General features: G+C 36.3%; 1 protein-coding gene across 2 annotated transcripts; it reads left to right on the forward strand.

Moving 5' to 3' along the window:
- The first annotated feature begins 14,454 nt into the window (after window positions 1-14,454).
- On the forward strand, window positions 14,455-211,050 carry SEMA3C (semaphorin 3C). 2 transcript variants are annotated; one of them, XM_067042727.1, is made up of 19 exons: window positions 14,455-14,978; window positions 17,003-17,143; window positions 110,981-111,141; window positions 112,389-112,451; window positions 120,020-120,139; window positions 126,852-126,942; window positions 131,148-131,267; window positions 132,890-133,032; window positions 134,957-135,071; window positions 137,060-137,129; window positions 139,317-139,461; window positions 151,199-151,421; window positions 181,218-181,306; window positions 184,303-184,344; window positions 188,047-188,204; window positions 188,735-188,812; window positions 201,769-201,836; window positions 203,938-204,068; window positions 207,979-211,044. In XM_067042727.1, exons 2-19 carry the CDS (start codon window positions 17,041-17,043, stop codon window positions 208,390-208,392), a joined length of 2,334 nt encoding a protein of 777 aa, XP_066898828.1. In that variant the 5' UTR covers window positions 14,455-14,978; window positions 17,003-17,040; the 3' UTR covers window positions 208,393-211,044. The 2 variants fall into 2 exon arrangements, with proteins under 2 accessions (XP_066898828.1, XP_066898829.1); XM_067042728.1 differs by lacking the exon at window positions 188,735-188,812 and having other exon boundaries at window positions 207,979-211,050.
- The last annotated feature ends 77,308 nt before the right edge of the window (window positions 211,051-288,358 follow it).

The raw sequence follows: 288,358 nt of genomic DNA on the forward strand, positions 1-288,358 counted from the left end.
AATAAGTCCATCTATATTCTGATTGAAGGATCCAAATATGTAGCAATTCAACATTCTGACCTTATTCAAAGCAGTCTGGCAATCAGCAAATACCTCACACATCAGAAAAACTCATAGTCATGAATCTACATAAATGGATAACTAGAGTTGACAGGAAAGTTTAGAAAAGTATGAAATGTAAAAAAGCCAAAGTGAACAGATGAATAAATGACCCTAAGGAAATGGAAAATTTACAAAAGAGAATAAAACATTCAAAAATTGAATAGGGGCCTTAGATTTTTGTAAAGAATATATTGCTTTGGGGCTTCCCTGGTGGCTCTGTGGTTGAGAATCCGCCTGCCGATGCAGGGGACAGGGTTCGTGCCCCGGGAGGATCCCATGTGCCGCGGAGTGGCTGGGCCCGTGAGCCGTGGCCGCTGAGCCTGCGCGTCCGGAGCCTGTGCTCCACAACGGGAGAGGCCACAACACTGAGAGGCCCGTGTACCGCAAAAAAAAAAAAAAAAAAAAAAAAAAAAAAAAGAGAATATATTGCTTCCATAATATAAGAATAAGATTCTATGACAAAGAAGTAATCAGAGAACAAAAAGATCTCTTAGCAATTAATAATTTACTGCCCCTAAAATAATTAATTAAGAAGTTTAAAAGATAAAGTCAAAGAAATTTCTCAAGAAGATAAAAAAGGTAAAAGACATAGAAGATCAATCCTGGGGACTGAACATCAAACTAGTAAAAATCTCTAGAAAGCATGAAGAGAGAAAATACAAGGAAAGGGATTAAAAATAAATTAATAGACACTTCTGAAAGATGTCAGTATAAATCTACAGATTAAAAGGGCTAATTGAGTGCTTAGCAGAATATATGAAAAAGATATACATTTAGAAGAGTACTGTAAAAGCTCAGTATGGCAAGGACAAAAAGGAGTTCCTATAAGGCCAAACTGCTTAAACTATAGAGAAATAATACTCAGACTAGCATCAGACTTCTTAACAACAAAATTGAATCCTGGAAGAAAGTGGTACATGCCTTCAAAGTCGATCAATCTTCATCCTGGACAATATGGAGAGAATAGTGGACAGAATAAACTCACTGCAACACAATTAAGCTATCAAAAGATTACTTTCCACATACCCTTTTTTAGGCAGTTCCTTAAGTATGAGTTCAAGTAAAAAGGAGTAAATGAGCAAACTAACACTAAAACATGGAAATGGACATATGGAATTTAGAAAATAAAGAATTCAATCCTCAAGAGTCATATAGATATGGAACAGAATGTTTTATACAGTAATTAGCCCACATTGGAGAAGGAGAATAGAAGATTAGAGAAGGGAATTATTTCATGAGGAAAAAAAAAATATTTCATAGGTTTGTTATTTTGAGAATTTTAAAGAACAAAAAATGTGATAAAAGCTACAAAAAAAGAAAGTCACCTTAAACTACAGGAAAGATATAAATGATGGAATGAAAGGATGAATAAAACTATATAGAAAAGAAAATGTTATCACAGTATGACACAGTTCCATGGTAAACAGTATTTAGATGAACATGAATAAAAAATACCTCATATTGCCTTTCAATTTTAAAACTAAGCTGTAGATAGAACAGAAGGGTTACTTATTGTTATGGAACAGAATATGGTATAAACAACCTTGACAATATATAAGAAAATGCTCAAGTGACCAGAGAGAGGAAGTTAGAGAAGAGCTGGAGGAGAGGCTGTGGGTGATAATAATATGCAAATCTTACAAAATGAGGATTCAGGAGATATTGGCTATTGTTCATGGAAAAAGGAATAAAAGTGTAAGAATATAATTTATAACAGAAATAAAATTTTAAAAGTAACAAAAAGTGATAGCAATCTCACTTTTACAGGGATAGAAGATTGAAAGTAAATTAGATATTGTACAAGTTTCTGCTTCCACCTATCATTCCATGAACACAAAAGATCGTCTCTAAAATTATGTAAGAAGGGTTCCCTGGTGGCGCAGTGGTTGAGAATCCGCCTGCCGATGCAGGAGACACGGGTTCGTGCCCTGGTCCGGGAAGATCCCACATGCCGCGGAGCAACTAAGCCCGTGAGCCATGGCCGCTAGGCCTGTGCGTCCGGAGCCTGTGCTCTGCAACGGGAGAGGCCACAACAGTGAGAGGCCCGCATACCGCAAAAAAATAAAAATAAAAAATAAAATTATGTAAGAAATATTAGCATAGACCTTTATATATGTTTAAAAGTGGAGAACAGGAATAGAGGAAGAAATGAATTGGCCAGAGAATTGTAAGTCTATCTCTACTATTTACTTTTAAAATTGGTGCTACTTTTAAAAAAATACACTTTCTATTCTGTAATAATTTTAGATTTACAGAAAAGTGGCAAAGAGAGTACAGAGTTCACATACCCTTGCTCAGTTTCCCCCATTAACATTTTACATTACCATGGTACATTTATCAGAACTAAGAAACTGATATTGATATATTACTGTTAACTGAACTGTAGACTTATCTGGATTCCACCAAGTTTTTCATTGTCCTCTTTATATTCCAGATCCAGTCCAAGGTAGCACATTGCATTTAGTAGACAGGCCTCCCCAGGCTTCTCTGGTTTGTGGCAGTTTCTCTGTCTCTCTTTTTGTTAGTTAGTTTGTTTTTGTTTTGTTTTTTAAATAAATGAACTTATTCATTTATTTTTGGCTGCATTGGGTCTTTGTTGCTGTGTGCTGGCTTTCTCTAGTTGTGGCGAGCGGGGGCTAGTCTTTGTTGTGGTGCATGGGCTTCTCATTGAGGTGGCTTCTCTTGTTCCAGAGCACAGGCTCTAGGCACACAGGCTTCAGTAGTTGTGGTACACAGGCTCAGTAGTTGTGGCACACGGTCTGCAGAGCGCATGCTCAGTAGTTGTGGCACACGGGCTTAGTTGCTCTGCAGCATGTGGGATCTTACAGGGCTCGAACATGTGTCCCCTGAATTGGCAGGCAGATTTTTAACCACTGAGCCACCAGGGAAGTCCTCTCTTTGTTTTTATGACCTTGACAATCTTGAGGCCAGGTATTCTGCATAATGTCTTCTAATCTTCGTTTGTCTGTTGTTTAATGACGATTAGACTGTGGTTATAGGTTTTGGAAAGAATACAAAGGAAGTGAAGTGCCCTTCTCTTCATATCATATCAGAAGTACATGCTATCTAGATTACATCATTCATGGTGTTAATCTTAATTACTTGGTTAAAGTAGTGTTTTCCATGATTCTCCACTCTACAGTCACTATTTCCCCTTTTGATGCTCTATTCTTTGGAAATAAATCTTTAAGTGTAGTCCATCCTTAACTGAGGATAGAGACAAGAATTACTGTTTACCTCTTGTAGCGTGGAGTATCTACACATATTATTTGGAATTCCTCTGGGAAGAAACACTTGTTTCCTCTTCCTCATTTATTTATTCAGTCATTTATTTATATCAGTACAAACTCATGTATACTTACTTTATACTTTAGGTTATAACCCTGTACAATGTTTTTTATTTTGTTGCTCAAATTGTTCCAGCTTTGGCCATTGGGAACCCTTTTAAGTTAGTCGTGTCTTTGAAGTATTGCCATCCTTTCATTTTTTAACATTTCCTTACTTTTTGGAGTTACAAGATGATTGGGCTTTGTCTTTTATTTTTTTCTGCCCTGGTTCTACAATCAGCTATTTCTCCATGGAGCCCTGGTACCTTTTTATTGGAGAATAGTGTTTGAAACCAAAATCAAGGTATTAGATATGCTTGTTGTTACTGTATGTCATTGCTTCTCAATATATATAGCTAGATAGTATACATATACATACTAACCCCTGTGTACATACTGTATCATGGTTCTCCAGAAAAATAAAACCAATAGGATGTGTGCACCATAGAAGGAGATTTCTTTTAAAGAACTGATTCATGTGGTTATGTGAGCTGACAAATACAAAATCTACAGGATGGCCCAGCAAGTAGGAGACTCAGAGAAGAGCCAATGTTGCAGTTCACATCCAATAGTCATATGCTGCAGAATTCCTTCTTGCTTGAGGGATGACAGCCTTTTAATTCTATTTAGGCTTTCAGCTGATTGGATGAGACTCACCCACATCATGGAGAGCAATCCCCTTGACTCAGAGTCCACTGATTTAAACATTAATCTCATCCAAAATCAATCTCACAGAAACATCCAGAATAATATTTGATGAAATATCTGAGCACAGTGGCCCAGCCAAATCGACCCATAAAATTAGCCATCATGCATACATATCTGTAGCTGTTTCTGTACATATTTATCTATTAAACTCAACATGAGTTCATCATAACATCTCTGACTCTAATGCAATCTCAATGCTATTTTTGTAAATATTTCTTCATTTTTTGTTAAATATTTTAAGACATGAAACATCTTGACTTTCATTAATAAATATGAAATTGAGGATTTTACATTACATATAATTAGAAAATGTTCGAAATTAGTGAAGCAGGGAGATAGTGACTCTTATACATGTTAGATATTTCATGGTTTCTTTGGTTTTTGTTTGTTTTTTGCGGTACATGGGCCTCTCACTGTCGTGGCCTCTCCCATTGAGGAGCACAGGCTCAGCAGCCATGGCTCACGGGCCCAGCCGCTCCACGGCATGTGGGATCTTCCCGGACCGGGGCACGAACCGGTGTCCCCTGCATTGGCAGGCTGACTCTCAACCACTGCGCCACCAGGGAAGCCCTCATGCTTTTTTATTTTGCTTAAGCTATACAGTTATGGGAGGGAAATGTCATTGATAATATTGTACAAGCCAGGAATCTGAAGTTCAGGGAGAAGAGAACTTGTCCAAGTCCTTGCTGAATGTTAATTTATAACGAGTAGTAGGGTTCAGGGGAAGGAAGCACAGTGCAGGGAGCAGGAGCAGAAAACGAATTAACATTAGGTTCCCGGGGCTGCTGTGCACAGCACCGCAAACTGGGTGCCTTCAAACGACAGACATTTCTTCTCTCACAGTTCTGAGGCTAGGGGTTCAACATCAAGGTGTCGATAGTGACCTGCTTCCTCTGAATCCTCTATAGGAGAATCCTTCCTTGTCCCTTCCAGCTTCTGGTAGCCCCAGGTGTTCCTTGGTTTGTGGTAGCACAACTGCAATCTCTGTCACCATATACATATGACCTTCTTTTAAAGACACCAGTCATATTGGATTAAGGGCCCACTCGTATAATCCCCTTCTAGCTTGATTCTCTCTGCAAGGACCCTATTTCCAAATAAGGTCTCATTCACAAGTACAGGGGTTAAGATTTCAACACACCTTCTCGAGGGACACAGTTCAAACCACGATTCCTCCCACGTGATTCTGGCATAATTCAGAAAACCATTGAAACTGTAGTCAAGACAATGTGGCCATCACCTGCATAGAAAAAGGACATCCCGTAGGTTGTAGCAGGGCTAGATAGTGATGACTTAAAAGAGCTGGAGGGGGATGTAGATTCTGAGTACTACCTTCTGTCTTTCCTGTGTTTCATTCAGATTTATTTCCTTGCTTAGCTTTCCTTGTTTTTAAATCTTAGGTGAGAGGTGGAAGGTAAGATATGCTGAACATACAAGCTAGAAATGCTAACAGAGCTATTCCTTGCAAAATTCCTTAGGACAATAGGATGCAAACTGAACTAATATAGCTCTCTGTTAGAAAGTATCAAAAATGGGAAATAAAGCATTTCCCTCCACCTCCGACCCTCTTTGGTATTGAACACAGCAAAACTTTATTTCCTTAAAGATAATCCATATTTCAACAGCAGGCATGGGGGTTTTGACTCAAAAATGAGGGTGAGGAGGAACCGTTAGAAGAGAAAAGAGACAGTAAGTAGCAGGGTAGCTGTCTATTTGTAAGAGTGTTTAAGAAACATTTTGAGAAAAGCTATTATTCTAGTAAAGGACCTTATTTGGGTTAAACTATTGTATTACTTGACAAGTTCATTAAAATATGGATCATCTTTGTGACTTGATTAGTTACCAGGTGGCGATGTCTGAGAAAAGTAGATTTATACTTAAATTTATGCCAATCTGTGATTTTGGATCTTAACCTAAAAATGGTGAAACTGAGCAGTGAACAGATTATTTTTTTCAAGTCTAAATATGAGGAAAATGTTAAACTTTAAAAGCAAAGGACATTTGTTTGCCCTTCAAAATCTGAGAAGATTAAATCATAGCACATGCAAAACATCACTATTAGCCCATGCATTGTTTAAGCAGTCAGTGTTTAATATATTGCCAAAGGCTACATTCTCCACTAAAAGTAAATTCTTGTGTTTCAATTTGCAGATACTCTCATCATATTTTGGCTTCATTCAAATAATAATCCTAAAGTAAAAAAAGAAAAAGTCTGATAAGGGAGGAAATATAAAAAAGAATAAAAACAACAGAAGATTTGGGGGTTAAAGTGCCTTAAATCAAAGTGAAAGCCTAAAAGAATCAAACATGCACACTTTGTATTAATGTGTCATATAACCAAATCATACCCCAGGGTATGTATGTATATATAAAGGTAAAGTATATAAAGAACATAAATCCCATAGAGAAATAATATATATTGACCAAGGAGCTTATGTGCACTCAAGAGACTTTTAAATTCAATGTAATTCAAATAATGAAATATTTTCTATCAAAAATTTCCAATCAAAAATTGTTGCCTTTTAGAAACCTTTCCAATGGGGCTATACATACATACCTAGACAAATGACAACGTCAATAACTGGATGCTTAATTCTAATTCGTACTTTCAAAATTGAGGTCATTCCTTCAGTATATCTATGTTGTAATAGAATTATAGTATCTTTTAGTGTTTGTTCTTAAACTTTGTAGACCCAGAGTCAGAATATTCCTAGAAACTTTTAATATGACATTTCTTCAAAATATATGGATATGTATGGGGATAGGGGAGGTGGGCTTTTTAAATCCAAGAAGAGAAATGGTTCATTTTGAAAAGTTCTCTAGATAAAATCTTACCCATGTAATGAATTTTCTGGGGTTACAGGTGCACATTTATATTTTCTAAGGGATCAGTAGAAAAATACCCAACCCTAGAACTTAATTCTATGGCTGGAGCTCAATGTCTCTCAATAAGGTTTACTTTTGTAAAATTTTCATATTTTCTATTATAATGAAGGATAAATGCTTTTCTTTCCTAGTTGATATGGATTTGCTGTAGATAAATACACATAATATACCATATGTTCCTGAAATAATATGCTTATCATTTTTAAAGTTTTGCATTATTCTACCCAGCATAGCATTTTAAAACTGAATTGGTATTATTGGTGATATTTTTTGTAACTCTTCATTTAAACCATACATATTTTCTGAAAATTGATATATACATTTTTTTAACATGAATGCATTCACAGAATGCGTTAACTAAAGAAATCTTTTGGATAAATTGAAGAACCCTTTCGTAAAGCAAGGTTTTAAAAATCATGCTATTATTAATGCATTAGATAACCCCAGATTTTTAATATATGATATTATGTTAAATGATATATATCTTAAAAGTAAAAAAAAAAAATTGGGGTGGAAATCTATAGAATATTTTAAATTTAATTCTTAAAAGATTATGTTCTTGTAGCTTCAAATTAAGACCTTGGTAGAAGAAAGCTAGAAAGAACCTCTAGAGTGAAACATGAGAAGAAACAAAATTATATTCAATTAGTGGAAATAGATAATTTTTCCCTTTCTATGCCAAGAATTGCTGCTACTGGTTTCTTTTTAATCATGCTCTTATTTTTTTGTTTAATGTGATAAGAGTTTCACAGAACCTTGTTTTAAATTTTTAAAGAGAGCTCAGAACATGTTTTCTGAATTTTAATTTTAAAGCTCAAATTAAAAAATTTGAATTAATTCACACCACCTGTTCCTGTAACAGTTGATTATCAAGAATCAAGCCAGTTCAAATGTTTTTACAGTTCACAGCTTTTACAAATTCAAATTAAAATTCAAATGTGGCCTGAAGGGGAAAATACAAACATAATTACTTTGGGAGTAAAGTTATGAACCTTGGAAAGTGGTTACTTAAGGAGCTGGTAAGAAACTGCATGTATTGAAATGCAACACTATCATTTCAAAAGTTCGGTTTAGTTAATTGAGTAACCATTTATCCAGCAGTTACTGTGTGCCAAGACTTGGCTTCGGTTCTGGCTACAAAATGTCTAGAGTTCTACCTCCTTTCCTGTGGCATGGGAGTTAATGGAGAACATTTTCACATGATTGTAACACTAAGTATACAGTAGAGGGATAAACAAATTTATGGGAATACAATAGAGAGAGGTATCATCATGCATTATAGTATCTAATTAACCATCAGCCTGACAGTAGTTGGTATAATTCTCATTTTACAAATAACAAAAATAAAACTGGAAATCAAACAATACTCAAAATAGTAAGTTAGGTATCAAAAATTTAAATCAAAATCTATTTGACATCAAAATTAATATTGTTACCACTTTATATATAACATCCAGGACTTGACTAATTTTGCCTAGGATTGTAGAAGAGGAACATTCAACAGAGAGGATTTATTTGAGGTGAGTCTCAATGAATGAGAGAATTTAAAAGATGGGTGAGATGGGGGAAAACAGAGGAAATGGTGTGCAAAACCACAGAAGTGTGAGGAGGTATGGTGTGGTCAAAGAACTGTAAGGTGAGGCATTAGATACATAGAAGTTTAAGGTGCCAGGGGAAGGAATGGATGAGAGGGGATAAGGGTTTAACCTGGACCCTGGACCTTTTAGTCAGTGAAAGGGAATGTCTAAGCCATGAAAATAAGCTGGAACATTATCCTCAGTGAATGAAGAAAAGACTGCTCAGTAACCCTGGTGACATTTGGCATAACAGGTAACCTGTGACTTGTAATAATCAGATCTGACCTTCCCTGATATCAATGAAACTCATGTTACTTAGGCTGAATCCAGTGTACAAATTTGTTTCTGGACTGGCATTTACTGATTTGCATAAGTAACAAAATAGACATAAGGGAAGAGAACCAATTTATATAATTACAAATGTGCTTGGATGGATGATAAAAAGAATATGCATGAATTTTTTTATTTTTTTTTATTTTTATTTTTTTTCCGTACGCGGGCCTCTCACTGTTGTGGCCTCTCCCATTGCGGAGCACAGGCTCAGCGGCCACGGCTCACGGGCCCAGCCTCTCCACGGCATGTGGGATCTTCCCGAACCGGGGCACGAACCCGTGTCCCCTGCATCGGCAGGCAGACTCTCAACCACTGTGCCATCAGGGAAGCCCCATAAATTTTTTTTTATGCATGAATTTTTGTTTTATAATTGTGTGGTCTTTTACCTAGCCAATTTATTATTGATTCACTCTTCTCTTCCACCCATATTCCCTGAAATCCTTCTCCATCTATATTTCAAGGCTGTTCATTAATCACCTCAGTTCTAGCTCTTCTAAAGCTATGAAGGAGAAATAGACAGTGATTTTGCTCTGAAACTGTCTATAATTTCATGGTGATAATTAGACATCTGCATTTACAACTCAGATCTGTGAGATAAAGTGTTTAGTATCCAACAAAAACAGAAAACCTTCTTCGGGACCTAAATAGCCTAGGAGGAAAGGTAAAGGTCTCCACTCCCTTTTCCTACTTACTGGACTGGACTAATGTACCAATGGTAGTAGAAAGTGGGAAGTGTGTGGACTCGGGCACAGGCAAATCTGAATTCATTGCCTAGGGATAGGGCCCAGGTAGGGGAAGGTGACTCAAATTTTTGCACTGGCTTTCCTGTTTGCATAATGTCAATACTTATACCTTCCTTTTAGGACTGTTGTGGATATTAAAAGAAATACTCTTTGTAAAATATCTATTAAATAACATATTCTCTTTTAAACCATACTCTCCTCTGGTACACTTCTCGTCTAAAACTCAGTGAGCCCATTGCAAAAGACACAATCCATCAAAGGAAAAATATTTCACTGAAATGTATCCCAAGAGCTGCATATCTTGTGTTGCATTTGTTAAAAAATGAAAATTGTATATCCTTCTTTAAAGTTATTAGATGTCACTTGAAATTTCAAAGTATTAAGTATCGTGACTAAAATTAAATAAGTATAATAAGTAGTTGATGCTTTTTAAATTTACTTCACAGTCTTCTCTATCTCCTAGAAATCACTGGTATAGATGAGTTGGTCATATGATTTTCATTTCGAGAATGCCTCTGCTAGGATGTGAAAGTTGTTTATACAATTTAATATTCTACTTTCTAATCAACCACTTAAAGTCCATGAATAATAGAAAAATAGTAAAATCTGAAGATGACGTGGAAAAGGCCTTTGACCAGGCTGGACAGTAGATGGGAGTCAATTAGCCGTAACTAACAGTCCCGAATTCATTGCTCCAGCTGGTTATCATTTTGAGCCTCCTTACACACATATGACAATCAGAGGCACTTCCATGGGCCTCTCTTAGGTCTACTGTGAGAATAGATATGGGAAAGGGTTTTATACCGTCAGGTGAAGAGAAAGAGAGATTTAGATACAATAGATCCATCAAAGCGGTTTGCCTTTTTTTTTTTTTTTTTTTTTGCAGTACACGGGCCTCTCACTGTTGTGGCCTCTCCCGTTGAGGAGCACAGGCTCCGGACGCGCAGGCTCAGCGGCCATGGCTCACGGACCCAGCCGCTCCGCAGCATGTGGGATCTTCCCGGACCGGGGCACGAACCAGTGTGCCCTGCATCGGCAGGCGGATTCTCAACCACTGCGCCACCAGGGAAGTCTGACTGTGTGTGTGTGTGTGTGTGTGCATATATTCAATTAACAAACATTATTAAGTAACTATCACGTACTTTGCAACTGCTAATTGTTTATATTGAGAGTTAATCTCAAAGACAGATACTACTCCCCTCATGAGGTTTCCCATGAAATATTCCAATAAGGACAAAACAGAGTTCACATTTTACCCCTGTGGTGAAAGTGTGAGTGATCACAACACTACTTACAACTTTGTCATGTGCACATAAAAAATAAAATAAAATCACTAACAGGCTCCTAATACTGAAATTCCTTACTATTCTAATTTTACATTTGAAATACGATAATACATAGACATTAGAGGCCACATGCTCTTATTTTGGTTGAGTTGGGAAATACAGCACTTTATTGTGTTTGAGAAGTTTAAAGGTATTTAAAGTAATGTTGAGAATTAAATTTCAAATTTTATAAAAGCTTTTACATGCATCTGGTTTAAAATTACAAAGGCAAAAAGGGGAAAACAACGAAAATTCTCTTTCTGGCCAGTTTCCCTCTCCAGTGCAAACCACTGTCACCAGTTTATTTTGTTCAGTGCCAGGGACTGTACAATTTGAGAAGCCTAGGGTCTAGTATATATCAAAAGAGAAAGAGATCAAGGGTCAGGGATATAGATTAGCAATGGGTTAAGAATGAAAGTAGAGATACACTCATCTTATTGAAAAATAAGGAATGATTTTAATAGAGGAAATACTAAAGCCTATCATCCATGCAGATAGCAATTCCACAACAGATTTCTAGACCAGACCTGTTTGACTGGCTTGCTCTCAGACCAACTAAGGTAAACCAAGGAGAAGTAAGGCTGATGTGAACAATGTAAATAACCATTTGAAGTACAAACTTTCTAAAGATATAGTTCAGGAGGTTTAAAAGGCTGCCATTTGGAATTTGAGAAAAGGAGGAAGATAGGAGAGAGGAGAGGTAAAGAGGAGAGGAGGATTAAAGAGAAGAAGCAAGTGTAACCATTGCTCAGGTTTATATTGAAAGAAATGAAATGATGAGTCAGTCATGCCCCGTTTCTCTTTCTAGTCCAATATTTACTAGCCATGTGACTTTGGGCAAAATCTTCAATGTTCTCATATGTAAAATAGTAACTTCATTTAAGAATGCTGTTCATATAATATGCAAAATGACTAGAATATACATGAACTATCTTCTCCTGTGACAAATACTAGTTATAACTAATAAGAGGACAACTTTCAATCTCTGAAGGACTGAGATTCTCGAGGTAAAGTTTATTTATATAATTCATCTGTATGATGGAGAAAATCTGAAACTAATCTATTTTCTTTAAATTTGAAATAAGAGAATTCATAGCTGTACAACTCATTAAAAAAAAAGATGAGTACATTACTCAAAATCAGTCCTAGAGTTTAAGTTAAATAGTATTTTTTAGGACCACCAAAAATATAAAATATTAAAAAATAAGGTCACTATACTTCAATAGAGAAACTTCAGTGTACAAGGTTCTATAACATTTCTATAACATCTCAATGAGAGTGATTCTAGTATTTTAACTTGGATTTTTTTCCCAAGACATTTTGATGAGGGCAAAATTTGTAACTAGTAGCCTCAAAACTTGTGTCATTACTCTTGTACATCTATGTAGTGTCCACCTTTCCCAAATTAGCTTACACAATTAGCTCATGTTGTTTCCCACCTGTAAGGACAGAGTCAAAGACTGCATGGGAGCAAAGTAGCACCGGCCAGCTATGTTTCTTATATAAGTCCTGTCAAGGTGTTTTAGGCTCCTAAGCAGTTTGGAGAAAGGGGAGCAGAGATAAATCTTGCTATGGGCACTTAGTGCCACTCTTAAAATTTCACTATATGGCCCAAGTTTCAATCAAACATGAGAAGGAATTGCATCCTTGTGCTTGAATCTGCCTTGGCTAATGCCTATCAATATTTTCATGACTCATTTTGAGGCGTGGCCAATGGTAAATGTCTGAGTACTAAGCAAATAGCATTCAGTGTCTCAGTGCTAGGCAAATACAATTCAATTAAATGCATAGAAAAGAAGTTTATTCAAGAAAGATAGAGGGAATCACAGCACAAGTTTCATAGACTGTGGTTAAATCTAAGCTATTTGTCACACTTTCTTAAAGCCTTTTGAATATATATGAGAGATTGAGATAATGCTTTGGGTTTTTGTAAATTGAGTTTGGTAGTAAACTCCCCTGTAAAAACACCATTTGACATGCATTTTACCTTGCATTTCTTCATCTCAGTTCCCTGAAACTGAAAAATAAATGTGTAAATATATTCTACTTTACATGGATTTACAGATTAATCAGTGTCTAATGACCCCACATTTTGAAATTAAGAATTATATAATTTGTTAAAGCTCACAGCATTCTTCTTTCTTAATGACTTATTCCCTGTCTTCCTAATTTACAAATGCTGACTCAGGCATCAGTAGGAAGATAATAGTGGTCAGTATAACTTGGGTCTTAATCAGTTTCAGAAGTATTTCAGAGAAAACCATGCATAGTGCTTACTCATGTTTGCATCTGGTTTTTTGATAATGTCAGATGTTTTGTGGGTTAAATTCATTATTACAAACTTATGTCAAGGAGCTACTCACATTTTTCTTGCACTAATTATCACAAAAAATAATTTAACTGTATTCGATTTTTTTAAAAGAGCACATCCACTGAATTGGAAATTTCTTTCATAAACATAGTTGTGTTTGAAGATAATATTGGCCCTGGAATATAATTTTTGAACACTTAAATTTGCATTCTTATTTGACATGATCCCTTCATATCTCAGCTATATAGAGAGAGTTAGGGACATGACTTATGTCAACATAACAAGTGGTGCTTAGGTACATGAAAGATATATCTTAATCACTTCTTCACTTCCTCCTACCTGAGATTTAGTTCAGTTGTCCCACTCCGTCAAAGATTTTGCACTCTCAGAAGTGTTTTATATGATAGTTTATAAGAATTTAGTGATTTGCTTTACTTCATAAAGAAAATTATGAGGAACAAGGTGGAGACATTACACTCCATGTTCCCTCTGTATAGTGACATCTGCTGGGCTGTAGCCCACAGTGCTTTTTAAGCAAGTACGTGCTCATTTTATGGAGGTGGAAGCTCATTTCTCCTGAAGTTCAAATATGTAGCTCATTGTGATCCGGAGGAATAATTTTCACTTAAACATCAAAGTCATTCCAGAGTTTAACAAGTTTACCTGAAAGTTGTGCTGGAAATATATCCCCTGAGGTCTAGATTTGTAAACCTCTCTCTGTTGGCATAGTTCAGAACAGCCTTCCTCTACAAAACTGTGAAATAATTTCTTGTAATTATGTTTTGGTAATATCTGGGAGGGTAGAGGTAGAGTATTGTATTATGAGTCAACGTGGTGAGGTCAACAGAGTTACCGCCTATCGGACATTAAGGAAACACAATAGGAAACAATACCCATTAAAAGGATAAACTTCTGCGATGAGGCTGTTGGTATATCTCGACCGGTTTTAGAAAATTTTCTACAAGAAAAGGACGAGAGACTCATGTCCTTTTAAAAACGCATCTCTTTGCCTTAAAAGGATTTAGTGATCCTTCTCTTGCAAAAGCTGCTTTGCACTTTGATATTTAAGGCAAGCTTAATCTTGAATGCCTTCCAAGAGCGGCCGGTAACAAACAAAAACCTTGAAGCACACCCTGTTAAGTTGTTCACTCCACTGCAGAGCGCGAAAACAGCAGAGGTGTTCAGTTCGTCCCCCAGACTGCTGCGGCGCATTCCTGTATCTCTAGGGCGGCTTGTCCTGGGGTCGGCCCCGCCCTGGCGGCTCCCTGCCACCCTCTCGCGGGCGCGCTCTGGGTGGGGCCTCGCGGCGGGTGGAGATGCGGCCGAGTGTGCTGGGCGGGTGAAGCGAGCCGGCTGGGCGGCGCGCCGGGGCAGCCAGAGCCGCGCGCCGCGTCGCTGTAATCGGACACCCGAGCGCTCGCCCCATGCGCCGGCCACTTTCCATTCACTCCGTAGTGCTTGATTGAGCGACGCAGAGCAGGGCTCCCGGTGCCGCGCCACTGCAACGTTGAGGATTCCTTTACAAAGAAACTCAGAGGACCGGGAAGAAAGAATTTCACTGCTGGGACGCCCTAGAAATTACGGTCTTGGGGAAAAGGACTACAAACACGCGGATCCAAACCTGTAGCAAATTGACGACTTTTCCGTGCTGATCTCGTCCCACATCGGTAAGCTGGATTCGTTGTTTTCAGCATTACAAATTTAGAAAAATATAACTTTTGGGTCTGTGTATAGACTTTTCGCATATCGGTGTGCTCAGGTCTGGATATTTTCTTAAGAGCGCATGCAGTTTGTCATGGAAGTGTTTCCCTTGCTGAGAGCCCGGCTGGAATTGTTTCTTTAGGTTGTGACACCTGCGGAGAGTTTAAAGCTGAGTATTTCCCTGCCTTCTAAGGCAAAATTACTCGAGAGGATTTTATAAAAGAGTCCTTTTCTTACGTGTTATTAGTGTTCAATCAGTACAAGTGAAAACAACAAGCAGCATGTCTTAAGTGTTTGAGTTAAAGGGAAGAAGTCATAAAATATGAGGGGCGGGGGCGTGCATGAGACACTTGGCTTTCACTCCCTTAACTCTAGGTTGGCTTGAATTCACATTGGTCTGTATACTCACTCCACTTGACCTGTCATTTCATCTCCAATATTATTCTTTGCAGTTTGTGGCATATGTAGCTCTCATGGAGGCATATCAGATAAGATATTGTTAATAGCAATATGTACAAATGCGTGATTATTATCAGCCTGCTTAATAAAGAGACAAAGTTTAGGAATATTTATAGCTTTGTGGGCGGGGTGGGGGGGGACTTTAAAGTCAACAAAACCAGGGAGCAAATTACTAAGGGAAAGTCACCCTATAAAATCAATTTTCTTCTAAGTTAATTTAGGGATGACAAGGTGAAGAGGTTGTGGAAGCAGGAAGAAAGTGTTTCTTTTGAAAATTACCAACACAAACATCTCTAGGGTTTCCTCCATCTGTGTGGTAAAAGAAGCATACAATTTTGTTTCCGCCTCTTATAACATATGTACCACCTAGGAAATCAACTTATAATTTTTGTTTACAATGGCATGTTTGGTTTAATTGTTCCTTTGCTTCTGTATTACTAAAGCTTTTCTATTGCTTCTGTTACTTTTCAAATTTTAGTGGCATTTCTTTATTGAATAAAATTACTGGTAAAATTTTAATTTTAAAAGCCACATAATATTGAAGATCAGAATTGTTATAACCTGTAAAAATAAATTTCTAGATTAAACTCTGTCATGTCATCTTATTGTATAATTGTGGTAGATTCAAAATGATGAGGTTTCTTTTATGGTCCTGAGTTTATTTTGCATATTGTAGCCACTAGAGCTCCTATAGATATGAAGTTACACATTACCTGATCTTTGTTATTCAGACATTAGTTAATAGCATGTATCAATTTTATAGCTATAGTTTCAAACAGTAATACCTGTCTCTCTGATTTATCTTTTGACATTTTGACAGCCCACTTTCTAGTCGATTTATTTTAAATATGCATTGAGGGATATATGGTTCACTGGATTGCTCACCACTAAGTCATTGGTTTGAATTTGGCACAAATCCATGATTACCTCATCTACATCATTTAACAGCTGTATGGTCATCTGTATAAACTGGCAGATAACTAATTCCAGTGATCAAGGATTGAGCACTAGTAGATCTCTGTGTAGACATATCATTTCAGAGATGGTTACTCCAGAAGAGCTAATGAGTGTGTGGAAGTGAATGTTCATGTGGGATTTTCCTACTGCTACTCTATTTATGGTAGAAAGAGAAGTTTTCATCCACTAATACCTATCTGCACCATTCTCAAGTCTTTTCAGTGTAATGTGTCTTTTAAAGAGAAGAACAAGTTTAAATATCGGCTTTTCCTTTGGGAATCAGTAACTTTTTCCTGGCTGCCTTGTTTAATATTAGCATTATTTTGCTGGAAGATGAAATAATTTCACTTTTAACAAAGACTTCCAGACACAAATGAAATCAAATCCAAATTTTCACATCTAAGAAACAGTCACAGCACCTCCTACTGTTTGCATGACTGTAAAAGTTCAGCTGTGTCTTTTGTGAATAGAGTGCTCTGTCTAGATTGCTGGTTTTGTGTGTGGGGGGGGCAGTGGGGGTGTGCTCCTAAAATGTGAAGTGAAATATAACAAACTTGTTATCTTTATTTTAAAGGTATTTTCCCTTGGATATTAACTTGCAAATCTGCAGAAATGGCATTCCAGGCAATTTGGGTCTTGGTTGGAGTATTTGTTTGTTCTACCTGTGTAAAAGGATCATCTCAGCCCCAAGCAAGAGTTTACTTAACATTTGATGGTAAGAAAGTTGATAAACACTCTGAGGACAATGTTATTTGAAGTCTTTTTTTCTTATCCAGATTCAAAAATTACTAAAGACAGTAAAATATTATTGAGTATTGATTAGCTTTACAAATATCTAGTGGACAGCTTTTTGGATGACAGCTATTTTAAATTATTGTTTAATAGACAAAAGCCTCTATTGCATTTGTTTATGAAAATGCTTGAAGTATATTCTGCCCTTTCTGAAGTTTCTTCTGTGTTTGCATGCACATGTGTGAGGAGATGGTGAAGAGCTCAAAGCCTAAGATCTTTGATCTTAGTAGTCCTTTGGCTTTGTTGAGGAACACCCCTTAAGTGCTAATCCTCATCAGCAGAAACAGCTATGCAGGTTTAATTATTGAAATGTTTTCTAATACATTTTGGGCCTTAGCCTCAAAACTGGTCTCTCCGTACATTGTTCGACTGGTGTTTCTTCTATTTCCATGAGGAGTTCCTGAGGTGGGCAAAGTCTCCTAATTAATTGAAAAGGACTTAAAAGAATAGTTGGAAATAGGCTTTTGATTGCTGTTGTATGCAAATGTTCTCTTCAGAAGCTTAGGGAAATGAGTGTGATTTCAAATTTTCACAAACATGAAAGGCTTAAGGTCCTCTGAGGGTATGGTTTGCCAAATGTGTGCATGAGCTTTAACGTATATAGTTCAAATGACTTGTAGATGGATGATTTTGGTCAGTCACGTAACCCATACTAATTGGACAGATGGAATAAGAAATGGATCAGGAAGATCAGCCTGCCCGTCTGGGTCACTTATATTTTTATTACTTCTTTCAGCTCTGTCTCTGTGTAAACCTCAGTGTCACTGGGCATATTTTCATTTATTTGAGAAATAGTATACTCTGAAGCCTTATATAGCAGGGTGTCTTTGAAACTCTATCTTGAATGTCAAACAGCAGTATGACTGACACTTATCACTCAAATGGCTATCTTTTTTTCTTTCTTTCTTAAATCACCAAGTGCTTTCCCCAAGGTCATCATAAGCACTGAAGGGGCCTTATTTAGAACTTAGAGTGTGTGAGCTTCTAATTGTTTCCTTAGCTTCTGAGTTAGGCATTCCCCTCAAAAACCCATGGCTATCCAGTTAAGTTGGGAAGAAAGGAAAAACAGACCTTTGAAGTATCTTTTTTTTTTTAAATTACTAACAAATCTTGCAGTCTGCTAACACCTCTTCTCCAAAGATGAGAACTATGAATTACCTAATCAGATAAAAAAGAAAGGCATTAAGGAACAGTACAATTTCTCCCCAGTTTTCTGTATTTCTCTCAGCATATAGGAAGATGGAGTGGTCTCATAGATGAGGTATCTAAACCTGCTCTCTCTATTAACATCGAAACTAATCGAACTTCTTTTAACTGAAACTTAAGCCAAAATATGTAAATATTAAAAACAAGTGTGTCACTAGACATAATTCATCAAGTCTGTGTTTGACAAGACAATTACAATTTACCTTTTACAGAGGAAATTAAGTAATACAATCTTTTAAAACCAAACTTCAATACCATGTAAGACAATGACTGCTATTTACAAAGTGACTAGAAATTATGAAGCGCTTTTTAAAATTCTGAATATCTAAAATTGTAAATGCTCTTAAACTTAAAACAGATTCTTACAGAATAGTACTTTAATTTATAACATATGCAGAATACAGCATGATTAGATAAGCTAATGAACTGAAAGTCTTATAATTCCTATTTTATTCTTCCCAAGAGTCTTACTAGGAAATAATTAGAGAGATAGAATTCACTTAATTTGAATACTGTTTTAAAGAGATATATCAACAAGCATAACGAAATGCCACGATTTCTAAATTAATACCAAAAAAACTCCAAAAATGAACTGTTTGGTAGACAAAGTATCATTGGAAAAGTACCTTGAGCAAAACCAATTGTTAACATGTATATATTTTAATCATTAATTCATAGTAATTTTCTTAAGAGATTTGACAGTGTACCTGCTTGAGATCCTGTTCCAAATTTCTTATCACTTAAAGTGTCTCTTTGATCTTATTATGACTTCTCTGAGTATCACACTGAATAGGTTACTAAATTTCTTCCAAAATGGTTTAGTCTTAACATCAAAATATAGAACTTTGTACAGGGTTGATATATATATGAATATGTTAATTTAAATATATACAGATATATACTTTCATTTATTTCATATTTAAAAATTTCTGGGCCTCCCTGGTGGCGCAGGGGCTGAGAGTCCACCTGCCGATGCAGGGGACACGGGTTCGTGCCCCGGTCCAGGAAGATCCCACATGCCATGGAGCGTCTGGGCCCATGAGCCATGGCCACTGAGCTTGCGCGTCCGGAGCCTGTGCTCCGCAGCGGGAGAGGCCACAACAGTGAGAGGCCCGCGTACCGCAAAAAAAAATTAAAAAAAAAAAATTTCTGAGTGACACATTAGAAGAATCCTCTCAGTCTTGTCTTACTGTCCAATTAAGAATCACAGTCAATTTAAAGGTGTGTGAAGTAAGAGATCTCTTCTCCCATCCAAATTCCATCCCTGCTTGTGGTGGTGATAACATTTGGGAAACAATGATTTACAGATTTGCCTTCCCTATTCATCTAGTGCAAGGTCAACCAGATGGTCATCACTACTATGGGAGAATGTACTTCAGGTGTTATTAATTAGTTACATTTGTGCTAGATAAATCTTGCATGTTAAAAGAACTGTGACTCCTATTAGATATTGCATTTCATAATTTTTATAATTCTTATTTTATGCCATATACCTTTTCAAATGAATAAAAAGTTCATGCAAATTATTTTTGAGTTGAATTTTTCTTGAAAAAAATTCCAATTGTTTGACAAATTCACATTTCATAACATTATTGTCATATTTTTTTTCCAGAAAATCTTTAAGATCAATAAGGGTCATAAGGAAAGGCGAGGCTATGTATATAAATAGACAAAACTTGTTTTGCTTGCTAATATACAAGGGAAATCATTGTTGAAAAGATTCTGCTTTATCAAGAAGAAATTTTAGCATGTAGTCTTTTACAAAATCAGGAATAAATAGTCCATAATTTGACAGAAGATATCAGTTGCATGTAATTTTAAGAAAAGGTGCTGAGCTTCAGAAAAATGGAAATATTGTCTATATTTGAACAGATATGAAATCTGATGACTGCTTTAAATGTGTTAAATATTGTTTCTATTAAAAAATGAGATAGATTCTTTTCTCTTTTGTTTACATTTTTACTGTGATATAATTGACATATAACATTGTATTAGTTTTAGGTGTACAACATAATGATGCGATATTTGTATACACTGCAAAACGGTTACTGCAACAGGTTGTTACCGTATGTCATTGTAGAAAGTTCCAAAAATTATTTTTCTTGTGATAAGAACTTTAAGATTTGCTTTCTTAGCAACTTTCAAATACAGTATTATTAATTGTAGTCACCATGCTATATAGTATATCCCCATAATGTATTTATTTTATACCCAGAAGTTTATATCTTTTGACCCCTTCACCAGTTTTGCCCACCCCCCACCCCCTGCCTCTGGAACCACCAATCTGTGCTCTGTATCTAAGGCTTGGATTTTTTTTTTTAAGATGCCATATATAAATTAGATCATACAGTTTTTGCCTTTGTCTGACTTATTTCACTTAGCATAATGCCCTCAAGGACCATCCATGTTGTTGCAAATAGCAAGATTTCATTCTTTTTTGTGGATGAATAATATTCCATTGTATATGCATACTGTATCTTCTTTGTCCATTCATCCATTGATGGCAGCTTAGGTTGTTTCCATATCTTGGCTACTTTAAATAATGCTGCAGTGAACTTGGGTGTTCACATATCTTTTGAGTTAGGGTTTTCATTTTCTTTGGATAAATACCTAGAAGTGGAATTACTGAATCATATGGTAATTCTATTTTCAGTTTTTTGAGGAACCTCCCCACTGTTTTCTATAGTTGCTGCAGCAATTTACATTCCAACCAACAGTGCACAAGGGTTCCCTTTTCTTCACATTCTCACCAACACTTATTTCTTGTCTTTTTGTTGGTAGCTGTTCTGACAGATGTGGTCTAAGGTGAGCTACCTCATTGTGATTTTGATTTGCATTTCCCTGAAGATGAGTTATGTGGAGTATCTTTTCATGTGCCCCTTGGCCATTTGTATGACTCTTTGGAAAATGTTTATTCATATCTTCTGCCCATTTTTTAGTCGAATTATTTGTAATTTTGCTATTGAGTTGTATGAGGCCTTTATATATTGTGGGTAATACCCCTTATTGGATATATAATGTGTTTTGCAAATATATTCTCCCATTCAGAAGGTTGCCTTTTTATTTTGTTGATGGGTTCCTTTGCTGTGCAGCAGCTTTTTACTTTGATGTAGTTCCATTTGTTGATTTTTGCTTTTGTTGCCTTTGCTTTTGGAGTCAGACCAAAAAAATCATCGCCAAGACTGATGTCAAGGAAGTTATTTCCTGTGTTGTCTTCTAAGAATTTTTTGTTTCTGCTCTTACTTTTAAATCTTTAATCCATTTGGAGTAAATTTTTGTGTATGCTATAAAATAATAGTCTGGATTCTTTTTTTTTTTTTTTTTTTGCATTGGGCTGTCCAGTTTTTCCAACACCATTTATTGAGGAGGCTGTCCTTTCCCCATTGTATATTCTTAGCTTCTTTGTTGCAAATGATTGACCGTGTATGCTTGAGTTTATTTCTGGGCTCTGTGTTCTGTTACATTTACCTATGTGTCTGTTTTTATGCCAATACTGTACACTTTTGATTACTACAGCTTTGTAATATAGTTTGAAATCAGGGTGCATTATATCCCAGCCTTATTCATCTTTCTCAAAATTGCTTGGCTATTCAGGGTCTTTTGTGGTTCCATACAAATCTTGGAATTGTTAGTTCAATTTCCGTGAAAGACGTCATTGGAATTTTGATAGGGACTGCACTGAATCTGTATATTGCTTTGGGTAATATGGACATTTTAACTGTATTAATTCTTCCAATGCATAAGCACGGAATGTCTTTTCATTTCCATGTTTCTTCTTCAGTTTCTTTCAGTATATAGTTTTCAGTGTATATAGGTCTTTCACCTCTTTGGTTAAATTTATTCCTAGGTATTTACTCTTTCTTTCCTTTTAAATAAACTTTACTGTTAGAAGAGTTTTAGATGTACAGAAAAATTAAGAAGGTAGTACAGGGAGCTTCCATATACCCTACACCCAGTTTCCGCTCTTGCTGACATCTTATATTAATATGGTACATTGGTTACAATTAATAGACCAATATTTATATATTAGTATTAAATAAAGTCCATTTTTTTAGATTTCCTTAGTTTTCACCTAATGTCCTTTTTCTGTTCTAGGATCCCATCCAGGATAGCACATTACATTTAGTCATCATGTCTTACTCAGCTCCTCTCATATCTGCTTTTCAAAGCAAAACAAAGAGAAGCTCCTCCATGGTTCCTGTGGTAAATTAGTCTCTCCTGCTTCTGTCTTTGGTCTTGGGCCATGCACAACTAAAAGTTTAATATTTAAGGCATTCTTCCTGATGCTGCTTTTTGTAAGAACAGAAAATAATGGGAAATAGTAATATTCTAACACTCAGAAATTCATAGCACCAATGTAGGTGCTAAATACATACTTCACTGAGTTTATGTAGTGATCCAGTGAGGTAGTTTGTATAGAGTCTTCCAAAGCCACAGTCTGTGTTTTCATTGTTGATAGAAGCTCCCTTGCTGTCTTGGTCCTCCGGATTCCTTTACAAGTATGAGTGGCTATGCGACTCAAGTTTAGTCAATGTGATGTAAGAGAAAGATGCTAGGTAAGGTTTATATAATGCACAAACTCACCGGCATTCATTTGGCCCTTTATCCTTTGCCCTAATCCATGGTTCCTATCTGGAATATCAGAAATGGTTTTGATTAATAGAAATAAAGTATTTTATTCTTTCTGATGCAATTATAATGGGAGGATTGTTTTCTTAATTTCTCTTTCTAATAGTTCATTGTTAGTGTATAGAAATGCATCAAAATTTTGAATATTGATTTTGTACCCTGAAACTTTACTGAATTTATTAGTTTAACAGTTTTTTTGTGAAGTCTTATGAATTTCTATATATATAATCATGTTGTCCACAAATAGTGACAATATTACTTCTTCCTTTCCAATTTGGATGTCTTGTATTTCTTTTTCTTTCCTAATTGCACCGGCTAGGACTTCCAATATTATGTTGAATAGAAGTGGCAAGAGTGGGCATCCTTGTCTTGTTCCTAATCTTAGAGGAAAAGCTTTCAGCTTTTCACCATTGAATATGAGGTTACCTGTGGGTTTGTCATATAGGGTCCTTATTATGTTGAAGCATGTTCCCTCTATACCCCCTTTGTTGAGTTTTTATTGCAAATGAAAGTTGAATTTTGTCAAATGCTTTTTCTGCATTTATTTGAGACAATCATGTGATTTTTCTCCTTCATTTTGTTAATGTGGTATATTATGTTGGTTGATTTGCAGATGTTGAACCATCCCTATATCCCTAGAATAAATCCCACTTGATCATGGTGTATGCTCTTTTTAATGTATTGTTGAATTCTGTTTGCTAATATTTTGTTGAGGATCTTTGCACCTGTGCTCATCTGGGATATTGGCCTGTAATTTGTGTGTCTGTGTTTGGTGTCCTTTACTGGCTTTGGTATCAGGGTAATTAATGCTGGCCTCATAAAATGAGTTTGGAAGCATTCCCTCCTCTTCAATTTTTTGGAAGAGTTTTAAGAAGGATAGATATTACATCTTCTTTGAATGTTTGGTAGAATTCACCAGAGAAGCCATCTGGTCCTAGACTTTTGTTTGTTGGGACATTTTTGATTACTGATTCAATCTCTTTATTAGTAATTGGTCCATTCAGATTAGCTATTTCCTCATCGTTGAACCTTGGCAGATTGTATGCTTCTAGAAACTTATCCACTTCTTCTGGGTTGTCAAATTTGTTAGTGTTTAATTGTTCATAGTCTTTTATGATTCCTTTTATTTCTGTGATTTCTTGTATTTCTGTAAAGTCTCCTTTTTCGTTTCTGATTTTATTTATTTGAACCCTCTCTCTTTTTCTCTTTTTTTTTTTTTTTTTTTTTTTTTTTTTTTGCGGTATGCGGGCCTCTCACTGTTGTGGCCTCTCCCGTTGCGGAGCACAGGCTCCGGACGTGCAGGCCTAGCGGCCATGGCTCACGGGCTTAGTTGCTCCGCGGCATGTGGGATCTTCCCGGACCAGGGCACGAACCCGTGTCCCCTGCATCGGCAGGCGGATTCTCAACCACTGCGCCACCAGGGAAGCCCTCTTTTTCTCTTTGGTGCATCAAAAAAATTTTGTTTATCTTTTCAAAGAACCAGATCTTAGTTTCATTAATCTTTTCTGTTGTCTTTTAGTCTCTGTTTAATTTATTTCCACACTGATCTTTATTATTTCCTCCCTTCTACTAATTTGGGTTTCATTTATTCTTCTTTTTCTAGTCCATTTAAATGTAAAGTTAGGTGGTTTATTTGATCTTTTCTTGTTTCTTGAGGTAGGCCTGTATCACTAAGATTCCCTCTTACAACTGTTTTTGCTCTATCCCATAGATTTTGGTGTGTTGTAGTTCTTGTATTTCCATTTTCATGTGTCCCAAGGTATTTTTTGATTTCTCTTTTGATTTCTTCATTGACCCATTGGTTGTTCAGTAGCATGTTGGTTAATCTCCACATATTTGTGGGGGTTTTTTCTTGTAATTGATTTCTAGTTTTATACTATTATAATCAGAAAAGATGCTTGAATTGATTTCAATCTTCTTAAATTCATTGAGACTTGTTTTATGACCTAACGTATGATCTATCCTGGAAAATATTCCATGTGCACTTGAGAAGAATGTGTATTCTGCTGCTTTTGGATGGAATGTTCTGTATACATCTGTTAAATTTTTCTGGTCTAATGTGTTGTTTAAGACTGATGTTCTGTTAATTTTCTGTCTGGATGATCTATCCATTGATCTTAGTGGGGTACTAAAGTCCCCTGCTATTATTATACTGCTGTCATTTTCTCCCTTTCGGTCTGTTAATATTTGCTTTATATATTGAGGTACTCTTACTTTAGGTGCACAAATATTTACAAATGTTGTATCTACTTGTTGGTTTAACCCCTTTATCATTATGTAATGACCATCTTTGGTTTTTTTTTTTTTTACATTATTTGTTTTAAAGTCTATTTTGTCTGATATAAGTATAGCTACCCTATCTTTCTTTTGGTTTTGTTTGCATAAAACATATGTTTTCATCCCTAACATTTAGTCTATGTATGTCCTTACGTCTGAAGTGAGTCTCTTGTAAGAAGCATGTAGATGGGCCTTGTTTTTTAATCCATTCAGCCACTCTGTCTTTTGATTGTAGAATTTATTCCCTTTACATTTAAAGTAATGTTTAATAGATATGTACAAATTTGCTAATTGTTTTTTTTGCCTGTTTTGTAGTTCTTCTCTGCTCTTTTCATCTTCTCTTACTCTCTTCCCTTTTGTTTTTATGACTTTCTTTAGTGTTATGCTTAGATTTTTTTCTCATCTTTTGTGTATCTACTATAGGTTTTTGCTTTGTGGTTACCATGAGGTTTACATATAACAGCTTATATACATAACAGTCTACTCTAAGTTGAAAACAAGTTAAATTTGAATGCATTCTAGAACTGTATACTTTTACTCCCCCCACCACCTTTTATGTTTTTGATTTCACATTTTACATCTTTTTAGTTTATGTATCCCTTAACTAATTATAGTTATAGTTATTTTTACTACTTTTGTCTTTTAACCTTCACACTAGCTTCATAAGTGATTAATCCACTACCTTTACTATATAATCCAGTGAGATTTTTATTTTCATATGTTTTCTTGTTACTAATTGGTACCATTTCTTTTCAGCTTAAAAAAGTCCCTTTAACTTTTCATGTAAGGTCATTTCGCTGGTTATGAACTCCTTTAGCTTTTTCTTGCTTGGAAAACTTTATCTCTCCTTCAATTCAGGATGATAACCTTGTGGGGTAGAGTCTTTTTGGTTGGAAGTTTTTCCTTTCAGCACCTTGGATATATCATGCTATTCCCTCTGTCCTGCCAAGTTTCTGCTGAAAATTCTGCTGATAGTCTAATGGGGGTTCCCTTATATGTAACAAGTTGTTTTTTTCCTCTTGCTGTTTTTAGTATTCTTTCTCAATCTTTGAATTGTGACGGTGTAATTATGATGTGTCTTGGTGTGGATCTCTTTGGGTTCTTCTTATTTGGAACTTTCTGGGATTCCTGGATCTGGATTCTGTTTCCTTTCCCAGGTTAGGGAAGTTTTCAGCCATTATTTCTTCAAATAGACCTTCTGTCTTTTTTCTCTCTCTTCTCCTTCTGGGACCCCTATAAGGCAAATGCTGTTTCTCTTTATGTTGTCCTATAGGTCCTATAAACTATCTTAACTTTTTAAAATTCTTTTTTTCTTTTGCTGCCCTGTTTGTGTGAATTACCACTGCCCTGTCTTCCAGATTACCGATTCCTTCTTCTGTTTCATCTAGTCTGCTGTTGAACCCCTCTAGTGTATTTTTCAGTTCCATTTTTGTATTCTTCAATTCTGAGACTTCTGTTTGGTACTTTCTTATCTTTTCTGTATTTGTTGAAGTTCTCACTGTGTTCATCCAGTCTTCTCCCAAATTCAATGAAAATCTTTATGACTAGTACTTTGAACTGTTTATCAGATAAATTACTTGTCTTCATTTAATTCAGATTTTTTCTGAGGTTTTATTTTGTTCTTTGTTTGGAACATATTCTTGTTTCCTCATTTTGCTTGACTCTCTATATTTGTTTCTATGTATTAGATGAAACAGCTACCTCTCTCCGTCTCAAAGGAGTGGTCTTATGTAGGAGATGAACTTTGTTGTTCAACCTTGCAATAACTCTTGCTTGTCTCTCAAACCTTTGTAATTGTCTAAGCAACCTGATTTATTTTGGGGATGTCACAGATGTTGAGGGTGTACCAAGCCCCGTCAGTGTTCCATAGAGAGGGCTCTCAGAGAGCACCTAGTTTCAGGCTGATTGGAAAGAATACCCTAAGGTAGCAGCTTTTAAAGTATGCAAATATATACAGCTCTGTGGGACCACAAATGTAAGTCCTGCTGTCTTCCATATCAGGTGATGTGGAGGTGTCCCCTGGATGACAGTTGCAAAACTCAGGGCTCCAAACGAGTGTATAAACTCCTTTCTGGGAGGCACCAGTGAGCTGTAGTGAGGCTGAGGGAGGAGAATACAATGATGGCATTCCCTGTCCTACATTCCCTGAGAGCACTTCCATAGCTTCTAGATGTGTGGCAAACCTTAAGTCTCCCGCTCAGGTTGAAGCTCAAGAAAATAGGCCTTTTTTCACAGAAAGACTGGGGTTGTGTTTCATTCTGCTGACTGTTCAATGCCCTGGGTGTGGTAGCCCTCCAAGAACTGACTCTCTGATCGTTTCAGTCCTGTAGGGCCCAGAAACGGAAGCTCCCCTGGCCACCAGAGGCAGGTGATCAGGGTGCATCTCCTGTGTGGACTGTGCACACCTGCTGGCTTTAGCGAGGCAACAGGAGAACTCAGGGTCATGATGCATCTGCAGATGTTAACTTTAGAGATGGAGCAGGAGAGTACAGTAATGCAACTTCCAGCTTTAGAAGGCAGCAGGAGAACACACGGCAGGTCATGAATGCCAGAGATTTAGCGGAGCAGCAGGAAAGTGCTGTGACTGTATGTGCCTGATGGTACTAGCCAGGTAGAGGGGAGAACACAAAAAATGTCACCCACCAACACCTCCATCCCCAGAGAGAGTCCTAAAAGGCTACTACACCTCCAGCAGATGCTTTAAGATTAGCAAATGAATTTCCTTCACATATAGACCAGGAGGTTTTCAAACTGCTACTTTTGTGCTATGTCCCAAGGCGAGTTGTCTGTATGTAAAAGCCCTTTAATAGCAGAATCTCACTTCCCAGCAGCCTTCTGGGTCTCCTGGACATAAGCCCCTTTGTTTTCAAAACCAGACATTATGGGGCCTCATGTCTCCTGTGCAAGTCCCAAGGGTTGGGGTGCTTGATATGGGGCACAAACCATTTACTCCTCAAGGAGAAGCTCTATATTTGTGAGATCCCTCCTAATTGTGGGTTGCTGTGCCAGAGGTGGATTTTTTGGCAAAGAAGCACTAATTCAGTCATGTGGATGTTTTGGTTTTGTTATTATAAACCTCTAAGTTATCAGACCTTATTTTTTTAAGTAATCCTGATAAATACTGGATTATCATTTTTGTTTGTGCTTTTAGATCTAGAAAGATAATATTCTGAAATAAAGAAGTAGGATAAGACTAAGGAGCACTCAATAAAACACAAGCTTCAAAAAGCCTGAATATCATTGTACTGAATAGGCAGCTGTCTGGCTCCACTTCAAGTTTTCTTTTTAGAGTTTCTAAAAAACTCTTATGAGTTATCAAGATAACCATGGATATATTTTAAATTGCTTTATAAAGCTATGAATGCTCAAAAATAAATTCATTGATAGTTAAATGCATGGCAGAAAAGTCAATTGTTTGTGACTGCTAGTAATTCCTTGCTATGTTCAGTAAAGACTTTCTACTACTAAACTGTTCCTCACCCCATTTAAGCCTGTGACTAATTACCTAAAACTCAAAAGAAAAAACAATTAAAAGATTAAAACTCCATAAAGACTTTTACTATTTGGATACATAGCTAATATTGGCCAATTTTCCAGCCTAAAGTTGAGTTTTACATTTACATTTACATATGCATGACAGTGGTTTAAAAACATAAAAATGTCAGTGTGAGTTGTATCGGGAAACAAGTGTATTCAGTGTAGAGACTAGGGTTGCATAAGATTATAAGCTTTTTCAGTTATTTACTTTGTGATTCTTTTTGCCTTCTTTCAGTGCTGAATTTTAATTAATAAAGTTGTCAAAGTCTCCAGGTCATTGATAGTATACAAATGAAAGATGATGGAATTTTACAAAACTTCTTTTATCTTTTAATATCTGCCTCATTTGACAAGAGGCTTAGTTAATTAAACAATAAATGAAAGGACCCCTGTGAACTAGTAGGCTGAATCCAAAAGCTGATAAATTGTTATTGGACAATAAACTCAAAACAATAAATTGCCTCTTTATGAACTCTGGTAGCATTAACATCGCAAGGCACATTTGTTGAAAAGAGTTTGTCTACTGGTTGCCCAAGAGATAAAAATAAAGCCTTGATTACTCCATTAATCTTGGAGAATGCTCTCGGTTGTATTGAATCTTCTGAAATACTTAGTTCTAGGGAAAACTTATGTTACTACAATTTCCTTTAATTTCCCTTCCAGTGATCTCAGTTAAATGTCAGTTAAACATCTTAAATAACACCTGCATGTTTTAATAAACCTAACTCAACAAGGGGTGCTGTGTGAATAAGAAGCTCTTTGCATTCTTCCCCTGTGAGAGAGTCACTGAACTCAGGAAGGGATTGATGAATGCAAGTGTGAGTTGGATGTTACCTAAAGCATAAAGAATCTTTAGAGTAGCACTAAATTTGTGATGTAAAGAGCAAGTTAAAACAGTTGTAAAATACTGTGGGAATAGAAAATGAGAAGAAATTGCCAAAAAATTCATATGTCTATTTTGCCTTAAGGTATATATTGACATGGGACTCTAGTAGTCAAAAATAAGACAAAAATCTGTTTCAAAGCCTTGAATTGGAGGAGAGAAGTTTTAAGTACAGCAAAGAATGTCTCTTGGGAAATATTAGGACAGAAATGTATTACAATGATATGCTGTGGATCTCTTTTAAAATGATTTTTAGAAAAAATGTTGGAAACATTTCCTGTCATAAAAAAGTAATTCTTGTTCTAGGTGAGTTTTCTCAGAATCTAATAAGCTTAATTCTGTTGCCAAAAGATGATGTTCTGATGTTAAGCCATTCCTGGAGGTACAAGGTTCCTGCAGTTGGGAACAAAGAGGGATGCTTCAGTAATCTGAAATCAGAAGAGTGAGTTTATATGCTCTGTTAATTTAGTCAACCAACTATTGCAATTCCATGAAAAAAATGTGTCATATTCCGTGATTATCCATAGATACATGTGAATATTTATGATTGAACTGTCAAATGAAGGTGGCTCAAGTGATGCTTGATAGATTATTTTAAATCCATTTTACATGTTGATCAAATTTGTGGATATGTTTTTCACAAGTGTGGATAATAGGATGCGTTACATAGACTTTCTTTGCAGTTTTGATTTAGAAAAATATACCTAGAACTAAATATATGCATTTTTCCATCCTTCATAGATGTGTGCTACCATTTTGTCTTCTGTGTTTCTAAAATATTTTGATAATTTATTTGTATTCATTATAATAATAATCACTAACATTAATGTTGCCTTTGTGCCAGGCTCTATTCTAAATACTTCACATTACCGCATTTTATTCTCTAACAACACTGTGAATTAGGTACTATTTTCATCCTCATAAAATGGAGGTACAGAGAAAGTAACTTGCCCGAGGTCACAGGAATGGAAAGAGAGACGATAAAACACAAGCAGTCAGAGTCCAGAGCCAGAGCCATTTCTGTAGATGCTGCTAGAATTAGTTTTAAGGTCCACAAAAATCACAATTAAAATAAAAAAACATTTTCTGAGCAAGTCACACTATAACTCACTTTATCATGTTAAGGGTGTCACAGTATATTTTTGCTCTTCTCTTGGAACAACAAGCCTTCCTGAAAATAAAGGAAATAAAACTCATTCTGTATACCATTCCTAATTCCCTCTTCAATTTCAGTTTCATCAAGGTAAGGATGAGGGAATCACCCTCTGGAACAAGTTTATTTTGTTGCTGTAGGTGAGGTTTCCTTTTGTGGCTGTGAGAGCAAATCTGAACTCAGACAAAGGATAACTATAGAAAAACTTATTATTCACTCTCCTTACCTCACTATACAGATTTATCAGGGTGTGTCTCCATAAGTTCAATATAGCCTGTACTTTCTTTTAAAGAAAAAAAAAAATTTAGGTGTTTTTTTTTTATGGATACCATTGCAGCATCAACTAACTGTAGCACTGAGACACACTCAGTTTTTTCAGTTTCCTAATATCTCATATATAATGAGGTTAAAAAAAATCCAGTCATTTTTATTTTAGTTCCATCACTGTCAAAAAATAAAAGTATTCATAAAGAGAGCTGCAGGCTTTGGGCAAACTCCAGGACTCTTTTGCCTTCTGCATTTCCATTTATGTGTTACTGAGAACCTCTGCTGTTAATGAAAACAGTTAAAAGCAAGGAACAGAAAGGTTAGACGTATTCTAAGGCAGAGTATGAGTTGGCAAGAAGGGCATATAAAAGGCAGAGCTGAGTGCTGAGCCATGTGCTATTTTAGGGCAGCACTAGCCATGAAACAATGTGCTGAGCTGTAAAAGATGGCAAGTACATTCTACATTTCCAAGATGCATGCTCAGAAACAATCACTTCTATACTCCCTCCTTATTCAGTAAGAATTAAGTGCCTTTGAGCCCTCAGTAGTAATATTTTACTTCTGCAGGGTGCTTTTTACTTTTCGGAGAATTTCCACACGTTATCTCATTTATTACAGAGTGCTTAGGCAATAGGCGGGCATGGAGGCCCCAAGGAGCTAAATGTCTTGGCTAAGGATCTACAGCTTGATGGTAACAGAGACAAGACTGGAAGAGGGAAATGGTATAGGAAAAAGAAAACTAATTATGTAGAGAATAAGAGACATTCTGCAAAAATGTATATTACAAAATCTGCAGAAATGCCAGGCCATTAATTTCAATATTAGCAAATTTGTCACATGCTATTTGCTTCCCCAAAGTATGCACAACACTGTAGCTTTAACATACCTTACATTTTTAATTAACTACTGATTTTAGCATAATTTATGGATTATTATATGTCAGGCTTCAAATATATTGAACAACATATTAGAAATGCCTGTAAATTTTCTTTGAAAAGATTGAGGCAATACGTAAATACCAGAAGTTCATATTTTTGTTTCTAATTCATGTAAGTTAGTGAACATACTTTCCTTGCCTTGCCTTCCCCAAGTTACTGCTTTTGTAGTCAAGAGTTTCACTTGCTGTGCTGTGTACATTAGGATTCCATTTTCCCCTTTGTCAATCTTTAGAACAGAGTATTCTATGTATTATCTTAGAAGGAAACAATCATTAAAATAACCTTAAGATCTGGTTTGAAGTAATGTCAGTGAAAGTGCCTAATATTCTTGCCTTTATCAACTTTAACATTTTCTAGCATTTAAGATTCTTGATAATAAAAGGGTAAAATATTCTACCTAATTAATTCCTAAATTACTACTTTACTGAAACTATTTTCTTATAAAAAATTAGCAGATATCACACCTTGGATATAAGATTGCTTATATTTAAGCTTATATATAATGTAATAGATAATGTCAATTCTCTAGCCTATATGGAATTGATAGGCCAATGGAGTCAAAGCAATATAATTTTACAGAAGATAATTGCTATTTATCTAAGAAGAGGGTCAGACTGCTGATCCTGTGAAAAGAAAACCTTGAGGCTCTTCAGGAGTAATAGCACTAAAGAAACAGTTGTTAAATTCTTTCATGAAAAACTTCCTCTTTCCTTGGTATAGATTTTCACTTTCTAAAGATAAATGAATTATGGAGAGGGGATATATATCTGAGTAAAGATAAATGCACGATCTTTACAGCACACATACATGTATACACATACTCTGTGGGTAAAGATCAATTATATTTCATTACTGTTTTGGTGTTTTCTAAGTATATGTTCTCTTGTAAGTGCATATAACAAAAACTGAGAAGTCACGAAGAAAAGAGTTGAATTCCTGGTATCATTTTCAATGTGTTACTCGTATGTTTTCTTACTTTAAAGTTATAATTAGCACAAATTTATCATTTAATAATTGGATAATTAGCTTGGCAAACACTTTAGTACTCTAAATGTTACTGTAACACTTAGTTATACAGTAATAGCTAGTGCAAGTGAGCTGAGGACCAGGACAAGAAACTCTGGTGGCTTGTGTATTTTAGCTTTGCCTCCCTCCCATTATTTATGGCTAGTAATAGTGAGAACAAAATAACTTGCTGCCAGAAGGAGGTAATCCATCATTAGCACAGAAAACAGGAACTTAAAGGGAGCGAATGGAAAAAAATAATATGTAAAGGCACTGTAAAATAAATACCTAAATTTGTTTACAACATTTGCTTCTTTTACAGCCGTAAAGTCTTCCAGCCCAAGTGGCTAGTGTGACTATAGTTAGCATCAATTACCAAAGACTTAGCAGAGTCCCAACTATAGCATATGAAACATAATCTTTCATTATGAGCTTCTCCTTTCTAAAAATCCTTGCAAAATTTAGATTAGAAAATCCGTTTTTTCTTTTGTAAATAGATATAACTTTATACAAACTGTGTGAAGTGCACCAAGCTGGGACTTCATTCATTGCTGAAATTTTATGATGAATACAAGGGTCTGAAGCTTTTAAGACAGCACTAACAGGGCTTCCCTGGTGGCACAGTGGTTGAGAGTCCGCCTGCCGACGCAGGGGACACGGGTTCGTGCCCAGGTCCGGGAGGATCCCACGTGCTGCAGAGCGGCTGGGCCCATGAGCCATGGCCGCTGAGCCTGCACGTCCGGAGCCTGTGCTCTGCAACGGGAGAGGCCACAACAGTGAGAGGCCCGCGTACCGCAAAAAAAAAAAAAAAAAAAAAAAAAAGACAGCACTAACAAAATGAGAAACTGAGAGTAAGGGGAGTAGAACATCCTAGTATTCCTTTCCTTGCTTATTTGGGTCAGGTAGAAGTGGTGTATGTGGCCACAGTTTCTTTTAAATGGTAGAGACTATTACAGTTCCACAAAACTGTAATTCTTAACACAGGGACTTCTTTTTTAATGAAGAAGTGAGTAGTAGTAAAGTGATTATAAAATTAGCTTGTATAAAAAAGCATTTTCATTGAATTTCATTATGGAATTAGAGTTACGTCTATATGTATGCAAATCATTCAATAGACTGGATTGAAAATATTTTAATAAAGAAACTTAAAATGATGACCAGGCATGCCGAAGTTTTGATAATATGATGTGGTGAATATTTTGAAACTCTTTTTTTTTTTTTTTTTTTTTTTGCGGTACGCGGGCCTCTCACTGTTGTGGCCTCTCCCATTGCGGGGCACAGGCTCCGGACGCGCAGGCTCAGCGGCCATGGCTCACGGGCCCAGCCGCTCCGCGGCACGCGGGATCTTCCCGGACCGGGGCACGAACCCGTGTGCCCTGCATCGGCAGGCGGACTCTCAACCACTGCGCCACCAGGGAAGCCCTGAAACTGTTTTTATAACTTTTCCATCCTCTTAAATATACGCTATTTGTCATAATTCAAGCAAAAACAAAACCTCATGACTTAAATTATCTCTTGATTTGAAAGATTCTTTGGATAATTGATTGTGTCAGTTGCCAGTAAGAACCTTAAGCGTTCTCTAAACATCATCAACCTAGTTCTGTATTCACACCTAAATGTTATTATGTAATAATGATGCAGACAATGGGAAGAGATTGGAATCTCATTGCTATTATCTACAAATCTAGGTTTAAATAGAACCATTCCTTTCAGAAGCAATCTTTCTGGCATCAAAAGTTTCCAACTTTTATTGGTCTATCCAGTCAGATTGTCGCTCCATAAATTAAAACTCATGGATTTTTTTTCTTTTCCCTGAACAGTAATACTCAGAACATTTCAGGAGACCAGAACATTAAGCTGGAATAAAACAATGAGTGTATTATCATCACCAAAAGAGCATTTTGAATTTTATTAGTAGAAACCAATTAAGATGTTATTTTCAAGCAAAGGGCTTGGCAAGACTTCAGAAAGTTACAGTGATTTCCGGAGTCGGGTAGGGGTTTAGCTGGCACAGAGGGCAGATCTTTAGGTTAGAGTCTTGACAGCTTTAATGCACATGCAACTGGGATTTTTTTGTTTAAGCTGATTCTCTTAAAAGCCATGCTTCCTGCCACTGCTCAACATAATTGCATCAATTCCACTTTCCATTAGTATTCAAAACCTGCTGATATGACTGGAGTTTTAAAACCTTTGTGTGAAAATCTAATTATGCATATTTTTTCCAGGGAGATCTGATAATGCATATGTTCTACAAAGTTATGTTTTTTATTCTGATATCTAGCATAGATTTTTATGCTAGTCATATACTTTGGTTATTCATTTAATTGTACTGACTACAGTGTAAGCAATTTTCTATTACAGGAGGAAAAGAACATTCAATAGGCTCTATTTTGTTGAAGGACAAAGGAGCACATACCTATTTGCTATAGAATAATAAAATATTCTGATTTCAGGTGAAAGGAAATGATTATCTTTTTATTATGTGTATAATATCTATGTCCCTTTTATAATGTGCTTATTTTCTACAGTTTATCTTTATAGATATTTTATAAAGATCTGCATTGACTTACTTCATCTCATATATTTCTACTTTTTTGATATGTATTTGACACTTTTCTATACTTATAGTTATGTATAGACATTTCAGATATTACATTAGGAATTTAAAGTGTAAAATATATTTATCTAGCAGTTTATCACCTTGCATTTGTTTTCCTCACATTCTTTCTTTGGTTTTTCTTCTTTTTTAATTGAATTAAGAAAAAGATTATTAAGCTTAGCCTGGACTCATTCACAAAATGGTGAAAGCCTCAGAGCCTAGGTGCTGATGGAACATATAGCAGGAATTGAGTTAAAGATGGCCTAGAGTCAAGATGAATCATTTTTATATGCTTTGGAAATGAAATTTAGTTCCATAAGCACTTAGATGAAATTACCTTTAAAGCAATAACCATCTTTGGTTTCCAAATTTTACAATAAATATTTGATACTAAGGCAAAATTTTAAAACCTTTTCTAAAATTGCTTCTGGGTTGAAAAAATAGAATTTTAATAACCAAAGATAAATTTGCTGAGCCCCGTAATAACAAAGCATATATATTTTTCAAGGTATGTAAGTATCTGTATTAAGTTCCAACAGCACACATTACATTCACCTTAAAGTGGAAGCTGGAAAATCTGGTTAGAATTGATTGTTGGCAAATTATGGGTCAATATAAGAAAAAGCTTTCAGGCTTTTATAAAAAATGTTGTATCCATCTGTCTCTTATCCCTTTACTCCCCACTCATCCACCCTACTTTGGAGAGATTCCATTAAATACATTGTTCCATTTTTTAAAAAGACCCAAAGAACTGCACTGAATTCCACGAATATTTTAGAGAACCTACCTTGTACAATGTGGTTGATACATCTATAGGTACAAAGAGAAGTATGGCATGAATCCTGTCCTCAGTAACCACCCATTCTAATCAGCAGGGTAAGCCAACTACATAAATACTACACCAGGCACAGCCTAATGTGTGCCATAAGAGGGACACAAATAACTTATAGAAGAAGCCAGTTTTGAAATAAAAACATTATCTTAAGTTGGTTTTGAAAATTAGCTTTAAACCCATTGTGGGCATTAATCATTCTGCAAGCAGGGATTACAGTTTTATCATGGTTATAAACCGGACTGAGTGGGGAGTTCAACTGGAATGCCAAGGAAGAGGTTATTGCACTTAACCAAGGTTCTCCAAGCCTCTGGGGCAAAGCTCTTTTGCTAGGGTTTATTTTGTCTTGTTATTCACCTCTAAATCTCCAGCAGTCCTGTACAATGTAGAATCATTATGAGTGATATACTGACAAACAGTTTGGCACCAGTTTGCCAAACTGTCTCCGAATGCCCAGAGCATTTAAAATCCGAAACTGTCTATAGTGGTGGTAGGAGCAGGGGACTGTTTTTAGAGTCCTCTCCATTTCTCAGTTTCCAAATCTCTCTTGTTCTCTTATTTGATTTCTCTCTCTCTCTCATACACACACACACACACACACACACACACACACACACACACACAAATACACAATGTTGGCCATATATGAGGGATAGAACAAAGACATGAAGCAGCCTGTCTTAAACATCAGAAGTTCAAAATAACTAGGTCTTCAGAAATATCTTCTTTTATACATGAAAATGAATTCCATACCAGAGGTCAGAAGCTCCTTTCTCTGGGCTTTCATTCCCATCAGCAGTTTGCCATCTCATCATATGACTACAAGACAGTAGAAATTAGACCAGGGAAAAATCTATAACTCTAAATGTTTGGAATGACTGATCATGTTAAACCCAATACCTTATAACACTGATTCTCCATGTTGGCTACACATTAGAGTCACATGGGAGCTTTAAAATTCTGCTGCCAAGGCCACACCCAGACCAATTAAGTCAGTATCTCTGGGGATGATGTGTAGCCACTATTGTTTGTTAAACTTCTCCAGGTGATTTCAATCTGCAGTCATGTTTAGAGACCACTGCCACCAAATCCCTAAAGTTCAGTTTCTGTTAGAGAACATGAAATCTCCAAGGTTCTTTTAACAATGAAATATAATTCTATTCAGTCTATTGCTCTAATGGTTTCCAAGATAGAGTCTTTGCTAAACATTGAAATATAGCCACTTTATCCAACAGTGGAGATTTTCAATGCCAGAAAAATCATTAGTGTAGCCATAATGCAGCTTGAGTGTTCACTACCCATTGAGTGAACAAATACCCTTCACTTATTTCTTTGTGAAATATGAAAGTCATGTCAAAGTTATGACCTAGAAAATTATGTTCTATTTCCTTTATATTTTGAAATTTAGTGACATCTCAGTGAGATTCTTGACAACCTAAGCTAGTCTTGATTTAGGTTATGTCATCAGGTCTAACATAGAGCCTGGTGCTAAGAAAATTCGGTAAAGATCTGTGGCGTATGTACTCGCTCACAGACAATTTCATTGTGTATGTGTTTGTGTCTAAATGTGGGATAGCAGACTCTCTAAGACAAAGAGGCAGTCTATAGTGGTAGTGGTAGGGAGAGTGGGAGTGGGAGATAGGGAAGGTTTCTTCTCACTCAGAAAAAAAATATTTCGCCTATGGCAATGGGAACAGATTCTGATCCTTTTTTGTATACCATTCTTTTTCCAGTCTCTTTAATGATGTATGATATATAGTAGATGCTTAATAAATTCTTGAAAGTAAAAGAATGAATGAATTATGTCTGCATTAGCAGTTTTAGAGAACTGGAAGAGAGCAGAAGTAGGTCCGAAAACACAAAAATAGAGAATCAAACCCTGTCCAGCTCTGTGTTCCAGGATCATAAGTTGTCAATAATTCAGAGAGGCCTCTCTTGATATGCTTTTAACCTTTGTCTTGGCAGATTATCTTGGTTTAGATCTCTATCCTTTGTACTGTGATCCTACTATTGCCATGAAGGCAGGAAAGCCATGGAAAGCTTTCATTAGTTTATGATAAATATCTGCATACTCACAGTTGAAGACTTTCTGAAGAAGAAAAACTATGTGTAGTTGTACTAGGTAGAAATAAACCAAGCAATATTATGGGCAGGTCAATAGTAAACAGAACACAAATTGAGAATTTTGGGCCTTTGAAAATATCAGTATTCGCTGTGAAGGACCTGTCATGTTTACCTGTTGTTATTAATATGTCATGAATTAAAAAGTTTTCTTGGCCATTGTCAGGAGCTTTATAGTATATGTTTGTTTACCAAAGTGGTGTCTTTCATTAAAGGAGAAATAGGGAAAAAACTCTCTTTTTGTGGAAGATATAAGTTTAACACCTTGAAATGCACAATATACCTCAAATGGGCAAGTTCCGAAAAATGTTTTGTTTATTGGATGCAGTTTAGGAAAGAAAACAAATAGGCAGCTATCTTATTAAATGATACAGCAAATGATATTCTAGGACAGTGTGAGTTTTTAGGATTCTAGTCACATCAAGCTATCATTCTTTCCACGCTTCCACCTATAACTTTATAGATTGATCTTTAATGGAAAAATATGTATCTTGCCTTTGAAAGAATTAGATTAAGTGTGCTCCTATTATTTAGGACTTGGTCTGGCAAAGTAAATGAGGAACTCACAAGTAAGAGGTAAATGCTTAAAATATTTCCAGGAGTAAAATAACAATATCTGGTTTAGTAGACTGTAAGAATACAACTCCATGTGTGTCAAAATGCAAGTTACACAACTGTACTTCTCTGAAGGGTATAAAAAAAAATCGCTTTGCTGAGTGGAAATTACTTCTGTAAAATACTAAAATAGCCACATTAGTAAATTGTGGAGTCATGTAGTCAAAGGTAGTTTTTATTTTTCCTGGAGTATTTCACTTACCATTTATTTGTTTTGGAATATTATTGTTAAAACCCAAATTGTCATTTAATTCTAACTTGACAATCGGAAAATTTGCTTGACTATCTTGTGACATTGAGGTTCTTCATTTCTGGAGTTCATCCACCAAAATGAAGTGTGGTAATTCTTTCTACCACCTTCTTCAGCAGGCAAAACTATGACTCATTTCCCCCACCCAGTTACTCCAGAACTGTTCAGTGCAATGTTACAAAATGAGGTGTGATAGTACAATATTTCCCAATTTATTTTTGAGCCACTCAAGCAGTGTATCCAACATCTTCTGTTCTAGGGAACACACACTAAAACACATATTACACATTTTCCATACTTCATTCTGATCTCTGTGTCATCTCAGTAGTAAAGAGGGGAAAGGTGATGGAGTACTTATAGTGTAATGCAATAAACTAGTCATGAAAGAACTATATTTTATAAATTCATTTGTTATATAGAGGGACTTTACTTATATTTAATGAGAAATTTATAGGACAGTAGTGAATGGGCCCTCCTGTTATCTTTGCCTTGTTTAAACCAAAATGGAAATTATTTTGTTTTGCACCACCTCTAGTAGCTAGGCAAATACTCAAGCCTAGGTCAGGCCCAGGAGCAAACTGCCTGGGTTTGAAACATTGCTCTACCTCTTATGAGACATGCAACTCATGGCAGTTCCATCAACTTCTTTAAACTTTGTTTACTAGGCTATAAAATAAGGATAAATTAGTTCCCACCTGATAATGTCATTGTGAATATTAAACACGGTAACATATATAAAATACTTAGCAAGACATGACAACAGTAAAAGTATACTAAATGCTAGATATTATTATAATTATTTTATATAAAGTGAGAGAATTAAAAGATGACTAGGATATATTCCATCACCTTAAGAAATGTATTGTCTAGTTATATTAAGGAAACATTATTCTAGATGTGGAAAACCTGTGGGACACTGGCCTAGAAAAGGATGTTCTTGGCTCACATAATATTTAACAATGAGTAAGATGCTAACATTTAAGAATCAGGAGATTTTAGTTTATAATGTATATTTCTCTTTTTTCTTGAAAAGTCAGAGGATCTAGGAAACACTGATAGGGGCTGAGTAGGACTGTCCCTTCTAGTCTGATTTCCTTTATTCACTCATGTTGCCTGTCTGAACCTCACCAACATGGACTTTCTACTCTTGGGTCTAGAATGGGACACGATGATGGATAAAAAATAATTTCTAGATAAAGCAATAGATCTTGTAAGGATCCTGTCTGCTTGGTGGTATTGGGGCATAAAAGAAAAAAAATAGAATTCTTTCTTTCAAGGAACATATAGTTAGAGAAAAAAGGAAATAAAATCATAAAACAAGGCATATCATATCTTCCTTAATACATCTATCATTTTCATGATACCCACACTGAAAATAATACAATACATTAACTTTTGTCTCTGCTTATGAAAGTATTAGTTTGTTATGAAAAAAACAAGTTGAGAATATAGGGCATGTAAGAATGCTTAAATAATAGAAGCCCACTAATCTAATGGTTTCTTTCAAAGGGAATCAACAACAGCATTTCTTTTTCATAAATATATATGTATATGTCCATGTGTTGAGGTTTGCATGAAGGCATAAATCACCTATAAAATAGTCTAGGCCATGTTGACAGACTGGGAAAGAGTTTATCAAGCCACTCTCTGATCAGCAGTTCTAGCTTTTTGATCTCAGAGAAGTTATGGGTAGGCTGTGGTTAATGATGTGAAAATATGGGCTATTATTCTCTTATTTGTCAAGTTATTGACAAAACTTTTTACTTAGTCATTTCAATGAAAATCTAGTGTCAGCTATCCTAGCTTCATGCAGATTTATTAAAGGAAAGAAATATCCTACATAAGTTTCCTGATACTCAATACCAAGTTATTATGGAAGTCTGATTCCCAAGTCCTGTGAGCTGCAAGATGGGTGTGATTTGGTTCTACCCATATTTTGCTAAATATTGACAGACAAAAAACACTGCCTGGAACATATGTATCCTAATGAGTACAATAATTCTTGTTTTATTATTAATATGACACATCTTTATTTTATTTTTTTATTTTTTTAACATCTTTATTGGAGTATAATTGCTTTACAATGGTGTGTTAGTTTCTGCTTTACAACAAAGTGAATCAGTTATACATATACATATGTTCCCATATCTCTTCCCTCTTGCATCTCCCTCCCTTCCACCCTCCCTATCCCACCCCTCTAGGTGGTCACAAACCACCTAGCTGATCTCCCTGTGCTATGTGGCCACTTCCCACTAGCTATCTAATTTACATTTGATAGTGTATATATGTCTGTGCCACTCTCTCACTTCGTACAACACATCTTTATCTTTGCTTCTATTCTTATACATGGAGCTCAATGTTACTCATCTTTAATAAGAATTATTTCACATTTAGTATTTGGGTTTATATATTTTTCATTTTTTAATCTGGGAAATTATATAGAAAAAGTAAATCTTCTGGAAATGGTCAACATAAACTGCATCTAAATACTCTCTTGTTATTCTTTATGACAGTTGGCAGGAGTTTTAGCAAGTCATGTTAAGCTGTAACTACAAACAACAAAAAAGTACCATTTCCAAGTTCACGAAGAGTTTAGAAAGTTTCATTACGTATTCATACCAACATAATTTCTGCACTATCTGACTATACTGTCAATGAATAAAAGTACTGCATAACAAACTAAAAAAAGTCTTAATTTTAAAGTTTATAGTTAAAGTAGCACAGTAGCTTTAATCTTTAAACTGTAAATGCAACAACCTTCTTAGCTTGAATTTTCATTCCACTCTTTGTTTTCCTCAGTAGCAAATCTTGCAATAAATTAATAGCTTCACACTGTTTTTCAGTATTTTTCTCCAGCTAGTTATCTTTCTGCTCTTTGATTTTCCTGATTTTCATTTCTCCCTCTTCTTCACTGCTGAGCACTCTTTTCTATCTGTGTGTTGTGCCATCCCCACCTCCTTGAATGTTTCCTTCAGTTTTCTTCTGTGGTGTTCATGAAGGGAACCCAGAATTGACCTAGGCATGTAAGCAAGTCTGAAGGCTGTGGTTTAAAGCTTACCTAAGCAATCATTTTACCACTAAACATCTTCTATAGTCTCCAATCTCGAAAAGGAGACATTACTTCCCTTTGGATATCTGCTTATTCCTCAAGGAACTGAAAAAAAGAATGTTGATTTTTAATGGATTGTTTGTTGTTTTATGTTTTATGTTTTGGTGGAAATTCCTAAATTTAATATCTCCATTCAATGTCCTACAACCCCATACACTGCTGCACAACCCAGGAAACAAAAATGAATAATTTGATCTAGCCCTAGTTTATTTTAGATCTTTATTTTTCTAATAACTACTGAAAGGGAAGTTAGAGGGAGAAGAAGAGAATAGAATTACTAACTTTCAGAGAATATAGGCTGGTGGATTAGTTGGGCCATGCAAGCTGCTGGATGGTTGCATAGCCCCATGCTGCCCTAAGGGGTCTGTGTGACTCTGTGCCTCTCTCAGCCCCATCTCCCTCCAAAGGTGGTACTCACCAAGCCTTGCCACCCTGCCACACACAGTCTTATCAGATCTCCTTTTTTTTTTTTTTTTTTTTTTTTTTTGCGGTATGTGAGCCTCTCCCGCTGTTGTGGCCTCTCCCGCTGCGGAGCACAGGCTCCGGACGCGCAGGCTCAGCCGCCATGGCTCACGGGCCCAGCCGCTCTGCGGCATGTGGGATCTTCCCAGACCGGGACACGAACCCGTGTCGCCTGCATCGGCAGGCGGACTCTCAACCACTGCACCACCAGGGAAGCCCAGATCTCCTTTATTGAGAGGTTAATTCAGGAAGAAGATGAATACAAAATAAAAATTGGCACAAAAGGAAAAGAAGCCAAGATGTAAGCTAGCTGTGTTGCAGGATGGCAAAACTAGAGTAGACAACACAGAAGTGATGGCCACTTCTGAAGGAACAACCACGAGGGTTGATTGAGGGTCATAAGAGATCCATTCAACTATTAGAGCTACTAGTGTACTCCAGTTGAGGTCCAGCTCACTGTTGGGCTGGTCCAGGTGGCTGCTAAGATAACTTTGTTGCTTTCCCTTTCTATTTTTTTTTCTACATAGATCCTTTTACAAAAGGTAAATTCAGATATACCTGTTCTTGATAGTAGGTATATGATTGAAGCCTAGTTAAATGACAGCTTCTGAAGATAGTGAAATGAAGAACTCCCATAGTTGGAGTAACTAAAGGGCAACGACAAGAATTTTTATTATTACCTTGATTTAATGAAAATGATGATACCTATAGGTACCCAGAATAATCACGTTAAGATCCTGATTTTATTGAAGTAGGGAGCATTTTCAAGTTCTCTGCAAATGCATTCTTATTATAAATTAATAAATGAATCCAATGTTTGTAGTTGTAGGGCTATTTTAAAGACAAAAATCTACTATTTAAGCAAATTAAAAATTAAAGCAATTTAAATATCATATTTTGGGAATTCCCTGGCGGTCTAGTGGTTAGGACTCCACGCTCTCACTGCCGAGGGCCCGGGTTCAATCCCTGGTTGGGGAACTAAAATCCCATAAGCCATGTGGCATGGCCCCAAAAAAAAAGCTGTAATAAAAATCATATTGTAAAGTGAATTATAGTATTGTGATTATGCTAAAAATAGTGTGGGAATATTGAGTAGAATCAACATGGAAAAACTAAACACAAATCTTACATTCATATTACTGTATTCTCTGTGTTTTCTCTTTTCATTTCATAACATTTTAGAAAATATTATGAAAAGCATTAATTAAGAAGTGCCTACAAACTTTATTTATATACCAACATCATAGGCCTAAAGATCAGTCAATGTAAGGGTGAATTGTGTAAGAAAATTTTTTAAATGAGAGCAGTTGAAATACTTGATTTTTGTAGGATAAACTTTGCCTTAGATAGCCTAAATTAAATCATCCCTTCATTTTTCCAGATCACAGAGATATTTTAGAAAATGAGGTAACTGTTTGGATGTTTAACAGGAGATTTTCTTAGGCATTCTCCTCTGTGTTTTTTAGTGTCCCTCATTTTTCTAGACTTAGATAATTAATAGATTGCATGTATTACTGAGCCCCTTTCATGTTTAAACTTAATATCTGCAATTTTCTAATCATTCTGTGCTAATGTGTTGTTTGATGTGCATATTGGGAATTTGGATTTATTTATCAGTGATTAGAATGTCTGCAGATTTGTATTTAACACCTTTATGAAAGTTTGCCACTTTGTTGAGCATGGTCACGAAATACATTTTTAAAATTAAAAGATTGCTGTATCTGAACGTTGGATGCAGGGAACACTGCCCTGCGTTGTCAGTTTACATAGGGAAAACTAATGAGGCTATAAGAAATACTATCTGTTTTATTAGAATTTTTTTACTAGTGAAACAGCTGGAAAAACAGAGTTAGTCTGCTGGCTTCCATTTTCCATTGCTTTCTGCCCTTTAAATTCAGATTTCCTCTTGTTCGTGACCACATGCTCACTATACACAGACTCCTTGGTTTGTTACTTTAAACCACATGGATATTAAGCACCATTAGTAAAGACTAGTTTAAGAAAGGTTTTAACTAAAATAAATGGACTTTCAAAGAGAATGAGGATTTATGGAGTGTGTGTGTGTGTGTGTGTGTGTGTGTGTGTGTGTGTGTGTGTGTGTTCGGATAAATCAGTAAGGAAGAAATCAGATCATAGTGCTTGGGTTGGGTGCCATTAGTCATTGAGACATATCTTATGTTACAGACTTATTTCTAACAGTTTAATCGTAGTAAAAATGCTAAGTGACATTGTAGTGGCCAGAAATAATATGCATCACTTTACTGTATTTAGAATCAGAATTCTATTGCTGAAAGAAAAATTAGATATCACTTAATCTGGCCCTTTTATATTACAGCTGAGGCCCAAAGAAATTAAATGTCTTGGCCACTAGGCAGAATAACTAGAACTTGGGGATACTTGTTACTTGTACATAGCATTCCCACATCATCATCACTCTCTTCTCTACTTATCTGCTAACGGGGTATATGGAGAAATTGGAAATGCAGTGTGAAGGATGATAAGGGAGAGGATAGAGTGGAGCCAATCAGGCTTTAATACATAACTGTGAAAGGTAAACTGACACCAATAAATTGGGAGAGTTTTTGGACTACAAACAAATGAAAATTATTTGATTTTTTGAAAAACACCTATTGTTTGCAGTTAGATCTGAAAAAAGAAGAAATGAAAGCATTTATAGTTATCTACCTCCAAAAACCCATTAAGTGCTAATTAGCCAGTATCAGAGAAGGTCCAAATCTGTCTACTTTGGAAACATACTCTTTAGGGAAATATATGAATTTTGTTGAAAAAAATAGCATCTGTTGGTAGAAACATGCATCCATGACCTCTACATTTCTGAAAAATTCCCATAATCATTGTGGGAAAAAGAATCTGAAAAAACAAATCATGTAAGTTTAATTCTAACAAACGTCCTACTGCAATGATAAAGTGAAATAACTGAGTAACACATGAAATACAGCTTATATTCCACTTTATCAGGGAGGCACAAGGAGTTTAGCTTACGTGTATCCAAATCAAATTCACTGCCTTTTAAAAATATTCTTTACCAATAGAGGCCACCACATTAAATAAGAAAAAAATAGTATATTCTAATACACTCTCTTATTCAACTGCCAGAATTAAAATTGTAATTCACAATATTCAGAAACTAGTCTGAAGTATTTGTACTGTCTACCAAGGGAAGAATTATCTCATTGTTGTACTGTAAATTGAGTATTTATTTCATAACAATGGCAAAAGTGGGTTATCTTTGGGAGGTAGGATTAGTTTTCTCAGCATTCATGTGTGACAAAGGTTAAAACTCAAGTGAATCATAGCAATAGTATTCAAAGTAGAGAAATGTGTTCAGTTACCCTTCAGTCATGGTACAGCATTAAAATTCTTATAACTTTTAAGGGTTTGTTTACATTTTAAAAGTGCTTGGCTGTTTCATAATGTCTGAGGGGCAACTTAAGTTAATTTTTTGATAGGGTGGTCTTTGTTTAGTCTTCAGGAATTATTTGATATACTTTGGAAATATCCTTAATACAACTCCCTGAATTATTCATTTAATCTCAGAGCTAGCGTCTACATCAATACAGGATGACAGCTAACACAGTTCACAATGGTACACATAAATCTGACACCTCCCTCATCCTTTCAAGATATTTTCTAATTTAAAATATTCTGATTGAGAATCTACCACATTTAAGGCATTATCTCCTCTATTGAGTGGAATATCAGTAAATGATAGATTTCTTGCTTTCCAGGAATTTACAATCCCATTAAGGAGATGAAGAGAACACTAGCTATACAATAGATGACACTGTTAATGATTAGTGTTGAAGGCTAAAGAGATAAGGAAAAAATGAAAGAGGAGTGGTACAATCTGAGCTTTACCTGAAGAAAGAATACAGTTTAAAAATATACAAGCAAGAAAGATGGTAGAAAGTGCATCTGATAGAGCAATGGTGTAGAAATCGATTTCTCAACTTGATCTGTTTGAGTCTAAGATCAAGTCTTTACCATGTGATGGATTTGAACAATGTTGACTATAGGGATTAGGATGAAATGGAATTGGAGAAACTAACCTAACATGTGGTCCAAATAGTGAGGCAAGTTGCCATGACAACGCAGTTGGGTGGCATTCAAGGAACAACAGTAGGAGAAACAGAGGGCTAGAAAAGGAAACCAATAATAATAAACTAGTGAAAGGGGATTATTATGATTTAAAAATAAGTAAAAACTCTGGGTATCATATTTTTTGCCTCTTCCTCATTAATTATCTGACGAAAGAGCTTAGGGACAAAAGGTTTCATGAGGTTGAAGTACAAATTCAGGCTATCCAATGCAGCACCATTCCTAGCTTCCATCCTTTTCTGAAGAATGGGAAAATAATCAATAGTCAATGTTGAAATATTCCTTCAGAATAAAATCACAAGAAATTTAATCGTTTCTTGTTACAGCAATAATAAATGGAGATAAAAGATCATAATATAGCCACATATTCCAAACTTTAACAGTGGAGTTAGTTATTCAGAGTGGGAGTTTTGTTAGGAACCTGAGCAGACAGAGAGCAAAGTACTTACACCAGAATCATTAGAAACGTCTTTTTTAAAAAAATGCATGTTAGATAACATAATTTTCAATAGCCTATATTTGTGAAAATGATTTAGTGGCTTATACTTCTCAACTCAAAAAATACTGGTGTCTCTATAGTGTCTTATTAGGTGTAGGACACTATCTTGCTCTTTTTTTCCCTTCGGTTTCAAAGTTTTTTAGTGTATCATTTTCCTACAATGTCTAAGACCTACTTCTGTCTTGTTTTTAGACAGTGTACACACTGAACTTAATCACAGTTAGGTCTATAATAAGAAGTAGAGAATCATCTGAAAAGAAGAAAATATCATGACTATCTTTGAAATATTGTGCATATACCCCCAAGGAAAGAATCTATATAACTGCAGAATATAAATTACCTTGGTATTATAATAATAAGAAGAAAAGACATTAACTGTTAAAGTGAAGAATGATCTCTATAAATACACTTCAATAATCTCTACTGTCTCCTATAAAAACATTGCTATGTATTCAGCTTTAAACTATGGAAGATTACAGAGAACTACAAGATAATTAAATGTCAAAGTGACCTTAGTCAATTTGTACAGCAATAGTTTATTGTCTCCTGTAAAGATATTACCTACACAAGCCAATGATTTTATATGTGATCCTAAGGTAGTACCATTATGCTAAGAGTGATTGCAAAGCTGTATTTCTAAATGAAACAGCCTATAACCAATAGAAAAATAAGTGAGAGGAATATATGGTTTTTAAAAACATTGACTACTTCAGACTTTTGGTTAGGTTATTATCCTAAGCATATAGTAGTTACTTTTAGAAGGACGGGAGGAAAAAATAAATAAATTTTCCTAGTTGATCATTCTTGCCTAATTCCACAACTTCTAACGCTTTTTACGTTCAAGAATAAATGTTATAGTAATACCATTTTCTAGTTAGCATGGGAAAAATAATCTTCATTTAGGGAAAGTATAATGGTTCAATTATCTGGAGAACGTTTTTTAGATAAGAGGGTGAAATTACTAGTCCTTGTAGATTTGTAATTTCTAGTTTGATTTTGACCATTATATTCAGCAGAAAAGATAGGACATTTTTTCCCAGGACTCAAGAAAATAGTTTGCATATTTTTGTTTGTTCTTTAAGGAAATTTGATATTTTCTTCTTTGAACATAAATAGTTTTATCAATTCATATCACTTATGTATTTTATTTAAAACAAGGGAAAAAGCGTGAAAAGGGAACATATTTATGCCTTCTTGTTTTTCTTTGCTTTTTTGTTCTCTTTGCCTAATTCCCATTCCTCTCTATGTATCCCAAATTATTTGAAGATTTTGTAAGTGTGTAATGCAATGGATGATGTCCATTTATAAGCAAGGCTGGAGAAGATAAGCTGGTCTTATAGGCTACAGAAACAGTAGAGGTATCAAGGGGAGGCGCAAAAGGGGGGAAGACTCACTCTGCAACAGCTTGTGCATGGTGAAGAGGGACACCCATCAGGAGTTTGGACTCAAGAAGGGGTGCACAGGAAATATGGCAGAGGGGTTTCAATGACTGATGAGACCCCTCCTATCTCACTCATAGACTATTTGTAAATTTGCTAAGCATCACAAAATGCTGAATGTGTCCAAAATTTCAGTGGAAACCAGCAAAAAGTGGAAATTTCCAAGCCCTATCTCACATGGTGCAGAAGTGTGCTGACTTTTCTGAACCAACAGGAAAAGCAGAGAAAAAGCACAAGAGAGACTTGGAATTCCTAGGAGACTTTTTTTTTTTGGGGGGGGGAGTATAATTGCTTTACAATGTTGTGTTAGTTTCTGCTGTACAGTGAAGTGAATCAACTGTATGTATACATATATCCCCTCCCTCTTGGACCTCCCTTCCCCCCCCCATCCCACCCCTCTAGGTCACCACTGAGCACCGAGCTGAGCTCCCTGGGAGACTCTTAATTGTATCAAGCCCAGAAATATGGGGTCTGAAGCAAGATTCATTAAGTCTTGTAAGTCTTGCAAGGCGCCTTGGTAATATACAGAATGCCTGTGCATATGCCTCCCAAAGAAACCCACCGAAATCCAATACTACAATGATCATAAAATAATAGCATTATACCTATATAATGCATACATTTGATGCACAGGACATTTGACTGTTGTTTTGGATTTTGGAGAAAGTGAATATGCAAGTAATATCATATGGCCTATGATAGTATTTGTCTAAAATCTTGTCAGAATCTAAACTTTCTCTATAGAGATATTTCTCTGACACTGAGCTCTTGGTTCTTCTTTGGTATTTTTGGAGCTCCATGAACTGTGTAGTTCATTATGTGCCAGACTATTTGGGGAAAGTTCAGTCACTACTGAACATGTATATTTCAGCCTTGAAAGCAACAGATTTTAAAAAGTAGAAAGTATATATAATAAAATAACTCAGCCAAACCTCAAGTGAAAAACAACTTTGGTCATATTTGAGCCTTTAGATTTGGTTGTTTAGAAGTGGTTTCCAAAGTTTATTTTACCAAGTGCCCTTTCAAGATTTTAAGCTTTCTGAACTTACTTTCACTTTTCTTTATACACTCTTAAACTTGTCATTAATTTTTGTTGAGCTTTATGGTCTATGTTGAAAGGGTGCTGCAAGTAAAAGGAGGGATACTTTTGGAACCTTGGAAGGTCCTCAGCTTCCTTCAGGAAGCATTTGCCCATATCAACAACTGAGGAGATCAGAAATAAGAATAAGCTTTTGTTTTTGCTTGCCCTTGCTTGAGCCATGGTAAAATTTTATCTGAAAGTAACAGCAACAAGCGTTAAAAATTTATGTATTGAAAATGTGATAGATTAAATTGGACAAGTGCCCAGATTGTCAAAGACAACAGACTTTTAGTCACAATGTAAGTGCCTTCAATATGTCAAACTTCTAAAAGCAAATGGTTTCCTCTAACACACATCTAATCTGATTCTCTTCTGCATATTTTAATTACTTTTTCCAATTATAAGGACAATAGACTACATATAAGGAAACATTTAAAAAATGAATAATATGTCTTCTAATTTTGCTTAAAGTTGCCAGAGGTATAATTTGAATGATTGTTCACCCACAGTCAACTCCGTACAGCTGACTTCACTGAATTAGTTATTTGCGATTGTGTTATGAAAAATTGTCATAAATGGAAAAAATATTTATATTGTTGGGTATTATTTAGGAGGGTGCTAAAAATAAATCCTTTTTTTTTTTTTTTTTACAATATATGATGTGTCCTCATTTCTATCGTCATATTTATGCTTAAGATAACTATAGCTCAGCCTTTAAAACACTGTGCTCTATTTGGAAATGTATATAATTACTTTGCTTTGCATTCATGTTATCTAAAATAATATATATTTTAACTAATAATGCATAATGAATTTGTAACCATACTTCTTTAAGAAGAATATATTTTGCAGGTTAAACTAAATTATAATTTTGAACCAATATAACAGGTGTCTTAAGTCTATTACAGGGATGTGTGGTAATACATGAAAGAGGAAAATGACACTTTCCATACTAAAAGGAAATCATGAATAATAATTATTTGCAGATTTATTTATAACATAAAAATATGATTATGTATAACACAAAGTATACAGGATTAGGATGAGACCTAGATTCTAGTTTTAATTTTACTATGTCTTATTCCTTTCAACTTCACAACCTTTCCTTTTCTCATATCAAAATTAAAATAGTAATAGCTACCCTTTCTCAAACAGGGCTATTGAGAGATTAAATGGAAAAAAACTATTTATTTTTGTAATATAAAATTCAAAACATATTTCAAGTTTAAGATCAAATCAAAATATGCTTTTGCACTAAACTATGAGACAAAATACTGCATACTTATCTCCTTAATTAGATTTAATAACTTTCTTTAATAATTGTGGTTATAAATATTTAAAATGTTTATTATGTCTAAGTGTAATCAAAATCAGTTCAAGGATCCTTATACTTTTGAGACATGGAACAGAAGTAGTGGCGTAGTCGAAAATTCAGACACCTGAGAATGGTACCAGACCTTCTTCATTCTTTGTTAATAACAATGTAAATAGATATTCACTGTATACCTCCTTCCTTTCAGATGTCTCTTCACTACATTAGTGTTGTAAACTTAGTGTTCATGTCAGTATCTCGTATAGTTACAAAGTTTTCACTTTAAGTTTCCTAGAGGCCATCTCAGGAATCATCTCTGACTTTAAGTGGTTTAAGGGGAAAAAATGCCAGTATACATCTTTCTAAAATGTTTTGTTTATTTTATAATTATAAATTCATTAATCTTTAAAACTTCTTTAGAGAAATACTATTAGTCTATATTTCTGTCTTCCAAACTACATTCTTTATATAGATGGTTTACAACTGATAAACTAAGATTAAAATTATAGTCTTTGGATATCTAAGGTAACATAAAATATCAATATTTATAAAGCTTCTATAGTAGACTATGTTATATATTTGAATATTTCTTTAGAGAGATGAATATATTTGGAGTCTTGAGATTATTTTCCATGGTATGCAATTGCAAGTAGTTATCCAATCTCAGTAACTCTTTATTCTCAGGATAGGCAGTGCTTTCAAATCTGTAACTCTAAGAAATGTGAAACCTGTAACCAGCATCTCAATAACTGGTTTGACAGACTGAAGGTAATTGTCTTTAACCTTTGCTTCGAGGCTACTGTATTTTTCAATACTGTAATTTGTTAGACATACTACCAATGCTTTGATTTGGTGATTCTATTCATCCATTTAATCTTGGTTTATGGAGTTTAATCTTTCTACTTTTTCTAAATTCAGTATATTTCCTGGAGATAGAACCTTAGTGAGAGGCATTCAAAAACTCAGTTATAAAATTTCAATGGGTCACTCTTTTCTATTTATTAACATTTATTCTTCAACCTGTCTATTTCTGTTATACCAGATTGAAATAAATGTTTTGGATACTAACTAAAAAGTGGTAAGCTCAACTGTATAGATATTTAATATCTCTGTCCGTTTAAAACTTTGTTTTAAATAAATTACATATTTAAATACATTTAAATAACTATTTAAATAAGTGTTTCAGGTGAGAAAATATAAATGTACTTGATGTACCATGCTTTAAATTGGATCTGCTCTATAAAATTACATAGCTACATTAAAATAGAAATCTTTTCATGCGATATTTTAATTTATTTAACTAGTAACTCTCAGTATAAACTAAGCACTGAGAGAATGACAATGCATGCCATAGTTTAATTAACATAACCTGTTATTGAGTTTACACATACATGTACACATTTAAAGATCTTAGTGGTCACTGTTGGAAAGAGAGAAAAATCCATCAGTATTTGTTACTTAGAAATATTCTAATTCCTTTCTTATTGGTCTTGTTATAAGGAACTATTGACTTATTGAGATTTTTAAATACTTATATAAATTCAACTATATTTTCAGCATTAAGGACTAGACTGATTTCTGGTGATTTTTTAGCACAAGGCTGGTTTAATAAATTTTAAGATATTACATTTAACTAACTCCTAGAATTCTGCCCACCAAGCAATATTTGCTAAGGGAAATACTGAGAATGAAAGTAATCCTTAAGAAATTTAATTTCTAACTGTAAGTACACACTCAGCTGAGCCTTTTTTTTAAATACATGGACATATCAATACATGCTGCATATACAGTATAAGTTTATTACACAAATGCCAACTTAGAAACACTTTACCAGATGTTAGAAATAAAATAAACTCACAAAAGTAAAAAAAAAAAAAAAAAGAAAGAAAGAAAATAGATATGTGCAAAGCTATAATTAATTAATTTGCTCATTGGTATTTACTGTTAGATAGCATCTTCAACAGGATATTCATTAACTGTCCCTCAATTTGAATTAGTTTGAATGGATAATGTGAGTATGCTCTGGACTCAGTGGAATCTTACAAAAAACACAGCTGCTCTAAAGTCTCAAAGGGGAACAAACTGAAACTAAAAAATCAATATGTCACCAGCAGGTTTGTTGTAATAGATGCTTAGCACAGCAGGTTTGTATAAACTAATGGCTCACTAGGCAATGACAAGACAGTTAAATTAAAGGACTGCATAGGCAGAATCACTGGGGCAGCAAGGCATGCAAATATATAAATGAAGTATTTTTTTGGTGGGGAGAGGGGCAGGCAGGAGTGTGGACCAGAGTTCATAGGTACCTGTGTTGGGATATAGTATTGAAAACAGATTTTAAACATAACAAATTTACATGGATGTAACAATCGCTTTGAATTGACCCATGTATTTAAAACTCATTTTCAAAGAGCTGTTAATTTTTTACTTTAAACTATTGTAATTTTATATGAATTCATCAATGTACAGGCTTTTTAAGAAGGCAAAAATTATTCTTTACACAATTGATCTAGCGATCAAATAGGGAAAAAAGCTATGTTCCAAATATCTGTAAACATAAAAAGAAATTCTATTTATACTTAAGAGATCAGGTAATAGTCTGCTTCAGAAGCAATACATAGGGGAAAATCCAGAGCTGCAAAACGTTAAACAGGTTAATTATAAGAATCATCTTCTCTGTCTCATTCTAAAGAAAAATGTTATCACAATACTGTAATCTTATGAAAGCTTGCAACTGAAATGATTTCATTAAAAAAATGACTTCAACTCAACAGTAAAATATTTTACTTATACTACCTCATGGGAACCAAAGATTTCCTTAGAAGGCTTTTTTTAAAGGCACTAAAGCTGTGTTTTTTAATTCATACACTGGCCTTAATGTTTATTATTCTCTAGCTCGTTACACAGTTTTTCTTTACAGTCAATGTATTATTACAACCTGGATTGTGATATTTCAACACAATCTTGTGACCTTTAAGCAGAAATGTATAGTGTACATCAAAGCAGTAATAAACACATAAAGAAATTCATCTACAAAGAAACACAGTTATTTCAATATTTCTGCTGAACATGTGGCTAGAGTTTACATCTTGGTTACCTTGCACCAGCTTCCATGAAAAACAATGCCACTATGTGTATGAGAATGTACTGCTTATGTTCTCCCATCAACACTTTCCCTCCAAGGCTAGAGTTTTTCTCTGCCTGGCCTTTCTGTTTAGACTGCTGGAAAATATTTGCTGCTCATCTTCACTATAGAATTGCCCATAAAAGTCTGTAAAAACACAGGTTTTATTCATTTCTTTACCATATTGTAGCATAGTTGTATTTTTTTTAAATCAGAGTCTTCAGTGTCTCTCATGTTTGAAAAGTTAGTTTATGGGGCCTCAAATTTTTGTAGCAATTAAATAGAGGCTAGTTATGTAGTTTAAAGTCATCTATAGTGAAATCAAAAGAACTTTACCTTGATTCTTTCACTAACAGCCTTATGATCTTGGACTACTCTCAATTTTCTTACCTATAAATTGTGGAAATTCAAATGGATCCTTATATCTAAAATATTTCACACCTTTTAAAAGGAACAAGTTTATGGAATATATGAAATTTTACTTATATGTGCCAATATATAAAATTAGGGATAATTTCTTTTGCTTACAGCTGTTTTGACTATAAAAGGAAACTAAGCTTACCCATGAATTAAAATTAAAATTTAAAACTAATAAAATTCAAATGAAGACTGCTAAGTTAACATAGCAAATGTTTTATGCTGAAATGACATTTTTATTCACAAAGTAGCCGTGACACTGACTTTCACCCTAGAGATTAGGGTATATAGTACCTCACACTTAGTGTGGACTCTAGAAGCATTTCTTTTATAGGAAATAATGACTACCAAGTGAAAATGAAAGATGAGTGATGATTCTTGCAAATTATGGGTTATGATGGTATGAGGTAATTTTGTTGACATCGTGGATCTTTTCCTCATGATTTAAAGATGTGCTTTGATACTATGAAGGACTACAAAGCAGTGAACCAGTGCAAAGCTGCCTGTGAAGCTTGTCTTAGGGAAAATTGTGAGCCTTTATTTGTGTCCAGGGTGGGAGGAACAGCAAGAAGCATGCATGAGTCATAGGACAAAAACACAAAATGTCATTCCAAAGAGAGAGTGGTGACCTTATGTCTGAGGATGCAGAAACCGAATTGGGGAAGTAAGCTGTTTTGTTCTCAAAGGCCACATAATGAGGGTAAAACCAGCTTTTTCCCTTAGAAGGTTATACCATTGGATTAGAATTACTTTTATTTGATATTCCAAGTGAGTTACCTCTGATTCAGTTTGAAGCTATCCCAGATCAGGCAGAGTCCAAACAAGGGGTGCTGTTAAGGTGTGTGCTTCTGCCCTCTGAGATTTGGAACAGAATCTAAATTCTGTGTAGGCTGTGATGTACTTAGGTAGAATCTACTTTTCCAGGCCCCTTTTAATTTTAGAAAGAGGCTAAATGTTTGAATTACCATTCATTAATTTGTATATTTTTTATTGATTGCTAAATATAAAAAGTACAAACGGTAGGTTGTGGCATATTATCAAATACTTAAGAAAAAAAGTATTATAATAGTAAAACATGAAAGAAATCATCACTTGATGGAAGAGAACTTCTTATTTTCTGAGTGTCTGGTGTCATGGAATGTCAGGCCATGGAATACTCATTCTTTTATTTCAGGTGTGTTTACCATCATTCCTTCTTTTTCACAAATGGGTTTAGGTGAATTTCACTTACTGACAGGAGCCTCCTCTTCAGGATCTTTGTCTTTTTAAAATTTTCGTATGTGTAGATCCATTTTTATGTGGAAACTGTCCAAATTAAACATTTGTGTATAAAAGTTTTCCAGAGAACTCTCAAAGAGTTCTGTTGGATGTCTTTACTGTATTATAGGACTTATACTAAAAAAATGGTACAAATAATATATCCAATTAAAACAAGGAAAGAACTCTTGAACCCAGCCATGCATACAAGAAAAATAAATTGTCAGAAGTGAGACATGAGGTAATAGTGACTCCTCAAGGGGGAAGCCAGTACTAATCTGGCTTCTAGTGTGCTGGTTGGAGATGAAATGTTTCATTGACATTAGTGCTTAACAAAACACCAAATATTCAATGAATACTTACTATGAGTCAGGAGCTCTGTTAAATGGCTTTTCTTCATATGATTGCATTTCAGCAAATATGTAAGTTATATGAGGCATAGTTGACAGTGTCAAATACCAGGAAAAAATGCATTTCTCAAAAATTCCAGAATGTATTTTGAGGTTTTACTCAATGCTATACAGTGATTCAAAGTTCTTGCTACAGTCTAGCCTCTGAGAAAGTAAAAATACCAGAAGGTGTATTGCATTTCAGGCCATGAAAATACTTCCCAGGAAGTGAGGACTGTACTCATAGACATGACTAATACATCTCATTTCATATATTGAGATAATTTGCAATGGGTGAGGGGTACATTTTAGTGGTCTAAGCCATACAGTATTGAATCATAGCATTTGGGGAAGTAGGTGTAGTAATCTATATGATCAATTATAATGACTAACATCAACTTCTATTGTGGTTCTTTTTCATATGATCACAGTAAATTTAAAAAGTGATCATTACATTTAAAAGAATAGAGTCACTTCCTGTGTGCCCAAAGGTTTCTGTATGCTATAATTTTTCCCCTTACTGATATATTTATGTTTTACTTAAATATAATGCATTCCAAAATACTTATATTAAATCAGCAGAATCACATGAGTAGTTTATTTCATTATTTTCCCCTAATAAACAATATTTGTATTCATTTATGAACAAGTTTTTTCAGGCTGTTATGATTTTCAGCAGGCTTTCTTTGTCACTACAAATTTTCTGTGGCTTGACATTTTCTCCTCACACTGTCTTTATGGTAATGCACCGGCTAATTAGAGGATTTTAGCCCTACTCATTGGTTATCTCCACAAAGAACAATATGAATCCAGTTCTCTAACTTTATTTCAGCTCATTGCTGCTGCTCCTGCTGTTGCTGCTGTGAAACCAATTGTAGATGCAGATAATTGTTTCCATGATTACTAAGATAAGCACCACATGTAGGAGAGGTTTGCTTTTCTATACTACAAAAGATAATCCCTGGGAAAATGTAGCAATTGTAGCATTCTGTTTCCTAATCAATTACAGAAGCAAAACTCCTCCAATGATGCCATAACTTGTCCATTATTTCTTGCAAGCAGTGTGTAAGACTCAGAGTGCACTCAGAGGAAGTTTTCAATCTATTTTCTTGGAAGCTAGTGCCGCTACCCGCTACGTTAGTGTTAAAAAAAACTTCATCAGAAACCACATCTTATAGGTTGTTTTTGAATATAAAAATGATACAAGATTAGCTAAGAAACTATTGATAGAATAACATTTGGGTTTCCTTTGGAAGAATAATAATGTTGGTCTTGATGAGTTCTTGGGTAAAATGATTGATAAACATGAGTCTGTGTGTGTGTGTGTGTGTGTGTGTGTGTGTGTGTGTGTGTGTCCTTCCCCAGGCAATAAAAATAACAATTAGGCTTAAAAATTATTGGTAGAAGATCATTCTTTCAGAAACACCACTTCACATCCTAGCAATCAAATTAACTTTGGTTGGTTTTCATCAAAGTTATAATTCCATAAGAATGATTATTATTGAATATTTACAATGCAAGGGACTTCCCTAAAAGACATGCTGATTTATTTCTTGCTGTAGTATGATCTATATTTGGATAAGATTATTTTAATGGAGGTAAGAGTGAACATTTCAATATCCTAAAAGGCAGAGATCTTTTGAGAGATTTCTATAAATTATGTAACATGTATTTCTAAGATAAGCAACCAACATGATTTTTAAACATAGTAAATCTCCAGGACATCATTCAAATCCATTCATTTAATTAACAAGTGTGTATTATTTAGTACTATTATGTGTGGGATATTCTTACCGACACTCAGAACATATAAGTGAACAGAACAGATACCCCTTCTGTAGTGGACCTTATGTTCTTGTGGAAGGGGACAGATAAAAATCACAAAACATGACAAATAAATAAATTAGTCTCTTAGACAGTGGTAGGTACTATGGAAAAGAAAAAGTAGAATAGCTTAATGGTGTTTTGCAGAGATGGGGGAGGACAGCCTTCAGTGTTAAAATGGTAGTCAGGGTAGGTCTCTTTTAGACTTGAGATTTGCAGAGACTTGAAGGAGATGAGGGATAACCAAGGGAATATCTGTGGGAAGAGCCTTCCAGACAGAGGAAAAGAGCCAGAGTAAAGACCCAAAGGGGTAAGGGAGCATTCCTGGAATATTCTAAGAAGAAGCCCAGTGTGACTGAAGCAGAGTGAGTGAGAGATAGAATAGTAGGGATAAAGTCAAAATGAGTTGAAGGGGGGTTGGTGCAGATCTCTTTACAGCAGTACCATGATGAGTGTCCTTCAAAGAGGAGAACTGGATTTTATGAAAACCAGATAGAGGAGCCTTTTAAGCCTCTTGGCTCAAGGTCACCTGAATTAGGTTTGGTAATGTGTCCAAATTCATTTTAAATATCAGCTAACCTCTTCATGGTTTGTCTCCTGTTATTCTTATATTCTTACTCCATGCTGGTGTAGCTTTAGCACAGACGCACACGCACACACACACATACACACACGCACACAAAACTAGATGGATGGATGGATGGATGGATGGATGGATAGACAGATAGAAAATTCTTTTCTAGATCCAATTATATTTAGATATATAAATAAATATTCATGAATAATTCCATAAATTTATGGATCCCTGAAATTCCATGAATAGTTGAATGCATGGCCTGAAATGGGGTTTCACAAAGTGTTATATATGTTTGGAATCTGTGCTCCTTTGCCTCCCCTTCCTTCTGCAGCAGCTTGAGAACACAGTCAGGTGCCTGCAGTCTTGCTGCCTCTATATCTCTGCCTCTTGCTCTCTTGACTGAAAAGAATCAAGTGTTACTCTTTCTAATGCTATTTGATTCCCCGTGCTCTGGACTTCTGTATCCTTTGCCTGTGAAGGGACTTGGTTCTGTTACTTATTGTCCCTTATATCTCCAACAAATCTTGTTTAAATGACCATTTCCATTAATACATGCTCAGATGTCCCCCATCATTAAACAATTGCTTTCTAGGTCCCGTTTTCTAGCAGCGCCTGCCTGTTTTCTCCTTTTCAATACCAAGCTCATTACATGCATTTCTGTGTTTGCTGTTTGCACATCATCTCCTCCCCTTTAGTCTTCAGGCCTCTACAGTTGGGATTTTTCCATTATCTCACTGAAGAGTCACCTACCTCTTCACTACTACGTTAGTATTATTTTCATTCTTTATCTGATTTGATCTATTTATAACATTTGAGGCAATGGACCACTTTTCTCCCTGAAAATATTCTTTTCTTTAGCGTCAATGACAATATTCTTTCAAGTCATTTTTTTCAAGTCTACCTCTGAGGCAACTTATTTCTAATCTTTTCAAATTCTTCCTTTTTCACACGCCCCATAAATACCAGTGTCCCTAGGACGACATTCCACACTCTGGACAATCTCAACCCCTGGCAAAATTTCCTTCACCATCTTCATGCTATGATCTTTGCCAGATGTATCTCCAGTTGAGGTCTCCTGTGAATCCAATGTTCTTATATAGAACCATGACCTAGACACCAGTGTGAAAATCCATATCCCATAGGCACCCTCAAATTCAAGATGTCTAACTCTAAAACTCTAAACACCTCCCAACTTCTTTCTCTTCCTTGTCCTATATTTAGTGATTGGCAGTCCTAAATACCCCACTGTCCGAGCTAAGAATCTGAGCACCATTTTTTTGGAGAAGTTTTAGATTCACAGCAAAATTGAGAGTAAGGTACAGAGATTTCCTATATACTTCCTACTCTTCCACATTCACAGCCTTCCCCAATATCAACATCCCCCAACAGAGTGATACATTTATTACACTTGATGAACCTACATTGACACAGTATTAGCACCCAAAGTCCATAGTTTACATTAGGCTTCAGTCTTGGTGTTATACATTCCATGGGTTTGGATAAATATCCAATGACTTGTATCCATCATTATAGTATCATACAGAATATTTTCCCTGTGAGCACCATTCTTGATTCCTTTTTCACCGCCCCTATATGATCAATTACTTTGACTTTCATAGTTTATAACATAAAACTTCCTAAATTACCTCGGTGTCCCAGTGTAACTTCTTGTGAAATTATGTTTATTTTTTATTCTATAAAACTTGAAACAGATACAATAAATTCCATTGTGAAAATAAAATTCACATTAATGGAAGAGGCTCTAATCATAAAAAGTTATTAAATTTGAATGAAGAATATAAATTTTAAACTTGTCATTACAAAAAAAACTAATCAAAAGTTTGATTTAGGTTGAAAGAAATAATTCCACCCTTAGTGGGAATTCATTATGTAAGATCTACTGAGAGAAATTTTACCTCCTTTGAGTCATATCGCTTCCAACTGCACTACATCCAATCTCATACATCATAAACTATACTTCACATTTCAAAATCTGTGAAAGAGTTAATTTGGGGAAATTTTTTTAAATACAAAATATTTTGTTAAATCAGTTTTCTTATCAATGCAGAACAAAAGACTGGATGGGAAAATATATTTAAATTAAATAATCACTCCAACTGTGTAAGATGGAATTTAATTTCAAGAGGAAAACTGTGAATGTATTTTTTATTTTAGTTTCATCTGTCAACTAATAAGTATATTTAAAAATAAATGTAGTAAAAATACTGCTTGAAACATCAGTGGCCATTATCACCACATGGCATGAAAACATTGAGATAAGATTAGGTAGTAGAGTATATGGCAATTAAAATCGCATTTTAGGGCTTCCCTGGTGGCGCAGTGGTTGAGAGTCCGCCTGCCGATGCAGGGGACGCGGGTTCGTGCCCCGGTCCGGGAAGATCCCACATGCCGCGGGGTCGCTGGACCCGTGAGCCATGGCTGCTGAGCCTGCGCGTCCGGAGCCTGTGCTCCGCAACGGGAGAGGCCACAGCAGTGAGAGGCCCGCGTACCACAAAAAAAAAAAAAAAAAAAATCACATTTTAGGTTAATCTTTAAAGGAATTTTAAAAATAAACATTTAATATAAAGGAAAGTGTTTCTGCCAAAGTTAAAAAACCTCAGGTTATAAAGAGCTTAGCAGTTGGAGGAGAATGAGGCAAAACATTTCAAATTTGAAGTAAAAATCAGTAGGGCGTGACTAACAAATGTTATAACTGGGAATGTATAATAAACTAGCATACTTGTTAAAAATATATGGTAGCCACTGTAGAGAAAATTTATAATTAAGTGTGACTTACATATGTTTCCTGTGATATTATGCTTAAATTTTGTAACTATATATGATCAATATATGCTCATAATCTTGCCATTATCTTTTTCCAAGATAACAATAATTGCTTCAGACTTTACAAGGTTGGCTCAGAAGTAAACTGTAGCATGTCAGAAAAGTAATCTCCACAACTCACAGCTAGCGAGTGGTCATCTAACATAACAGATGGCACCCTGCCTGTCCTCAGCAGCTTGTGGGACAAAGCTGAATGTCAACACCACTGGGATGTAATTATTGCAACCTCTTGGGTCCAGTTTGGCGTGACCCTGAAAGCGATTCCCCAGGTGCTGCTGGAAGCAATACAGTGATGGAAAGAGCAAAGAAATGGGAGTGTTTTGAGACCAGTAGCGTTTTCATTTTACTGACAAGTGTTTTCACGCTGCTTGAGAATAAGTATTTTTCATGCGACAAATCAAGTTGACAAGGAAATTGAAAATTTCTTTCAATTTTCAGTGTGGCCTAATTTAAATATTATCAGTGTGGCTTTTATTTATATTGCAGAAGGAGCTATTCGACGATCAAAATAATTTTGAAAAATATTTTTAATGATTAAGAAGCAGTATCAATTATATTTAAATTATGTTTGCTAAATAACTTGATAATGCTTTGTTATATTTGGGGACATACATTGTAAATCACCACCAAAACTTATTTAATCTTTAAAACTACCCCTATAAGTTAGATATTAGCATTAGCTCCAATTTATAGGTGGTGAATGAGGCACAGAGAAGTTAAGACACAAAACCAGTGATAGATTGAGGGCCCAAACCAAGCCATCTAGTTCCAAAGCCCCTTAATCATTAATCATTCTTAATCATTTTGCTTCTTTGTATTCTGCCTTGTATGTTTCTTTAAAATGCTCAACCTACCTGTGTAGTGTAGTAGTACCTACAAGGATTATTGGGCTTGGTACTGTAAACATAATGTAAGAAAATCTAAAATTCCAAAGGTACTAAAAAATAGGTCATTAAAGAAATTATTAATATATGAATTGATTAGTCATAAATTTCTCTCCAGAAAAGTGCCTTTAAGTAATATATATACTGAGGATGCTGAAAACGTTTTTTATTACTAAAAAATTAACGTCACAAAAGAGGTATGCTTTCAAGTGCGTTTTAATGGGGAGAACTTTGTAAAAATGTCACAAATTTTTTTCTGATTTACGAATAGCATGAACATTTCTCTTGTACGTGAGAATAGGCATCTAAAAGCCATGCTGCTGATGGTAAAGAAGAAATGAGCACTGTTATCTCATTTAATCTTCACAGCAGCTCATGAGGGAAGTGCTGTTTATTATAACTTCACTTTACAGGTGAAGAAACTTGAGAGAGAAGATAAATAACTTGCCCATAGTATTTTAAATAATACATAGAACAAGGTGATACCTCTGTGGTGAAAGCAATTGTACATAGTATAGATAAAATTGTGGTCATTTCTCAAATGTTTGCCTATCGTGATCAATCAACTACTAAGCAAGAGATGGTGACAGCCTAGACAACATGAGGAAAGCGCCTAAGGAACTGTAATTGCTAGTTGTGATTTTTTTCTTGTTGGGGTTGGTAGGAGCAGTCAGTTCTAGGTAGTAGAAGCAGTAGAGAGATAAGTTCAGGCTCTCAAAGAATTTACAGTCTAATTGATGAAATTACTCTTACTGTGAAAAGCTCTAAAACCATGGATTATAAATTCTTTGTGTAAACAAGGAATAGCATAAGAGCCTCAGGGGGTGATTGTAGTCTGAGGATACCTCCCACTACATCTCCACTTTGAGGTAGATCTTAGAGGAAGAAAAAGTAAGGTAAGGTGTAAGTGGGAGGAAGGGCGGCGTTACTGTTGGGAAAGGCAGGAGCTAAGACCAAGGTCACGATGCTGGAGGTGGGTGGAGCTGGGTGGAGCCTGGCGAACATTTCAGAGGAGCTTCTACTCTTGCCCCTATAATTACTTTCCACACAATAGCTGGTTGTCTTTAAAAAACATAATTGAGGGCGTGTTTCTCCCTGCATACCACAGTTCAAAGATTTTCCATTTCACTTAAAATCAAGAAGCAAGTGCTGAAAAATGAGTCCCTGCTTAGAGGTCTCACACATACAATGTATGTGTGGGACAAGAAAAATGAGTTTAATAAGTAAATCAGGCCAGAATGGATAGCACTGGAGAGGGCTTCAGCTTTGAAGAAGCCATGAGGAGTGGTGGAGACTATGGCTCCTTCAAATGCGATATTAGGTGCTGCTCAGCTCTAGCTGCCCCATGTAGCAGTAGCTCTCCTTCTGCCTGGTGTTCTGGTCTGCTTAAGAGCATCCAGAAATCCAGATTTTTAAGTGAAATCCCCTTTTAAAAATATTTGGCTCAATAAGAATAGTGGAAAAAAAAAAAAAAAACACAACACTGTGCAGACAAAATACATCTGCAAGACAGATGTCTAGATCAGAACCACAGGCCACTAGCTTCTGACCTCTGCCCTGCTCAGTCTGGCTCTGCCTTGCTTGGCAACCACAGTTCATACTACCCTTTCCCCTGCTCACCATATTATCACCGCAGTGGCTTCCTTTCAGGTTCTCAAATTTTTTGAGCTCTTCCATACTCTGGGTCCTTCATGTTTCTTGTTTTCTCTGTCTACAGTTGTTTGGGGGGGCCTTCTCATTCTTCAAACCCCAGCGAGGCTTTCACTTCCTCAGAGTGGTATTTCCTGACTCCTATCTAAAAGTGCTACCCCACTCCTTGCCCTTTGTTTGCTTCCCTTATATCAGTGGTTCTCAAAGTGTGGTCTGGGGAGCCCTGAAGACCCCTATGATCCTTTCAGGAGGGCCCACAAGGTCAAAATTAGTTTCATTGTAGTAGTTAGATGTAGCTTTCTGTTTTCACTTTTGTTCTTTCATGACTGTATAGTGGAGTTTTCTAGAAGCCATATGACAGGTGTTACTGCAACAGACTGAATGCAGAAGCAGATATGAAATTTCTGGTCACTTCTATTAAACCAGACATTAGAGAGATCTGAAAAATATGCTACTTTTCTCATTAATCTTTTGCTTTGAAAACATAGTTATTTTCATAAAATCATATTACTTACATTAATATGTAATGGGTTTTATGGTTATTCTTAATATATTAATACATTTTTAAACTTTTTTCAATTGTAATTTCTACTGTAAATATCACTAAACATAGACACAAAACAAGTTCTTTGAGGTATATAATAATTTTTAAGTATGCAAAGTGGTCTTGAGGCCAAAATTTTTGAGAATTGTTGCTTTATAGATATGTATCAAACACTAAAATTACTTCTCTTATTTACTTGTTTCTTTTACTAAAATATAAGCACCATGTGGACTGGAACTTTGTTATATTCACCATTTTAGCAGTCTTCAGCACATAGAACAGTGCCTGAAGCATAATGGACACCCAGCAAACATATGCAGAACAAGTGAATTAGTAAATGAACTTAAGGTATATAAATGGGAGTTCTGTTTAGAAGGATAGGTTTGAGCTAGCTCTGTAAGAAGTTTTGCATACAAGGCAGGACTGTTAAACTGATGATGCAGTTAATGCAGAAAACTAAAGGTCTGCAAACAAGGAAGTAACAGGATATAAGTGGCATATTTGAGAAATCATTTTATAGTAAAAGTTAAATGAAATAAAATCATCTTAAAATTTTTCTTCCTTTGCCCACACATCTTTATCAACTCTTCAGCCCACTCTCCCCTTGGCTTTTTGAGTGGGGAGAAGTTTTTGAAACCCTTGTACATTTCTTACAGCTATACATACATGATGTCCTAATGAATGAGATCACATCAATTTAAAAGGAACACTGACAGAAAACACAATTTAGTTCATTAGTAAGGCATGACAAATTTACAGCCAGAAACTCATGTTGACTTTTATAGAGGAACATAAATTAAACATGGTCCATATTAAAGTCTGAACTCACTCAGGCAAAAATGCACATATTCCTCCAAGGCAAGCTGTTAATATAAAGCCAGGAGGTGTGGTATCTGTGGTGTGATTTGAAGGGCTCCAGGGGAGGTCTTTCTCCCTCCCACACAGGGAGCACAAGTGTCTAAACTCTACCATTAGAGAGACATACTTTGAAGTGACTGTTTCTGCTGTACTCTTTTAAAATACAAATCCCATAGAGAACGTTAAGAATTTGGGCTCCAGTACCAAGCTGCTGTGTTTAATTCTGCCTCCATGTTATATTAGCTGCATGACCTCGGGCAACTAATTAAACATTTCTATGCTTCAGTTTATGCATTTGTAAAATAGAGATTCCAAGAGAGTAGTTGTGAGAATTAAATAGCACATGTAAAGATAATTGGAATGGTCCCTGACACGTGGTATTACCTCTGGCAGTGTTAGTGTTTATTGTTATGGCATTGTGAGTAGCATAGGAGGCTGGATGTCAAGGAGAACTAACTTAACATCTAAACGGCCAAGAAACCCTGATTAAGTAATTTAGCACGTCTAAGCTTTGATTTACTAATCTAAAAATAAGAAAATCTGACTTCAGTTCAATTAAAAGGGAGAAAATGTGTTCAACAAATGGATGTGCTGAGTGAAAGGAATAAAGAATGACTTTCTAAAAAAAACTGAATAGTGGTCTCAGGTAGTTTACAGTCTAATGGGGATAGAACTAATGTAATGCACTCTCTGCCGAGCACTTTAATGTGAGGCATCTACAAGGTGCTGTGAAATCATGGAAGAAGATGAGAATTTTGACTACTGTCATCAGAAAAGATGTGGAAGAGAAAGGAGCTTCTCAGATGGGCTTTGGATATATTAGAAGGGTGTTGTCATGCTGCTCAAGTGGGATAAGGTAATTCCAGGTAAAGAAAGGCTCTGATTGAGCCTGTTTCTATAAGGAGGAATGCACAGTGCTTAGCGTACAGTAAGAGGTGACGTAGTGGAAACTTAATATGGGAAAAAAAAGAGTTCAGAAACACCGTGGAGAACATTGAACACTGGGCTTTTACTCTGCAAGAAAGAGAGAGTTTTTGAAAATTTATAAACATGAGAGGTTTCGATCATCTGTTATCATCTGTTCTATAAGAAAATAAGCTTTGGTAACAAGGCAAAGGAAGAATTGGTGAGAAGAGAGAGTAAAGTCTGAGTAAGTAACCGGAAAAAAGAGGGACTTGAAGTTGCAGTTAAAGATGAGGAGATCCCAGTCATGAAACCATAGACATGAGGCTGTTTTTTGGTTTGAGTAATGAAGGAATAAGGGTCAAGGATGATACTGGGGTCTGAATCCCAGAAACTTGAAAGATGCCTTTAAGTAAATAGTGCTTTCAGGAAAGGAGAAGCTGCTTTAGGGAAGAAAATAATACATCTAGCAATAAATTATCTGATTCTAAATACCAACAGAAGGAAAACATATTAATCCAAAACATATTTGAGGTGCTCACAGCTCCTATAATTCACTTCCCTCCTGCCACAGTGCCTGGCATGGAGAACGTCAATAAATATGAATCCAACTCTGATGGAAGGGCTCTGGTGTGGGTCTGGAAAGGCGAAGGAGAAGAATGTAGAACTGGGAGTGAGGCTATGTAGAAAAACATCCCATACTGCATATTTTTACTTCTTCTGTGAGAGTTTTTATGAGGCTATAAATGTTAAAAGTAACACAGAAAATTTGTGCTTTTAACATTTAAGAACCGATCTATGAACAAGTAGGTTTACACATCGAACAATCCCTGCTTGTCTTGTAATGAGATGCTGATTTTCTTTGCTGCTAAAAAACACTTTCATTAACATTTTGCTAGCTAATAACAGTTAATTATAACATTAAATTCATATGTGATTACTTACAGGAGTGCCAGGTCTGGGGGAGGGGAGCATTCTAGTTCATTCATCCAAGTTACTAAAAATTGCACTGAGTTGTAATAATACCAGGATTTTACATAAAAATACCCTTTTGAAAAATCTCCACTATCTTCATTGTAGTTAAAATTTTAGTTACTCATAATTTATCCATTTGAAATATGCAAGGCATTTTATACTTTTAAATACATTTAACTTAGGTTTTAGGAGTAGTAAATAGTCTTTCCTAATTTTAAATGTGTATTTTATTGTTATAATATAGCTTTTGCTTTGATGATGCAAGCTTATTATGCATTTAATACGGGTAATTCCCAATTTACAGATAAATTGTTTTCTAAAATGTTGTTGGTTGTTTGTTCCAGTTCCTTTTATGACACCTGGTATAGCCACAATAGCAGCTATAAAATCACACAGACATCAGCTGTGGATTCCTGCAATCTGCTATTTGTGGAATTTCTCCAGCCAACTGTAATAAACTCTCCTCCCCCTATTCCAAACAACAAATTTTGACATCATCATATAAATTTCATAAATAATCTTTGCTTCCTGAGAGAGGAAAGTATATGATCATCAGCTGGTTAAAAATACATGACTAATGAATATCTATATTAATAATCAGTATCCTATTTTAAATTATAAGGGAGGGATCTAGAGAGGAAAGAAGAGATTCCTGTTCCTGGTGCTGCTGTTTGTTTTGTTTGCCTTAACTGGAAGACAGAAGTGCAACGTCCTGTATTCTAGAAGTCACAGATTGCTACCTGCAGGTCAGATGACCCACAGACATGTAGACCTTGATCTACACAGTGTTAAAAAACTGTGGAATTTAAAAAAAAAAGGATACAGGGACTCCCCTGGTGGCACAGTGGTTCAGAATCCACCTGCCAATGCAGGGAACACGGGTTTGAGCCCTGGTCCAGGAAGATCCCACATGCCACAGAGCAACTAAGCCCGTGCGCCACAACTACTGAGCCCGTGTGCCACAACTACTGGCGCCTGCGCACCTAGAGCCTGTGCTCTGCAACAAGAGAAGCCACCGCAATGAGAAGCCGGCGCACCGCAATGAAAAGTAGATCCCGCTCCCCGCAACTAGAGAAAGCCTGCATGCAGCAACAAAGACCCAATGAAGAAAGAAAGAAAGAGAGAGAGAGAGAGAGAAAGAAAGAAAGAGAAAGAAAGATGTATTTGCATATGTGTACAAAGATTTCTTTTAAAAAAATGATACAAATAAACTTATTTACAAAACAGACTCAGACTTAGAGAATGAACTTATGGTTATGGCGGGGGGAGAAAGTGGGGGAGAGATAGACTGGGAGTTTGGGATCGACATGTACACACCGCTATATTTAAAGTAAAATGCCTTTCCATGAAAAATAAATAAATAAAATAGATAACCAACAAGGACCTACTGTATAGCACAGGGAACGCTGGCTCAGTATTCTGTAATAACCTAAATGGGAAAAGAATTTGAAAAAGAATAGATACATGTATATATATAACTGAATCACTTTGCTGTACGCCTGAAACTAACACAACATTGTTAACCAACTATACCCAATATAAAATAAAAAGTTTAAAAAAATTAAAATTAAAAAATGCCTTTCCATGAATAAATAAATTAATTAATCAATTAAATAAAATCGATAACCAACAAGGACCTACAGTATAGCACAGGGAATGCTGGTTCAATACTCTGTAATAACCTAAATTGGAAAAGAATTTGAAAAAGAATAGACACATGTATATGTATAACTGAATCACTTTGCTATATACCTGAAACGAACACAACATTGTTAATCATCTATGCTCCAATATAAAGTTAAAAAAATAAAACCTGTGGATTAGTTGTCTAATTTTGTAAGTTGTGAAATTTCATAATAAAAACTAAATTGTTTCTTTTGAAAAATTGGAAAATCTGTCAGTACAGACACTATGGTAGCTAAGAAATGGCTACCCCCTTTATAAGCGCATGCACTTTCTTATTTCTACTGTCCTTATCATGCTTTACTGTTATCCTAAAACTGAGACCAAGACTCAGTTCCTATTGACCATCAGTTTATAGTTCTCCTGGCCTGTTTGACTCACTTGCATTATATATGTAGTCTCTAAATGTATGGAGTACTTCCCTCTCATGATGTCTTCTTCAAGGAGAAGGTTAACTAGTGTGGTGTCTGTGTATGTATTTATACATGTGGATATATAAAGAAATGATAAATGTACTCTCAGCAATATAATGCCACTCTGCACCCTGTTTTCTTCCCTGGTTTCAGATCTATCACATGCCTCCTGCCTGTACTAACAATTCACAAAGCACTTGGGACAACAAGACAGGGAAACAGGGGGAGGTCAATCACCTCAACACTGTAGACAAAAGTAAGAACAGAATTAACTTCAAAATATTATTATATGTTAGTGATTTCCAAATTGTAATACTTTGAAATATTGGCATTTTTATTAGGACATTTGTCCCAATATAAAAATAATTGCCATATGTATACACCAACATAAATACATTTTCTCTTTGCTTGAAATGATATATTTTGATATCTCAAAATATTTCCCTACAACCATTAATCAGAAAATATTATGAATTCCCATAATAGCATGTTAAATTGGTAATTTGTTGTTTATCTCATATATTAACAAAAAAATGCTTTCCTAATAGGGATTTCTCAAATAGGCATTCCAACGGGACCCCTTCCCTGGAATTCTCTCACTTTTTTCTGCTTATCTGAAACGTACTCATTTTCGTTGGTTCACAAGCTTCATTGTTTCCACAACTTCAGACTCACATTACTCTCTGCATTCTTTCTAAGCATATCTAGTTAAGCAAATACGTCAGCTTTTAAGCTATGTAGTCCTAAGAACTTATTTCTGTGGAAATTTTATATTATTTATTTATTCAACCATAGAAATCTTATGTTAAAAATGCAGTGTCTCTAAATGCAAATAATGTTCCATATATTTTAAATGCTTCATGTGTCAAGTGATTATTTTAAATTACTAGAGTTATAAGAAGCTATAAGGATGAGCTCCTTCAAGACTAAGTTACTATTTGTTTCTTCAGAATGCCCAGTTTTCAGTCAAAACAAACACCTTCTCCAGCTGCCCTGGCACCTTGCAGGAGTGCTGATTTTAATTATGCATAGCCGTCCTCATGGAATTCACTGATAAACTAGGTTTTAACCAGGTGACATGACCGCTTCTTAAAGAACTGTGAAAAATAAGTGGAAGTAAAAATAATTGTGTTAGAAGGAAACTTTTTACAGTGCGGTTTTCATTGTTCAAATACATTTCTTTTAATTTGAATATTGACCATAATATTATAGAAAAAACACTGAACCCCTCAGAAGACAGTCTTTCTTTTAATCTCAGGCCTGAGTATCACCATCACTAGCTTATATAATCACCGATTATATAATCTTGACAAATTACCTAACTTACCTAAGAATCAATTTCCTTATATGTAAATTGAATCTGTGACTTTTATGCACATTACTTGAGGAAATATCAGAAAGCACTTTGGAATCATTAACCTGATATTTCCAATTGTTAGATCAATGTTATTAAAGAGATGCTTATTCAATACTTACTATAGGCAAAACACTGAATTAGGTACTACAGGGGACAAAAAGAGAAGCAAAATATAGTGCCTCCTCTTAATGCATTTATAGTTAGGAACTATAATGTAAGGAATTATCTTCTTACAGATCAAGCAAAGTAAAAGCACTATAAATTAAGTGCTATGGACATTGAAAATAGAGAGGTCAGGAAAGTCTGGATATTTGGTTTGCATCCTTAAAAATAGAAAGATGAATTTGGAGAAAGAACATTACAGATAGAAAGGACAATAAAACTCAGGACATGGAGATAAAATGATTGGAATACATTTGTGGCATATTAAGTAGATCAGTAGGCCAGAGTGGAAGATAAGTTTAGAGGTATCATGGATGATATGGCTAGAGAAGTTAATTAAGTATTATTGTCTAAGTATGTATACAGCTGACCCTTGACCCACACAGGGGTTAGGGGCACTGACCCTCCACGTAGTTGAAAATCCACATATACCTTGCAGTCAGCCTTCTGTATATGCAGTTGCTCCATGTTCACAGATTAAACCAGTGGTGGATTGTGTAGTACTGTAGAATTTACTATTGAAAAACATCCAAGTGTAAGTGGACCCACACAATTCAAACCCATGTTGTTCAAGGGTCAACTGTATTTTGGAGCCTTTAAGGTGTTTGTGGGGTTTTTGTTTGTTTTTCTTTATTATTTTTTAATCTCCTACATTATACTCAATCTTTCTTGATATTTTCTCTAATCACTGGATAATTGGAATTTACTTTAGTAACTACATAATAATCCTTGCAGTATTGAATTGAACATTGAATAAAAACTCCATACAGAGAGAAATATGGTGTTTAATTCAACATTGTATTCTCAGAGCCCAGTGGCTGACAAATAATACACACTCAGGAATATCCTTTGAAATAATTAATGTTGCTGTGTCAATGATATTTACATTTTTAAAACTTTAAGATCAAAAAAAAAAAAGTTTAAGATCATCTTTCTAAAGGCTTTAACTATTTAAATTTATAGCTATTTAATTTGCATGAACAAAGCTGAATTCTGACTTGGTATATATTTCACTTGATATATTACCCAAATAATTCTTATAAAATAAGATGTGGCCATAAAATGAAGTAACTTATAAAATTGGGGTATTCTGTTGTATAGTCAAAGCAGGCCCATAATATTGAAAACCATTGCAAGTAAATATGTGACTGTGACATCATGCTACTCAGAACAAATTTAACTGCATATTATAATATTACAAATGACTGAATTATTTCTAATATACTTATAAGTTTTCATAACTAACTGATCTGGAAGCAATGCCTTTTGAACATGCTTTATGATGTATATTTTTTCCTTTTAAGGATAGACACTCCTGTGCTTTAGGAATAATGGAAGGATGAATAAATTTAAAAATCAAAGTTTTACTGAATATAGGAGAAAGTAACTTTTTTTCATGTGCCCTACCCTCAAAATCTGTTCTGTAGTGCTGTTGTCAGGACATAAAATGGCAAAGGAATGCTCATATTGCTATGTTCTCATTTTCTTGTGTTTGGTCAACTGGATAAAGGTCTTTGTTAATTAAGTGAAAATCCATATTATTTCATCCTGTGTGCCTTTGATTTAAAGTCACACATAAAGCTATGTCAACATTGCTGACATTAAATAAACAAACATCAATTAAAGGACAAAACTGTGCTTTGGAGGTATCTACAGAAGAAAAAGCACTCACCAAGCAGTAGGTCTCCCCAGACAGAATTTTTCAAGCCCCACAGCACCTGTCTTTATGGTATTCTATGAAAAGAAGCAAGCAAGCAAACAAAGGTTTGTGTGGGTGGCCTTCTACTCGCTATCTATCCCCTTTGATTGAATGGACTTGCCAGTTCTGTCTCTGCCACTGCTGGAAGAATAATGGCTGTGGGCCCTTGACCTCTGAAAGTTTGGGATCTCAAACCTCCACTCTGGGTTTCTGCCAATTAAACTTAGATCTTGTTCCCTGATTGAGATTATTTTAATATTATCAAGTAGTCAGAAGGAGAAAAACAAATGCCGTATGCTAACACATATATATGGAATCTAAGAAAAAAAAATGTCATGAAGAGATTAGTTGTAGGACGGGAATAAAACACAGACCTACTAGAGCATGGACTTGAGGATATGGGGAGGGGGAAGGGTGGGCTGTGACGAAGTGAGAGAGTGGCATGGACATATACACACTACCAAATGTAAATTAGATAGCTAGTGGGAAGCTGCCGCATAGCACAGGGAGATCACCTCTGTGCTTTGTGACCACCTAGAGGGGTGGGATAGGGAGGGTGAGAGGGAGGGTGATGCAAGAGGGAAGAGATCTGGAAACATATGTATATGTATAACTGATTCACTTCGTTGTAAAGGAGAAACTAACACACTATTGTAAAACAGTTATACTCAAATAAAGATGTTTAAAAAAAAAAAGAAAGAAAAGAAACAGGATAATGCCTCTGTAGCCCTCAGGCTGTTGGACAGAGCTCAAGCTATGTATAGGTTTTACCATGTTAAATCAGTTTTCTCTGTCATGTTGTAGCAGTGTTTCAAGGGACACAGTTGGACCATTGTACGTCCAGAGACACATGTTAGCAGAAATGTGATGATGCTCCGCTCTGAAAGTGGCTATAATAGAGATGATGAAGTATCTTAGGGAAGCAATAACAGGATTCATATATTTCCAAAATCTTAACAAAGAAGCCAGGAAATAATTGGCCATCGTGAAAGATTCGTAATCTTTTTAAAAAGTTTATTTTATGATTATAAACTTAAGCTGCTGGACCTTAGTCATAGTTTATTCAGTAAAAACTAGGCAATAGTTAATTTCTCCTAGGAAACAGTAGTATTGCTGAAAAGTGAGTGGCATAAAAATGCTAGTCTATATGCATTTGCTGGGCATACATTTAACCACAAGGATTATTTCAGTGGAATTAAGACTTATTTGAGTAAAACCTAAGGGGGATTTATATAAATAGCCTTTTATATTTTTTCCCTCTTCATTAAAATATTTTTCCCAAGTTTAAATATAAGTTTATAGCCCAAGAATGAGACATTCTTGAAAACCGATTATTTAAAAAATAAATTGTGTCTGGAAGACTTAGAAAGGGACTGCTAAACCAAAACATATGTGAAAGGTGTTAGAGATTTCTAAATTTCATTTCAGTTCAGAAACATTTTCTGTGCCAGCCCCTGAGCTGGGAGCTGAGCTATCATCACCAAATAAGGCCTCATGCCTTGTCTCAGAGAGGAGCTTACCATCCAATGAAAGACACCCAAATGGAGGCTGTCAGCAAACTGTGGCAATGGAAGGATTTTCAAAATGTGTACCCCTGAACAATTGTTAACATAGAAAGCACACACGCCAAAAGTCATATCTTTGTTTTCAACATGGAGTTCAGTTCATGTAGTTGTATAGCCATGATTGAGAGGACTAGTTGCTACCCTGGCTTAGAGAGGCACTTGTAAGCATTTGTGAGCTCACTAGGCCAACCTGAGGCTTGATGTGAATACTTAGGATGAACTTGGAAATGATAGAGTAGAAGATAAGTTATCCCTTGTAGAGAGTGTGTTGGGTACTTTACCAAAACAACCAAAACTCTAAGACAAGCATACCAAAACTACACCTGTTATAAAAAGCAAAGGAAGTGATTTCTAGACCCATAAACATTAAGGAAAAAAAAGTTATCTAAATATGTATGTCTAAGCATATAATTAGGATAAACCATTATAATACCTCATCTATCTAGATGAAATAAATGTACTTCTTTTTACATACAAAAAAGTGGGAAATTATCTTGAGTTTTCACCTCTATTTTTTCTTGGATTTTTGGTCTAAGAACTAAAGTAAGATGAGTGCCTGTCTCAGGAGGGAGTTTTAGGTAAAAGTTTCAAATGATGAAAGGTGAAAGAGAGGGAAAAAAGCCTGAAAAATCCAAAGCTCCTATAAAGTCTGAGTGTTGCAGTGAAGGAGACAAATAATGCAACTCTAAGTAAGGAGCCTGAACTTCGTCCTCTTTAGATACCGTTCAGTTCTACATGTCTAAGGTTCAGTTATATTCAAATTCAAGTTGGATTGGAAAGGTTTGTTTCCTCCCTAAATTTAGACTCCTAAAATAAATGGAAAAGACAAATGGAGAGTTACTCTAATTCATAGTTGCTCTATGTAAAGCTAGATCCAGTCTCGACTAAAATGTATCTGGTCTAATTAAACTTTGCAGGGCTGTGTGAAAGGATGTAAAAACGTTGGGCTCTGATCTACACCTGGCAGGTTCATGAACGTGGATGGCTCAGCCTGATGTAACACAAGCTTCTTATTTCAATGTATCTTAGGCATTTTAAAAATTTTTTATTCATTTTATGTACTTCATCTGAGCATGTATGATTTGTAAACACCAGTGCTTGATGTAGGATTTACTTTATTTGATGATTTCCTTGTCTGTAAAAATAGGGCCTGAAATTCCTCCTCCAAAGTTTTATAGTTTTATGAGTTTACAACAAAAATCTCTAATCTCAAAGTCTCTTAAGTGCAGTACCTTAGTTTGCTGTACAGTATTTACAGATGTTTTTCAGTTTGTAATATATCTGTACTTCTGCATAACTAAAAATTTTCCTTTGGGGTTTAGTGTCAAGTCATCAGTTAAACCAGATGGAATCCCTAAAGGCAAATATCTTTCTTCTTTCATAATATAGATCAGTAGGTCTCAAACTTGCTTGAACTTCAGGATTCTCAGGAAGATTTATTTAAAGTATACATTTTTGAGCTCCACCCAAAGGAATTGTCAGCCAGTGGTTTATAGTAGGGTCCAGGATACATATTCTTATATGACTCTCCTGAAAGCCTCCTCATATACAGATAGGTTTAGAAGCCTACCATAATCTAGGGTCACAAATGTCTAAGAGTATTTTCAATTTGTCAGTGCCAGTAAGTGTGGTTGAGTCCTTTAGATGCTTAAAAAAAATAAGGTGAAATTAAAGCAATATCTTAGATAACACAACAAAACTCCCCATATCAGTGTCTAATATCTGAACATTGTGGAAGTTTTAAGGGAAGAGGAAAAAATCATCAGGCTGTTTGAGTCAGTTTCCAACTTTGTGAACATAGAATATCCTTGGTCATATTTAGAAACATCACAATTAATGACTAGATATTAACACACATGTCATACAACTAAAACACTGGTAAATGTTTAGCTGGTAAAAATGTTTGAGCTCATAGAAAATTTTAGTTTGTTTAGTTAGAAAAGAATCCTTAGTTCCTTTAAAATATTCTTCATGCTGACTCTAAGCTAACTGGTCTGATCAAAATATTTCCTTCAATATTATTGTCAAGTGGTCAGGAGTCTAGAGAAAGGGAAGAGCTGGCCATCCTCTCTAGAAAATAAGTTTCTGACAGATTTAAATGCTCATAAGTATATGATTTTAATTTTTTATGATGTATTCTTAGATGGAGAAAAATCCATTCATATCAGGTTATGACTACTAATTTTAAAAAATTTAACATACCTTAAGCAAACACTTTATCTAGTGATAAGTAATACTGAGATGTCATGGCTAATTTAGCAATCAATCATGCAATTAAGACATTGTTTTGTTTCGTTTTTCTTTTTTGGTCTTTTCTTGCCTTTTCCTTTCTTTTAACTGCTGAACATTTATGAAATTATTGTTTTGTGGAATAATTTGTTGGGTTTAAGAATATATGGCACATGGGCACATCCTTGAAAATTCAAATTCCCTTCAGTAAAGGACCCTATGTCACTGATGCCAAACCCTGCATCATTTGAAGTATTTATGTCCTCTTCTTGGAAGTCAGGAATTTGACTTGAATTTAAGGAACACATATATACATAAGCAGGCCAAAAGAAATTAAAATGGATTAAATTCAAGAATCAGTTTAATGAAAGGCTTAGGTGAAGGTGAAGAGAGACTTTCTTGTTTTAACATACATTGATGATGAAATTTGTGAGGCTAGGGCCTTAGTGACTGCTCCTCCTGATCCCATCCAGTGGCATGTGGTTGTTAGAATGAAATAAGAGGGAGGAAGAGGAGAGGAAGAGGAGACTGGAGCTAATGTTGATTTTTGCTTCACGCTAAACCCCAGAGGCTTTAATTTTCATCTCAAAACATAGGGGAGGTAAATGGAGTGGCCATTTAGGTTGATTAACACCTTGAATTTCTTCCATACTAGGTGACATGGTGTGTGTGGGGCAGAAGTCTCCTTGGTCTCTCACTAAGGGCCATAGGCCCAGGTGAAGGATCAGATCTGTTTCTTTTCAATTCTAGCTCCTTCAGCAGTAGAGACATGTAAGTGGATGAGTTTTACTCAGTCACAGAACTGTCAGTAAGATAATAAGATGCTTATAACATTTTTTTTCAGAAAAGAATTTATATCTACAATGCTCCTTTGTTTATTAATCCTTAAACTCTAAGATTAAAGTACACTTTAATGCTGATAAAGTATTTTATCAGCATAAATTCCTCTTCTGACGTACTTTTCCCAACCATTGCAGGATTGTGTGTCCTTCGAAAATCTCTGATCGGGGTGGCACCATTATTTTGAATGCAGGGCAGCACAGCAGTGCCAGCCTCTCCCTGCTTTTGCTAACCCTTGTTCCTTCCAGGTTATCATTTTGTTAGTTCAGGGTGAATTTATATTCTTGTTTTTTGTTTGTTTGTTTGACATGCCTTATCTGGTAAACAGAGGAGAGAATGGACAAAAAACAACAACTGTTCTAAAATTCAGCCTCAAAGCGGTCAGTTTTTAAGTTTAGAGCATCTAGTAAATCCATTGTTATCCTGACACCTTTATGAAATTGGAAGAATGGTAAATTTTTACCTGCATTTATGGAGAGCCTTTTAAGAAATAATTATAATTTAAAAACTCTAAAAAAAATAGTAACAATAGTTAATTAAAAATTCTTTTTCTGATTTATTAAAGACTATTTTAAAACTGTTTATCTGAATACATTTAATCCAAATATCCCCCCACACAAACCCTTTTTCAAGAAGCAAGAAATAAATTCATAAAGGCTTATCTTTTATCGAAATACATGATAATGAGTGCTAAATACATGCCAAGTCAGTTAAAACATAATATGAGAAACTAAGAAAAAGAAAGCTCTTTTTAAAAAGAGCTTCAAGGTGAAGTGAAATCTAAACACAAACAAAAAAGTTATCTCCTCAGCTCAAACTGGTGTTACAACTGAATATTTCAAAGGAGGTAAACTGTTACCATTATAATCTCCTTTTATCTCTATCAATTCCTTATTTGCATCATGTTGATTCTACTATAGCCCTCCAGGGTGTGATTAAGATCAAGGTCTCTGGAGCCAGGCTGCCCAGGGAGCCAGGCCTGATTCTGACACTAAGTAAATGCTGTGAATGTGGGCACATCATTGAAATATCTGTGCCCAATACCCTCCTCTGTGTAAGGATAAAAATAATATGTATGGTGACCATCCATCTTAGTTTACCAGGGACAGTTCCCATTTATGACAGTTGTCCTGAAGTAAATATAACTAGCTCCCCCTTTCACACTCAGAAATGTCCCATTTTAGTTGATAAATTATAGTTTCTTTTCTTAAATGGCTATTGTGAACATTCACAGTTATGTAAAGGGCTTAGAGAAATGTTACCTATAAATGTAAGATTATTGTATTTCTTGTAAGATTATTATATTTCTTGTGTACTATAATTCCAATATAAAGAAACGGAATTGACAAGGGAAATCCAGTAGTTCCACATGCCCTGTGCAATAACGTAATGGACAGTGGAACACCTTGGGCATCCTAAATACTCCCAAAAGTCTATTTTCAAAGAATCTGGGGCTTCCCTGGTGTGGTTGAGAGTCCGCCTGCCGATGCAGGGGACGCGGGTTCGTGCCCCGGTCCGGGAAGATCCCACATGCCGCCGAGCGGCTGGGCCCGTGAGCCATGGCCGCTGAGCCTGCGTGTCCGGAGCCTGTGCTCCGCAACGGGAGAGGCCACAACAGTGAGAGGCCCGCGTACCGCAAAAAAAAAAAAAAAAAAAAAAAAGAATCTGGTTGTGTCTTGTCATATATAAATATAGAAACAAAGTTGTTATATCAGTAGGTCTACATTCCAAAATTTTCAAACCAAGGGAGTAATAAAATACAAAAATGAAAAATAATGCTATTGGTAGAAAAACGTGTATGGATGTTAGTCTTTCAAGCAGACATCATTTTAGGCAAACAATAGGTTATACATTAGCCATAATATAACTGGGTTTAGTTGTTGGATAAACATCCTCTCCATAAAGATATAAAAGAGCACAGATGGCCACCCATTAATACAATGGCCTGATATTTGCCTGATAAGCATCAATATACCTGTGCTGTTATTAAAATGTTGAAAAACCCCAAGTAACCTTTCCCAGCTTTGTTGCCTCAGCCTTACCCAAGAACCTTGGTCTCACCAAGGATCCAGCAACTAAGAGGTTCATTTTTGCCCCAGCTGTGAATCCCCAGAACTTGGCTCTAGCTTAAGCCTATGACCTTTTTAATGGGAGGTACCTCTGCTGTCCCTTTAATAGTCCCCCCTCCCCCAGAGTGGAGGGCATAAGAAAATTGTTCCAAAACATAATTGGGTAAATTTAGGAAAGTAAGTCTCCCCTCTCCATGTAAATTCATAAGCTTGTGCAAGTTCATGTGGAGTCTGCTCTGAAGGTCACCTCAAGCAAAGGACAGATGGGAAACTTTGGAAAGACTTTCTGTCATTGTCCTTGATGGAATTTTGGGAGAAGCATATAATTTTCCAGAATTAAAAGAATATTTTTATCAGTAACCTCACTTTAAAGTACATAACCTATTTTTCAGGATCATTTTAATGCCTATTTATAATCGAACTGTGTTAGAGCAAAATGATTTTTTTTGAATTTTATTTTATTTTTTATACAGTGGGTTCTTATTAGTTATCCGTTTTATACATATTAGTGTATACATGTCAATCCCAATCTCCCAGTTCATCACACCACCACCATCCCTCCCCCACCAGTTTCCCCCCTTGGTGTCCATACGTTTGTTCTCTACATCTGTGTCTCTATTTCTGCTCTGCAATAGAGCAAAATAATTTTTAATTGTGTAATAACCTTAGTTTTCATTATGGAGATTATGCCAATGAAATTATTTTATTTTCTTTGTAAGGATGTCAGAAAAGAATCTCCTCTTCTTTTGAAGAAATTTGTGAATAGCAAGTGACCCCAGCTACTGTTCCAAAGGGACAGGCATGCATTTCAAACCAGTGACATCAATAAGGTCAGGGATTAAACTGCACACGTAACAATAATGTGAGGAGCAGACACTTGAGAGTATCTTGATTTTCCACAGGGATTGCTTTCAGAGACCCAACTGGGGACTATAGTGAAAGGGCTCTTCTGCTTCTAGTAAAATGTGTCTGAGTCTTGTTGTAGTGCCAGGGCGATGATGAAATGCTTGATCTCTAACAACACTCTGTCAGTGTGTTTGCATTAGCAACCTGAGTAACTCTGCATAACAGTAATGAGCACAGGCATTTAAAGGCAAAGGGTTTCAGAAGTGTGGAAAACAAACCAAAACAAAAATTGTTGATGATATTCACCTTTCAATCAAATTTTTATCATATGAAAATTACCATTTTCACTGGTATGATTTCTGATGTACAAATACAGCTAAAATTAATATTCTCTCTTTTCATGAAAATGTACCACATTTTAGGCACATGTTGATTTCTTTTTTTTTTTTTTTTTTTTTTTGTGGTACGCGGGCCTCTCACTGTTGTGGCCTCTCCCGTTGTGGAGCGCAGGCTCCGGACGCACAGGCTCAGCGGCCATGGCTCACGGGCCCAGACGCTCCGCGGCATGTGGGATCTTCCCGGACCGGGGCACGAACCCGTGTCCCCTGCATCGGCAGGCGGACTCTCAACCACTGCGCCACCAGGGAAGCCCACATGTTGATTTCTTTTACCAATAGTAGACTATATTAAACTTTGTTTTTCTTTATCACTTGGCATCTTTTGTGGCCATTTTGGACTGTGATGGCCTGTTTTTTTCTACATGTTCCAATACCGTTATCCATAAAAATACAGTTTTCCCCCTTCTGTTCCATGAGGGATTTCGGCTGATTCTAGTACTTGGTTATTTTTCTCCCCTCTCAACTCATAGTGATTACTATCAATGGCACTAGGTATGGTAGGCTGAATAATGGATCCCTGAAAGATGTCCACATCCTAATCCCTGAAACCTGTGAACTGTTACCTTATATGGCAAAATTTACTTCACACATATGAATAAATTTATGGTCTTGAGAGCTGGAGATTATCCTGGATTATCCAGGTGAGCCCTAAATACAATCACAAATTTGCTTATAAGAGAGATTTGACACAGAAGAGGAGGTGGTTTCTAGCCAAGGAGTGTCAGTAGCCCCAGAAACTAGAAGAAGCAAAGAAGAGATCCTCCCCTAGAGTATCCAGAGGGAACGTGATCCTGCCAACACCTCAACTTCAGCCCAGTAATACTGATTTTGGACTTCTGGCTTCCAAAACTGTGAGAGAATAAATTGTTTTCTTAAGCCACAAAGCTTGTGGTAATTTGTTATAGCAATGAGGAAACTAACACACCATGATTCAGAGACTATGTATAGATTTAAATACCTTTTCTTTTCAAAAGTACAATTTTCAACAAATCTTAGATACAGAAAAATTACAAAAATCTTCATTATAAAGAAATTACCACATGAGTTGGAACATACTTGTGTAACTACCACCCAGGTTGAAAAATATGTGTGGTTTCTTTTTGTCCATCTCAATAACTATCCTCTCCCTTTGATCCCAAAAGCTTGGCCTCTCTTCACCGGTGCCGAATCACATCTCAGAGACAAGAGTTTGGGGTGAAGTAGAAAAGAATAGCTTTATTGCTTTGCCAGACAAAGGAGGACACAGAGGGCTCCTGCCCTCAAAAACTATGTGTCCCAACTTGGGAGGATTTGAGGAGTTTTATAGCAGTAGTTCAAGGGTGGGGTTGCTGACAAGATTAGGGTGTGTGCAGGGGCTGCACTCCCTTAATGTCATCTCAGGTGATCAGTCTCCTAATCTGATGAGCTTCTCTGGTCCCTTTAATCTCACCTCAGGTGGTTTCTTGACTGCTCCTCCCTTGATTAGCAGCTGTTCGAATCTGCCCTTTGGAACTCAGGGATGGTCATGGAGGCTGGAGTCTTACCTACATGAAAACGGGGAGACAAAAAGGCTTTTCGTGCCTGGAAGCCCCACAGGGTCCTTTTCATTTCAACTTCTCCTTGAATGTATCTACTGTCCTGATTTCTAACACCATAGATGAATTTAGCCTGATTTCGAACTTTATGTAAATGGAGTTGTATCATATATTTTTTCTTTTGTCTGAATTATTTTGCTTAATATTTTGTTTGAGAGATTAAGTGACATTGCTATGAGTAGAAGTAGTATATTCCTGAGCAATACCCATTGTAGGAAAATACCATAATGTGTTTATCCATTCTCCTGTTCATAGACATTTGTGTCCTTTCCAGTTTGAGGTTATCATGAATAAAGCTGCTGTGAACATTTTCATATCCTTCTTTTGTACATATCTAAGAATTGAATTGCTGGGTCATATAGTATGCATATTTTCAAACTGAACAGGTAAAGCCAAATTATTTTCTAAATGGTTATATAAATTTATACTCTTTTAGCAGTATACAAAGTTGTTCTATATCCTTGATAAACTTGAAAATAACCATACTTAAAAAAAATTATTTATTTATTTGTTTTTTGGCTGCATCGGGTCTTAGTTGCAGCACGTAGGATCTTTTGCTGCGGCACACAGGATCTTTTCATTGCAGCACGCAAGCTCTTCATTGTGGTGCATGGGCTTCTCTCTACTTGTGGTATGCAGGTTTCAGAGCATGCGGGCTCAGTAGTTGTGGCACATGGGCTCTCTAGTTGTGGCATGTGGGCTCAGTAGTTGCAACACGCAGGCTTAGTTGTCCCGTGGCATGTGGGATTCTACTTCGCTGACCAGGGATTGAACTGGTGTCCCCTGCGTTGCAAGACCGGATCTTAACCACTGGGCCACCAGGGAAGTCCTGACCAGACTTTATTTTATTATTTTTGTGTTGAGGTTTCAGGTGTATGACATAATGATTTAATACTTTCATGTTGATAAATGGTCACCACAATAAGTCTAGCTAGCATCTGTCACCGCACAGTTACAGAATTTTTTCTTGTGATGAGAACTTTTAAGATCTAGTCTCTTAACACCTTTCAAATATGCAATAGTATTATTAATGGTAGTTGCCATGTTGTATATTACATCCCCATGATTTATTCATTTTATACCTGGAAGTTTGTACCTTTTGGCCCCTTTTACCCATTTTGCCCACCCACCCCAACCATCTACCTCTGGCAACCACCAGTCTGTTCTCTGTATCTGTGAGCTTGGGTTTGTTTGTTTTTATATTCCACATATAAATGAGATCATACAGTATTTGTCTTTCTTTGTCTGACTTAGTTCACTTAGCATAATGCCCTCAAGTTTCATCCTTGTTATTGCCAATGGCAAGATTTCATTCTTTTTTATGACTGAAAATATTCTACTGTATATATCAAAATATATGGTGCATTTTCTTTATCCATTTATTTGCCAGTGGACACTTAGATTGTTTCAATATCTTGACTGTTTTAAACAATGCTGCAGTGAACTTGGGGGTGCATGTATCTTTGCGAGTTAGTGTTTTGTTTTCTTCATATAAATAACCAGAAATGGAATTGCTGGATTATATGGTAGTTCTATTTTTAATTTTTTGAGGAACCGCCATACTGTTTCCTATAGTGAGTGGACCAATGTACATTCTTACCAACAGTACACAGAGTTCTCTTTTCTCCTCATCTTCGCCAACACTTGTTATTTCTTGTCTTTTTGATAATAGCCTTTCTAACAGGTCTGACGTCATCTCTCATTGTGGTTCTGATTCATTTATTTCCCTGATAATTAATGATGTTGAGCATACTTTCAGGTACCTGTTAGCTTATGTGTCTTCTTTGGAAAATGTGTATTTGGTTCCTCTGCCCACTTTTTAATCGTTGTTTGCCTTTTTTTCTTCTTTTATTTCTTCTTTTTTGTTTTTTGTTTTTTATTGCTTTTGAGTTGTATGAGTTCTTTATATATTTTGGATATTAACTCCTTATCAGATATATAATTTGCAGATAGTTTCTCCCATTCAGTTTATTGCCTTTTCACTTTGTTGATGGTTTCCTTTGCTGTGCAGAAGTTTTTTAGATTGATGTAGTACCACTTATTTATTTTTGCTTTTGTTGCCATTGCTTTTGGATGGAAAAGATGGAAATGGCCATTTTTATTTTTATTAAAACAAAAATTTTAGTGAACCTGGTAGCAATATAGTGATATCTCACTGTAGTTTTAATTTGAATTCTCTGGATCACTAACGAGTCTAAACAGTTTCAAATGTTTATTGGTAATGTAGATATCGTGCAGAGTACAAGACATTGCCTATTTTATTTTAGTTTATATTTTTCTTATTGATTTCTAGGAGTTCTTTATACATTTTGGATAGTTTACAAATCTTCTCCTATTATCTGGCTTGCTTTTTCACCCACTTAATGATGCTCTTGTATAAATGGAAATACCAAATTTAGTGTATTCCAATTCATCATTCTTTTCTTTATGACTTATATTGCTTTTGCTGTATTTAAGAAATGTTTACCTATCCCAAGGCCATAAAGATAGTATTCTGTTTTATTCTCTAGGGGATCTGTTTACCAACTGAGATTGAAAGTACCCTCACCTGTAGTGTTTATTTCCTTTTTTCTTTGAAAAATTATTATGAAATGGTACATTATTATCTACTACATTCAGTAGCACTCGCCCTTTAAGAAGTATTTTTATGCATAAGAATCTATTTATTATGTGTGATGTAGAGACCTTAATAAAAATAACATATAGTCTATCAGTTTAAAAGATATAGTAAGGCTTTAAAATCAGGGAAAAGTATTATGTCAGCAATGGTAATTTTTCCTTTTATGTATCAACTCAACAAAATTATCAAAGTTCTTAATTCTTACTCTTACTAAAGCTTAGCCATACTACTTCCCCTCTGGTTTGAAATTCTAGGTGGAAGAGCTGTTTATAAATGATACAAAATGAAGGCTAAATAAATATTCTTGTATTATTTTTCATGCAAAACAGTAACTGTAGAAGATTAAGCAATTATCCACTCATGGTAGAAGTAGGTAGACATACTTAAAGCTAAATTTAGAAACTTAGCTGCAAAATGATGTTTTGTATGACATTCAAAAGCTGGATGAAGGAGGCAGTAAAATCTCTTGCGTTAAGAAACATGTGTTGCTGTGAAACATGATAAGGGTAAGGGTGCCAAAGTGAGTTTATGAGTGATCTTACCATCTCCCCAGCTAAGAGACTGTGGTCAATTTCAAGACAGGGATTCTAGAGTTAGAAAAAGGCAGAATTCCTTCATCTAGATTTTACAACGATATTGTCATGAATAAATCCATCATCGATTGAAAAATGAAAAGAAAATATGGATGAAAATGACTACGTTTTATAAAATACAAAGGCTGAGTAAATATCTGTAAGAAAGAAATACTTCATTAAAACAAGATAAAGAAAGGAGGATGAAAAAGAATGTTCAGTTTGAAGAAATATTTGGACTTGGAATATTTTGCCTATGTTTTCTAAATGTACTTAACAGAGGAATAGAAAGAGTAGAAATCCTTTGAAAAATAAAAACATTGTAAACTATAAAAAGGATTGGACTAAGAAGTTGTTTTAGACTTCTCTAAAGAAGGCTATCTTTTTTTTTCCCTCAAGTGTATTAAGGGAAGAAATATTTGACAGCACTTCATGACCTGACCTTGGCCATATTCTATGTCCAGGGTATAGAGACATGAAGGTGGTAAAATTATCACCTAATAAATGTTTAAATTGCCTGATTTATGCATAGCGTATACTTGCTGTCTGTAGACACACTGGCTCTCATGCCTGCTGCCATAGTAAACTGCAGAGACTACTCAGTATTGGAAGACTTGTTGACTAATTACAATATTGACTCATTGTCTGAAATGCATCATAAGCAAAATGAGAATGCCAAGTGAATTTGCTTTTATTAATTTTGGAAAAGGAAAAAACTACTCTGTACCAGTACTATTCAGATTTGATCTTTCATAAATGGCAGAGAGTGCCCACACGTGGCAAATACAGAAAATCAGACTATTACCAGTCCATGACGTGGTAAATACAGAAAATCAGAATACAACCATTTGACAGAGTACTCTACAGTAAGTCCCTTACATATGAACCTTCAAGTTTCTAACTTTCAAAGATGCAAATGTGCATTTGCATGTCCAGTCACATAAGTTCATGTGTCTTGCGTATATTGTCACATGCTTACATCCTCTACAAGTGGGTGTGCTTTTGTGTACTTTACTGTACAGTCCTGTATAGAGTACAGTATCTTTATTTCAAGCTAGATCTGCAAGAGGATGACTTCATTGAACTCCTTGCTCTGCAACATGAGGAACTTACTAATGAAGACCTGATGGAATTGGAGCCCAGAGAAAGGACGAAGAGAGACAAGAGGAAGAAGAAGGAAATGAAGAACTGAAGAGATTCACAATGCAGGAAATGGCAAGGGAGTTTTCTTTATTTGAGGAGGCACTGTTAGTTTTTGAGGCACAGGACCTGAATGCAGAATGGTACACGAAGGTTGCAGCAGCCGTTCAGAATGCAATCTAGTGCTACCGTGTCATCTATGATGAGAAAAAAAGAGCTACTATCCAGACATCACTGGATCGTTTTTTCAAGAGGGTAGATAGAATTGAATCCAGCCAGGAACCAGAACCTGTGTCATCCACGTTAGGCATGAGTGACATTGCAGCTTGCCCTCCATCTCCTATTGCTGATGATCCTCAGCTCTACCATCTCCCACCTCCTCTCCCTCCTCCAGTCACTAACTCTTCTTGCCTGTTCGCTTGATGCCAGCCCCTGGATGCCAGCTGTTGTGCTGTACTACTGTACTTTTCAAGGTACTGTACTGTAAGATTAAAAATGTTTTCTTTTTTTGTTTGTTTTTTATGTATTATTTGTGTGAAAAGTATTATAAACCTAGTACAGCACAGTACTATATAGCTGACTGTGTTAGTTGGGTACCTAGGCTAACTTTGTTGCACTTACAAACAAATTAGAGTTAACGAACATGCTCTCGGAATGGAATTCATTTGGATGTAGGGGACTTAACGTAATGTCAGTTGAATCTAACGTTAAGAAATTTGGGATTGAATTTTGTATGGCTGAGTTGTTTAATTTTCATGTACCTAGAAATTCACTTTTATTATATGTTACAAAAATAAAACAAACAAAACAATTGTCCTTCACAACTGATCATTTGAAAAGGATTAGTCTATACCACTCTGGCCTCAAATTCCCTCCATGGTGAATGACAAATAGTTGAAGCCAGGCAATACTACCTGCTGGGACAAATAATCCTTTCTCTTCTCTTCTCCCTCCCTCTCCCCCAAATTGAGTTGAAAATTGAAGGCCAGTTTAAGCAATTTTTATTGAACAGGTACAATCTCCCAATGTCTCTAAAGCATTCCTGAGGTTTCTAAAATAAATAATAAAAATTTTTTAAAGTGCCCACATTTGTGGGACAGATGCATCTGGTTGAGTCCAATATGTGTAAGAATAGATGTGTACTCACTGTGTTTCACTGGAAAGAACTTTAGAGTCAAGCTTTCCTGGATTCTAATCCTGACTCTACCACTCCCTAGCCATAATCCATCAGCACACTTAACTCCTCTAAGCATAATTTCTTTATGTATAAGACACAAAGTACAAAATATACACCTCGCAGTGCAAAGATTAAATGTATGTAATTAAAACACCTATCTCAGTGCCAGTAAAATAGTATGTTATTAATAAAGATAAGTCATTATTTTCATTTCTCACAGGAATAGTGGGAATTGGTTAAGACTCTAAAGAAAGTGTAGTATTGGCTAAGCCTTAGAAAACATGGAAAAGTTAGCAAGGCAAATAAGACAAAAGAGACTAGTATGAACATAGCTGAGAGGCATGAGGTAAGAAGATGATTTTTAAGACATTACCGGCAGCTCTACTGGCAGGAGCATAAAGATCAAGGAGGAAATACCAAGTGCTGGGCTGACGAGGTAAGCAAGGGTCAGGTCACGAAGTGTCTTGCTTAGTACACTTATAGGCAAGGAATTTTCTCTTTAGGTGGGACATTTATAACATGAGTGTGTGGACCCCTACCTCCTATGCACCACCCCCATGGAACATGGAGGGATACTTGAATGAATTCCAGAGTTTCAGGGATACCCTGAAGTTTCACACATTTTATGACTATGATCATATATGAAATTTTTGAGAAAAAAAGTACCCCATGGCTTCTAACAAGCTTGTAGCTATTGGTTTAGAAAATAGGAAGTCACTGAATAGATTTAAAGTGGGACAGAAGTGCTAAGTGTAAAAGACATGGTCATGGTTAGCTTTTGGATGGTAGTTAATTCGGGTAGAAGCATGAAGCTGATGTGAGAATTCCACTTGACTTGTAGGGTGGAGTCTGAGTCTTTTATCCCTAGCTCCCAGCACACAGACTGCCCCATAATGCCCATGTTTCTCCAACATTCAATAAATATTTGAACAAAGGAGAAGTCTAAAAGCAGGAACAGTTAGAAGGTTCATGCAATTATCTAGTCAGAGACATGATAAGTGTCTAGAATTAAAGAGTGATAATTGGGATGGAGAAAAGAGGACAGATTTGAGAGACATTTTAGAGGTAAATCGGCAAGACTCAGAAACTGATTGATTGGCTGTGAGGGAGGAATTAAGAATGATTTCCTGGTTTATAGGTTGGATGATGGATGCTGGTGCCATTCTGTGCCTTGGGCAGTTATCTTATGCTGCCTTATATTATATTACCTTAAACATACCTTATCTTCTCTTGAAGACTGTAAGTTTCTAGAAAGTTTTATTTTTTAATTTTTATGGTATGCTCAATAGCAGTTGGTTTAGCCATGTCCAGCTAAGAAGTACTCAGGAAGGGCTTCCCTGGTGGCGCAGTGGTTGAGAGTCCGCCTGCTGATGCAGGGGACACGGGTTCGTACCCCGGTCCGGGAAGATCCCACATGCCGCGGAGTGGCTGGGCCCGTGAGCCATGGCCGCTGAGCCTGCATGTCCGGAGCCTGTGCTCCGCAACGGGAAAGGCCACAACAGTGAGAGGCCCGTGTACTGCAAAAAAAAAAAAAAAAATACAAGAAGTACTCAGGAAATATCTTAAAAAAAATTAAAGATGCTGTAGTAGAGGGTATAGCTCAATTTCTAGAGCCTATAGGAATGATTACCTTTTGTATCCCATTTTCAAACTTTCTGCCAGTTTTGGCCTCACAACAGTTTTCAGTTAATGTGAGGAAACAGGAACCTCTTATAGAATGGGAGTGAAAAGCTGAGCAGTATGGCTGACTGTGCTTTGTAAATAGTGAAGTAGGAGAGGTCGGAGAGGTAGGGTTTGGGAGTTCCTACTAGAGACTCAAAAAGAGCCGTTTCTCACTGAGCTGTTTTATATAGTTTGACTTCTGATTTCATTTGGAAAGTTCTGCTTCTGAAGCAGGTAGGGAATGAAACCCTCTGACAAAGAGATATGTTTTCACAGAACAGATACAGAGAATTTAGAGGGATATTTTCATGGTGGCTGTGTTATATATCTTGAAAATGATTTCAATGATGTACTAAATTAGCACATTGCATGCATTTCCTCAAAAAGACACAGTCCACCGCTGGTTGGGTATAGTTCAAAGGTTGGTGCCCTGATAGTATAGAAAGATGGTATGGTGAAGTGGAAAGGACAGTGGTTCTAGTGACAGAAAGACCTAATTTCAGTTTCCTTCCATTGGCATTTTCATTGTGTGACCTTGAAAAAGATGTCTGATTTTTCTGAGAAATATTAACCATTAGTCCCTGAAATTAGGAGTAACAATAATAGTTACTATATTATGAGCAATGTAATGTGACTATAAATGTTCTTACTGCTTTAATTTATTAACTTAATTCACCCTAACAGCAAATCCATGAGATAGATGATATCATTATCCTCAGTTTACAGATATGTAAATGGAGGCTTCAAGGCATTAAGTAACTTTGCTAGATAATACAAGGAGCAAGTGGCAAGGAGAGCATTGACCCTGGCACTCTGGACCCAGGGCCTAAACTGTATACCACTGTAGACATTATAGGACTGTAATGAGAAATAGTTTATGGAAAATCTTTGAAAATATTGGACAAACATTTGATTCAATATTTTCAGTAGTAATACTAACATGACAGATTTTCAGGGAGAAATGTGGATCTTAGCACAACTTATAACATTGGGTTTTATTAAAGGAAAAATTAGTCTTGAACCTCAAATAATTAGCTTGCTCATTAATTTTTGGATCATATTTGTATATAAGATAGGGATTTTCTGTACCAAAAACTGGGGAGAAGGCCTTTCTGCACAGGTATTATAGCTGTACATAGGGCTTCGGTCCCTCTTGCCTATTTCGTTCTCACACATTTTTGAGACTCTTTCCAAATTCTTTGTGGAAAGAGGAGAACTGGGAAAAAGTGTAAGTTATCTCTGATCTTCACAAAGTCTTGTGAAGAAAAGTAAGTTCACCTTTTGGAGGTTCTTGAATTCTTTGTCAGATGGCTTCAAATTGAAGTCATTGTCAAAAATTAGACATAAATGCAGACTCCAGAAACCATTCTTCCAGTCACACATTGATATTAATTCTACAATCAGCAGCATAATATTTAAAACAAAGTTGAGGCTTTAGGCCAGAAATAATTTTAAGACCTTGAAGATAATAAAAATAGAGGTAGTCCCTAGTAATATGGGAGGGGCTTGTTTGATAAAGTGGGAAGGGATATCCCTCCAGTGAGGTGTCTGTTGAGTTCAGAATCAGAAGGAAGAAGTCTTTGGAAGATCTGGTTAATCTCCTTGGCAGCAGCCCTGGAGTGTGTTCAGCAGAAAGATCCAAGAAGACCCTCTGAATAAGTGTTTTTGGAAGGAACTATTTTTATTCCTGTGAATTTTTATTTTTAATAAGCAAGTCACATATCTCTTATGTGTATTAAAATTTTAAAACCACTACTATATTCAGGTAAAAGTGAAGGAGACCAAGTTCTCCTGCTGAGTGTTCTTATCCTCCTTGAATTGCCAGAGAACATGGACTTTGGGTCATACAGACTTACATTCAAAACTTGAGAAAGTTACCCAAGATTCATCCAAAATTTTTTCCGTATGTTTAATGCAGAAAACAGTAGGACCAGTTAATAGGATTGTTGTGAGGACTAAGTGAAACACTGTAAACTTTTCTTAGTAAATTGGGTATTTTGTATGTTCTCAATAGATAGTAGGTAGCATGAGTGGTAATTTAAGAAAGGTAGACTGGAAAAAGATGAAGAAAAATTGTATTCTACAAAAATCATTTACTTTTGTGTTGGCATTTGAGAATTATTTTTGCTAGAATTTTGAAACATTATAACATTTTACTGGTGCACAGATTGCACTTCAATACAAATTAGATGTTAATTCAGCAAACTTTATTTAGTAGGATTAACTCAGAAAATAACTGCAGAGTAATGCCCCAAAGCTATGACGGTGCACAAATACCCTGTTTAAAATTGAAACTCCAGTCTTAGCACAGAAACTAACAGCTATGAGTGATAGCTACTATGCTCCAGGTGCTTTACACCTATTTTCTCTTTCAGTTAGCACAATTGTCCCCTGAGATAGGTATTCTTGTTCCATCATTCAGGTGGGGACACTCAGGCACTAATAATTTAAGTTACTTACCTAAAGCCATGTGGTTAGATGCAGTGCCAAAATTTGAGTATAGATCTCTCTGTCTCCAAACACCAGTCTTTATTCCAGAAAAAGCAGTGTTAAAAAAAAATAAAGAAAAAACAGAGTTCTATTTTAATTATCTGTATATTTTAGGTTAAAACTATTTTGAGACTTGAATTAATTTTCCACTTGGATGTTAAAAGACAATCTTGGTTGTTTTTATGTTCATTATTTATGAGTAATCAAGCTTGCAAAGTTTTAAAATTAGGGAAGTACAACTTATGTATCTTTGATGGAGATAAACCAAAGGCAAATGCCTAACTAAAACCTGTTTATCCACTCTTCTAGTTTTAGGGCGTAAAGTGGCTTGTTTGACTTAGTCTTGCTAAGTCACTTGAATTGTGTAATGTGAAATCCCTCAGATAACACCATTCCAACTATCTACACCTGTCGTTTTGCCTAATAAAATGTGTTTTGCTTTTTGAGATTCAGGGATAAAAATGGCTATAAATCAGTAGAATGAAACTTCCCTCCACGTTAAATAGGCGACCGTGAGCTGTTAATACTCAGGTCAAACTTTTGGTTTTTAATAGCTTGTCACTTCCTTGCTTAAGTGTGCCTTATTTCCACCAAAAGATTTTACTTGTACCCTGAAAATTAAAGAGACAGCCTTGGCTAATTCTTACCTCATGGAAGCAACAGCATTTTGTAAAATAAATAAGCTTTGAGTCCGTATTCTGCTGTTCTCCTTGAAGTGCCTGTAGGAATGATAAATATTATGTTACAGAGCAAAAGCAGAAAAGTACAACACTGATCTTCTAGTTTGAAAAATTGAGTGAGGCTGCATCTACTCCTTCTCAAAATAGGATCACGTTAAATTTGGAAACAATTGGTTTCCCAATCTAGGATGAAGTAAAGAGAAACCTCTTACATATACATTGAAAAGCCATTGTATATAAGATGAGTCTTGGGCTTTTCAAAGCTGCAGGAAACATGGTTGGTTCCTTTGTGCTTCTCTTGAAAAGAATCAAAGGGTAGCTCTATGTAGAGGCACACTCCCAAGGACTGTTTAAATCTCCTCTCCAGCAGCTGAGCACTGCAGTCACTGACCTTGTATTTTAGACAGTGTTAGGGGAGAGAGAAACAAGAAAAAAAGAGAAAAGGGAGCTTCTGCATTGAATGACTGATGAATATGTTTAAAGTGAAATGAACATGTCTCCACTGTCCTCTACATTTTTCCAAATGTGTTTCTTTGTTTTGAAGCCAAAAGCAGTAACTTGGCTAAACAGTGAGTCATGTTGAATTAAATAATGTTTAGATAAAATTGCTTGTCTTTTTAGGAAAACATCTCTGTATTTCTTTTTTCATAAAGTCTGGTCCTTTAGATTTGAGATTTTGTGGTATACAGTTTATTGTATTTTTTTCCTGTGTGCAAATGAAAATGGGTTTAAAGATGCATCAAGTGAAAGCAAAGTTCAAGAATTTTGGTTAGTGGGAGGAGCTGGATTGTTAATTTCCAAATACTCTTACTGAAAGTTGTGGGTGGTCTTTCATCATTCTGAAAGAATCTAGAGATAGAAAAATTTTGGCAATATATAGCTGTTTTCCAGTTAGTGATAATTGGTATTTCTTTCCTTGTCTAGTTCAACATTTTGTTATATGTAGTGCAACCAGGTTCTGGTATGAGAATATATTTAAATCATAGAGGTCTGTAGAGAAAGTTTGCACTGCCTGATTCTTGATTAAAGAGTAATTACAATTCTTTAAACTGACAGAATGTTGAATTGAGCCCATCAGTATTATCGGTTTCTTATTTCTAACTTAACACATCATGAAGAAGAATGTTAATAAGTTGAATTTTTTCCAAGACTTCTGTCCATGCATCTATGCAGGCATCTTATAGTTTAGTTATACAAAATGTTTTATTCTACTTTATTCACTTAATATTGTGTCATAAAATAATCTCACTCTTGAGAGCTCTTTAATATTAGAATGGTCTTTGTAAAACTTGCAAGTTATCATGTAATGTGCTTTCTCAGATTTTTTTCATTGGTGCCCCAAGCAACTTTGAAAATACTTCAAGTGCTTTGTTTTGATATACAAGGAATTTGCATCTTTACAGGTTACTTGTGTGACAACTGAGAAGTTTGCATTTTTGCTTGTTGGTTGATTCCTTGATTCTGCCCACCCAAATCCTCTTTCTTATCAACTCTAAAAACTTCTAAACATATCTGAATCTTTCATCTCAGTGTTTCAACACAAGCTCTTTCTTCTCCCTGGAAAATGCTTATCTCTTTATTAAGTCATGTTTATCCTTCAGGTCACAGCTTATATGACACTCACAGAAGCTTTTTCTGACCCCTAATGTAAAGCAGCTGCCCTTGCTTTAAACACTTATGCTGTCTTTTACCATACTTTGTGCATTTATTACTGTGTATTAATTTAATAGAGTGGCTCAACTAATTTTTGTTGAATGAAGAAATAAGGTCAAGTACTTCCTTCTTTTTTTTTTTTTTTTGTGATATGCGGGCCTCTCACTGTTGTGGCCTCTCCCGTTGCGAAGCACAGGCTCCGGACGCGCAGGCTCAGCGGCCATGGCTCACGGGCCCAGCCGCTCCGCGGCATGTGGGATCTTCCCGGACCAGGGCACGAACCCGTGTCCCCTGCATCGGCAGGCGGATTCTCAACCACTGCGCCACCAGGGAAGCCCAAGTGCTTCCTTCTTTTAAAGATTTTCTTGTTATTTCCAGAAGGACTTAATCTTCCTTCCTCAATTCCCCTTAATTTCCTGAGTCATCTTCTTGTACTGAAATTGTTTGTGTACCTCCATCGATGACTATCCATTTTGAAGGGAAACACCAAGAATTTTCATCTTTTAACTGGCCTCTGGCTCATTTACTATCTATTGAATGATTGAATAAACATATACCTCAAAGAATATTTTAATTTTGTGAAGAGCCTGCTGTATTTATTATTTTTTTTTAATGTAAGCTTTATATCATAGGGAACTGGCCTGAAGGGTCAGAGAACTTTATGGGGGTGAGATGGGAGCAGAGACCTCACTCAGCACAAGGTATCTCCTACTACTCTTTTTTTTTTTTTTTTCTTTCTTTTTGCGGTACGCGGGCCTCTCACTGCTGTGGCCTCTCCCGTTTCGGAGCACAGGCTCCGGACGCGCAGGCTCAGTGGCCATGGCTCACGGGCCCAGCCGCTTCGCGGCATGTGGGATCTTCCCGGACCGGGGCACGAACCCGTGTCCCCCGCATCGGCCGGCAGACTCTCAACCACTGTGCCACCAGGAAGCCCTCTCCTACTACTCTTGCTCTAATCAAGTCTGCTAACTAGAAGTTCCCACTGCAGGGCCACAGGGTATCCAAAGAAAGTTTTATTGAAAGCATAGAAAATCAATAAATGGTATAAATGTTGTGATAGACAAGTGTTAAATGCTACTATAAGAATCTTTCCATATGATGGTTTGTGTGGGGAATGGTTCACATTGGGGATTAGAGTGGGGGAGTGGGGGAGTGGGGTCTATTGTATTCTCTCTGCCCTGAGATTTTGCTGGCGTGATACAACATGTGAGCTCTTCACCTCTCCCCGCTGCAAACAGCTGAGTCTGAGGTATTGTCTCCCTACCTATTGTTCTTACCTTGGACCCACTGTTTTTGAATAACTTGCCCCAAGCAGCTTTTCCAGAAGTGTCAAGAGCTCTAGAAAGGAGGTGTCAGATGAAGTGCTTCCTCCTCCACAAGTTTATCTCCCTTGTTTACATCTTAAGTGGACACTCTGAAGCTGCAGTCTTCCTGACAGTAGGAATGTCAATGGTAGTGACAGCTCAGCTCATCCATGCTACCCTCTACAGCTTAGCAATAGTTTCAGATTTGGTTCTACTTTCCAGAAGTTACTTCCTTCTAATTTAAAGACTCTCAAGACATCTTAGCTATCCCCTAATTGTATATTCTCCATATTCTGAGATAGACTCCAGCCACCATTTGTCACATACATGGAGCCAAAGATTGGCATCTAACATCTTTTTTTTTTTTAGAGTTTTTTAAAAATTTTTATTCTTTTTAATTGAATTTTATTGAAGTATAGTTGGTTTACAGTGTTGTGTTAATTTCAGATATACAGCAGAGTGATTTACTTTTAGTTTTGATTTTGTTTTGTTTGTTTTTTGGCGGTGCCTCATGGCATGCAGGATCTCAGTTCCCTTACCAGGGATGGAACCCGTGTCCCCTGCAGAGAAAGCATGGAGTCCTACCACTGGACCACCAGGGAATTCCTGGCATCTAACATCTTTGAAGCCAGCTTTCATGCCTCCCAAGTAAGCTTAGAGGAAGGGTAGTCAGAATTTATAATTCTCTGGTAGATTGAATCACACAACACAGATGGAATATGCTTTAGGTAGGGAGAAAAAAAGCCTTGGTTTTTGGTTTAGCTTCTTTTCCAGAAAGGACACAGTTGTATTACTCTGTATTACATATTGCTAAGAAAGATTTTTAGAGAGGCCCTTTCTTCTTATCATTTTTATAGTAATATGAAGGATTACATTAGCTTTACAGATATTTTACAATAGTAGATAATACTTGTAAACAGTTAAAAAGGAATTATTTTCATGGACATTTTTATTGTTGCAGGGAACATTGGAGATCATTCTGGTTAATAAATAATCTCATTCCTCCTTTTATTTTGTAGATGTAAGACTTAAGGTGGGGGGAAATAGAAAGGGGGGTGATTGGGTGAATGGGGGCAAACCAAGCCCTGTATCAACAAATGATGAAACAAGAACTTCAGCCCCAGCTGGCTCATTCCAAAACTGGGCCTTTCTCCCCATAAACCTTACCTTTTAATAGTAATAAATTATTATCATGAAAACCTTAATTTAAAAAATTGGATAGCATTTTTTTCTCACTTTCTTGGTTCATGCTCATAATTTATTTTTTGAATTTTATTTTATTTATTTTTTATACAGCAGGTTCTTACTAGTTATCTATTTTATACATACTAGCATATATATGTCAATCCCAATCTCCTAATTCATCCCACCACCACGAACTCCGCCACCACTTTCCCCCATTGGTGTCCATATGTTTGTTCTCTACATCTGTGTCCCTATTTCTGCCCTGCAAACCAGTTCGTCTGTACTATTTTTCTAGGTTCCACATATATGCATTAATATACAATATTTGATTTTCTCTTTCTGACTTACTTCGCTCTGTATGAGAGTCTGTAGATCCATCCACTTCTCTACAAATAACCCAATTTCCTTCCTTTTTATGACTGAGTAATATTCCATTGCATATATGTACCACATCTTTATCCATTCGTCTGTCGATAGGCCTTTAGGCTGCTTCCATGACCAGGCTATTGTAAATAGTGCTACAATAAACATTGGGGTGCATGTGTCTTTTTGAATTATGGTTTCCCAGTAGTGGGATTGCTGAGTCATATGGTAATTCTATTTTTAGTTTTTTAAGGAACCTCCATACTGTTCTCCATAGTGGCTGTATCGATTTACATTCCCACCAACAGTGCAAGAGAGTTCCCTTTTCTCCACACCATCTCCAGCATGTGTTGTTTGTAGATTTTCTGATGATGCCCATTCTAACTGCTGTGAGGTGACACGTCACTGTAGTTTTGATTTGCATTTCTCTAATAATTAGTGATGTTCAGCAGCTTTTCATGTGGTTCTTGGCCATCTGTATGTCTTCTTTGGAGAAATGTCTAGGTCTTCTGCCCATTTTTTGATTGAGTTGTTTGTTTTTTTAATATTGAGCTGCATGAGTTGTTTATATATTTTGGAGATTAATCCTTTGTCCGGTGATTCGTTTGCAAATATTTTCTCCCATTCTGAGGGTTGTCTTTTCATCTTGTTTATGGTTTCCTTTGCTTTACACAAGCTTTTAAGTTTCATTAGGTCCCATTTGTTTATTTTTCTTTTTATTTCCATTACTCTAGGAGGTGGATCAGAAAAGATCTTGCTGTGATTTATGTCAAAGAGTGTTCTTCCTATATTTTCCTCTAAGAGTTTTATAGTGTCCGGTCTTACATTTAGGTCTCTAAACCATTTTGAGTTTATTTCTGTGTATGGTGTGAGGGAATGTTCTAATTTCATTCTTTTACATGTAGCTGTCCAGTTTTCCCAGCACCACTTACTGAAGAGACTGCCTTTTCTCCATTGTATATCCTTGCCTCCTTTGTCATAGATTAGTTGACCATAAGTGCGTGGGTTTATCTCTGGGCTTTCTATCCTGTTCCATTGATCTATATTTCTGTTTTTGTGCCAGTACCATATTGTCTTGATTACTGTAGCTTTGTAGTATAGTCTGAAGTCAGGGAGTCTGATTCCTCCAGCTCAGTTTTTTTTCCCTCAAGACTTCTTTGGCTATTTGGGGTCTTCTGTGTCTCCATACAAATTTTAAGATTTTTTTGTTTTAATTCTGTAAAAAATGCCACTGGTAATTTGATAGGGATTGCATTGAATCTGTAGATTGCTTTGGGTAGTATAGTCATTTTCACAATATTGATTCTTCCAATCCAAGAACATGATATATCTCTCCGTTTGTTTGCATCATCTTTGATTTCTTTCATCAGTGTCTTATAGTTTTCTGAGTACAGGTCTTTTACCTCCTTAGTTAGGTTTATTCCTAGGTATTTTATTCTTTTTGTTGCAATGGTGAATGGGATTGTTTCCTTAATTTCTCTTTCTGATCTTCTGTTGTTAGTGTATAGGAATGCAAGAGATTTCTGTGCATTAATTTTGTATCCTGCAACTTTACCAAATTCATTGATTAGCTCTAGTAGTTTTCTGGTGGCATCTTTAGGATTCTCTATGTATAGTATCATGTCATCTGCAAACAGTGACAGTTTTACTTCTTCTTTTACAATTTGTATTCCTTTTATTTCTTGTTCTTCTCTGATTGCCGTGGCTAGGACTTCCAAAACTATGTTGAATAATAGTGGCAGGAGTGGACATCTTTGTCTTGTTCCTGATCTTAGAGGAAATGCTTTCAGTTTTTCACCATTGATAATGATGTTTGCTGTGGGTTTGTCATATATGATCTTTATTATGCTGAGGTAGTTTCCCCCATGCCCACTTTCTGGAGAGTTTTTATCATAACTGGGTGTTGAATTTTGTCAAAAGCTTTTTCTGCATTTATGGAGATGATCATATGGTTTTTATTCTTCAGTTTGTTTACATGGTTTATCACATTGATTGATTTGCATATATTGAAGAATCCTTGCATCCCTGGCATAAATCCCATTTGACATGGTGTATGATCTTTTTAGTGTGTTGTTGGATTCTGTTTGCTAGTATTTTGTTGAGGATTTTTGCCTGTATATTCATCAGTGACATTGGTCTGTAATTTTCTTTTTTTGTAGTATCTTTGTCTGATTTTGGTATCAGGGTGATGGTGGCCTCATAGAATGAGTTTGGGTGTGTTCCTTCCTCTGCAATTTGTTGGAAGAGTTTGAGAAGGATGGGTGTTAGCTCTTCTCCAAATGTTTGATAAAATTCACCTGTGAAGCCATCTGGTCCTGGACATTTGTGTGTTGGAAGATTTTTAATCACAGTTTCAAACATTATTTGTGATTGGTCTGTTCATATTTTCTGTTTCTTCCTGGTTCAGTCTTAGAAGGATATACCTTTGTAAGAATTTGTCCATTTCTTGCAGGTTGTCCATTTTATTGGCATAGAGTTGCTTGTAGTACTCTCTTATGATGCTTTGTATTTCTGCAGTGTCCATTGTAACTTCTCCTTTTTCATTTTTAATTTTATTGAGTCCTTTCCCTGTTTTTCTTGATGAGTCTGGCTAAAGGTTTATCAATTTTGTTTATCTTCTCAGAGAACCAGCATTTAGTTTTATTGATCTTTGCTATTGTTTTCTTGGGTTCTACTTCATTTATTTCTGCTCTGATCTTTATGATTTCTTTCCTTCTACTAACTTTGGGTTTTGTTTGTTCTTCTTTCTCTAGTTCCTTTAGGTGTAAAGTTAGATTGTTTATTTGAGATTTCTCTTGTTTCTTGAGATAGGCTTGTATTGCTATAAACTTCCCTCTTAGAACTGCTTTTGCTGCATCCCATAAGTATTGGATAATCATGTTTTCATTGTCATTTGTCTCTAATTATTTTTTGATTTCCTCTTTGATTTCTTCAGTGATCTCTTTGTTGTTTAGTAATGTATTGTTTAACCTCCATGTATTTGTGTTTTTTATGGTTTTTTTCCCTGTAATTGATTTCTAATCTCATAACATTGTGGTTGGAAGAGATGCTTGATATAATTCAGTTTTCTTAAATTTACCGAGGCTTGTTTTGTGACTCAGGATGTGATCTATCCTGGAGAATGTTCCATGTGCACTTGAGAAGAAAGTGTAATCTGCTCTTTTTGAATGGAATGTCCTATAAACGTCAATTAAACCTATCTGGTCTATTGTGTCATTTAAAGCTTGTGTTTCCTTATTAATATGCTGTCTGGATGATCTGTCCATTGGTGTAAGTGAGGTGTTAGAGTCCCACACTATTATTGTGTTACTGTCAATTTCCTCTTTTATAGCTGTTAGCTGTTGCCTTATGTATTGAGGTGCTCCTACGTTGGGTACATATATATTTTTAATTGTTGTATCTTCTTCTTGGATTGATCCCTTGATCATTATGTAGTGTCCTTCCTTGTCTCTTGTAACATTCTTTCTTTTTTTTTTTTTTTTTTTTTTTTTTTGCGGTACGCAGGCCTCTCACAGTTGTGGCCTCTCCTGTTGCGGAGCACAGGCTCCAGATGCGCAGGCCCAGCGGCCATGGCTCACGGGCCTAACTGCTCTGCGGCATGTGGGATCTTCCCGGACCGGGGCATGAACCCGCGTCCCCTGCATCAGCAGGCGGACTCTCAACCACTGCGCCACCAGGGAAGCCCAACATTCTTTATTTTAAAGTCCATTTTATCTGATATGAGTATTGCTACTCCAGCTTTCTTTTGATTTCCATTTGCATGGAATATCTTTTTCCATCCCCTCACTTTCAGTCTATACATGTCCCTGGGTCTGAAGTAGGTCTCTTCCAGACAGCATATATTATATGGGTCTTGTTTTTGTATCCATTCAGTGAGTCTGTGTCTTTTGGTTGGAGCATTTAATCCCTTCACATTTAAGGTAATTATCGATATGTATGTTCCTATTACCATTTTCCTAATTGATATGGGTTTGTTTTGTTTTTCTCCTCTTTTGTTTCCCACTTAGAGAAGTTCCTTTAGCATTTGGTGTAGCACTGGTTTGGTGGTGCTGAATTCTCTTAGCTTTTGCTTGTCTGTAAACTTTTGATTTCTCCCTCAAACCTGAATGAGATCCTTGCCGGGTAGAGTAATCTTGGTTGTAGGTTCTTCCCTTTCATCACTTTAAATGTATCGTGCCACTCCCTTGTGGCTTGTAGAGTTTCTGCTGAGAAATCAGCTTTTAACCTTATGGGAGTTCCTTTGTATGTTATTTGTCATTTTTCCCTTGCTGCATTCAATAATTTTTCTTTGTCATTAATTTTTGTCAGTTTGATTACTGTGTGTCTCATAATGTTTCTCTTTGCGTTAATCCTGCCTTGGACTCTCTGTGCTTCCTGGACTTGGGTGGCTATTTCCCTTCCCATGTTAGGGAAGTTTTAAACTATAATCTCTTCAAATATTTTCTTGGGTCATTTCTCTCTCTCTTCTCCTTCTGGGACCGCTATAAACTGAATGTTGTTGTGTTTAATGGTGTCCCAGAAGTCTCCTTGGCTGTCTTCATTTCTTTTCATTCTTTTTTCTTTATTCTGTCTTGTGGCAGTGAATTCCACCATTCTGTCTTCCTGGTCAGTTATCCATTCTTCTGCCTCAGTTACCCAGCTATTGATTCCTTCTAGTGTATTTTTCATTTCAGTTATTGTATTGTTCATCTCTGTTTGTTCTTTAATTCTTCTAGGTGTTTGTTCTTTAATTCTTCTAGATCTTTGTTAAACATTTCTTGTATCTTCTCGATGATCTTTGCCTCCATCTTTTTCCAAGATCCTGGATCATCTTCACTGTCATTATTCTGATTTCTTTTTCTGGAAGGTTGCCTATCTCCACTTCATTTAGTTGTTTTTCTGGGGTTTTATCTTGTTCCTTCATCTAGTACAAAGTCCTCTGCCTTTTCATTTTGTCTATCTTTCTGTGAATGTGGTTTTCCTTCCATAGGCTGCAGGATTATTGTTCTTCTTGTTTCTGCTCTTTTCCCTCTGGTGGATCCATGCTCATAATTTTTAATTCAGTAAAATTAAAAGATCATAAAACTCAATATAACAGAAAAAAGGGATAGAGTGTGAATGAACAAAGAACTTTGTCTCATATTTTGAGGCAGTTTCAGATGCAAAAATATACAGAAGACAGTGTGGGCCTTAGCAAGTCATACAGTATAGTCCCCCACCCCCCCAATCCATGGCATTTTAAATTATTTCAAATGATCTTTCAGGCAGCCTTTAAGAGAAGAGAAAATTCAAAGGCAAATCGAGCAAATCTCAGCAGATCTAAGACCTGACATCAAGAGACCTGATCAAGAAAGCCTTTATGAAGCAGTCCAGTTTAAATTACATCGAAATTACTGATTGAGTTATGAGTAGGAGTTAGAAAAAAGGTAGGAAAAGTCCTCTCAGCAAGAGGAATAACATGTAGAAAGATAAGGCAGAAAGGAGGAAGGCAAGTTTGAAGATGTGAAAAGATCAGAAGGGCAAGAACACAAACAAAATATCCAAATAGTGATGACTGAGATTTTCTAGTGAGGTAATCTTGTGCCAGATTATAGCAGGCCTCAAAGGCCATATTAAGAATTTTGGATTTTGTTCTAAAAGTAATGGAAAACCATTCAATCCAGGAAGAGAAAGCTTAAAATTAGAATAATTATTTAAACCATGAATCTTTTGAGAGTGTAAAGGGGGCACTATTGATAATTACACTGGTAAAACAGCCCAAAGCTGGGCTGTTTGTGGCAAACCAGGATGAGAGTCATCTTTAGTTTTACTTATTTATTTATTTTTGCGGTACGCGGGCCTCTCACTGCTGTGGCCTCTCCTGCTGCGGAGCACAGGCTCTGGACGCACAGGCTCAGCGGCCATGGCTCACGGGCCCAGCCGCTCCGCGGCATGTGGGATCTTCCCAGACCAGGGCACGAACCCCCGACCCCTGCATCAGCAGGCGGACTCTCAACCACTGCACCACCAGGGAAGCCCGAGAGTCATCTTTAAAAGCTCTTATATATTGGTTAATTTGCCCTCTGATGCAGTGCCTGGGAGATCCATTCTGTGTTCACTGTTGTACTTCCCAGGCCAGACTCACTGAATAGAACTGTTTTCCTTTTTCTTTCTTTCATCCATTTGGCAGTTTGCTTCCACTTAGCCAATCATGCCCATCCATCAAAAACATAGAAAAGTAGAACCGTTTTACCTCTTACATGATGCTATATCTGACTCTCTGATCTCACTCTCACGCAGCTTTTCTTGGACTTGCTCTGATGATTTAATGAGAAAAGCATCACTGAGAATTTGATTATTCTCAAGTTGTTTGGAGTATGTCCTCCTCTCCCCACCCCACCTCACCCCCTGCTCCTCAAATTGGCAAAGAAAAAATTTGAGAGACTGAGGCATTTCTTATACTATATTTGGCACTGCACAGACTCATGGGCAGGTCAAGAACATAGTAAAAACCCAATAAGTAAGTGTTTAAATTGTCCATCTTATTTGAAAAACAAAAGGATGTCTGATAGCGTTCACAGATTAAGGAACCCACCTTGCTTTGAATCCTGGCTGTAGCCTCTTCTATTCTTTCCTATGTGATCTTGGTTAGATTGCTCAAGTGAACTGAATTTCAGTTTCCTTAAATGTGGAACAGGAATGATATTAAAGCCTAACAAAGAGGTTTTAAATGCAAATTAAACAGTTTTTTTAAGCACCTAGAACAGTTATTCCTGCTGTTAAACCCACAAATGGTAGCTATTTGGGTCTATTATTTTTGAGCAAATGTGCTTTTACTACATTCCTTCTGGTGTCTCTTTGCCTTAGGAATTAGGAACTGCAGTGTCAGCCTGCTGAAGTTTCACTGGTCTTATCTTTATCTGACTGTTTGTCCTAAAGGGATAGGTGAAGTTCAGTTTCTAACCCCTTTTCAAGATAGTGAGCCTCAGGGAGAGGATGGGTCATTTAAGCCCACTCTACTTAAAATTCTTCTGAGATAAGACATTCAGGAGAGGAAATTACCCTGTCAGTAGCAATGTCTCCAAAGTAAAAGACATGCTAAGGATTTACTTTAAAATCTGTAGGTGTGCATTCTGCCAGAGGGAGAGCTGAGGTTTATGGTGAGGAAACTGTCATGGTGGGCTTAGCCAAACAAAATAACAGAATGTAAGGCAAGATTTGCAATTGTCATAGGGGCCTGGTATGTTCATATTAGTGTCCTGTTTTGTGAGCAGATGTCTAGCTTGCCTTGATAAGGGCTTAATAAATATGTATTGAATATATAAATTAATAGCATATTCGGGGTACATGTGTCCTTTTGAATTATGGTTTTCTCAGGGTATAGGCCCAGTAGTGGGATTCCTCAGTCATATGGTAGTTCTATTTTTAGTTTTTAAAGAACCTCCATACTGTTCTCCATAGTGGCTGTATCAATTTACATTGGCACCAACAGTGCAAAAGGGTTCCCTTTTCTCCACACCCTCTGGGGCACACTCACTCACTTGGTTATTCCTGCACTCCTTCCACACATCTATTCTGAGTAGCTGCTCTGTGACAGGGCCCATGACATTAACATCCCTTGATTTCCAAACCATGCTTTCTCTCTCTGTGACAAGCTTCACAGCAGGGGCCCTGGGGATGGGACAGTCTTCAGGTGTGGTAGACACTTGGTCTTCATTAATTTTTCTGTTTAATAAATAGTGTCTGATGGCAGAAGATGACCTTGTTGCTTTCCTGCTTTGTAGCTGCCCAATGCTCACAAATGTCCTTAAAACAAAGTAGAAACCTCTTATGTTGGTACTCAAAGCCTTTGTGATAGGGATCCTGCCTCTCCAATATTTACCAGAACTTCTTAACTCATCTGTGGTCCCTAAAAGTAAAATATTGAAGTAATGCAAAAAAAAATAATAATAATAATTAATTAATTAATAGCACATCATGAACTTTAAATATAATTAATAAGCCACCATTGCATATGCTTCTCATATAGAGACCCCTGGGGATTGATTTTCAATCAAGTAATCTTTTGTTTGTTTTTGAAACTTATAAAAGACCAAAGATAATATAGTATTCTGAGGGAATGTGTTCCCTAATCAGTAGTTTAACAGATACGTATTATTCATAAAAGAGAACTCTAGACTCTCCACCTTCCTCCACAAAGAACACATTTTCGAGCACATGAATAAGTTCTAACTGACTTAGTCACCTCAGAAATGTTAAGATCACTAACAGAGAACAAATGTTAATTCTTAATATGGTTAGGGATAGAGTGTTAATTACAGACAATATATTCTGTATATTAAACTATGTTGTAATTGCTATAGCAGTGTGTTGACTATATTCAAGTGGTCCCAGAAGCTTATATTGCAAGGGTTTATATTTGGGGGGAACTTATTTTTCTCCCAGCCCTGGTTAAATTCTCAAGGCTCACAATGGTGTCCATACAAAGATAAGCCCATGTCAATACATGAATTTCAGGTGAGCATATCATGCTACAAATTTTCCCTCAGGGAACACTGCCATGGAAGGCATTACAGTAATTTTCCACCCTAGAACGCTACAATAATGTGGATTTCAGGATAGAAGCATGTAGTTTTTTTTTTTTTTTTTAATACTGTTTCCCAGGAGATTTTCCCAAGGATTTAGAGACCTACACTGCCCTTTGTGGGGCCACTGCATTTTCGAATACTGCATACTCTCAAAGTTCCTTCTCAGTCAGTTGAGCATGTCCGGAGAAACAGCTCAACTAGCTGTACCCCCAATGCTGTAAAAAGAATGACATAATTATTAAGATGTAAAGAAATGTAGGACAGGGCCATTCTGTGACTTGTTTAGATGAGAGACCAATAATTGTGAGTTCCTTCTCTCACTGTAGCCAAATCATTAAATCAGTCATTTTCTCTAACTGTAGCCAAATTATTGAATCATTCATTGACTTAAGTTGGATCTGCATTAAACCAAAAATGATGGATTATTCAGTCATTCTCTTTATAGATAAAGATCCTGGATGCTTTGAACTCATCTCTTTATTCTTTAAGAAAAAAAAAAGGTTCATTTTGATTTTTTGTTTTTCCCAAGCCCCAGAGTTCAACTATGGCTAAGTACCAGCAATTTAAATAGCATTAAAAAAAAATAGCCTTAGCTTCTAGGCTTCTAACAGAGGCACTTCTAAAGTAAATCTTCCTTGGTTAACAGCTGTCAGCTATCAATGAGCTATAGGTAATTAAATTTTAAGATAGCTTTATGGCCCAGAAAAAGAGATAAAATCCTTGGACCAGAAAGGTCTTAAGTTAATGCAGTTATTGCTCCCTCTGGTATTTGAATTAATGCAAGAAATTGATTATTTTCTGATGAAACAGGTAAAGAGAACTGCCATTGTTTGTAACTTGCAAGTAAAATTTAGTTGAGACTGTTTTCTCAGCTCAGTTCACACTCTTGGTTTTATTTCAATATACATTGGGAAGTGAAGGCAAAAAAAAAAAAAAAAAAAAAAAATTTTTTTTTTTTTTTAAATAGCCAGACTAAACAAACCATGGTAGAAAGAGTGAGAAGGTGTTAGGGGCTGTGAACACTGGAGAGATATTATCAGTTAGTAAGGGTTTAAACAATTGGAAATGAAAACCTCAATTCAAGGTGCCTAAAAATAAGCAAGGATTTTTTTAAAAAATTCATATATAACAGAAGGAATCCTGTAGTAGAGCAGTTGTAGGGTTAGCGCAGACATTGAATGATTTCTTATAGAACTCAGCATTTTTCCTAAATTTCTGCTTGCTATTCTCAGATAGCAATCTTTTTGGTAGCAGCAACTGCTGAAAGGATTATATGCTCACTTACCAATGTCCAGAGGCAGAAAAATAAATCACCTGTTTTTTTTTGCCATTTTTAAGACCGAAGAAACCTCTTCTAGTAACCTTGCAGAGGGCTTCCCTCTAAATCTCATCGGCCAGAACTAGTCACATGGTCATATTTTTAGTCACTCACTTGCTGGGGGATCCACTATGGTTGGCATATGGTTCCCTGCCAACAGGAAAGAAAAAGAATATATCTGTTAGACAGAGGGTCAGTAATCTCTCCTGCCAAAAGGAGCACACTGATCTTCTACTGTGTGCTGGTGGAACATCCTTTGAGCTATGTATTAACATAACCAATTTATAGATGAGAAAATCAAAACCTGGGAGAAGTAAGGTAGTTTTCTTAAAGTAACAGATTAGTAAGCGATGAAACTGGGATTTCAACTCAGAACTGTCTGACTCCAATTCTGTACTCTCTCCACAATATGAAACTGCTGCCTGTACATCATGACTCACTTTGAGCTTCAATTACAGAGATACTCTTTTTGGATCTGATGATCAATGCATCTCTGTGTTTTGCTTTTCACTTTAGACTTACTCTTCCTCAGAGCTTCCTCAGAGCTGTCTACTCTCTGAGCTTCATGTCATCCGTGAGAAGAATTGGAAATCTCTCCCTGCAGATTTGATACTTCTAATGACAAATTAGTTACCTAATTTTACATGCTTGTAGCACATTTCCACTTTTACTTGAATTTAATCTATCAACACTCAAGTAATCTCTTTACCAAAGTAATTTCCCTTTTGAATCTCTCAAAATTAGTAAAGGCCATGTTCATTTATCCTGTTCTTAGTTTACATCTTTGAAGATAATTGCCTCTTCCTTTTACCCAAAGACCAACTTCATATAAAATCATTCCAAATCGTTTAAGTGACCCTCACATAAACTCCTCTCTTCCTTTTTATTTCTGGCAAATCAGGTCTTTATCATCATCATATCTGGAAGAGCATCTCTTGGTTTTCCAACCTCACATGCCCCAAAATTATCCTGCACACCAAACTGTTATTCTTAAAAATGATTTACTATTTTACTGTACTGCTCAAATAATTTCAGTAGATTCTACATGTGACAAAAAGAAATATTAAATATATTAATACATATAAATCAGACTATTTAGTCTTCCATATTTTCTCCCTGTGTAAGGAATTGTTCTTCTTACTTGTCTGACTGAAGCTTGAAGTCTTGTCCCAACTCATAATAATAGGTAACCCATGTAACCCATGTCACTGTGAGACAGGTACTCTTTTAAGCTCTTGATGTATATTAACAAGTTAAACCTCACAATACCCCTATGATATAGGGACTATTATTATCCTGACTTTAAAGATGAGGACACTGGAGTCTAGAGGGATAAAGGCACTGGCCAGGTACATATATAAATGAAATGGCAGAGTCAGCATTCAGACTCCAGTGACTGGGCCCCAGATGCCACGAACTCAGTCATATTTTACTTCTTTAATCTGTGGATTTCACTGGAGAGTTATTTATTCATGAGGTATTTGTTGAATATCTTTTCTGCACCCAGCCAGCACCCTACAAATGATGTTTTACAGGAAAATTATGCAACCATGAATCTCCTCCATAGGATGAAAAGCAAGATTTATTAAACACTCTGGATTTTAGGCAAAATCAAAGGAGAATGTGTCTTTTCCAACCTTTGAGTGACATTTGTTGCATTTTATATTCTCTTTCATGTTCTGAGCTCTTGGATTTTTTTTCCTACTTCAGCAATAACCTCTGGTCTAACAGAGGCTAACTCTTTTCCTGAACAACATCCCATCCCTCCACTCTTTTTTGCTGTCCTCGCGAAAGAAGGTGTTCCAGTTTTTAGGCCAGTCGCACCAGGGCTGCCAGCTGCATCACCTGTCTGTCTGTGATTTCTAGTGAGGCTCAGTAACTAGATTAGCATGCTGCACAGTGCTCAGCATCTCAAATCTTTTATTTCCAAAGATCTGTCTTCCAGTCTCTTGTTTAAATGCTCTTTCAACGTCTTGTCCTCTTTTGTGAGTTACTTCATAAGACTCTTCTTAAATACTTCAGTAACTTGTTAATGGTTTCTTCCACATAAAAAATCTTACACTTTGCTGTCACTGAGTGGAAAGAATGTCAGAGACTTTGATTTAAGATCCTGTGTTAGTAATTTTAGGAATCTAGCTCCTTAAGTTTAAAAGAAAAAAGTAGGAAAATAGGCATCTATTTTTTTCTAGTTTCATGCTTTCCTATAATTAATGATTCAGAATTGATAATACTAACAGTAATAATTATTATAATTGATTGAATACTTCCTCTGTTACTCTTTTCAAATATTTACATGTATTCTGTTGATTTCCATATGGACTCTCAGACCATTATTGTTGCTTTTTACAAATGAAGAAATTAAGGCACAGAGAGGTTAAATAATTTGTTCAATGTCACAGAGTTCGGTGCCACAGGTGACTTCATAATCACTATGCTGCTCCCATAGTATTTGTAAATTATTGGCTAGATATAAAATCATTTGAAGGATATTATGACAGACATTCTGAACTGTTGTGCCCAGAGAACAGGTTAAATTCGTTGCTTCTCTATCTTCACACATGGAATATGGCCCAGGTACTCACAGAATATAGTTTGTGGCTGCCTATAAGGACTCTTATACTTTTTAATTTTGGTTTAAATCAATCCACGGCCCTATCAGAATTTCTAGAAATGTGTTTGTGATTCAATGACTAAAAATTTAGAAATAGTTCATCATTGAAAGAGTATCCCTGAAAGCAGACTCTTGTAGAGTTTGTCACTCTCTTAAGATCATAATTGAAAGAACAAAAGAGCTCCTGAACTACTTGAATGGAAAAGTCTTAAGTTGTGCAAAGGAGCATTTTGACTGGAAAGAAAATTGAATCTGCTATAATGATTATTGATTTTTTTTTAATTGTCCTGGTGCATTCATTGTCTTGAGAGTTCAGCTATACAGACACATATAATGTAAAAGAATTTAAGTGAACATGTGTCACTGCCCATTGAGATGATAAAAAATCTAAAAATTCAGAATATCTGAAAATTCATATTTTTCTTTTTATATATACATAGGCATATTGCTATTTAAATGACATTGCCTTCTGAATGACATGTAATGGAAAAAAAAGTAGGTCTGTTTTCAAGTAATTTATAGAAAAATATATTAAACTAGTTAGAATTACATTGAGGAAGTAAGGTAAATATTCAGGGTAGGAAACAACAATCCTAAAATGATGAACGTATTGAGTCCAACAATAAAATATTAAGAGAGTCTAGGAAGACATTCACACCATCATTGCTTTTATTTTTGTTCAATCTAATCACTTGCTGTATTTTTTGGGGTGATTTATTTTAACAAGCTTTGAGCTGATGACAAACAATAAACAACTGAGTTGAGGTCCTAGCAAAATGTGAATAATTTTGTAATCAAGCAGTACTACTATAAACTTTAACATTGCATTTATGGATTTATTTATGTTTTAATTCAGCATAGAGGCAATAAATAAAAATCTCCACTAACATAACTGTTTTAAAATTAATTTATTGTAGGAGGAAAATGTATTTTGACTTTTTTGGTAAATATTTCCATAAGATAATTTTCATTAAAATAATGGAATCAAGATACTCAGTTTTCACTTGTGCTATTCACTATTTCAGAGCTTCGAGAAACCAAGACCTCTGAATACTTCAGCCTATCTCACCACCCTTTAGACTACAGGATATTATTAATGGATGAAGATCAGGACCGGATATATGTGGGCAGCAAAGATCACATTCTTTCCTTGAATATTAACAACATAAGTCAAGAACCTTTGAGTGTAAGTTTATCATTTTCATGAGGGCAATGCTAAATTCCTAGGTGTCTTTTTCTTTAAAAGTTTCAAATACAATGAAAAAATTATGTACTTCATTAGAACAATAGAAAATACAGGTCATATATCAATAAATAGTTGGAAATTACTACTATTTCAAGGACTGAAAATATAATCAATTCAACTCTCCATGTCTAGTTTCATAGTTTTCAGCCATCTAAAACTTGAAGCTAAATGAGAAAATACTTCCTGTGTATACATACATCGAAAGGGAAAAGGAGAAGCATGGAGTATAGCGTGAAAAATGGTCAGATTAAAGGACAGCGTACCTTGTCATCTGTACATAAACCAAGAAGGCCTTGAAAAGAACACAATTATTAAATGCAGTGTTCTTTGAAAAAATGTGGCCTATACAACAGGGATTTGAACTGCACGGGTCCACTTATATGCAGATTCTTTTTGGTTGTAAATACTACAGTACTATATGATACATGGTTGGTTGAATCTTTGGATGTGGAACTGGAATATAGGGTCAGTGTCCCTAACCTCTGAGTTGTTCAAGGGTTAACTCTATTTATCATTCTATTTCACAGCAAGGAAATAAATTGAGCTTCATTAAAGTAAAGAAATAAAAGTAAATTAATTATAAATTTATTACAGCAAGAACACAACTGAATGTATTATTTTAACAATGAGTTACAGGCTGACAATGAAAAAAAAAAACCTTCCCCATCAGACCTGACCCAAGGCTGCAATGACTTAGCATGCTAGCACAGTATGTCAGAGAGAGAATCTTTACCCAGGTTATTTTAGCTGTTGAAGTACCTAGTTTGCAGTAAATTTACCAGCGTAGCTGTGTAGTTTACCAAAAAAAACCCAAGATAGCAGAATAAACATAAATTCATTGTGATATAAGCAGTTGTGAAAAGTGTACTATAAATCAGAGGGAGGGAAATATACATTATATTGTGCACATCAATAATTCCCTTATTTTAAAACTGTACCATTAGTAAATGAGCACATATTATAGAAAGAATTGTTGAAGGAAAAATTCATGGAAGAAACAAAAACACAATTGTTAGAATAAAGTAATAAAATCTTTATTAACTTGAGTTCATAAAATGAAAGAAGAAATTTCAAATATAACTATAGAATTAACTTAAAGAAATCTGTTAGCATAAAGTAAATGAAGAGCACTGAGCTGTCATATATACAAGTGAGATTATGCAACCTTTATTTTCCTTTCTGAGCAGGTTTTCTGGCCAGCATCTACAATCAAAGTTGAAGAGTGCAAAATGGCTGGCAAAGATCCCACAGTGAGTGCTTAAAAAAATCCCAAACTTAAATATTTGGTCTTTGAATTCATGTACTTTGAGTGCATCCAAGAATGAGACAAAGGGTATTGGTGTTTTGAATCCTCTGCTGGACACATAGTAAGAAATGTAAATGCAAAGTGATTGGAACTCTTAAACACTGTAATGTAGGAATTCCTGACTGGGTAAAAATTTCCTGCTTTGCTTTCATTATTGAACCCTGACACTTTTCATGATGGATTTCAGTAATAACCCCTGTTCAAAGTGGATCCAACCTGCAGAATTCTCAGCAGGCTGCTGAAATAATGATAATTCAAGTGTCTGGAGTAGCTCCCAGATACCATGTGGGCTTTTCCAAAGAAAGATTCTCGTCAAAAGGGTAGTGGTTAGCCAGCACATTCCAGAAGCATAAATCACCAGTAATGGCTGTTATCTTTGTTAATTAAAAATAACCACAGAAACAAAAATCAAGCAGATACAAATATCAGTAAATGTTCAATGTGCAATACTTTTACAAAATGTATTCCATATAAAGATTCCATATAAAGAATCAAGAAATAAATCTATATTGATTTCTACAAATGACTTGCTGAAACTGACACATTAAATTATTCTTGCATATTATAAAAACTACATGGAACAGCTCTTTAATGTGCACAAGTCATTTAATGTTTATAATGAAGCTTAGATATCATTTCACCTTCTTGTCTCAAACTTCTTCCTTTTGGAAGAAGTGTGGAAATGAAACTTTTATATTTTATTGATTCTTAGCAGTTCAGGTACAAAGTTCTGAAAAAGCCTGGCTTAAGGCAGGACCACAGCAGACTCTGGAGTGCAGATCTCCGGGTCTCACCAGAGGGTGTTTTGGCAAGAGTGCTCACCAGGAGTGACTCAGCTCAGGGTTTCATTGTTTTAGTTTCATAATTCACCTTATAAGAGAAAATTTTAAATGGGCAAAAGGAGCTCACAGGAGCATATTTGCTACCCACAGCATCTGTTGGACCACAATCAAAAAGGAAAAAAATCCAGAAAAATGTGATAGAAACATTCAAAAGAGTACATTACAATTGCTTTCTAGGGAACCAATAGCAGAATGAAGTATAATGTTGTAGAAAAGGCACTTTTTTTTTGGTCCCCTGAAGCTATGATTTCAATAATTTTTCATGAATTAAACTATTTTCTTTCATCCCCTAATGTAGGGATTTTTCCCATTGATGTTTATGCGATCATGTCTCACCTTTTGCTACAATAATATCCTGTGGTTGTAATTACTGGATTTAATTGTTCTTTGTTCAGAAAAATTTCTGTGTCCCATTCATACAAACTGCCACAGGCAGAATATATAGGATTTAGATACCTTTGCACATTCTCTTTCCAAAAATTGTTGTTGATTTTCTGAAGAGTCTTAGCCAAGTCATTTGATTTCCTTCTACTTTTGGCAAAGTAGAAATGCTCTGTTATTTGCTTTCTTATAATTAAACGTCATTAGATGAAATCTTCAATACATGCTTATGTTTTCACATAGTTTTGTCATGCTGTAATATCATTCATGGATATCTTTATATTCTGCCACACGGCCAATCAGAGGTAACTGGTAGTGGGCTCTGTTGTAGTACAGCCAACGCTGTTGGGTCCTGGGAAATAATAATCAAACTAACTTTCAAATAGATGCTCTGTCTATGCAAGAGAAGAGAATGTTGACAAATTCATCTCGCTTAAGGCATGTGAGGTACTTACAAACAAGTGTCCTTTAATCAGGATAACAGTGGCAGAAAAATGATGCTAAATAGAAGTTGTATAGAACAACATTTTAATTACACTTCTCAATGAAACTAAATATTTAAGAATCTCTTAGCTCTTTTGGAATAAATATCATCTAATTACTTAATATTTCATTTTTTAAAATGCAGGAACTGAATATTTTAATTTGTACAAATCAGTTAATTGAAGTGAAGGAACCAGAGGTAAATAAGGTGAAGTTCCTACCTTTAAGAGTCTTTACAATATACTGGAGATGATGAGACATATATACAATAATTACCAAGTACTACTAGCCAACACTTAATGGAATGGGCCAGGTGCTATTCTAAGTGTTTTGTTTTAATCCTCATGACAATGCTGCAAGATGGACATTACTGTCGTCATCCACATTTTTAAGATAGATAAACTGAATCACTAAGAGAGTAAGGAACTCACCCAAAGCTGCACTGCCTGCAAGTGGGAGGCCTCTGTCCGACTCAGGCACATATGGCTCTAGATCTTTTTGCTCTTAGTTGATAAAACATGCCACTTCTCCGTGTAGAATATGATAAATGCTGAGGATACACGCAAAAGACAAAGAAAAAATTCATTGCACCTGGGATATTTAGGAAAGGTTTGATAGATTTGGTGGCAACTATGCTAGGTCTTATGTTAACTTTTCCCCTTATTCTAGTTCAATAATACTGAAATTCAAATAAGTTGTACCCTTTCTCTCTTTCAGCCTTTGGTACAGGCTACATGTGATTCTCTTCTTGTTGAATTACCTTCCCATCTTTTTAACCTGGGAATCATCTACTTATCCTTTCAAATAACAGTGCAGATGTCACCTCTCTGGAGAGTCCTTTCTTGCCAGCCAGGACTGGGCTAGCTGCCCCTCCCTGTGCATGCACCTGAAACACTCTAGAACTTCTTTCACTGCATTTTTAGTGATTGCATCCAGTACCCAGATCTGTATCTCGGCACTTCATGAAATTTCAACAAGATCTGGAAAAATGGAGATGGAAGCAGTAAGCATGGGAATCTATTCCAAGTACTTTTCTCAGGTTGGGGGTAGGACACAGTGGATACTGAGTTATTAATACCTTTAGATTAGTAAGTTTATAATAAATTCATTATGTACTACTTTTAAAGGTATATTTTGGTTAAATTAATTTTTTTACTTTTAAATATTATATTAATCTTCTACTAAGAAAAGCTTAAACTAGTGACAAATTTCATATTTCTATAACAACTGAAAAAAACCAGTAGAATCAAACATCTCTTATTCCTTTATATTTACTTATATCAAACTTGAATTAAAGTTATAAAAATAATACTCAATTATTAGAAAATAATTCAATATAATTTAAAATTTGATACCAGGTAATGTGTATCATAATACTATATAATAAACTAATGTTTATCAGGAAAATAAATTATCATGGTGGGAATATAGCTTATTGTCTGCCTCAGCTAAGAGAGTATAACTTACCTCCCAATTTCCCTTTTTGCCCCTATTTATTCACATTCCTACATGCTCTGTTTATTTCTGAACATTAATATTTTATGCATACGCTAAATAAATTGAGCTTAAACAATAACACATGATGTCAAACATATCCAATGAGATAGAGCATAATGAATGTGCTAAGTAAATACTGTATGAGATCATTGAAAAATTAAGCATGGTTACATATATTTAGACCTATATGCATTACATACACACAATGTCAAACTTGATTTATTAATTGTAGAATATCAATTTCCCTGTTTCTGTGACCAGAGGATCCTAAACTATTTGAAAATATATTTTCTTTAGGAATACATTTGTCAAAATACCTTGATATATTCCCCAGACCAAGAAGTATAGGCCAAGAAGAAAAAAATTAAGAGGTATTTTTTTTCCATTGCATAGTATGGACCATGAAGAGTCAATATTTTTAAAGCCCTATTAATCTGAGCTCCAGGATATATTATTTTAAAACATCTATTTTAAAATTATATAACTAATACCTGTTAACACAGAAATTTTTGAAGGCCTAGAAGAGCATGCAGAGAGCAACAGAAAACAATCTCTTATTAGCTCTCTGACCCTGGAGACTTAACCTCTCTGTGCCTCATTTTTCTTAACTGTGTAATGGGCTACTCATAAAACCTATCTTATTGGGTTATTAAGAGGATTAGTGAATTAATATTTGCAGAGAGCTTAGAACAGTACATAGCACATAGTAAGCACACACTGTTAAGTAAATAAAATAAATTACACTACCCAAACATAATAACTTAAAAATTGGGGGTATATTCTTCCAGTATTTTAGTATATGACATGTATATGTATATACATAAAATGGTATTACATTCTGCATAATGTTAGTAGCTTGATTTTTCATTTAGCATTGTACGTTGAAATAGTTTTGAAAGGGGATTAAGTAATAAAAAGAAAGCATCCATGGTACTGAATTTCACTGATGTCTCATTCCGCAGACATTTTATGGATGTCTGCTGTGGTCAGGACCTGTACGAATCTCTATGCAGGACAAATTCCCTGTCCATTACACAGGGTTTCTACTGACAATTGGAACTGAAAATATATATGAAAGAATCTAATACCTAACACTGGGTATATTTATTATGTGCCAGACACTGTTCTAAGTGCTTCAGAAGTATACTGCTTAGAACAAATATTATCATCACCATTTACAGATAAAAAGATTGAAGCACAGAGAGGCTAAGTAAATATCTCAAGTTCAAACAGCTAGTAAAAGATAAAGCCAGAGTGTGAACCCAGGTCGTCTGGCTCTGAGATCTGTATGCTTAAATTCACTCTCTGCTGCCCATCATGCTATGGCATGATGATAGTCCAGTTCTAATTGCCTCTCTGGTTTCATCACACAATAATCCTCTGTCCTCTCTAGGCACTATTCCCCAACTAGATCCTGCACTATCATGCCTCCAGTTTTTCTGTTCATGCTGTGTTTTCTGTTGGAATGTTCCTTTCTTATGCTTTTGCCTGTCAGAATCTCTAGCTTATTCTGCAAGCTCCAGCTCAAATGACATCCACTGTCAAACCATTACACCCACTTCAGTGTTACTCATTTCCTCTTTCTATAGTACACTTTGAAAAATATAACCCTATTATAGCATCTACTACAGCCTGATGTATTATACTGTCCTTTCTCTGAAAACAGGAATTGAATCTATTCATTTCAGTATTGCTAGCACCATATACAGTGCTTTCACAGAATGAGTTCAGTAAATAAATATTTTCTGGATGGAATTGACACAACTGCAGTGGTCTAGGACAGAAATAATGTGGACAGAAACTAAGCACAATGGAAATGGAAAAGACCTAGAAAATGATTTTCAATAATTAAAGCAATTGATTTATTTTTCCTTTCATGTTTTTCTCTTTGGGGAGGCTTTGGAGGAGCACAGTAAAGCATCATCAGATAGTGTGGGAATTAGTCTTTATGGTTGAGGGTAGCCATGATTCAAGACCCAGAGTTATTTATTAAACCTAGAGCACTTCATTTAACATTTTTCAGAACTCAATTTCCTCATCACTAACATGGGACTGAATACTTTAATTGGAACATTGCTGTGAGGATTAAAAACAACTAATATCAAAGGATTAAGAGCTCTGTAAATATTAATAATTGTTATAAAAACTTCCCTCTAACAACTATGGAATTCTCACCCAATGACAAATTATAAAGTGGTTACAAGTACAAGATTCAATGTAAAACACATCTGTGTTTGAAAATCTGCTTTACCTGTTTCTAGCTACATGACCTCAGGCGAGTTAACTAAACAAGATCTAAGCTTTTGTTTTCTAAAAGGGGTTGAGTTGAAAAATCTGAATGAATATAAAGTGCCTAAGTACATATAGTTTGCTCAATAAATGTGATCTATAAATGTAAAAAATCAAACTTCCTGGGAAGTAAAAGGGGTTAAGTATATAAAATGATTATTCTAATGTCTAGCACATAATAAATTTTCAAAAATATTAGCCATAATAAGCATATATATAACAAATATGTTGATATAAACATATACATGAAACAAGTATAACCTGTATTTGAAATGTAAAGACAGAACCTATTATTAATAGAATTGGATGGAATTCGTGTTTTATGGGAAAATGTTATATACAGAATCCCAGAATGACTGGACTGGGATGTGAAAACAATAAACACAAGTGTCATTGCTCACAGATACCCTTAACATAGGCATACTATATATACACCATACTTCATCTATGCTTTTTCCTCCAGAGAAACACATTTCATCTGCAGTTATGTAGTTAATTTCCAGGTACCTCTATAAACAGGTGTCAAGATACAGTGACACTATATATTTAACAAAAATCCTTAATGTCTTAAAATATAAATAAAGTATATAGTCTGGTCTGTAAGGATGAATTTATTTAACAGCAGAGTTGGTGATTGATGATTTGATAATATAAATCCATAATAGAAACATGTGTATACAGTTACTACATATGAAAATAAACATATATTTGCTGGCAAGTAACAATGAGTATAAAAGGAGAAAATATAAAATAATATTGACTTTAAATTTCTATTTTAGAAAATTTTTTTAACTTTTCTAATAATATAAACAATAAATATGCATTATAAAAATTTAGTAAAATACATGGTACCTAGAAGAGAAAAAAAAATACACTGTATGACCACCCATGGGAAAACTCCTGTTAGATTTTGACATATTTCTTTATAAAAACTTCTGTCTCTAATTTCTAACATTATTTTTAATAATGTTCTTTGCTAGATCAATGACTTTGTGAAGGGAACCACATTCAACCTCAGGCTTGATTAATGTGTAGTCAGCAAAGGATAGTGACCCTGCAAGTGTAGAACGTTCAATGGTTAATTCAGTCACAGAGATCTGCATTTGGTGCTGACCATGTTTATGTATTTCTGCAAAGTCACAGTCAACTTATAATTACCATAATTATTTTGCATTTCATTGAGTGAATAAACGACAGCCTTTCCAATGGTTGGATTGGGAACAGGTGAGAAAGGAGTTTTGTGGGAGAGGAAAGTATTTTAGGGTATCAAGAGCAGAGAGAGGGCTTCCCTGGTGGCGCAGTGGTTGAGAATCCGCCTGCCGATGCAGGAGACACGGGTTCGTGCCCTGGTCCGGGAAGATCCCACATGCCGCGGAGCAACTAAGCCCGTGAGCCATGGCCGCTAGGCCTGCGCGTCCGGAGCCTGTGCTCCGCAACGGGAGAGGCCACAACAGTGAGAGGCCCGCATAAAAAAAAAAAGCTGTTTAAAAAAAAAAAAAAGAGCAGAGAGATCAGGATTCCATTATTTTTCATAGAAAGCAACAATGCTGGCATTTTGTTTAAGGTTTGCTTTATTCACCAATTATGAAGGCCAATAGTGTTTGCAACTGTAACTAATGATAATATGGACCTTCTATAAACACAAGTTCATTCAAAACATGTTTATATAATATCTGAGGGTGCGTGTGTGTATGTGTAATGTTTTGAGGAAAATTTGAGAAAACAATTTGGTGTACCTTTCAATTTCTAAACTTTCTCAGATAAAGAGTAAGCTCATAAAGTTTCAGAACATAAAAAGGTGCCCAGTATATAAATACTGAAATACGAGAGACATATCATTTTATTCATTATCTGGTAAACTACCTTCCTCCTAAAATTCACCATGTTCTCTTGTTATCTCCTAACAATAATTAAAAAGTTAGGGCAGAAAGGAAAATGTATAACAAAGTATCACAGTAATACTTAGAAATAGCTATAAAAGTCATTCGGTTACTAACCGCTTATTTACCCATTGTTTTAGCATGGCTGCGGGAACTTCGTCCGTGTAATTCAGGCTTTCAACCGCACGCATTTGTATGTTTGTGGGAGTGGTGCTTTCAGCCCAGTCTGTACTTATTTGAACAGAGGGAGGAGATCAGAGGTAAGTGTAACAATTTTTCATTCTTAGTTTGATGTTAGTGTCAAAGATTTCTTACAACTGTATTTAACAGTAAAACCTTGGAAATATCATTAATGGCCATAAAAAAAGTTTCAAGCCCTTTAAATACAAAATATATTACATTTGGTTCCTGTCTGCCAGGTTACTTAAAGTGTAGCCTTTTGCCTTCGATTAAATATATATGTTTCTGAATGGAAAAGCTACAGAAGATAAAGGAAGGAGAATGATATAATTTCATAATTACTCAGAGCATAAGGTATTGATAATATTTACTCCAAATTATAGAAATATTGTAGTATAAACTCACTTTCTCAAATCTATTTTAAGTAATTTCTTATTTATTATATTTCAAATTTGGTAAATTTTTATAAGGTAGACACTTGTAAGAGATGTATAAAGCAGGATGACTAGTGCCTTAGCTGAAAAGAACTTTATATAATTAATAAATCATACTTCCATTTTAGATCAACATTGGTCTACACTAGGCTATTATAGCTTTATTTTTACATTGGTTAAAATGATTTGGGGTTCTGTGAACAAAAGCATTTACTAAAGACTAAATACATAGCTAATTGTATAGTCAAATATAAGGCTGGTTGAACTTCACCTATGATATTTAAGACTGTGTTTGTCTCAGTTCACAATTATTGACTAAGGAAACTACGCATTACATCAAAAGAGTTTTCCTTATACTTTTAATGAAACATGTTGCTTTACTTAATATAGTATTTTAAAACTGAATTCTTTCCAATTAACCTGCTTTTGTTTCATTATGCATCTTAAATCTAGAAAGTCCAGTCCTTAAATAATACCTTAATTCAATTTTAGAGATTAGAATTGTAAAAAACGATTAAATATTGCTACTGATATACTTAATTAAGTTTATTTTTCTTTAACAAGGATTCATCCACTTTAGTACTAACATAATTGAACAATGATTTCCTCTATAGTCTTTTATTATTAAATTTTTGTCAGACGTAATTTATATGCATCTATCTTTCAGTGAATAGAAAGCCATTTAAAAATAAATGAGTAATTATAATTTGACCCCAAATTGAGTCATTTACAAGTAGTTTAAGATGAGATGAAATATTAAGATTCTTAAAGAAAAGTAAAGCTATGCTTCTTGGACGAGTACAGTTGGCTGCATTGAGCTTGTCTTTAGAACCACATGCCTGTGATCATCTGATTAAATAAACTAGTGGCCCAGACACCTGCAGTCTGTCAGACACTCCACTGAGGGCTGTGCAGTCACTGTACAGGCCAACAACTGCATAGCAGTTTTCATATTTTAAATAAAATCATTTTCCCATGTACAGATTGCCCACGATACACTTCAGGGTTTAATTGGGAAGTTGGTCCGAAAAATAATCTCCTTTGGAAAACCTGCATGGAATAAATTTTAATCACTTTACTAGATATGAAATGAACTACTTTAGTCTCACTTCAAAAGATGTGTTTCAAAGGGGAATCATTTCCATTAATTAAGCTCTTTAAATAATATCTTAAGAGCCTATTTAAGTGTGAAAAAGATTATGAAATTTTAAGCTTTTTGTTTTCCTTAATAGTCAACTCAAGTCAAAGTGTTTCACCACAACATCATTTTTATATCTCTGTAGTATATAAATAATAATGTAAATATAGAATGCACAGTTTTATCAAACATCTTATGTATTTATTTTCTTTAGTTTAGAATGAAAGACCACATAATGCAGAAAGTTGTATTTTGAGAGAATTCTCCTTATTCATCACTAACATTATATTTTGTAGTGATCAGAGGTAGCACTTACTGCTAACACCCTATGTTAGTACTAAGATATGGCATTTTTCCTGTATTTGAAACCACTTTGAAAGTGAACAAGGTTAGGGTGGCACAGTCATGAAGTATTCCTGTTTATTTCTGAGACACTATCTACCATCTTTTATCTGCCTGTCTAATAGCAATTCATTGGTTCTCAGAGAACATTTTATAACCCTACTTCACATTTGGAACACCACGCACTTTTATGAGACTCTATGGCTCTTCCATTATTTTGTGAGACTGATTCAGAGCTTTCCTAGAGCAATTCAATGGTGTCCATCCAAAGAGCCTACAATCTTTGCTACATAGATTCCTAACCATAGTTCTTCTCTTTTATTCACTGTCTTCTGTTTCTGGAAAAAAATAAAGCAACATAAGTAAATGATGACTTTAAATAATGAATAAAACATTAATAAGAAACAATTATTGTTAATTGTGCTGCTCATTCTTCGAAAGTTACCTCTCATCTCTGGTTGATTTTATCAGATGCCTCCATAACATCAGTTCCCATAATTGAATACTGTTTAAGCCCCGGATGCTGCCACTCATCAAGCAGATAACCTTGCCTTTGATTGACCAAGAATATCACAGGCATTCAAATTATTCCATGTGCTTTTTGAACAAAATTAATCACCAAACTTTTCTGTTTATGCCTCTTTTTGTAGCTTTTCTCTTGTCAGAAGAATAGCTGTGCATTTTCCTTATCAAGAAATTTCTCTGATCTTTAGCCTTCACTGTTTTACGTCTTCATTCCCTTTCCCTTATATTTACTCTTTTTTTGTTGTTTAACAATAAGTTTTCTTTCCTGTGACGTTTTTTCAACTCTTCTCCTTTCTCTCTCTTTTACTTTATCTCAAAACTTCTCGGATTAGTAGGCTATATTTTCAGCTTTTATAATCCTATTTTCCATGTCTTTCATTAAACCTTTCTCATCTAAATTTCATTTTCACCCATTAACTGAAACTCTTCCCTAATGACGAAGATTCTCAGTGATCAAATGGACTGCCCTAATCACCATCCTTTTTTCCTAGACCAATCTATGACATGTTGGTCATGCCCTCCATTTTTCAATGCCGTTATTGACATCTATAACCATGGGACATTTTGCCATGCCTTCTTTCCTGATTTTTCACCACGTACTCTCTTTCTGGTCCTATTTTTTCTCTTATTGATTCAATCTACAAATATGTATTTATTTAATAAGAGTAATGGCAGAAACAAAATCATTTCAGAACTTGTAAGCTACCTTTAAGATACTGGTCTTTGTCCTGTGTCCAAGAAGAAGCAACTGAAACAACCTTAAGCAGAAAGTGCCATGAACAGAATTGTGTTGTCACTTGTATTTTACATTACATTGATATTTTTGTTGTTCATTTTTTGTTTGTTTGTTTGTTAGCTTCTTTAATTATAAAGTTGCCATGAACTGAGATGAGAAACAATGAAGAGAACCATGTCTGAGGTTAAAATTATGAGCCTGGGCTTGATTGTGTTGAGTCTGAGATGCTGCTGAAAGATACAAGTAGAAATATCAAGTAGGCAGCTGAATATAAATTTGGCTATATAAATGTTAGAGTGATTGTTTCATAAGAGTAACTGAAGCCCAAACAAAGTGTAGGTTTAATCATACAGAAAGAGTATAGTATGAAAAGAGTGATTATGACTGAGACTTGAGGATCTCCTAACTTTAAATGGCCAGATGGAGGAAAAGGGATCTCCAAAAAAGACTAAAAAGAAACAACAAGAGGAGAGGAAAAAAAGAGTGTGTTGGTTCTGGGAATAAAAACAAGTCATTTAAAAAAGAAGTGGACAACAATCTCAAATACCATTGAGAATACAAGAAAGAAGAGGTCTAAAAAAATAAGCGCTGAATTGTGTACATGATAATCATTAGGGGTCTTGCCAAAAAAGGGTTTCAATAGAGCAGTTGAGGTTGGATGCCCAACTGAAGTGGATTGAGAAGAAAGTGAGAACTCAGGAAATGGTGATGAGTATATGTAATTCTTTAAGAAATGTGATTCTCAAGAATAGTAATGTGTAAGAGCTGAAGGGGTTGTTGAAATAATGTTGTAAAGGGTCCAGTTAATGAAATTAAAGAACAAGTAGGGGTCTTCCCTGTTGGCACAGTGGTTAAGAATCCACCTGCCAATGCAGGGGATACAGGTTTGAGCCCTGGTCCAGGAAAATCCCACATGCAGAGGAACAGCTGAGCCCATGTGCCACAACTACTGAGCCCATGCGCCACAACTACTGAAGCCTGCGTGCCTACAGCTCGTGCTCTGCAACGAGAGAAGCCACCGCAATGAGAAACCCGTGCACCGCAATGAGAAACCCGCGCACTGCAGTGAGGAGTAGACCCTGCTCGCCGCAACTAGAGAAAGACCGTGTGCAGCAACGAAGACCCAACGCAGGCAAAAATAAATAAAATAATTAGTTTAAAAAAAAAAAAAAGAACGAATAGGGATAATGGAAAGTATAAGTTGCCTAAGAAGACTGGATAAGATAGAATCTGAAACACTGGTGGAAGGATTGGCCTCAGAGTAAGAGAAATATTTCCTCTTGTGTATTAATGGATGTATTAGCGTATAGTTATATATTTGGTAGTGAGAAACTGTTGCTTCATTTAAGGGCTTCACTTTCTAAGCAACATGGCTGTCAGTCATATGAGCTGAGAATAAATTGGGAGATTTGACAATAGTGGCAATGGTTTGAAGTTATCAGTGGAAGAACCAGTTGACAGAGTGTCTTTGAAAGGTTGCTGAGCAGTGTAGAGGGTTCATTTTAAGTTGGTGATCACAAATATATACTATGTTGAATACACCTTGTTGGATAACTGTTGGCAAAATGTTTAGAAGTTTGGAGGCAGGTGTGGAGAATGTAGATAGATGTGTCTTTACAGACTATGGGTGCAATGAAAAAAGTCACAGATTCAAGGAAATTAATTTTGATATTTTTGAAAAAAACTTAAAAAGCATGGAATCTAAACTGGTTAATAAAGAAAGTCAAGAAGATAGAAGGCTGATAAATTGTGAAAAATAAAAAGGGTTCTTAGGCGATGAGTTTGAAGAATTGTTGCAGGGTGCTTGAATTAGTCATTATTCAGGTGGATCACATCCCTTCCTGGGGATGACAAGATCTAGACTATCACTGTGTGAGTACAAGGAGGCTATGCAATGGAGAAGGAAGTCAGTGGCGAGCAAGTGGTGCCTAAGCAATCTCCTCAATTCCTGCAGTGACAACTGTTACTTTTTTAGTCAAATCTGTGTATGACTCTGGCTACACAACCAAGTTTACTAAATTGTATTGTTTTCCTGCAAGTTTATCATTGTTTAGCTATTATATAAATGATGACCTCTTAGAAAGCAGACATAGTTAGGAGTCAGGAGACTGAATTTTAATTTTGCTTTTGTCACTATTTAGCTATGGGTGATCTTGGACAAGTCATATTTTCCTCATCTTTAGAATTAATCCATGAAGAGCGTCGTGTTATAGGACCTTTCTAGGCTAGAGCACTGTGATTCTTTTTAAACTCTCTAATTTCCCTTTACCTCAGGGATTTCCCGCCAATACATCAAACTCAGTATAACAAAAATGAGCCAGTTTTATTTTCTTTAAAAAGTCAAAACTTCAGAATCAACTTTGTTTTCTTCATCTTCTTGAGCTACCTCCAATTTGTTATTGATTGCCAAGCTCTGTCGATTTTCACTTTACAAATCCTGTTACATCTTTACCACTCTTACCCTGACCACTGAAATCCTGGCATGTCAGATTATTATTACCTAATTCCTGGACTACTGCAGTTCAAAACAAGTTTGTTTTCTTGAACCCAGTGTCTGTCTTTACAACCACCATTCTCAATCTTCTTAAAGCACAAGTAAGGCCCAGTCTTCTTAAAGCAATGTTTTGATCCTTTTATTCCATGCTCAAAAATGTTGAGCCCACATCTCATTCAGGATAATTTTGAAAAGCAGCTTGATAATTAAGGTTCTCTATCATTTTATGCAATCTACAAATGTGATCATTTTTCTTTGAATTTTGGTAGTAGCTTTTACTAACTTTATATAAGAAAAAAGATAAATATACCAACAAAATGCTCCCTCTCAGTGAGGCTACACTGACCATTATATTTCAAATTGAGCCCACTGGCCCCCATCCGTGGATTTGCCTAGTCCCATTCCCTGCTTAATTTTTTTCCTAAGCACTGAGTACCATCTAACATACTTTATATTTTATGTATTTATTCTGTTTATAGTCTTTATTTATATTATCTGTCATTAGATTATAAATTACCTACAGGTAAGGATTTCTGTCTATTTTGTTTACTCCCAATGTTTTGTCAGTGTCTGGCAAGTAGTAGGTGCTCAATAAATTTTTGTTAAATAAATAAATGAATGAGTAAAAGAAACATTTTTATCTAAATTATGAATTATTTTGTTGAATCTAGTATAATGCTTTATATAACAAAATAAGTGGTAACATAAAATTTTATGTTTAAAAAAATCTTGATTATTTTGAAAGTATCATAATCCTCATACACATTGTTTCTCTGTAATAAGTTTTCTTCTTTTGGCCAATGTTCAACATACCTAGTTCAAGTTTACAATGATCTTGATTTCCAAGTGTTTTTTATTGATGTTGATTTGAGAACTTGTTGGATCAGCTTTATGGGGAGTGTAGTAGGATGTGAACTTGACCTGCTGAGGTTAGCTTTATAACTTACAAATGGATTCTTCACATAGGCCAAGAAAGTCTTAATATAGTAAAATTGGGAAGGCATAAACAACCAAGTAGAAAGCATATTATTTATGAGGATGCTTTGTTTTACTGAAGAAAAATTGGTTAACTAAGATAAAGTAATTTATTGTTACTACATTTCCAATTTTATCTGTATTAAAGGACCAAGTTTTCATGATTGACTCCAAGTGTGAATCTGGAAAAGGACGCTGCTCTTTCAACCCCAATGTGAACACAGTGTCTGTTATGATCAGTAAGTGGAAAATAAAAGAGGGAGGCGAAAATATTTTTTTTAAAAGGAAATTGAAGAAAATAAATTCATGATACCATATACCCATTTTGGATAGCTGCATGGATCATAGCACCTGAGTAAAATAATAGAAAGAAAGTTGTGAGAAATTTTAATTTCTCGTTTCCAAGAATATTCATGATTAAATTATAACCATGTATTTTTTCATCTAATATGACTGCTGTCATTTGTAAAGCAAGTCAACCATTTAAAAAGCGTATGTGGGGCTTCCCTGGTGGCATAGTGGTTGAGAGTCCGCCTGCCGATGCAGAGAACACGGGTTCGTGCCCCGGTCCGGGAAGATCCCACATACCGCAGAGCGGCTGGGTCCGTGAGCCATGGCCGCTGAGCCTGCGCGTCCGGAGCAAAAAAAAAAACAAGAAATGCTTCAATAAAATACAGTTCTAATTACAAACTGATCAAAATGTTCTTGTGTATCAAGAGTAAGCATACATAGAAACTCAAAAAAACTCATGATGTCTTCTTACATACGAGTATTACAGGCTTGTAATTACAGGCCTGTGCTCCGCAACGGAAGAGGCCACAACAGTGAGAGCCCTGCGTACCGGAAAAAAAAAAAAAAAAAGCGTATGTATGTATATACATATATTAATAGGTATTGTGTATATGCATACATATATTAATATATATTATAAAGTAAATTTCAGTGTTTTCTGTAGTTGTTTTTCTAGTATTAATTATATTCACTTTTCCTCATGTTTTAGTAATCTTTTACAAATGATTAAAACTGGTATTGCTTTCATGCAAAAGAATAACAAAGTGCATGTGTTAGCCAAGTACATTCTCTGTGGATTGTCTAGAAGTTGCTGTACAAAAATATATGTGCTCGTAAAATCACTTTTTTATTTTCTCATTTTTTATAAAATATATCAGTTAAGAAGCAGGTCCAGTTGATTACTGCTACACACATTAAGAAATCAATGTCTTTGAGTCTCAATCATCCAGTGCCTGTCTATACCTCACTTAAAAGACATTCTTTTCTGGCTAATTAAGACAATTCTAGAATATGTCTGACTTAACATTAGTTGACTGTGGGACAAATCTTGGATTTCAGTATGCCGATTATATAGTAAATGATTTTCCCTTTTTGTTTATCTATGTATTGCCAGTGGTAAAATTGCATCATTTGACAGTAGAACAGGTGGAAAAATAATTTGTTCAAAACCCTTTGCTTTGATTCATTTAAAAAGGCAACTCATCTTTCTTTCTCAGATCTGGAAACTAAATTAAGACAAATACATCCAGCACTGACTGAAATGTGAGCTTGGAAATTATCCAGTAAATTATTTCCGTACAGTCATTCAAATTGGGCAGGGAGGAAATGAAAGTGTATCATAAGGACAGAAAAATTAGAAAGCTTTGAAACTTCAACATATCCAATTAAGTCTGATGCAGAGTATTTTCAAATAAGTTTCTAAATATTATTTAATAGAAGCAGTGTCTCAGAAAGTATTTTCTTCATGAGGAAGAAAATTTTATTCACCTTTAGAAACTGTAAGATTTGTTTAGTACGAGATAAATATATAAAGTTTTCACTTATTTCAAGTTAAATGCTATGAAAATAAACTTCAAAATTCTAAATTATTGTTAACACATACTGGAGTTTTATCTCATCAGATATTATTTAGAACAAAAAAGGGTTAAAACAAGGCAGTATAACTTTTCCTGTTAAACTGTAGTAAGTCATGTAATCGTTTTGAGCTTTAGAGAATTGGATTCATTTATGAAATTAAAGTTGTTATTGCTCTTCATTTTTCAAGGACTTGAGACTTCAATTCCTAGGCTTATATTCCTATGCTACTTTTTAATATTTTGATTAACATTATAATATTTACTCTCAAAGAAAATCATTAAACAGTTTGCTTAACTTGAAAGCTGAAACTAAAAAGAGCAGGAAGCTTTATAACCTTATATTTAGCATCTTATTTATTCTACTGATTATCCCTGTAATATTATCTCTAATATTGTACATTTCATTTGTGTAGTCATCTAACTTTGCCATTTGATGTTTTATCATTTCTGTTCAATTGCAGTGCACTAAATAACACAAATTGGTTAAAATATTTCTATCTATTAAAGTGCCAAGAAACGTTGAGCATTAGAAGAATTTCAAATTACACAATATAGCGTGGCATCTGGCCCAAAGTGCTATGTTCTTTTTCTATTTTTAGTAATTATTGTAGCACAACAAAGTCAGATGACATCTCTTCAAGAACCTCTTCAAAACCTCATGAGATATTTTTTAGTCAGTGGAAGTACAACTGGAAAGCAAAATATTTTTGGATTAAAGTTTAAATTGAGCAAGTTTATCTTTGCATAAAACCTACAATGGAATTCTGAAAAAAAAGAATTTCTACTCTCAAATAAAATTCTTTCCAAAGTGACATTAATTAAATATTTCTTACACAAAACAAAGCAGAAACTTTATTATCCTTAACTTGCTATTAAAATTGCTGAGAATTTAAGACAGGAAATGAAGCCAATTAGCCATATAACTCTTTTGGAATGTTTAAGACATAACTAATAAGGTGGTATACAGTAGGGTTAGAATCAGTCCTGTCTACCATAAACAATCCTCAGAGTGTCCTCTTATTTTCCTTCCTGTAAACAGATACAATAATACAGAGCTGTGCTAATAAATCTATCGAATATCAGGAATTTATAACCTCCTCTTTGGGGCATAATTGGGTATAACAAAGCTGCGAAATAATTAATTACAAAGTTATCTCAATTTAACAATCATTATATCTACAGAATACTTGTGTAGATGCTTCACAAATGTTCACAAAATTGTAAAGAAGCTAAATAGCTCAAAATTCTTTCAGGCAGGTTTTGTTATCTCCCAATATTCTGTTCCCATGGACTTCAGATCTCTACCAGGAAGCAGAATTTGGCGACACAACGCCTGACATACCCACTTGCTAACTGGTAGGGGTTCAGTTTGTGACCTGGTGAGCACATATTAAAAACATTCCATTCTCCATTCTATCCTAGGCCAACTGGTATTGCTTATTACTAAACAGTGAGCTTAGAGTGCTTTAAAATGTTTCAGTCCTGCCAAAATGACCACAATCTGAAGGTAGCCAAGGGAGTAATGCTAGAACATCAGTCAAAGAACACAGCTGCATGGTAGTTCAGTGGGCCAAAGCTGATCAATTTTATTATTTTTTAATAGATATTTAACTTTGTACTCAAAGGTCATACATACCAATTTACTGCTTACTCTCCTTACTAGAATAAAAATTAATGTGGATCTTAACAAATAAGCAAAATGTCCAGTGTTGTGCACATACAGATTAACATATCTTATTTTGTCATTAATAATGATAATTTAATTTAATTTTAAAATATCTTTTTTCTTATCTTTAAGTTTTATTTTATATGTGCTAATATGTTAAGCCATATATGGCTTATTAACATCATATTATATTGTTAACATAATGTTAACATGTTATGTGTTGCAATTGAAAAAGTAGCAGTTTGTTTACCTTAGAGAAACCTTCTAGCATAAAGATCAAAACATACATTTAATGATGAAATTGTTTTATCATTAATAGTACTTTGACAATTTGATGTGGTTTCCATCTCATGAAATAATAATAACTATTATTTTCAATCCATTTGGTAAAATCATAGAATTTTTAATATGTAGTGCGAACTTTTGATCATAATCCAATTCCCATAGAAGTTTGAGATTCAGGGTACTAAATGACTTATCCCTAATTAGCAGTTTAACTATGACCAAAATTTGAAATCAAGTTTTCTGACTCTTACAGTATTTTTTCTTTATTAAAGAAATAATAATTAAGCCATTTCTTTATTTTTATACCTATATTATTTCTGCCATTTCGGACACACACTACACTATATAATCAAGTTTAGTTAAGTATTTAGTATAATTAAGTACAGGCAGAGGAATTTTTATCTCTATATCAAAAAGATTGTTTTGGTCATTATACAGGCAATAATGGACCAAATTAAACTTTATCCAATTTTTTAACTTGGTGGACAATGGAAACCAATTAACAACTATAAATATTCTGTATTATGTGTCATGATCTAATAAGCAAATTCTCCTTGATTTTAAAAATAGCCTTTAAAGCAGTTAAGATTTGCTTTTAATTTTCTTCACATTTGCTTTTTCATAGATGAGGAGCTTTTCTCTGGAATGTATATAGATTTCATGGGGACAGATGCAGCTATTTTTCGAAGTTTAACCAAGAGGAATGCAGTCAGAACTGATCAACACAATTCCAAATGGCTAAGTGGTAAAATAACAGTTTATCCATTTTCTGAGAATCATACTTTAAACTAATTTGTTTAATTTCATAATGAAAATTACATTAAAATGATTAAAAAGTTAAAATATGAGTAACAACAATTCTATACTCTGTGATTTTAAATATTTAGGCTACATAAGTAAATGAAATGAGCCGTATTTCATATTCTAACTCTTTATTAACAATCATAGAATTATCATAGGATATATGAATAAATAAAAGTGACAGTGATATTCATATGTACCTATAGACAAGAATCTTCTCCAGGGCTTCCCTGGTGGCGCATTGGTTGAGAGTCTGCCTGCCGATGCAGAGAACACGGGTTCGTGCCCTGGTCTGGGAAGATCCCACATGCTGCGGAGCGGCTGGTCCCATGAGCCGTGGCCGCTGAGCCTGCGTGTCCAGAGCCTGTGCTCCGCAGCGGGAGAGGCCACAACAGTGAGAGGCCCGCGTACCGCAAAAAAAAAAAAAAAAAAGAATCTTCTCCAGTTGTTTAATTGTTGCATATTACAATTAAATGTCATTTATTTATTTGGTCTACTTGTATATTTTAATAATGCCAAATCTAAACATTTTCCTAAATTTATGACAGATATAATGAATAGGGCATATTTAGGAGCTCCTATTTGTTTGATGCTTAGATTCTAAACTTATAAAGCTGGTATATATTATTTTTTCACAGTTTGACTAATACTTAATGGAAATCATAAGTATGATAATTTTATGATTATCAGTGTTCAAATGTTTTCAATTTTGGGGGTCACATGGAATTCACATCATGAAAAGTGCTCATTTGAGTTAAATGTACAATTCCAATCAGTTGCTGTTGTTTAGAGGAAGAAGAAACCACTAAGACCTTTGTCATTTCACCCTGGGGAAAATTTAAGCTGACCTTAGATTTGGCAATTCACTTAACATTGCACAGTTAAGCATGAATCACTACAGTTAAGCATCTTATTTCACTGACAGACCAGCACAAGAAAGCAGTGATTGTCCATTTACTTCTTCAAATTATTCCTCTAGTACATCTGGAAATAGAGTATTCTAAAAATTGTTTTGTTCTTGAAATAAGGAATCCCTCTATGTCTTCAAATGACTGCATTTTTTCCTTGAAAAGTTTCCCCTTCATTTCATATGCTGTATTTTAAGTAAAATGTGTTTTTCAGATCATGGACTCCCAACTCCTCATTCTGCTTCAGTGAATTTGAGTTTATATGCACTAGATTGAAAACCACACGTTTAAAAACAAACTTTTTTTTCTATGAAACGATTATGAAATCCCATGGGAAATAACTGGTAGAAAAGTTTTTCAATATTTTTAAAACTCATCAGGCACAAAGAAGTTTTGCAATTAGTGTACTTCCAGAATGTATTGCAGACAGAGAAAAATAGTTTAAGCTTTATATCATAGCTATACTTTGTGGCACTTGACATTCCAAATGCGGTATGTTCAGTGAATACAATTGCTTGCTTTTAGACTTTTTGGCTATGAATATTGAATTGTTCCTTTATACCAAAGATGGAGAAGGCATGTGCCTGTGGTCTACTTGGATGGAGAGTAGATGGATTTTCATCATGAGTATATATAACGTCTTTGTATTTTTTTCTAGAACCTATGTTTGTGGATGCACATGTTATCCCAGATGGCACTGATCCAAATGATGCTAAGGTGTACTTCTTCTTCAAAGAGAAACTGACTGACAATAGCAGAAGCACAAAACAGATTCATTCCATGATTGCTAGAATATGTCCTGTAAGTATTAATGTTGTTCTAATTTGAAGAAAGACTAAGAAATTCAAATTATGTAAACATGTCTTCTTTTTCCAAAGTTTATCTTCCTACTTTTAAAATCTATGGTTACAAATTAATAAAATATTAAAATTAGACATTTATATTTAATGTTTATTCACATCAGTCATACAAGATAAACACACTATTTTGGAAAATAATCCAAGGAATATTTTGGTTATGGTTTTACACAAACAGTTTTGATTAATTTTTGCTTTTTTCCATTTAATGCATTAGTATTAAAAAGAAATTGCTGAATTGTATATTATAGAAAGAAATAGAACAATTGTTATGAATAAAATACAGAAAAACATCAGTAAAAGACAATTATTGAGGAACTGTCTACAATAGTGAGAATTAAGAAATGCTTTAGTAGGGGCTTCCCTGGTGGCACAGTGGTTGAGAGTCAGCCTGCCGATGCAGGCGACATGGGTTCATGCCCCAGTCTGGGAAGATCCCACATGCCGCAGAGCAGTTAGGCCCGTGAGCCATGACCGCTGAGCCTGCGCGTCCGGAGCAAAAAAAAAAAAAAAAAACAAGAAATGCTTCAATAAAATACAGTTCTAATTACAAACTGATCAAAATGTTCTTGTGTATCAAGAGTAAGCATACATAGAAACTCAAAAAAACTCATGATGTCTTCTTACATAAGAGTATTACAGGGGGCTTCCCTGGTGGCGCAGTGGTTGGGAGTCCGCCTGCCGATGCAGGGGTCACGGGTTCGTGCCCTGGTCCGGGAGGATCCCACATGCCGCGGAGCAACCAAGCCCGTGAGCCATGGCCGCTGGGCCTGCGCGTCCGGAGCCTGTGCTCCGCAACGGGAGAGGCCACAGCAGTGAGAGGCCCGCATACCACAAAAAAAAAAAAAAAAAAAAAAGAGTATTACAGGCTTGTCCTGACTCATTTATGATTACCATCTTCTGTGCAAAAGTATTTCTTAAAATATTTAGTGTTTAAAATACTCTATTTTTAAACATTACAATATTCCAATGATTTTGGAGCTTATCTGCTTCTCAGTCATTTAGAACAAGGCAGTAAAGCCAGCTGATGATGTGAAAGGCTTCAGGGAGTACAGAACAAATGTCATTCAATAGAGACTATTTGTGAATGATCCAAATACCATTTTCCCTGTCCTGACCAGAGAAATATGTATATAAAGTATCTGATTAGAAATATTAAGGATTAAATGATAATGCAGAGAAATGAAGGAGAGAAAATAGAATTATTGGGGACTATTTGGTGTAAGTATAAACCCACTCTCCTGACCACAGTAGAATCTGCATGCTTCCCTGTATACAATCATTTGTGTTTGTACTGAAGAAAATGAGTTATCAAGAAAAGGCAAATTAAATTATGTAGTGTCCATAACAGTTTACTCATATTTTCATCAGAAATTTAGAAAGCGTTATGGCATATATTTACTAAATTCATTTTGATACATTTTCAGTTGATATCATATAATAGGAGAATAACAGTATAACTAAGGCTATTTTTAAAAAATACTATAGATCTTAAATATTCCTCTTTAACTATTGATATGCAGATTTGGTTAACATTTCCATCTTTCAGATTATAACAAATCCCCAAGTAATAAGAATCCAAGGTAGGGCTTCCCTGGTGGCGCAGTGGTTGAGAGTCTGCCTACCGATGCAGGGGACACGGGTTCGTGCCCTGGTCCGGGAAGATCCCACATGCCGCGGAGCGGCTGGGCCCGTGAGCCATGGCCACTGAGCCTGCGCGTCCGGAGCCTGTGCTCCGCAGCGGGAGAGGCCACAACAGTGAGAGGCCCGCGTACCGAAAAGAAAAAAAAAAAGAATCCAAGGTAAATTTTAAATACACTTTAATATTTATGTAAGAAATCTGAAATGTGTTTACAAAATGGTTTCAGAATGACACTGGTGGACTGCGTAGCCTTGTCAACAAGTGGACTACCTTCTTAAAAGCGAGACTGGTATGCTCAGTAACTGATGAAGATGGCCCGGAAACACACTTTGATGAACTAGGTACGTAAATGTGAGATTGCAAGTGTTCTTGAAAGAGAGTTTGTAAAGTTTATGTGTTTCAATAAACTCTCAAAAGAGGATGTATTTTTCATGAATGTTTTCAGCATAAATAAGTGCTGGTTTGAATTAATGATCTGGATACTGTTCATGAATTTCCTGAAGTATTTTTAAAATCTGTCTTGCCCCTAAGTGCACTGCTGAAACATTTAGTTCATTGAATCCACCATGATATATGAATCCATGTGTTTTGTGTGTGTGTTTGTGTGTGTTTTAGAGAGAGAAGAGAGAGGTATTTATATAATTTATATATAAGTAATGATATGTTTGTGCTTTTCTAAAATAAATGTGTATTTCATATATATTTGAATTCTGATATTCTGGTTTAAAATCAGTTTGTATGAGAATACAGCTATATATTTTTACTACAATTAATGGACAGAATAGAGGTTAGATGGAAAAGTGTCAGAGGAGAAAGTAGACTTGTGCTCCAGTTTTAGTTCTTCTTGGTGACCCTGGGACTAACTATTCTCAGCATGTGTGACATGAGGAGGGTTATACTTTCCAGGTCAAATAAGGACTGACAATCTGATTCCTTTCTACCAAGGAACAGTTCTCTTTTTTTTGAATTTAATTTAATTTAATTTTTTATACAGCAGGTTCTTATTAGTTATCTATTTTATACATATTAGTGTATACATGTCAATCCCAATTTCCCAGTTCATCACAACATCACCACCACCCTATCCACGCTTGTCCCCCTTGGTGTCCATATGTTTCGAACAGTAGAATAACTTGGTACACATAATAGTATCATGTTTACTAAGTGCCATTTAGAAATGACTTTTATTTTGCTTTAATCCATTAAAATATAAAATGCTGGTTAGTCTCAAATACTGAGGCAGGTGATGAGATAAGCAATAAAAATGTATTATAATATGGAAAAAATACAGGTTATAGCAACTACAGTAACTGAAATAGACAGTTGGTCTCCTCAAAAAGCCATTATGTTGATCATAGAAACACAAGTTTTTATTTCAGCTTTTCTAGAAAAAAAGTTCTAAGTATGATTTCATGTTATAACCTAGTTACTCATTATTTTCCCCAAAATTCTTTGCAAGTATATTTATGTTTCAGTGACTTAGAATGTTTCAGTCTTTCCCGGTTTTAGGGAGAATAGACAGTGCCAGCCTTTTATGGAAAGACTAGTGGTTATTAATTTATTGCTTAAGAGGTTCTAAATTTATTGTGAATAACAAAATACATTTTTCTTTGTATTGGTCAGCAAGAATCTTATTTGCAAAAAGGTCACTAAATCTAGATCTTTCTTGCATTCATAACAATTGGTTATTAATTGGAATTTCCTATCAGAAATTTACTTCCAGGTTCTGTTATGTATTACTATACCTTACAATCTATACTTTTGCCTTTGCCTCAATATACTTTAAAATTCTTGTTGTTAGGGGAATTCTTGATTGAATAAAAATATCACTAGCAGTTTTGACTAAAAGACAAAAAGTCTTATAAGTCATTGTGAAAAAGTTTTCTTCCATGTTCCAAATTCTAACCCTAGATTAAAAAGAAATTGAGATTTGTAATACTTTTTAAATTAAAAATGTAATATATTATCATTAAAGATATGTAGAAAATTCAGGAAAAAAGAAGAAACAGGAAAATTTCTGTAGCTTTGTTAACAAGAAACACTCACTGGTAATCTTCTTATTATATTCTGATGTATACGTGGTTCTGGTCCATATTAAATACCATTGTGTCTTTTCTATTTAATATTATTTCATTAGCATAGTTTCCATAAGTGTTTGTATAACATTTTATTTAATTTACTTTACCATGTGCTTATCATTTAGTTGCTGTCAAATTATAATGATGTTGCAGGAATATCTTTCTGAATACTTTTTGTAGTTGAAATTATTTCTTAGGATAAATTATTTTAATATTTAGGAATTTTAAAAATTGCTATTTCCCTTTTATAGAGGATGTGTTTCTGCTGGAAACTGATAACCCAAGGACAACACTAGTGTATGGCATTTTTACAACATCAAGGTAATTATTAAACAATTACATTGTATGAGTTAAACAATAAACTTTATTAAGTAATAGCAATTATTATAAAAACGTTCTTTTCAACTCTTTAATTTTACTTAACACTTAGGATGTAACTCTCTCATTTTATTACTTTTGCCTGATTACTAAAATATATTTAAGCTGAACTCAGAGTTTCAAAATAGTTTTGTATGGGGTATTTATAATGATTATATGCTATTTTTCTCAAAGAAAGGACAATATAAACTACAATGCAGGGATAATGTGTATAAGCTATATTGTTTTAAGGAAATAATTTGAAGACTTATGATGCAAATAAAACTCTTGGCTTTTCTATTATAATTTTTTTTTTTTTTTTTTTTGCTGTACGTGGGCCTCTCACTGTTGTGGCCTCTCCCGTTGCGGAGCACAGGCTCCGGACGCGCAGGCTCAGCAGCCATGGCTCATGGGCCCAGCCGCTCCGCGGCATGTGGGATCTTCCCGGACGGGGGCACGAACCCGTGTCCCCTGAATCGGCAGGTGGACTGTCAACAACTGCGCCACCAGGGAAGCCCTATAATTTTTATTTCAATAGCAATCTAAAGTGATAACTATCAACACACTAAACCAGTTTTCATGTTCCATGTGACAGTATTTTAGATATTTGAAAATAGCTTTGCTTTCTAATTTATCTGGAATGCCCAATCCCAATTATCATGTATTTCAAGACAGTTCAGCATATTCTCATCCTTTCCTGCGTGTGTTCCTATGTACTCATTTTACACCAGGAATGTTACTCAGAATTCAGCACAATACTCCAGTTGTGATATGGCCAATTCAGAATGTCCTTTTCATCAGTCAACTACAAAATGAAAATCAAAAGATTTTACCGTTCTTCTCTAGTGGGGGAAACGTGATATAATTGTAAACTGTAATGAGCCAGTCACAGTAAAAGAATATCACAGGGATATTGATTATAAATCACTTTGCCCTATAAGATATCTAAAAAGATGTCTTTCAGGATGAGTTTAACTCCTGTTTTAACAAAGGAAATAGTCTTGATTTAACTCACAAAGAATTGAACGAAGCAAAAGGAACCAAATTCTTAAGAAGAAAATGTTTGTCTCAAAAAAATATTTCCCTAGTTTCTGTGTTTCCCTAGTTCTGTGTTTCCCAACACCAATAACTTTAACATAGAAAAAATTTTGTCATTTCTGACTATTAATGCTAATGATTAATAATATTTCTTGGTTTTCTCAATGGGCATCTAAGTTTCCCATTAGGCATGTAATTTAAGAGAAATATGTGATTCAGAAAAATGTTGGTTTCAGTCAGTCTGCCTAGTGACAACTGAAATAGTTTTCAATATGCATCCAAATAAATTTTATGAGAATTTATTGACTAAACATAATGTAAGGAATCTTTTTTGGACTCTGTTTACAGCAGAGTAGCAGGGAAAGTTTACAATTTCTCCAACCACTATTTAGGACAGCATTGTAAGAATACTCTCACATTGAAATAATCTTAAGGCAAAGAGATACAGTGTTCTCTTATTAATGAGATTTATTTCTGTGACGTAAACTATGATAGGTTATGTTGATACTGATCTAGAATTCAAATCATAATTTTTTTTTTTTTTTTTTTGCGGTACGCGGGCCTCTCACTGTTGTGGCCTCTCCCGTTGCGGAGCACAGGCTCCGGACGCGCAGGCTCAGCGGCCATGGCTCACGGGCCCGGCCGCTCCGCGACATGTGGGATCTTCCCGGACCGGGGAACAAACCCGCGTCCCTTGCATCGGCAGGCGGACTCTCAACCACTGCGCCACCAGGGGAGCCCCTCAAATCATATTTTTAAATAAATCATCAATTCACTTTTTGTTTAATATCTTCTACAAGATAAACCAGTTGGAAATTTCTTTGACTTGTCCTATATTTAGGACAAGTACATTGAGTACTTTTCTATAACTTACTGTCTACTACCTACTACCTTATTGTCCATGGGTGAACTAAATGTTTTGATGCTTTTCATATCAATGGCTTATTTCAAAACAGTAGAAGTTTTTTAGTTTTTTACAATGTGTACCATAACATTCAACTTTTCCATGATGAATTACATCAACTTTTTATCACAAAGTTTACCATTTATTTTTTTAAATGTATTAAAATTTTAAAAATAAGAAAATTAATATCTTTCTATTTTCTTTTTTAGCTCAGTTTTTAAAGGATCAGCAGTGTGTGTGTATCATTTATCTGATATACAGACTGTGTTTAATGGGCCTTTTGCCCACAAAGAAGGGCCCAATCATCAGCTGATTTCCTACCAGGGTAGAATTCCTTATCCTCGCCCTGGAACTGTAAGTATCCAGGAAACTTTCTTTGTTATTTTACTTTTTTAAAAAAAATATAAGTTACTAAGAAATGAATATCATGCTGATGTTTATTAAATACAACTATAGACCTACTGGTATACTCATTATAATTTTTCAGCTCACAGGTTCTTAGATTTGGGATTTTAAAAATATATATATTACAGCATTCTGTACAATTTTTCTAAGTGCTATTGATAATAAAATCTCATTTATATTTCAAGACAGCTGGATATGTTAGATAGGGAAGAGATATTTTCCTAATTTTACTGGCATAAAAACCATAGCTTGGAAAGTGTTAACATTTTGGAGGCAGCCTAAGAATTTGAATGCTAGTTGCTTTTCACAATCCTTCCTTATATTAAGGAATCTCATCTACTTTAATGAAAGAATAATCATGTGAGAATTAGAGATAAATCATGTGGAGATATTTCAATTTTAGGGATATATTTAGTTAAAAATTATATGTTGTATATATTTCTCAAAGAAATAAAATGGTATGTGTGAGCAAGTAATGACAATGAAAGTGATGTAATTCAAATAAAATATAAAGTTTTGAGGCATACAGATATAACCATGTCTTGCAACATTGTGGTATTAAGGGATACATTGTAAACTACCTTTTCCAGCTGAAGTTACAGACAGTGCACTGGCAGATTGGAACTGAGTTTTCTAGGACAATGATCACAGTCTTACTATTGGACCATAATAATGCTGCATTGCCTTCTAAAATATTGATTAGTTTCTGTCTCTGTAAAATGTCATACAACACACTGATTGAAAGGAGATGTTACACAATTGACCAAGAGGAATATAATTCTCTAATATCCTTGCATTTCATAAAGTAAGTTTATATTTATAAATTGGGTTGGAGGGAAGTAAAGAACGATTTTTTTAAAATTGAAGGATATTTATTAAAATAGTATTTACTTAAAATGTTTTTCTTTTTATTTGAATATGAAATCCCCTTTGTCAATATGCTTTCAGACATTTATTCCTCATAATTTTTACTGACTGTTGATTCACTTTAATTTTGTGTTATTATTAGTTTCTTTTCAATGCATTATTTACTCCTTTGTTTTCTGATCATCTTAAAGTATACTGCTGTCAAATGTTTTAAAAATAGAAAAAAGTGTGCTAAGCCTCTAAAGAACATGTTTATTCAAAATTAAAAGGGCTCAGGCTTGGTTCCCTGGCTAGGAAGCTCAAAGATTAGTTATTGATATGTGTTTTATTAGAACAATTAACTTTTAATTAATTTTGGAAAGATTATCAGAATTGCTACTTATCCAGGAAAGAATTGTTTTAAAAAGTTGTAGTAAATCACGGCGGGCAACAAAGTCTTAACCATATAATTACAATCTTTTTTTTTACAATCTCCTTTTAAATGATTTCACTTTGATGCTTATAGCTCAACAGAAGATGGAAGAAACATTTAATTATTTGGTACCACACAAGGAAAAGAAGTCAACAGATATATCCATCTTAGGGTACCTCAGGTTGGAGTGTGTTGGATAAGAAGCATGGTTTACATAAGAGAAGGGAAAGCAAAGGGGAAGCTGAGTAACTTTCAAATTCCATCATAACTGAAGGCTCTCATTATTTCATTGAATGTAGTTCATGTATTTTCAAATGATTCACTGATAAAGTATCCAAAGATTTGTCATATTTTTGAGAATTGCTTACAATTTGAATTTGACCAAGTCATTGCTTCATCTTAAATCAGCAAATTAAGAGGCGGTTGCGATTATATATGCTTTCATCAGTTATTCTTTTGAACAAAATATATATGGGATTAGTACAGGAGCAATTGATTTGTAAACTGAATAAAATTCCATTTCCCCCAAGTAAAACGTTAAGAGAACCCTCTCATATACAGATAAAAGAGAGCCACACTCATTGAATCAGGGTTCAAGGCCTCAGAGCCTCAATGAGTGTGTGCTGGAGTTACCTTGTACCTGGCTGGCAAGAAGAGATTGTGTTCACCTCATCTCAGTTAAGGACATCACAGTAGCAACTGGAGATCAGCCATGGTGGGAGTACTACACCATGGAAATTGGCAGATGTTACAAATCAGGGTTTTACCCCTAAAGAAAAGCACTCTCCCTGGTCCCGCAGTGCCTCCCTCATAAGACTCTTCACCCAATGGCAGCTCAAAAGGACTCTGAGAAGAACACTCATGTTGAATAGCAATTATCCTACATAAAATGTGAGACTAGATAAATCATTTTTAATAAAACAATATAAACCAATGCTAAATTAGAAAATTCTGCAAACAGTCCCACTTTTCACTATTTATGAACTCTTAAGAATAAGCTTGTTTCATGTTCCAAAGCAATGTGAAATAAGCCAGGGCTTAGTGACACACATCTGGAGGAGACTCCATGAGAAAAGGGAGTGAGTAGTCAGTACTTGAGACATATTTCTGTAATGTGGTTTCTTACATCTGGTGCTGAGACCAGAGCAACTCCTTTAAATTAAAAAAAAAAATTGTCAGATGAGTAATCCTTAGGGAATAAAAAAGGCTGGGTGGAGGAATGACCTCTGGAACTGCTCCTGGAAAAGCATACCTCCCTGAAAATGCAGTTCCTCCACACTGCACTGAGCAAAACAGCATGAAGTTAGCTCTCTGACTCAGAGTGGCCAGTATCTGTCTCTTTCTTGGGCTTCTAAGGTTTAATATCACCTTCGTGAAGCCAGAAGACCTACAGCCAATTGACCCAAAGCATTCTTTTTCTCTAGGGTTAAGAATGTTGCCTCCCAATGTAGGATCAACTATGATCGCCATACTTTTTTTCCTTATACAGTAGTCCAGTTGCCAGGTCAACCTCATAAATATATGACTGGATTCTTAAAGAAATGACACTGGCAGAAATCCTATACCCTCATTCTAATGTTCTGGGTAGGTGCTTCTTTTAAAGCAGCATTGATAGCTGTGTTAGCAAACTCGCAACTAGCAAGCCCAAGTCAGTAGGAAGAAGCCTGCCAATTGTGTCATAATGTTTTTCCATAAGTAATACAAGTTTGTGGAAGAAACAAGACACCTTTGGTATGTTGCAAAGGGCAGCCAAGGACTGCAGATTCTCTCTGTGGCTGAGCTAACATATTACATTATTCTGATACAACATGTTTAAGCTTCTGTAAAAGATTGTGTTTGCTTATACTATACTGTTAAAGCAGAACCTCACAAAAGTCTTCAGTTTTAACATCTGTTTATAACTGGACCAGAACCATCTGCTTCAATCACTGTGCTTTGAACAGGTCTACAACCTGGTGCACCAAAAGAACACGGAAAATTCATGATCCTGACAAAAGTGCCAGCAAAAATGTTTCCCTTTTTCTTGGGACCATTAACTATATGGATCATGTTCAAAGCATCTTTTGGTTGTTCTTATATTAGAAGCATTTTTATTCCTCATAGACATTTTAAAACATAGCAAAGTTTAGAATAAAATTGAACACATGAGGCATATAGACATGAAAAGTTAATTACATATTGTTTCACATAATTATTCAAGACATATGAATAAAGCAGACAATAAATATTATTGAAGTCTAGAGAAAAAAGAGGTTGTCACGGGACAGCCCTGTTTGGAAAGGCATTTAAAAATATATGAGATTGGGCTTCCCTGGTGGCGCAGTGGTTGAGAGTCCGCCTGCCGATTCAGGGGACACGGGTTCGTGCCCCGGTCCGGGAGGATCCCACATGCCGCGGAGCGGCCGGGCCCGTGAGCCATGGCTGCTGAGCCTGCGCGTCCGGAGCCTGTGCTCCGCAACGGGAGAGGCCACAACAGTGAGAGGCCCACGTACCGAAAAAAAAAAAAAAAAAAAATTGAAAAAAAAAAAGTATATATATATATATATATGTGTGTGTGTATATATATATATATATGTGTGTGTATATATATATATATATATATATATATATGAGATTGAGCTGGGCCTGAAGAATGGTTGATGTGGATAATTTGTTTGAGTAAGGAGGGATGTTTCAGGCAAAGGTTACTGCATACATTACAAAGCAAAGGCAGAAATTAATAAGTGAATCATAGAAACTCTGCATGGGCTAGTAGGACTGGAACAAAGAGCTCTTTTAAGTGTTGGAGGATAAATACAAGGAAGATGAGGGCCAGCTGGTGCATAAATACAAGTCTTCAACTTTGTACTTCTTTGACTTTAAATAAAAGACCTAGATTACCAAGGGTTTAAACATAAGATCAGTTTCTCTCCGAACACAAGTTTCAAAGACCAATGCTAGAAACTAGCCCAGATTCTAGAGTATCATTTATTTATGTCCATTTATTTATCCATATACCACTTGTCCTTCAAGTGTTAGGTCAAGTTCCTTTTGAACATGCCAGTCACTCCTTCTGTGAATAGTTTTGCATTTATTTTCTGTTACCTGTCTTTAGCCTCAACTCCTACCTCTTTCTTTCACTTTGTGCTCTGTGATTCAGGATTGCCCCAGGATTTATAGTTCCCTAAATATTCCAAACTCATTTTATTTTTTTTAATCTCTAAAACTCTTCACTAATTCTGGCAGCCTTAAGTTCTCTACTGTCCTAAATTCATTTTTAAAATATTGGCTCTTATTGATCATGAACCAAATTCTGTTATTTATTTTATATTTATCTTAAATTATAATTATATGTCTCAATCGTTGTTTACTTTGAATATGTCTATCTTCCTTACTAGAACACCTGTGTCTAGAATACAGTGGTAGCTCCCTATTCTTAAGTACCCAACTGGGCACATCAAAAAGCATTTTGAATAAAAGCTGTCCAAAGAATTGACATATAAATTAATATGTGAATATATTAATGCTGAAAACTAGTATAAATGGGTGAGTGGATTAGGAGCAGATACTCAAGAATACCTGAGAATAGGAAGGAAATTTGGCATACTTCCTTAACATGGCATTCTTGTTGTTCCTGCATTTCACTTAGCACTTTAGCAATCAAAACACTTAAAATGTCTTTACTCAAAAAAGGAGTGCTTTTAACGTGCTGTTGGATTCTGTTTGCTAGTATTTTGTTGAGGATTTTTGCATCTATGTTCATCGGTGATATTGGCCTGTAGTTTTCTGTCTTTGTGGCATCTTTGTCTGGTTTTGGTATCAGGGTGATGGTGGCCTTGTAGAATGAGTTTGGGAGTGTTCCTCCCTCTGCTATATTTTGGAAGAGTTTGAGAAGGATAGGTGTTAGCTCTTCTCTAAATGTTTGATGGAATTCGCCTGTGAAGCCATCTGGTCCTGGGCTTTTGTTTGTTGGAAGATTTTTAATCACAGTTTCAATTTCATTACTTGTAATTGGTCTGCTTATATTTTCTATTTCTTCCTGATTCAGTCTTGGCAGGTTGTGCATTTCTAAGAATTTGTCCATTTCTTCCAGGTTTTCCATTTTATTGGCATAGAGTTGCTTGTAGTAATCTCTCATGATCTTTTTTTTTTTTTGCGGTATGCGGGCCTCTCACTGTTGTGGCCTCTCCCATTGCGGAGCACAGGCTGCAGACGCGCAGGCTCAGCGGCCATGGCTCACGGGCCCAGCCGCTCCGCGGCATGTGGGATCTTCCCGGACCAGGGCACGAACCCGTGTCTCCTGCATCGGCAGGCGGATTCTCAACCACTGCGCCACCAGGGAAGCCCTCTCATGATCTTTTGTAGCTCTGCAGTGTCAGTTGTTACTTCTCCTTTTTCATTTCTAATTCTACTGATTTGAGTCTTCTCCCTTTTTTTCTTGATGAGTCTGGCTAATGGTTTATCAATTTTGTTTATCTTCTCAAAGAACCAGCTTTTAGTTTATACTCCATGTCAAGTGGGGTTTATTCCAGGAATGCAAGTATTCGTCAATATACGCAAATCAATCAATGTGATACACCATATCAACAAACTGAAGGAGAAAAGCAATATGATCATCTCAATAGATGCAGAAAAAACTTTTGAAAAAATTCAACACCCATTTATGATAAAAACACTGCAGAAAGTAGGCATAGAGGGAACTTTCCTCAACATAATAAAGGCCATATATGACAAACCCACAGCCAACATCATCCTCAATGGTGAAAAACTGAAACCATTTCCACTAAGATCAGGAAAAAGACAAGGTTGCGCACTCTCACCACTCTTATTCAACATAGTTTTGGAAGTTCTAGCCACAGCAATCAGAGAAAAAAAAGAAATAAAAGGAATCCAAATAGGAAAAGAAGAAGTAAAGCTGTCACTGTTTGCAGATGACATGATACTATACATAGAGAATCCTGAAGATGCTACCAGAAAACTACTAGAGCTAATCAATGAATTTGGTAAAGTAGCAGGATACAAAATTAATGCACAGAAATCTCTGGCATTCCTACACACTAATGATGAAAAATCTGAAAGAGAAATTAAGGAAACACTCCCATTTACCACTGCACCAAGAATAAAATACCTAGGAATAAACCTACCTCAAGAGACAAAAGACCTGTATGCAGAAAACTATAAGACAAGGATGAAAGAAATTACAGATGATACAAATAGATGGAGAGATATACCAAGTTCTTGGATTGGAAGAATCAACGTTGTGCAAATGACTCTACTACCCAAAGCAATCTACAGATTCAATGCAATCCCTATCAAACTACCACTGGCATTTTTCGCAGAACTAGAACAAAAAAATTGCACAATTTGTATGGAAACACAAAATACCCTGAATAGCCAAAACAATCTTGAGAACAAAAAATGGAGCTGGAGGAATCGGGATCCCTGACTTCAGACTCTACTACAAAGCTACAGTAATCAAGACAGTATGGTACTGGCACTAAAACAGAAATATAGATCAATGGAACAGGATAGAAAGCCCAGAGATAAACCCACGCACATATGTTCACCTTATCTTTGATAAAGGAGGCAAGAATATACAGTGGAAAAAAGACAGCCTCTTCAATAAGTGGTGCTGGGAAAACTGGACACATGTAAAAGTATGAGATTAGAACACTCCCTAACACCATACACAAAAATAAGCTCAAAATGGTTTAAAGACCTAAATGTAAGGCCAGAAACTATCAAACTCTTAGAGGAAGACATAGGCAGAACACTCTATGACATAAATCACAGCAAGATCCTTTTTGACCCACCGCCTAGAGAAATGGAAATAAAAACAAAAATAAACAAATGGGACCTAATGAAACTTCAAAGCTTTTGCACAACAAAGCAAACCATAAACAAGACCAAAAGATAATCCTCATAATGGGAGAAAATATTTGCCAATGAATCAACTGACAAAGGATTAATCTCTAAAATTTACAAGCAGCTCATGCAGTTCAATTTCAAAAAAACAAACAACCCAGTCCAATAATGGGCAGAAGACCTAAATAGACATTTCTCCAAAGAAGAAATACAGATTGCCAACAAACACATGAAAGAATGCTCAACATCATTAATCATTAGAGAAATGCAAATCAAAACTACAATGAGATATCATCTCACACCAGTCAGAATGGCCATCATCAAAAAATATAGGAACAATAAATGCTGGAGAGGGTGTGGAGAGAAGGGAACACTCTTGTACTGCTGGTGGGAATGTAAATTGATGCAGCCACTATGGAGAACAGTATGGGGATTCCTTAAAAAACTACAAATAAAACTACCATATGACCTAGCAATCCCACTACTGGGCATATACCATGAGAAAACCATAATTCAAAAAGAGTCATGTACCAAAATATTCATTGCAGCTCTATTTACAATAGCCAAGAGATGGAAGCAACCTAATTGTCCATCAACAGATGAATGGATAAGGAATATGTGGCACATGTATACAATGGAATATTACTCAGCCATAAAAAGAAATGAAATTGAGTTATTTGTAGTGAGGTGGATGGACCTAGAGTCTGTCATACAGAGTGAAGTAAGTCAGAAAGAGAAAAACAAATGCCGTATACTAACACATATATATGGAATCTAAGAAACAAATAAAAGGTCATGTAGAACCTAAGGTAAGACAGGAATGGAGACGCAGACCTACTAGAGAATGGACTTTAGGATGTGGGGAGGGGGAAGGGTAGGCTGTGACAAAGTGAGAGAGTGGCATGGACATATATACACTACCAAACGTAGAATACATAGCTAGTGGGAAGCAGCCGCATAGCACAGGGAGATCAGCTCGGTGCTTTGTGACCACCTAGAGGGGTGGGATAGGGAGGGTGGGAGGGAGGGAGACTCAGAGGGAAGACATATGGGAACATGTGTATATGTGTAACTGATTCACTTTGTTATAAAGCAGAAACTAACACACCATTGTAAAGCAATTATACTCCAATAAAGATGTTAAAAAAAAAAAAGGAGTGCTTATCACCCCTTGATAAACAGAAGCTAGAACTGGAGAAAAACAAACACTTAAAGGAGAAATTTAACCAAAATTACTTAATGACTATTTGTAGAGCAAAATTATCCTTCTTAAGAAAGAAACAACAGCCCAATTACTGGACAAAGGCTTTAGTTTATGGTAGCACGTGGGTGTTATATTATCTTGAGGTTTCAGTACACAGGCTTTCATATATCACAAAGTGAAGGATATGTTAATCACATCTTATTTATATTTGGCAGTTTTATACTGAGCAAACTCACAGTTCCAGATGGAAAGTCTGCAAAGGGTAATCAATTTTTGTTCTTGTCACCATCACTGTCACTCATTCTGTGTCTTATCTGCAAGCTTTATGCCATGAATCAATGGAAAAATTAATTATTGTCAAAAAGAATTCTGGGGCTTCCCTGGTGGCGCAGTGGTTGAGAATCCGCCTGCCGATGTAGGGGACACGGGTTCGTGCCCTGGTCCGGGAAGATCCCACATGCCGCGGAGCAACTAAGCCCGTGAGCCATGGCCGCTAGGCCTGCGTGTCCGGACCCTGTGCTCCGCAACGGGAGAGGCCACGACAGTGAGAGGCCCGCATACCGCAAAAAAAAAAAAAAAAAAAAAAAAAAAAAAAAGAATTCTGTAATTTTGAAAACAAACTTTTACTAGAAGACACTTGTTTCTAAGTAAAAAGTTTATTGTGAATATAAAACAAAAGTCCCAAATGGAGAACATTTGAATGAATATAAAATAATTGATTTGAGTTGATTTATTTGGGTTACCTACTTAAAAACTACGGTTTTGAGCAACTGAACATAATTTTTATCTAAATTTCAACTACTATTAAGTAAAACCCAGAAACTAGACACTTACAATTTAATAAGCTTATCACTCCTGAAAATATTGCTAACTGGAAATTGTATAAATTGCCTAGTAATATATGCTAACTTTGCATCTTTTTGGAAATTACAAATGAGAATACTTGCAAATATTTAAGGAGACATATCAGCTTAGCAGACCATCATTAGTGGTGTTTTACAAAGGACTGGAACTATTTAAATTGCCCATGCATTTGTTCTTTCCATGTTTTCATTCAGTGATAATGTATTTCCCATTTTCCACTTTGTGTGAGGAATGAGGGTAGAAAAAACCCATAATTCTACACTTTTCAGAAGTATTGTACACACCCATCAGTTTAGAATACTCTCACATGGAAATTTTTGTCCGCATTTGGTCTTTTAGTGTAGGCAATTTATAAACATGCATAAATATAATATTTCTTCCTAAAAGAAAAAGATATGAACCCCAGATGAAAGTCTAGTTAATGAGATAATGAATGAGAAGCTTTGTTTTATTACTTGTCTCATTATCTTTCTTCAGTGAAGTCATTTAATTGCTCCCTATGCCTTTCTACAAAAAAAGAACTATATTTACTTGTCCTAGAAAAAAATTCTAGTAATGCTAACTGGTCAGAGTTAGTCTAAAAATTGCATTCAGGATGATACAGTTCAAATGAGTGAGAGCACATTCATAATCTGCTGAGTCTTATTTGCAAATGTAGGACTGCCTGGCAACACTGGCCCAGAGGCACTGATACTGTAGGTCAGCTGTTGCATGGATTTAACCCAGAAATTGCCATGCTTTGTTTGCTCCCTAAAGTTGTTTTTCTTTTTTTGCATTGAGTCAACATTAAAATTTTGGCAGATTTCACATAAAATTCCACATTTCTATCTTCTGTTGGAATATGGCCACGCTAGGCTTATATTCCTGTATAGGAGCAGTCAACTAGAAATAAGTGTTCATTGCCACTGTCGAATGAGGTATAATTTTCATTTTATTACTGTCCCCATCACATCTTGCTGTTCACCACAGATGCTGTACCCATTGCTATTGAACAGGAAGTTTGCTTTGTTGCTTTCCTTTCACTTTGTACCTCTCTAAAGAGGATAAATGAAAGCTAGAACAGTAGTGCTTTTGTTTTTAAAAAAATGACCAAGTATTTTTGTTTCTGAAAGCAGAGGTATTGACAGTGTTTAATAGGGTTAGACAAATAATGTTTGTATGTGTTAAAAGCTTATATGTTGCTCATATAACTTAACACTCAGCTCCTATTAGTGAGTGTGTTTTAAGTTCCAAGCTTCAGCACCTCCCAGCCTACCCATGAGTTTGGCCTCAGATGCTCTGTAAATGGAATCCTCTTCTCAGAAGCCCTTGTCATGCTTCCTTTCCAGAACTGCTGAAACTGTCCAGCAGTCATTTTTAGATCTCATTATTGCTTTCTCTCTGCTTCTTTAAACTTGATGCTCTCAATCTTTCCTCTCCTCCCCAGAACTGAGGCGCCTGTTTCATATAGCCCCTGCACCAAAATTGGATGCCAGATATAATAGAGTCATTCACTCATTCAACTACTCTTTGTGGAATATTTAATATTCTTCAGCTTTATTATAGGTCTGAGGGTGAAATCATGAACAAAATATACCCAGTTAAGACTAATTCACAGCTTACATTGTAGAGGAAGAAACAGACAATAAAGATATAAGCAACAAATATATTACACACAGGTAAATAGAGCTGTGAAGAAAAATAAAGCAAACTAAGGAGATGGAGGGTGGAGGTGGCAATGCGGAGCTATTTTTGTACGTGTCATCACCTTTAAGGAAGGAACTGTTGAACTGAGAGCTGAATGAGGCAACAGAGAAAACCATGGAGCAAGTGCCAAGGTCCTAGAGCGGGAGCTGGCTTGAGGCTCAGGAAGAGAAAGAACTATGGGAGGGGTAGATGCAGATGCAGGCCAGACATTCAGGGGCTTATAGCCAGGCTAAGCTGTTGGGATTTTATTCCAAGAGTAATGGAAGTCACTGGAGTGTTTTCCAGAGGGAAATTATAAGGTCTAGTTTACCATATCCAATCCAAGCTCCAACTGTGGAGAGCCCTCTTTTGGGAGAGGGGATCAGATAGAATAAAACTCTCGCAGGTTAGAGTTCTGATTGAATTTGATAATGATAATCTAATTTGTTTTAGCCAGTAGCAGCATTAGATTATATCCACAAGATTTTTTTGTCTAACAACACTGGACCTGGCACAGAATGTGAAACAGAAAAGTGATGGATGAGAAGGGTGAAAATGTATACCATATACCAAATGGTGTCAGCTCCTCTCTGAAAACAAACTGCGGGATAAGTGGACTTAGCCTATTTAAATGATCAAATTATACACCTTGTATTTTCATTTTCTACAGATAGTACTATGCATAGTCATGCAGTTTTCTCCTCAATCGATAGCAAATATACTTACAACAGCTTGAGCTTCTAAGTATTTTGAAAAATAGAGGTCTTCTGATTATTATTAAAATAAAGCCATTATTGTATTAACTTAGTCTTTTAAAAAATTTTTTTTAGTGCCCAGGAGGAGCATTTACACCCAATATGCGAACCACCAAGGAGTTCCCAGACGATGTTGTCACTTTTATTCGGAACCACCCTCTCATGTACAATTCCATCTACCCAATCCACAGAAGACCTTTGATGGTTCGTACAGGCACTGACTATAAGTACACAAAAATAGCTGTGGATCGAGTGAATGCTGCCGATGGTAGATACCATGTTCTGTTTCTCGGAACAGGTAAGTATTTGAGCTCAAACTGGCTTAATGTGTAGTAAAAGAGCGTACTTGCTACGGGCATGATATTGAAATCAGAAAAACTCCAGTGTTTACTTGTGTCTGACTCTGAGGTGTTTTATGTCTCCATGCTTCAGTTTCTACATCTGTAAACTGGAGTTAAGATAAATTACTTTATAGGATTGTGGTGAGGAACAAATGGGTTAATATATGTAAAGCACCTAGAACTGTTCCTGGCATGTATTGTGGTGAAATAAGGTAATGAGATGAAAGAAGGAATGGGAAATTTTAAGCATGAGTGTTCTCTCAACTAAAACAAATTCTGTGACCTCTTCATAAACACATGGAGCCATCTATGCTTTCCTGGCATCTCCAGGACATTTCTTCATCAATTATATTATTATATACTTTATTCTTCCATTTCATCCCCCATTGAATCCTTGGTTTAGAAACCTTATGCCAGCAAATGAAACTAGGCCTATACCTTCACCTACTGCCACCTCTGCTATACTGCTGATTTCGCCAAGGTCTTCAGTGTTCCCATGATAAGAAAATCCAAAATCCTTTAACCACTGAAATGCCTCCATATCCTCTTTGCCTCATTTGGCGTTTTAGAATCACCCTACCTGTTGCTTCAGCCACAAGGCACATAATTTTCCTCTGTCTCTAGCAGTTCTCTCTGTTTCCTTCCATAGCCTGGCTTTCTCCTCCCCATGAGTGTAGGTGTTTCCTGAGGTTCTTTCCATGGTCCTCTTATTTTTATGTATTCTTTGGCCATCTCATTCATTCATTTGGTTTTAATTAGTCTGTGCAAACAATCCCAAATGTGTGTCTCTAGTCCTTGCCATTTTGTGAGCTCAGTATTTGCATTTACAATGTATTATTAGGTAACACAAGTTGTAGGACACGTTAACATTTCAAGCATCATGCTTCAAACTCAGTTTATTCACTTCTAAAACTCTTTAACCAATGCTTAATCCAGTCTCCCATATTTGTATTCATTACCACACATTCCTTTCAAGGTTCTTTTTCTCCTTGATGTATCATTTCTCTCTAAGCATATCACAGTACTGGGTAACCTCAGTAAATATTTGTCAAGATGAACTGAAAATCATAACTATATCTATTGCTACACATGCAATGAAATGAATTCATAACTGATTGCAAAAGCTAATCTTCACTTGCATAAAACTGTGTTCTCCAAAGATGTTGCCTCCATATCAATAATTATAAAGAGTTTCTTTTGACCTTGATTCTGATCATCCAATGTGGAGTTTGCATTTGAAAAAAAAATGTTTTTTTCCTTAAGTGAAGGGGTCATTTAGAGTCACACCTCTCTTTAATGTCTCATATTACTCAGAAAAAAATGACTGTTTTCTTATTTTCCTTTTGAAGGCTGTCTTAAATATAGACTCTTTTCTTCCCCAGTTTTATTGAGATATAATTGACATACATTACTGTATAAATTTAAGGTACACAACATAATGGTTTGACATATATAGTGTGAAATGATTATTGTAATAAGTTTAGTTAACATCTATCATCTCATATAGATACAATAAAAGAAAGAAAAAAACATTTTTTCCTTCTAATGAGAACTCTTAGAATTTATTCTCTTAACAGCTTTCATATATATCATACAGCAATGTAACTGTAGTACATCCCAAAACTATGGTGGTATATGTTACAGCCCTAGTACTTAGTATCTTATAACTGGAAGTTTGTACCTTTTGATTGCCTTCATTTAATTCTCCCTCTCTCCACGTCTGGTAATGAACGTGGTTTTTCATTTTGTTTTTGTTTCTTTATATTCCACATATAAGTGAGAGCATTCGATACTTGTCTTACTCTGTATGACTTTTTTTCACCTAGCATAATGCCATCAATTTCGATCTATCTTGTCACAAATGGCAAGATTTCATTCTTTTTATAAAAGGCAGAGTAATATTTTAAACCACACTTCTTTTTCTATTCATCTGTCAACAGACACTTAGGTTGTTTGCACATCTTGGCTCTTGTGAATAATGCTGCAGTGAACATAGAGGTGCAGATATCTTTTCCAGTTAGTGTTTTTGTTCCTCAAAGGTGGACTCTGATATCACATTCAGGTTGTTTTTTCATGAAAGTCTACATAAAATATGTAGGTTTCATGGATGGAATTTTCTAGTCTTTATAAACTGTTCAGCAGGGTTTATTTAGATAGAAGGCAGTAAGAAACATGCTTTTGCACAAATTCTTTGGCTTTTCTTACCACATAAGTATCTGGCACCTTTACATAGACTTTTTATGTTGGTATTTAAAAACTTGTATGGGCTTCCCTGGTGGTGCAGTGGTTGAGAATCTGCCTGACAATGCAGGGGACACGGGTTCAAGCCATGGTCTGGGAAGATCCCACATACCGTGGAGCAACTAGGCTCGTGAGCCACAACTACTGAGCCTGCGTGTCTGGAGCTTGTGCTTCGCAACAAGAAAGAATGCGACAGTGAGAGGCCCGTGTACCGCGATGAAGAGTGGTCCCCGCTCACCGCAACTAGAGAAAACCCTCGCACAGAAACAAAGTCCCAACACAGCCAAAAATAAATAAATTAATTAATTAATTTAAAAAATTAAAACTTGTATCATTTTGGAGACCTTCAAGATGGTGGAAGAGTAAGACGTGGAGATCACCTTCCTCCCCACAAATACGTCTGAAATACATCTACTCCTACAGAACACCTACTGAACGCTGGTAGAAGACCTCAGACTTCCCCAAAGGCAAGAAACTTCCCACCTACTTGGGCAGGGCAAAAGAAAAAAGGAAAAACAGAGACAAAAGAATAGGGGCGGGACCTGCACCTCTGGGAGGGAGCTGTGAAGGAGGAAAAGTTTCCACACACTAGGAAGCCCCTTCGCTAGTGGAGATGGAGGGGGGCTGGTGGGGATGGGGGTGGGCATGGGGAAGCTTCAGAGACACGGAGGAGAGCGCAGTAACAGGGGTGCAGAGGGCAAAGCGGAGAGATTCCCGCACAGAGGATCCGTGCCGACCAGCACTCACCAGCCCGAGAGGTTCGTCTGCTCGCCCGCCAGGGCAGGTGGGGGCTGGGAGCTGAGACTCCGGCTTTGGTGGATCCCAAGGAGAGGCCTGGGGTTGACTGCATGAACACAGCCTGAAGGGGGCTAGTGCCCAACAGCTAGCTGGGAGGGAGTCCAGGAAAAAGTCTGAACCTGCCTAAGAGGCAAGAGACCATTGTTTTGGGGTGCAGGAGGAGAGGGGATTCAGAGAAACACCTAAATGAGCTCCAGAGATGGACGCGAGCCGCATCTATCAGCGCAGACCCCAGAGATGGGCATGAAACGCTAAGGCTACTGCTGCAGCCACCAAGAAGCCTGTGTGCAAGCACAGGTCACTATCCACACATCCCCTCCCAGGAGCCTGTGCAGCCCACCACTGCCAGGGTCCCGTGATCCAGGGACAACTTCCCCAGGCAAACACACGGTGTGCCTCAGGCTGTTGCAACGTCATGCTGGCCTCTGCCGCCACAGGCTAACCGTGCATTCTGTACTTCTCCCTCCCCACAACCTGAGTGAACCAGAGCCCCCTAATCAGCTGCTACTTTAACCCTGTCCTGTCTGAGCAAAGAACAGATGCCCTCAGTTGACCTACACGCAGAGGCGGGGCCAAATCCAAAACTGAACCCCAGGAGCTGTGTGAACAAAGAAGAGAAAGGGAAATCTCTCCCAGCAGCCTCAGGAGCAGAGGATTAAGTCTCCACAATCGACTTGATGTACCCTGCATCTGTGGAATACCTGAATAGACAATGAATTACCCCAAAATTGAGGCGGTGGACTTTGGGAGCAACAACATATGTATTATTTTGCTTTTCCTCTTTTTGTGAGTGTGTATATGTATGCTTCCTTCTGTGATTTTGTCTGTATAGCTTTGCTTTTACCATTTGTCCTAGGGTTCTCTCTGTCCAATTTTTTTTCTTGTTTTTTTTTTGTAAGTATAGTTTTTAGCACTTGTTATCATTGATGGATTTGTTTTTTGGTTTGATTGCTCTCTTCTTCCTTTTTTTTCTTTTTAATTTTTTTCTTTTTAATTTTTTTAATTTTTTATTTTAATAACTTTATTTTATTTTATATTATTTTTTTCTTTCTTTTTTTCTTCCTTTTCCTCTGAGCCATGTAGCTGACAGTGTCTTTGTGGTCTGGCTGGGTGTCAGGCCTGTGCCTCTGAGGTGGGAGAGCCAAGTTCAGGACATTGGTCCACCAGAGACCTCCCGGCTCCATGTAATATCAAACAGAGAAAGCTCTCCCAGAGATCTCCATCTCAACGCTAAGACCCAGCTCCACTCAACAACCAGCAAGCTACAGTGCTAGACACCCTATACCAAACAACTAGCAAGACAGGAACACAACCCCACCCATTAGCAGAGAGGCTGCCTAAAATCATAATAAGGTCACAGACACCCCAAAACACACCACTGGATGTGGCCCTACCCCCCAGAAAGACAAGATCCAGCCTCATCCACCAGAACAAAGGCACTAGTCCCCTCCACCAGGAAGCCCACACAACCCACTGAACCAACCTTAGCCACTGGGGGCAGTCACCAAAAACAATGGGAACTATGAACTGGCAGCCTACAAAAAGGAGACCCCAAACACAGTATGTTAAGCAAAATGAGAAGACAGACAAACACACAGCAGATGAAGGAGCAATGTAAAAACCCACCAGACCAAAAAAAAAAAAAAAAAAGAAGTGGAAATAGGCAGTCTACCCGAAAAAGAATTCAGAGTAATGATAGTAAAGATGATCCAAAATCTTGGAAATAGAATGGAGAAAATACAAGAAATGTTTAACAAGGACCTAGAAGAACTAAAGAGCAAACAGTGATGAACAACACAATAAATGAAATTTAAAATGCTCCAGAAGGAATCAATAGCAGAATAATGGAGGCAGAAGAACGGAAAGTTACCTGGAAGATAAAATAGTGGAAATGACTACCACAGAGCAGAATAAAGAAAAAAGAATGGAGGACAGCCACAGAGACCTCTGGGACAACATTAAATGCACCAACATTCGAATTATAGGGGTCCCAGAAGAGGAAGAGAAAAAGAAAGGGACTGAGAAAATATTTGAAGAGATTATAGTTGAAAACTTCACTAATATGGGAAAGGAAATAGTTAATCAAGTCCAGGAAGCACAGAGAGTCCCATACAGGATAAATCCAAGGAGAAACACACCAAGACACATATTAATCAAACTATCAAAAATTAAATACAAAGAAAAATATTAAATGCAGCAAAGGAAAAAACAACAAATAACATACAAGGGAATCCCCATAAGGTTATCAGCTGATCATTCAGCAGAAACTCTGCAAGCCAGAAGGGAGTGGCAGGACATATTTAAAGTAACAAAAGGGAAAAACCTACAACCAAGATTACTCTACTCAGCAAAGATCTCATTCAAATTTGACGGAGGAATTAAAACCTTTACAGACAAGCAAAACTAAGAGAATTCAGCACCACCAAACCAGCTTTACAACAAATGCTAAAGGAACTTCTCTAGGCAGGAAACACAAGAGAAGGAAAAGGCCTACAATAACGAACCCCCCAAAATTAAGAAAATGGTAATAGGAACATACATATCGATAATTACCTTAAATGTAAATGGATTAAATGCTCCAACCAAAAGACATAGACTGACTGAATGGATACAAAAACAAGACCCGTATATATGCTGTCTACAAGATACCCACTTCAGACCTAGGGACACGTACAGGATGAAAGTGAGGAGATGGAAAAAGATATTCCATGCAAATGGAAATCAAAAGAAAGCTTGAGTAGCAATTCTCATGTCAGACAAAATAGACTTTAAAATAAACACTATTACAAGAGACAAAGAAGGACACTTCTTTGGAAGGGATCAAACCAAAAAGAAGATATAACAATTATAAATATTTATGCACCCAACATAAGAGCACCTCAATACATAAGGCAAATACTAACAACCATAAAAGGGGAAATTGACAGTAACACAATCATAGTAGGGGACTTTCACACCCCACTTTCACCAATGGACAGATCATCCAAAATGATAATAAATAAGGAAACACAAGCTTTAAATGATACATTAAACAAGATGGACTTAATTGATATTTATTGGGCATTCCATCCAAAAACAACAGAATAAACTTTCTTCTCAAGTACTCATGGAACATTCTCCAGGATAGATCATATCCTGGCTCACAAATCAAGCCTTGGTAAATTTAAGACAATTGAAATCGTATCAAGTATCTTTTCTGACGATAACACTAAGAGACTACATACCAATTACAGGAAAACAATCTGTAAAAAATACAAACACATGGAGGCTAAACAATACACTACTAAATAACCAAGAGATCACTGAGGAAATAAAAAAACACCTAGAAAAAAATGACAATGAAAACACGACGACCCAAAACCTATGGGATGCAGCAAAAGCAGTTCTAAGAAGGAAGTTTATAGCAATACAGTCCTATCTCAAGAAATAAGAGAAATCTCAAATAAACAACCTCATATTACACCTAAAGCAATTAGAGAAAGGAGAAGAAAAAAACCCCCAAATTTAGCAGAAGGAAAGAAATCATAAAGATCAGATCAGAAATAAATGAAAAATAAATGAAGGAAACCATAGCAAAGATCAATAAAACTAAAAGCTGGTTCTTGAGAAGATAAAAAAAAAAGATTGATAAACCATTAGCCACACTTATCAAAAAACAAAGAGAGAAGACTCATATCAATAGAATTAGACATTAAAAAGGAGAAGTAACAACTGACGCTGCAGTAATACAAAAGGTCATGAGAGATTACTACAAGCAACTATATGCCAATAAAATGGACAACCTGGAAGAAATGGACAAATTCTTAGAAAAGCACTACCTTCTGAGACTGAACCAGGAAGAAATAGAAAATATAAACAGACCAATTACAAGCACTGAAATTGAGACTGTGATGAAAAATATTCCAACAAACAAAAGCCCAGGACCAGATGGCTTCACAGGTGAAATCTATCAAACATTTAGAGAAGAGCTAACACCTATCCTTCTCAAACTCTACCAAAATATAGCAGAGGGAAGAACACTCCCAAACTCATTTTACAAGACCACCATCACCCTGATACCAAAACCAGAGATGTCACAAAGAAAGAAAACTACAGGCCAATATCACTGATGAACATAGATGCAAAAATCCTCAGCAAAATAAGGCAAACAGAATCCAGCAGTACATTGAAAGGATCATACACCATGATCAAGTGGGGTTTATCCCAGGAATGCAAGGATTCTTCAGTACATGCAAATCAATCAATGTGATACACCATATTAACAAATTGAAGGATACAAACCATATGATCATCTCAATAGATGCAGAGAGGGCTTTCAACAAATTTCAACACCATTTATGATAAAAACCCTCCAGAAAGTAGGCATAGAGGGAACTTTCCTCAACATAGTAAAGGCCATATATGACAAACCCACAGCCAACATCATTCTCAATGGTGAAAAACTGAAACCATTTCCACTAAGATCAGGAACAAGACAAGGTTGCCCACTCTCACGACTATTATTCAACATAGTTTTGGAAGTTTTAGCCACAGCAATCAGAAGAAAAAGAAATAAAAAGAATCCAAATCGGAAAAGAAGTAAAACTGTCGCTGTTTGTAGATGACATGATACTATACATAGAGAATCCTAAAGACTCTACCAGAAAACTACTAGAGCTAATCAATGAAATTGGTAAAGTAGCAGGATACAAAATTAATGCACAGAAATCTCCGGCATTCTTATACACTAATGATGAAAAATCTGAGAGTGAAATTAAGAAAACACTCCCATTTACCATTGCAACAAAAAGAATAAAATATCTAGGAATAAACCTACCTACGGAGACAAAAGACCTGTATGCAGAAAACTATGACACTGATGAAAGAAATTACAGATGATACAAATAGATGGAGAGATATACCATGTTCTTGGATTGGAAGAATCAACGTTGTGAATATGACTATACTACCCAAAGCAATCTACAGATTCAGTGCAATCCCTATCAAAGTACCAATGGCATTTTTCACAGAACTAGAACAAAAAATAGCACAATTTGTATGGAAACACAAAAGACCCCGAATAGCCAAAGCAATCTTGAGAAAGAAAAATGGAGCTGGAAGAATCAGACTCCCTGACTTCAGACTATACTACAAAGCTACAGTAATCAAGACAGCATGGTACTGGCACTAAAACAGAAATATAGATCAATGGAACAGGATAGAAAGCCCAGAGATAAATCCACACACATATAATCACCTTATTTTTGATAAAGGAGGCAAGAATATACCATGGAGAAAAGACAGCTTCTTCAGTTAGTGGTGCTGGCAAAACTGGACAGCTACATGTAAAAGCATGAAATTAGAACAATGCCTAACACCATATACAAAAATAAACTCAAAATGGATGAAAGACCTAAATGTAAGGCCAGACACTATCAGACCCTTAGAGGAAAACGTAGGCAGAACACTATGACATAAATCACAGCAAGATCCTTTTTGACCCACCTCCTAGAGAAATGGAAATAAAAACGAAAACAAACAAATGGAACTGAATGAAACTTAAAAGCTTTTGCACAGCAAAGGAAACCATAAACAAGACGAAAAGACAACCCTCAGAATGGGAGAAAATATTTACAAATGAAGCAACTGACAAAGGATTAATCTCCAAAATTTACAAGCAGATCATGCAGCTGAATATCAAAAAACCAAAAAATCCAATACAAAAATGGGCAAAGACCTAAATAGACATTTCTCGAAAGAAGATATACAGATTGCCAACAAACACGTGAAAGGATGCTCAACATCATTAATCATTAGACACAATGGGCGTCATCAGAAAATCTACAAACAACAAATGCTGGAGAGGGTGTGGAGAAAAGGGAACCCTCCTGTACTGTTGGTGGGAATGTAAATTGATACAGCCAGTATGGAGAACAGTATGGCAGTTCCTTAAAAAACTAATAATAGAACTACCATACGACCCAGCAATCCTACTACGTGGCATATACCCTAAGAAAACCATAAATCAAAAACTCATGTACCACAATATAATATCAAGGACAATAACCAGGACATGGAAGCAACTTAAGTGTCCATCGACAGATGAATGGATAAAGAAGATGTGGCACATATATACAATGGAATATTACTCAGCCATAAAAAGAAACGAGATTGAGTTATTTGTAGTGAGGTGGATGGACATAGAGAGTGAAGTAAGTCAGAAAGAGAAAAACAAATACCGTATGCTAACACATATATATGGAATCTTAAAAAAAAAAAAGAAAAAAGAAAAACGGTTATGAAGAACCTAGGGGAAGTACAGCAATAACGATGCAGATGTAGAGAATGGAGTTGAGGACACAGGGAGGGGGAAGGGTAAACTGGGACAAAGTGAGAGAGTGGCATGGACTTATATATACTACCAAATGTAAAATAGCTAGCTAGTGGGAAGCAGCTGCATAGCACAGGGAGATCAGCTCAGTGCTTTGTGACCACCTAGAGGGGTGGGAGGGAGACGCAAGAGAGACCAGTTATGGGGATATATGTGTATATATATAGCTAATTCACTTTGTTATACAGCAGAAACTAACACACCATTGTAAAGCAATTATACTCCAATAAAGATGTTAAACAAAAAAAAGAAAAGAAAAAACTTGTATCATTTTCAAAAACAGTATTTAGACATCTGTTTTTAATTGTAGTGGGAAGCTTCACTAATGATTGCTTACAAAGCCACATAAGTCTCTTGAAGACTGTATCCTAATAGGAAAGTGCGTGTTATGACAGTGCCTCTGCCAACAGCACCTTTCTGAATAGATGACAACTCACTTAACCATTGAACCTTATCCTCATGGTTATATCAGACCACATTGTAATTTTTAAAAGTGATGTCAACTTTCGTGAAACTAACAAGCAATATATCATGATGAACTATTTTCTGCCTGAGTAGATCTTGGGTTTCTGGTGAAATTTCGTCAGAAGAGAGTTCTCTGTGCTTGTTTGCTGCTAAAAGTGAATAAAATAGCCTTTTCTGAAACAGAACTTAGGAGAAACACAGGTCACTGTTCCCAGGATTTCTTAGCTTTGTTTATCTAAATGTCTTAGGAAGGATATAATATGTCTTGGGTGTTGTCAAATCCCCAAGTATCAAATAGCCCTTTAGTTGTTATAAATAAATAATGATGCTTCAGTTATTCCCACAATGAAGCAAACTTCTCTCGCTTCCCTTTTCTCTGAAACTTCATGGAGAATTCAAGGAAAATTGATGGAGACATTGGTTGTGTGGCTTCCTCATGGCTTCCCTTTTCTCTGGACCTTCATGGAGAATTCAAGGAAATTTGATGAAGACATTGGTTGTCAAAAAAGTTGCCATAGCAAAAACTTATGTGACAGGTCATTGGAGTGCAAATACGTATCTTGTAACTGTATCCACTTTGACTATTAGGAATGATTTGTAGTTCACAGAATCTCCCTGGTAGTTGTGTGGGCTCAATGCCCTATAACTGTTACAGTTAGTCCATTACAGTGTACTACTCTGGCTGAGCTAGAGAGGCTGGTAATCTGGCTTTCCACCCTTCTAGGACTGCCTCATTAGTTTTTGTGTGCTGTCAGCTGACAAAATAAACAAACAAATACATACATACGTATGTACATATGTACATTTATAAGTAAATAAATAGAAGGAAGGACGGGACGGAGGGAGGGAGGGAGGGAGGGGAGAAAGAAAAGTAAGCTTTGTCCTGTCATCTTTTATTTCTTAGTTTGCATTATCAATGTCTAGTCTAGGGATCATAAAACTACAACATGGGCCAGATCTAGCCCACTGCCCTCTGCAAGTATGGTCTTTAAACTAAGAATGTTTTGCATTTTTTTAACGACTGTAAAAAAAATTACAAGAAGAATGTTACATGAGCAGTGAAAATCATAAGATTTTTCTATTTTAGTGCCCACAAGTAAAGTTTTATTAGACCACAGTCACATTCATTCATTTACATTTTGTCTGTGACTGCTTTTGTGCTACTACAGCAGAGTTGAGTAGTAGCCACAGAGACTGCTTAGCCCAAAGAGCCTAAATTATTTATTATTTGGCCTTTTACAGAAAAAATTTGCTGACTCCTGTTTTATTTAATAATTATATAATTTTAGAAAAATTAAGACTTCTGAAAGAAGCTATTTTCTAATATGTAGCTATAATACAAGAATTTGTAATGTTGCTTCATGTAAATACATCTTCTTTAATCTTGAGTAAAAAATGTCTTGCTATTCTATTAAAACTTAAACTAGAAACCAAGTTTACTTTTTTTTTTTTTTTTTTTTTTTTTTGCGGTATGCGGGCCTCTCACTGTTGTGGCCTCTCCCATTGCGGAGCACAGGCTCCGGACGCGCAGGCCTAGCGGCCATGGCTCACGGGCTTAGTTGCTCCGCGGCATGTGGGATCTTCCCGGACCAGGGCACGAACCCGTGTCTCCCGCATCGGCAGGCGGATTCTCAACCGCTGCGCCACCAGGGAAGCCCCCAAGTTTACTTAATTATTTTCCCATTCCTTCCTGCTACTACATCCCCTAGAAAGGAGCACACGTTGAAAAAAAATGTAATTTAAAATAAGTGCTTTCTAAAATTTGGTATTATTTGTTGATACTCTGTAGCATTTTGGGTTTTTCATTTTTTAGTTTTTAGTATTTAGGGTGATGGGTATTTTTATGTTCCTTACACTTTTTTTTTTTTTTTTAAATTTTAGGAAGGGCTTTAAAACAGCAGGCAAGGGTTCTCATAGGCTTAACATTTCTATTTTAACTTTGCCACCTACTGCTTACATCCAGGCTATTTGTTCAAAGCCAACTATAATGCACAGTGAAGAGATTTTTGCCTGTTTTCCTTCTGCCTCTGGAGTTATGAAAATATTTAAGTGTCTCGGTCAATTTCAGACACGTTTTGTCAATTTACATTTTAGCACTAAATATGAATCAGAATGCCATGTGCTTTCTGATGAAAGAGTGAGAGTATTCTTGTGAATGGTTGTTAGAGGTTTAGGATGATTTAATGTCATTATGATATTTTAATGTAAGCTCAATACGTGTGCTACTCTGCGAAAATTCTTATATAGTGTGTAGTGTTTCATGCTCTTAATGTCTGTTTAACTGGACGAGTACTAAGTTGGACTGTGGGCTCCAATAAGTCCTTTGAAAGTGTGGAGTTTTGAAGTATGTGCCCACATATGTGACTCAAACCTTAATACGTTTTGCCTTGCAGCATTACAGGATAACTGCCTTCATAGCAACTAACAAGTTCTGGCAGTCACAGCTCTTGGAATGGCACACTTAATGAACTGCAGAGCCAGGCATTTTGATTTTTAAAGAACTCCCTAAATTACTCAAGATGTAAAATTTGATAGCTGGAACAGTACGTTTGACTTCAGAAAAGACTATACAGTCAGTTGGAAGCTGTGCATGAGTGTCACTCCTTTGCTTAGGAGTAAGGAACAAATCCCCTTATAAGTCAGTGGTTTTTAATAACATTGTGGTTTACTGCTTTCCAAAGCAGAATCTGGAAACTTCTGAGAGTTTACCAAGGATTCTACAGGGATTTTCACAGCAGGAAATACTAATAGAACAGAGTGGAGTGATGGCTGAATTGACAGGAGAAAGATGATAAATCATGGTGTGATGACTGCTTGATCATGTAGAAGAGTAGCAAAAGGGATATGTGAAGAGAAAAAAATGGAAGAGAGCCCATATAGTGATTGTTAATCCAGAGACAAATGTTCTCATTTAAATTTTACCTTAAAAAGACAATTTGTTAAAAATAAATATATGGATAATTGCTGAAAAAAAAGTTTTTTAAGCATAATTCTTTTCCTTTAAGCTACTCTTCAGAGATACATTCTTTTAAAGCTAGCATAAAATCTCACGTAATTATTTTTCAAATTTTAGTGTTGCTAGTTTGCCTGAATTACCCATTTACTTATTTAGTATACTGTTTATTGTGCAAATAAGTATACTTTTTCAAGTTTCTGAAATATTTTATTACTATTATAGTGATGTTAATTAGTTAGTTACAGTGCTTATCTTTTTCCAGATATGTTATTGAATCACCTCCAGCCCTTATAGCTACCCGACGAAGAATTGTGAGAATGTAGACTCCATAGAGAGCAAAGATATTTGATTTATTCATTGGTATATCCTCAGTACCTAGAATAGTGCATCACTCAAAGTTGTCACTCAGTAGATATTATTTGAATGAATGAGTGAATGAGTTGCACTTGTCCTCCATCGTGTTTGACAGAAGCTCAGATAAGTGAAGATCACATAGATATTGAGGGTGTGATACAACCCGAATATCACCTCTTGCTGTCTGATTTCACATCCTGAGCATTTACCCTCTTCAAGTTAATTACCTCACCTACCTTCATCACTTTACATATTTTCCTTTTATGAAGTTAAGGTAATTTAATTTATATTGTCTCATTTTACTATGAATTAAATGTTTCATCCACATATGTCAAGAAGATATTACTGATGCATTGACATTCAACATTAGCATCAGCATTTGCTTTGTTTGAATGACATCACTCACTTTTGCCCATCTGCATGCTGTCACCACGTCTTACACGTGAATGAGATACATCTTACAAGGTGACAGAAAAGACTTGGAACAGACTGGATTTGTATGTGAATTAACCAATTAACCTGTGATTGTAATATCTTTTTATGTCAGTTGCCATATATTTAGGAGTGAAGGAGGTAATACTTTGGGGGGAGAGTAGAGTACAGAAATGGAATAGTACTTCATCTTACTTTTTGATATATCACTAAATCTTTGTGCGTTTTAAAACTTGTTTTGAAATGGGGCTTATATCTGCGTCCAAAATGTCTTATGCACTCACCAAAACACATATATCTAATTTGCAGGTTTTTATTTACTTAAAATAGATTTTGCATATTCATTAGATAGATATGGAAGATTTCAGAATATCACACAAGGAGATAGTGCCTCTCAGCAGGAGAGATGGCAACGATATGCTCTTTATCACTGGTTCTTTTACTATTTAATCACTAATATAAAACAACTACAGTCAAACCGAATCCGTATATTGCCTTCATTTAACCCCTTACTCTTAAAAGAATGTAAGAAAATTTTCTAGCCTAAAGACATTAATTTATGAAGTCTTCTGTCTGCATCTTAAGAAGAAATAACCACACTCTGTTCTTGTTCTTGATGCGCTGCCAAGCTTCCCTGAGGTGGACTTGGCAGCCTTTGTCCCCAGGAGAAAAACTCACAGCCCACTAACCAGCCAGGCCAGGCCCTCTCTATGTGACTACCCAAAGGAGGTGTGTAGCCAGGTGTCAGTTGTGAGGGTGGTCTTTGTGGGAAGCCAGTTTTTTAAAAAAAGTTTTATGGAACTGAGAAAAGTTCAAATTGTCAAAAATGGAAAGAAAGGTTTCATTGTAGAATATGAAGTGTAGTGTGAATTGAACCAAAAAGATTTGAAACTGGATTTTCTGAGGTAAGTCATAAATGTTTTATTTAGTTTAGAGTCATAAATGTTTTACTTAGTTGTATGCTTATTTTTCTCTTTCACTAATGTGGTAAGCAGAATAAGAGTCCCCCAAAGTCCTAATCCCTGGGTCATGGTCTCTCTGCTCAGGGTCCCACAAAGCTGCAGCCAAAGTGTAAACCACACTGCATTCCTTTCTGGAGTTTAAATTCTCTTCCAAACTCACATGGTTTTGGGAAAAATTAATTTCCTTCCTGATGCAAGAAAGAGGCACTGCAGTTCCCTGCCACTGGCCATTCAAAACATGATAGTTTGCTCCTTCAGTCTGCTAACACGGGGTATCATACAATGGAGCATAATCATGGGATTGACATACCATCAATTTAGCATTATTCTTTGGCCTAGAAGCAAATCACACATCCACTTGCACTCAAGGGGAGAAGTTATACAAGGGCATGACTTATTAGGGTTCACCTTAGCATAGTTCAGTCACTGCCCAGATACACTTAAATAGATCTCTTTGGTATTGGTGGGAGGATACATTACAGACTGAGGAAAGAAGGCCAGTTAGGAGACTTTTGTTTTTTTATAGACAAGAATTGATGAGAGCCTAAATTAAAACAGGTATTAGCAGTCAGAGGTTGAGAGAGATTATCAAGAGATATTTAGGAAGAGGAAAGGACCTGATGATAACAAATTGATGAGGGAAGGTTAGGCAGATGAAGAAAAGTGTCTAAAGTGTTTTGTAGATTTATGGTCTGGCAAGGGGGTGAAAAGAAGTACCATTCACTGATCAAGGGAATATAGAATCAGCAAGCAGATTTGGGAAGTAATGAATTCCTTCTGAAGAGCACACCTGTCTTTTCCTATGACCTGTTATGATTAGAAGCTGAATTTACCACCTAAAATACACTATCTCATTAAAACCTCATAGCATCCCAATGAGGTAGAATCATTATCCCTATTTTACAACTGTGTAAACTGAGCTTATGTTCATGAAGCTATTAGAAACAGTAATTAAATTCCAACCCAGGTCTGTCTCACACTGAGTTAAAGATTTTGTGGACCATTCAGATGGATAAGTAAAAGAGGGTGTTGTTGTAGATACACTTCAGCAGAGAGGGCTGTGCTAGAGATGTAGATACAGGAGTCATTAACAATGTAGGTGTTAGCTGAATCCATGACAATTCTTGAGGTCAGTCTAGGAACTATACAGATAAGGAATTAACTCTGGGGAGCTCATTTAAACGGTAGGAAAATAAAGAGTATATACCAAGAAAATGGAGAAAAAGTGACCATGAAAGTAACAGGAGAATAAGAGGAAATAATATCATGGTGACCTGGAGAGAAGAGAACAGCAGGCAGGAAAGAAGCCGTGGTCGAGATCATCAGATGTAGCACAGTTATGTATGACTGCCCTTGCAATACGTTCCTTTCCTCATTAGCCTGTCTTCTTGAAGACCAGTGAAGTTTGAGAGGAGAACAAGCATTCCAGTGGAAAGAATGAGTTGTGAACAGGAGGCAGTAAGAAGGCATTAGCATGAGCAGGTCCATGGTGGATTGAGAGATGACTAAATGAAGAGGGGAAAACTCCTCTTTACCCAAGCACCCAGAAACATAGGTAAATGTTCCAAGTCAGCTTCTGTATGTGCTTTAATTTTTGCAAATTAATGCAGAACAGCCTATCATGGTAAAAATGGTGCAGAAAATAAATTAATTAATGACCATAAAATTCATTAATCTCAGATGAGTAATTCTTTCCCCAAATGATAAAGGATTAAGTAGAAAGAGTTAGCTCCAATTTTGCATCTTCGGAAATTTAGTTATTTCATCCTGTGTAGAATCAGTAAAACTTTACATAGGACAGGCACCTGCATGTAAGTCTGTTTGTTTTAAATTGAGATGTAAATAAAACATTCATGATATAATGCAATGAAGGATAATGAGACATGATATGTACCTTTTGGTAATTTACAAAATCCTAAAACATTAATTTTAGTGATTCCTGAGGCCCTATTTGAGTATTATTTTTAGCTGTATCACCAGGAAATAACTACAGTAATCCATATGTTGATGGATTATCCCTTGGTCTAATACTGTTAGATATTTTTCAAAATCATTACAGGGAAAATTAGCTTCTAGAACCAGAACATATTATATTGTAACTTAATTAAACACATTTTGATATATTAGATATTTTTCATGAGGACAGGAACCTTAGCTGAATAAATAATTAAGTCAACTTTTTAAACTGGCACATTTTGCTGTATTCTCATTTTTTGGTAAGCCCCAACTAAGTCAAAGCTTATAATTTAGTCACTCCTTATAAAATTGCCAGTTTAGTAAGATTGTTGGCCTTAAAATTTTGCCCCAGAGCACTACTTCTCGATTAGTTTATCTAGATATGTTTAGCTTATCTAGATATGTAACTCCCAAACTTTCTACAGCAGTAATGGATACAAGTGTGTGTGTGCTTACCTGTAAAATCCTAGGTCCTACATATGGCAGTGTGAAATGGGAAATTAAAATTTCCAGAGATATTCTCATAATGATCAATTCTAATTTTGTTTGGGATTTCTCCAAAACCTTGTTAAAAACAGAATAACTTGTTAGAATTGTCATAATAAGTTATTCTTGGATAAATTCTAGGCTAAGGGTTAGGGAACATGCTTTAACTTCAAAGGACGTATGTTTAAATTCTGCTCTATATCATCTACCACTTATATGACCTGGAGCAAATTATATAACATCTCTAAGCCTGGTTTTCTTAATTGTACCTACTTTATGGATGTATTTTAAAGATTAAATGAGATGATGTGTATAAAACCTTGAATGTACTGTCTAGAAATTAGTAAGCATTCAACAGGTACATATACACATGTATCTATGCAGTAGATATATATTTATTGACATCAGTCATACATATCTATGAATATAAATATGCATATATATAAGTATATTTGTGCATACATAAATATTTTTGAATTTCTATTGCAAATCCTGATACTATTCTATTTACCAAAAATAAGCGGTGAAAAAAATACACAAGTGTCTCTCCTTTTATAAAGTTCATATTCTTGTGGGAGGAAACAGGCAATGAATAATATGTGCATAATTATTTTACAGCATTACTTAAATTTGAGTACACTGTATTAGGAAAAGCGGAAAGGAAACAAAACCTTTAATGACAGACCATAGATGAATTTGCCTTTAATAAATGAGAGGCATTTCTTCTGTTTGGAAATTATAGATAAAAGTAAAGTGCTGGTATATAAGAACAGTAAGTAATTTATGTAGCAGGTAAAGAGTGACAATAAGGAATGACAATTTCAGAACACTAAGAGAAAAATTATAATCTCTGTAGAGTTTACAAAGAAGGTTCACATAGACTTTTGCCTTTGATCTTGAACAGCCTTGGCAGGTATGTAAAGCAAATACTATATCCACATTTTATAGAGAAATAAAAAGGCTTACAGGAGGCAGATTTGCTCAAGTTTACACCATTTTTAAGTATAAAACCAGATGGATAAGAATAGAGGACACTATTGTAGGTTTGGAGAAATAGGTATTTTTTTTTCAGTAGTGGTGTGGGAACCGCCATTCACTGGGCAATGCTTATCTACTCCTGAGCGCTAACTGCAAAAAGAGAACCATCATAGAGCACAGTTACAAGTGTACTCAGCGTTCAGTGTATGGTGAAACAGTACTAGTTGGTTGTATTCCTTCTAATGTAACTGATGTTAGGCAGACTCCATAGCAGTATCCTGAATTATACAGTAGCTTTAGTTTACTTCTGAATACTTACATTCTACTTTATCTTTTTAGTAATAACCAGAACATTATTTTGATCTATAGCTTTACTTAATTATATCTCTTAAATTACTATTTTTTTATTGCTTGAGCTAAATGTTTTTTAATCAAGAAAATAGATGAACAAAAAAAAGAAAAAGAAAAAAAAAGCAATCCTAGTTTGTATTCCCTAATTTGAAACCAAGTGTATTTCAGCATTAAGAAGTATGTGAATAGGACAAAGTAATGTGTACATATATATTAGATAAAATGGCTTGTAGAACCTTGGATCACAGTGAAATGCACAGGACTATTTCTACAGTGAAACATAGAAATCTTCAAACCAAGTGTAATAAATAAAGACCATAAATAGCCTTAAGTAAGTGCTGGTCAAATTATGTGACAAAGGAGTTCAAGTCAGGGCAGATTTTACCACCAAAGCACTTTAAAAATAAAATAAAAACTTTTGAAATTGAGAGTTGAAGAAAAAAGATTATAAGCCCATACTAAAAATGTAGTGTAACCTGCTACTTATACAGAGGGATTATACTATATATATTAATTATTTTTTTACTCTGTAAGATATCACAGATAGCTCTTCTTGGCATATTTGGGAGAGAAGAGAGGCATATTTTATTTTACTGTCACTTAAGATTCTCATAAATATTATTACTTACATTTTGTTACAGATTTATTGATTCACAAAACTGAAAAACACAATTGTAGAGTGGTTTTACATGTTGTTTGACCAGGACCCCAGCTTCTTTCTTTGGAGTTTTTGGCTCTGTCCTCCTTAGCAGGGAGCAGAGATCAGCTTTGTTCTTAGGTTAACTTTTCTCATGTTTGCAAATGGCTGCAGAAGTTCCAAAACATATCTACAAACCAATCAGCCCTAATGGAAAGAGGTCATATCTGATTCTCTTTATTCTTCCTATAAACCTGTTTCTATTTTGTATTATTTCCATTGACTAAAAGACATGCTTTAGCATTTCTTCAAATGAAGGGGGTCTGCAGGCAACAAAATTTCCCAACTTTTATTTATCAAAAAAATGATTGATTTCATCTTACTATTTAAAGAATATTTTCAATGGGTATAAAATTATGGGTTAACTCTTTTTTTCTTTCAGTATTTAAAAGAAGGTCACCCCATTATCTTCTGGCTCCATTGTTCATAATAAAAAGTCAGCAATAATTATATTCCTTGTTCTCATGACATAATATCTTTTTTTCTCTGGCTGCTTTCAAAGTTTTCTTTCTATAAGTTTTGTTTTCAGCGATTTAAATATAATGTGCCTGTGCGTGGCTCTTTTTATATCTATTTAGCTAGGGTCTCACAGAATTCCTAGATCTACAACATATTATTTTTCACTAAATTTGGGAAATTTTCAGCCATTATTTCTTCATATAGTTTTTTCTTCCCCAGTCTCTCCTTATTCTCCTTTCAGAACTCTAATTACACATATATTAGACCATTCAGTAATGTCAGGCATGCCCAAAAGACTCTGTTTATCTTCTTCAATTTTTTTCTCTATGTTCTTGCAAACTGGATAATTTCTATTGATCTGGCTTCAAGTTCACTGATTTTCTTCTTTCAACCCCAATCTGCTATTGTCTATAAAATTGATATTTTATCTTAGTTATTATAGTTTAGCTCTAAAATATCCATTTGACTTTTTTATAGTTTTTATTTCTTTGCTGAATTTTTCTTGTCTTCATTCATTAAGACCATAACTTCTTTTCATTTCTGATTTCCTTTTAATTTTTTGAACATAGTTATAATAGCTGCTTTAAAGTTGCTGCTTGCTAAGTTCAACATCTTGGATAATTTTAACTTCTTTTTCTTCCCGAAGACTAACCACTCATGCATTCATTCCTCTTCTCTCCCTCTCTCTCTCTTTCTCTCCACATACAATAATTTTTTGTTGCTGTTGATACTGGACGTTGTAGATAATACCTTACCTTTGGGTTCAAGCAGTCAGTTATTAGTTGATCACCTTGAATTTGTTTAGACTTGCTTTTCTCTCTGTTAAAATTCTTGTGCTCAAGCATTCTAATTTTTTTTTTTTTTTTTTTTTTTTTTTTTTTTTTTTTGCGGTATGCGGGCCTCTCACTGTTGTGGCCTCTCCTGTTGCGGACGGAGCACAGGCTCTGGACGCACAGGCACAGCAGCCATGGCTCACGGGCCCAGCCGCTCCATGGCACGTGGGATCTTCCTGGACCGGGGCACGAACCCGTGTTCCCTGCATTGGCAGGCGGATTCTCAACCACTGCGCCACCAGGGAAGCCCAAGCATTCTAATTTAACAGGACTCAAAACTCCAAACTCTCTCCCTTGTATCTCTTGTCAGATCTTGGTTACAAGTTGTGTTAGGGCAGACCTAAAGTAGTTCTTAACTCTAGAATGTGGCACTTACTCTTATAGGAGCAGCCTTCTTGTGTCAGCTGTATGCCAGGATTTTTAACAAGGTATTAATGCAATCTGTCTACTCTAATAGAGCCAGAGCTCCAATTTAGACCAGGATTGCTCTTCTCCAGAGCTGCTGCACCCATCATTTGTCTGTTCCATACTCCCAATACGAGTTGCAATCTATTAAGCCTTGGGAGTGTCATCCTGCAAATGTATAGCCCAGGAATTAGCCATAGACCCACAGGGGATTTTCACATGGCCTTCTAGAACCCCTTTTCTGGACACCTCCCTTTCTCTGATACCATGTGCCACAGAATTAATTTGCTTCTGCTGCCCTAAATTCTCATACCTGCCTTCTCATCTCAGTGGGACTACTCTGCACTACTTGGACACCTGCTCTCTGCACCTCTGTTGAGAAATTGTTCCCAGGCAGAAAGTGGGGTAATCATGAAGACCACCTTGTGAATTTTTTCTTCTTTTAGTCTTGTACTATTATCCATTACCTAGAAAGAATTGTCTCATATAACTCACCCAGTTTTATAGTTGTTTCTTACAAAAAGGATATTCTAGTATCAGTTACTACATCATGACCAACTGCCATATTGCCCTCCAGAAAGATTTTTCAGAATGCATTTCTACCAAAAGTGTATGAAAATACTTATTTCTTTATATCCATACCAGCTCTAGGTTTAACATTATTTTAATGTTTGGAGATTAAGTGGGTATTTTTGTAATTTCATATGTATATGTATATACACTTTTTAGATATATATACTTTTTTCATACATGTACACTTTTACATACAAATCATATACACTATGATTTTCAAAATATCTGAAACTTTTTATTATAATTTTGCTTGGGGACTCTCCCAGAGTATTTTAGTACATTCCAAATAAGTCATTAATTTTATATATCCATAGAAAATATGTTATTTTAGCTGACCTTAGGCAAAAAAATTAAAAATCAATAGATATTTTTAAATGAATTTAGTAGCTTTTTCTTTGACAAATACAGACAACTACCAAGAAATGAAATAGCTTAGAAGAAATATGTTCTTCTAAGAAAAGCATGTTCATCTTTTGTGATTTTCAAATGTTTGAGCAGATATATATTTATTTTGTAAAGCTTATTTAAAATTAGCACTTTTAAAAATTATAAATCTGTGATCTGACATGGGAATCAACATCAAAATATTTTGGAAATTCCCTAATTTTTTTAATGAGGTGGACTGAATACCACACTTTGAGAAACTATTTGCATAATAGAACATGGTATCTGAAAGAGCATGGGTGGTAAGTGCTTGGGAGTCAAATGAAATGAATGGTATCAGCAAATAAACTTGAAAGTCACTGAATACTATATTTTCCTCACAATGTGGAAAAGTATATTATAGTTCTGAAAGGTTCTGTAGTAAAGAGCAAAGAAACCTATTTAACTTAGGTAAATCTAGTGCTATCAAAATTTTTTCAACCCTACAAACTTTTTAACATTATCACACTCAGGGAGAGGCTGAATAGATAGCATTTGTTGATACCATCTTTCCAAGGACCTCCCTTCAAATAGAGATACTTGAGATGCCTTTGATGAACCAACTAGGGCTCTAACTGCCGAAGGGCTGAAGCTGCAGATGTCAACATCACAGCATTTAGATAACCTATTGAGTGTGAAAAGCTCTGCTAAGTGTGAGAAATTGTGCTAAATGACCTAGTTTAGAAACATATATACATATATATATGTGTATATATATTTTATATATATATATATATATATATATATATATATATATATATATATATATAGTACGGGGGGTCATACATGAATAGAATTGCCACCTCTTAAAGGTGTATTCAGTAAACTACTAATAAAGGTTTTATAAACTTAAGATTCAGTTTTATTCTCAAATTAAAAAAAAATATTAAAAGAATGTAGCAGCAGTTTGATAAACTAACAAGAAAAAGAAATCTATTATGAATATATATTTTAACTAACATGAACTAAAGCAGCCAATTGGTAAGGTCTAATTATTGAAACTAACAATGTAAGGTATCTAGTCATTTCATTCTTCCCTATATTATCTATAAAGCTTTCATTTGCCAAACAGAGCTTTTGCAGTTCTTTTTCGGGTTTATAATATATTTCTTAATTTTAATAAACAAATTGGTGCAGAAAACTATAATTTAAAAAGTGTTGTTATTTAACAAATATAGTGATTTTATCTTAGATAATACTAATTTTAATTAATAAACACTAGAACTGATTTTCCTGCAATAATTAACCTCTGAAGTTATGCATAGGGCTGCTTAGGTTGACATTTAGAGACACTATAGTGAAGATTGAGAGAAAGGAGGAAACAGTGAAGTATATGACTTTGGAATTTGTATGTTTGTCTTTACTAAATTGAATGAGGTCCCTCCTTAGCTAGTACTAATTGCTAACTTTAATTACCAACACCTAGAATAAGATTGGCTACGTAATTTGCAGGGCCTTCTACAGAATGAAAATTCATGGCGTCTTGTTTAAAATTATTAAGAATTTCAAGGAGGTGACAACAGAGCATTAAACTAAATATGAACCCTTCTGACCACAGAAATATGTGTGACTGAACAAGTCTAACACCCATGAAGCCAACCCTGACTGGAATATTTTTACAGAATAACAACCAGGGGTAAGGGACTGACTAAATCTGATTAAGGAGGCAGTGTTCTCTCAAATCCCCAGGCAGCCAGACGCCCAGGGGCAAGCAGACAGCTTGGCAGAGCAGTTTCTAGGGAAACCTCTAAGGACTAGTTTAGAGGAGACTCAGTAGACAGATACACATACACTGTTAAAATAACCTGCAGGTAATGAGTTATGTTTGATCACTTGTTTATACTGTGCTATAAATGCAAGCTGTTCTCTCATCTGGAGACAGTGGTAAGGTTTAAGGATCGTATTGCTATGATCTGTTGTACTAGAAAGAAAAAGAACACTAGATGTTATAAAGTATATAATACAGGAAAGAAGTTTGTCTGGGGAATTTTCTTTAAAGATTCAATGAAGTAGAAGAAAATTAAGAGCACTAATATGGGTTGGTGAGTCTACTATGCTATCTTACAAATCACTTGTAAGATGTGTCTTGCTTGATTCATGTCACAATGCTTTAATGTATTCAAGGCATGCATATTATGTATATCTCATAGATAAGAAAATTGGGGTTCAGAAAAAATAGTGACTCCAATAATGTCAAAAGTTTAGTAAGTGGTCGAGCTACAAATAAAAAATAATTTGCACTTTTTGCACTTATTGATATATATCTACTATGCACTAGACATCATACTAAGCAATTTTCATGTATTATTCATTTAGATTTATTAGTCAGAACTCTTTCAACTGAAAATGACCATACGCTTTACTTAAACTAGTTAAAGAATAATAATTTTTTGTGTGTGTGTTCAACTGGGAAATGCAGGAGGCAGCCTCAGATATAGCTGAATTTGTGCTAATGGGATGTTTTCAGGAATTTATCTTACCAACTTTCAGCTCTGCCTTCATCTTTATTGTTTATTTTCAAATGGAGTCTGTGCATGTGGTAGCAGGGATGGCCTCAGCACTGCCAAATTTACAAGTCTTTAACAGTCCTGATCTCAGAAAGAAAGAGGATCCCACCTATCTAATTCCCATGGAGTGCTAGGCCCTGACTTGTTTCTGTGCCCACTCCTGCATGAATCATAGGGGCAAAGAGTGTTCTAATTGCACAGGTCTAAGTCATGGCATCTCCCTGGGGCTGAAAGAGTGATACTCCACTCCTTAACCATGTAGACTGAGAATGAGAGAGGTGTTGTTTCCAAAAGATGTCTCAGGGTGTTATTACCAAGAAAGGGGAAGTGATTCTAGGTAGACCTTAGTAACAGATATCCATTACAAAAGTTATAATTATTATTTACATTTGCACACAAGCAAACTGTAACTATATTGTAGGCAAGGTGCTTTTCCCAAGGAAATATAAGCTATATCCCAATTCTGCAGAACAAAAGCAAAAAGAATTTATGCTGCATATATTCAAGGAATGCCATTCTCACCACCGCCAGAAGGAAGACATTTGATAACTATATTATCATCTTCAAGCTAAAGGGTTCAGAGATGGCTTCATGTAGACATAAGTAATTGGGAATTTTATGGACATTCCGGAATGCATATTTTTCAATGACTAACATTTAGTGGGAACACACTATTCAAAAAACCATTAAAAAAAACCCTGTAAATTCTAGCCTGTGAGCTCTTGAGCGCCATGCTCATTTATCTTTGTATTCATACTGGTGAGAGTGCCTGACATACTGAAGGTACTCAGTAATTTCTTGTTGAACCAATGAGTAAAAATGGGTGGAAGACAACCCAAGTCCTTTTATTTACTTAGTAGTGAATGATTCATCCCAAGGATACCTCAAAAGTACTTTCTATATATGGAACTGAGGTTTTGTGAGTATGTTTTGAAAGAAACCAAAGGTGTCTACCATGACTGCATTTTGAGAGAAATTTTCCCATTAACATGTGCCAACTTAAGGAGCAGCCATGGGTGATATCATATATATTGGCTCCTTCCTGGTGCCATAACTGATTGAAATGACACTAGCACTTGATAACTGATCTATCCACCAAGCAACAATTTACAGTGTGCCTTCATCATGACTAAATTGGACCAAATTAAATCTGCCTCTTGAGAATCTGAACTGGAGATTGGGGGAGTCTGGCAGTTTGTAAGAGGAACAGAAATATAAAGACATCTAGAGTGGAGCCTTGTAAATGTGTGCACTACAGTTGGGATCTCTGTTTATGAGGTTCCAAGTGCTAGAGATCCTGACCAATCACCTAAGTTGTTGATCAGCTAGAACTCCTGCTGTGTCTTCTGAATAGTCCCATCTCGGTGAGGTCTGCATTGTGGTAAAACAACTGCATAGTCATGTATAATTCTGAGCACCACATTGTAAATAGGATAATCCCAAACTGCAGGGTGTTCAGAGAAAGGCAGGTAAAAATATCTGATTTTGAATTTGAATAAAATATACTTGAACAGAGTATGGAGGGTATAAAGATACACTTGGAGAGATGTGAAAAAGAGATTGAGTACTGTATATTCTTGGCAGCTGTAGAAGAAAGGCCAATGAATAAAATAAACAGGGAGGCAGAGCTATTTGCATTCAACTAAAAAGAATTTTCCAGCCTTTTGCTAACTTGTGAAAAACTGATCTTGGATAATAAAATTGTAGTGATAAGATATTGTAGATGTGATTTCATTGGATAATTAGAGGTTCTTCAATTTAAAGGAAGTATCATTGTCCAGTTGTTGTTGTTGTTGTTTTTGTTTTTTCCTGTATTCGGGCCTCTCACTGTTGTGGCCTCTCCCACTGCGGAGCACAGGCTCCGGACGCGCAGGCTCAGCGGCCATGGCTCCCGGGCCCAGCCGCTCCGCGGCATGTGGGATCTTCCCTGACCGGGGCACGAACCCGTGTCCCCCGCATCGGCAGGCGGACTCACAACCACTGCGCCACTAGGGAAGCCCCATTGTCCAGCTTTATAGAAACTTTCTTTTTTTTTTTTTAATTATTATTTTTTAAAATTTATTTATTTTTGGCTGTGTTGGGTCTTCGTTGCTGTAGTTGCAGTGAGCGGGGGCCACTCTTCATTGCCGTGTGCGGGCCTCTCACTATCGCGGCCTCTCTAGTTGCGGAGCACAGGCTCCAGACACACAGGCTCGGTAGTTGTGGCTCACGGGCCTAGTTGCTCCGCGGCATGTGGGATCTCCCCAGACCAGGACTTGAACCCGTGTCCCCTGCATTGGCAGGCAGATTCTCAACCACTGAACCACCAGGGAAGCCCCGAAACTTTCTTTTTTTAGAAAACTAGGCTAATTGTCAAAGGTGGATTTACCAGAAACTTTAGAATTCCTCATTTGTAACTGTTTGGGAAAGGTCCAAACAACTCTGTTTTTGTGTTTATGTATTATTTTACTTAAAGAAGACCCCCCCAATTATAAAAGTTCAAGGTCTCATAAAATCCGAATTAACAACTGTTAATAGTGATAATTCCCACAAGGATCTAAAGCTATTCCATTCATATTGAATCCACAAATTTGAAAGATTTCTAATTTATGTATAAAAAGCTTTAATATGTAGTATGAGAAAAAATATGTTCATTTGTGACACACTGATGAAAATTGAACCAGTGTAATGAAGAACTCTGAATTGAAAGTACCAATTCAAGTCTAAATGTGGAAAAGTAAAGGAATTAAAATGCATATCTAGGTTCTTGAAATGATATATTTTTATCATAGATCCAAGCACATAGTAGGCATCCAATAAATATTTGTTTCACTGTGGGGCTCTTGCATTTCTATGATTTATTTCAACTTGATTTTGAGGTAGAAACATTACCAATATTTAAATATACTTATATTTCTGTAAGAATTTCAGATAAGTTGACATTTTACTAAGTAGAAAAATATATTTTTTAACCTTTTAATTTTTTTTACTTTTTAAAGGGAAATCTACTCATCATTACCAGCAAAACAAAAAATGACTAAAATAGGAAGGCAAACAATAGATAAAACTGGTGTTCTATCTTTCATTGCAAATGAGTCAAAACCAAGTTTTGCATTGTCTTTTCATTAGCCCATTTTTATAGCTACTCTTTGTGTAATATTTTATAAATTGGCCTGAATGAAATATTTTTGTTGTGGGCTTTTTCAGAAGAAATGATGATTTATGTAGAATAATATTCTCATAGTTAGTTAAAACATTAGGTAGAAAAGTAGCCAGTTCTCTCATTTGAGAATACTTAAAATTATTTTCAAAGCCGATAGTTTTATCTTTGGGAACTCCTGTAATCAAGATTTCCTCTCACGCAGCTTTATTTGGGGCTATGATTTTACATTGTTTCTGCTCAGTCTCTACTGAAGACGTGGTCATTGCTGTCATGTAGAATGTCAGTGATCCTTGCAAGCTTCAGCAGGGAACCGTACAACGCTGTTGTGACTTCAAAACAGAGTGTGATCTTTATGATAACATGACCTAAAACAAAGACAGTTTTACGCCCTCATCTTTCACCCTCCCACTCACACAGACACACCACGTACACACAATACCACACAAATCCTGCCCTAGGCATTATAATGTCAAGGCTTTAATTTTAGGGTTTTTGGTATATTCTATTCCTGTAGAAGTTTACACTGTTCTTTGTGATGAATTGTTAATAGAAAATGGGGAACACCTCCAATCACATTTATCCATTTTCAATTGTGATGTGTCTCTGCACCATATCCCCAAATGTTTTTTCACTTCCAATTTATACCTGCATTAATTATCTTCCAAGAAAATAGTGCAGATTGGTACAGAGCTAATTCTTAGGAAGCTGAACGGTGAAACAGAGAAACTTCCAAGTTTCTTAATTACACGTAGAGCCTGCAAATCTTTAGGATTTTTGTTTAGTTTTGAGTATGGCTTTGGAATTTTAAATTACAGAGCGTAGTTTGAAACTTCAAAGATCAGGTACTTAAACTTTGCAGTCTCACAAGATCCAAGGCTTGTTCTGGCAAAATCTCTGTCGTTTTTCTGTATAAAGATTTTTATTATTATTTAGTAGGTTTTAATTTTTTAGTTTGTTGGTAAAATTTTAAAGTAGAGTTTATTTTTTATTAAGAATTATTTCATCTTCCAGTTAGGTTCATAAAATAGAAACTGTAAACAATAAATAGGATCTTATATGTTAGAGTAATGCTTGCCTGTGTGATCGCCCAGCTTGAGACGTGAGATTTGAGATTTGTGGTATTGATATTCATCACTAAATGATTCCTAATTGTAAAGTCCTGTACAGCTCAGTTCAAGTTACCTCTTCTTAGTGACATTTCTCAACAGAATTAGAAAATGTTTTAGCATCTGTTGATGATAATGTACCTGTCCAAATTATAAATTCACAGTTACATGCTCATACTTTAACAGAGTGATGACTTGATATTCATGAAGCAGCTCATTAATTGTTTTAATAGAAACATATTTTGGTGAGGAAATATATTTTTACTTTCTCAGATCACTCACAAATTTGCTTTAACCCCACATTGCTAAATTTCAACTGGTTTCTTTTAAACTTAAAATTTAAGTGATTGGTAGAGTGGCATAATTATATGTTTAGAAAATGCTTATGTTACATATGAAAAAATCTTAATAAAAATCTTGACATAAGTAACATTTTCTGTATATAGTACATTTATTTGGGCATCTCCGTTTTTGGCAATCTGTAACTGAGAAATGCAAGTAGGTTTTTTTATTTGCTTAAGTTTATTTGACCCATCTAATTTTGAAATTTTCCCTATATTTTAAAAATACCCAAAGAAATATTCCCAACTGATAAAGATAATTGTGAAAATCTTAGAATTATTCTATGAATAGGTATCCACATCTGAAATAAAGCCATAGCTATGTTTCTGCTTTGAAAATTATTTTGAATTGTGAGTGAAACATTTTACCATGTCTAAAATCTCTCACCGCTACAGATCAAATGTTAATTTCTAGTACTAGTGATTTATAATAAAATTATTATAAAAACTCATTCATAGTAATTTTTTCTCTGATAATCAAATCATTATGTGTCAATTTTAACAAAAATATGAGAGTGTCACTTTATAATGTTGGTTAGGAGGAGTAATATTCTTAAGGGCCAAACTTAAAGTTATGTATTACTATTTCAAGAATATACACTTGGTTCAGAAATGGAACTTCTGACTTCATAAGACATTTGGACATTCCTTTCTTCTCTCATAATTATAACTATACCAAATATGTGCAAAATATAAGATGTTCCTATTAATTCCTTTTGAATTTTACATAATCTCAATTTAAACATATGAGATTTATAATGAAATCAGAATATTGCAAATGGTGATAGCTCAGTGTATATAATCTCTTTTTTGATGACTAAGTAATTACATAAACAATATTCTAAATTCTAAGCCAGTAGTAGTCTTATGTCTAAATATCTTTGTTTCCTACTCTCGTTGTTTCTTTCTCTGATTTAGATCGAGGTACTGTGCAGAAGGTGGTTGTTCTTCCTTCTAACAGCTCTGCCAGCGGTGAGCTAATTCTGGAGGAGTTGGAAGTCTTTAAGGTTTGAACATCTATTCTATTAGCCTCAGCACACACATGATAAATGCAATTCTTTAATCTTACAACTACTTGGGGAGGGAAAAAAAATCTGATAAAAGATCAAATAAATGAATGTTATAAATTTTTGAGGGTAGGAAACACCAGGTAAAATGAGAAATAAAGAACAAATATTTTTCTGAAGTAATTTTTTACCTTTTAAGTTATCTTAGCATAAAAGAATTAGTTTTTTAGCTATCATCACAACTTGAAGAATTTTGGTCAACATTATTTTTAAAAAATGAGTTCTTGTGGTCAAGGTCTAGAAGATTTGCCATGAAAGGGCTTTTATCATTTGCTTCACAAGCCACCGAGACCCAAATTCTTCCACATTATTGATTGTTAGATAAACTTTCTCATATTTTTTTAGCCAGGAACTTCAAGAAAAACTGCTCTGTTTTCTCTTATTTTATTGCTTTCAACTCAAATGTCACTCTAGTTAAATAAAACAAATGTTGTCTCTTAAAACTTCATGTTCTGTCTGAAATTGAGATTGCATTGTATTACTCTCTTTGTCCTTGAATTTGGGATAAAAAGAAAAATGAAAAAGAAAACACAGCAAAAAACAGGCACATAGAGGAAAATTCAGTCCAGTAAGGTGTAACCTACTGAGGGCAGAGTGCCAATTCTTTATGTGTCTGTGAGCCTGGAGAGCTGGTACATTATGTCCTGCAAACCCTTCTCTCCTTAAAGTATAGGTCATTGCAGTTTAAGTGGTCCCTCTTACCTGATTTGGAAAGATGGGTAAAGCACAGCCAGAGGATTTCAAAGAAACTTTGGTATGGAATCAATCCCACTGCAAACTTTTATTTACAACTAAACCAATTAAGAAACAATGGCCACGGACACCAAAAGGCCAGAGTCAGCCTATACTGGAGTAAAAATAGCACTTCAAAGCCCCTGGGAGCAGACTATTGCTAGTCCAGTAAGTTGCCTTGCTTTGTTGAGTGGACTCAGAATGTATTAACTTAATATATATTCCCCCAGTCACTAAAAATATTGGATTTATAAGCACAGAAATGGTCAAGATACAATGATATTAGATTTTACTAATACATTTTAAATATAAAGAACTATTTTAAAAATCAAATCAAATACAGAAACTGATGAATTCTGGCAATTTCCCAATATGTTATTAAAGTTACAATTTTTAATGCTAGACTAACTTTGACATAAGGTTCCTTGTGGTTAGTGCATTAAAATTATGCTCATAAAATATCAACTATGTGCATCCAAGTGCCTTTTCTATGCCTTGCTTTATAAAGAAATTGATTGTTTCATTGGATTAACCAAAACTGCATTTTACATATAATATATATATAATATATTTCTTCTCATTCAATTCAATAGGGACAACTTGGATGGCCAAAATAATATAAAGTACCTTATTCAGTAGTTTTCTTGAAAATAACAAAAAGGCCGTATTGCAGCACTGCATTTTTAATTCTGAAATATTTTTTTTATAATAAGGAAACATTAATTGAGTTTGACACAAACATTGAGTTTTATAATAAGGAAATATTAATTAAGTGAGTTTTACATATGTTCTATGGAAAGGTCTTAGAAATGTGAGTTATTCTGATCATGTGCTAACTACTTATGATCTGTTATATGAGTTATGGTGGTGTTATATCATAAAGAATAAACTCTCAGTGGAAAAATGGAGTCAGTCAAAATACATGTTGAGGGACATCAACCCAAGAGAGACTAAAGAAGTTTGAGCTTCCTTCCGGATGCGTGTGCCAGTGATTGATATGGATAAATTGAGAGACACAGTTACCAAATACAGTTACTGTTTTCAGCATGGTGTTTGTGTCACGTTTTCTGAGGTGAGGTGAAAATAATTGGGTGTGTATGATATACTGTGATGGGCACTTGAGGAAATAATACATTTAAACTGAAATAAATTCCTTAGCTAAGTGTTACACTGATATACTGCAGGAAATTCAATGTAAAAACCAGGCACTTTGTTTTTAAAGAGCACAGAACCATAATATATTTTTTAATCCTCTGTTCAGAATATTTTCTGAAAATATGTCCAACGTCCCTAAACTTAATTTGAATTGGAGGTACAACTATTAGTAGTTGCCTAGGTGGATATAAATTGCAAAACTTATTTTGTATGTGTGTGTATTTCTGAATGAATGTCATGATCTGTTGCAACTGAGTACTTAAAGATATCACCATTTTCTCTTTAAAATGTTTGTAGGAACACACAACTCCAGAAAGTGAAATAATTATGGGCACAGTTGACTTTGAGAGCGTGTTGCCACTTGACTTATTCAAATAAAACTTCACACATCTTTATCAGGTTATCACGAGTCTAATTTTTAATCTTTAAAAGGAACTAATCATGTTTAAGAAGTAAAGTTAAGAATAGAGGAACTTTCAGAAAGGATGACTATTTCAGATAACTCTTAGGTTCTTTCACTAATTCACATTTATCAAAAGATGACCTTACCTAACAATATTTCTTTGTATTCAACAAAGAGAATAAGTATGGCTCAGGCAAATACTTCTTGGCATAGCAACATTTGGCAGGTGAACAATAGTGTCTTATGCAAAGTGCTGTGTTGAGGAGGGGGACCATTCCACAGCCCCCACCCCAAGTACCCAGATCCAATCTTGAGTTATACATTGTGTTCAATATTCCAGGATACAGTTTTTTCAATTCTCTGAAATTTCTCAAATTTTCATTTTTTTCTAATGACTATATTGATAGATGTGTTATAATTGCCACTTTTTTTAGCTTAGGCATATATTTGTGTAACAAATCTATCCTTATTCCAAACAGAGGAAATGTACTTTATAGACAATTACTGCTAAACTTTGAAACTATATGTGCATTTAGAGAGAAATGATGATTTCTTGAATTTTAACAGAAACGAGAAAAGTTTTTGAATGTAAAATCTGTTTTAAGGATTATTTGAGCAACTAACAATGTTTTTCTAATTTTTTTAGAATCATGCTCCTATAACAACAATGAAAATTTCATCCAAAAAGGTAAAAACAACCCCATTTTTATTTTCTTAGTATGTAAAAATTTTACTGTTGTGGAAGAATGTATTTTATAATTTCTGAAAATTTAATTTTACTATTAGCAAAATAATTAATACGGTTCATAGTATACCACACACTTAATTTTGATATGGAATTTAGCTTTAGTGGAAGACAAAATAGGCTTATTTTTGTACAGAAGTTCATCAGAGTAGAATATATATATATTTATATACATATATATATGCAGCAAGATATTCCAACATTTGTATATCCTCTGTTCTCAAATATTATAGTGTATGAAGCCAACCAAAATAAAAATAATCTTTCTGAAGGAAGAATTTAGCATAATGTTTCGGCTACTGTAGCATCACGAACCTTCTCAGGGACTTGGAATGAGTAATCAATCCTCTTTTGAGTTCCTGTTGCTGTCACATGTTTGAAATATGCAGTGCATTCTTTCATGCTTATTTCTAAGGAAGTGCTATTTTATAGGGTTTACATGTCGTTTAAAAAATCTGAATGTGGGCTTCCCTGGTGGCGCAGTGGTTAAGAATCCGCCTGCCGATGCAGGGGACACGGGTGCGTGCCCCGGTCCGGGAAGATCCCACGTGCCATGGAGCGGCTTTTCCCCTGAGCCATGGCCCCTGAGCCTGTGCGTCCGGAGCCTGTGCTCCGCAATGGGAGAAACCACGACAGTGAGAGGCCCGCGTACCACAAAAAAAAAAAAAAAAAAAAATCTGAATGTCTTAAATCTAAGCCATATCAGGGTTCAGGATCTGGGGAATAAATGTTTTACTATGATTATCAAAAATGTTTGATCTTCTAATTTGTGCCTTCACACCCAAATACACAATGATCATGGAGAGGAAAAGCCCAATTCCAATCTACATGTGCAAAACACGCACCTCTCCAGACCCCAAAGTTGCTATCTCTAAAACAAAAGTTATAAGGGGCAGAGCAGTATAGTCAAAAATGGGGTAGGCTTCAGAATGGGACTGACATGCATTTGAACCCCAACGTGACCTTAAATTATAAATAAATATTTTACTTCACTGACCTAAGTTTCTGCCTCTGCAAGGTAATGCTTTCTCACAAATGAGTTAACATACAAATTGCCTAAAATAAAGTGGGTCTTCAGTAACTGCTGTTTGTAAGAGCCTAAGACTTATTTTTCTTGGAATATGGAATAAAGGTTTTATGTGTTGGCATAACTGATGATGTAACTTTAGTGTTCTTCACCATATTTGGTCTGTTACAGATAAAGAAGTATTCCACAGTTAGTCTTGTACTCTTTTCACTTGACTAAATTTTATGAAGAAAAATAAATAGGGTAAAAGGGAGCTAAAGATCTCATCTGTAAAAATGTTTGTATGGTGCATAACAAACATTTTCCCAAGTAACAAGAAGCCATTTGTCATTTTCCCCAATGTCCTAGGGAGCTGATCCCAAGTCAGAATTGTCTTTGAAGTCAGCATGGAATCCCTTTGTTTACAGTAGCTTAATGGAAGGAGAAAGTATCAGAGCAAGATTCAAAATGGACACAAAGCCATTTGTGTGACATACTAGTACAGTATACAATTATAGGTTTCAGATCATAATTCAAATGGTGAACTTGTAATACACAACCAATTCCATTAAATTGCAGTGTACAGCACAAACATACACTGGAAAAACTGAGTATTAAATTTGTTTCAACATCTTATATGGTAGATAATTTTAAATGTATAATTAAAGCAATTAGATTCAGGGCAAGGTAATTGTTTGATCTGGGGGAGAATTCATTTACACAACTATGTATTGTGTTATTTTTTTCAGTGGGAAAGAGCTACAAATTGCCAATGGTATTTTATATATATTTAAATTCCATGAATTTAGTACCTTCTCTAATGCTCAAACTAAAAATTTTACTTTTCATTTTATGCTCCTTTATTCTCTAATTTATCCTTGCATTCCATATAGCAGAAAATAAACTAATAAAAAAGATAATTTCTAGAATGGAATTACCTGTATCCTTTTCTCAAATAAACAAGTTTCCTTGAAATATTTTAATGAAGTTGATGTATTCACTCACTATATTATTTATTAATGTACTCAATGAACATTTATTTCAAGTATTTCTAGAGAAATGATTATCGTCAAAACATGCAGTTGTTTTCTTATAGCTTGAATGTCTCAAATGGGGATAAGTAATTTTCAGCCTATTTTCTGAATAAAATAATTATTTTATATTAGACGTGCTAGACTGAGATGTGATTCAAATGATTAATTAGAATTGAAAGTGTATAAATGCTAGCTTGTTCACTGGTAGTTTACTAATACTATTGCTTAATATTCATTAAGCGCTTAGGTGCCAGAAACTATTCTAAGCATTTTATGTGGAGTTAGCCCTTATATTTAGTCTTACATAAAATCTATGGAGTAAGTGCTATATTGTCCCAGTCTTAACAAAGAGGAAGCTGAGATTCAGAAAAGTTAACCAGCAAATTTGTGGTAGCTGGGATCTGAATCTCAGAGATGTGCCTCCAGAATCTGATAGACCAATGTTGCCCTCACTGATTTAATTTTAAATCTACATATAAGGCTCCCCTGGTGGCGCAGTGGTTGAGAGTCCTCCTGCCGACACAGGGAATACGGGTTTGTGCCCCGGTCCGTGAAGATCCCACATGCCGCGGAGCGGCTGGGCCCGTGAGCCGTGGTCGCTGAGCCTGCGCGTCCGGAGCCTGTGCTCCACAGCGGGAGAGGCCACAACAATGAGAGGCCCGCATACCGCAAAAAAAAAAAAAAAAAAAAAAAAAAAAAAAAAAAATCTACATATAATTTTAAAATTTATATATAATTTCTAAATTTATATACATACAGACACACACACATACACACACATATGTGTGCACATGTATTCAAGTTCCAGCTTAGAAATTCTATGTTAACTTGAATTATATATTATCAGTCCTTAGTAAAATAAGGACTGTGAATTAGAAACATCCCTTCAACTCCTGAGAACTGCTTTATGCACAGCTAAAAGAGTTGGAGAAATATCATAATAAGCTCTTGACACTGTACAAATGAAGGAGGATGAAATCTTTATTTATGATTTAGGCTGCTGAAGATCTCGGGATCATACAGAAAGTTTAAAACATGTCTAAATATAAATACTTACAGTCTTCTAAATAATTTTAAAATTGCTCTCAGTAATAAGTCACTTTCAAAGGCATGTGAAAGTTTTTAAAAATTTTTATCTAATATTTACCATCTATTTTTTCTAAACATAAAAGTGCCCTTTATTTTAGACTCTACTTTTTCAAATTTACAAAGTGATGGTTTGCCAGACTTGAAGAATAAGAAGGCTGCCTTGTGCTTTGCCAAGAGACAGCATTCAAAGAAAAAAGGCAAACATCATAATTTAAATCTGTAATACATTAGCTCAAATCTGAGAGAACAATGAATCCCAATGTCTAAAATACATTACCATTCTACATGGTGCTCTGAACATTTTTTTTTAAACAGGAAAGTGGTAATGTTATAGGCATATTAACGTAGGAAAATTCTATTTATTTTGGCTTTATACCCTTCTGTACTTTGCTTCTTGTTTTTAGTCTATTTCAAAATGAATCCAAGGGTTTGTGGGCATATATTATATTGTGTTCCTGCTGAAAGTCCACTTTTAACTTCCACATCTGAAATAAATCACCATCATTCTTCTAATAGCAACAGTTGTATGTGAGCTCCAATGAAGGACTTTCCCAAGTGTCTCTGCATCGCTGCCACATCTACGGTACAGCCTGTGCTGACTGCTGCCTGGCAAGAGACCCTTACTGCGCCTGGGATGGCCATGCTTGCTCTAGGTTCTACCCAACCGGGAAACGGTGAGTATTAATATTCAGCTGAAAATCAAAACTGACATCATCAGACAATTAAGCAATGCTCCACATTATTAGAATCAGTTTTATTGCAGTACTCTGTAACATGATACTAAAAGTAGTAGCTAAGTTTAGCACCATATGTAGTCTTTGAATAAAGAAAATGGCCATTCATAGAAAACAAACTTATGGTTACCAAGGCAGACAGAGGGGTGGGGGTTGGGAGGAGATAAATTAGGAGCTTGGGCTTAACATATTTAAAAAAACATCAACAACAAAACAGAAAATGGCCCTGCTTTATAACTTGAGATTCTCACAGACATTAGAATGCAGTACTTTGGAAAAATTCCTCACTCCTTTTAAAATTCCTCTGCAACACAATCCCCACCTCAAATATTTCAAGCAGCATTTAACTGTCACATTACCTACTTTTTATCTTTTTTGTTTTATATGCTTCAGATATCCTTAAATCTAACTTTCCTAGGATTTCCCTGGCTGCTTAATTCCCCTGTAATCAAATGCTTGTCCTACTTCAGGCAACAGGAGCATCGCTCCAGAATGGGTACCATGAACACTTTCAAAACCTTGATGACCATGCTTTACCCCTTAGAATGGTGAGTGCATGATTGCTGGTTAGATTAAGAGTTTAAGGCAGTCTGAGGCATAGTGCCTTTTATCCAAGAGAAGACTTAAGCAGGAAACTCTGAACCAACCAAGTTGGAAGGAAACACCAGTAGTGAAATTATAAAACAAAGAATAAGCAGAATTTAGGTTTAACCAAGGTCACAGCTATTTTCAAAGTTTGATATGGGTCATGATGGGTGACTGGAGGAAAACCTATAAAACACAGATCATCAGGAGGGAGCAAATAGGACCAGCCTTGAGCACCAGTGATATTTCAAGTAAAATCACTGGGGTGATGATGTTTTATAGCTCCTTTATTCTCTGTTAAAGATATAGGCCTTTAAGGATTTGACAGATTAAAACAACCCTAGCACTTCTGCATATCAAGATTATTCTGATCCTTTTATCTATTACTTCAATAAATTTGAATCATGAGACAATTATTTGCCAGGCAATATTCTAGAGCTAGGCATATAACATGAAAAAAAAAATAGCAACAAAAGGACAAAAATCTCTGCCTTGAGGGATAATAAGTTCTAGAGGGGGAATACAGACAATTAACAAATAAAGAAAGAAACCCTCCAGTATATCAAATAATGATAAGGCCTATGACTTTTTTTTTCTTTTTCTTTTTTTAAATTTTTTAAATTTTTTATTTTTTTGTGGTACGTGGGCCTCTCACTGTTGTGGCCTCTCCCATTGTGGAGCACAGGCTCTGGACGCGCAGGCTCAGCAGCCATGGCTCACGGGCCCAGCCGCTGCGCGGCATGTGGGATCTTCCCGGATTGGGGCATGAACACGTGTTCCCTGCATCGGCAGGCGGACTCGCAACCACTGCGCCACCAGGGAAGCCCAGGCCTATGACTTTTAAAAGAGCAGGGAAAGGAGATAGGGCATGTGGAAACAGGGGATTGCATTGTTAAATGGGTGGGCAGGGGAGGCCTTACTGAAGGTATATTTGAACAAAGCCTTGAATGCGATGAGGAATGATACCATGAGGTGAAACCACCATTATTTGGGAGAACAGCATTTCAGAGAGAGAGACCAGAAATCCTTAAAGCTTAAGTGTGCCAGGATTGTCCAAAAAACAACACCAAGACTAATGGGGCAATACTGGAATGAGAAAAAAAAGAGTAGGAAGAAAAGGGATCAGAATGCCAGATGACATAGGACTTAGTAAATCATTGAAGAGCCTTTATTTAGAGTTAAATGGAAAACTGCTGAGAGTTTTTGAGCTCAGGAGTGATATTATTTGACTTTTGGTTTAAAAAGATCATCTGGTTGGATTTGGCTGTGATTGAGGTCTTGGGATGGGAAGAAGATGTGGGAAAGAAGAAATAGAAGCTGCAAGACAGTTAGGCTACTAACTAATGATCCAAGTGAGATACAATGTTGGCTTCCAAAGGGACAATAGAAGTGGAGGTAGCTGAAAGTGGTCTGATTCTGGATAGAGTTCACAGAATCTGCTGACATATTACATGTAGGGATGTTAGAGAAATAAAGGACTCAAAAATGAGAAAGTTTTCAGAACTGAGCACTGGAAGTATGTACATGTCATTTCCTGAGAAAGAGAAGACTGTGGAAGGAACAGGTTTGTGGGGAGAAAGATAATGTTAAGTTAATGCTGCCTATGAGATATTCAAGTGGAGATGTGTAGGCAGTTAGAAATATGAATCTGGAGTAGGGAAAAGTGGCCTGGATAATTTCAAAGTCTACAGATTCAAGGTAACCCCTATCAAAATTCCAATGACATTTTTCACAGAAATAGAACATGCAATCCTAAAATTTGTATGTAACCACAAAAGACCCTGAATATCCATAAGAATCTTGAGAAAGAAGAAAAAGCTGGTTGACTCATGCTCCCTGACTTCAGACCATACTACAAAGCTAGAGTAATCAGAACAGTATAGCATTGGCATACAAACAGGCACATAGATCAATGAAAGAGACGAGAGAGCCCGGAAACAAATCCAGGCATATATGCTCAATTAATTTACAACCAAGGAGCCAAAAATATACAATGTGGAATGGACAGGCTCTTCAATAAAGAGTATTGAGAAAACTGGACAGCCATATGCAAAAGAATGAAACTAGACTACTCTCATACACCACACCCAAATATTTACTCAAAATGAACTGAAGACTTGAACATAAGACGTGAAACCACAAAACTCCTGAAAGAAAATTTAGGTAGTAAGCTCCTTGATATGTCTTGGTGATTAGTTTTTGGATCTGACTCCAAAAGCAAAAGTAACGAAAGCACGAATAAACAAGTGGGACTATATCAAACTAAATTGCTTCTGCACAGCAAAGAAATCCATCAACAAAATGAAAAGGCAACCTTCTGAGTGGGAGAAAATATTTGCAAAACATATATCCTATAAGGGGTTATTATCCAAAATGTATAAAGAGGAGGCGGAGTCAAGATGGCCATGTGGGAAGATGCAGAGTTAGTGTCTCCCCACAACTAGGGCACCTGCTGGCCACTGGTGGGGGACTCTGATGCTCAAGGAGATGGGAGGAGCCCCAAAGTGAACCAGCAGGATGTAGGGAGACTGAGGGGGGAGGACAAGTGGAAGCCAGACAGGATCTGCACCCCTGAGGCCAGGGAGATCAGGAGAGGCAGACGGAAGGAGCCCTCTGGGAGGAGCAGAAGACAAGTGCCCTGCCCACTTGGACCCGGGGAGCCTGCTGAGCTCTCAGGCTGATCCCCTGCCCTCCAAAGCCCCCTCCAGGGCATGTGGGTCCTTGGGGGCATAGGAGGGAGGCCAGGGAGATCAGGAGAGGCAGGCGGGAGGGGCCCTCCCAGACCAGAGGAGCAGGAGAGGAGAGGATGGCATTTCCCCGTCCACTCATGCCCAGGAAGCCTGCTGGGATCCCAAGTGAGGTCCCCCAGCCTCTGAAAACAGGGGTGGGGGCACACCTGGGCCCCTTCTCTTCCACTGAGCCTAAGCTCCACCCTCCCATAGCCCCCAGAGCCTTTTCCAGCCCTGTGGGTTCTGAGCATTGGCTCCAGCCACCGCTCAAAGCTCACCCTTGCTTAGGCCCTGCCTTCCACAGCCAAGGCCTCCCCCACCTTTTTTTTTTCTTTTTCCTCCTCTTTTTTACTATTGTGGTACTAATGTACCTTCCAGTTGTTTATTAATCTATATTTGTATTTTTATATTCTTCCTAACATATCTGTTAGTTTCCTAGTCTAATTTTATTTTTTACTTTGCTATTATTCTTTTTTTTTTTTTTTTTTTTTTTTTTTTTGCCACCCCAGGCAGCTTGTGGGATCTTGGTTCACAAACCCAGGGTTGGGCAAAAGCTCCTGCAGTGGGAGCTCTGAGTCCGAACAACTGGACTAACAGAGAACCTCAGACACCAGGGAATATTCATCAGAGTGAGGTCTCACAGAGTTCCTTGTCTCAGCACCAAGACCCAGCTCTACCCAATAGCCTACAAACTCCAGTGTTAGAAGCCTCAGGCCAAACAACCAGTAAGACAGGAACACAATCCCACTCATAAAAAAAAAAAAAAAAAAAGAAAGACACAGCAAAAAAATATGTCACAAATGAAGGAGCAAGGTAAAAACCTACAAGACCAAATAAATGAAGAGGAAATAGGCAATCTACCTGAAAAAGAATTCAGAGTAATGATAGTAAAGATGATCCAGAATCTCGGAAATAGAATGGAGGCACAGATTGAGAAAATACAAACAATGTTTAACAAAAATCTCGAAGAACTAAAGAACAAACAAACAGAGATGAGCAACACAATAACTGAATTGGAAAATTCACTAGAAGGAATCAATAATGGAATAACTGAGGCAGAAGAATGAGTAAGTGAGCTGAAAGACAAAATGGTGGAAATAACTTCCAAGGAGCAAAATAAAGAAAAAAGAATGAAAAGAATTGAAGACAATCTCAGAGACCTCCAGGAGAACACTAAACACACCAATATTCGAATTATAGGGGTCCCAGAAGAAGAAAAGAAAAAGAAAGAGTCTGAGAAAATATTTGAAGAGATTATAGTTGAAAACTTCCCTAACATGGGAAAGGTAATAGTCACCCAAGTCCAGGAAGCACAGAGACTCCCATACAGGATAAACCCTAGGAAAAACACACCAAGACACATATTAATCAAACTAACAAAAATTAAATTCAAAGAAAAAATATTAAAAGCAGCAAGGAAAAAACAAAAAACATACAAAGGAATCCCCATAAGGTTATCAGCTCATTTTTCAGCAGAAACTCTGCAGGTCAGAAGGGAGTGGCAGGATATACTTAAAGTGATGAAAGAGAAAAACCTACAACCAAGATTATTCTACCCAGCAAGGATCTCCTTCAGATTCGATGGAGAAGTGAAAAGCTTTTCAGAAAAGCAAAAGCTAAGAGAATTCAGCACCACCAAACCAGCTTTACAACAAATGCTAAAGAAACTTCTTTAAGCAGGAAACACAAGAGAAGAAAAAGACCCACAAAAACAAACCCAAAACAATTAAGAAAATGGTCATAGGAACATACGTATCGATAATAACCTTGAATGTAAGTGGATTAAATGCCCCAACCAAAAGATACAGACTGGCTGAAAGGATACAAAAACATGACCTATATATATGCTGTCTACAAGAGACCCACTTCAGACCTAGGGACATATACAGACTGAAAGTGAAGGGATGGAAAAAGATATTCCATGAAAATGGGAATCAAAAGAAAGCTGGAGTAGCAATACTCTTACCAGATAAAATAGGCTTTAAAATAAAGACTGTTACAAGAGATAAGGAGGGACACTACATAATGATCACAGGATCAATCCAAGAAGAAGATATAACAATTATAAACATTTATGCACCCATCATAGGGGCACCTCAATACTTAAGGCAAATGCTTAACAACCATGAAAGGAGAAATCAACAGTAACACAATAATAGTAAGGGACTTTAACACCCCACTTACACCAATGGACACATCATCCACACAGAAAATAAATAAGGAAATACAAGCTTTAAATGACACAGTAGACCAGATAGATCTAACTGATATTTATAGAACATTCCACCCAAAAGTGGCAGAATACACTTTCTTTTCAAGTACACATAGAACATTGTCCAGGATAGATCACATCTTGGGTCTCAAATCAAGACTCGGAGAATTTAAGAAAGTTGAAATCATATCAAGCATCTTTTCTGACCACAATGCTATGAGATTTGAAATCAATTACAGGGAAAAAAATGTAAAAAACAAAAATACATGGAGGCTGAACAGTGCACTACTAAATAACCAAGAGATCACTGAAGAAATCAAAGAAATTTTAAAATACATAGAAACAAATGCCAATGAAAACACAACAACACAAAACCTATGGGCCACAGCAAAAGCAGTTCTCAGAGGGAAGTTTATAGCAATACAATCTCACCTCAAAAACAAGAAAAATCTCAAATAAACAATCTAACCTTACACTTAAAACAACTAGAGAAAGAAGAACAAAGAAACCCAAAAGTCAGTAGAAGGAAAGAAATCATAAAGATCAGATCAGAAATAAATGAAATAGAAATGAAGAAAACAATAGCAAAGATCAATAAAACTAAAACCTTGTTCTTTGAGAAGATAAACAAAATTGATAAACCCTTAGCCAGACTCATCAAGAAAAAAATGGAGAGGATGCAAATCAATAAAAATAGAAGTGAAAAAGGAGAAATCACAACTGACACTGCAGAAATACAAAGGATTATAGAGACTACTACAAACAACTATATGCCAATAAAACAGACAACCACAAAGAATTGGACAAATTCTTGGAAAGGTACAATTTTTCAAGACTGAACCAGGAAGAATAAGAAAATATAAACAGAACTATCACAAGTAATGGAATTGAAACCATAATTAAAAATCTTACAACAAACAAAAGTCCAGGACCAGATGGCTTCACAGGAGAATTCTATCAAACATTTAGAGAAGAGCTAACACCTATCCTTCTCAAACTCTTCCAAAAAATTGCAGAGGGAGAAACACTCCCAAATTCATTCTATGAAGCAACCATCACCCTGATACAAAACCAGAAAAAGATATCACAGAAAAAGAAAATTATAGACCAATATCACTGATGAACATAGATGCAAAAATCCTGGACAAAATACTAGCAAACAGAATCCAACAGCACATTAAATGGATCAAACACCATGATCAAGTGGGATTTATCCCAGGGATGCAAGGATTCTTCAATATACGCAAATCAATCAATGTAATACACCACATTAACAAATTAAGGAATAAAAACCATATGATCATCTCAATAGATGCAGAAAAAGCTTTTGACAAAATTCAACATCATTTATGATAAAAGCTCTCCAGAATATGGGCATAGAGGGAACCTACCTCAACATAATAAAGGCCATATATGACAAACCCACAGCAAGCATCATACTCAATGGTGAAAAACTGAAAGCATTTCCACTGAGATCAGGAACAAGACAAGGATGTCCACTCTCGCCACTCTTATTCAACATAGTTTTGTAAGTCCCAGCCACAGCAATCAGAGAAGAAAAAGAAATAAAAGGAATACAAATTGGAAAAGAAGAAGTAAAACTGTCACTGTTTGCCGATGACATGATACTATACATAGAAAATCCTAAAGATGCCACCAGAAAACTACTAGAACTAATCAGTGAATCTGCTAAGGTTTCAGGGTGCAAAATTAATGCACAGAAATCTCTGGCATTCTTATACACCAACAGTGAAACATCAGGAAGAGAAATTAAGGAAACAATCCCATTCATCATTGCAACAAAAAGAATAAAATACCTAGGAATAAACCTGCCTAAGGAGGCAAAAGACTTGTACTCACAAAACTATAAAACACTGATGAAAGAAATCAAAGATGACAAAAACAGATGGAGAAATATACCATGTTCTTGGATTGGAAGAGTCAATATTATGAAAATGACTGTAGTATCCAAAGCAATCTACAGATTCAGTGCAATTCCTATCAAACTACCAATGGCATTCTTCACAGAATTAGAACAAAAAATTTTACAATTTGTATGGAAACAGAAAAGACCCTGAATAGCCAAAGCAATCTTGAGAAAGGAAAAGGGAGTTGGAGGAATCAGGCTCCCTGACTTCAAACTATATCACAAAGCTACAGTAATCAAGGCAATATGGTACTGGCACAAAAATATAGATCAATGGTACAGGATAGAATACCCAAGAACATACAATTGAGAAAAGACAACCTCTTTAATAAGTGGTATTGAGAAAACTGGACAGCTATGTGTAAAAGAATGAAATTAGAATACTCCCAAACACCATACACAATAATAAACTCAAAATGGATTAAAGACTTAAATGTAAGACCAGATACTATAAAACTCTTAGAGGAAAACATAGGAAAAACACTCTTTGATATAAACCACAGCAAGATCTTTTTTGACCCACCTCCTAGAGTAACAGAAATAAAAACAAAAATAAACAAATGGGACTTAATTAAACTTAAAAGCTTTTGTACAGAAAAGGAAACCATAAACAAGACAAAAAGAGAACCCTCAGAATGGGAGAAAATATTTGCAAATGAAACAACAGACAAAGGATTAATCTCCAAAATATACAAACCGCTCATGGAGCTCAATATCAAAAAATAAACAATCTTGTTAAAAAATGGGCAGAAGACCTAAATAGACATTTCTCCAAGGAAGACATACAGATGGCCAAGAGGCACATTGAAAGATGTTCAACATCACTAATTATTAGAGAAGTGCAAATCAAAACTACAATGAGGTATCACCTCACACTGGTTAGAATGGGCATCATCAGAAAATCTACAAACAACAAATGCTGGAGAGGGTGTGGAGAAAAGGGAACCCTCCTGTACTGCTGGTGGGAATGTAAATTGATACATCCACTATGGAGAACAGTATGGAGGTTCCTTAAAATACTAAAAATAGAATTGCCAAATGACCCAGCAATCCCACTACTGGGCATATAACCCGAGAAAACCATAGTTTAAAAAGAGACATGTACCACAGTGTTCATTGCAGCACTATTTACAATAGCCAGATCATGGAACCAAGCTACATGTCCATCCACAGATGAATGGATAAAGAAGATGTGGTACATATATACAATGGAATATTACTCAGCCATAAAAAGAAACAAAATTGAATTATTTGTAGTGAGGTGGATGGACCTAGAGTCTGTCTTATAGAGTGAAGCAAGTCAGAAAGAGAAAAACAAATACCATATGTTAATGTATATATATGGAATCTGAAGAAAAAAATGGTACTGATGAACCTAGTTTCAGGTCAGGAATAAAGAGGTAGACATAGAAAACGGACTTAAGGACTTGGGGTCAGAGGGCAAAGCTGGGGCAATGTGAGGGTAGCATCAACATATATACACTACCTAATGTGAAATAGTTGGCTGATGGGAAGCAGCAGCATAGCACAAGGCGATCGGCTTAGTGCTTTGCAATGACCTGGAGGGGTGGGATAGGGAAGAGGGGATGGAGGCTCAAGAGGAAGGGGATATGGGGACATGTATATGCATATGGGTGATTTGCTTTATTGTGCAACAGAAACTAGCACAGTATTGTGAAGCAATTATACTCCAATAAAGATCTATTTTTTTAAAAGTATAAAGAATTCATACCACTCAATAGCAAAAATACAAATAATTTGATTAAAAATGGTCAGAAGATCTGAATAGACATTTTCCAAGGAGACATACAGATAAAGAAGGGGCACGTGAAAAGATGCTCAGCATCACTAATCATTAGAGAAATGCAAATCAAAAACCACAGTGAGGTATCACTTCATACCTGTTAGAATGGCTATTATCAAAAAGTCAAAAAATAACGAGTGTTACCATGGATGTGGAAGAAAGGGAACCCTTGTGAACTGTTGATGTGAATGTAAATTGGTGCACCCACTATGGCAAAGTGTATAGTTTCCCGAAAAAATTAAAAATAGAACTACCGTGTAATCCAGCAATTCCACTTGTGGGTACTTATCCAAAGAAAACAAAAACACTAATTCAAAAAGATATATGTTCCCACATGCTTATTGCAACATTATTTTCAATAGCAAACACATGAAAACAACCCAAGTGTCCATCAGTGGATGAATGAATAAAGAAGATATGGTAGATAGATGATAGATACATAGATAGATAGATAGATACATACATACATACACACACACAATGGAATACTCTTCAGCCATAAAAAATGATGGAATCTTGCCATTTGTGACAACATGGTTGGACCTTAAGGGCATTATGCTAAGGAAAATAAATCAGATGGAGAAAGACAAATACTGTATGATCTCACTTTTATGTGGAATTTTAAAAACAACAACAAAAGCAAGCTCATAGATATAGAGAACAGATTTGTGGTTGCCAGAGGTAGGGGTGGTGGTGGTGAGAAAAACGGGCAAAAGGGGGTGAGGAGGTACAGACTTCCAGTTACAAAATAATTAAGTCATGGTTATGTAAGGTAAAGCATGGTGACTGCTTAATAATACTGTAGCGCATATTTGAAAGTTGATAGGAGAGTAGATCTTAAAAGTCCTCATCACAGGAAAAAAAAAAACTTTTGTAATTGACTACATAAGGTGACAGATGTTAACTAGACTTACTGTGGTGATCATTTTGCAATATATATAAATATGAAACTATACACCTGAAACTAATATAATGTTATATGCCAATTATACCACAGTTTTTTAAGTACAGATAGGAAAAAAACCATGTATCATGGTCTGAAAAAGAAACTAACGATTTAAAGAGCTATCTTGATACCTCTAGCAGTGTCTTAATTCTATCACAGAGATCCAAAAAAAATACTGTGTATATATATATATATATATATATATATATATATATATATCCATTCTAATAGGTGTGAAGTGATATCTCATTGTGGTTTTTTTTTTTTTTTTTTGTGGCACGCGGGCCTCTCACCGCTGTGGCCTCTCCCGTTGCGGAGCGCAGGCTCCGGACGCACAGGCCCAGCGGCCATGGCCCACGGGCCCAGCCGCTCCGCGGCATGCGGGATCCTCCCGGACCGGGGCACGAACCCGTATCCCCTGCATCGGCAGGCGGACCCTCAACCACTGCGCCACCAGGGAAGCCCTCATTGTGGTTTTGACTTATGTGTATTTGTGTGTGTGTGTGTGTACATATACACACACATAATACAAGGTATTCATTGGCCTACGCTTACCTGTCTTTGGCTAGTATACTGGGAGTTTCATTAAAACTATCTATACTACTTAAATTCTCCAAATCATTCCCAAACTTTTTTAAGCGTACAGTTATAGTGAATGCAAAACATGTTTGCTGCATGAATTATTTCCTAAATTCCATGTAGCATTTGTTCTTTAGAGATTAAATAGTAATAATGAAAATGATCATTTGGAGTATTTTTCATTTTCTTTAATAGTGTTAACTTACCTGATTTTACTTCGATTGCACTATCTAACTGGAACACAAGGATCATGTGGTGGAATTCATAGGAATGAAAAACAAAAACATGTCCTTTGTATGGAAATAAAGAAATACAGTTACACTTGGAAATCAATGGAGGTTATGTTTTGACATAATAGAGTTGTTAAGTATCATTGGCTCGGTAGTTTCTCTTTTTTAAAAAAAGGTTTTTCATAGTAAACAGCATAAGCATTTTTCCACTTCACCCTCAACTACCTTTATTTGTGCATCTGTATCAAATATTACAATTTAATCTCAAATGTTATTTATTTTGGATTCAGACATGAAGTTGGAAATTTTAAGACAAGATAATCAGTTCACTGTTAAAGTAAATACCTGCTTTTTACACAAGAAGTAGATGATCATTGTTTATCCAAAAGAATAGACTATAATGGCAGAAACATTGGCAACTTGAGCCAAATCCCCAATCCTACATGCACTATAATATGACTGTCTACCCTCATGCTTTCACAATGCTATACAAATGCCTGAAAGGGAATCTACACATATAGAAAGCTCAGATGGCTGCCTTGTTTTCATTATTCAAGCCAAGCCATAACAATGGTATTTGAATGGTATTTGAATGTCTGGAAGCTATGTGATACTGCAAGTTCAGATCGCCCAGCTTGGAGGTTCCTGTACTTGAGTAAACCGTAACATAGTGCTGATCACAGGACAATAAATTTAACCACTGTGAGTAATATTGCTTGTGTAGATGGCTGAAAATGACCAGTTCAGCCATAAGAACTGTCATATGGTTCTCATATAATATACGCTCACAAGTTAGCTGGTAGTAAATAATGCTGTGACTTCAAAATATAGCAAATACAAGGCAGTAAAAACCTGACATAGAATCTAAAGTACAGTATTAATCGTAATTTCTGAGACAAGAGTGACTTCCACTAGTTTGTGTGTGTGTGATTGTAAAGAAATATACAATTGAATAAGCATCATGTGGGTTTTGGGGAGAAACAATACTTAAATGACACAAAAATTGTACTCATGTTTTCATAAATAGATGTATATAATCCCTTGATTATTTAAACTATTAACTATTTGCTGTAACCTTAAAATAATTTTTTCATTATCATTGACTTTGAGGTTCGTTTTGCTTTGCAAATTTTATAATCCCAGTGTGATTTTAATATTTCCCTTCTTCTTACTGAATATTTAAATTTATCATTAAGGTTAAAAATATTAAGAGAGATTTAACTAACCCAATTAAGTGATATGCTTATCCATATAATGCTTTTCAGCATTGATAGTAAACAACTGATCTACCCCTGTACTCCCAATATTTGAAGAGCGTTCCCTTTCTTCTCTCTTATAACAATGTTCATGTCCACGATTCATTGCTAAGAGAATTTCAGTTGCTCTATTTTGATTTGTTGCACTATGTAATACAATTGAAGCTAATATGTAAGTGAATCTAAGACAAGAAATTAAATAGTTTGCAAATAACTTTAAACTTTTATTTAAATAATGACCAACTTACAAAGGATGTAACTAAATTTTTGAAACGCTTAAGTTGGTGATATTTAACAAGTAAATGCCCTGAGTGAACCTTGATTTGATCCTGAATAAACTTTAAAAAATTCGTAAGGGATATTTTGGGGACAAGTAGTCAAATTTTAATATAAAAGTTGTATTATATGGTATTATTAAATAAATATTTATATCTTTAGTATAATAATGATATTGTTCTTATGTAGGGAAATTACTTATTCTTAGAAGACATATACATTTAAGGGTATAAAATTATCATGTCTGCAACTTATTTTCTAAAGATTTTCATATATATGCATACACAGTATATACATGACATATACTTGCATATGAGAGAAAAAATAAATATGGCAAAACACGATTTATGAGTCTAGATATACCATCATTCATTGTATTCATATATCCACTTTTCTGTAGTCTTGAAATTTTTCAAAATAAAAACGTGAAGGAAAATTCTTATTCTAGTAAATGAAAAATTTTCCTTAACTTTATACTAAAAATCCATGTTCTCTGTATCTCTTGTTCTGGAAACTTTTTAGTATATCTGGAAATGGTTTGAAAACATTGACTTTTATAAGAGAATTATACTTATTTAAGAAAAAATTATAAGGAGGAAGATGCTAGTGAGTTTATACTTTGGAGTTATCATCTTAGAAAATATTCTATGAATGTCTCTAAAATAAAAATTTACACTATTAACTTGGAATCTAGCATTTACCCAGGAGGTACACATAATAGGAGGTTCATCTATCACAAGTGATAGATGGGGAGAGTCTGAATTAATTCGGATTGAAAACAAGGTTAAATACCCACTATATTTGAAGCATTGAACAAAAAAATGCAGATAATCAGACCACTTTTCTTTATGAAAGCTTAGGCAATCAGAAGATTGCAAAGTTTAAACTGAAGTCTTTTAAATGTGGTATAATTGGCAATGTTCATTCTAAGTCACTTGTATATACTTCTGTGCTTTATAGGAGGAGCCGAAGACAAGATGTGAGACATGGAAATCCATTGACTCAATGCAGAGGATTTAATCTAAAAGGTAATTTAAAGTGGTCAAACTTGGTAAAGAGTAGCAGTGCTCAATACCATATTTCAGCAAGGAAAACCTCATAATAGATTAAAGTATGTCATTTTAAAGAAAGATTCACTATAAAAATTACTGGTATTCATATATGGTAATTAAAAATTACATGTTATTTGTATGTATACTAAGAATTTTGTAAAACAGAAGTCCAGGAACACAGATACCTTGGGTATGTTAGTAGGTAAGTCTTTCACAAAGATAGTAATTATAGATTTTCCTAGACATTTTCTTTCTGAAGAAAAAAATTTACTTATTTTTTTGTTTACCACTGAAGAAAAAATAACATCTTGTTTGTTTGTTTTTTACTGTGTTAAATTACATAACAAAATTTACTATTTTAACCATTTTACAGTGTACAGTTCTGCGGCATTAAGTACATTCACAGTGTTGTGCAGCCAGCACCACAACTTTTTCATCATCCCGAAGTTAAACTCCATACCCATTAAACACTAACCCCCTATTCTCCCTTCCTCAGCTTCTGGCAACCACTGTTCTAATTTCTCTCTATGAATCTGAATACTCTATATATCTCATATAAGCGGAATCATACAATATTTGTCCTTTTGTAAATGGCTTATTTCACTTAGTCTAATGTCTTCTTCAGGTTTCATTCATGTTGTAACACGTGTCAGAATATTTTTTTTCCTGTTTAAGGTGAAAACATAATCCATTGTATGTATAATATATATCGCATTTTGTTTACCCACTCATCCATCAATGAACACTTGCACTGCTTCCAGATGTTGGCTATTATGAATTATCCTGCTCTGAACATGGGTGTACTTTAGTGCCTTGGTTTTACAGTTTACAGCCATTCCATTTACTTCTGGCAGTCCTGCCTTCTATCTTACAATTAATCTAATTCCTTTCTTCCCATCCTGACATGGAGATATTATGTTATTATACTTTGCCCACTGACGCCCACCCTCCACCTCCACCCCACCAACAGAGGGACCTTCCTCCAGGCTCACCTGTCGTTAACTGTTAACACTGAGATTCCTGTTGCTAATCTTTTTGAGTCTGGGCATTTTTGTTTTTATTTAAAGAATGAAATTCTTGTCACTAACTACACTAACTACAAGAAGAAAACTGAGACACATTTTGCTTAATTGTTCCATACATCTAACTGAGGGAATAAAGCCAGGTTACTGTTTCTCTGTTTGCTGAGTATTTTATAAATCTGAGTGTCAGTCATAGTGGTAAGAGTATGTGCAGCGGAGGTAATGATGAACAAACACCGATGTTGATTTTGTGTCAAAACCTGAGCTAAGTGCTTTTTTATGGATTATTTCAGTGCTCAAGAAATTATTCTTAAGTAAGGTCTATTCTTATTCCCACTTTATGAATGAGGATTCTGCCCATGTCTAAGCTACCACATGTTTATACTAAATACTCTTCCTAATTTAAGAATTTCAGTAAAGAATGTCTGGAAATGTCTGTTTTAGAACCAAATAAAACTGAAGCACAGAGATATTAAATAACTTCTCTAAGGTTACACAGCCAGTAGTGATGAAGTCAAGATTTTACCTCGGGTAAAATCTGATTTCAAAGATCGTTTTCTCAACCATCACATCCCACTGTGGCCACACCTTGCTTTCTGCCTTTTCCCAATGTTTCCAAATTTAATCTATACCACACTGAGTATGGAGTTTAGGGATGGGATGAAGTTGGCTTCAGTATTGCCTGGCACTTACTAATTCTTTAACTAGGATATGTTTCCTCATAACTCACAGCCTCAATTTGTTCAGCTATGAAAAGCTGAGAAAATTTAATTCACAAAGATGTTATAATAATTATATGTTCAAGATGATATTAAGTGCATTCCTTCGTGTAAAGTAATTCTTGAATAAACATTGATTCCCTTATATCTTTCTCTCCTTCCCTTTAGGTTAAACAAACCAGGCAAACAATGTATAATAGTCTGCTTGTTAAGTGATTAAGACTGCCTTTGGGGTTTGCCATAGTTGCTCACAATTTTATAGATAAACAAGCATTCATATAATAGAATATGTTCCAAATTCCATCGTCATCCTCTCCTTTTATTTTTGCTCTTCAGCATATAGAAATGCAGCTGAGATTGTTCAGTATGGAGTAAAAAATAACACCACTTTCCTTGAGTGTGCCCCCAAGTCTCCACAGGCATCTATCAAGTGGTTGTTACAGAAAGACGAGGACAGGAGGAAAGAGGTGAGTAACTCAGCCGAGCAGCAATCAGTCAGGGCTTTGGAAAGAGCATTAAATCACCATCCCTCAGTGAGGTTCAGATCAAATGAAAAAGGAAAGACATATGAACATCCTTTAATGTCTCTGGGATGACAAGTGCCACCTTCTTTAAAATCCTTTGTCCATAGAGTTGACGGATTAATTAGAAATCCTCTCTTCTTGCTCACCTCGATAACACAGTGATTAAAACAAGAGCAGATGGGGGTATTGATGTGAGGAAGCATTTGTAAAAGAAACAAGATGTGTGCAAATCCAGAAGCTAAGTTCTCATACAACAGCACCTTTGTGTGATTCACAAGATAAAAGGGGCTTTTAAAAAAGTTCAATTTTCCTCAGCAAGAAATGGTAAAGAGCATTTTTCTCCTCTGTGGTAATCTGTTTCCATTGCTTTATTATTCATAATTCCTGGGGTTTTTTTAACATCTTTATTGGAGTATAATTGCTTTACAATGGTATGTTACTTTCTGCTTTACAACAAAGTGAATCAGTTATACATATACACATGTTCCCATATCTCTTCCCTCTTGCGTCTCCCTCCCTCCCACCCTTCCTATCCCACCCCTCTGGGTGGTCACAAACCACCTAGCTGATCTCCCTTTGCCATGCGGCTGCTTCCCACTAGCTATCCACCCTGCGTTTGGTAGTGTATATATGTCCATGCCACTCTCTCACTTCGTCTCAGCTTACCCTTCCCCCTCCCCATATCCTCAAGTCCATTCTCTAGTAGGTCTGTGTTTTATTTCCATCCTACCCCTTGTCGCTTCATGACATTGTGTTTTTTCTTAGATTTCATATATATGTGTTAGCATACGGTATTTGTTTTTCTCCTTCTGACTTACTTCACTCCTGGGGTTTTGTTAGGTAATATACGGAATCATTGTGTATGGGACCATTGCCTTTATTTACTGATATGTTAAAAAAAACCTTGATTTTCAAATAAAAGGACACGAATATTAACCTTTCACTGATTGTAAAAAACTGCTTTAAAAGGAAAACATTGTAAAACAGCATAGAGTGAAATATTATAAATAATGAATTCCATAATATTGATGTCACATTGTCCTGACAAATGAGAGGTTAAGAAGAAAATATATATATGTATATATAAACCACTAAAGTAGCCGAGACTGCAGTGGTACTAACAGTGTATCATAAAGTCTGATGCAGCAAAGAGAAAATAGAGCCTTCTGCATTTGTGTGTGTTCTATTGTAGGCAGTTTCCATACTACATATTAGATTAATGAGGGCTATGTAGAATGGATACAATCCCAAGCTGTAGAACACAGGCATTGCATCAAAATTACTGAAACAGATGTTGGCTCTTTATGAGAAAATACTTCCCAATTCTCAGACCTGCCTATCCAAAGATGTTATGAGTTGTTTAGGAAATTTTGTGTCCCCTGTCACTGTAATATTAAACCATAGGCTGATGACCACTTGCATAAGATGAGACATAACTATCAAAGATGAGCTCCAAGGACTTCAGGGCCCCTTCTTGCCCCAGATTTCCATGATATTAAATTTTTTTTTTTTAGTTTTTTCATTAATAAAAAATTATTGTTTGAGACCTATTTTCTTTGCTATCAAATTAGTCTTGAATTGGCTACAGTCTAATTAATTTTAAATTATTTTGAATGGATGTGGAGCATAAGAATAATTGCCTTGCAGAGTAATCTGGGGTAAAATTCATAATGTACTATGATGATTATCATACAGAAATGGAATTCTTAGGCTAGAACATGACATGTGGACATGAACCATCCTTCCAGAGAAAGTCTGTATGTGCGTATGTGAATTGGAAATCCAAAACTCAAACGGGGGCTTACCTACCATAGATAAAATGCTTTTCTTTTATTCAGTAGAAAGTTCAGTGGAATAATATATAATGAGTGAATGTAATTTATATTATGTAAAATTGAAATAAGTGAATATATACAGTCTTGAATACATGTCACAGGAATTATCAAATGAAATTTAAAAGGGAATGGATCATGAATTTTATCACTTTTATGATATTTCTAATATTCTATTTCAGAAGGTTCAAGAATGTGGAGACTCAAATATGACTCTTGCTTTTTCTTCCAATCTCAAAAAGCAGAAGAATGCCATAATTTAAGACTATGAAAAAATTAGCTCTAATGTAATTACGAAAATCTGTTCTGTTCATAATTCAAGCAGATCACAATTCCACTCAGTCTCACTTTAGTTGAATAAACTATTAATATTTAATTAAATTTATCTTAATTCTTCCTTAGTAGTTTAGGCAAACATATACATATTTCTCATATTAATGGTGTGTAAATATTGAACTTTTATTTTGAAAAGACAAATGGTAAAAAAAAGCTTGCAGAGAAAAATGCAAATAGTTCATATTGAATAGCATAAGTGAAAACTAAAAGCCCTCCTCTTCTCCACTTCAATACTTATTCCCACTTCTCAGAGTATAAGGCTGCTAAGAATTATATATTCCTCCAAATTGTCTCCATAATCTTCCTATTTTCCTCTCTCTCTTTCTCTGTCTCTCTGATACATACACACAGACACACAGACACACACACACACACACACACACACACACTTCATATCAGTACATGTGGAGCTACCTTATTTTTCTTGGCTGCATAGTGTTCCACTGTATGAACATACCTTAAGTTTTCTAAAGCTGTCTACTGGTTACATTATTTCTTGGTTCTTGTCTTATCAAAAACATCATGTAAGTGAATATCTGCATACTTGCAAGAGTATATCTTCTATATAAATTCCTAGAAATAAAATGTCTGCACTGAATATTATATACATGCTAATAGATATTATCAAATTGGCCTCTAAAATTTTTCCCAATTTCACACAAATGGAAAAGGCTTTCTTTTCTTTTATTTCTGAATGCATTTCTACATTATTTAAAACTATTTTCAAGGCACATTTAAACTTAAAAAATTAAATGAACATAAAAACATTTGCTTTATATATTTCTGTCCTTATTTTTTCCTAATCTCTCTTTTCTGGTTCTGTTGTATTTTTTGTATTTCAATACTATATTTTGCCTTCCCTTATTTTTCTTTGGGTCAAATTTCTTTCTTCCCTCAATGAAAGAGCATTCCTGGTATACATGTGAAGGAACTACTTACCACTTAGGTTTTTATGTGTTTATTGACAATACTATAGCAGAAACTGTAAGGAAATGGATTTCAGCATTTAGTTTATATCTAGAAAATGATATTTTTCCAGTATAAGCCTGTAAAGTAATTAAATATTCACCTCATAGCTTCTTATTACTTTTCCTTGGAAAATAAAACCACTTGGAGTACTTACAAGATAATGAGTTCCAGCTTATTTTTAGTCATTCTTTGTGTTAGATAATAGGAAAAAGCCCTTGATAATGTTCAAAACTCTGCCTCTGCTTATAAAATTTTTAGTTAAGGGAATATTCATTTATTCATTGAAAAAAAGGTAAAATTCAACCCTTTAATTGTGGCTTCATGTTTTTTCTCAATAAGTGAGTATTTTTGTTACAATAAAAGGCAAGAACTACAGGATAAAATAGATATTTTAAACTGTGAATTTCATTTATATATGTTGACTGTGATTTACATTCCAGAAACATCCAAAACTCTGGCTTATATGTGGAGAAACTACTTCTATCCAAAGGGAATGCACTTTAAGCTATTATGGGCAGTATGAGTGATAACTTCACCCTCTCTTTAATAGATTCAGTACCGCTGAGACTAGATTTCCTGAGCAAAAAAAAAAGGCAACGGAACTTACCAAAAATCTGTGTCCACTAAGAAGGAAGTTAACACTCTGTATTGTTGGTCATATCTTTTTAGAAGATATATAGAGTTGGGTATTCAGAACTTTGATATCTCTCTTTTAGGTCAAGCTGAACGAGCGAATCATAGCCACTTCACAAGGACTCCTGATCCGCTCTGTTCAGGATTCTGATCAAGGACTGTATCACTGCATCGCAACAGAAAACAGCTTCAAGCAGACCATAGCCAAGATCAACTTTAAAGTTTTAGATTCCGAAATGGTGGCTGTTGTTACAGACAAATGGTCTCCATGGACTTGGGCCAGCTCTGTGAGGGCTTTACCCTTCCACCCGAAGGACATCATGGGGGCGTTCAGCCACTCAGAAATGCAGATGATTAATCAGTACTGCAAAGATACTCGGCAGCAACATCAACAGGGAGAAGAATCCCAGAAGATGAGAGGGGACTATGGCAAGTTAAAGGCTCTCATCAATAGCCGGAAAAGTAGAAATAGGAGGAATCAGCTGCCAGAGTCATAATGTTTTCTTAAATGGGGCTTATGCTTCCATCAGTAAATGATCTGTCTTCAGTGATCAACTTCTGAGCAAAGAATCTTGTGCTTTACCCATGGGAAATTCCCGAGAAAGGTGGTTACTCACTCCTAAAGGTGAACGTTACATGAACTGAAATGAGTATGCATTTTCTTGTATGATATTGACTAGCACTAGACATGTCATGGGCCTCATGGTGCATAGAAATATTTAACTTAACCTAGATTTTATTTATATTTTTATTTACCTTTTCTTCAAAACCAATATGGCGACAATAAAACTAGAATTCTTGCATCCTTTAATTGAACTAGGGCCATAACCTGTGATCTTCCATCCTTGCTTTAAGGGTTTAGAGTTCTGTCAATCATTTGTATACAAAACCAAATGCCAAGTTCACAATTTTTACATAGTAAAATTTATATAAATGCATGTGACAGAGTAGTTGTCAAAAGAAATGTAGAATAGAAAAGAGACAAGGAAGAGGGAATCTAAAAGTTGTATAAAACACGAGCGATTTTCATAAAAAGATAACATGGAGTTTATGTGCTTCCAGTGAAATATAGTGTTGGTTACTTTTAAGATTGCAAAAATTATCAGGTTTTTTTGTTTTGTTTTGTTTTTGCGGTACACGGGCCTCTCACTGTTGTGGCCTCTCCCGTTGCGGAGCACGGGCTCAGGACGTGCAGGCTCAGCGGCCATGGGTCACGGGCCCAGCCGCTACGCGGCATGTGGGATCTTCCCGGACCGGGGCACGAACCCGCGTCCCCTGCATCGGCAGGCGGACTCTCAACCACTGCGCCACCAGGGAAGCCCCCAAATTATCAGTTTTTGATATCTGTCATTGATCTCTGTTCCCTTGTTTCAGGAAGATAAAAGGACACCTAACCATTAATATCTTTAATTGGAATTATGTCAGTGAAGCATTGAAGTTTATATTGTTATGTAACCATCTTCCAAACAAAAGCACTTTCTTTTTTGGAAGTTATTTAAGTTATTCTAGACTCAGAGAATATAATCTTACACAGTTTAATTGATAAATGTGTTTATTCTAATTTTCTAGTTTGTATGGCATTTTAAAAAATATAAGAAGAAATTTCTTTTGAAATATCAAACTTGTATATGAGGGCCGAAACCATCAAAATGGAAAAAAAAAAGAAAAAAACAAGGTAGAAAATGCAATTTTATTGACAGAAGTTTATTTAAAATGTTACTAATTTTTAACTTCAATAATTAATTTCAATGATTAACTCACTTTTTTTTGTTTACCAACCTCAGATATCATACTGATTTTTAAGTCACCGATTCTTTTTTTTTTTAATACTCTTTCATGTATGCTGGAGAGACGTTCATTTTGTGGAGAAGTGAGAAAAATTCTAATTTGAACGAAAATAGACATACTTTATTTTAAAAGAATGTTGGTACATTATGTTCACTGGTATTTAAATACAAATGTGGTAAGTTTGTGATGAATAAAATAACTATCTTCTAATTGTATGTTTGGATCCTTTTATTAGAGTAATTTAATAGTGATTTTTTTTTTTTTTACTCCAAATAACAACTAGATGGGAGAAGTATGAAAATTTTCTTCATATCCTCCTATTTCTTTTAAAAACACAACTTTTGCTCTTTCATTTTACTTACTTTTAAATACATTTTCATGTTTCTAGGTGCAAACAGAACTTATATCATATACCTAATCAAAATCTAATACGAAAGTTTTATTTGTAGTTAACAAGCCATGAAGAAGGTAATCAAGGTAGATATATTACCTTCCTAAGCACTACAATATAAAGCGTCAAGAGCTAAAATCATTGTCAAAATGAATGTAATCACTGATCAAAATCTAGGAATAAGATTTATTATTTAAATGGTGGTAAATTATGATATTATAAGAGGAAGCCTCAATGGGGCAAAAATAGCAGTTAACAAACACAACATAAATAATGTTTATTCAAAAAAAAGCTATTAAATAAAAGCTATTGTTCCAAATGTATATGATTCTAAAGTAGTCTCTAAAGCAGTTTGTTTTGAAAGTAGGTCATTATTTCTACTCTACATGCACAAATAGAAATGTGCATAAAGCCAAAACCATCTTCTGTATTTATGGCCAATCTATTCTATGTACAGAGTTGAAAGTAAAATTGTTTTAGACTCAGAGGATAGGGTAAACTGTACAGGTTCCCTTGCTTCATGTAAACCCAAACTGATAGACAATAGGGTGTTTAGTGTTGTAACATTATTTGTGCTATTTAATACCTTCTATTTTGAACATTATTAAATTGTATATACTTTTATTACTTTACTTTTAAAATTATAGAGCCCCTCTTGAACAAAACTGCCAAATGTAAAGAAAATTTCCTTTCTTAAAATATTGTTAACGTATACTGAATGTTGGTGGTTGATTGGTTGGTTTTATTTTGTGTAGTTTGACAGTTCAATGACTTGATATGTTTTCCATTTGTACATAAAATTTCCTAGAAATGCACTTTTTTTCACAGTGTAGGTTTGTGAATAGATTTTAGCATGATGAAACTGTCATTACAGTGAATGTTCACTCTGTGTTAGAAAATGTAGTTAGCACAGTATTATTTAATTGGATATTGAAGAAATCATGTGCCTGGCAAAATAAAACATGTTGAATTCCCCAAGGATGTCTTCAATTTTTCCTTTTTAATGTTGGGTTTACAATTTCTTGTTGGCATGGTAGAATCTGCTGACTCGTAATTGTTCTTTTTTTCCCTGTTTTATTTATTTATCCTTTTTTTGTGTGAAAGTAATGCATCTGGATTTCAAAATTCAGAACTTCCAGAAAGATATACTTGGAAATCTCTCCTTGCACTACTATCTCTCCTTTATGCAAGTCCTACCCCAGAAGCATCCAATGTTCTCAGTTTCTGTGTGTATTTCTATATTTTATAAACAGCAAGCAAATTCATGTTTGTTTTCTCTTTAAGAGGCGTGGTACATGCATTCACATCTGTGGACAGTTATTCACACTTGTGTCCACAGTGGGAAAAAGAAAGTATAGCTTGTAAATGCTTTGGCTTTGGAGCCAGACTGCTAGGATTTGAATCCAAGCCTTCTGTCTTATCATGGGAAAGTTATCGAATCTCTCTCTGCCTCAGTTCTCTGCCCAAGTTCATCCCAGTAAAGTGTTAGGGCAGAACATAGCATATAATAAGTATTCAATAAATGTCTTAATATTTGTTTATTTAGAAAGTGACATATTGCTAGAACAAGAAGGAATATTTAAGTTGTGTCCTTTGACAAGTTAAATGCCAATGGTCTAGGCTGGGGAGCCTGCGGTCAGTGGATCAGATAACACCTTAACAAGATAAATGAGCCTTTATAAAAGTGAGCAAAAGGAAGCCACAGGAAAAGAAACAACAAAAAATAAAAGTAATCTCAACAAATCTTCCAACCTGATGATTTTGCACTACTCCCTAATTGTTTCATTTCTCAGTATCTCCCTTGCTTCTATTTGAACTTAACCTTAGTTTAAAATTTTTTTAATGCATTTCTTATCATTTTAATGCATTTCTTATCCTTTGTGCCTCCTACCTAAGTGAAAATATTTTTAAGGAAAGGATCACAGTTTCCTATATTTGCTCTCTGGCTAAAGTCAAGAGAGACACCACAGCTTTGTTCTGCAGCACAGTCAAGTCCATTGAAAACTTCAGTCTAGACAAGGAAATAAGCAGACTAAATAAAATGGTTGCTTAACCAGTGGCATTGAGAATTTCTTTGAATTTTATGCATGGTGACAAAGTTGTGGAAGACTATTGTGAAAAATATTTTTTTTCATAAGAGTTATCCCACCATCATTTTATCCAATCACCTTTTGCACAAGAATACAAGCCCCTCTGCAAAATCAAAACCAATTGCAACAAATTCTGTGTGTGTGCTGTTCAATGAACTTCACTGTCAATGAATTGTTTTTCCTAAGGGGCCTCTGGTATATATTTCAATTTTTATGATTTCATAACAACTTTACTTTCATAGTGCACAGGTATTGAGAATTGGAAGAACTACCTCCAAGATAAGAAAATGCCATCTTTACTCTAGTGACTAATGTATTTGTCTATGTAACTCATAAAATAATACTTTCCACACAGGTTGAATTTTATATGTCTCAGGGCTATTATGTTGCCATGCTTGCGTGTTACTTACATAAAGTGCTATTAAAGAATGACATTATAACAAACACATTAAAACTATTTATCCTATGTAAGGTTATCTCTCAACCCCCAAGTACAAAAGTGGGGTGAATTATATTCCTTAAGTGTTTTTTCCTCTGAGTTATTCCTCTGAATTATAAATATACCATCCAAACATTTTATGAGATCACGAACATAATGATTTCTGCATGGCCAAATGGATATATGATGGAATTATTATAAAAATCAAAGCCATTCCTATTGCTTCTCCGGATATTTTTCAATATCTTGTTTAATTTTTTCCCTTTCACTGATTTGTGTGGGTCGGGGGTGGAGAGGGTATGGTTAATAATCAACTTCCCTTCTCTGCTGCATCATGGCTCATCAAACAGAGAACTTGGACCTTCACAGTATCTTTTGAGTTGATGAGAGCTCACAGTTGTAAGCTGTGAATAGGAAAAGCAACCATGGGAAACAAAAAAACTAAGGAGGTGCTACCAAAGCCACATCTGCCTGGGACATTCACTGGATTCCCAGTGATATTTTAATGGATGCAGATGTATGTGTGTTGTATCCACAGATCATGCACATCTAGATCCACAAGCCAGCTGTATTCAATTTTTTTATTAATTCAAAATGAGTCTCAGTTTCTGCTTCAAGTTCCCATTCCAAATTCTCCACTTAAAAATGATACAGCCTGGGAATGTTATGTCCCTCTTGATGAGATGTTGCTTTCTCTAAAATTGGAATTATAATAATATCTTTCACATGCAGTAGTTGTGAGAATTAAATGAGTTAATACATGTGGAATTCTTATAGTACCTGATGCATAGTAAAAGCTCAAAAACATAAAAATCACTAAACAAAAAAAATCTTAAATGAAGATGTATATGAGATGGATGTAGCATGTTTTTCTTTCATTAATTAAATTACCTTGGATGAAACAAGATTGTCCCAAAATGCTATTTCTAATTTTTGTTTTTAGATGAAAGTGTGAGGAAATGTACTTACATAATTGGAGATGGGAGAAGTTTCATTATAGTGCTGCTATTCAAATATTTAAGTATCTTTTGAAGAATATGTCACATAATTATTATTAAAGTTTATTTTAATTAAAAACTGACAATTTCAGTAGGTTCTCTTGCAATTTTATTTTTTTTGATGTTTGGAAACCATCCTTCTTCTCAAAACTTGTACCTATAGTTCCAATCATGCCTTGATGAGTTGTGTGGCCCATATCCATGGATTTTCCAGGATAATTATCTGTAATGCAGACTCCCAGCAGCCAGTTGCTACTGAGTGGCCTTGGGAAAGTTACTTAACCTCTTTGTACCTTGGGTGCCTCATCTGAAAAATGAGGATAATAATGATAGCAACTCACAGGGTTGTTGTGAAGGTTAGAATCATATTTATACATAAAGTGTTCGTAACATTCCTGCCACATGATTATATATTATTAGTTGAATTAATGCTCTTGTTACATGCTGTTATAAGACCCCTCCACTTCATTCAGAAGCTCCAGTGAGGATTTGTTATCTTTATTGTTGCTCCTGTTTTCTTAGCCCCCTGCCACTGGCCAGCAGATATTTTGATGATCATTATCATGTTATGCACCTGTGGGTCTTCATTTTTAACCCTGAACTTCTATTTTCCCAATCCAAGAGTAGGGTCTTGATTCATTCTTTCCTCAAGTTGAATTCCTTCTCCATTCACCTTGTAACCTTGAGTTGCTGGGAGAAGCTGGCTCTCCTGGAGCTTAGATTTACTCACCGTGGATGTTAGCTGTCATCTACAGTGTTACAAACTTGACCTTTATCATAAGCGTCCTCGGTATTCCCATTCTATAGCCTCCTGTCACATCTCTCCTGGCAACTCTCCAGGCATGGTAAATCATGGCTGAATTCACATTGGTAAAGAAGGTAAACTATGTGCTAGGCAACCCATGACAGTCAACAGCTATAGCACCAGAAAACTACCACAATTATCACCCTCTTAAAAATAACCATTTACTGAGCATTTTCTGTGAGCATTCCTATGTAAAGGTACACACTATACATAGTTATCTGCTTTCTTCGTAGGATCTTCTGAAGGTATTAGTCTGTTTTGTAAATGGCAAAACTGAGAGTCTAATGCATTTAGATACTTGCCCTGAGTTAAATAACTTTCTAAAGGCCCCAAAGTGTGAAATACAAAGAGTCTAGCTCCAAACTTTAAGCATCTTCTATATTTCATTACTTAGAGTCTCACCAAGAAGGCTTTTCACTCCAAAAACATTCATACACAGCAGCCTTCATAATATAATTTATAGGACTCTGGGTAACATGTAGCCCAGGCCACGGAGTCAGAATGCCTAGACTCAATTTTCTAAGTTACCACTACCTAACTTTACAGGTCTGACATAATTATGATAATATCAATCTCATGAGAAAGTGAAGATCATGATAATTCATGTAAAGTGCTCAAAATTTACCTGAAGTAAAATGAATATCAGGTAGTATTAACTATTTTATCACTATGTCTTTGCTACTGGAAGTACCATTTATTAATTCTTTCACCAAATATTTATTGAGCACTTACTATGTGCTTGGCAGTATTTTAGGCATTGAGGGTACAGCAGGTAACAAAGCAACATCCTTGCTGTTGTGAAATTTACTTCCTGGATGGAAAAGGTAAAACAAACACACAAATAGCCATGTAAAAGTCAGGCTGATGGTGGAGAAAAGGGAACCCTCTTTCACTGTTGGTGGAAATGTAAACTGATACAGCCACTATGGAGAACAGTATGGAGGTTCCTTTAAAAACTAAAAATAGAACTACCATATAACCCAGCAATCCCACTACTGGGCATATACTCTGAGAAAACCATAATTCAGAAAGAGACATGTAGCACAGTATTCACTGCAGCACTATTTACAGTAGCCAGGACATGGAAGCAACCTAAATGTCCATTGATAGATGAATGGATAAAGAAGATGTGGTACATATATACAATGGAATATTACTCAGCCATAAAAAGCAACAAAATTGGGTCATTTGTACAGGCGTGGATGGACCTAGAGTCTGTCATACAGAGTGAAGTAAGTCCGAAAGAGAAAAACAAATATTGTATATTAATGCGTATATGTGGAATCTAGAAGAATGGTACAGATGAACCTATTTGCAGGGCAGGAAGAGAGATGCAGACGTAGAGAATGGACATGTGGACACAGGGAGTGGGGAAGCGGGGGTGATGTGAACCGGGAGATTGGGATTGGCTTACATACACTACTTTGTGTAAAACAGATAGCTAGTAGGAACCTGCTGTGTAAAAGCAACTATACCCCGATAAAAGAAAAGAAAAAGTTAGGCTGAGATAAGTTCTATGAAGGAAATTAAAGACAGGTGAAAAACTCTTGCAAAGATCAGAGGGAAAGAGCATTTCAGGCAGAGTGACAAGCTAGTAAATGCTCTGGGGCAAAAATAATTCTGGCAGATTTGAGGAAAAGAAAAGAAAACCTGAGTGGCTTGATCTCAGTGAAAGAAGAGAAGACAAGAATGAGACTGTATCCCAAAGGCAGAGAAACAGAGTCACGTGGGTCCTGACGACCACGGGGAGAAGTTTAGACTTGATTTTAAGGAATACAAAAGTCATGGAGGCAATGACATCACATTAGTGATTTACATTCCATACAAAATATCTCTGGCTGTGTTTCAGAGGACTTTTGAGAGCAAGGAATGCAAACAAAGAAAACAGAAAGACCAACTAGGAGCCAAAGACACATTTTTAAAAGAGCACGTAACTGGTACATTCAAGTATTGACTTTCACTCACAAAGAGGTATAAACAACTGGTAATAGTTCCTCCTGGAGTGTACTTTTGAAATAAAAGGCAGGGGTGATATGAGAGAGTACTCATCCCCTGAGGTTGAGGAAGAATTGTTGGAGTGGCCTGCCCCAGAAGGGAAAAAGGGACACCAAAAGAGGTCAAAGGTGGCTTGTAGAGAGCCCTAGGGGTGGTCCTGGAGCTAGAATATGCAGAAACTGTCAGAAAGAGGGATTTATTATGCAGTAATAGCCAGAGGAGGAAGTGGCTTAGGTTTCAATACTGAGAAGTAAATCAGTCATGGATAAAAATCCAAGAGCCATTAATGACAGTGTTGTGTGAATGCTTTTAAGACAGGCTGGAGTCACATGGCCAGGGGCTGTAAATAACTGAGGATGCAAACAGCCTTTATGGTTGAGAGTCCACAATAAATAACCTTACTGAGTATACAGTGTGACATGATTAAGAGACCAACAATTTGTAAAGACCAACTGCCTTAATAATCCAGTTAATTAATCCTGATTTTATTTACTGGGCAAGTGATGCAGTTTCATCCTGCATTTAGAAACAAACTGTCAAGTGAGTGAGAACTACTTAGAAAATGGAGTGTGTGGTAAAATATCCTTTTTCAGAAGGGTGAAATTACAATGCGGTTTATATAGGAATTCAAATCTTTAACTAAGGCACTGGGGTCAGCCTTGAAGCAGTGATTCTGGAGTTCTTATAGCTCTTCATAATGGACACTTCTCCACCCCAGATGACTGTTTCCTCTGCCTTGTTAAAAAGAGAAACTAGGTGTTGCTAGGAAAGATGGTTTCTGGACTGACTCCCTTGAGACAGCTTCATCAGAAGCTGTCATTGAGGCTTTGAAAACAGAGGGAAATCCAAGTGTCTTCTCATGAACAGAGTAATTATGGACATTTGTCGATAAAAATATCTATGGAAGATGAATGTGAGGAAGGGAAAGAAGGAATAAGAGGCCGATTCATTTGTGAATAAAGAGCATTAGCCTGTACCATCCCTATACCACTACCACCCCCAAAACCACTAGCTGGGTCCAGAAAAAAATATTTACAGCCAGAGAACAGCAGGGAAGGTGCCTAACATTTTCTGAGATTACCAGAATTGTTTTTCTTTTTTAAAAAAAATTCATTAAGAGAAATCATAAAAACCTTTTTGCAGACTTCTGTGCAACACTTTTTGTCAGGAAAAAAATTGCAGCTCTGTGAGGTTTTCTTCCACTCTCGCAGATTGGTTTATCCCTCCTTGCTGTTCCACATGGCTTGTCCACATGTGTCATAGCATTAGCCCTGTTTATTAACATTTAATTTCTTATTTTTGTCTCTTGCCAGCTACAGTGTGTTTTTCATTTTAATCATTTTTTATTTTTAGTATCTAGGACATTGCTGATTATATAGTAAGTGCTTAATAAACACACAGCATCTTCCCTTTTAGATAGTATATAGTAAATCCTTTTAAACTCTAATATCTAATGAATAGGGAATTGATACTGTATACTGTAATACAGATTTCAGAATGCGAACAGTTATTGGTTTGAAAATCCATTATAGTAACAAGAACACTCAAACTTATCATCAACCAACAATTTAAAATATTAATATACCATCTACCTTCAGGTGAGAAATGAATAACCCCAGCTCGATTGTACAAGATAAAGCTAAGACAAATTTAAAATATCTGTTAGTAAAAGATGATAAACAACACTCAAATAATTTATATTACAAGGGCAACAAGAGAACATGATTAAAATATCTACTTCGTTCTATGAGTGTTCTATTAGCTATAAGTCTGATGTATTCAGTAGTTCATCTAATCCCCACAGTAGCAATGATTTGGTAGGCATTGTTATATGAATTTTACAGATGGAAAAACAAGCCCAGACGTTCCCACCACGGCTAGCGCATTATTGGACTCGGACTGAAAACCGCGTTTACTTTTTGGCCCATACCTCCCAAGGAGTAAGAATTGAGAGAACAGACTTTACTATAGTAATCGGGGAACGTTCCTTGCTGCAGAAAGATCTTGAAATGGACTGTGGAGAATAGAATTCACATAGGTTACTGTGGAGGAAGAAGGACATTTCTAGAGCTTCAGAGGAGGGAAACATAATGGGTGTGCAAAAAGGAACCCGCTGATTGATTTTGAGAGTTGAAGTTATGGAAGAGCAAAGTTAAAGTTAGATGTGAGTGCAAGTGAATGGAGTAAATAATGAAATAAACGTGGTTTGCTCTTTGTTTTTGAGGATATATTTAAGAAGGGAGAAATGAGGGGCCAACATTTACTATAATTGATTGATGGGTGCCCTGGCTGCTTCTCAAAGGAATCTGAAGTGAGAAGATACTATTAGGGGTCCATAAGGTTAAGGTGGTGGAAGAGTAGTGAACACTTACCATTTCTCAACTCAGTGGGCACACTGAGGCTAGGTTTGTATTGCATGTAGGTGTCAAAAGTAAGAAGGCCCTTGATATTTAGACGTGGGTTAAATATTGAATAATTGTTGAATGGATTAGAATATTACCCATCTTGTGCTCTGTTTATGTTTTTATGTAAAAGAAATACTACTACTACTACTTACAATGACGATATAGCTAACATCAACGGGATGCTTACTAATTGCCAGGTAGTGTTGCTTATCTGCATTATCTTGTTTAATTCTCATCTGCAAACCCAGGAAATATACACTACTATTATTTACCTTCTTACAGATGATGAAACCAAGGCACACAAATGTTAAGAAATTTAACATTAATAAGAGAGTAAGTAGAATATTCTAATCTCTGATGCCTTTTTACATTATAATGAGTCATTCATAGGTGCTCTATGAGACTCAAGTGATCTGTTACGTTGGTGATACATTTTGGTAGGAAATATTAGAGTAATATCTATAAATGAGGACTTCCAGCTTTGTCTTCCTATTTATAGATATTGGTAGACTATATGGTTTCAGCATATCAGAATTTCTAGTAACTACCAATTGTACCAACAACAATTGTAGTGTCTCAGGACATCACTTTATCACAAGAAAAATCAATGATTAAGATTAGGTTAAAATAACACCCATATGTAGAATTATACACAATACTTGTGCACAATTTAGTTGAGAACATCTTTGTGACAAATTTAACAAATGTAAGGCTCAAGAATCCAAAAAATCTAAGGCAAGGGGAACACGCTGTCAGGACACACTGAAACAGCTAGAGCCAGAGGACAAATGTTCTTCGTAAATGGCTCTTCCAGATGAGAATACTCTGGTTTGAACAGTATAAAGCAGGTGGGGAGACAAGGGTGGTCCCAAGAGTTGTCACACACAACCGTTTTACAGATGATGGAACTGAGAGCCATAAAGAGGTCACATATTTTGTTACTAAGAACTACATTTATTTCTCAAGGTAGTGCTCTTTCCATTATATATAAGTGACCTAGAGATATGGCTATATAGTGCAGAAAAGTGCACACAAGAACAAAAACATGATTCTTTTTGGTTGTCAGCATCAAATAAGTAAAAGCCTGAGTTTCTGGGATTCCATATTATTGCCTGGATGCCGTTCAATTGTGCTGTCTTACTAGACCAGATTTTTTGGGGTCAGTCTCACTTGGCTTTGCTCAGCTACACATGGCCTCTGTATAAAACAGGGCCAAAGTGAAAGAATATGCTTTTCCTTAATCCACATTTTCTGCCTGGTGAAAAAAATGAAGAGCTTCACCTCAGGGTCACAACAACAACTTTCTCCAATTTTCTCAGCAGTACTTGAGAATTATCTTGTCAGCATCACTGTCTTTTTTAACAGGTGCTGGGAGGGGGACAAGCAACCACAGGTGTAGGGGATAAAAAAGTCATCTGAAAAAAATGTCGTTAAAGAAGCCCAAGTTCGTCCTCTGTTGTGCCTGCCTTTGTAGAGAAGCCAGCGTCCTATGGCCTGCCGACCGAATGGATGTGCCTCTGGCCTAACCCCGCATCCCCTTTTACCCTCCATCCAGGCCTATTCCTTTCCCTACCTCTCCCATGCTTCCGTCTCTTCGATTCCAATGCTTCTCAAGCATTAATATGTGTAAGAATTACCTGTACCTTGTTAAGAGGTAGATTTTTCATTCAATAATATTGCTCTGGAGGGTCTGCATTTCTTATAAGCTCCTAGGAGATGCCCATGCTGCTGGTCTGCAGATCACACTATGAGTGGTAAGGTTCTATGTCTACTTTTGTAACAGATGGTTGAGAGGATGAAAGGAGATTTTGGAGGAAGAGAAAAGACAATTTATTTCTCCTTTTCTCCCATCCTTCACAGTGAAACAATTGTTTCATTTCTCTGCAAACAATTGGAAACAATCTTCCCTGGGACAGCTGACACAGACTTGAAAATATACAATTTATCTTTGCATGCAGTTGCCTGTCTTTTAGTAATATATGGAGAACATTTCTCCAAAAAACTTAACTTTGCTTATTTTTCATAGCCATAGCTCATTAAATTAATGTGATTTTTGTATGTTTATTTTAAAAACAAAGGGGGAAAAGTATAATTATTTTCACCAAGTCTTAACCTGAATTAGGATAGAATTAAGATCAGTGATGCTCTGGTCAACGTTTTTTTTTTTTTTTTTTTTTTTTTGCGGTACGCGGGCCTCTCACTGTTGTGGCCCCTCCCGTTGTGGAGCACAGGCTCCGGATGCGCAGGCTCAGCGGCCACGGCTCACCGGCCCAGCTGCTCCGCGGAATGTGGGATCTTCCCGGAACCGGGCAGGAGCCCGCGTCCCCTGCATCCGCAGGCGAACCCCCAACCACTGTGCCATCAGGGAAGCCCTGGTCAACGTTTTAACTAGGTCTCCAGAAGAAAAACCAAAGAAATTATACCCATTTCGATGGCATAAATGTCACCACCATGGTTACCAATATGAGATCACAGGATACAAAACCAGGAAGAGATTCGTATAAGAGCCTTCAGAGCTGCTGCAGGAATCACTGAGGGGCGCTCCACAAGCAGAGTTGAAGCTACAAGGAAGGATGGCATCACTCAAGGGAAATTACAAAGGAAGAAGAATGTTGACGATCATTTTCTGTAGAACTTTGTATTTATATTCTTTTCTATTACATTTATCTTTGTCTCATAGTTAATTTTGGATTCGTTTCCCAGACATTAGATCATAAGTCAGTGTTCTAAATGTCTTCTGTCCTTTAAATTTATAGTAAATGGTTTTTAAAAATATATGTTGAATTGCAAAAGGAGGGGAGCATAAAATTAACTCCATTAGACTATTTTTGAAGCAAAAAAAGACTGAGTTTACAGGTACAATTTTTACTGAAAAAATAAGAGGATTGATAGAGTAAATCTCTATGGTGATCATCTGTGATTTTTAAGAACAGACAATATTTCCTAAATTATGGCTATTCTAAGGAAATTTCTGTATTTCTGAGACTAAAATAATTTCATCTAAAGTTGTGATGGCGGTGTGAAGCAGCCTTCCAGATTTAAGTTGGAAGAAAGGTGAACCATAGAATCCTGAGAGAGGCTATAGGTAGTAATTGTCTGCTTATGAACAGAGATTAAATCTAGTTGAGGAAGCAGAGAACAGAGAGACATTTGGAGCTAAGGAATAGAGTCGTACAAGGATTTCTCTTCACACGATTTAAGTTCACAGACAATTAAAACAAAGAATCAAGTGACTGTGAAGAAGTATTAAAAAAGTGGTATTTAAGTATAACTCAGAGACATGCATACCTGAAAATATGAAGTATAAATAGAAAGCTGCTGGGTAGAATAATTTTAAAATTAAACAACAAAATTATATATAAAATTTTTCTAAACTGGATGTTTTATTGAACTGTAGACTTGTCAATGATCTACCTATATATGAGTTTCCTACCTGCACAGACACATACACACACACACACACACACACACACACACACAGTCTAATCCTCATCATTTTAAGTGGCTTCTTGAGAAAGTTGAAACTTGGCTGATTTATCACAGAGGATAACTGGAAATGTTATCTAATGTTATCTAATGTTGAGGTCAAGGTTATGATTAAAGAGTCTATTGGATAATATCCCTGCTTATTTTATCACAACATCCAAGCATACGCAGATGTCATTATTTTAGAATGTAAAGTATAGTTTTGAACGATCTATTCTCTCTCATATTCTGCACCTCACTGGTTAGCACAGGATACAAGTGGAAAAATAGGTACGTGACATTTTTTAGAAGCAGAATTATTTGCACTGCTATCATCCTTGCTCTATACTTATAATTATCTAACATCTGCTTCTCCAATAACAGTTACCCAGAGGTGCAGGCTTTGCTCTTTCTTGAGATAAATGGCTAAAATATTTTCTTAGCTAATGAATGGATAACGATGCTCTCAATTTTATCACTTGTGCAAATTTATCTTTGGACACTGTATTCAGATTACCCTCAAATGTGCATTTAAGTATCGGATACCACATAAATGTCAGAGGGAGAAAAACTAGACGACTCTTGGCAGTCTGCAAGAGCGATGTTGTCAAAGGTCATCAACAAGTCTGACAAAACAGTCTTCATTAACAGTGTCTGTCAGCACCTCCATTTGGAAGTAATTTGGATATTTGCAGTGACCCCGTCAGTTCTGATTGGCTGGGCAGTGACCTTGACCAGGGTGAAACCTGTTCAGTGTAGCTCAGATAATGCACTGTAGGTGGAATCCAGGATGACAGATGGCAGTGGGGTCAGTGAAGAGGAACTTGTCCGTCATTGCTATTGAAGATGAAGCCACTCAACAGTGTAGTTCAACTGACACAAGAGCTGTGGTTTGCATACGCCACAAGAGAATTGTCCAAGTTCCTTTATTTTTAAAGAAATGCTATAGTCTCATGATCTCAGAGTGCATGAGGTTGATAAGTGGACAAGAAAGCCTAGCTGTTGGAGTTTAGCAATAGACTAGACATTTCAAAACTTGTCTTTGACTTAATAGCCAAGGTCTGAAAAGTCTTGTTGGCTGTATCTTTATTGTGGATAACTTCTGGACCCAAAACTAGTTCCTGTGAAATTTTTCTTCATTCTTATTCACAAACCTGGTTAGTGAGAGTAATAACCTTACTCTTCTAGTAGACACATCCGTTTCTTTTCCCTCCCTCGCATACCACAGAATCAATATGAAATATAACTTTGATAATAGAGTATTATGCTTTCTAAATGCTAGAATAATAAGACTATAAAAGCAATTATATTCTGGAAATAATTAACCTTTGATAAAACAATCTGGATCTGTTTCTGTAGTTTCAGGGGCACTTTTTTTTTTTTTTCCAAATATAAAAAACTAGGACTGGATAGGATATTGAGTGACCTATAGCACAGCATTTTGATTCTGGGCTCTGAAACTCTATCATTCAAAAACTACAAGACCCAAGACTGATAGGCTAACGACCTAATGGAAACACATCAACATCCAAGTAACACAACATGATGAATCAATAAGAAAATACACCTAATGTTCAATTACTCATGGGATGTTTAACAATCTTGAAGAAAATCTCTTAAGGCTCTTTCCTACACACTGACTGCCTGAGCTCAGGAGCTTTTACTAAATCTTCATCATTGGCTTTTTCCTTGCAATGTTTTTGGACCAAAGAGCCAACCAAAAACGAATAAAAAGTGAACAATTTAATAGAATAGTGAAGTATTAAAACTACAAGAAGGGGCTTCCCTGGTGGCGCAGTGGTTGAGAGTCCGCCTGCCAATGCAGGGGACACGGGTTCGTGCCCCGGTCCGGGAAGATCCCACATGCCGCGGAGCCCGGGCTCCGAGCCCGGGTGAGATGTGGGATCTCACCTCTCACCATGGCCGCTGAGCCTGCGCTCCTGGAGCCTGTGCTCCGCAACGGGAGAGGCCACAACAGTGAGAGGCCCGCGTACTGCAAAAAATAAATAAATAAATAAAAACTACAAGAAAACTGACCGATGATGTAGTTAAAGTGATTCCCTGCCTTGTGGATTACTCAAGGTTCATATCTAGCATGTTAGATGTGCCTCAGAGATGTTTAGGACAAGATAAGAGTAACCCACGGAACTCTGCTTAATAATTAGACATCATAATTTCTCCTATTTATCCTAGTTTAAAAAGGAGCTCCTGGGGAGGCAAAATAAGACCCTGTCCATCCAGTTCCCCAATCTGCAGACATTTATGCTTTCTTTATCAATTTGCTTTTTTCATTTGGTCATTTTATACATAAGAGATAACATCATCCAAATGGCTTTTAGGATAATGCATCATTTTCACTGAAACACTTTGCCTAACTGAATTTGAGATCCTCCCATTTGGGTAGAGCAGCTTTTATAAAAATTGCCTCAACCAGGCTCATTCCAGCTAAATTTACACCACCTGTTTAAATGTGCATATTGTCGTGACCCACAGAGACTGCATTAAGTAATTAAGAGACAGACCACATAGTGTCATTTGCTGTAAGTGAATCTGTGGATTCAATCAATAACCACCTGAAAGTGCCTAGGGCTACAGGATTAGGGCAAAACCTGCTGAGACAAGCCCTGGGGGTCCAAATGAGGGTGCATTAATTTGAGACACCATTATGCAGTTTTCAGTCCATTTTAATTAGTCATAAAACATAGTATAACCCACACTGTTAACAAAATCATCCAAGATAGATTCTGCTTTGCCTTAGCAAAGACTCAAAACAGAGCTCAAGATAAAATTAAATAGCCAGTTGAGCAGAAGAAGAAAAGACATTAATCTTATCTGCTTTTCTAAGGCATGGTTTATCTCCTAAAGAAGAACTGAACCCTGGGATTGCTGCAAGCTCTCTTATTTTCTGCAGGCAAAAAAAAGAAAAAGCCATTTTTGAAGTGCTAACACTACTGTAAACAAAATTTATTTTATGCGAATTTTTATAGGTCTACTAGTGAAAGGGTTGAGCAGCTATTGTTTGCTAAACTGTCATTTGTTTGGTTAAAAGTTCATCATACTCGTCCAGAGTATGGTCACTGCTTAGGAATCAGATGACCACACCAGAGCTACACACTATATGGATCATATAATTTGTTTCAGATCAGCTTCCTTCCAGATGGTAAAATCTGGTGTGTTTGTTAAGAACTGGCTTAAGCCCTGATTCACTCTAGAGTTCAGCTGAAACAGACTAATTAAATGGGACCCATCCCAACACACATGTCTTCTCCAGGCTGAAAGTGATTTAGGGTCTTGATGGCAGTTAGTGACCACTGGGTGGATTTGTATTCATTCTAGGCAGTCAGCAAGCGACAGTGTTTCCACCCTATGAGAAAACTTGAGGTGATTATTTCCCAGGTGGCTTTTTCAGACAGAGGTCTCTTACAAAAGAAGAAAGGAACACTTTGACAAAGTCCAAAGAGCAGCTCATATTTAAGACTTTTTGATGGACAAATTCAGGGGCCTTTTCAAACTCTACAGGGTGCTTTTGGAATATGTTTGGAATGTAAACACGTACTTGAATTGCCCAGCTGCCACCTGGCTTAGAGTGTGACCTTTCATATCATTTTTGTATTTTAAAGCAAAAAAGGAATCTTGGTGATCATCGGGGTCAGACTGTTGCTTTACAGACAAGAAAAATGGGACTAAGGTAAATTACGTAATTCACTCACATGAACTTGTTTTCCAACCAAGCCTCCACATTTTGTCCCATCCCAGAGCACATAGGTTCTATGGCATGGGTGCACCTCAGCAGAATGGCACTTATTGGTGACATTCTCTCTCTCTTGCTTTTATTTATATCTTTTTAAAATTTATTTATTTTGGCTGCATTGCGTCTTTGTTGCTGCGCGCGGGCTTTCTCTGGTTGCAGTGAGCGGGGGCTACTCTTTGTGGCGGTGCGCGGGCTTCTCACTGTGGTGGCTTCTCTTGTAGTGGAGCACTGGCTCTAGGCACATGGGCTTCAGTAGTTGTGGCTTGCGGGCTCTAGAGCGTAGGCTTAGTAGCTGTGGTGCACGGACTTAGTTGCTCCGCAGCATGTGGGATCTTCCTGGACCAGGGCTCGAACCCATGTCCCCTGCATTGTCAGGTGGATTCTTAACCACTGCGCCACCATGGAAGTCCCTCTCTTGCTTTTATATTCAGCTATCTCCTTTTCACTTCTGCTTCTTTTTCTTGCTTTCTCCCACATTACTCCTGCTCTCCCACTCCTTTTTTTGCCGTCTCGCTTTTTAAAAGCATCTCCCAATTCTAGCTCTAAGTTTTAATTATAGTATCAATAAGAATAGCCTTCGGAAGCAAAACAAACAAAACAAGACAAAAAGTGCCTACTGAATAATTGCTCACATGATTTCCAACTTTTCTCAAGTTTCGCCTGAGAATGTTTATTGTGCATAGCATTTGTCTGAAAAATGCACTGCTTATGACATTTGGGGCTTGCTTGTTACATATTTAATTTTATTTTTTATGTATATATGCAAAAGCAAAGAACTCAAAGTATTTTTGTTTGTTTGTTTTTGGTGGTACGCGGGCCTCTCACTGTTGTGGCCTCTCCCTTTGCGGAGCACAGGCTCCGGACGCGCAGGCTCAGTGGCCACGGCTCACGGGCCCAGCAGCTCCACGGCACGTGGGATCTTCCCGCACCGGGGCACGAACCCATGTCCCCCGCATCGGCAGGCGGATTCTCAACCACTGCGCCACCGGGGAAGCCCTCAAAGTATTTTGAATTCCTCCCAGGACCTAGTACAGAGCTAGACTATCTGATTATTCAGAGGTTGATTTTCTATCTGGACCTTTTAGATCAATGGCTTCGATTTACAAAATGTGTCTAATCAATCAAATGGTTGCTTACAACTAGTTTAGGGGGGAGGAAACACTTCTAAAGTGCAGATTTCCCTATGTATCTTGAATGGGACCGGAATTTGAATGCTGCATTTGATAGTGGCCTCAGATAATCCTGGTATTTAACTGAGGCATTATAAGGTTTTAGAGATTTAACTTCCCTACACAAATGAGAAGTTGTTTCAAAACTTTCATTAAATCTTTATTTAGTGAAATAAATAAATATTTATTTATTTATTCTTTATTTATTTTCTTTCATATTTAATGAAAACTTTTATTAAATCTTTACACACACACCCCTATACCACTACAGCTGGAGTGCAAATGTACAAAAGAAATAAGTTCATTTTAATCATAAAATTTCATTAACCTAATCTTTAGTGCTATATGTCCAGAATTTGTGCAATAACCACAACAAAATGAGTGTTAGAAATACTATGCTAGAATTACAGAAATATGTCATAATCCTGATCATTAACCATAACGGAGTCTATAAATTAAGGAAATGAGAGTAACCCAGGACAAAGAAAAGTCCTTGTGAAAGAGCAATAGAAAACTGTTACAATAAGACAGAGGCGGGGGGATGTGGCACGAGAAGTGCAAGGTTGACTCACAGAAGGTACGGTGGCCCGGAGCAGCCCGAAGATGCGAAAACGAAGCCGAGCCCCTGGGGAAGGGGGTGCAGAACGCACTGGCACGAGGTGCGATGGCTCATGAAGGTGGAACGACTGAAAGACTGCGCAAGGGAGCGAGGGGACCAGTGTCAATCATCACTGCTGACTAATGCGGGTCACACGAGAAGGTCAATGAGTGGCAAACCATAGTCGTTTGTACGCTATAACTACACAGGTGCCAGAAGTGAACTGTTAAAAGAGTGTGTGTGTGTCTGTCTGTGTGTGTGTTCACCTACGGCAGGATAGATTATGGAGATACTTTATTTTGCTCTCAGGGTGTTTGTTCTCGTCTTTTCTGCCCTTACACTTCAAAGCAAGTGTCCCGGCACGGTACCCCCTCCCTCCCTCACTCCCAGGTGATACTATGTTTTACGACTAATTAAAATCCTACACAAAACTCCTGCGGAGATTTGTGTAGCTTGATTGAAAATCAAAATTGCCTTAGGAAAATTGGATCTTTATGATTCATTACATGCTCTTCATATTATGTTAATTAACTATATAAATTAACTTTGTTTCCTAAATAATTGGATTTAAAAGTATGTTTAATGTTTATATTTTTTTAATTTACTATTTTCCAGTTTTACTGAGACTTAATTGATCTATAGTTCTGTATAAATTTAAGGTGTACCTACAGCATAATGGTTTGACCTACGTATATTGTGAAATGATTACCAAAATAAATTTGGTTCACATCATCATCTCATATAGATACAAAAAAGAAAAAGAAAAAATATTGTTGCTTTTCCTTGTGATGAGAACTCAAGATTTACTCCAAACTTATATACATATATAAAACACAGCAGTGTATGTATAGTAGTCATGTTGTACATTACATCTCCAGTACTTACTTATAACTAGAAATGTGTACCTTTGACCACCCGCATCCAATTCCCCCTCTCAGCACATCTGCCTCTCATAACCACAGACAGATGTGATCTTTTTTCTATGAATTTGTTTTTTTCTTTTCTTTTTTTTTTTGCGGTACGCGGGCTCTCACTGTTGTGGCCTCTCCCGCTGCGGAGCACAGGCTCCGGACGCGCAGGCTCAGCGGCCACGGCTCACGGGCCCAGCCGCTCCGCGGCACGTGGGATCCTCCCAGACCGGGGCACGAACCCGTGTCCCCTGCATCGGCAGGCGGATTCTCAACCACTGCGCCACCAGGGAAGCCCTCATTTTTTTTTTCTTTTTGGATGGCAAGTAGGCGAAGAAAGGAGTTAGCATTATCACTGGACGTGGTCCTGAATCCATAAGCAGGGGTTGCTGCAACAAAGTGTGGGAAGACAGGAGTACTTAGAGATCCCTCTGGTTCACTGGAGCATCTCTTGTTGTTTTCATGCCAACTGAGGAGTCTGTCAATTTCAGTAAACTCTTTGGCAATATTGAAGCAAATGAAAGCTCCAAACCCTTAAGAAGTAAGTCATCTAGAGTGAAATTTTAGCTAATGGTGAGAAAAGTATAAAACTGGTGACAGAGGAACAGGAAAACAAATATCACTTGTACCTTTTTAACTAGTTGCAACAGCAGAGGCAGTAAATTGTTTCAGTAACTTTTGAATATTAAGTCATTGTGTGTATCCTAGAAAAAATTTTGAAAAATAAAAGTAGTATGGAGTGCTCAGCCAATGTGATCCTTCATAGATAAAGTTATAGTGAATGGATTTACAATATCCAGGACATGGAAGCAACCTAAATGTCCATCAATGGAGGAATGGATAAAGAAGATGTGGTATATATATATATATACAGTGGAATATTACTCAGCCATAAAATGAATGAAATCATGTCATTTGCAGAGACATGGATGGACCTAGAGACTGTCATACAGAATGAAGTAAGTCAGAACAAGAAAAACAAATATTGTATATTAACGCATATATGTGGAATCTAGAAAGATGGTTAAGATGATCTTATTTGCAAAGCAGAAATAGAGACGCAGATATAGAGAACAAATGTATGGCTACCAAGGGGGAAAGGGGGTGTGTGGGATGAATTGGGAGATTGGGATTGACATATATACACTAATGTGTATAAAATAGATAACCAATAAGAACCTGCTGTATTAAAAAAAATAAAATAAAATTCAAGAAAAAAGAATATACTGTATAGCACAGGGAATTATAGCCATTACCTTGTAATAAACCCTAATGGAGTATTAAAAAATTTATAACACAAATGATTACAAAAATAATTAAAAGAGCCTCTAAAATTAACAGGGAAAAATCTATGAACTAATCATAAAATAAGCAAATGATATTAACCAATCCTTTACCAAAGAAGGAAATATAAATGCCTTTTAAATATGAAAAGATGCTCACCCTCCCTCAAAAATTGAAATACCATAATATATAGATTTTAATTTATCTATCAAAATTTAAATTGTATCTGAACCATTACAACAGTTTTTAGTAACAAAAAATTGAAAACAACCTAAATGTCCATCAATAAATTATAGCTGTACAATGATAGCTCTATTTAATCTATGACACCATGTCCAAGATATGATAAATTTTAAAACATAAGGTTAAGAAAGAAGTATTTAAAAATCTGTAGATAAAATGGACGTGTGTGTATAGTATGTGTGTACATGCTTGTATGTGCACAGGTTACCTAGAGACATATATGTTATCTATAATTATGTTTACCTTTCAGGGGAAGTAAAATGGAGACTGAGGGGAGCTGATTGCTTTTTCACTATAAACCCTTTTGTGTTCTGAGGAGTTTTCAGGGCTGGCCTTGAAAGACATCAGTGAGGAAGAATCCTCCCGATGGGCAGAACGCTTGCTCGTGGGCCTTGTCCGTCAACTTGTGTGGAAGGAGATTCGGCCGGAGATTAGTGCTTCCTGAATGCTGAGCCTTCGTGCCTCACTTGCCGCACATTGTCCTGGCCCTGCACGTTACTGCACCCCTCAGAGCCAAGCAGGCTGCGGGAGATGGACTGGCCTCTTAAAAGCATAGCTGAGGTGCCAGCTTGCGGAGGACACCCTGGGAGGACGGTGCCACCTTCCAGGATGTCACGTACAGCCTAGATCAACTAGTATTGCATGGAGCTGTGTCCACAGTAGGGAGAATTCAGGGGCTTGGGAACCAAACTGTTGAAGTAGGAGTGGCCCTTATTACCTCCACTCCCAGTGATCCACTTGGAGGGAATTCGTGTTTTCCACCCGTACCGTTGTAGATTCCACAGACCTAGAGACTCTGGCTCCCCGTGACAGTAGCACTGACATTTAGACTCCTGCTGCCACCAGGTCTTCCAGGATCCTCATGCCAAGAGGCCAGCAGGAAGAAGAGGAGCCGCCATCCCAGCAGCAGTGATGGAGCCCATCTTCAGGAGGAGGCAGGGCAGCTGCTGCCCAGTGTGGGGAGGGATAAACATGTTTGGTTCCCAGGTGATGCACTGGGTTGTCCGGGGCACTGCCATGCCAGGTTTAAATGGTGTGTGGAGAAGCAGCTGCAGCCTGGAAATGGCACCGTCACCAGGGGCTCCGACCCTTCAGGAATGACGGTGTAGGTCATCCAAGGAGGTAGAATGCCTGGACCAGCAGAGGTGTGGGCCGAGGGGAGTCTAGAATGGGTGGTGGAGGAGAGAGACGGTGAGTATCAGTTGTAGTTCTGAGATCAGGCACAGCAACGGGGGCTGTAGTTCATTCTACCAACCCTTCTCTCACAACTTTCCCCAGGAAGTCAGGCCAGCCAGAATCCTGGCCAAGCCTTTCCCTGATGGGGAGAAATTGGCTAAGAAGCAAGTGGTTGTGAGGCCCTCAGATATTGTGGCTCCACCCAGATCCCTTCTGTAGGGCCAGTTACTCCATCCTCAGCCAAGAGTCGCCATCCCCATAGGCAGTTGTCCTCAGTTGCAGGGCACTGCCTCGCACAGGCAGCCCAGGCCAGCGACTGTCTGACGTGGGGGCTTTAAAGGCCCAGCCCCCTTGTTTCAGTTGGAAGGGTTCCTGTGTTCCCATCAGGATCAACTGGGGCCTCAGCAGGAACTATTCTGTAGGTCACTTTCTCCATCTGCTTAATCCTGCCCCTTCACTTCCTTACTAGTGTATCTCCTGAGAGAATGTCCTCAAACCCCTTCAGTCCAGAATTCTCTGGTCCCAGACTCTGTTTCCAGAGACCCAGTGTGAGGCCTGGGTCTGAAGGCAGGCTGCTGTAGGAGGGCAAGGGGGAGAGGCCGAAGCACAGACAGTACCCCTGGGTAGCGCTTTCAATCAAGAGGAAAGAAACATGGTGGTAGCTCCAAGAAGCCGGTGGGGTTGAGAGTTTTTCTTTTGTCACTACTGGCTGTTTGTTTAAGATGGGAAAGACTTTGCTTCCTTGTTGACGGAACAGAGAAGGAGAGGAGGAACATAAAGTAAAAGATGAGGAAAATCAACAGAATGAATTTACACAGGTGAAAGGAAGGACGGGAATCAAAGGATTATGTGGCAAGTTAAGAGTTGACCTTATTTTAGTGTACGGTATGACATAAATCTGACTTCACGTTTTGCAAATGGTTAGTTCATTCTTTTCCCACATATACATATTGCTTCTTTTATCACAAATTAAATCTGCATATATTCATGAGCATGTTTCTAGATGCTTCCATTTCATAACATTATTCTTCATCCAATATTAAATTGATAAAATTACTATAGTTTTATATGACATTTTGATAACTGGTAGGACAAAACCTTTCTCCTCATTACTCTGTATTTTTAAAATTTCAAAATGTGTTTCATATATATCTTGTGCTTTACTTTGCTTTTTAGATTTCCAGGATGCTTTATCTTTTTGCTGTTATTCAGAATTTTTCCATTAAATTTTCAATCTTTTGTTAGTTGAGATGTGAAGGGCCTTAGATTTTATTGTGTTGCTTTTAGAGATTTTAATAGATTTTTGTGTATTGCTCTTTTATTGATCTCCTTATGGAATTTTTATGAGTTTTTGCAATTATTCATTTTCTTTAGGGTTTTTTCAGATAGCGGTTTTTATCTTTTTAATAATTTATATCTAATTTCTCTTTTGTTTTTCTTGTTAGCTAGAACCCGCTATATGGTTCTCTGAGATGGACATTTGACTGCAGGAAGACGTGCCCTTCTCGTGCCCTTGAAGGGTGAAGGAAGAGAAGGAAACGAGATTGAGCAGATAATAGAGAAGGTGCGTTGTTATGCAACCAAAATATTCCTTTGCAACCCACATGGAGCTCTAAAGCTTACAAGATCCTTCAGAGTTTCGGCAGGGACCCCGGATGTCCAGTCACGGGTTGCTGGCTGTTCCTGAAGGGGGCAGGGGCTTAGGCCAGGTGACTCACATCAAATGATGCAGTTCCTGAAGAGAGCTGAGCGCCGAGGGCTGTTGACCGGGCAGTGCTCCTGGCACCCTCACCAGCAGCGAGGAAGTAAGTGTACCTGTCCTGAAGGGGGATCTGGGTAGCACATTACAGAATTCACTACACACCTTCCATGAAAGACGAGGATATTTCTGCATCATGGTTTGAATATGATCAGGGATTAACTGATTTATGTAGTTTGGGACAAACTGCTACTAACACTTACCTGACATTTGTGCTACCTTACGTGTTGGGAGTTAGCACGATTTCCCCTCGTCTACTTCCCACCCCTAACCTCTCTCCACGGCCGCCCCGGGCTGCCCCCACCCAGTGTAACACCTAGACGCCTGGGAACTACCTGGGCCAGATTCTCTCGCAGGAGGTTCCAGTTTAGGTTCCACTAATTAGAAGCACCTGCTTGAGGTTTGAAAAAGCCGCGGACGCCAGTTTTGCTCTTGGGGCAGCAGGAGGCGGAGGTACGAGTTCCAGCAGAGAGATTGCCGCAGCCTCTGGCCATTTTCCCGTGAATCTTCTGCCTCAGTTTGCACAGCACAGTCTGGCCCAGAGGTTTGCAATGTGTCAACGTCACCCGGGAGCCTGAAACAGTGCGAATTCTTGGACTTACTCCAGACCTACCCGCTCAGAAGCTCTGGAGGTAAGTGTTTTCCTGAGTCCCTGGTTGATTCTATAAACCAGAGTGAGAACCGCTGAAGCCTGTTTTAATACAACAGATCATGACAGAGTTTTCTAACGGTTTGGTTAACAGAACTACCAGGAGTGATTCTGAAAACTACAGATTCCTGGGTCCCACCAGTATCTCCCTATAAATAACACTCTACAGGAAAAGGTCCCATGAATCTGTAGTTGCACAAGTATCCCAGGTGATTCTGATTATCAAGTGTAAGAATTTGATCAAGTATTGCTCTGTGGTCTCCCCAGTTTCTTGTTTAAACAGCATTCCCGTTTCCTTATAGTTGTAAAGATAAGGAAAAGCAATTACAGTTTAATGAAAAAGCTGTGACTTGTTTGGAAAACTGTGCTCACTCAGCATAACATCCCTTTTAAAAACTTTTGCCTTCTGCAGTTTTGTTTTTCTCAGTACTAATTCAGGATGACTTCATCACAGTCACAGTGATCTCATCACAATCACAAAATTGCAGATACCTGGGCTCCATTTAGGCATATTGAACGTGATCTCAGGGCATGGGGCCTGTCCAACAAACACACCAGGACATGAAAATTTGAGAGCCACTAAGCAAGTTTTCTCTAGTTTATACTAGACCACAGGAAGTACCACCAGATGTGCTATGTATACTACAAGCAAATATGAGAAAGGGTTACCTACAAAGAGTCCTGCTATTAGCTCTGGGCTTCAGTTTCTTCATGGGTAGATGAGAGTGTCAGAATAGATTATCTCTAATTCCTCTTCCTTGTTCTAAAGTGCTAAATTGTGTATTTATCAACCAGGACCCATAGCCACTTCCAAGAACCATGAATAATGTTATATGGTTTTCCTTGGGCTTCTTGCTTGACCACATTATTTACTGCATTGGCTGGAGGCAAATATTTCAACTTTATCACGCCTGTTGGTGCATAACAAAGGGGAAAGAGCCAAATGTTGTAAATATTTTCTTCCCATTTTGATCCATTTCTTCCAAATTTTTTCTACTCAAAATATTCAAAATGATGATCATATTCTTGGACAATCTTACAAGATAACTGAATTAGATTTTACTTCCAAATGAAAATATTAAATACTTAAAACATCAAAAAGTCAGTAATATCCAAAACATTCCATTTTAATCTCAGTATCTAATTTTAGTCAAGTATTTTTTATTGTAAAAATACAGTCTATATTAATATTCTTGTAATGGCTTATAGGACTACATGTCTAACCATTCAGGCTTTTTATGATTGTTTTTAGCTAAATGTGTCTTTTTAGGCTATGAATAAGTGATGATAAGTAGTCTATATGCTTGAAGAGAAACTAAACCTGTGTTGAGAAGCATTAACACCATGTCTTGCATTGGCATTTAGTAAATGTTTCTTGAATGGTGATGAATTACTCCACAAATTATTTCTGACACAAACAATGATTTTTAAAAACATCTTTGCATGATTTGAACAGTAAAGAGTAAATCCATCCATGGGCTTACAGATGCTTCAGGTCTTTTAGTCTATAATTGTAATGTATCCTAAAATTATTTCCCATTGCCCTGAAATGCTTAAATTGCTCTCAATAAATTAAGAGTTCCCAAGGGCATGGAAGTGACAAAAGTGAGATTGCAGCAGAAACCACATTGTTTCTTTTGTAATGGAATTTTGGTGTGTGCAGGGACCATCTTATTGAATACAGGTGTATCAGGAAATATTTGGATACAATCCAGCAACCATCCAAAATTGATTAAAAGTTGTCATGTTGTTTGGTGACTTAATCTAGAATGATAAATAAATAGAAAGTGTTTGTTGGCTTTTCCTGTCAGTTTTTAAAATGCTCCCCAAAGCCAATTTAATAGTCATTTTTTTCTGGAATATTCCACTCTGGTAAAGTGTTCTGAGTTAAAGACAAGAACAGTCCAGATCCATGGTTTGCAGCTCAGTAAAGCCAAGTATAGTAAAGCCAAGTCTATTCTCCTTCAGGGCTCAGTTCAGAATACATCTGTTTAGCCAGATTTTTATTTCCTAATTGAGAAAAATTCAGCCAGTTCCTTAATTTCAAAATTGCATCATTTAATATTATTTTGATGGGTTTATTTTTATATTCATAGTTTTGGTGATATTTGATACTGGTATATTTTTAGAAATAAAAGTCTACAGTGATTAGTACGTTTTTGGCCTTTGAGTAGGTTTCATTTTGTTACTGTTAAAATACTGGTGTACATATTAACAAACTGAAAAATAAAAACCATATGATTATCTCAATAAATGCAGAAAAAGCTTTTGGCAAAATTCAACAACATTTGTGATAAAAACTCTCCAAAAAGTGAGCATAGAGGGAAACTACCTCAACATAATATAGGCCATATACAACAAACCCACAGCAAACATCATTCTCAATGGTGAAAAATTGAAAGCATTTCCTCTAAGTTCAGGAACAAGACAAGGATGTCCACTCTCGCCACTATTATTCAACATAGTTTTGGAAGTTCTAGCCATGGCAAGCAGAGAAGAAAAAGAAATAAAAGGAATACAAATTGGAAAATAAGAAAAACCGTCACTGTTTGCACATGACGTGATACTATGCATAGAGAATCCTAAAGATGCCAACAGAAAACTACTAGAGCTAGTCAGTAAATTTGGTAAAGTTGTATGATATAAAATTAATGCACAGAAATTTCTTGCATTCCTATACGCTAACAACAAAAGATCAGAAAGAGAAATTAAGGAAACAATCCCATTCATAATTGCAGCAAAAAGAATAAAATACCTAGGAATAAACCTACCTCAGGAGGTAAAAGACCTGTACTCAGAAAACTATAAGACACTGATGAAAGAAATCAAAGATGACACAAACAGTTGGACAGATATACCATGTTCTTGGATTGGAAGAATAACATTGTGAAAATGACTATACTACCGAAAGCAATCTACATATTCAATGCAATCCCTATCAAATTACCAGTGGCATTTTTTACAGAACTAGAACAAAGAATCTTAAAATTTGTACAGAGACACAAAAGACCCTGAATAGCTAAAGTAGTCTTGAGGGAAAAGAATGGAGCTGGAGAAATCATACTCCCTGACTTCAGACTATAAGGCTACAATACAGTAATCAAGACAATATGGTACTGGCACAAAAACAGAAATACAGATCAATGGAACAGGATACAAAGCCCATAGATAAACCCATGCAGCTATGGTCAACTAATCTATGACAAAGTAGGCAAGGATATACAATGGAGAAAGGACAGTCCCTTGAATAAGTGGTGTTGGGAAAACTGGGCAGGTACATGTAAAAGGATGAAATTAGAACACTCCCTCACATCATACACAAAAATAAACTCAAAATGGATTAGAGACCTAAATATAAGACTGGACACTATAAAACTCTTAGAGGAAAACTTAGGAAGAACACTCTTTGACATAAATCACAGCAAGATCTTTTTTGATCCACCTCCTAGAGTAATGGAAATAAAAACAAAAATCAACAAATGGGACCTAATGAAACTTAAAAGCTTTTGCACAGCAAAGGAAACCATAAACAAGATTAAAAGACAACCCTCAGAATCAGAATGGAAGAAAATATTTGCAAATGAATCAACGGACAAAGGATTAATCTCCAAAATATATAAATAGCTCATGCAAGTCAATATTAAAAAAAAAACCCAATCCAAAAATGGGCAGAAGACCTTAATAGACATTTCTCCAAAGAAGACTTACAGATGGCCAAGAGGCACATGGAAAGCTGCTCAGTATCACTAATTATTAGAGAAATACAAATCAAAACTACAATGAGGTATCATCTCACACCAGTTAAAATGGGCATCATCAGAAGATCTACAAACAACAAATGCTGGAGAGGGTGTGGAGAAAAGGGAACCCTGTTGCACTGTTGGTGGGAATGTAAAGTGATACAGCCACTAAGGAAAACAGTGTGGAGGTTCCTTAAAAAACTAAAAATAGAATTACCATATGACCCAGCAATCCCACTACTGAGCATATAGCCAGATAAAACCATAATTTAAAAAACATATGCACCCCAATATTCACTGAAGCACTATTTACAATAGCCAGGTCATGGAAGCAAGCTAAATGCCATTGACAGGTGAATGGATAAAGAAGATATGGTACATATATACAATGGGATATTACTCAGCCATAAAGAGGAATGAAATTGAGTCATTTGTAGAGACTTGGATGGATCTAGAGACTGTCATACAGAGTGAAGTAAGAAAGAGAAAATCAAATATCATATATTAATGCATATATGTGGAATCTAGAAAATGGTACAGATGAACCAGTTTGCAAGGCAGAAATAGAGACACAGATGTAGAGAACAAATGTATGGACACCAATGGGGGAAAGTGGCAGGGGTGGTGGTGGTGGGATGAATTGGGAGATTGGGATTGACATATATACACTAATACATATAAAATAGATAACTGATAAGAACCTGCTGTGTAAAATAAAATTTAAAAAAATACTGCTGTATAGTTTGTACAAAACATGTGAAACGTTTTAAAACATGTAATTATTGTAAATTATTCATTAAGAAAATTCCTTGTTTTCCATAAGATTTTACTCACCAGTTGGCATAAGAAATGTTAATATGCTAAGCAGAAAAATATTATTAAGAATTTTGACATTGTAGAAGCCTTTTTTTTAAACAAGGAAAGGTATTTTATATAAAAGGCCATTAAATTCCTGACCTAAGTTACATTTGTTGTTATTAAACCATGCAGTTAAAGTAAAAGTAGATTTTACTTTTAATAAGAACTTTGAAATGATTTGTGTACATTTGAGAAACACATCAGGCTTGACTATAAAATCAAAATTTCTTTGGTAATATTTTTCTGGAAGAAAAAGCATCTTTTGTAAACTAACCAAGGTTCCTAAAGAATTGAAAGAACAATGATGTCACATCAATAATAATGAATCAGCATGATCAGAGTTATGAGATAGCCAACCAGCCCCAGGTACTGGGTTGTCATAAGTTCCAGACTTATTTTAGACAGAGACATAGGTCAGTCATGATTATGGTGGACAAGCTTTTTCGAAATCATGAACAATAGTGAACCATCAGATTATTATATATTTTCTCATTGTATATGCCTCATTCTAAATTTTTAAAAAGAAGAAGAATCAGCACAGATTGTATTTTGAGGAAACTCTTTAAGGCTCTATTTACTTGTCACATCTGTAGTAAAATCCTACCATAGTTTTTTCATCTTTGTTTCCATTTTGGTGTTTTTCTAGCACACAAGGTGTGAAACTGAAAAGACTCTACATATCTAAATGAATAAAAAAGTAAGCAAAGTTAGTTCCTCCAGCAAAAAATAAATCATTTATTTTTATTTTTTTTACAATGAAAACAAATATGACTTTATTTTGTAAGACTAAATTCTCTAATAATTTATTGTTTGAATTAAAAAAAATTGGGGGGGAGCGTATAGTTGTTTTACAATGTTGTGTTAGTTTCTACTGTACAACAAAGTGGAGTTCCCTGTGCTATACAACAGGTTCTTTTTTTTTTTTTTTTTTTGCGGTACGTGGGCCTCTCACTGTTGTGGCCTCTCCCGTTGCGGAGCACAGGCTCCGGACGCACAGGCCCAGCGGCCATGGCTAACGGGCCCAGCCGCTCTGCAGCATGTGGGATCTTCCCGGACCGGGGCACAAACCCGTGTCCCCTGCATCAGTAGGCGTATTCTCAACCACTGCGCCACCAGGGAAGCCCAGCATCAGCATTTTAAAAGTTCTCTGGTGGTTCTGTTGAGCAGCAGGATGGAGAGACAGCGTTGTAGGTCAACCACTTGCTGCGTGTTCAGCACAGACTAACCTGTGGTTGTTCCTGTTGTCCTTTTCTGTTGATCCTGCTTCCTTGCTTTTCCTCATTATTCCATTGGCTGAAGTACACAGCCAAACAGGGTGTGGACCAGCTGCCAGAATAGCTTAGATACGACATGCTCCCATTTTGGAAAGTTTTACTTTCAATTTAAAAATCAGCCCGCTACCCCTTGGATTATTAAACAGACTTTACTACTGATTTTCTTGCTCTTCACCTATCCCTTTCCAATCTATTCTCCACATTGTAGTCAGTGTTATCTTTAAAAAAATTTTTATTGAAGTATACTTGACTTACAATACTATCTTAATTTCTGCTGTACAGCAAAGTGATTCAGTTATACATATATTTACATTCTTTTTCATATTCTTTTCCATTATGGTTTATCACAGGATATTGATGATAGTTCCCTGTGCTTGTTGTTTATCTATTCTCTATATAATAGTTTGCATCTGCTAATCCCAAACTCCCAGTACTTCCCTCTCCTGCCCCTCCCCCAACCAAAGGCAACCACAAGTCTGTTCTCTATGTCTTTGAGTGTTTCGGTTTCATAGATATGTTCATTTGTGTTGTATTTTAGATTTCACATATAAGGGATATCATATGGTATTTGTCTTTCTCTTTCTGACTGACTTAGTATAATCTCTAGGTCCATCCATGTTGCTGTAAATGACATTATTTTGTTATTTTTTATGACTGAGTAATATGACATTGTATATATATATAAACCACATCTTCTTTATCCATTCATCTGTCGACAGACATTTAGGTTGTTTCCATGTCTTGGCTATTGTAAATAGTGCTGCTATGAACATAGGGGTTCATGTATCTTTTTGAATTATAGTTTTGTCTGGGTATATGCCCAGGAGTGGGATTGCTAGATCATATGGCAACTCTATTTTTAGTTTTTTGAGGAACCTCCATACTGTTTTCCATAGCAGCTGCATCAATTTACATTCCCACCAACAGTGTAAAAGTGTTCCCTTTTCTCCACACCCTTTCCAGCATTTATTATTTTTAGACTTTTTAATGATGGCCATTCTGACTGGTGTGAGGTGCTACCTCATTGTAGTTTCAATTTGCATTTCTTTAATAATTAGCGATAATGGGCATCTTTTCATTTGCCTATTGGCCATCTGTATGTCTTCTTTGGAGAAATGTCTATTTAGGTCTTCTGCCCATTTTTTGATTGGATTTTTTTTATTGAATTGTATGAGACGGTTGTATATTTTGGAAATTAAGCCCTTGGAAATTAAGCCCTTGTCAGTCACATCATTTGCAGATATTTTCTCCCAGTCTGTAGGTTGTCTTTTCATTTTGTGCAAAAGCATGTCAGTTTGATTAGGTCCCATTTGTTTATTTTTCCTTTTACTTCTATTGCCTTGGGAGACTGACAGAAGAAAACATTGGTATGATTTATGTCAGAGAATGTTTTGCCTATGTTCTCTTTTAGGAGTTTTATGGTGTCCTATCTTTAAGTCTTTAAGTTTATTTGAGTTTATTTATTTGAGTTTATTTATTTGAGTTTATTTTTGTGTATGATGTGAGGAAGTGTTCTAACTTCATTGATTTGTATGTGGTTGTCCACCTTTCCCAACACCACTTGCTGAAGAGACTGTCTTTTCCCATTGTATATTCTCCCCTCCTTTGTCAAAGATTAATTGACTGTAGGTGTGTGGGCTTATTTCTGGGCTCTCTGTTCTGTTCCATTGATCTATATGTTTGTTTTTATGCCAGTACCACACTGTTTTGATTACTGTAGCTTTGTTGTATTATTTGAATTTGGGAGGGTTATGCCTCCTCTTTAGTTGTTTTCCCTTAGGATTGCTTTGGCAATTCTGGATCTTTTATGGTTCCATATAAATTGTAGGATTCTTTGTTCTAGTTCTGTGAAAAATGTCATGGGTAATTTGTTAGGGATCACATTAATTCTGAGGATTGCTTTGGGTAGTATGGATATTTTAACAATATTAATTCTTCCAACACAAGAGCATGGGATATCTTTCCATTTCTTTGAATCATCTTCAGTTTCCTTTATTAATATTTTATAGTTCGCAGCATATGTCCTTCACATCCTTGGTGAGGTATATTCCTAAGTATTTTATTTTTTGAGTTGTGATTTTAAAAGGTATTGCTTTTTTACATTCCCTTTCTGATATTTCTTTGTCTGTGTAAAGAAATGCAACTGATTTCTATATGTTAATCTTGTATCCTGCTACCTTGCTGAACTTGTTTATCAGTTATAGTAATTTTTGTGTGGAGTCTTCAGGGTTTTCTATATGTAGAATCATGTCGGCTGCATATAATGACAATTTTACATCTTCCCTTCCAGTTTGGATACCTTTTATTTCTTTTTCTTGCCTGATTACTGTGGCTAGAACTTCCAATACTATGTTGACTAGAAGTGGCAAAAGTGGGCATCCTTGTATTGTTCCAGATTTTAGTGGGAAGGCTTTCAGCTTTTCACCATTGAGTATTATATTGACTGTCTGTCATAAATAGCTTTTACTATTTTGAGTATGTTTCCTCTGTACCCACTTCCATAAGTGCTGTTAACATGAATAGATGTTGAATTTTATCAAATGATTTTTTTGCCTCTATTGAGATGATCATGTGGTTTTTGTCTTTTCTTTTGTTGATGTTGTATATCACATTGATTGATCTGCATATGTTGAACCATCCTTGTATACTTGCGATGAATTCCACTTAGTCCATGGTGTATGATCTTTTTATGTGTTGTTGAATTCAATTTGCTAATATTTTGTTGAGATTTTTTGCATCTATATTCATCAAAGATACTGGCCTGTAATTTTCTTTTTTGATAGTGTCTCTGTCTGGTTTTGGTATCAGGGTGATGGTGGCTTTATAGAATGTCTTTAGGAGTGTTCCTTCCTCCTCAGTCTTTTGGAAGAGTTTTCAAAGGATTGGTATATGTTCTTCTTGGTATGTTTGGTAGAATTCGCCTGTGAATCCATCAGGTCCTGGACTTTTGATTGTAGGTAGTTTTTTAAAATTAAAAATTCTATTTTACCTCTAGTGATCAGTCCATTTAAGTTATCTATTTATTTCTTGATTCAGTTTTGGTGGGCTGTACATTTCTAGAAAGTTGTCCATTTCTTCTAAGTTGTCAAATTTATTGGCATATAATTGTTCATAGTGTTCACTTATGGTTTTTTGTATTTCTGAACTATCAGTTATGATTTCTTCTCTTTCATTTCTTATTTTGTTTATTTGAGTCTTTTCTCTTTTCTTCTTGGTGAGCCTGGCCAGAGGTTTGTCAATTTTGTTTACCCTTTCAAAGAACCAGCTCTTGGTTTTATTGATATTTTAAAATTGTTTTTTAAATCTCAATTTATTTCCTCTCTGATCTTTATTATCTCCTTCCTTCCACTGACGTTAGGTTTTCTTTGCTTCTTCCTTTCCTAATTCTTTTAGATGGTGGGTTAGGTTGAGATTTTTCTTGTTTCTTAAAGACGGTCTGTATCGCTGTGAACTTCCCTCTAAGAGCTGCTGTTGCTGCATCCATAGAACTTTGTATGGTTGTGTTTTCATTGTCATTTGCCTCGAGGCATTTTTAAAATTTCTTATTTGATTTCATTTTTGACCCATTGGTTTTTTAGTAGAATGTTGTCTGGTCTCCATGTAATTGTTTTTCTTTTCTTGTTTATTTTTCTGTGCTTGATTTCTAGTTTTGTGCCATTGTGGTCAGAAAAGATACTTAAGACAATTTCTATAATCTTAAACTTGTTGAGGCTTGTTTTGTGCCCTAGTATGTCATAAATCCTAGAGAATGTTCCATGTGCATTTGAAAAGAATGTTCCATGTGCACTTTAAAGAATGTGTATTCTGCTTGTTTGGGATGTAATGTCCTGAAAATATCAATAAAGTCTAATTGTTCTATTTCTGTTGTATTACTTAGGATTCTTTTGCCTTATTGATTTTCTGTCTCAAAGATCTGTCCATTGATGTGAGTGAGGTGTTAAAGTCTCTTACCATTATTGTATTCCTGTCAATTTCTCCCTTTATGTCTGTTAGTATTTGTTTTATGTGTTTGATTTCTCCTTTACTGAGTGCATATATGTTGACGAATGTAATATCCTTTCTTTGTATTGATCCTTTTATCATTATATAGTGTCATTGTTTATCTTTCTTTATAGCCTTTGTTTTAAAGGCTATTTTGTCTGATATGAGTATTGTGACCCCCACTTTCTTGTCATTTCCATTTGCATGAAACATCTTTTTCCATTACCTCATTTTCAATCTTTGTGTGTCCTTTGCCCTAAAGTGTATCTCTTTTAGGCAGCATATTGTAAGATCTTGGTTTTTTTAATCCAATCTGCCACTCTATGTCTTTCAATTGGAGCATTTAGTCCATTGACATTTAAGGTAATTATTGATAACTGTGTATTTATTGCCATTTTAAACCTTACTTTCCCATTGATTTTATATTTCTTCTTTTTCCCCTCTCTTTTTCTTTTTGTTTTTTTTCCTTCTGTGGTTTGATGATTTTTTTTTTGTATTATGCTTGTATTCTTTTTTTTTGTTGTTAATCTATTGTATGTTTTTGATTTGTGGCTACCCTGTTTTTAAAGTATGTTAACCCTTTACTATATCTACTTGCTTTAGACTGGTAGTCATATAGGCTCAAACACATTCTAGAAAAAAAAGTCTACATTTTCTTTCTTTTTTGTTTGTTTGTTTGTTTGTTTTTTGTTTTTTGTGGTATGTGGGCCTCACTGTTGTGGCCTCTCCCATTGCGGAGAACAGGCTCCGGACGCTCAGGCTCAGCGGCCATGGCTCACGGGCCCAGCTGCTCCGCGGCATGTGGGAACTTCCCAGACCGGGGCACGAACCCGTGTCCCCTGCATCGGCAGGCGGGTTCTCAACCACTGCGCCACCAGGGAAGCCCAAGTCTACATTTTCTTACTCTCCTCCTCATGTTTTATGATTTTGATATTCTGTTTTACATCTTTATGTTCATCCTTTTGCTGTTCATTGTGGTTATCATCACTTTCACAGAAATGTTTTGATTTTTAAAAAAATCTGTGTACTGGCTTATTTAAGTAATTTACTTTCCAATTGTGATTCCTATAAATTCTTACTTTTCTATTTAGAGAAGACCTTTTAATATATCCTTTAGGATAGGTTTAGTATTGCTGTATTCTTTTTTTGCTTGTCTGAGAAATTCTTTTTCTCCTTCTATTCTAAATGATCATCTTGCTGTGTATTCTAGGTTGCAGGTTTTTTCCCTTTCAGGACTCTGAATATATCTTGCCACTCCCTTCTGGCCTGCAACATTTCTGTAGAGAAATCAGCTGATAGCGTTATGGGGGTTCCCTTGTAATTGACTCTTTGTTTTTCTTTTGCTGCCTTTAGAATCCTCTCTTTAAATTTAACCATTTTAATGAAAATTTGTCTTGGTGTAGGTCTGTTTGGGTTCACCTTGTTTGGGACCCTCTATGCTTCCTGTACTTAGATATCTGTTGCCTTCTTTAGGTCTGGGAAGTTTTCAGCCATAATTTCTTTAAATACATTTTCAATCCCCTTTTCTCTTTCTTCTCTTTCTGGGATCCTTATTCTGTGTAGATTGACATGCTTTACATTATCCCGTTGGTCTCCCATTTGGCTTTCTGTCTGCTGTTCTGATTTGCTGATACCCAGTCATTCTATCTTCCAGATTGCTTATTCATTCTTCTGCATCATTCATTCTGCTATTCATTGCCTTTAGTTCAGCTTTAATTTCTGTGAATCAGTTCTCTAATTTTTCTTAGTTCCTTTTTATAGTTTCTCATTCCTTTTTACAGCAATCTGCATTTCTATCAATAGCCCTTCTTAATTCCTTCAGTGTTTTCATTATCTCCCTTTTGAACTTGGTGTCTATAAGACTGACGAGGTCTGTTTTATTGTTTGTTCTTTCAGGGGAATTCTCTTAATCTTTCAGTTGGGAGTGATTCCTCTGCTTCTTCATTTTACTTATATTTCTCTTGCTGTATGAGTTTAGGAGATACAGTTATCTACTGCGGTCTTGGAGTGCTATTTTTATGTGAGAATGTCCATGTGTAGCCTGCGTGGGTTTAATATTTTTGGTGTGAGGGCTGTTTTTAGTATGGATGTCTGCCACCTCTTTCCTCAGTGTATGCTAGCCATTATCCCCTTGACAGGAGGTGTGACTGGTGTTGTGGTGACCAGAGCCTGCCCTGGATATTGACCAGGGCCTCCTCTTTGCTCTGTGGTTGTCACTGTGCTGTCAGGGGCAGGATTTCCTCCCTAGTTGTTTGAGTACAAGCCCCTAGATTTGTTTCTGAGCTGCAGTATGAGGTAGGCAGGATAGAAATTCTCCTCCCTGGGAGAGGAGCCACTGAGTATTCCTTTGGCACAGCTGTCCACCACTGAGTGCACTCTGTTGTGTCACCTGTCACCCATTGTGCAGGCTTATAAAATACACTGTTTTTTTGGCACTGCCCTAGGCCCCGCTTTAAACATGGAATGCCAGCAGTCAGCCATGGTGTCCCTCAGGCATTGTTTTCACAAGGCTACTAGTACAGATCCAATGAAGTCAGGTTTGAGGACTACAGTAGCTATGCACCTGGACCCACTCACTGTGGGAGTATGGAGACAGCACAGACCCTGGCCCAGCAGACCCAGCCCCTGAGTGCATGTGCCCACAAAGCCCACTGCTGATGGGCAGACCCGTCCGTGCAGCAGGAGCACCTGTTATCCACTCAGATGTCCAGAGCAGGTGCTGAATTTTCAAAGCCAGCAGCGGAGGTGTAAATCCGTGGCTCATGAAGCTGCAGGGAGAGATTTCAGCCCGCTTCCTAAATCGTAAGGCCCCTGGACCTCAGCTATGATTTCAGCCTACCCACCCAACCCCCGTGGTTGGGCAACCTGCTGGCCTCTGCTCCCAGAGCCTGCAGAGGTGGTAGCTGAGATGCAGGAGCCCACCAAGGTGGCAGCTGGGGCATGCGCTCCCATAGCCCATGGAGATGGGGCTGGTGTGCAGACAAAGAGGCTGCTATGGCGGCCCTGGCCCTCCCTTTGCCAGCCACTTAACCTCAGTGTTTTGCTTCTTTGGTGGACCCAGGCTTCTTTTGTGAACATTCTTGGTTGTGGACATGCCACACTCCAGCCCCTTCAGGCTTTCTCTACACAGCCAACACCAGTCTTCTCCCCTCCCCAGGTCGGTCTTCTAAACCCTGAGTTTCAGCATCCAGGCCCCACTCGTACCAGCGGACAGGTGTTTTAGGCTGGGGTGTGCAGGGCAGTGGCACTGACTGTCTGTGCAGTTCTCTCTCTGTTCTGCCTGCTACAGGCCAGTTGTGCTCTCCTCTGAGCCTTTAAGTCTCCTTTTCTGTCCTGGCTTATCTCTCCACCAGTGAAAGGGCTTCCAGGGTGTGGTAACCTTTTCCCTTTTACATCTCCTTCCCAGGGGGTAGGTCCCGCTTCCTCTTTTTCTTTTTTTTCCCTTTCTGTGTACCCATTTATATGGAGATCGTTCTTGTCTTTTCAGGTTTTTGAGGTCTTCTGCTAGTGATCAGTAGGTATTCTGTGAGAATTGTTCCATTTGTTATTGTTATTTTGAATTGTTATTTTTGATGTATTTGTGGAAGGGGGTGAGCTCCATGTCCTTCTACTCTGCCAGCTTGATTGGAGCCCCCCCACCCCAGTGTTATATTTCTAAAATGCAAATCTGATCATGTCCAAACTCTTAAAAATGACTTGCAAGGTTGTTCATAAGCTCCAGCTTCATCCATTCACTATACTCTCCCCACATTCCTTCTATGCTGTAGCAATACTGATGTTTAGTTTAGTATATTAGTTTGAACCCAGTGTTTTCTCTCTCCTCCTATCAGCAGAACACATGTTATTCTCTCTGTTTGGAACACTGCTTCCTGAAATTTGTCACCTCACCATTACTCATTCATCAATTACTTACCTGAAATTCCCAGTGGACTAGAAAATTAAAGAAGGTATTGTCTATATATTCATTGTAAATTTTTCATTCCTAGATATAGCACAGAACCTATGCATAATATGTTTTCAATAAAATTTTATTGAGTAAATGAAAGGTTGAATTTAAGATAACCTCAAAACAAGAAACATATCCAAATAGCAAATTAAAGGTAAACAAGTAATGAACCAAAGAAAAAAACAATAATGTAATATAAAGTCAGGAGTGAAAGTAGTGCACTCAATGTGCTATGATAGACATAGGACCCAGATGACTGATCTCCCAGTTAAATGGCCTTTTTCTTAAACCATCCTGACACTTTAATCCTTTTCTTTCCATCTTGTGTGAAGTAACTGTTGTTGACCTGAAATAAGTAGAATGCTAGATATTTTTCCAGCAAAGATGGGTTTATTCAGGATCAGCAGAGAATTGCAATTTGGGGTCTGCAACCATAGCGAGTCATGTGTAATTTTCCCACACAGCAAGGCGAGAACACTTTTATAGGGGAAAAAGAAAGCTGAAAGAGCTGTAGTAAATAAAGGGTCCATGGCTTTTCATTGGCTGAGATTTTGCCCGAAAAGAAGAGGGTTCTTTGTTCTTCCTGTTGGGCTCTACTATCACGGCAGGATATGAGAGCTTCCCATTCTGGTCTCCAGACTATTTAATTGAGGTTTCTGTTGATTAATTTTTTACATTTCCCTATCTTGATCAAGATCTTTCTCTGAAAGCATTGCTGATCAAGAATCAGGTTTTCTAGTCTCAGTGCCTTTTTTGTCCCTCAGTGTAAGGAAGGAACTTTACTGAGTGCAACGTCTCATGTCCAAGGGCACGTGTACATATTGGGAACATATTGATGTCACATGAGAGTAACAAAGAGGGGTAAAAGGGAGAACTCTTAGGCACTTTTTATCTAAAGTCCATATGTTATTAAGATTATAAACATTAGAGATCATCTGAAGCATTATGTTATCATCAAAGGTTTGGTGACAAAATTCCAACAGTGGTCTGGATATTTTGGGAAAGCTGTCTTATCAGATGCTGTCTACTTCAATTCCAGGAAATCTTTACTTTCAGGTCACTAGATGATATGCAGGTCCATTTAGGGTTCCATGCTTTCTTTAAGTGTGTCACATGAATCCAAGAGTCTATTCCTTGGAGTTTGTTGGCATGAGGGTTGGTTAGCAGTACCTGATAGGGGCCTCTCCAGTAAGGTTGAAGAGAATTCTTCTGGAGGTGTCTTTTCCAATAGACAAAGTCCCCCATTTTCAAAGTGTGATTCTTAAGGTCTTTGTTTCCCAAGAGCGCACAGAGAAAAGATTGCTCTACCCAAACGTGACTGTATTTAGAAAGTAATTAGGTTTTTGCAATATTGGAGTGTCTCTCCTTTTATCAGTTGTGAGTCAAAAGAAGAAGGAGCCAAGTGCATTTGGCATCCTGTGACTATCTCAAATGGTGAGAGTTTCTGAGTTCCAAAAGTGATAGATCTAGGATTTAGAAGGAGTAAGGGTAAAGGTAGTTAGAAGGCTTCTACAGATTTTTCCAAATGAGTCTTAATGAAGCCATTAGTGTGTTTGACTAAATCAGAGATTTGAGGGTGGTAAGCACAGTGAAAGTGTTGCCAAATAGTGCGGATTTGTCAAAATTTCTGACCAGTAAAATGGACTCCTCTGTCACTGTGAAGTTCAAGAGCAGTTCCACAGGTAAAGGTAGGCTTTTCCAAAATGACTTTAACCATAGAAGAGGCGGTAGCCTGTCTACACAGGAAGGCTTCAGTCCAGTGTGAAAACATACAGACTATGACTAACACGTATTTACATCCCTGAGATGGAGAAAGTTGTGTGAAATCCATTTGCCAGAACTTGAGTGGTCCATTCGGCAGTTTTAAATGTCTGGGAGCAGTACAGACAGGCTTCCCTGGGTTGTACTTTGGACAAGCTGGACAAATGATGTAGGTACTTTCTATACTCTTGTTAATGTTTCCCCATCAATATTGATTCATGCAGGCTATCATTTTGTCAGGAGACCAATAGTTTAATGCAGGTATGGTGGCGAGGAGTGGGAGTTTTAGAGTCTCTAGTAGGACTGGGTTGTTATTTGGTCTAAACCAGAGCTCTCTCTGTTTGTCAAACCAACAATTGTTGAATTTCCAATCCTAGCACAATATTTGCCACTGTCACCTTTTAAATCAATGAACGATGAGAAGTCAGTGTTACCCAAAGGTGATCTACCCTGTAGATCATCCCAAGGAGTCTGGAGGTGATCTGTCAGTATTAAGCAGTCATGAGGGACTTCATTGGTGACAGAGAGGAAAAGAGTAGCAGAGTAATGTTATTATAAAAGTTATGTGAGGAGCAGATAACAAAAGGACTTCATAGGAGGTGAGGCAGTTGACAGAGAAATGTTTTGTGTGATTGAGAATTCAGGAGAGCTACTACTGCATGAAGTGCAAAAATAATGATTTTCACAGTGGTCTTAACCAGAAGGGCAGCAGTTGTAATGGCACAGGCAAGAGGGGTAGCCCTGTGTCACAGGGTCCAGTTGCTGGCTATAATACCCTATGGGTTGATGGTGGTTCCATGTTTTGGGATGAGTTCCCCAAGAACATTCCCTTCCTTTTCACCTTCAAAAAGGTAAAAGAGGTCTGATAATTGGGATACCCAAGAGCAGGTGGGTTCATCAAACTCTCCTTTAAGGTCTTGAAAGCTATGTTGTCCAGTTCTTCCCGTAAATTGGGTCTGGATGTTATTTTTAGTAAAACATACAGAGATCTGGCCTTGAGAGAAAGTTAGAATTTAATTTCAGCAATAACAACTAGCCTGAGAATACTTCTCGGCTTAGTTTTGGGTTTGGGAAGCTTAGGACACCATGAAGTCTCGCTGGATCTAGGTGTATCTATTGTTCTAATATCATAGGCCATAAATATTTAACTGGGTTTGGGCAAACTGAAATTGTTCTTTTGCAACCTTATGACACTTTAATGCTAAAAGCTTTAGCAATTGGATGCTGTCTTCAAAGTAGAATCTCTAGAGAACTTTACATCACCCACATCAGCCTTCAGAATTTGCAAGAATAAGAAGGACTCTCAGTAAAACCCTGAGGCATTATAGTCCAAGTGAGTTGTTTTTGTTCTCAAGCGAAGGCAAAAAGGTATTGGCTAGCTTTATCAACTAGAACACTAAAGAATGCACTGCACAAACCAGTTACTGTAGAGAATTTGCTTCCAGTGGGAATGGATTTTAGTAGCGTATGAGGGTTAGGAACAACAGGGTGTAGAGGGATAACAATGTTGCTTATTGCTCAGGGTCTTGGACAAGCCTCCACCCTTGGCCCTTAGGTTTTCTCACTGGTAAAATAGTAGTATTAAGGGACTGGCCAAGGGGCCTTGAGCCTTGTAATCTTCTATTAGGGGCTTGATGCCTTGAAGGGCTTCTTTACTTATAGGGTGTTGATTAATTCTTTGAAGAGGTTTTGAGGGATCTGTATGAATCTTGATGGGCGTTGCCTTGTGAATTTTGCCAGTACCAGTTGGCGATTTTGCCCATAAGGAGGATGGGAGCTGATTCAATAGGGACAAATGATCAGTGTTTCCAGAATCAAATCTGGTACAATCAGAGATGCAAAGGTCATTTAATTCACCTAGTTGATTACATTGATGACTGCTGTCAAATTCTAGAATGATTTCCCCCTTTTAGGAGAAAGAAATTCTTGCATGATATTTCTCTAAGAAGTTTCAGCCCAATAAACTGGAAGGGGCGAGGAACTAAAGAGAAAAGGATGTGTTTCTCTAAAGGGCCTAAACAAAAGGGAGTAGGTTCAGAGACAGGAACCTCTTGAGGTTCATTAGTGATCCCCACTCTTTGAGCTGTTTTAGTACTATTCTGAGGAAGGGGCTGTTTTATAGTAGTAGTGTTGAGAACTGAAGAGTGTTGTTCTGGTGTCAGCTAGGACTGAAAGAGACTCACCACCAATCCAGAGAAATGTTTCTCCAAGCCAATTAAGAGGGAAGACTGGAAAGAGCCTCTGTAGTTCTTGGAGCTCCATCATTGAGAATTGGGAGAATGCTGGGAAGGCTGGTTAGAGGGCTGTAGGCACCTAGTGCACTTAAATTTGTAAGAGTTTCTTTTGCAGTGTCTTGAATAATAACTAGGAGTGTTCTGGTTTCACTTAGGAGCCTTCATTTGCTGGAGTTGAAGATTAAGAATTTTGGCAGTCTTCCTTCTGGGTGATTCATTTAGAGTGAGAAAGCTTGTTTGCCAGATTGATTAAATCTAGGGTGGAACGGGACAAGTTTCTCGTTCCATCCTGGTCCTTTTTACTAAAAGTGAAAGGTCGCAGTTCAGCCCATTAGTAAACATAAAGTTAAAAACTACCTGGTGGAATCAATATCTGAAGGAAGATGAGAGTTTTCTTTAAAAACACTCTGAAACCAATTGCAGTAGTCACGAAAAGGGTCATCAAATTTTTGTGTGCAAGCCTGAATTTTGTAACATTCAACAGACTTTGGAAAAGCCCTAGGAATTACTTGATGTTGCCTAGTGATTGCCAGAGCCTGTCATACAATAAATCAGTTAGTGGGCTGGTCTCCTTGTTGTAAACATGGAGACATTTCAGGGTTTTTCCCAGTTAGCAGTTTTCATACAATGCTGGGCCTGGCCTTTACTGACAAGCATATGAACTAGCTGATATAAGTCAGAGAAACCAAGTTATAAGTTTGAATGACTGTATTAAATTCCTCAGCAAATCTGTGTGGATCTTCAGCTACTTTGGGAAAATCTTTGTCCGTGGCTCACAGCTTTTGTCCAGGTGTTATAAGAAATTAAGGGTTTAGTCTCTGGACCCTCAGAAGGCTTGATTTTAAAGAAATAGTTTTTGATAAGCTCAGAGGAAAAAGGAGTGAGGAGAGTTACAAAGATAAGAAGTTTGTCAACAGAATTTGTCTGGGTGACTTGAGGGTATAGAGGAAGTAGAGGGAGCATAGAAGGAAAGGAGGAAAATGGCACCGGAGGTGGAGTCTGACCATGAAAAGCTTAGGGAGAGAGAAAAAATGGTGCCAGAGGCAGAGCCTAAGACAAAGAAACAAGGAGGAGAGAGCCTGAGGCTTTGGGAGCCATTTAATCTCACTTTAAACCTTTGTTTGCTTCAGTTAATCTTAAAATTTAATTTTGCAGAGAGACAATTTTAGACTCCTGATCATGCATGGAAGCCTCAAAATCCCAGTCAAAATAGGCATACCATTCAGTTCCGGAAATTTTTGAGCAATTGTAGTACTAACTTTCAAGGAAATTAAGTTTGGGGATTTGAAAAATTTCCCATAATGGCCATTGGTATTCTACATTGCCTTTGGTCAGATCAGTCCATTTAGTTAGAAATGTACCTGAGAAAGGACAATGGTTTATAAAGGTAAAATTGGCTAAAGTTCCTTTGTGTGTTGGGGATGTCTTCAAAATACATAGATAACTAGGATCCCATTTCTCAGAGGTTTTTCTCTAGAGTAAAAGAACAATTCTCAAACAGTTTTAACTTGTTACAGCAAAAAACAGCTCAATTCAAACAGCTTACAAGCTAATACTAGCCAGTTCTACAGTGATAGCCTGGTCCAGGAGGAGCCAGGCCAAAGGCTTTTTCAGCCAGTTTGTAGAGAAAAGCCCCTATTCCAAAGGAGTGGGCCAAAATATTTCCTGTGACTGTCCCGGCACATGCCACAGTCTGAGCCAAATGACCATTCCAGCTCTGCTTGCTTCATGACTTAGCTGCACACTGGGACAAGGGCTGCTGTGGCCAAGGAGAGAGCTGCGCTGTAAGACACAGAGATGGCTCAGACTCAAAATGGTGTCTGAGTGGGGCAGGGGCAGCCATTATGGTGCTTTCACAGGCAGCCCATCAGAAGCAATCCCAATCTCTGCAGCCAGATGAACACACCCCATGCCCCAACCCATGCTGAGCCCCTGCACTGGCTCCACCTGCCCTGTGTCATGGCTCCACACCAAGGCAATGGCAGCATAGGCCAAAGGGAGATCTCAGCTATGAGGAACAAAGGAGGTTCACACCCGAAGCAGTGTCTGAGCAGGGCGGGGACAGCCATTTCTTATGCTTACAGAGGTGGTGTATTGGAAGCAGTCTGGTTCTCTGACCCCAGCTGGACTGCTGAAGCCCATGCCCTGACCCACACCGAGTGCTCATTGCCAGCTCCCTTTGTCCCAGCACTGTTCCCCTCTGAGGCAAGTGTGCCAGTGCTCAGAGAGGGGACAAAACACACTTAAAAAGAACAGCCCAGCATGGACCCAAACCTCAGGGCTTCGGCTCCATCAACTTGAGACCAATCCACACCCCCTATAGGGTGGTGACAGCCAATGAGCAGAGGAGAAGTCCTGGTTCACACTTGGCTCTGGCCCCAGCACCTCTACCTCCAGCCCTACCTCCTACCAAGGTGATAGCTGCCAGTACACCCTGAGGAAAGACATGACTTCTATATTCATGTCTGGTCCAGTTTTCCCACCAAAGCACTGGGCATACCTAGACTATATAGGGATGCTCCTACACAAGGACACTACTTCAAGACTGCAGTAGATAGCTATTTCACCTAATTTCATAGAGACAGAGAAAGTTAAGCAAAATTAGAAGACAGAAAAATTTTTTTGAAAGAGCAAATGGAAACCCTAGAATAATTAATGAAACAGAAATAAACAGTTTATCAGATAAAGAGTTCAAAGCATTAGTAATAAGAATGCTAATTGAATTAGGGAAAAGAATAGATGAACACAGCCAGAATTTTAACAAAGAAATAGAAAATATAAAAAAGAATTAGAATACAATAATTGAAATGAGAAACACACTAAAAGGAATAAACAGCAGACTAGGTGACACAGAAAAACACATAAGTGGTCTGAAAGAAAGAATAATGGAAATTACCCAATCAGAATAGCAAAAAGAAAAACAAATTTTTAAAAAAGACGACAGTTTAAGGGATCTCTAGGACGATATCAACATTTCCATTATAGGAGTCCCAGAAGGAGAAAAGAGAGAAGAGGGTCAAAAATGTATGTGATGAAATTCAGCTGAAAATTTCCCAAATGTGAAGAAAGAAAGAGATATCCAGGTCCAGGAAGCCCAAAGCGTCCCAAACAAGATGAATCCAGACAGATCCAGAGCAAGACATATCATAATTAAAATGGCAAAATTCAAAGATAAAGAACGCTAAAGGCAGCAAAAGAAAAACAGAGAGTCATGTAGAAAGGAAACCATTATAAGGATATCATCTGATTTTTCTGCAGAAAATTTGTAGGCCAGAAGGAACTGGCATGATATATTTAAAGTGCTGAAAAGGAAAAACCTGCAAACTAGGATTCTCTACCTAGTAGGAACATAATTTAGAAGAGAAGGAGAGAGAAACAATTTCTCAGACAAGCAAAAACTGAAAGAGTTCATCAATATTAAACCACCACTAAAAGAAATATTAAAGGGGTCTTCTCTAAGTGGAAAGAAAACACTATAACAAGAAGTAATAATCTATAGAAAAGGAAAAATCCCACTAGTAAAGACAAAGGATCAATCATTTAAAGAAGCTAGTATGAAGATTAAAGGACAAAAAAGTAAAATCAACTATAACAATAATAATGAGTAAAGGGATGAACATAAAGATTTAAAATATGCATCAAAAACAAAATCTTGGGGAAGGGAGTAAAAAATGCAGATCTTTTAAAATGTGTTTGAACTTAAATGACTACCTATTTAAAACAAATATAGTTATTTGTTAACATATATGAACCCCATGGTAACCACAAATCAAAAACCTACAATAGATACACAAAAAGTAGAGAGAAAGGAACACAAGCATACCACTAAAGCAAATCATCAAAACACAAGGAAGAAATTAAAAGAACAGAGAAGAACTACAGAAACAATTGGAAAACAAGTAACAAAATGGTAATAAGTACATATCTATCAATAATTACTTTAAATGTCAATTGAGTAAATGCTCCAAACAAGAAACATTGGGTCAAAGGTGGCTGATTGGATTTAAAAAAAAGACCCATCTATATGCTGCTTAGAAAAGACACACTTCAGAGTTAAAAACACACAGACTGAAAGTGAGAGGATGGAAAAAGATATTTTATGCAACAGAAACAACAAGAAAGTGGGGGTAGCATTTCTCATATCAGATAAAATAGACTTTAAAACAAAATCTAAGACAAAAGACAGAGAAGGGCATTATATAATGATCAATGGACCAATATAAAAAGAGGATGTTACACGCACATATGGGCCTAGTACAGGAGCACCTAAATATATAAAGCAAATATTATTAGACATAAAGGGCGAAACTGGCAATAATAGTAGTAGTAGGGGACTTTGAGGTCTCATTTACATCAGTGGACATAACATCCAAACAAAATCAATAAATGATACAATAGACCAGTTGGACTTAATAGATATCTACATGAAATTCTATCCCAAAACAGAATACACATTCTTTTCAAGTGCACATGGGATGTTCTCCAGGATAGATGACATATTAGGCCACAAAACAAGTCTCCACAAATTTGAGGAGAAAAATTATATCAAGTGTTTTTTCTCACCACAACAGTATGAAACTATAAATCAATTACAGGAATAAATATGGAGGAAAAAAATGTGGAGAATAAACAACATGCTACTAAAAAACCAATGGTCAATGAAGAAATCAAAGAGGAAATCAGAAAATACATCAAGACAAATGAAAGTGGAAATAGATCTTTCCAAAGTCTGTGGGAAACTTCTAAGAGGGAAGTTTATAGTGCTACAGACCTACCTCACGCAACAAAAAAAATCTCAAAAAACCTGAACACTCATCTAAGGGAAAAAGAACACACAAAGTTCAAAGTCAGCAGAAAGAAGGAAATATTAAAAATCAGAAAGGGGGCTTCCCTGATGGCGCAGTGGTTGAGAGTCCGCCTGCCAATGCAGGGGACGCGGGTTCGTGCCCCGGTCCGGGAGGATCCCACATGCTGCGGAGCGGCTGGGCCCGTGAGCCATGGCCGCTGAGCCTGCGCGTCTGGAGCCTGTACTCTGCAACGGTAGAGGCCACAACAGTGAGAGGCCCACGTACCACACAAAAAAAACCTGATTAAAAATGGGCAGAAGACCTGAATAGATATTCTTCCAAAGAAGTTATACAGATGGTGAACAGGCACATGAAAGAATGCTCAAAATCATTAGTCATGGGCTTCCCTGGTGGCGCAGTGGTTGAGAATCCGCCTGCCGATGCAGGGGACACGGGTTCGTGCCCTGGTCCGGGAAGATCCCACATGCCGCGGAGCAACTAAGCCCGTGAGCCATGGCCGCTAGGCCTGCGCGTCCGCCCTGTGCTCCGCAACGGGAGAGGCCACAACAGTGAGAGGCCCGCATACCGAAAAAAAAAAAAAAAAAAAAAAAAAAAAAATCATTAGTCATCAGAGGAATTAAAATCAAAACCACAAGGAGACATCACCTCACACCTGTCAAAATGGCCATCAACAAAAAGTGTACAAATAGCAAATGTTGGTGAGGATATGGAGAAAAGGGAATTCTATTACAGTGTTGGTAGGATTGTAAATTGGCACAGCCACTGTGGAAAACAATAAGGAGGTTCCACAAAAAACTAAAAATAGAGCTACCATATGACCCAGCAGTTCCACTGCTGGCTATATATTTAAAGAAAATGAAAATACTAATTAAAAAACATAAATGCCTCCAATATTCATAGCAATAATATTTACAACAGCCAAGACATGGAAGCAATGTAATTGTTCATGAACAGGTGAATGGATAAAGAAGATGTGGTACGTATATATATACCTACAGAGGAATACTACTCAACCATAAAAAGAATGAAATCCTGCCATTTGAACAATGTGGATGGACCTAGAGGGTATTATGCTTAATCAAATAAATCAGACAGAGAAAGACAGATACTCTATCATCTTTATGTGGAATCTGAAAAATAACAAACGCATATAACAAAATAGAAACAGACTCACAGATATAGAGAAGAAACTAGTGGTTGCCAGTGGGGAGGGGCAGGAGAAAGGTAGGGCATTAAGAGATACAAACTACTATGTATAAAATAAACAACAAGGATATATTGTATAGCACAGGGAAATAGAGCCATTATTTTGTAATAACTTTAAATGTAGTATAATCTCTAAAAATATTGAATCACTATGTTATACACCTGAAATTAATATAATATTGTAAATTATACTTCAGTTTAAAAAAATTAAAAAAGGAATGGGCCAAAGGCTGAACCAGTACTGTTTTTGTGAAGCAGCCGCTGTTCCCAAAGGAACGGACAGAGGCGTTGACAGCTTCAGTGGAAAGAGTCATCTCAAAATCAGACCAAAGTGCCAAACAAGTACCTGTGTACAGAACAAGGTCTTAACCAGAAAGATGAAACCTTAAAATAGATCCTGAATAAACCTAAAGAGCTCCACATGCAAAAAGGCCATGAGCTCAGATCCAAGAGAAATGTGTATCTTCAAACTCCGGTCATCAAGGAAAACAGTACGTGACAATGGGCTCGATTTGTGGGTACTGCACCTATTTGCTAACCAGTCCAAGGTGTCTTTTCTGGTCATTGGCTGGGCCACAAACATGTTGACCTGAAGTGGACTGCCAGATATTTCTCCAGCAAAGTTGGGTTTACTCAGGATCAGATTTGCAATTCAGGGTATGCAGTCATGGCAAGCTACATGTAGTTTCCCCACACAGCAGGGAAGGAGCACACTTTTATGGAGGGGAAAGGAAGTTGGGAGGGCTATAGTAAACAAAGAGTCCATGGCTTTTCGTCGGTTGTATACTTGCCAGAGAAAGAGTCTGTTTTCTTCCTCTTGGGTTCTGCTATCTTCACAGGGTATGAGAGCTCCCTTTCTGGCTTCTGGACTCTATTTAATTGAGGTTTCTATTTATTAAATTATTACACTGTCTTCTGGTAAAACATTTCAGAGAGATGCTGTTGTCTTATTAAAAGGAAGTTCATATTTCTTAACTTTTCAGCATTTCCCATACTATATTCCTCAAGCACTAGATTCACAAGATTTTAACAGACATTTCATTTAAAATTTTCTCTGAATCAGGAGGTATGAGGTTAAATTAAGTAGAGTTCTTTAGTACAGAGACATTCAGGACCTTTGTTATGCTAATCTACTTTGTAAGTCTCTGAAACAGGAAAATACTAAGCATTTCTTTGGAATATTTTTGAGAGATGTCTTGCAGAATTGTCATTTATTGAAACCATTTGAGAAACATTAGTTCAAATGTTTCAGTAAATTTTTCACTCCAAGGAAGTTGAGGGGAAAAAAGAGAGCAGGATTCTCCAGAGAGATTTCCATCTCTCAGTAAACGAATTGATCAGAATTATTTTCTGAATTATGTGAACTCTGTGAGCTCAAAAAAAGAAAATCTGTGTATAAAATAGTGATCAATTTATATATTTTCAAGGCTATTTAAAAGTATGCATTAAATATGTACAGTATGCAATATGATAAGTATTAGATATTGATCTTTCTACAACTGTAATTGTATGTTCAACTCTAACACTTGTTGAACATACGCTTCACAGTGGTGCATAGGTGTTCTAAATTGTAAAGTCTATAAATGCATAAGAGTTCAGACCAAAAGTATAGCAATGTTGGCTGAAATAGATGAGGAAAACATAAAGGAAGGACCAAAATGGGCTGTGAAGGAAAATATGTGGAGTCTTGGCACTTTGGGTTCAGATTATATTGAACAGTGGAATGAGGCATCATTTGTTTCCAAAGTTAGGCTTTGGGTGTCAGTGGGTGGATTTAGTGGGTGCCTCTCCCCCGTGTATGCATTTATATTTAGGAGACTTCTAGGAGAAAAGGCACTCACACCTTAATCGCTGAAATTTAAAGTCATAAAAGCATATCGGATTGACCAGAGTAGAACTGGCTGAGTGCAGCTTGCTGTTCTCAAGCTTGAGTTTCTCAAAAAGAGACTCACCTCAGTAGGGGAAGCTGGACCAGTGAATAATACTTAATGCCAAGGTATAAGTTATCTGAGGAAAGTGACTTTTTAGGACCGTTGTGCACTTAATTCCAGAACCTCTCTGAGCAGCCTTCTGGAACTGAGGGGAAATTTGGAGACTGACAGATTGACATGTTCATGCCATAAGAAGAGCCATCAAAGAACTCTTATACGTGAGGCCATGGAACTTGTTAGTGTAGGACCCCCAAATAGGACTAGTTTAGAGTGGCCTAGTGGACATTGTGTGTGTGTGCACGAATGCATTCATGCTTTATCACTACTGTTTCCTTTGGAGAATGTTCCTCCTCCATTCAGTGTCGTTCTGAGGAGACCCATCAATCACATAGTGCCACCATCTCCTAGCAACAAGGCTGGGCTCCACATCTGGCCTGGCTCATCAGGATAATCTATCTCCCTAATAAGTGAGTGCAATAGTTCAAGGAGTAGACATGCGACCCAAGCAGGACCTACCTGAGTCCTTCGTGAGATTGGATAGACACTGGGAAAGAGAGAGGCTCTCTATTTTTTGGTTCATAATCTATGGAGATATTGACCTGAGGCTGACAGCAGCCATTTTTGCTACCCTGTGGAAAAGCTCACATAAGAAGGACATCATCACATAGAGACAAGCAGAGCCCCGAGATAGAGAACTGAGTGTGACAGCTTTTTCAGAAACCCTGGATCTAAATGTGCTCAATGTCTAGCACGTGCTTAGACTTCCGAGGTGTATGAGTCCATACTTCATTCATTTACTTGCTTATTTGATTACTTACTTATATCAGCTTGAATTTGCATTTGGTTTCTTTTGAAGAGAGGTTTTCACTAATGGGTAGGCCATCCTTTTTCTAAGAAGGAGGAAAGGAATGGATGAGGCCACTGGCTGAAAACATCAGGATCTTGGGGAGTATGGCACTAAGGATTCAGGAAGAGGTGATTGATGTTTAGGTGAGCCACAGACTTGAAGAGTTGCTAGGGCTTCCAGCAAAGTTAGCAGTGACATTTTATGTCCAGCTGCATCACTGGGAGGAACAGCAGTCAGTCACTGTCAATGGCACATGGGCCATGGACAACTGGTGGAAGAAAGAGGTTTAGAAATGGAGTTCGACCTCTGGGAGCTTTATTTGAGGTATTCCTACCTTGGAGTCTGAAGGGTAAGACCAATGACAAATATTTTATAATTCACTGTAAGCAAATGTTGGACATTTCTAGGAAAGGGTAGTCCTTACAAATACTGAAATTTCTATAAGTAAGATTGGTACAGACTTACAGTTATTATGATTTAAGGTACAGTTTTAAGTGTAACCTCAGACTAATTATACTGAGAAAGAATTGAGGAGAGGTTATTCCAGAGGGAGGAAAATATTGACAATTAAACTTTGGCATATTCATAAGGTTTGAGAAGACCAGGTGGATAAGACAAGGTGAAATTTTGGACGAGGTTGTGAGAAATAAGCCTGGCTAATTATAAGAAGGCTGGATTAGGGTGCAGCTTTCCAGAGAAGTTTAAATTGGGGTTAGTATGAAATAGGAGGTAAAAGGAGGGGTCTTATATCAGCAATTAATATGAATTTGGTATACCTGTTTAACTTGTTTGCAATATAAATAAAGTCACTTTTATTTTCCAGTTAGTTGTTTGAGTTTTCAAGTTTCTTTATATAGTGTAATGTCCTCTATTTCCTTTTTCAAGATGTCCCCCTACATTCCCATCCCAATCCCACACTGAATTGTCTAAGAACAAAGGGGCTTACTGACTACCAAGGAGATTAGTTCTGCTTCCAAATACCAGTCAGGAAGAGAGGACTATAAGGTCAAATTAATCCTCATCCACCATTGGTTTGCTCATGGGCATTTCACAGAGTCAGATGATGTTTCTCCCCTCCTGCAGGGATGCCCTTGTCACTTCTGATAACTGATCAGGATAGAGTTGTGACCATCTTTCAGCTTCAAGGATACATATCTTAGATAAATATTTTCTCAGACATTGTTTTCTAAAACAGGACACCATACCACAGTTGCTGGGTCTGAACTCATGCTGACTCACAAGGGAGCAAGACCGCAGAGATGTTCTTAGAGGGTGAACTCAAAATTCCACAAGCTCTGCCTCCTGGCAGCTGATCATGGAGTAAACTTTGCTGCCCTGCTGCAAATTGGCTTCAAGTTTAACAATACAAAATGCTCTTGAGGATGTGAGTAATCTGTAAGCTTTATAGAATGCTGGTAGGAGTACAAATTGCTTACACACTCACCTTGAAAAACAGTTTCACATCTAGCAATGTTCAAGATGTGAACTTGCTTATACTTACTAATTCCGCTCTTAAGTATATGCTCAAGAAAGCATGTTCATGGCCGTATTGGCAAAAGAAGGGGAAATGGTCGAAACGTCCAGCAGTGGAGAATGACTACATAAATTATGATACGGTCATGGAATAGATTAAAATTCAGCAGTGAAAATAAATGAACAAGAGCTACATGTGTCAAAATGGATAAATCTCACAAAAGATGTTGAACAACAACAAAGGCAAGTCACAGAAGAACACATGCAGTTTGAGGCCATATACATCATTTCAGAAATATGAAAATTTAAACTATATTGTTAAACGATATGTACATGTGTGGTAAAGTAATAACGAAACACAAATAATAAACACAGATTTCTGGATCCTAGTTAGCTCTTGAGGGGATGGAGCAAACTGACCAGAGACAGGCATATGGGAGGCTCCACAGCTATTGTTAACTTGTATAGAGAGCAAAGTATTTGTTTTAGTCCTCTTTAACCCAAACATATTCATTATTTGTTTTGTGCACAGCCATTTACACAAAAACACATATATAATTTCATAATTTAAAAAATTTTAAAGACTCATTTAAGTGGGTTCTGTAGTTATATAAGTGCAAGTCTAATCAGAAAATCTTCATGGCTTTCTATTGACTCCCTGGATTGCAAAACTCTAGGGAGGTGAAGAACCATTTGCATAAGAATCTCAGAGGCTTTCTAAGAGAGGAAAGACCAAAATATCACCGCCTCCCTCTCTGCAAACAACCACAGATATTTGTGACCATATCCTCACATGCTGGGAGAGCTTCCTCACTTGAAAGGCTTCCTTTGGATGATGAGCTGCCCACATCTTCTTCCAGCAGTTTTACCCCCAAGTCTTTCCAGGCAACCATGCCTCTTGTTTACCCATCAACTCCATATTTCTTGAACATTTCTACTCTTCTTTTCTCCTCTTTTCTTTACTTACTTCCCTGTTTTTTAGAACTTCATTATCTACTTTCCAAATTCTTAAAGTTCAAAGTAGTAGAGAAGAGATGGCATGGGAAGAAGAGAAAAAGAAAAAAATACTTCCAAAAGTAGTTCTAAATAGACTCATTGTGTTCCTGTAGGTCTTTGAGAGGGACAGAATCTTCCTTATCAATGAAATACAGCAAATGTTGTAAAAAATGTTTTGTTTTGCTTTGTATAGTATGCTGTTTATTTCCATTTTTTTGACAAAAATTTCCCTGTTTCCCAAATGCTTATCTTGGATAATACCATGTTTAGTGTAAACATTATGGGAAATACTGACTTCAAATTATGACCAAGAATGTTCTCATAGTAAAAGGAGAAGGAGGTAAATATTATACTTTTTTTACATTAAATATTGGTAATAAAATATTTTAATCAAATATTCCTACTTTCTACAAGGAATTCTTTGTTTAAATAGATATAATAAATTCTCTGTGATAAATATTGTGGTTTAATGAATGCTCTCTCAACATATTCACCTTTAAACATTTTTTACTTTGTGCTTTCTCCCCTAAACTGGATGAATGTCTGCTCTATTTTAGGTACTATCTTAGTGTTAGGGACACAATAGTGAACAATATAGACAAAATTACTGCCCTTTGGAGAATTTATGTAAGAAAAAAATCATTAGAAATTAGTCATGTGGCCACTAAATGTAGTAAATATAGTAATAAAATAAAGAACAAAATTTTAAGTCAAATTTAATGTGATTTTTTTCCCCCAGTGTTTACAACTCTGTTTAAGTAAAAGCCTGAATTGGTTACCTGGGTATTCATTATTTTAGCTCTCCATAGTAAAGAATATTGCATAGGGAAGAAAAAGTCATCATATGATGAAAAATTCATTTAGAGCTTTCAATTCAGTTAGTCCCTGCTCAAACATCCTTCTTCTGTTAATAGGACTACATTGTGTCACCATGACAGCAATATCCTTGCCCATCCAGGCTTTTAATTATTGTGTTTGTATTTTATGACCGGATGTGCTATGCAAACATGTTTCAAATCAACTTTGAAGTAAATTTACCAATGTTATTGAGAATATAAGATATAACGCAGTTGATGAAAATAATGTTGGAAAAATATTATAATCAAATACAATAAAGAAATGAAAATCTGATAGAATCAGAATTGTTAACAGAGAAAAATGTTTATAACATTGGTAACAAAATAGATTATTCAGAAGTGAATAATTGCGAGGTGCTTGAGAAATTTGGTATGCCTTCAAATATACTTTCAGAAATGCCTCTTTAAGATCATTCCATAAAAGCCAAATATAAATGCAGTCATACTCTATCACATTAAAAAAATATTATACCAAAAGAGTTAACTTACTTTAATCTTTATTCAACAAATTAGACCACAATTGAAATGTAATGTGTTTTGTTCAACATATGTATTTTTAAATTTTTCAATTTTATTTGTCAAGAAAACATCCAATCATTCTTGGTTATCATTAATTATTATGGACTCCCCCCACCCCTTTATAAAGGGATTCACCTTAAAAGCCTTTTATTTAATTATTCTCAGATAATGAAGAATTTCTTACATTGGTATTCTCCTAGTTTAAACATACATGTAGAAGTCATATTGAAGTTTGGAGCCCTATTTTCTTAGTAAATGTGTTCCTGATTCTGGTGTTAGCAATTGTAGTTAACTGACTTAGTCTTGTGCCTGAGGTTGTTAAAATATTGTACCTTTCATCTTCAATAGGATGGTATTTGGTTCCAAGTGCTATGCTCTTGACACCAGAACAATGAAAACAGTGGCTCTCTCTGTAGGGTGAATAATGGGTCCTTAAAGATGTCTTTGTTCTAATCCTTGGAAGCGGTGGATATATTACTTGACATGGTAAAAAGAACTTTGCAGATATAATTACATTAAGGATCTTAAAATGCAGGAGAGGATCCTGTATTATCCAGGTGGGGCCCCATGTAATCACAAAGGTCCTTAGAAGAGGGAGGCAGGAGGATTCTAACATTTATGGAAAATGTAAGGGTGGAAGCTGAGTTCAGAGAGAAGAGATTAGGCTGCAGGTCTTGAAGGTGGAGGAAGGGGCCACCACGGGGCAAGGAACGCAGGCAACCTCTAGAAGCTGGAAAAGGCAAGGAAACAGAGTCTCCCCAGGAGCCTCCCAAAGACATGCAGGCCTGTGGACCCATTTTAGACTTCTGACCTCCTGAATTGTAGGAGAGACTATTTGCATTGCTTTAAGGCACTAATTTAGTGGTCATTGCTACAGTAGCAAGAAGAGATCAAAATAGTCTCATTTAGAATTTTCTACTTTCTGCTTTGCTGAAAACTCAAGGAAAACTTAGCCTTCCCCTGCCCATTTCCCTTTCAGGGGGACCTTGGAAAAGGAACAGAAAAATGGCTTTCTTATTCTAACCATTCCTTTTATGCGTCAGGTCAAAAGTCTTTTCCTCCTTGAGGCTTTAAGTTTATCCCCTGGCCTCTTGTGTCAAGTGTTTTTTACTTACTTTATTTCATCCCATTGCACCAATTCTGAATGAAATTGGTAATTATGCTAGAATGGGGATAAACTGGATCATTGCTGGGATAGACGGTCACCCTATTTATATTTCTACACATTTTGTTTTGTTTTTGTATTACAATTAAATACTTTCTCTCTATCTTCTTCCTCCTTTCAGAGGTAAGAGAAGTTTTCCTTTTTATCTCTATTCTCCATATCCATGATCATCATTGCCTGCAACATCATTGTCACCACCACCATCATGATCATTATAATAGCTGAATCTACCATCACACTTAAATGTTGGGTACATGGTCACATTATATGTAATAACTCAGTTAATCCTTGCAACAGCTATAGGAGGATGGCACTATGTTATCTTCATTTTAGAGAAAAATTATTTGTTGCTTGGAGAGGCTAACTAACATGCTTAGGTCTGCACAATGGAAGGTGTCAGGACCAGGATTCAGTTTCAGATACTTTAGCCTCTTTATCGCTATTGCCCCCAATATTTACCCTTTTCACAGAGAAGGATAAATATTCGTATGAAAAGTAAAGGACACCTGGATTCACATGTTTATATCTCTAATTCTGAATACTAATAGAAAAAAGGGTTTAGAAAATAATAATTTCAATATAATTTTTTCTCTCTAAACCTTTATGCCAAATTTAAAAAAACTATCCACATACAATGTTGTACTCGGTCTTTTGAAACTTAAATTACAATTATTAGAATTGATTTGGGGAAATAAGAATCAACAAAAGGAACATATGCATTATTTTATTTTTCTGTTTTTTTCTAATTTTTTCTGTACACGTGTCAATGTGTATAGTTAACATAGAGCACTGTATAAGTTTAAGGTGTACAACATAATGATATGACTTATACTTTGTAAAATGATCACCACAATAAATTTAGTTAACATCTCTCATCTCATACTTATAATAAAATAAAGGTTTATTTTCCTTGTGATGAGAATCTTAGGATCTACGATCTTAACAATTATCATATATATGATGTATGTATATATCAAATATACCATACTACAGTGTCAACTATAGTAATCATGTTGTACATTGCATATCTATTAATTCTTTATCTTATAACTGGAAGTCTGTACCTTTCTACCATCTTCATCCAATTCCCCCTCCTCTCATCCCCTTTCTGGTAACAACAAATCTTGATAACCACAAATCTGATCTCCTTTTCTTTTTTACATTCCACATGTAAGTGAAATCATACAATAGTTGTCTTTCTCTGTCTGACTTATTTAACTTAGCACAATGCCCTCAAGGTCCATCCATTTGGTCACAGTTGGCAGTACTTCCTTCCTTCTATGGCTGAATAATATTCCATTGTATATATTTACTACATCTTTTTTATCCATTCATCTATCAATGGACACTTAGGTGGTTTCCATGTCTTGGCCATTGTAAATTATGCTGCTATGAACATGAAGGTACAGATATCTCTTCCACATAATGTGTTTATTTCCTTTGGTTATATTCTGAAAAGTAGAATTGCTGGATCATATGGCAGTTCTATTTTTAATTCTTTGAGGAAACTCCGTGCTGTTTTCTGTACTGTAGTGGCTGCACCAATTTACATTCCCACCACCCATGTACAAGGGTTCCCATTCCTTCCTCTTCTCCCCAGCATTTATCTCTTTTTGATGGTGGCCATTCTAACAGGTACGAAGTGATATCTCATTGTGGTTTTGACTTGCATTTCCCTGAATTAGTAATGTTAAGCACCTTTGCATGTACCTATTGGCCATTCATACTTCTACTTTGTAAAAAGACCTATTCAGGTCCTTTCCCTATTTTTTAATTGGATTCTTTAGTTATTTTATTGAGTTTTGTGGGTTTCTATATATTTTGAATACTAACCCCTTATCACATATATTGTTTGCAAATATTTTTTTCCCAGTCTGTAGGTTGTCTTTTCATTTTGCTGATGGTTTCCTTTGCTGTGCAGAAGTTTTTTAGTTTAGTGTAGTCCCACTTGCCTATTTTTTATTTTTTTGCTTGTGCTTTAGCTGTCATATTAAAAAAAATCATCATCAAGAACCAGGTCAAAGATATTTTTTTCTGGGTTTCCTTCTAGGAGTTTTATTGTTTCCAGTCTTACACTGAAGTCTTTAATACATTTTGAGTTGATGTTTGTGTATAGTTAAGTCCAGTTTCATGCTTTTGCATGTAAGTTGTCCAGTTTTCCTAATACCATTCATTGAAGGAACTATCCTCACTGCAGTGTATATTCTTGACTCCTTTGTCATGAAGAAATTGACCATATATGTGTGGGTTTATTTCTTGGCTCTGTTCCATTGATCTATGTGTCTGTTTTAATGCCAGTACTATACTGTTTTAATTACTATAGCTTTATAATATAGTTGAAAATCAAAGCATGGATGCCTCCACGTTTGTTGTTCTTCTTCAAGATTGCTTTGGCTGTTTGAGGTCTTTTGAGGTTCCATACAAATTTTAGGATTGTTTGTTCTACTATGTGAAAAATGCCATTTGAATTTTGATAGAGATTGTTTTGATCTATAAATTATGTTGATTAGTGTGGAAATTTTAACAATATTAATTCCCCCAGTCCATGAGCATGGAATATTTTTCCATTTCTTTGTCATGTTCAATTTCTTTCATCAATGTCTTACAGTTTTCAGTGTTCAGGTCTTTCACCTCCTTATTTAAAATTATTACTACATGTCTTACTCTTCTTGATGCAATTGTAAATGGGATTGGTTTCTTTTTTTTTTTTTTTTTTGGCGGTACATGGGCCTCTCACTATTGTGGCCTGTCCCATTGTGGAGCACAAGCTCCAGACACGCAGGCTCAGCAGCCATGGCTCACGGGCCCAGCCGCTCTGCGGCATGTGGGATCTTCCCAGACTGGGATACAAACCCGTGTCCCCTGCATTGGCAGGTGGACTCTCAACCACTGCACCACCAGGGAAGCCCCAAGGATTGTTTTCTTAATTTCCCTTTCTGCTAGTTAATTATTAATGTATAGAAACAGAACAGATTTTTATGTATTGATTTTGTATCCTGCAAATTTATCAAATTTGTTCTAACAGTTTTTGATAGAGTCTTTAGGGTTTTCTATATATAATGTCATCTGCAAACAGTGACAGTTTTACTTCTTCCTTTCCAATTTGGATGCCTTTTATTTCTTTTTCTTGCCTAATTGCTCTGGGTAGGACTTCCAATACAATGTTGAATAAAGGTGAAGAGGGTGAACATCCTTGTCTTGTTCCTGATCTTAGAGGAAAAGCTTTCTGCTTTCCATCATTGAGTATGATAATAACTGTGAGCTTCTCATATATGGCCTCTATTATGTTGAGGTACATTCCTTCTATGTCTGATTTGTTAAGAAGTTTTTATCATGAACAGATGTTGAATTTAGTCAATTCTTTTTCTGCATCTATTGAGATGATTATAAGATTTTTTTCTGTCATTACCTTTATGTGAGGTATCACATTAATTGATTTGTGTATGGTAACTGTCCTTACCTCTCAGGTATAAATCCAACATGATCATGTTGAATGATCTTTTTGATGTGCTGCTGAATTCAGTTTGCTAGTGTTTTACTAAGAATTTTTGTATCTGTGTTAATCAGGGGTATTGGCCTGTTGTTTTCTTTTCTTGTAGTGTTCTTTTACTGGCTTTGGTATCAGGGAAATGCTGGCCTTGTTAAATAAGTTTGGGAGTGTCCCTTACTCTGATTTTCTTTGGAAGAGTTTTAGAAGAATTGGCATTAATTCTTTAAACATTTGGTAAAATTCACCAATGAAGTCATCTGGTTCTGAGCTTTTCTTTATTGGGAGATTTTTGATTACTGATTCAATATTTTTTTTAAATGTTTTTTAAAAAGTCTTTTTGATATTCTTTTCCATTATGGTTTATCACAGGATATTGAATATACTCCCCTGTGCTATACAGAGGACCTTGTTGTTTATCCGTTCTATATATAATAGTTCGCATCTGTTAACCCCAAACTCCCAATCCATCCCTCTCCCATCTCCCTCCCCCTTGGCAACCACCAGTCTATTCTGTATGTCCCTGATTCTGTTTCTGTTTCATAGATAGGTTCATTTGTGTCATATTTTAGATTCTACATATAAGTAATATCATATGATATTTGTCTTTCTCTTTCTTACTTCACTTAGTATGATAATCTCTAGTTGCATCCATGTTGTTGCAAATGGCATTATTTCGTTTATGGCTGAGAAGTATTCCATTGTATATATGTACCACATCTTCTTTATCCATTCATCTGTTGATGGACATTTAGGTTGTTTCCATGTCTTGGCTATTGTGAATAGTGCTGCTGTGAACGTAGGGGTGCACATATCTTTTTGAATTAGAGTTTTCTCTGGATATATGCCCAGGAGTGGGATTGCAGGATCATATGGTAATTCTATTTTTAGTTTTCTGAGGAACCTCCATACTGTTTTCCAACTGGTGGCACCAACTTACATTCCCACCAACAGTGTAGGAGGGTTCCCTTTTCTCCATGTACTCTCCAGCATTTGTTATTTGTAGACTTTTTAATGGTGTCCATTCTGACTGGTGTGAGGTGGTACCTCATTGTACTTTTGATTTGCATTTCTCTGATAATTAGTGATGTTGAGGAGCTTTTCATGTGCCTATTGGCCATCTGTATTTCTTCTTTGGAGAAATGTCTGTTTAGGCCTTCTGCCCATTTTTCAGTCAGGTTGTTTGCTTTTTTGTTGTCAAGTTGTATGAACTGTTTTATATTTTGGAAATTAATCCCTTGTTGGTTGCATTGTTTGCAAATATTTTCTCCCATTCTGTAGGTTGTCTTTTCATTTTGTTTATGGTTTCCTTCAGTGTGTGAAAGCTTGTATGTTTTTTATTCAGTCCCATTGTTATTTTCATTTTTATTTCCATTACTCTGGGAAATGGATCAAAAAAAATATTGCTGTGATTTATGTCACAGAGTGTTTTGCCTATGTTTTCCTCTAGGAGTTTTATGGTGTCCAATTTTAAATTTAGGTCTTTAATCCATTTTGAGTTTATTTTTGTATATGGTATGAGAGAGTGTTCTAGTTTCATTGATTCACATGAGGCTGTCCAGCTTTCCCAACACAACTTGCTGAAGAGACTGTCTTTTCTCCATTGTATATTCTTGCCTCCTTTGTTTAAGATAAATTGACTGTAGGTGTGTGAGCTTATTTCTCAGCCCTCTATTCTGTTCCATTGATCCATATGTCTGCTTTTGTGCCAGTCCCACACTGTTTTGATTACTGTAGCTTTGTAGTATTGTCTGAAGTCTGAGAGGGTTATGCCTCCTGCTTTTTTCTTTTTCTTCAGGATTGCTTTGGAAATTCTGGGTCTTTTATGGTTCCATATAAATTTTAGGATTCTTTGTTCCAGTTCTGTGAAAAATGTCATGGGTAATTTGATAGGGATCACATTAAATCTGTAGCTTGCTTTGGGTAGGACAGGCATTTTAACAACATTAATTCTTTTAATCCAAAAGCGTGGGATATCTTTCCATTTCTTGGAATAATCTTTAATGTCATTTATTAATGTTTTATAGTTCTCAGAGTATAAGTCTTTTACCTCCTTGGTGAGGTTTATTCCTAAGTATTTTATTTTTTGAGTTGTGGTTTTAAAAGGTATTGCTCTTTTACACTCTCTTTCTGATATTTCATTGTTGGTGTAAAGAAATGCAACCAATTTCTGTGTGTTAATCTTGTATCCTGCTACCTTGCTCAATTTGTTTATCAGCTCTAGTAGTTTTTGTGTGGAATCTTTAGGGTTTTTTATATATAGTATCATATCATCTGCATACAATGACAATTTTACATTTTCACTTCCAGTTTGGATACCTGTTATTTCTTTTTCTTGTCTGATTGCTGTGGCTAGGACTTCCAATACTATGTTGACTAGAAGAGGTGAGAGTGGGCATTCTCGTCTTGCTCCAGATTTTATCGGGAAGGCTTTCAACTTCTCACCATTGAGTATTATATTGTCTGTGGGTTTGTCTTAAATAGCTTTTACTATTTTGAGGTATGTTCCCTCTGTAACCACTTTGGTAAGAGTTTTTGTCATGAATCGATGTTGAAGTTTGTCAAATGCTTTTTCTGCATCTATTGAGATAATCATGTGGTTTTTGTCTTTTCTTTTGTTGATGTTGTGTATCACTTTGATTTGTGTATGTTGAACCATTCTTGTGAACTTGGGATGAAACCCACTTGGTCATGGTGTGTGATCTTTCTCATGTGTTGTTGGATTTGGTTTGCTAGTATTTTATTGAGAATTTTGATGCAGTATTCTTAAGAGTAATTGATATGTTTAGATTTTCTGTTTCTTCCTGATTCAGTTTTGGTAGCTTATACACTTCTAAGCATTTTTCCATTTTTTCCTAGGTTGTCCAGTTTGTTGGCTTATAGTTGTTTATAGTAGCCTCTTATGAGCCTTTGTTTTTCTGTGGTATCAGTTCTAATGTCTCTTTTTTGATTTACTATTTTGTTGATTTGCATCCTCTCTATTTTTTACTTGGTTATTCTAGCTAAGGTTTTGTCAATTTTGTTTACCTTTTCAAAAAAAAACCCATAGTTTTGTTAATTTTTCTGTTTTCCTGTTCTCAATTTTATTTATTTATGGCTAATATTTGTTATTTTCTTCTTCTACTAACTTTTGGCTAAGTTTTTTTTTTTTTTTTTTTTATTGTTCCTGGAAACATACAGGTAAATTGTTTGAGATCTTTCTTTTTTCTTAATGTGTTTATTGCTATGAACTTACTTCCTAGAACTGCTTTTTCTGCATCCCTTAAGTTTTGATATGTTGTGTTTCTATTTTAATTTATATCATAATACTTTTTAATGTCTTCTTTGGTTCATTGGTTATTCAGGAGAGCGTTGTTTAATTTCCATGTATGCATGAGTTTTCCCCATTATTTATTTCTAGTTTCATAACATTGTGGTAAGAGAAAATACCTGGTATGATTTCAGTCTTTTTGAATTTGCTAAGGATTGTTTTAACCTAACATATGGTATATCATAGAAAATGTTCCATGTACACTTGAGAAGAATGTGTATTCTGTTGTTGGATAGGATGGTCTATGAATGCTTGTTAGGTCAATTTGGTCTATAGTGTTCAAATCTGCTGTTTCCTTATTGATTGTCCCATTGCTCTATCCATTGTTGAGATTGGGGTCCCCAATTACTGTTGTATAGCTATTTATTTCTACTTTTAGCTCTGTTAGCTTTTGCTTTATATATTTAGGTGTTCTAATATTGGGTGCATATATTTGTACAATTGTTACATCTTGAAGAACTGAATGCTTTATCATTAGAAAATGACCTTCTTTGCCCTTTTTACCATTTTTAGTCTAAAGTCTATTTTTTCTGAGTAGAGTGACATTTTTTTTTCTTTTTTTTTCTGGTTACCATTTGCTTGAAATATCTTTTTACATCTCTTCACTCAGTATATTTGTGTCTTTAAGACTAAAGTGAGTCTCTTTTAGGCAGCATATGGTTAGATCTTGATGGGGTTTTGTTTGTTTGTTTTTTCATTCAACGATTGTGTCTTTTGATTGCAGAATTTAATCCATTTTTGTTTAAAGTAATTATTGGTAAGTAAGGATTTACTATTGCCATTTTATTAATTGTTTTCTCACTGTTTTGCAGACCTACTGTTTTTATTTTTTATTGTGTTGTCTTTGTATTTTGATGTCTTTTGGTATCAGCGTTCTTTGACTTTTTATGATGTTAACAAGCCTTCTTTTACTTCCACTCAGAGAATCTTTAGCATTTCTTGTAAGTCGGTCTAGTGGTGATGAGCTCCTTCAGCTTTTGTTTTTTAGGGAAAGTCTATTTCTTCTTCCTTTCTAAAGAACAGCTTTGCTGGGAATGGAATTCTTGGTTGACAGGGTTTTATTTCTTTGATATTTTGATTATGTCATCCTGTTTTTTCCTGGCTTGAAAAGTTTCTGTTGAGAAATCTGCTGAATGTCTTATGGTGGTTCCCTTATATGTAACTTCTCTCTTTTCTCTTGCTGCTTTCAAAATTCTTTCTTTTTCTGTACTTTTGTCAATATAATAATAATATGTCTCAGTGCAGTGCTATTTAGGTTCAAACTCTTTGGGGGTCCTGTGGGACTCATGGATCTGGATGTCCATTTCTCCTCCTAAGTTTGGAATGTTTTCAGTTATTAATGCTTTAAATAATACTTTCCCTCCTCCTTCTTCTCCTTCTGGAATTCACACAGTGCAGCTGTTATTTGTTTTGTTCTGTTTTGTTTTTAATTATGTTCCATAAGTCCTGTAGGCTTTCTTCATTCTTTTTTCATTCTTTTTTCCATTTGCTTTTCTGACTGGGTACTATCCAATGTTCTGTCTTTGGGGTTACTAATTCCTTTTTCTTCATAGTTGAGTCTGCTTTCAAAGCTCTCTATTGAGTTCTTCAGTCATTGTATTTTTTTCAGCTTTAGGGTTTCTGATTTTTTTTTTTTAATGGTTTCTATTTGCTGTACTTCTTGTTTTGGTCATGCATTGTTTTCCTAATTTTGTTTAGTTGCCTGTGTGTTCTTTTAGTTCACTAAGCTTCTTTAAGAGGATTATTCTGAATTCTTTATCTGACAGTTTACAGATCTCCATTTCTTTCTGATCAGTTATTGGAGCTTTATTAATTTCCTTTGATAGTGTCACATTTACCTGATTTATTATAATTCTTGATTCCTCACTTTGGTACCTGTTCATTTGAGTCCTTGGTCTTCTTTTCCACACTTTATGGTTTAGTTTTTTGGACATGTCTGCTGGTAATGTCCTTGGACAGGTGGGGCTTACTATTGAGGTCTACATCTGGGCAAGGCCATTGCCCAATCTCTAAGGTCATGAGTGGGAGTGGGGGATGCTGCTTGTTAAGAACAGTTGGATAGGACTGTTGAATTGGTTCCCTGTCCAAGTAAGGCTGTAGGAGGGGCTCTGTGGTTGCTTGGCTTTTCTAGATAATCAGATTCTTCTCTAGATTATCTAGGCTTACTAGATAATCAGACTTGGTACTATACTCAGACATAGGTGGGGCTATAAATTAGCTGTTCTGCTCTGGGCATGGTGGGGGGGGGGCTCAAAAGAATGGACCAGAGTGTGTTTACATGATTTATTGTTTGGGGACCCAAATCAAGCAAGATTATGCACTGAGTTCCCTGGCCAGACAGGTCACCAATTTTGTTCTGCAAGCAGGGAAAGTGGTGGGCTGTACTTTCTGTTCAAGTGCCTCTGTAAGCAGAGCCGTTGGATGTGCTATGCAGTTTCCCATGTGCTCCTTGTCAGAGGGGTTGAAAACTGTATTTAGTGATAGCTGGGGCTACAAATTAGTTTCCCTGCTTGAGTAAAGTGGAGAAACCATCTTCAAGCTTAACAAGGCTCTTTGTGGTCCTGACTCAAGCCAACCCACTCCTCAGGTTCCCTGGCTGAACAGTGTACTGGCTTTCCTCTGAGAACAATCAGCTCTGCCTATGAGACTATGTGCTCAAGCGTTGCTCACCTAGGTAGCTTCCATGTGTCCTCAAACATGCTTTCTGGTCAGGAAGGGCTAGGAGCTCTACAGTACTCAGCAGTGTGTTGGGCTAAGATTCAGCTCCCCTGCCTGGGCAGGGGCACATCAGGTTCCAGGATTGGCAAAGTTCTTTATTTGAGGACCTGAATCAGGCAGACCTTCACTCTGCTGAGTTCCCTGGTCAAACTGTACCACTGTCTTGGCTCCACAAATAAACAAAGCTACTGGTTGGGAGTACACCATGTGCCCTGAAGGTAGGAACTTGGTCTGCCACCATCCAAGTACTAGTTATTGCAAGCCCCTCATGACTTCTCCATAACAATCAGATTTCCAGTGGTCAAGTCCTAGAGATTCCCCCACAGTTCTTAAGGGGCAAGACTGGAGTGGGAGCTCCCAAGAAGCAGCCCGCAATTCTGGGAGAGCTGATGTCCACCCTAGGCTCTCTTCTCCAACTGGAGGTACCGTAGGCTCAGGGGTGATCGCTCAGCACAGTGCTGTACTAGCCTGGAGGAGGGGCAACGTGGTCATTGTGTAGCCATTCCTTTTATTCTTTTGATGTGGTCTATGTTGTGGTGTGGGATGGTACTTCGGCCTCAGCCTCATGTTTTAGGATTCTCTCAGTGGTGCTTTATATATGAATAGATGTTAGTTCTTTTTATGAGGGGGAACAAAGTCAAGAAGGGCTTAACGTTGTTCTCGTGGTGATGTTACTCCTAATTTATATTTTAATCTAATGTTTTCTCATAAATATTTCATATATTAAATTGTTTGTAATATGTTACATAGTAAATAATGATATAAATATATTAATTTATATTATATGAATTATAAAAGAATCTGTCAATATATTAATATTTAGTATATTACTATAGCTAATAGTAATCACATTGTTGCTCCCATCAGTTGTCTGGATAATAAAATCACCCTCAGTGATTGTTGAGCCTGAGAGCTTTTATTTCTCATCTCTTTTATATTATATGCTCTAAATTTGGAAGGAGAAAATTGGATCCTTTGCTTGCTGGGCTCTAAGAAGTTGTTGATGCCCTTGTCAATCTGTAGCAGTAGATGCTGTTTTGAGGCACATGCTACACTCAAAATGAGTGTAGCAACTCATTAGTATCAGGACACCAGGTCCTGAAATAGGGGTACCCATAAGTCCCAAGATAACACTGTTCCTCAAATATGAGATGAGCAGAACACTGTCAAAATTATTTTTAAAACCTTTGGCTCATGTGACACCCTTCTTTCTAAGAATTCAAAACCTTTTCACACATAGATAAGAGAATCTGATATTCTGTTTCAGGACACAATACACCCCTGGGAGACAAGAAGGGCAGATTCTTCCCTCAGCTTCTCTCCCCCACCACTCTGCCCCTTACCACAAGAATGGCAATAGAATCTATTCACCTTTGTGGCTCTCTAAGATGAATTATACTCAGCTATGTTACTGAAAGAAGATAGTTTACCATGATCTCATTTTGTGCTTTCAACATTCCTCAAAATATCAGTTGATTCTGGAAATACATACAGAAAATCTTGTCACTAGAGGAGGAATACCAGCTTTTTATTTTTAGTTTTTAAAGGATACTATACCTGCTTGGACATAACTTCTTTTTCAAATTTCCTATTTATGTGGACTCATGAAGGGTAATAAGTTGCTAAATTGTGAAGTAGGGCCAAGGAGATGGTTAACTTTGCTTTATGTTCAATTTGGATAGAAACTGCAAGTAGAGGGACTTCCCTGGTGGCACAGTGGTTCACAATCCAGCTGCCAATGCAGGGGACACGGGTTCTATCCCTGGTCTGGGAAGATCCCACATGCCGTGCAGCAACTAAGCCCGTGAGCCACAGCTACTGAGTCTGCACTCTGGAGCTGGCTACAACTACTGAGCCCGTGTGCCACAACTACTGAAGCTCACACGCCTAGAGCCCATGCTCCGCAATAAGAGAAGCCATGACAATGAGAAGCCTGCGCACCACAGTGAAGTGTAGCCCCTACTTGTTCCAACTAGAGAAAGCCCGCATGCAGCAACGAAGACCCAACTCAGCCATAAATAAATAAATTAATTTATTTAAGAAGAAAAAAAGAAATTTCAAGTAGAAATTTATATTAGCATGATTAGGTGATTGATGCGTTTGGTACCCGTGGCCTAATGCAGTCAGGCAACTATAGTTAACCCTTGAACAGTGAGGCAGTTAGGGTCACCAATTCCCTGCACAGTCAAAAGTCCATGTCTAACTTCACAGTCAGCCCTCCACATCTGTTGTTCCACATCAGTGTATTCAACCAACCTACCTTGGATCGTGTAGTACTGTTGTATGTATTTATTTTTTAAAATTTGTGTAAAAATGGACCCACACAGTTCAAACCTGTGTTTAAGGGTCAACTGTACTTAATTTTTCTATCCTACAAGAGAACACAAGAACACCCGAGAGAAGTTCAGGAGATGATCCTCCCCAGCTTTGGAACTAAAGCAAATTCAAACCCATGGATGAATTGATAGCTCATACATATGCATGACCCGTGTGAGCCTGTCAGTAGTGATGCCCTTATAGGAGCATCTTTTCCTAACCACGCTCTGTGGAATACTAATCCTCCCCCCTGCAGGCAGCTCCAGCAAGCAATGCTACACGCTGCATTCCTGTCTTCATACTTCACTAATATTTAACAGCTGAAGAATTCTGCAGTAAAGCAACCTGTTTAATTTTGTATACTCCATCCAGCTTTGCTCAGAGTTACTCTCACAGCCTGTCCCTCCTTTTTTTTCTTTGAGCACATAGCATCAACATTCTTTGGGAACAGTATTCTAAGATCATATTTTGGAGAACACTGTTCTCGACCATTTAAAAGTGAGTTATGTCCAAAGCAAAATAGGCCTTGCCAAGGTAGAAAGCTTGTATATTGCTTTAAAATTATTTTACCTTGGCTTTTAATCCTCTAATAAGATAAAGTTCTTTAAATTATATTGTTTTATTAACTGCATTTTCCAATAGTTAGAATAAAGAAGAAAATGGGAGTATCCTAGTGAAGGAGAATGAGGGATAAAAATTAAGAAATCTAAATCCTGGCTGTGTGCTGAAGGAGGCTTAACCTTTGCTTAGGGCTTTAAGACTTGGTCAGCTATCAGGCTGGACATGCTTAGTCCATCGCACTCCTCAGTTCATAGAAACTGAAAGCATGGTAGTCTAACCCAAATGTTAATCCCAATTGGCAGTAAGAAATATCCAGGAATTCTAGGCCTGACTCCTGATTCTCCAAGTCCCTGGGCCAGATGCAAGACCACAGGGGAGTAGTGACTCCAGAAGTATCACATGTAAGTCAGGAGGAGAAAGGGTCCAGGTGGGTGTGCCTGACAACAAGTTGTGCACTGTGCTATGTGTGAGGGTCTCTGTGTGAGTAGAGAGCCAGAGGGTACCCCAGGGACTCTGAGAAGCCAAATGGAGTCAATTACATATACAAGAAGAGGACAGTTAGGCCACCGGAGAATTCAGTTGTAGGCTGGAGTTGCTTGGTAATAATTAATACATAAACTTATAACAGACATGACAGCAGTATTTATAACACTTCCATCATTTGGAAATGTTTGCTATTAGCATAAAATTACAGCTTTGACCAGCAATTACCACTATTTGCATATGATGCAGTTATTAAAGTTGTAGTCTTGTAAACTTCCCATTTTATTGTCATCTTCTTTGGCATGCAGTTAGAAAACTTCCTTGTTATAGTTCTCCAAAGTTATTTAGGCATTTAAATTAAGTGATCCCTTTTACATATCACAGTACCCCAGTCACTACAGGATCTAATCTTTGATTGGTCATGGGTAGAAGAGAAAGGCAAAAGGTTTAGGAACTGCAGCCTCAGTTGGGTGAACAGGAGAGGGACACATACATGCACCTCTACATTAGGGTTGAGTTGAACTTTATAGGCTTTCTAAAGCTCATCAAGACAATCTGCTTGCAGAGGAGACAATGTGCTCACTGAGGCTGCAGTATAAGAGGCACAATCGGCAGTTTTAACACGTCACAACATTCTTGCTACCTCCTTTTAGTTTTTTGATTAACGTGTATGATGAGATTCAGTTATTGACCTCTTTTTCTCAGCTAGAACTCTTGAAAGAGTTACATACATGTTCTTTTTATAATTCCTAACACTTCACTCACTCTTGGGCAATATGGTTTCCACTACGGTTCTGCCCCTGCTCCCCTCCAAGGTTCAGCTTAAGGATGGGGGCTGCTAATCACTGATGCTTCCTTCCTAAAGCACAGTCTTTTCTTGGCTTCCATGATGGTTCTCCTTCTACCATCCCTGGCGTTCCTGTTAGGTTTCTTTGGAAAGGCTTCCTCTCCTAGCCAATCCTTTAAAGTTAATGCTTCTTGGGATTTTGTTTAGGCTTGTCTTTTTACTTTATACACTTCCCCTGGATGAATTCATTCACTTCCATGGCTTTAATGAAAGCTCTGTCTAGCTCCATTTCTTCAGTTCCACTTATTTATCCCATATGCAACTGAAAAAATAGCACTTCTACGGCTGAGCACATCACTTCACCCCACCAAAACGATACCTACTTTTGTGTTGCCTATGTCAAAGATTGGCATATCCATCCATCATGTTGCCCAGCCATTTAAATTAAGTCCTCTTATAGCCCACAAATTAATCAACAGATCCTGTCAATTCCACTCCCTTAATATTTCTTGACTACTTTCCACATTCATTTCAAACTTGAACTACCTTGGTTCAAGTCACTAATATCTTTCATTAAGTTTGTTATAACATCCTTCAGTTGACTCTCTACACAGTAGCCACAGTGATCTTCCTAAAATACTATCTGGTCATGTCACTCTCTTACCTAAAACCCTCAATGTCTCTATCTTGTCCTCAGTATGTCCAGACTCCTTAGCCTGCTTCACAGATTCTTTAATGTTTGTCTCTTAGCCCCACTCTTGCCAATCCTTAGCTTGCACTTGAAACTGTAGACACATGAAACTTGTTTTTGCTTCTGTGGGTGAATCTTCCTTCTCTGTAAGTCTTTTCATGTGATGTTAATTCTGCTTAGAACTCTCCCTGTTTTGATTTCATTAAAAATTTGTTTTCCGATCCTTCCTGGGTTTTTGGGTTTTTTTCCATTTCTCTCAGTCTGATTGACCCATAGCCTACTGTCCTGACCTGATTATAACAGTAAACAGTGTTATTACAATTTTCTATTTACTTATTTGTGTCCCCACTAAATTGAAAGCAACTTAAGTTGATCTTCTTTATAGTGGGGTAAGTGATGGAATCATCCATTAATATAGCGAATAAAGGAAAAGGGTAGGATAGGAAAGGGTACTTAGTTTAACACATTTCCGATTTCTCTAAATCTGTCCATTATGCATTCAGTGTATTTTTTTCTGATTTTGCATTTATATTAACTTCTCATTATATATAAAACTAAAAGTGCAATTTTTGTTGAGAAAAATTAACAAGTTGAACTTCAAAGCCTACAAAAATAAGCAATAATTGTTTGGAATTGGAGTTATGAATTTCAGGGAGACGGATAGCAATAAATTTTCATATATTGCATGATGGCCTGAATTAAATTTGATATAGCATTTTTCCATAGGTCACTAGAAAAAATTTTAAAGTATTGAGGCCTTAAAACACCAGGGAGAAATCTGTAAATAGCCTTTAGATACAAAGTTAAAAGAGGAAAATCAATCAGTGAGCGTGTTTATTGTTAGATCCCAAAGGAGACCACTTCTGTTTTTCTTAATTAGGAAACTCAATAGAGAATTCTTAATTTTTATAATTGTGGTATTAGTAAAATGTATAATTATAAGTTATTTCTCTTATGTTTCAGCTCAGTATAGCTCATGTTCCTAAATCTTAAATGCCCCACCTTTGAAAAATAGTTTTGAACAAAGCATTGGTCACTTATTTACATGGGTTATTTCCTGCTGGGTTTAATTAGATCTTAATATGCTCAAATAAGCCTTTTATCTCCTCTATTAAATTTATTTTGTATTTACAACTTATGTCACTAATTAGATAATTACTTCCTTGAAGGCTTCCTTATATTTCTCTCATTTCTCCCATAGCAAATAAGACAGTTCAGGCACATAGCAGATGTTCAATAAATATGCTTTAATTGAGTCCACTTGGATCTTCTGTTTAATGTTTGCAGTGTTAATCACCATCTGTGGCTCCATGTAATCATTTGTATATAATTGTAACCAAAAAAAGCGTGCTACCTTTGGTGATGCTCTCCTCTAGGTCTCTGCCTCTTTAAAATTCGCCCAGATTTGTAGGTCAGCTTGGGTAAGACAACCTTGTACACACACACACACGTACACACACACACGCACACACAGTTATTGGCTGGGGTGTGGTGTGTGAAGTGGAGGGTAACACTGATGTTGTTTTCTTTAGGAGTAATATATTGCTCCTTCCACATCTGATGCTGTCCCTAATTCCTCTCTTCCTACAAGTGTTCTGTTCAGAGTTACCGTATGTACATGGGTTTTAAATGTTTATCCTTTCAACAAACTTTTTAAAAAAAAATAACTTTTATACTGCCTACCCTCAGAGACTCTCGTAGGGGACACAGGCAATTATACTCATTTGTGATAAATGCCATATGAAAGTGAAATAAAGGATTCTGGAGAGCACATAGGAAGAATAGTTACCTTATACCTGGGTGGGAGAAATGGGGAAGGAAAGTGCAGAAAATTCTTCTCTGCAGAAATAATTGGCAGAAGTCTGAAAGATTAATAAGAGTCACCAGTGTTTTGGTTTTCTGTTACTGAATGTCAAATTATCCCTAATTTAGTGGCATAAAACAGCAATAGTCATTTGTTACTACTATCATCGCTCATGGTTCTGGTGTGAGCCAGCCTGAGGCAGGCATTTTAGAATAGGATCTCTGTTATGGACTGAACGTTTTTGTCCCCTCAAAATTCATATGTTGAAACCTTATCCAATGATGTGATAGTATTTGGAGATGGGGCCTTTGGGAGGTAATTAAGGGCAGATTAGGTCATGAGGGTGGAGCTCTCATGATGAGATTAGTGCCCTTATAAGAAGCGACACCAGAGAGCTTGCACTCTCTCTCCCCACACTACATGAGGAAACGGCAAGAAGGTAGTTGTCTACAAACAAGAAAGAGAGCACTCACCAAAACCCAACAATGCTGATAGCCTAATCTCAGATTTCGAGCCTCCAGATTGTGGGGAAATAAATTTCTTCATTTTAGCCACCTAGTCTATGGTATTTTTTTATATTAGCCTGAGCTGATTGATCAAGGTCTCTATTGTTGTTAGAGTCAGATGGTATTTGATGCTGGAGTCGTCCTCAAAGCTTCCTCACTCCCATGTTGGAGTGGGCTAAGGAGAGTCACACAGCTTGAGACTGGAAGCACTGGGACTTCATAGGTGTTTCTCTATCTCTCTGTGTTTTCTCATCCTGGTCTCTCCAGTATTGTGGTTTCAGAGTGTCCAGCCTTATTACATGGTGGCCCAGTGCTCCAAAGGGACATGTTTGAATAGAGAGACAAAGCCATGCAGAAGCTGCATCACCTTGTAGGACTTAGCCTTGGCAGCCATGCAGCATCAAGTCTGCCACATTCTACTGGTTAGAAGTGAGTCACTAAAGCCAACCCATATTCAAAAGGAGGAGAATTTGACTTCTACCTCTTGACTGAAGAAATATCAAAGAATTTGTGGGTATGTTTTAAATACATCACACCCAGTGAAGAAGTATCTGCATGCTTTGTGTGTATGCTGTGTGGATTTATAGTATGTGTGCTGCTCAGAAGAGAAGAGGGAAGAGGAGGCTTGTTTGGTGGGAAAAAGCAAGGTGCAAGAGTGATCATAGAACACTTGTAGAGATATCACATTTACTCTCACAGAGTTCTTCAAGCCAACATATCCAATAGAATGGTCTTTAGTCTTTATCTTCTTTGATACTCCTGACTGTTCCCCACTCCAGGAAGAGTTCATTCTTTGCCTCTCATTATGTCCTCACTCTCCTGGCTTTTTTAAAAAATATAACTTTATTGCAGTATAATTGCTTTACAATGGTGTGTTAGTTTCTGCTTTATAACAAACTGAATCAGTTATACATATACATATATCCCCATATCTCTTCCCTCTTGCGTCTCCCTCCCTCCCACCCTCCCTATCCCGCCCCCCCAGTGGTCACAAACCACCGAGCTGATCTCCCTGTGCTATGCAACTGCTTCCCACTAGCTATCTATTCTACATTTGGTAGTGTATATATGTCCATGCCACTCTCTCACTTTGTCACAGCTTATCCTTCCCCCTCCCCATATCCTCAAGTCCATTCTCTAGTAGGTCTGTGTCTTTATTCCTGTCCTACCCCTAGGTTCTTTATGATCTTTTTTTCTTTCTTTCTTAGATTCCATATATATGTGTGAGCATACAGTATTTGTTTTTCTCTTTCTGACTTACTTCACTCTGTATGACAGACTCTAGGTCCATCCACCTCACTACAAATAACTCAATTTCATTTCTTTTTATGGCTGAGTAATATCCCATTGTACATATGTGCCACATCTTCCTTATCCATTCATCTGTTGATGGACAGTTAGGTTGCTTCCATGTCCTGGCTATCGTAAATAGAGCTGCAATAAACATTTTGGTACATGACTCTTTTTGAATTATGGTTTTCTCAGGGTATATTCCCAGTAGTGGGATATGGTAGTTCTATTTGTAGTTTTTTAAGGAACCTCCATACTGTTCTCCATAGTGGCTGTATCATTTTACATTCCCACCAGCAGTTCAAGAGTGTTCTCTTTTCTCCACACCCTCTCCAGCATTTATTGTTTCTAGAGTTTTTGATGATGGCCAATCTGGCCGGTGTGAGATGATATCTCATTGTAATTTTGATTTGCATTTCTCTAATGATTAATGATGTTGAGCATTCTTTCATGTGTTTGTTGGCAATCTGTACATCTTCTTTGGAGAAATGTCTATGTATGTCTTCTCCCCATTTTTGGATTGGGTTGTTTGTTTTTTTGATATTGAGCTGCATGAGATGCTTGTAAATTTTGGAGATTAAATCCTTTGTCAGCTGCTTCATTTGCAAATATTTTCTCCCATTCTGAGGGTTGTCTTTTCGTCTTCTTTATGGTTTCCTTTGCTGTGCAAAAGCTTTGAAGTTTCATTAGGTCCCATTTGTTTATTTTTGTTTCTATTTTCTTTTCCCTAGGCAGTGGGTCAAAAAGGATTTTGTTGTGATTTATGTCATAGAGTGTTCTGCCTATGTTTTACTCTAAGAGTTTGTTAGTGTCTGACCTTACATTTATGTCTTTAAACCATTTTGAGTTTATTTTTGTGTATGGTGTTAGGGAGTGTTCTAATTTCATACTTCTACAGGTAGCTGTCCAGTTTTCCCAGCACCACTTATTGAAGAGGCTGTCCTTTCTCCATTGTATATTCTTGCCTCCTTTATCAAAGATAAGGTGACCATAGGTGCATGGGTTTATCTCTGGGCTTTCTATCCTGTTCCATTGATCTATATTTCTGTTTTTGTGCCAGTACCATACTGTCTTGATTACTGTAGTTTTATAGTATAGTCTGAAGTCAGGGAGTCTGATTCCTCCAGCTCCATTTTTCTTTCTCAAGATGCTTTGGCTATTTGTGGTCTTTTGTGTTTCCATACAAATTGTGAAATTTTTTGTTCTAGTTCTATGAAAAATGCCAGTGGTAGTTTGATGGGGCTTGCATTGAATCTGTAGATTACTTTGGGTAGTATAGTCATTTTCACAACGTTGATTCTTCCAATCCAAGAACATGGTATATCTCTCCATCTATTTGTATCATCTTTAATGTCTTTCATCAGTGTCTTATAGTTTTCTGCATACAGGTCTTTTGTCTCCTGACGTATGTTTATTCCTAGGTATGTTATTCTTTTTCTTGCAGTGGTAAATGGGAGTGTTTTCTTAATTTCACTTTCAGATTTTACATCATTAGTGTATAGGAATGCAAAGATTTCTGTGCATTAATTTTGTATCCTGTTACTTTACCAAATTCATTGATTAGCTCTAGTAGTTTTCTGGTAGCATCTTTAGGATTCTCTATATATAGTATCATGTCATCTGCAAACAGTGACAGCTTTACTTCCTCTTTTCCTATTTGGATTCCTTTTATTCTTCTCTGATTGCTGTGGCTAAAACTTCCAAAACTATGTTGAATAATAGTCATGAGAGTGGGCAACCTTGTCTTTTTTCTGATCTTAGTGGAAATGGTTTCAGTTTTTCACCATTGAGGACGATGTTGGCTGTGGGTTTGTCATATATGACCTTTATTATGTTGAGGTAAGTTCCCTCTTTGCCGACTTTCTGGAGGGTTTTTATCATAAATGGTGTTGAATTTTGTCAAAAGCTTTCTCTGCATCTATTGAGATGATCATATGGTTTTTCTCCTTCAATTTGTTAATATGGTGGACCACATTGATTGATTTGCATATATTGAAGAATCCTTGCATTCCTGTGATAAACCCCATTTGATCATGGTGTATGATCCTTTTAATGTGCTGTTGGATTCTGTTTGCTAGTACTTTGCTGATGATTTTTGCATCTGTGTTCATCAGTGATGTTGGCCTGTAGTTTTCTTTCTTTGTGACGTCTTTGTCTGGTTTTGGTATCAGAGTGATGGTAGCCTCGTAGAACGAGTTTGGGAGTGTTCCTCCCTCTGCTATATTTTGTAAGAGTGTAAGAAGCATAGGTGTTAGCTCTTCTCTAAATGTTTCATAGCATTCGCCTGTGAAGCCATCTGATCCTTGGCTTTTGTTTGTTGGAAGATTTTTACTCACAGTTTCAATTTTCTTGCTTGTGATTGGTGTGTTCCTGTTTTCTGTTTCTTCCTGATTCAATCTTGGAAGGTTGTGCATTTCAAAGAATTTGTCCATTTCTTCCAGGTTGTCCATTTTATTGGCATATAGTTGCTTGTAGTAATCTCTCATGACCCTTTGTATTACTGCAGTGTCAGTTGTTACTTCTCCTTTTTAATGTCTAAGTCTATTGATATGAGTCTTCTCCCTTTGTTTTTTGATAACTGTGGCTAATGGTTTATCAATTTGTTTATCTTCTCGAAGAACCAGCTTTTAGTTTTATTGATCTTTGCTATCATTCCCTTCATTTATTTTCATTTATTTCTGATCTGATCTTTATGATTTATTTCCTTCTGCTAACTTTGGGGTATTTTTGTTCTTTCTCTAATTTCTTTAGGTTAGGATTAGGTTGTTTATTTGAGATGTTTCTTAACGTATGATTGTATTGCTACAAACTTCCTTCTTAGAACTTCTCTTGCTGCATCCCATAGGTTTTGGGTCGTTGTGTTTTCATTGTCATTTGTTTCTAGGTATTTTTTTATTTCCTCAGTGATCTCTTGGTTATTAAGTAGTATATTGTTTAGCCTCCATGTGTTTGTATTTTTTACATATTTTTTTCCTGTAATTGATATCTAGTCTCATACCTTTGTGGTCAGAAAAGATACTTGATATGATTTCCTTTTTGTTAAATTTACCAAGGCTTGATTTGTGACCCAAGATATGATCTATCCTGGAGAATGTTCCATGAGCACGTGAGACGAAAATGTATTCTGTTGGTTTTGGATGGAATGTCCAATAAATATCAATTAAGTCCATCTTGTTTAATGTATCATTTAAAGCTTGTGTTTCCTTGTTTATTATCATTTTGGATGATCTGTCCATTGGTGAAAGTGGGGTTTTAAAGTTCCCTACTATGATAGTGTTACTATCGATTTCCCCTTTTATGACTGTTAACATCTGCCTTATGTATTGAGGTGCTCCTATGTTGGATGCATAAATATTTACAATTGTTGTATCTTCTTCTTGGATTGATCCCTTGATCATCATGTAGTGTCCTTTGTCTCTTGTAATAGTCTTTGTTTTAAATTCTATTTTGTCTGTTATGAAAATTGCTACTCCAGTTATCTTTTGATTTCCATTTGCATGCAATATCTTTTTCCATCTCCTCACTTTCAGTCTGTATGTGTCCCTAGGTCTGAAGTGAGTCTCTTGTAGGCAACATATATACAGGTCTTGTTTTTGTATCCATACAGCCAGTCTATGTCTTTTGGTTGGAGCATTTAATCTATTTACATTTAAGGTAATTATTGATATGTATGTTCCTATTACCATTTTCTTAATTGTTTTGGGTTTGTTATTGTAGGTCTTTTCCTTCTCTTGTGTTTCCTGCCTAGAGAAGTTCCTTTAGTATTTGTTGTAAAGCTGGTTTTTTGGTGCTAAATTCTCTTAGCTTTTGCTTGTCTGTAAAGGTTTTAATTTCTCCGTCAAATCTGAATGAGATCCTTGCTGGGTAGAGTAATCTTGGTTGTATTTTTTTTCCCCTCTCATCACTTTAAATATGTCTGCCACTCCCTTCTGGCTTGTAGAGTTTCTGCTGAAAGATTGGCTGTTAACCTTATGGGGATTCCCTTGTATGTTTTTTGTTGTTTTTCCCTTGCTGCTTTTAATATTTTTTCTTTCTATTTAATTTTTGATAGTTTGATTAATATGTGTCTTGGTGTGTTTCTCCTTGGATTTATCCTGTGTGAGATTCTCTGTGCTTCCTGGACTTGATTAACTATTTCCTTCCCCATATTAGGGAAGTTTTCAACCAGAATCTCTTCACATATTTTCTCAATACCTTTCTTTTTGTCTTCTTCTTCTGGAACCACGATAATTCGAATGTTGTTGGGTTTAATATTGTCCCAGAAGTCTCTGAGACTGTCCTCAATTCTTTTCATTCTTTTTTCTTTATTCTTCTCTGCAGTAGACATTTCCACTATATTATCTTCCAGGTCACTTGTCTGTTCTTCTGTCTCAGTTATTCTGCTATTTATCCCTTCCAGAGAATTTTTAATTTCATTTATTGTGTTGTTCATCAGTGTTTGCTCTTTAGTTCTTCTAGTTCCTTGTCTATTCCCCATTCTATTTCCACGATTTTGGATCATCTTTACTATCATTATTTTGAATTCTTTTTCAGGTAGGCTGCCTGTTTCCTCTTCATTTGTTAGGTCTGTTGGGTTTTTACCTAGCTCCTTCATCTGCTGTGTGTTTCTCTGTTTTCTCATTTTGCTTAACTTGCTGTGTTTGGGGTCTCCTTTTTGCAGGCTGCAGGTTCGTAGTTCCCGTTGTTTTTGGTGTCTGCCCCCAGTGTCTAAGGTTGGTTCAGTGGGTTGTGTAGGCTTCCTGGTGGAGGGGACTAGTGCCTGTGTTCTGGTGGATAAGGCTGGATCTTGTCTTTCTCATGGCAGGTCCATGTCTGGTGATGTGTTTTGGGGTGTCTGTGAGCTTATTATGATTTTAGGCAGCCTCTTTGTTAATGGGTGGGGTTGTTTTCCTGTCTTGCTATTTGTTTGGCATAGGGTGTCCAGCACTGTAACTTGCTGGTCATTGAGTGGAGCTGGATCTTGGCATTGAGATGGAGATCTCTGGGAGATTTTCGCCATTT

The sequence above is a fragment of the Kogia breviceps genome, chromosome 9 (assembly GCF_026419965.1).
Source record: "Kogia breviceps isolate mKogBre1 chromosome 9, mKogBre1 haplotype 1, whole genome shotgun sequence".
NCBI classification, from domain to species: domain Eukaryota; kingdom Metazoa; phylum Chordata; class Mammalia; order Artiodactyla; family Physeteridae; genus Kogia; species Kogia breviceps.

Excerpts from the sequence above, each read along its gene's own strand:
- SEMA3C (XM_067042727.1), top strand. The coding sequence starts at position 17,041 with ATGGCATTCCAGGCAATTTGGGTCTTGGTTGGAGTATTTGTTTGTTCT. Across the intron at positions 126,943-131,147 it reads CACAGTGTCTGTTATGATCA|ATGAGGAGCTTTTCTCTGGA; the intron begins GTAAGTGGAAAA and ends GCTTTTTCATAG. Across the intron at positions 184,345-188,046 it reads TGAAAATTTCATCCAAAAAG|CAACAGTTGTATGTGAGCTC; the intron begins GTAAAAACAACC and ends TTCTTCTAATAG.